Here is a 288,358-nt window from a genome sequence, read left to right as displayed (position 1 = left end):
TCTTTAAAATTCTCTATTTCTTCCGACTTCCCCCGACCATTGGCGTGAAGAAACGAGGCCAGCAGTCTCGTCAGCTTGACAACACTACCACGTTTCTATGTCATAAAGTTATGGTTGAATATTTGTTGTCCAATGTAGGAAAGTTGCCTTTCTACCAAAGAGGTGTTAATCCTTTTCTGAAGAGTGATGATTTAAGGCCTTCAATTAATTTATTAGTAGAAGTTGTACTAGAAGTTACTCTATTGTATTCAACGCACTCAATAGGTCTGAGCACCCGATGAAATATTGCTTTTAAGTGACCGACCTAGGTTTCAGTTTCGGCCCGTTACGGCCAATAATTGAGTTTCGGCCGCGGATTCGGTTTCGACCAAAAATTTGCCGATACGTCGCGTCGGCTCTACTGCGGTTTCATTTTGGCTGTACTCGGGTGGATAATTAGCATAATTAGTGATATTGCATTGTCCATTCAAATAATTAGTTATTGTTCATTGTAGCGCCACTGTCTAACATAAACTGTTCGCCACTGATCATTATTATATTTTGTACCATTTACATTATTTTTATATAACTGTTTTCTTTTCTTATTCTTTAAATTAAAATTTATTTTGATTCTTTTCAATTTATTTTTATTACTGTTTTTATTACTTTTACTACATTTACGTATTTTTTTTTATTATTTGCAACTTCTAAGTGCCTAACATTTCTCAATTGTTAGATTGCTTTTATTTTGATGCCGATAATGCACTTAATCAATATGGCTTACATCACCGTGAAAAAATTATATGGACTGTTTTCACAATTTTCGTTTTTATATATATTCTTATTTTCTGTATGCAATATATGTAAAAACTTTTTTATTCCCAAATAAAAAAAATACACGAAAAATAGACGATTTATTTTTTTTTTCCTCTTAATCATTTAATCAAATGCAATTTTCCACTCCTACTTTCCATCATTCATCCTTCACCACTCATTAATTTCCATCTTTTCCATCCCACTACATCCTTGTTTTGTCCATATTGATTTTATTTCAATATATAGTATATTTATTCTTTTTATAGTTCAAATCGTAGCGTCGTCGCTTTATTTTAGTATAACTAAGTGAATACATTATATTGGCTGGCAGGCCCTACTATTTTTATATACGCGTACATTGTTTTATAGTTTCTATTTATAATCATTTAACCTGTACATCTGTTTGTATTCGAAATAAATAAAAATAAAAATTAAATAAAAACAAGAGTGATTTTTAGATTTGTTGACTGTAGTTAGTAGTTAAAAGATCTTTCATATTTCTACTTTTGTAATTCTTTTTTTGTTAAGAGGTTAAAGTTCATATAGCGTACATTGAAAAACAGTTACATATATACATGTATAATATAACAACGAACCCAAAAGCGCTTAAAAGAGAAGACATATTTACTCATTATATTTTTGCCTTTTATTTCATTGTGTATTTTATTCGACACTTATTTTAATGAACCATAAGGTTTATCAATAAAAACACATAATTTTGGGCGTTTTGAAGTGACCTTTAATTTATTTAAATAAGATTTGGATTCAGTTTCGGTTTCAGCCGAAACTAGAAAAGAAGCCAAAATTCACTTCTAGCTGAAAATGCTGTTTTTTTTATATTTTTTTATTTATTTATTATTATTATTATTATTATTATTTTTTTTCAAGTTTTATTCATTTTAACAAATAAGTAACATACATAATTGTATTTTTGTTCCCGCGAAGCCGAAGCTTGTCTGCGGGTTACATTACATTATTTTTTTAATTTTATAAGTAAGTACATAGTTTAATAATAATTGAAGAATAAAATATGTTTATACACTTAAGTTTCACTTGCTGTTTAATATTTTTTTTAAATGAAATTAGGTTTTTTTCTTCACGATTTTTGGCTGGTATTAAATTGTACAGTTTTGGTACTACACTACCCATTGTTCTGTCACCATAGTAGTTTTTCTGTCGTGGTACCATCAGCTGCTGTGCCGATACTTGTCGGGTCATGATCTGGTGATTTATTTTGAATTTAAAATTGCAATCGAGGAAATGATCTGCCATTATCTTATACTGACACTGTTTGTTTATTGGCAAAACGTTAACAAAATCAAATAATAATTTATTGTTGTCTTTTGCCTCATTCTTTATTTTTACAGGTCAGTCATTACTTTTACCTCAATCGGTTCAGCGAGAAGAAAATTACATACGAGAATTTTAAGTACTAAAAAAGAGTTGTCATGTACCTACTTTCTTTTACGGTAACACAAAAAAATAAAGTAATTCTGACGGTAATGTTGAATTACATGTCAGGATAATTCATCATTATCTCAAAAGATTAGATTACCAAAAGATTATGGGGATTATCTCTATAAACTCGCGGGATGTAACGCCATCCCCACCTATGATATTCAAATGAGGGTACTTATTTACAAACCGCACATTTGTAGGGAGCATCGTTTAGTTTACGGATAATCTCACTTCGAGTTTAGGGATAGATTTTATCTGTTTTACCCGACATAACATTATGCCGGAGGCTGTTTATTGGATGTGCATTAGGGGTTGCTTTTCCCTCGCTTTAAGAGATTCAGACAGTTTGATAGAGCGCAATGGAGTATGTAATATTTGAGCAATTTATCTACCTACTATTAGATGGGCTTAACATATTTTATTTGTCGATATATATATATATTGTAAAATTAAACTGTTTTTTGCCTACTGTAAGAAGGTTTTTTTCTAACCTAACCTAACCTCACTTTATTACGAAAGAAATTTATATTTTCTCGCGCTGATAATACAATCTTAATTAATAAGTACAGTACAGAGACAATACTCCTACATGTGTTTTGAAGAAGCCACCAAACACATGGAAGAAAATAACGATCCTGACAGATTCCAAATCTGGCGTCCATGCAATAACTGACCGAAATTCGGTCAACCCTATTGTAATGGACATCAGATCTGATATCCAGAAGCTACGGTGCAGACGCCAGGTCGTGAACAGCGCCTGGATAAGGAAACACATGGACAAATCAAATTTCTTTAAATTTATCTAAACTGTTGGGATCAGGAAGGATATACTAATGTGGGCCGATCAGGAACTTCTCAGCATTTGCTCACGTGGAGAGGAAACCACTTTAAACTCTTCAGGAGAAGCCGGCCTGTTGGCAGTAGTCAACAAGCCTTCCGTTTCACTAGAGGAGTGTTCGACATTTTGTTCCCTACTTTGGTTTATTTTACCAATTGCCTGCACTATATTGACCATGTATGATACTACCTCTCGTGTGAGTTCTTTATTACATATCACCGATGGGGTGTCGCATAGATTTTTAACCTACTTTTGCTTATTTGCTACCTACTGGGCCCTGGTCAAGATGTTGCAATTGCCTACCGTGGGTACCGATATTGTTCCGGCCTCAGAATAATAACTGAATTGATCGTGTGTGCATTTGCTTTTTATATTCTCAACGCGATCGCAAATAAGTTATTTTCGCCATCAATAACTCATTAAATCCATTGTGCCGTGTAATCGTCAAGTGACCCTCCTTCCTGACCACAAGAACTGATGTGATCCTGACTGCCGCGACAGAAGTTTCAGACAATAAAGGTGCCAGAACCCAGAATTAGGTAGGTAATTGCATTTATATTTAGGGTTCCGTGGCAAAGCAAATAAAGGATAAACCATTCCTCGAACCAGCATTTTCAGCGTTCATCTGATAACATGCAAGTGGCGCGATCATTGGCGTTTGGTCATTTATTGGGCAAACAAAAAAACATAAGCGAGTTTAAAATATTCTTAACAGAGAAGGCGAATGGTGATTTTATTTACAGGTAAGCTATAAAAAATATCATATATTTGTACCTACATAGGAGGTACATAATATAATGTAAGTAATATACACTATAAATTGATATTTTTCCGTGGTTCTGTGTGATACAACAACTCTCATCCATGAAATCAACTCAAACGATGTAACTTCGTGATATATTATATTATATAGATATATTATCCATTACTTTAATATGTAATTCATTAAAAAATAAATAAAAAATACCACATAAAATACCACACAGTCGATATTAGGTATTCAATTGAAATGTCAACTGGCATTGTTCTAGTAATTACTAGTGCTAAAAACGGCCGCGTGGAGTGCTATATGTCCTGCAATACGACGCATGAAAGTAATTATGGTCTTATGTCAAAAGTACCATCTCAAAGAAAAATAGTCCTTAAGAAACAATGTTTGAAATACTGTTTGCCAAATCAATCTTCAAATAATTTTTATTTTATGTTATTTTATTTTATTGAAATAAACGGCACTTAGTGCCTTTTACATATTAGTTACAAATACAATTAAATATACATACATGTAAGCATAATTACAGAGTAATACAGAGCATTGAAAACAATATTATTAATTTAGAAAGTCTAAGAAATATAAACTATATAAAAGAATAAAATATTACCAGTTATAGAATTATCGATAAAAAAGATAATTTGGTATTAGAAATACTTTGAACCAGTTAAAAAAAAAACTAAGAAGACAATTTTGAATAACATTTAAAAAATATATAAATATATATATATATATATATATACGAATTATTATTGAAAACTAATATTTAGGTAAATAGTATATGTTTACGTATAAAAATATATAATTATGTAAAAAAAATGATAAAGAGAAATATTTTTTACTTATAAATTAATTAAGAAAAGAAACGAAAAAAGAAAAAAAAAACACTAATAAAGAAGTTTAAAACAAATTTTTAACAAAAGTAACAAATAGTTACCTAGAACTATTACCAATAAAATAATGAAGAAGAGCCGTTCTATATGTAATAAATTTTATGTGAAATGAGTCACCAATGTCCTGGTACTTATCGCCTAGAGAGTGAAGTCTATTGATGACTGCATTTTTACCATATTATGTCGAAGAATTGTTGCCACAGTATTGGTAGGTTTGCCGAGTTGTCCTTTTTTTAATTTGTGTAATCCGTAAGTTTAATCTAGGAGAAAAAACCCGCACTGGGGTTAATACATTCAAAATAAAGTATACTTATTTGTATGAAAAATAAGCTGGAATAATCGGCTAGTTTCTTGACTCGAAGCAAGCGCTGGGCGCGCTTTATTAAAATTTATATTTATATTAGGATAAAAATACGAACGGTGGAAATTATTTAAAATAAATGGTAATTATTTATTTGTTTTTCTGTGAATAAAGTTACAATAAAACATTATTAGGGTTAGTCAAATATAATGGTAAGCTGTGCATAATCGCTTCTATACACGGTTCGCCCCTGAGGTATGAGGCGTGATGATGCGTAACTGATAATTAATTCATAGGAGAATTAGAGTATAGATAAGTTTCTTTTTATTTACGGATTTGGTTAATTTAAGGGCGGGCCATAATTTTTCTTTTTAAATTGAAATAAAAATGAAACTTTTCATTGGTGTCACACCTCGGCGCCATGTGCACCACTGGGTAGGATAAAGTGTAAAAACGGAATATTAATAAAACTGCAGAATGTAACATTCTATCACCCTCCCAGTTGTAAGTAAACAGAGCTTGTAATTTGTTTGTTCTCATATCTCTAGTCTGTCATCTTACGTCTCACACAATGATGCATCCCCGGTACCTACGTCACGGGAGCTAAAATGTACGCCATGTGTAAACATAAATGGTATATTATGTAATATTCGAATGCGCCTGTTTACACCCCATTTCAATTTCTAGTATCCAAATAATGGATTTATTTTTAAAATATTGATTCTTGTTCGGTTATTTAAATTTTATTTTGTATTACTATTTTTACAATCTTGAAGATATCCGGTAAAGCAAAAGACTTCGTAGCTCAATAAATAAATAAGAATAACAAAAACAAAACAATAAAATGAATAAATTGATACTTTGTATCCAACGTAGAGTGTAGTCGACGAATATCTACAAAAAACGTTAATTTCTATTTTTACGTTATCTATGGAATGTTATCAATAAATCTTGTTTTAGTCCAATGGGTGTTATTGCGGACTCATGGATCAGAGATCCGAGGTTCGAACCCCACTCTACCCCAACTTGATTCCCCTTTTATAATAGTGAATTATTTACAACTCGTTAAAAATGTCACCTTAATTTAAATACTTCCAAGGTTCAACATAAGCAAAAACGCAGATCTTTGACAAAAATCACAAAATGAGGTAATATGTTCGACGAAAGATTAAGAGCCATTTGAAATACGGCAATGAGCAGCAAAAAAATATTTCAGTATGAAACCGATTTAATGTGTTTAAAGTTTTTTAACTAATAACACAATATTTAGAGATCTATTAGCAAAAACTCAATTTAGATATATATATATTTATATGTAGTTGGATAATTTATATAGCGCCATTTTTGTGAAAATCACCTCAAGGGCGCAGTACAATTAATAAATATCCCAGTACGTCTTGCAGCTACAGAGCTCATGGACGGTTGGGATTCTAGTTCCTCGTTTTCAATTAAGATCAATCAAAAATTATAACAGATAGAAGCTAGATTACAGGACGTCTTGCAGCTACAGAGCGCATAGACAGTTAGAAATTTAGCCCCCATTTACACATTTTAAAAATGGACAAATAAATTTAGTGTATTAAAAAAATATGAATAATAAAAAGGAGTAAGATTACAACACGTCTTGCAGCTACTAAGCATATGGACGATTGGAATTCTAGACCCCATTTACAAAATTTAGGTATTTTAAAGTTGATATATGAAAGCAAGATAACCAATCATCGTGCAGCTACAAAGCGCATGGACGAGAGGAATTCCAGCAAAGTTAAAACAATATCAATATCGATATGACACACACAGGTTTTATGCTTTGGAAACAATTGACATACTGTGTTTTTACTTATGATTAATGGGGTATTTTCACGTTTTTTAAATAGTTTTATTTTTAATTAAGCAAAAAATTGCGACGCAAATTTTCTACAAAGGTTTAAAATATGCAAATTTTGAATTACCCGAAAATGAAACGTTGTGCCTTGTAAGACAAACAGCACGTATGACGTTTTGATGCCAAACTTGTACGCAATGTTTATTAGAAGCCCTAATAATTAATTGAATTTTCAAAATCAATATGGATATTGAGGAGAAATGTTTCATATATAACTTTTAAAAAGAAATAATAAAAATATGTCACTAGAAGATATGTTTTGGCATTGATAATTGTGACGTCAAGATTCGTTTGAAACAAATTTAAAAAAAAAACATGAATCATGTCGTGTTGTATTAGGGGCGTGGCCAATGCAACGACCGTTTTTGCAAGAATTCAAAATAACAAATTTAAAAAGATTTTTATGCCAGGTACTAATAAGTAGTAAAAAAAATATTTTACTCTACGGTATTTCATAGACCCTCATTGCTTAAAAAGCGTAAAAAAAAGTTATATTTCCCTATTACCAATAATTAGCATTTAATACAAGACGAATCAGTACTTAAAACGTTTTTTTTATGTAGTAATATAGGTTATGATTAAAATTATCAAGTCATATTTTTCTGGGACTTAAGAACTATATAATGACTGAGGAATACTTAACTGATCTTTATATTATTATTATAAACGTATAAAATTATATTTCTTACCTGATTGTGTTGATTCTGTTCGGCCATTGCTTTTTCTTTCGCCTGCCTTTTACATTTATATCGGTGGTTCTGAAACCAAATTTTCACCTGAAACAAATAAGAAAATCGTTTTTAAACCCCGTGGAGATATTCACAAAGCAGCTTCTTAGAATTAAAACGAATCTCCACCCGAAAAAGCTATCTTGAATGAAACTGAAAAAATGTTGGTACAAATAAACAAACTTGTCCGTAGAGCTAGAAAAAAAGGGCGCCTTAGTATGTAAGTATAGTGTTGCCCGTATCGGAAAAGGAACGTGATATAAGTGGCGAACGGTGATTTTATTTGCAGATACGCTATAAAACAATACAATTTATTTGTACCTACGTAGTAAGTACATAATATAACATAATGTAAGTGATATATACTGTAAATTGCTATTTTTTATGTAGTTCTGTGTGATACAACAACTCTCACCTATGAAATCAACTCAAACTACGTAATTTTGTGATATATTATATTGCATAGCTACATTATCCGTTAATTTAACACATAACTCATATAAAAGTTGATCATTCAGTCAGTATAAGGTATTCTTATAACGATTAAAATGTCAATTTGTTCTAGAAATGAATAATGCCAAAATCGGCCACGTCGAGCGCCACGTGTGTTGCGAGTCACATGTTAAATGTATCATCTCAAAGACAGATATTCCTTAAGAAATAATGTTTGAAATACTGTTTTTCAAATCGAGAATCTTCAAAGAATTTGTGTTATCTGCAAGTTTACTCTAGGAGAAAAATTCCGCTACTGGGTTTAATATGTTCAAAATATAGTACACTTATTTGTACGAAGAAATAATCTGGAGTAATCGGCTAGTTCCTTGGCTCATTACTGGCGCTGGGCGTGCTTTATTAATATGTTCATTTATATTTGGAGAAACATTCAAATGGTTGCAATGATTTAAAAGATATAGTAATTATTATTTTGTTTTCCTGTAAATAAAATCACCGTAAAACATTATTATGGATGGTCAAATATAATAGTTAGCTCCGCATAATCGCTTCTATGCACGATTCTCCCCTGCCTGATATTAGGAGTTTTAGAGAAAAAGTAGTTACGTAATAAATATGATACAGAACTTTTTTTTTCAATCCACAAATTCAAACAAGAATGTTAGTTAACTAAGTCGGCAATAGAACCCGACACCTCTTACGTGGTAGGCAGACGCACTGACCACTTCACCTAGAACCGAATTATGTTGTGCAAATATAAATATTAGTGGCTTATTCGTCTTTTTTACTATTGTTTTTATGAACCTAAATAATCTTTTGTAATTTTTTAAATATGTTTTTGTAATTACCTAATTATATAATTTATGTACATTGTATTTAGCAGTAGCACTGTATTGTGCATCAAAATAGATAAATAAATAAGAAGTACTTTTTCGATTTCCATCATTAAATGTATTAAAGATAAACACATTTTTCCATACCTAATATTTTCCCATTGTTGCAAATTTGATACATACCTTTTTAGCGTACGAAATATAATTTCTAATAAAAAAAATATCATGCAATGAAGGCTTTACATAAATCTGACAGTTGGACGATGCATCTAAAATGGCGTGTCGTTAGTTCAATTTTTGTTCGTTCCACAGATAAGTTTGTTGTGCTGTATCGTCTGCGATCTGCCATAGAAATATGCAGTTGCCGCCAGACTTCGGTCTGCGAAGCGAGCGCGGGAAAACGAAGGACGCTCGAGAACAGATCCGCATCAAATATTTAGGATTTTTCTATGGAAACTGGGGGCTAGCAAGCGTGGGTTGCAGAGGAAAATGCAAAGAAAAGGAAAAACTGACATTGAGCGAGGAAATTATTCTCGAAGGATGGGGCGTGTTTGCAACTACACGTTTGAAAAGACAGTAGTAGTTCTAACTAGGCACTTTTTCGATCTAACTTCTCGGCTCGATGAATAGTCTCAGGTAAAAATCCTGAATAAGGAAATCGTCGAAAGACAATTTCACCTGTTGTGAAGTAAAAGGCACGTTCACCTTCCATTCTTGAGCTCCTGGAGTCGATTTCCGGTAGAGTAGACGTGAAATATTGATTTTAAAGGATGCTTAAGTCCTCGACTGGCACCTGCAGCGAGAGACTGATCACCTTACCTTCAGGTAGCAGATAATATAAATTATCTGCACACAGTTGATTAATGCAGTGCCCTATGCACCACCGGGATCCGAAAGAGGAATGATGGTGAATTTAAAAAAAAGTTAAAGCGTTTACGAGGCTTATTATTATTAAAAATAACTTAATAGCGCCATTTTCGTGATGCAATACCTCATGACTTAGATATTTATATAACCTGTCTTTGAGATCCACGAGATCCACGTTTGTGTCTATAATTTCTTAAGCAAGTAAATATATATTTATCTAACATTTTAAAATCCGCAGACGAACCCACGAAACAAACTTTTTTTAAATAAGTATTTGCGTTCTTAAGATTTACCCAAATATTTCATTTTGAGGGCCATTTTCAACGAGTTGCAAATAACTCACCATTAGAAAATGGAAATCAAGTTAGGGGGGTAGAGTGGGGTTCGAACAACGGACCTTTGATCCTTGAGTCTAAGAAACTAACCACAAGACCGCAACCCGATTCATGGATGACAACTATTTGAATTGAAGTCAACCGATTTCGACAAATATTTCGTTACATATTAAGAACCTCTTTGAGAAGGAAATATGAACGTCATGGCAGTTGAAGGGCTTATGATATGTTATTAAAGTTTTTTTTAAATTTTAAAATCGTTAATTTGTATTTAAAAAAAAACATTTACAAAATAAATTTAGGAGTCCTCCTCGCTAGGGAAAGGAAAACCTGTCCCAATTACTGAAAAGTGTTCGAAATTTAATTTAAGTACATTGTTGACATATCACTCGAACATTTTTTTTATTTCTTCCATGCTAATTTTCTGCAGCCGGATTCTGATTTTTAAAAATATTTTTTTTGTTATCTGTTAACGTAGTTTTATCGGGAAGCATATCAAACAATTTGGCAACGAAAGAATCCTTGCACCGTTGACGAAATATTTTATTAAAGGGGAGAATATTGACAATAATATATGGTTTAAATGATTGGTTTATTAATGCTACCGCACCGTGAAAATGCAATACGGTAAAGTAAAAAAAAACAATACTAATTTATTTAATATATTATATTGTGTTGTGCACGTAATTAGGCGAGTTGAAGTTTAGGTACCAATATTTATTTGTAATTGTGTACCTACGTTTTCTACTTTACAACATGGCACTGTGTACACAAAATCAAAAAATATTTATTTTATTAATTTTTCACGCCCATAAAGCTTTTACATACATGGAAGTTATATAAAACATGAGTATATAAACAACATAAAATTAAAAAAATACAATATAAAGCAATAAAAGATAGAACAGTGTTTAGAAGTAAAGTTGGTATAAAAAAGATGAGTAAATAAACAACATAAATTTTCAAAAATGCAATATATAGAAATAAAACATAGAACTGTGTTTAGAAGTTAATTTGTTTTTAAAATAGTTTTTTTTTTTTTTAATAAGCTAAAGAAATGCATGTTAAAGGTTTAAAGCAGCTAGGTACATAATGTTATAAAATACAATATAAACATAATATTATAATCTATTTGATATGGAACGTATACATTGATATTTAAAATTTACAAGACTCACGTTAAAGACATCGATGTTGTTAGCATATTGGTTCGCGAGTTCATGCATCCGCATTACTGGCGAATTGGTCGATGATGGACCGCATTAGAACAGAGTATTACTTTGGGTAACTCGACCAGGTACTCGCACATTAATCAAATTGATAAGTTCACAGCAATCGAACATTGATGTTATTATTTTAAACAAAAAAAGCAAGTCATTAATTTATAGTCTGTTTTTTAATGTTTGGATGTTTATATAATCATTTAAGTATGTGTAATTTATGTATTCAATCGGTATACTTAATTTAAAATTGATAAAGCGCAAAAATTTATGCTGAACTCTTTTGATGTCCTTAACATGTATCCTGTAATACGGTGAGCATATAACTGAGTTATACCCGATTTGACTTCGCACTAGGACAATATACAATGTTTTCATTATTTTATAGACTCAAAATCTCGTATCGTTCGCAGCAAAAATCACAAGGTTCTCATGCTCTTAATAAAACTCAGTTTTTTGTCAAAAAGAATACATAAGTCTGTCATCTCTGTAACTTTTGCTAATGGTGAAGAATTTATTTTATACGTGAAAACGATGAGATTCCTGATGCGGCAGAATACTGATAATTAAAAGTACTTTTATTCAAACATTAAGTTTCATGGATTTGTTTGACAATGTGAGTGTAATAGGTACACAATTTATATGCTAGCGGCCAATTGGTTTTTATTTGACTGTGATTAATTTAATTCCAATTGGCAAAGAACGATGAAATTAATATCAATGGCCACGTGTATAGCTTCTGGATGTTAAAGTTTGAAGAGCGGTAATTACACACACTCTTGTTCGCACTTGGTAAATTGAACAAACGAGTGTTTATGTCTTCCTAGAAGAGCTCGCAGCACGTGAAACGAAGTGCAATTCACAAGCTGGCGCGTCAATGGCGCCCTCCACGTCTATGGCTGACTTGTTTAGAAGTCTATGGCCGACTCTTTGAAAGGTAAACTCTATGGCGAGATCGTTTGAGAAAGAAAGCGGCGGCCGATTCGCGCGGCCAGCGCAAACACATTAACCCGAGTGGCCGTTGAATCAATGGCGTAATGAGTCCGGGAAGACCACTCCTAGCCGCACAAAGCGGGCTGAGGACACTCTATTATACGTCTAACTTCCGCCAGAGGTGAGCTGACGAGAGGCGCCTCCGAGTGACAGGGCGGGAAAACTGACATTCAAAATGGCCGATTGATAACTGGGGCACTTTTGTAACTTCACGCAAAATTTACGACATTCTACAGATGGATAAATTACGTTAATCGAAAATCCTTATCTCTATCATTTTTACTTATGGCAATAAATGTGTAAAGTTGATGTTTAAAGAATTAAAAGTACTAACATGTGAGAAAATAATGTTTTCCAATACGGTAATGTTTGTGTATAATAGAGAATTTTGTAAAAAAAATATCAAAGCCAACATGAACATGATCACAATACCAGGGAAACGGTAAAAATCAGACTACCATTTAAAAAAAAAGGAAAGTCACAAAATTCTATTTTTTATATAGCAGTAAAAAAATATAATGGAAAGGGAAAAAAACATTTATAAAGAAAAAAAAAATCAAAATTCAAACAGAAGATTAAGAAAGGTGTGTTTAACAACTCATAAATTTAATATTTGTACTAAATGTTTGACCACAAAGTTAATGTTTTAAATATTAATAATAACTATATGTACATTGTTATTATTGAAGCACACATAAGAATATGTTTATGTGTGCCCTATTTTAAGATTCAAAATAAAAAATAATCACAAACAACAACAAAAAATGTATTTAGTATGTTTATACTTCAAATTGCACGTCTCTGTTTTATTATTTTCACTTATTCGTCTTATGGGAGAAGATTGTTGAACCAACGTTTATTTATTCAAAAATAATTATTGGAGTCAGCATTACTTTACGGATTGTTTGACCCATTGCCTAGTGTAAACTCTAAATATCATGTAGAATAACATTATGAATGACAAGTTAATGAACAGAAAATAAATATCTGCTGAACTGCCGATATGTACAGAAAAATATATCCGTATTATCAGCAGAAACCGTATTTAGTAACTAAACCAACTATTTAAAAGCATTAGGCAATCCACGAGTTTGATTTAATTTATGTGCGTAAATTAAATGCTTAATTCGTGAAATTCCACCAACTAATTTGATTTATTTAACCAATATTCCCCCAGAAGTTAATAATTTTGTTATAGGTAATTAACATTTGTTCTGACGTGGGGGTCATTCTTTAGGGTAGTAAAATAAAATAATTTTAATTTATGTTTAGGAAGCATAGTTCGTCATATCACCCCCTACGTCACGGCAGCGGTGTAGCCAAGTTGTACGCAAAAACAATATTTGTATAAGACACCTTTAATCCCAAATCAGCCGGTGTGGGTACAATGTCCCGTACCCCGTGTTATTTCAAGTAAAGCTAGGTAAACAGACAAAATGGTGGCTCATTGTGGCGCTGATGGGAACTGACACTCGTGTTTGTGGAAGATTTTAATATTTCAATCGGGGAATTAAGAATGGCTTTTCATAATAGTGACATTCTGAAAGTAATCAAAGGACGTTTAATGGGGGCATGATCTGCCCTTTGTCGTTTTAAAGTAACTCGTATCATAGTCACGTTTATAGAACAGTTTTAAATGTATATTTTAAAACGGAATTATGTTGCATTAATTTAAATGGTGAATTTAATGTTAAGTCTTAAAACTATTAACTGGCATAGTTGATTTAATGTGCTGCTATAATTTTTTTTTGGATGAAATTAAAATGACCAAAAAAGTAAATTAAAAAATATGTATTAAATATTAAATTTGATATTAGAACTGGATGTCCTGAAAGCACTTATTTAACATTAGTAGAGAATATGTATGGTATAATACGTAAAGAGATGTTTCATAATAAAAAAAAACCGCATGTCCCTGTTGTAATTTGTTCAAATAACAAATTACAACAGGGACAGAGAACATTTTTGAGAAGGGAATATGCAATTCTAGGCATTTACAGGGCTTATGATCTGTCATTGGCTAGTTTTCTTAATGACTCCCTAAGCGGTGAAATCTGATATTTTGCCTTCCAACAGGACAAGCTCAAAATATTGTTATTAAAATAAGTTTCTTTGGAAAATCTTTGGTTTACTAGTTTAAAAAAAAATGTACACCCTTTCGATGATTCTTAAATGATTTTAATCACCAAAACGTTAAAATTAACAGGTAAAATAACAAAATGGACTGGACAGGTAGAGTTTAGGATAATCGGATAACGTTTTGTTTGATTTCTGTTGACGTACGTACATAAATGACAAGCGTACCTTCGGAATGTTTATTCTAAAAATTCTGTCACTTCCATGGAGGTCCTTCATTCATATATTTAAAAAATATTACAACATAAAACCGTCGTTAATATGAACCTCAGGTACATTTAATATTTAAGTATAGTGATGTTTGTTATCCAAATACTAACTCTGAATTACTTGATAAGTTAGAACGATTGCAGAATATTTGTATTCGTTATATCTTTGATCTTCGCAAATTTGACTACATAACCGAGTATCTCACGCAACTGCACTGGCTCAGTATCAGACATAAAAGAAACATTCACATTCTATCACTTCTTCACAATATTTTAAATAATCCCACTTCGCCTGTTTATCTGAGAGAGCTCATCCAACCTCTTTCACAACACGGACTATCTCTTCGTTCTAGTAACGAGATTTTTAATACCCTTTTAATACCCTGTCATCGCTCTAATTTTCTTGCCTCCTCATTCACAGTAGTAGCCGCATGATTGTGGAATAATCTAACAACTAATGTTAGAGACTGCTGTACGCTGCTGTGGGGACCAGAGAGTTGTTGTCTATGGTTACCGTGCCCAATGGACCTTTATAAGGGCGCGTAACACGTCACTCGCCCTTCTCTGTCTTCACCAGTATCTATTCAAATTCACTCGAAAATATTTATTTATTTTTATTTTATTTTTTTATTTATTTATTCACACTCTTTATCAAAATACAATTCCATATTCACTTTGCCCAGCTAACAAGGGTACATACCCCGTTCCAAGCTAGGCAATTACATTTTAATATATTATAAAAGTTAACAAATTAATATAGAGCACAGACAAACAAAATATAAACTTATTCGGATACACATTTTGATTCATATACATACAGACATACACATATATACACACATATATATAAATATACACATATATACACATGTACATACACACACACGTACATACACCCATGCGCATACACATACATACATTCATAAAAACATAGACAATTTATTTATGCGAAACTTCATGGTTGTCATCTATAAATATATTTTTTTTAAATTATTCCTTATTTTTTATATTTTATTTTTGACATCCAGTAAGGTTCTCCAATCCGTGGCACGCATCAACTTTTCTGACTCCCTACGACCAATGTCATGAAAGAGCGAGGTCAACACCTTCCGTAACTTGACAACACTCCCGTCTTTCCACGATTCTGGCAAAAGGTTATGGACCTTTTTGCCTACGTTATAGTGTTGTCTCAATGCCAGAACAGTGTTGACCCCTTCACTTCATATTAGTTGTGTAATCTTTGTATTTTCGTGTGTAATAAACCAAAAATTGTAAGTAACTTAAATTGTTTTATTTATTTATTCCTTGAGGTTAAATCCATTAAATCCATTTGTCCATAATATGTTTAACATGAACTAACAAATAGCTACTATCAAGTAGAGTTTAATAATAAATCCTCTACACTGCTATTCATGTACCAATGCAGTGCCCTATGCACCATCAGGCGCGGAAAGGTAATGATGATAATGATGAGAAGATGGAAATTAAGTTGAGGTAGAGTGGGATTCGAACCACGGACCTGTGAACCGTGAGCCCGAGACACTTGCCACGGATCACAACCCGATTGGTTTTTTAAAGTTTTGTAATTTTGAGATTAATCCGCGTGAGACCCTTCAAGTTCTCTTCGGTGAGTTATGCTGATTGGTGAATTAGCTTCCCGCAAGCCGGAAATCTATCACAACTCTATCATTGGTTGATTCTGAAGAACTAGTGTCGTTATTCAAAGTACTTCGTTTTTATCAAAAACATTTTTACTTTTTTATAATACATTTTCAAGACTCCGCCGTACAATTTAATGCTCTTAAGTTTTACCGCGTGTAAGAAAACGCTTTTTATATCCAATATCCTGTAGCACTGAACTTCCTCATTACAGCGTATCTGGATCGTTTTTATTACATGGAAGGTAAGGTAATCAGTCCAGGAACAATAAAATATGCAGAGTAAAACCATATTAAAAACTGACAGGCGCCGTGGCGTAGTTGGTTAGCCGGCTAACTGTAAAACTGGCGTCGCGGGTTCGATTCCCGCCAGTTGCAAGAGAAAAATTCAAGAAATATTTTTTTTCAATTGGTGGTGTATTTTTCATAATCTCCTTCCATATGCCCCTCTATCCCACCCTGACAACCCTCTAAAGCTTAGCGGGTTGATCCTTAAATCAAAAATAAAAAAAAGTTTTGCGTCCAGCCCGCATGGAATCGAACTCAGGTCACTTATCTCCACTCAATTTTCTTTTTCGGGATTTTCTCCCGAGAATTCATCTAGTCGAAAACACACATCCAGAGCTGTATTTTCCATCCGCTCGGATGCGGAAATTTTTTTTGAAAATAGTGTCTGTTTGATTTCTGACAATTTTATATATTTTTTAAAAATATGGTTACGTTTTTTCCCAGCCCCCTAGGGGCGTAATCGCTGGAGCGTGGCGGGCCCCAGCGGGGACCCGGGACCCGCCACAAGGGGAGCGTATTGCCGGAACAAGAGCAATCATGGACCAATATTTCTTTGTACTTACATAGTGTAAGGACACAATCTTTACAAGGAGACCAATCGTAGTTAATGAAGATAACGTGGTCATTCATTTGCGTGCGTGAAATCTGCAAGTCGCCCGACGAGATATTCTTTGGGGAAAAAAATTCTAGTCACCTTAAATAAAATAGACTAGATAACGAATGATAAATCCAAACGATAATGTGAATCGAAGAGACGTATAATGATTAATAAGATTAGGAAAGGATCAGTAAAGATGGTTTGGCCATGTGGAAGGAATGGATAACGAAAAATTGGCTAAACAGAAAGAGAATTGGTGCGGCGAGAACGGCAAAGAAAGACTTGGCACATCCAGTATCTCAATCACAAATAACTATCGACGTGCTAATAAGCGACGTAATAACAATTTTGTTTAAACAAAACTGTCACCATGGTTGTTTATCGTATTCGCGATCACCATGAAACATCAGTGAAAACCTAATATTTAATGTCAAAATATTTGCGTTTCGCCACGTATAACCCTGCTGTGCAATCACGTATTTAAATTTCACCGGTGTAAATATGGAAAATGTTCAAAAACTGCTATTTTTATTTATTTATTATTTATCATGCTATTCATTGCATTTTCAGGGAAACTCCTTGATGATTTTCCAAATGCTTGAGTTTACTGTTTACCATATTGATGTGCCATATATATATTTTTTTTTAAATATTTTTGATGTTTCTAATTCTATATTTGTGGTGATATACTCTGTGTCATATAATTGCTCGTCCCATCTCAACACAGGACTTTTAGTCCCATGGAGTTGGGACTTATTGTCTCAAAAAATGTACAGTAGTATGTAAATAAATAAATAAATAAATTTAGCCGGCGGTTAGCAAGTCAAATGTCAAGAAAAGCAGTTGCCATAGTGATTGTAATTTAATTTTAAGATACTTTTTACTTCTTTGCAAATGCAATATATTGTATTATTTTTTATAGTAAACGCTGATTTTTCGCCAATGAACTGCGTTTATTTACGAGGAAAACAAAAAACAAACCGACACGAGCGTTGACTTAGAGATTACACATGCGTTGACTTATGACTTTGATAACTTAATCATGTTCATTGTGATCGCTCAAATGCTAAGCATGTTTTTAAGCACGTCGATAGTTATTTGTGATTAAGCTACAGATAAATCAATATGTCAAGTCAATCATAGATGCTTATCGACATTGATTAAAAGTCCTTAAGCAACGTCAGTGATTACAATGGCAATAAACTCACTCATGCGCAAGGACAGATTATTTTATCGTCGTCACTTGATCATGTTAAACATAAATTTGTGCTCAAAAAATATTATGTACCGTGTTTAACAAATGTTTCATTTATTTCTGTCTCAAATTGAGTTTAAAAAAAACATATTAAATTGCATACAAACAATTACAATATTACAAAACAAATTAAATTTAACTTTTAGAGTGATTTCCATTATTCAATAAATATTATAATTAAACCGTGCCAAATATCGAAATGAGCAAATCGTCAATATTTTAAATTATGAGATAAATTATTAGATGTTGCCACGCATTTATATACGATAGAGAAATATCACATACTACGAATACCGATAAAAATATTTTAATTGATTTAGAATAATTAATTGTATTTTCAAAATCAATATGGATGTTGTGGAGAAATGTTTTCATATATAAGTTAAAGAAATATTTTTTTTTTATTCGTCACTAGAAAAACTCGACATTTTGGAGTTTGGCCTTGATAGTTGTGACGTCAAAATTCGTGATAATGTTCCAAACAAATTTGAATGGTCAGAACGTATTAGAGGCGTGGCCAATGAAACGACCGTTTATGCGGGAATTCAAAATTACAAAGTTAAAAATATTTGTTTTGCTACTAATAAGTACTAAAAAAAATTAACTGGATAGTGTTTCATAGAATGTGAAAGAAAAATGTGAAAAAAAGTCATATTTTCCAATTCTCGATCGATGCATTTATGTCGATGTTCTATTGGAATCGGTAAAACGGTAAATAACGCGGCGAGAAACTTTTATCGCAACGAGTATTAAGCTAGGGTTTCCTAGGACAGCGGTGCCCGTATATTTACGGCCGTAGTGAACGGTGATGCAGTGGACAGCCGTCGTAAAGGTGACTAGAGTGTGGTTTTATAGGAAAACGGTGTTATCAACACCATTTAACACCGTTTTCCTACGAAACCACTCTCTAATCACCTTTACGACGGCTGTCCACTGCATCACCGTTTACTACGGCCGTTAAAATACGGGCACCGCTGTCCTAGGAAACCCTAGCTTAACTGTGATTGAGCTTTTGGTCTTGTCAAAAGCAGAAACAATCGAAGAATATGTACGGCAAGATTTGTGAATACAGAAGAAGCTAGAAATGTATGTCAGGATAGATAAATGTGGCACCCCATCTTCTCTTCCTACCCCTAATGCGTAATGGTTGAAGTTTCTTGTAAATGTAGCAATAATTGTGTTCTCTCGTGAAACGCGTCACAACTAAGTATTTTGACTTGGCCTGCCAATTTGGAATGACGTCATATTATGTCCGGTGACGCGTGACTTGGGGAATGAACCCGGACTTAGACGATGGGGGCCCATTCTTTATTGAATCCCCCCCGTGGGCCCCGTCAACCGGAGCCCGGGATCATAAGAAATACAAGCCTAGACGATCCCCGGAGAGCGTGTAAGAAATCGACAAATTTGACAAAATTATTATGTTTAAATCATTATATTTCTGTATTCAAGCGGATGCAAAATACAGTTCTATGTGTGAAATAGAACTGGAACTCTGGAAGAGTATTTTTGATTCGATGGCTGCTCTCAGATAAAAAACCAGAATAAAGAAATCCATTGTAGATTAGCTGGCTTCGTACGGTATCGATTAGTGTGTTTGCCATTAAATAAATAAATAAAAAAATCATAATTCAATAAAAATCAATCGATCCATGTAACTTTATCGTGCCGTGTGTATTTTTATGATCATCTCAAATGAGCCATAAACTCCATAAAATGTATTACCATATTTCTCAATAATGCTTTCCTTACTAAGGAAGACAATTTGTAACCAAAATAATGATTTTAGATTACAGGTACTCAATTTTTTTATTGGATTCAGGGTTAGAGAAAAGACAAATATTATAATTTAAATAAATATTCTTCAATTTTGACGTTGTTATTACTGGCTCTGTACGACAAAAAACAGTACCTGCTTACTGCTTAGGCGGGACAACTGACAATAGCGACCCGCTCGCTCCTTTGCGATGCGGGGTAGTTTTGACGTGTCCACAGGTGGCACAAATGGCACACAATGGGGTCTTTAGTGCCCACTGGACCGCGTTACCTGATGAGGACCAAATTATTGGATTTGACCGCCTCATTACACAAGATGGCTGACCCTGGAGAAAGGACGCCGCCGCATCAATATAAGATTCATATTTTGTTCACACGCCGATTACTTATGCGCCATGACCATTTTTTTAAATTAATACGAGCTGTTTTGTGATTATGGGGTAAATTATAAATGGATGTGAGCACTTATGTTTAAAATTATATTAGATGCAAAAATAGACCCATTCGACCTCTAAATCTATAGTGGAAGGGCTAAATCATAGGTACGAGAAGTACTAAAAAACAACTGTTGTAAACAATTAAGTTAATAAAATAATTTAGCCAAAAATTTAAACCGGACATAATTTTAGTATAAAACCTTTCATATTAGAATTTTAAAATGAATTAAAATTTGATTAAGCACAAATTAATATTATTTGAGAATTTCTTAAATATTTTTTTTGAAAATAGTTTAAGAATTATTTAGAGTTTGTTGCATTCAAATTTGTATGAAAATAAATAAAACCTTTTTTATAACATTAAAAAATATACTACATATTTACACAATACATTTAAAAAAAACAGAAATACTCAATACCAGTTATTCTTTATATTTAAAAAAATATATACATATAATAAAATCTTATGTTTTCCCATTAAGTTTGATAAAAACAACTCCCTCGGATGACAAATTTCCAAAAGAAGCGAACACGGCGTGGCAGTTTGCTTTAGTCTTGCCTTAAGATAAAACGTTTGTTCACAGTGAACCCAACAAAACGGAAAAAAATATTATTTCTAGAAAAGATTTCCATAAACAAGCCAGTACTTAATTATGTACTTTGCAAATGAAAATTATTTCAAAGTTCGTGTTGTTTCACTTTCCCTTCCCGGTGATGTTAGCTAGTACACATTGCATCTAATAAGTTTAATATCTCTATAAATATAATAAATTCTGGGTTAAGATTTTCTGCATTCCTTCATTATACATTTATGTGTCGGTTGAAATATTTGTATTAAATAATTAATACTTATTGGGAAGAGAAAGGGGATTTTATCAAAAATCAGAGATAAATACAACAAAATGTTTACCAATGTGTTGCATATTGCGGAGTGCGAACGAAAGGAGTACTGAATATATTAAAACTGTCTCACATACTCTTTACGTGTCACTCTCGATACTACAGGATTATTCGGGAGCGAGAAAGACAATTACAGGCGTCACACGCGCGATTATACGTCGCGTAACGTAAATGTTATGACATCTAATATTAGGTGTTCACGAATGTTCCATTGTGATCGCGAATACGATAAACAACCATGGTGATAAAACAAACAAAATTGTTATAACGTCGCTTGTTAGCACGTCGATAGTTATTCGTGATTGAGCTACAGGCGCATCAACGAGTGAATGAGGAATTCCAGCCCAACCCGGAATTAAATTTTAAAAATGTTTTCGTGTACACGTGAATATTTAAAAAATTTGGAGTAGGATGAAATATCTCAAAAACGCACGCAAAAATAAATAAAAAATGTTACTCCTTATATCTACGTGTAGTATTTCCGGTTTCCGCTTTAAAGCCCCGCACCTTGTAAGGAACGTTTTGACCATAGAAAAAAAGAGTAAAATTTGTATAATTTGACAATTCAACCAGAGATTATGTCAACTTTCTAGGTTTTTCTAAATCGAAACGTTCGTAAAAACAACCATAACATAGAAATGAGCAAATTGCGATAAACTAAATGAAGTAATCAAAGCAATATTCCAAAGATTCTTGTCGGTTTTGTTATTGGCTGGAGAAGTACAACTTACCGCGGTCAGTGAAAGTAAGAATGCCAACCGTTTCATGACGTCACTACTGAAAAGTGACACACTGATTACAGTCATTTGGCGCGGTATTTGATAGATGTAACTTTAAAAAATCATATCTTTGTAAATAATGCACAAAAAAAATATATTTTTGCTTAGTTAAATAATACGCTAATAGAAAATAAATAAATTAGAAAACAGTGGAATTCCTCATTGAGGCTTTTGAATAGGACTTACTTTGACGATCTTTTACTAGACATTATGTTAAATACTGCGATTGTTATTTAAAATCTTGATAATCACAGAGAGAACAAAGCACGCAGGATGAACTGGTGCTACGGGAAGGTAGGGTAGCGGTAGAGGATACAGGGGGGTGGAAAGGGGGAGATATTATATGCAGCTGATTTATAAGAGGAAGGTTAAAAAATAGCATGGAGAAAATTTAAATATTTTTATTTATTTATACAAATTTTAAATTGGACACAAAAAGGGCAGAAGACAGTTTAGGGTTCGTGCCTTAGACCTGATCTGGCTCCGTAGAAAAATCTGTGAGTCAATTTGTTTGTTTTAAACGAACTAATTAAAGCCCAAAAAATACAGTCAGGAATACAAAATAGTTTAGCAAGAATTTTTATACGGCACTTAAATTGAAAATATATAATAGTAAGTTTATTTTCATAAAATCATTTTTTCACGGGGACGGGCTGTTTCTGATTGCGTCGCAAAAAACAATGTCTTTGTATTAAATCAATTATTTATGCTTCATTTTGTGATTAAATAAATCAATTTAAAAAATATATTATTAGTAAATAGAAAGTAAAATGTCATTCCCCATTATTGTACGCAAAAATGTATTTTTTGTTTTACGTAATGGGAAACGTTAAAAAATATATGTAAATTATTTGAGTGCATTAAAAAAACTTATGCTAATTGATCATAAAATTTATATTTTAAATAGTTCACATTTATAAATCTGTTTGAATGGGAAGGTAGAAGGTAAGAGTTGGAAATAATGTAGCGATTTTTAGAATCTTTTTTATCTATGGGATTACATACTTGTCATCACAAGAAATACAATCATAAAATTATATTTTATTTTTGCGAATGGATGAAATTTTACAATGAGGAATTCCAGCCCAACCCGGAATTTAATTTAAAAAATGTTTTCGTGTACACGTGAATATTAAAAAATTTTGGAGTAGGATAAAATATCTCAAAAACGCACGCAAAAATAATCAAAAAATGTTAAAAATAGTATTCATTTTAAAATCGTAAATAATGACGTCACTCCTTATATCTACGTGTAGTATTTCCGGTTTCCGCTTAAAGCCCCTGCAACGTTTTGACCATAGAAAAAAAGAGTATAATTTGACATTTCAACCAGAGATTATGTCAACTTTCTAGGTTTTTCTAAACCGAAACGTTCGTAAAAACAACCATAACATAGAAATGAGCAAATTACGATCAACTAAATGAAAAAATAAAGCAATATTCCATAGATCCTTGTCAGGTCAGTGAATGTAAGAATGCCAACCGTTTCATGACGTCACTACTGAAAAGTGACACACTGATTACAGCGCGGTATTTGATAAATGTAACTTTGAAAAATCATATCTTTGTAAATAACGCAAAAAATATATATATATATGTATATATTTTTGCTTAGTTAAATATGACGCTAACAGAAAAAATATATATAAAACAGTGGAATTCCTCATTGTCTGATTTTTTAGCTTGCTTCCAAAAAATCAGACGATAAAAAAATAAAAATATCGAGAAATGGCCAACCGTAAAAAAAATGCATAGACTTAAGGTTGAAAGCTCGAATTAACGTAGGCTACTGAAAAACACCTCTAGGTCCAGTGATGAGATGCAAATATTTTTATTTAAAAATAAATAATGAACAAATTTATTGTGAACAATGTTTACTGTATCTTGTATTTTCTAATGTTTTTCATACTAAAGTGACTCCTTCACAGAACTAAGACTTGCTTTTAACCGTTGACACTTGACATCTGCTATTTCTTTGTATACGAGCACAAAATTTATTTATTGTGCTTCATGTTTTGATCACCCTGTTCCCGCATCAATTTCTCTTCTTTCCCCCGAGTCTGGGCCCGCATCAGCCACATCCTCTGAGACCAATCACAATCCTTCACCAAGATTGGACTCCTTCATTATTGTGAAAGGATCATTACACGAATTATTAAGTATTATTGCAGTCGCTTCAGACGAGTCCTTGTAACTTGAACAGCTAAAGCAATTTCGACCATGATTTTGCATTGCAGTGTTAGATTAGAAACAGTAAAAAGTGTGTTTTTAATTCCTATAATTTGTAACTATTTTAATATTCTTGTGCCAAAGTTACTGTATTAACTTTTTTGTTCAAAATGAAGGTTTAAGGTTTTTAAGTCTCTTTTTTGTATTTGTACTTAAATCGAACAAAATCAAAATTTTGATATCAATTATTGCATTTAGTCCAAATTAAATATTTATTTATTTATTTAATTTTACAATACGCCCAAGGGGCATTTACAAAAAATATACAGTTAAGTACAAACATAGTGCGTAAAAATTTAAAAGATAAACAATGCTTTTTTGTATACATTTAGAAACAATAAGAAGCATACTGCCATGCAAAATAAAAAGTGAAAATTTACATAGTAAAAAAGAAAAAAATAATTTTATATGGATATAATAAAAGTAATTGAATTAAAAAGAAAATTGTAAAGAATTCAAACAAAAAAATAAATACATTTTCATATACTTATAAGTATAAAAAAATGGTATCAACAAATTATTGTTAAAAACAAATAATGAAAATTAGTTAACAGTAAGTATATATGTGAAAATAATATAATATACGGTACACAAAAATATTTGATAAATTAATATGTGCGTATACATGATTATTTTTGTGTTTCAGTTAACATAAATTGTGAGGACAGAGAATATTGATAAATAGGTATTCGAATATTGTTTTCCTGTCACTGTCTTGCAGATGCTTCCCCTATTCCGTGCGAAAAAGACAACTGCATGTCAGATCTTTTGTTAGAATAGACAAAATCGACATTTCGTTGTCCCGTTTTCCGCACCTCAAAAGTCAATCGAGTTGTCATTTTTTTTTAGACATAGTAGCAGAATAAAACTTTCTGTATCGGTACGTTTTGCGTTTTTCAAAAATAGTTCGCACCGTGCGCCCGAAGATAAAACTGTGTCTAGTTCCAATAATGAACAATTTTGTAAAAACAAAACAATACGGACTCGCCAATAGTAAATATCTATAGTGTATTAAAAATTCACCGCTCTAGTGTCATAATCCAGACAGAAAATACGGGAATACGTTTGTATGAAGAAAAGTCGTACCGCGTTTCCTCTTAATATTAAACATTATTAAGTATACTTACAAAACTTTACTATATAATGCTTTAATGTAACCATAGAAAATGATTCGGTGTTCTTATTTAAAACCATCTACCTATTAATACACAAAGGCGCACCCGGAACCCTGTTAAATTCTGACACTAACTCATGCCCAAACGCTCAGTACTGCCCTACGTGAATTTAGTCGTTCTTTAACCGCCAGCCGGGTTTCTACGTGAGCATGATATTTAATTCGAAACCGAGATGCTTGGATGTGTCGTGACATCGTGTAAAAACCGTTCGGATAAACGTAAAAAAGATGGTGTAACTTTTAATTGGTAAGTATGTACCAAGGAACTTGTTTATGATTGAATTCCAAAAGTTAAAATAATTAATTTTCAAAAATTGAATTTGAGTGGGTATCTAGGTTCTTGTTAATGATTAAATTCCAATGCTGTAAATAATTCATTTTCAAATATAGAATTCTTTTTTTAAATGTCAAACTCTGCTCTACTTACCAACAGTAGTGCATTTGGTGTAAGAATCCGTTTTTCGAAAAAGTATCAAATGTCAGTTTTAATTGTTTTAGAATTACTAAAAAATCATTAGAAATAAGTAAATGTGTAGAAATTAAGAAGTTGTAAGGAAATTAATCAATTTAGTATCCATTAAAAATAATTGTTGTTTGTAAACGTTAAAATACAAACTTTTATATTCACAAAACATACTCCGAATTTTTCAATATATTCATTTTAGTCTGGAAAATGGATGAAAAACTAACTTTCTAACTTTTTTTCCACTCAACACACTGAAAATGTTATTATATATAAACCTCAAGGACGTAAATTAAAAATGTTTGCACAAAGTCGCACGGAGACTAATAACGGCGATTTATTTGTATATAAATATATAGTTATATATAGATTGGATCGTCTGTTTCGAAAAGTAGCGTGGATGATTGGCCTCAAGAGCAAAACTATGCATCACAATCAGAATATCCATATAAACCCACGCGATTCACCCTTTCTATTTCATTATAAAGCTATGGTTTCCTCGGACAGCGGTGCCCGTATCTTAACGGCCGTAGTGAACGGCGATGCGGTGGGAAGTCGTCGTAACGTCGTCTAGAGAGTGGTTTCCTAGGGAAACGGTGTTAAATGGTGTTGATAACACCGTTTTCCTAGGAAACCACACACTAGTTACGACGGCTGTCCACCGCATCACCGTTCACTACGGCCGTTAAAATACGGGCACCGCTGTCCTAGGAAACCCTATCTTTATTGTCCTTGTTTCCGCCTCATTGAAATAATGAAAATTAAAAGTTTTATCTTCTAACACAAACAAACAAACAAACCATCACGCCGTTTCTCCGTATGGATAGGCAGAGATGATAGAACGCCATAACACTCTATCTTGGCATACAGACCTCGCTTTCTCTACTTTCATACATCTTCTCATGCACGCACGCCGATTATTCCTACTTTCGACATGTCCATCTTCAAGTATTTGATGGACTTGATCGTGCCATGTCTTTCTCGGTCTTCCTCGTTTTCTGCATCCATCAACATTTGCATTGTAGATCCTTTTAGCCGTTCTTTCGCTGTCCATTCGCTCTACACGTCCAAACCAACGCAGCACCCCTTTCTTGATTCTGTCGATAGTGCATGTCTCAGCCTTGTACACTTCACGGATCTCGACATTTGTTCACCTATCATACATCGTTTTACCATACATTAGCCTGAGGGATCGCACTTCGACAGCATTTAACCTACTTTCATCATCATTTTTCCAATAACATAATTCGCTCCCATACATTAGAGTTGGCACCAGAACTCCGTTGTGAACTGCTAGTTTAGCCTCCTGCGACAAACATTTGTTTGCCAAATTAGATTTCAGTGCACCGTTCACCCTGTTCCCGGCACTCACCCTCCTTTCAATATCTTTCTCGGCCTTTCCGTCCCAAGTAAACATACTTCCCAGGTACACAAATTCTTCTACCTGATTCAAAATATCTCCGTTCACACTGATCGCACATTTAGTTATATTTTCATCCCTTTCAAAAAACTTCACTTTTGATTTATCAACATTCATAAGCAAATCGCTTTTCCTGCATACATCGTAGACTTTTGTTACCAAGAATTGCAGGACTTCTTTGCTGCTAGCAAGAAGCACGGCATCGTCCGCATGCAGAAGACAGTGAACAGTTATACCACTCATTTTTGCTTCCATTATTAAATCTTTCAGTTTTTTCATACAGTTATCGATGTATATGTTGAACACCCACCCAATCAACCAAACAACAATATCTTCTGATGTTAGTAAAATAGTGTCCTGGCGAAGAGAAGGGTACTTATCAAAACCAGTGGACGTGGAAGTTGTTAAGTGTCTATAAATTATTATTTTCGCATGATCAAAATTATAATCTATGCACATAATAAGTACGTGTGTGATTTGTGCAATTTCGAATTAGATTGTCAGCGTGTGCAGTGTGCAGATTGTTCACTTAATTCCCAACAACACCCCTCCTGTGGAGAACAGCGGTCTATTATGTTTCCTATGCCTTATTTCAGTCGTGCAAATCGACACGACACGGCATTCATTTTGAAAGACAATTTTTAAAAACAGTTAGTTAAAATATGGACTAAAAGAATCAAAAACAATATGCATAAACAAACTAATCATTTTATATATTATTACGAAAGACATAAAGAACATTTTTATTTTGTTAATCTTTGTTTTTAATTTTTGTATAAAATTGTAAGATTCAATATGTCTTGTAATTTTTTCAAACTGGACGGTTTGGGTAGGTAGGGAGAAATTGCCTAAGGCAATATGCCCGCCCTTATATGTATAAAAAGAGTTAAATAAATAAATAACATTTTAAAAAAGGGAATATGGGAGTCTAGGCATTTTATAAATTATTTTTTTTAAATTTTTTTTTTTGCACCACAACAAGCCAGGAGGCCCAATTAAAGTGGTGAATCAGATCACAGAACACCCAGGCTTGAGAAAAATCACATTTATTTTTTTCTGTTCTCTCCGGGAATCGAACCCGGAACCTTTCGTGTGTGAGTCAAGCATCTTGACCACTACACCACGGAGGCTGCCAAATTTACAGGCATAAGCCTATAAGACTTGTCATTAGCTAGTTTAAGTTACAATTTTACACACTGTAACATTCACCATTATGCCTGTGTTTAAACATCCTTCAATTATTCCATCTCTTGATGTTTTTAAAGTTAAAGAGCTGAAATCTTTATTGATGAGGGTAAGATTCATCTACTGAATTATATCACTCAGGTACATACTAGGCAACGCCTGAAAATATTTTTTTACTCTGTTGAATTTGGTCCTACCATGTCTTTTTCAGTCTTTCTCGTTTTCTGCAATCATTAAGATTAGCATCGTAAATTCTTTAAGCCATTCTTTCGCTATAACGATTTATTTTGATTTAATTCATTTACAAACCCTTACGGATTTAACTTAAAATGTTTAAAAAATCAATTCATAATTCATTCATTGTTAATGATTATATTATTAGCATCTTTTGTAAAGGTAATCTAAGTCGTTTAGTTTTTTTTATTAGATTATCAAGTTTATTTTTTTAAAATGTTATTTTAGTCGCATATTTATTATTCTTGACTGTCCTCGTATAGTTTTTAAACTCTATATGGAATATTGTTCTGATATATATTTTTTTTTTTTTTTTTTTTCTTCATTTTATTTGGGATTTTTACAGCTATTACATAAACAAAATAATTAGAAAAATCTTAACAATACTAAAGCCAATTACAAAAATCCACTGTAAATATAATGACACATAATATATAAGAAAAGAAGTTTAGTAATTTTATTTGTGTGACGTTTGTATTCATGTGTATGTGAATGTGTGTATGCGTGAATGAATGAGGGAGAGGATACATGTGCGTGTGGGAATGAAAGAGGGAGAGGGTGCGTTTGTATGGGTGCGTAAGTATGAAAATAATATATTTGCTTAAAACTTGTAAATTATATTAAAAATGGTACAATAAAGAGCTTAGTAAAAAGTTAGAAACCTTTTTGTTAAAATTCAAATGACGAAATGATATAAATTGTTTTTTTTTTTTTTTTTTTTTAAGTATGTTAAATTTCAAAACCGTATTATGAAGAAAAAAAAAGCATTTTATTTTTTAAATTTAACTGATACACATCGAATGAATAATGTGCGACGAGTCCTATACAATACAGTAGGTAATCACAAAATGCAGTAAATACGAAATAATGACAACAATAAAATAAGGATTGACAATACGCGAACGTTGATTCAAAACGAACACACAAATGCATATTATATGCACCTACATAATATATAAATAAGAATAACATATAAGTTTAATATAAATGATTCGGATTATAAAAATCAGGTGTCACAAACAGTTGGCCCGCAGTACGGGGATACATAATTATATTAAAAGATCTTCTCACTATAAAACTTATGTATGTTCAGGGATAGAGAGCAACGGAGAGGAGGATGCGGACAAAGACAATTTATTACCTATGGCAGTTTTGATAAATTTAATATTTTTGGTAAATATATCTATTTCGTTAAATTTCCTGTTATACGTATCCATAATACGGTTAATCGTAGCGTTTTTTGACGAATTTGTTCTGCATTTAGGTATGTGGAAAAGTTGTGTATAACGCGTTTGTCTCTGTGGTACCTTAAGATGAATGCGGTTAACCAACTCGGGGGAATCTATTTTATCAGATATTATGTTGGTGAGTAACACTATATCAGCTGTGGTTCGTCTATCAGCGAGAGTTTGGATATTATGAAAAACGCACGCTTGGCGATAATCTGGAAAATTGAGATGTAATCTACGGTTTAAATTTTTTATAAACATTTTTTGAATTCTTTCAATTTTGCAGGAATGAATTTTATAATAAGGAGACCAGACAGGTGAAGAAAATTCTAGTAAACTACGAACATAAGAAAAATATAATTTTTTAAGAGTATCGGTATTTTGAAACGGTTTGCCTGTGCGTAGTATAAATCCTAGTGTTCTAAAAGATTTTTCAGTAATACCATCGATGTGACGATTAAAAGTTAATTTTTCATCTAAGAGGATACCTAAATCACGGACTGTTTCGACAGATTTAATATTTGTATTATTTAATTTGTAATTAAAATCGATGGCACGGGTCTTTCTTTTGAATGTTATTATATTCTTGAATTATGTCCGTGTTTATTTAATTTTATTACATCAGTGGCTAATTAATGTCATAAATTTGAGAGATTCTAGTTGAAAAAAAATAGTAAAATTTAATTGCTTCAAAGTTAATATTAGGTAATGAAAACATATCATACCTAATAGAAAAAGTACTTAATAGAAAACGCCAAAATGTATGTAGATAAGTCCATCAAAAATTTAGGAGTTGTTTTGGACTATAAGCTGACATACAAAGAGCGTATAGATAATGTAGTAAATAAATCACTGAAATTACTTGGCTTCATTAACAGGATTTCCTCTGATTTTACTAATGTTCGCTCTCTTTATTGCTTAACTTTTTGCCCTCTTCTAGAATATGCCTTCGTGGCCTGGTCTCCATTTTATGTGAATCGCATAAATCACATTGAATCAGTCCAACATCGCTTGCTTAGAAAAGTAGCGTGGATGCTTGGACTAGAGAGAGGTAACTATTTATATGCTGATATAGAGAGTCAATGTTAAAAATTTCTAGTCTACAAAAACGTAGAACTAATATTGCATCTATATACGAGTATATATTCGGCATACTAAATGGTATAATCGATGTGCCATCATTGCTGGGACAGCTAACATTCCATTTTTTAACTCGTAGGTTGAGAAACAATGAAGTACTGTTTATCGATCAGGATAGAACAAACTATGGCCTTAATTCTCTAATGACCCGTCTTTGTCGTATCGTTAACTCAAGACAAGATCCGGACTTTTTTGTTTTAAGTTTAAAACGGTTTAAACGAGCACTAAATAATAGTACAGATCTTGTCTTGGTGATGTTTGTCAATGCTTCTTCCTTCTATTTGGATGGTTTTAACTATTCTTATATTCTTATATTAATATCCTATAAATTATAAAATAAAATAAATAAATGAATAAAAATAAATATCATAACTATTGTTATAAAATTATTCTGCTTTACGTAATACTTTTTCGCTTACCACGTTTTTACCTAAAGAGCTGAAATACCCATAACTAAAAATCAAATAATTTTTTTATACTACAGTAAAAAAATTTATAGTAAATAATAGTTGAGTTCTCTGTCTCGACGAATATGGATAAATCTTATACCGCCTCTCTGTAATATTTATCCTGCTACCAGTTACCCGTCATCACTAAACTCCCACCCCCTGTAGCTTTTGCCTCTAAGGGGTGAGAATGTTAGGGGATAAACTATTACAGCGTTTTATTATTTTATTTAAATGCTAGCAATTATTTTTACACTGTGAATTCCCCCCCTTCTGATTCAGAATTCGTAAAATTAAAGCGATAAAAATGCATACTCATAGACTTCAACAATAGAATACCTACATATTTCGTCAGTAGAAATTCGAAATGCCGTAAGCGAAAGTGGAAATTGTCCTAGAGAGGGAAAATAAATTATATTCATTGTGTCTGTCGATACTTAAACTTACATTCTAACTAAGCTAACACTACAAACTAAACTTTCGGATTTTTAATTTAACCAGACGATAAACGAAAAAAGTGGGATTTCAATTGAAATTTGAACTGACTGGGACCGTTGAAAATTTGCAAGTATGAAAGCAATGAAAGCAATGAGATAGTTCAAAACTACGGGAAATTGGATACAATTTTTTTTATCTTACACACGGTGAATATCAGAACATTTAATTGTTTAATTGTACTATGAAGTTTCTTGAAAATGATTTTTTTAATTTTTTACAGTGTCTTCATTCAATAAAATACACATGTTAAATCAAAATTAATGCATTTAAAAAAAAAGGTATGAAAACATATTTGTCTCGATAAACTATTGAAAAATTATCTTTTTTAACTTATTTTTAAATGTACCTACACTTAGATAATATTTAGTTTTATATAAATTATCCTTACACTGTATAATATTCACTAGTCTGAAGATGCCCATTAGTGGGTGAAAGCGCTAATTGGTAAAATAAATAAGTGGAAGTTTACCAAGTATTTTTTAATTCAATACAATGGAATTACATCAAGAATTGTCAATAAATTATTTGAATAAAATATTAAACAATAGTTTGTCATCGGGTGCTCAGACATTAGTTTTAATTAAGATTCAAATAAAAGAGTACAGATGTAATATTGTACACATATAAAATAATGTACATATTTTATTTTATTTTTTGTGCTTTGAAAATAAAAAAGCAGTATTAAGATGAAAAAATAACTAAATGAAAGCAAATAAAATGTTTTTAAAAATATATAAAAAGAGAGTAATAAATACAATTAAATTATAGAATAACATTACGATTTTGAAACATAAAAAAAATGTGTACTCATAAATGCAACCAAAACAAGTTTTAAAAAATAAATCAAAATTTAAATTGAAAAAAAAGAATTAAATGTACCTACTAAAATTCAGATCTAAAATATGCAAATAAAATAAAAAAGAAAGTAAAAAAAAGGTTACAAAAAATGTATTTAACGAAAACAAAACTAATTTGAACTGCGTCTCAAGTTCTTCCAAATCAATTAATGATAGAGTGTTGTGATAGATTTCCGGTTTACGTAAAGCCAATCCACTAATCAACAGAACTCATCGACGAGAACTTTCAGGGCGGAACAATAAAAAAAATTAGTAAACTTTAAAAAATCATAGCGCTGATAATACGACACATATTTTTTTTGGGCTTAGTATAATAGTATATTAACAAACAAAAAAAAACACTGAACTTCCTCATGGGTTCCTGACAGAGGAGCAGGCTGTGGCAAAAGTACGATCTCCAAACCCAGTGTTTGGGCAGTTTGAAAAGTTGAAATGCTGACCTAAGCTTTCGTAAGCCAGTCGATTGGGTTAAAAAAAAAGATACATTCTTTGACATCTATTTTCCTTAATACACAGTTCAGACACTATGATGCAGACTCCAGGACGTGTACATCGGCTGGATAAGTGGACACTGCGGAATCCTTGGCAACTAAAAGGCTGACGAAAAGGCTCGGCAGGCTACGCTCAAGGAGACAGCCCCCGATTTCACTGATTTCCCACTCGGCTTTGTCAAAAGGAAAATAAGAAGCAGGACCCTTCATTTCTGGAACGACCGTTATTTGAGTGAATCTACCGGAAATATTACTAAAATGTTTTACGAAGTGTGCAAGGAGAGTGATTTGCTAATGAATGTGCAAAAGTCGAACGTCATGGTCTTTGAAAGAAATGTAACTATGACTGAATGTAAGATTGTAGTAAATGGAGATAGTTTGAAACAGGTCGAAGAATTTGTATATCTGGGTAGTATGTTTACTAGAGATGGAAGTATGGACAAGGATATTGAAAGGAGGGTTAGTGCCGGTAACAGAGTTAATGGTGCCTTAAAGTCTGTCGTAGCAAATAAGTGTCTATCGCAAGAGGCTAAATTAGCAGTTCATAATGGAGTTCTGGTACCAACCCTAATGTATGGAAGCGAAGCATGGAGTTGGAAAAAAAGGGACGAAAGTAGACTGAATGCTGTTGAAATGCGATCCCTCAGGCGAATGTGCGGAAAAACAATGTATGATAGGTGCCCTAATGTCGAAATTAGAGCAGAATGCAAGGCTGAGTTAAGCATTATCGACAAAATTAAGAAAGGTCTTTTGCGATGGTTCGGTCATGTGGAGCGAATGAATGATGAAAGAACGGCTAAAAAGATTTATGATGCGAATGTGTCTGGTTGTAGAAGTCGAGGAAGGCCGAGAAAGACATGGCATGATCAAGTACAACAAATTCTTGAAAGTGGTCATGTGAAAAGTCGGAATAATCGACGTGCGTGCATGAGAAGATGTATGAATGTGAAGGAAGCAAAGGAAGTGTGCCAGGACAGAGTGGTGTGGCGTTCTATCCTCTCTGCCTACCCCTCTGGGGAAATGGCGTGATGGTTAGTTAGTTAGTTAGTTATGTTTTTCCCTGCAATTTTCCATGCCTATGATTTCAGGAGAATACAGAAACCTGGCTACGAGCTCACCCAAATTCTCACGGGTCATGATGGGTTCATGAGCTACCTGCATCGCTTCAAGCTCTCCGAGATCGACAGCTACCCATGCGACGATGAAACTCCTCAAGATGTCCCTCACTTGCATTTCCCCTTTTTCAGCTTTCAAAGACAACAGCTGGAGGCCCGATGCAAAAGCCTGGGTGAATATCTTCGCGACATCCCATCGGTGATATGTAATAAAAAACTCACAAGAAAGGCAGTATTTTACGTGATCAATAAAGTGCAGGCAATTGGTAAAATAAACCAAAGTAGGGAACAAAATGCCGAACACTCTTATAGTAAAGCGGAAGGCCTGTTGACTACTGCCAACAGGCCGGCTTCTCCTGAAGAGTTTTAAGTGGTTTCCTTTCCTCATGAGGAAATGCTTAGAAGTTCCCGATTGTCATATATTAGAATTTCCTTCTTAATCCCAAAAGTTGAGCTAAAATAAAGTAATATTATCCAGCAGAAAAATCCTCTTTTTGAAATATAAACCTTGTATATTACAAGCAAGTTAAAAAAACAATGCAGCTCTGGAGCTATTCAACAAGTTATACTGTGTACTCTGTTTATATTTAAAAAAATAAAGTTAGAAACTCGTCCAATAATATGATTTTATTTTTGATACCTTACCAATAATTTAAATGAAATTCTACCAACTTACAGCATTTACAATAAATATGTTTTGTAATGCAAAAAAGAGGCAAGCTCTTGTGCTTGAAGGGATTTTTACACTGAATTATCATTAATTATCATAAGAGTATTATGTAATAAAAATAATTACATATTTACTGTTTATTTTTATTCAAGAGTTCTTTTAATTTTTATTCTCAACTTATTTACGTCTTGTTCAAGTATTTCGTTAATTCCTATTGTGAAGCAATTAAAGTTTTTTTATTCCACAATGTACTCGTATCTAAGTTTGCTGGAATTGTTTAGTGTTACATATTAGTAATATGAAATTATTAAAGAGTCTTAAAGATACGCTAGTGTTCAATTTCGTTTTATTGTTTTCTTTGATCAACTGAATCTTCAAAAAAATTATGTTAACGCTCTCTACGTTAGGAATTTGGAATGGAAGTGTTTTGTTGAGAAAGTTAATATTTTTAAGATATCAACAATATTTTGAGTTCGTCCAAATTTCGGTAGACAAGGACTGGATTCAACTCCCTGAGGAGCTGTTAATATTAACATATTACAACGTTGATAAATATTACTTTCTCTAAAATGATCTTCATCTCTGTTGTAATGTGTTTTTTAAAGATATGTTACTAAAATAATTGTTATTTGTAGTACGTTTAAAGAGTTCATTACGTTACTATACGCTCCTCCCACTCAACAATCCCATAGTGTAGTAATGAGTGAACGTAAAAATAGTACCTACACTAGATGATGCCAAGACAGATTATATATCTATGGCCAAGCTGTTGGTACAGGATTCTGTTTGAAGTGTGAGAATCATCTAGTATCGGTACACAATAGACGAATATGGAATAATCCTTAGCTTATAACACTTGCCATGTTCGTCAAAGGCTTTATGCATAGGTATTATTATAATGTGTATAGACTTGTAAACATGATTTACACTATATTTTATTATTTATTGAGTCAGTGTTAATATTTTTTAAATTAGATATTGGTTTCGTATTTACCTGCTTTACTAAAGTACCTGTATCGAGGCCGGAATTTCACTCCAGATTTCTCAAGATCTGATTCTCCTTCAAGATTTAGATCAAGGACTTTCAATGTTTGATACCCCTGATCTACTGAAATTGATTTCATTCTATGTACTACTAGGTGAAGCAGAACGTCTACAATATTTTATTGTCAAAATTCTCGAACGGTAGCTCAATATAACTCACCTATTTTTAGATTACAGAATACCGGGAATGAATATGCATCATATTTTTTGATATATTTAGTTTATCTCTGCCTAACTTAAAAAAATAAAGTGACCAGCATATTTTTATCAAAAAAGCAAATCAACTTCAGAAGATTGGGTTGAAATAGTTATAATTTGATTGATTAATGTATTTTGTTATAATTTCTTTAAAATATGCAAGTAATGTATAATGTGTATAGTACGAGTATATTAATATTTCATGCTCGATTTTTTTATATTTTTATTTTTAAGCACTCTTTATACCACATACATGTAAATGGCAGAAATGCCGTATATAAAAAAAAAATATATTACCGGGAAATAACATTTTCAAAACGATTTTTTTTAGAGCTCTGGAAAAGCCTAATTCAAAAAACATTCGTTATATAAATCATGAACTGTCTTTACCTCAGAGTAATAACGCGCTACCGCTTATAGAGCCGCTCATAAGCACAAACACTGATCAAGGATTATCCATCACAAAGTTCGCTGCAGTTTGCAGCAAACCAATGGGCCGTAGGTATTCAGGCCGAGAATAGTGAAATATCACAAACTACAAATACTGATAAAAATGTCTGAAATGGATTTAGAAAAATTAATTGTGTTTTCAAAATCAATATTGTGGAAAATGTTTTCATTTATAATTTTCAAAATGAAATTATTTCAAAGTACGCCTCCACAAAAACGCGAGAAGATTGGCCTTGACAATCGTGACGTCAAGATTCGTGAAATATACGACCGTTAAAATTGAACCGAATCGTGACGTATTAGGGAAAAATATTTTTATGCTACTAATAGGTACGAAATATTTATTTGTTTACTCAACAGTATTTCAAAAACACTTACAAATTCATAATTGTAAAAAAGTTATATTTCCCTATTGCCAAATCAATATTAATTCATATTGTAATTTTTTTTTAGTGTACCTTTGTTTGATTAAAATTATTTATTGACAATTCTTGATGGAATTCCATTGTAATGATGTAATAACTTAAATTTACATATAAGTTATTACATCATGTATCTTTGTGTTTATTTCTTTAAAGGGTAGGTATTACCTATACTTTTATTAATGTAGGGTTATTCCTATTTAATAATTATTTTATTATTACCATAAGAAAATTTTCACGTTATTTATGAGCAAACCGCCTAGCAACAGCAAGTGTCCGTCACACGTTTGTTGTTAAACCAAAAACCGAATCAACAATTTGCAATGATTTTGTTCTATGCAATAGAGAGACATGGCATCTCTATAAGCGGGCAACGTTTTATTACTCTGAGGTCTTCATGAGGAACTTCAGCCCTACGGGAAATTGGATACAAAAAGTCTTCTTGCGCACGGTAAAAATTTGCGCATTAAATTGTTCGCGAAAATTTCTTAAAAATGTACAAAAAATATTTAGGTAATTTTTTTATAAAAACTCACCACTTTGAATGACGTCACTGGTTCATATGAACCATCCAATAATATGAGAGCATTGCAAGATATCCGGTTTGGTCACCGTAAACGAACCAATCGAAAGAACTGTCATAGAACAACCTCTAACGTCACACGCGGAGTTATTTCAGAAATACAAAACTTTAAAAAATCATAGCGCTGATAATACGATATATAAAAATAAAAAAATAAAAAATTTGGCTTTGTTTAATATTCTCTTAACAAACAAAAAAAATTAAAAAGACACTGAACTTCCTCGTTGGTCAATACATGTCCAAAGAATTCAGGTGGGGGTGACTGAAAATTATATGAAAAATGATTTCAATCATAGAAGGTTAAAGTGATTTTGACTGTTTTTTAAATTGCTCTTTGGCGTTCGTTAATTGTATGCGCAGTTTAACTTTGTTTAGTGAGGCCAAATGAGGCCCCTAGATGTCATTTGCCTAGGTATTTGTAATTCCAGTGATATTTCAATGCATGAAAAAAATATTATAACAATAAGCTGTAATCTTTAGCAAATATTAAACGCCGCCATGTTGGTTTTGACAGCAAATAAATGATATCACACGTGTCGGTGAAGTTGGTTGCAGTTACAGCAGTGCATGGCGTTCTAAATTCTAAATAATCCGAGAGTTGGTCCCGTGCCACGGACATTATCGCGTCTCATATCGCGCCCACTGCGCATGACAGCCGAATAATTTATTCCGCGATGATAATTATTTATTATTCCTAATGCCATACGCCATACATTCTCGCGGCCGCAATTGTTTGCGCGCGTTTTGGCGATTATTATCCAACACGCGCCTCTTTCAAACTTCAAATTGGAACATGGAACACGAAACGGTAGTCGCCATAGACAAAGGGATGCCAGATATAAAAATAAATCTGAAAATTTAATTTTTGTTTTTAAGAATTTCAAAGAGAGACATAATTTGTTTTGTTTTTTTTTTTGACATTCCCTTTTTTGTAATACAAGACAATAAAAATATATAATTTGGAATAAATACTAACGCTTTTAGGAGAACTTGAACGTTGAAACTATTAATACTTTTTTACAATCATTTCGGTTAAAATGTTTATTTTTTTATTACATAGGTTTGATTTTAAAATATATTTGTATTGTCTATTGTCTATTGAAAGTATTAATCTTGCAAGAATAAAGGAGGTTATAATTATAAAAAAATTACATTGTAATTATTAACAATTGTAAAAAAAAAAGTTTTTTTTCACTTTTACAGTAAGGCCTCGACAATCCGGATAAGAAAAAAACAGAACTTTGGCGGATTACCAATTACCGTTTATTGAGTTTTTTCCACTTTTTCAGTAGGGCTTTGACAATACAGAACAGAACTTTGGCGGACTACCAAGGCGTCCGGATTGTGGTCTGGAGCCTTATGCTGTTAAGATGTGATATTTTGTCACCCACTTGGCAATAATTGAGTGGTCATCTCGATTGCTTCGTCAATTTGGTATTCATAAAAAACCTTCTACAATTTAATTGTAAAGCGAATGAGAAAGTGGCCACACTAACGAAAATACGTAACGTCTTTGGCTTTCGAGTCATTTTTAAATATCAATTGTATTCCGCATTTGAAATCAAGAAATAAGCTCTGCGTTGGTTTGAACATGTAGAACGAATGGAAAGATTTACGATGCGAATGTTGATGGATGCAGAAATAGAGGAAGACCGAGAAAGACCAGGAATGTTGCGTCTCATAAAACGAAATAATACGGACCAGAATGGACACCAAGTCATTGGAACAAAAGGCATAATAGTACTACACACGTGCGTTTCCAGAAACTATCTACTAGCCAGCGGGCCACATGGCGACGATATCTACCTACTGTCTACAAAAGCTTCTCTTCGGACATCTATCTCCCTTTGTTAACCATGGAGTTGAAACAGTGTTTGATTTATTTAGTTTTTATTGCTTACTTCTTGGTATGACCACTTGACCAATTTACTACTATACTCTATTTTTTATAAATTTATTGATATTGTTTTAACTTTGCTGGAATTCCTCTAATCCATGCGCTTTGTAGCTGCACGACGATTGGTTATCTAGCTTTCATATATCAACTTTAAAATACCTTAATTTTGTAAACGGGGTCTAGAATTCCAATCGTCTTTGCGCTTAGTAGCAGCAAGGCGTGTTGTAATCTTACTCCTTTTTACTATTCATATTATTATTATTTTGTAATACACTAAATTTATTTGTCAATTTTTAAAATGTGTAAATGGGGGCTAAATTTCTAACTGTCTATGCGCTCTGTAGCTGCAAGACGTACTGTAATCTAGCTCCTATCTATTATAATTTTTGATTGATGTTAATTGAAAACGAGGAACTAGAATCCCAACCGTCCATGCGCTCTGTAGCTGCAAGACGTACTGGGATATTTATTAATTGTACAGCGCCCTTGAGGTGATTTTCACAAAAATGGCGCTTTATAAATTATCCAACTATATATATATAAAGACATGCATGACCAAATCCAGCAAATATTTGAAGATGGACATCTCAAAAGTCGGAATAATTAGCACACGTGCGTGATTTTTTATTTTAATTTTATTTATTTATTAAAAAAAAACAGCCATTGTAACAAAAACAAAACAATATTTACAAATAAACCAAAATTATAGGCCAATATAGTTTTCTTTATACAAAAATACAATGAAAATAAAAAAGAAAAAAACGAACCGTGAAAAGCCACTCCGTAAAATTCCACTTGTAAAAAAATAAAATATAACTATACTTTAACATATTACAACAGAGATGAAGAACATTTTAAAGAATATTGTAGATGCCTTGACTTCTATATTACCTTCTTTAAAATGTTCTTCATCTCTGTTGGAATATGTTAATGTTAACAGCTCCCCAGGGAGTTGAATCCAGTCCTTGTCTACAAAAATTTGGACAAACTCAAAATATTGTTTATAACTATACTAATTAAAAAGAACATATCGAGGCTATACTAACAGAATGCATGAAGTCAACAGTATTTATATATTTCACTTACTTTAAAATATAGGTGCAAGATGTTGATTTTAAATTTTATGCTATGCTTAGAATAATGATTACTGTTTCAAAGATTTAAAAATAAAAAAAAAATAGTGGGAGAAACAATGCGTTTTAAGCATAATAAAGCTTTAAATGTGATTATCACGGAACTTGTTTTAATGACTTAATGCATTTTGTGACTAAAATTTCGATATGAAAAGATTTTTTTTTTGTTGACTGTCTTAAAAAATCCTTTCGCCAGCGGATCTATACGGAGTAACTCCAAGTGCATGAATGTACTCTGCGTTCTATCTTCTCTGTCTACACCTACGGAGAAACGGCGTGATGGTTTGTTTGTTCGGTTTATGAAAAAATGAAATTGAAAGATTCTTCTGTACCTACAGAATATAAAAAGAATTTATTTATGTCCGAAAGGGTTAAAGAGTTTCCTAATATTCGATTTCAAAAACAGTAATTTGCGTAATAAAATATTTCTTCATCTAATGCTTAAAATAATTCCTAAGAAGGCACTCGGCATGTTTGCCTTTAAGTGAAGGAGGTTGTCACCTGAGTGTTTTACAAACGTTTAGTGTCTAATACATGAATTTAGCTGTCTAAATACAACACCACGAATTGCACGCTCTAAAATCCACGGACATGTCATAATGAATTCTTGATTTTTGAAAATATGTCCGCCTCGTGGTATGCGACGACTTATGGGTTACATGCAGTGACGGCTGAAGGGGTTAAAAATGGGAGGGTAATTTCTTTTACTAAATAGGTACATGTATATTTCACAATAATTTTCAAACATTTTTTTTTGTAAAATACACGAATCTATAGTCGATATAGATTTTTCCAATATGATACACAAATTTACAAAATACCTAACATAGCGAGTGCAGTTTATAGACTCTATACTATATATATAGACTATAGCTCATAGAGTTTCTTGAAAAGGTCTTAATTCGCTTTAGCGTTGAAAAACATTCTTTACTCTCAACTGCCGTCATCGTAAAACGTCAATAAAAAAACAGTCATAAAAAACAAATAAAAATTACTAGCACATTTAACTTTTAAAACACAAAAAAAAACTATAAATGTACAGGATTTAAATTTTACCAGTCAATATGAGTTTAGTGCATACGAAACAGGACCCTAACAAACACTAGGTAATTGAACACGTGCAAGAAACAGTATATTGTAATCATATTTATTCGCAAAATTCATTTCAATCTTGTAAAAAGGAACGAGAAAATAAATTAAATAAATCCTTAAAACTCCTTGGATTTATTAACAGAAGCACAGCTAACTTCAAAAATATCAATACCCTCAAAACTCTCTTCTGTTCCCTAGTTCGCCCGCACCTAGAGTATTCCTCTGTTATGTGGTCTTCATATTATGATGTTCACATCAAAAGTATTAAATCAGTTCAACATCGACTTTTAAGAAAGATAGACTGGAAGTTGTCCTTATCCGGAGACCAATATACGTATAATGAATTAGAAACTAGCTTAAATATATCTTCTCTTTAAGACCGTCGAAATAAATCAGACCTAGTCCTATTTAAAACATTTCAAACTCTTTAATGCCCCTGAAACTACTGAGCTCAATAAAATTAAATATCCCAACTAGAAACCTCAGACAAAACTTACTCTTTCATACCGATAACCATAGAACTAACTATGATTTTCATTCCCCTATGCCCAGAATTCTTAGGTCTGCCAACAAACATACCAGTCTTGAGTTCTTTGATAACGAGTTGTCTTCTTTCAAACGATCACTGAATCAAATTCAATTATAAACACCTCTCTCCCACTTCCACTCCCACCAAGTCTACTATATACCATTGTGTCTTTCTACTTTCATTTATAATAATTTTCTATGTATAAATATGTCCTTAAAAATGCGCATTGGGCTTAAATATAAATATATAAATAAAATAATTTGTTACGATAATTTCTGGATTTTTAACTTCAAAACGGTAAAATGTGGACGCCCGTGTTTTATCCTCTAGATATATCTACATACTCTCAACAAATATACTGTTCGTTTCCTGTTGTAATTCTGATTGGCTGTTCAAGTATTTCCCCCGTAATAGTGGCTGAAAATCGCCGAGATTTGCCAGTTCTTAATTCGGAAAAACAAAAGACTCGCGGGCCCGTTCGCGCGCTGCCAGATTTCCACGCGCGCGCAATTTGCGCGGCACAAGTCTATCTTGGCGGAGCATCTTAGTCCCCGCACTTAAAGCACTTTCCATTTAACTAATATAAAGTCGCCGAGCTTCATCTCAAGCCGGGAAGAGCTCCGCAAACAAGCGGGACGTTTCCATTACATATTTTTGTTACAACTTAATACAGTTCCGCCGGGAGTTATACTCGTATTCCCTTCCTGTATTAACTGCAAATGTTTGCGCGGCTCTCCAAATACTCGTATAGCGGGGCGACAGTCATTCGTAAGCCAAATGTAGGTATGAACTTGTACTTAGACGCACTCTCTATACACAACCCGCTTTACTCTAGATGTAATGGACGTTGGAAGCTATAGACTTTGTTTTTGCACCAATATTGATCTAATAACAATGAAAAGCACGCAGCATCATACAAACACTTAACGGCCAAGTAAACTGATAAATATTTTATCAATGGAAATGTGACGGGTATTAGCAAATTAATCCGCATCTATTTTTCGTGAAAATGATTTTCAACGCTTTCATGTAGGTACAAATCTAGTAATTTACTGATATTATTTGTCCTAAATATGGGATTGTCAAACAGCAACCGATATAAATTTTTAATAAAACAAATACCGCAAGCCCAGCGGTGTAAACATCAATTTAAAAAATAATATCCATTATTTAAGTCAAATTAACATCAATTTCAACAATTAATAGCTCGGTTCCTACTTTGAAAACTTTTTTCGGTGGAAACACTGAACCGCTTTCAAGGTCATTAAGTAACCAATAGGAGTAGTTTTCCTGTGGTGTTTCTATTTCAAAATGGCTTCCTATCAAGCAGCCTGAATACATTTCAAATATATATTTATTACATTCAAATCTCTAGTACAAATACTGCGTGATGCAATGGAGAACAGAATAAACAGAGAGGTTTTCAATTTCAGTAATTTCACCATTCAAATTAAATGTCAACGAGACGTCCACTTGAAATGCAGCAATGTGACAGGTACCCTTACTTCTACCGACCCAAGTATGCGACAGGACCGTAATCAGTACCTGTGTGATTTTTTAAATGTATTTTTTTAATTCAACAATTTCGTCACCATATGACATGTTCATACTTTAAAGTTAGGAAGAGTACAACGTAAATTACTTATATTTATCTACCATAAACTGAACGTGCCCACTGAAAATATTTATTACGATTATTTTTGTGTACACTAAATACGTCAACTCTTTACAAAAGAAGAATTATAAACGATTTATTAAATTTATATAAAATTGCAAGTAGCGTATTGGACGTCCCGGAATTACTTAGTATTATCAGCATAAAAGTACCTGTTCAAAATACTCGGCAACTAATGTTATTTTTTTTAATCTTCTGTGGCCTTATCTGTAACTAATTCGTTTCGTAAATCCATTCGTATCGTATGCGAGGGAAGGAGAGCAAAATACGATTTTGATTGCGTTAGAGTGAAATGGATATATGACGAACGAACGAACTTTTGACACGAAATTGTGACAGAATAAGCCTCCTGGCAGTCATAACTATTATTTCAATTCACCAATACCTAGACTACATCGGCTGGGTAGCGAATATGGTGAAATTGATATATTTCATTAGTATTTATATAAATTACGAACTGAACCCGGCAATGCTTTGCTATTGTTAAAATGAGTACATACTAGGATAAATATTAAATGAACACAATAGAAAGTTTTAAATAAATACGGCTTTAGCCACTACACCACGGCCTCCGCGATGTAGTGGTCAAGACGCTTGACTCACGCACGGAAGCTTCCGGGTTTGATTCCCGGTGAGAACACAAAAAAATTACGTGGTTCTGTCGCGGAAAATTTAAACTGTGTGTTATGTGCTGTAATTCGCCACTGTAATTGGGCCTCTTGGCCTGTTGTAGTGCAAAAGAATAATTTAAAAAAATAGTAGGGCATGCCATCCAATAACACATATTCACTTAATTGTTATAAAATAAAGCGACGATGTTGCAAACTGTATAAAAAAATAATAAGCAATTAAAACAAGGTTATTCAGATAAATTAAAATATAAGAAATAGGGACAAAACAAAGAGATAGCAGTGGCGAGCCGTGATTTATTTTATAGGTAATCTACAAAAAATGATAATTAATTTGTACCTGCACACAAGTACATAATATGTGAGTAATATAATTATAAATGACTATTATTCCTGTGGTTCTGTAAAATCAACTCAAACAACAATTATTATTTACCTCGCGATATACGTAGCTTCATTGTACATTATTTTAATACAATACTTGTACAAAAGTTTATTAACAAATACCACAATGACATTCAGCAGATATTTCCATTGTGATTTAACTGTCAACGCTGAGCGCCGGCCGATTCCCGTTAAAATTAATAATGCCAAAAACGGCTACTGCGAACGCCACATGTCCTATGTGATACATACTATGTCAACGGTATCATATTAAAGAAAAATAGTCCTTCGTAAATAATGTTCGAAATGCAAGTTACAAATAGAGAATCTTCAAATGATATTTGTAATCTGCAAGCTAGTTTTAGCGCTAAAAAAGGTAACTTGGGTTGAGATGTAAAATATGGTGTCCTTTTTTGTATGGAGAAATAAGCTAGTTTCATCGTTCTCTGAAAACAAGCTGGGCGCTGGGCGCACTTCAAAGATATTTTTTTCATAGGAAGATATAAACGGTTGTGGATAAACATGGTTACTATAAAACATTATTATCGAAAGTCAAAAATAATGGTAAGTTGACGATTCGCCCCTGGGAGATAGTGGGAAGGAAATTAATGAGGAGGATGATAGAAGGAAACTGGAAGGAGTGAAAAATTGCATTTGATTTGATTACGAGAAATATATAGCAAAAAAAGACAAAACGGCTATTCTATTTTACACTGAATCAGGCTTGTTAGTTCTATTAAACATTAATATTAAACAAAGAATTTTAAAAACTGCATTTTATGTATAATCCACATTGTATTGTTTTTTAGCTCTTGTTTACGAATACCAACTACGAGTAATTTGGTTGATCAACTAACATCATAGCATAAATTCCAATTTTTTTACCGGACCACGATAGTCTGTGGTGAAATCGAGAAGTAATAATATTGATTTAGAAATAAATTTTGGAACTGTCACTAAATTTAAATGATCAAGTGAAAATATGATTTGTTTTTCTATAATTTTATAAGAGGTCTTCAATATTATAACGAAAAACTCACTAAACACTTAACTACAAAATGTTGAATGATACGTTTTGTTCAAAGTGCTAAAATGAAAGTTGTTGGCACAAATTATGTGTGAAAACTGAATTGAAAGTTTCCTGTAGTGCTAGTACACTGAAATGATTATTTTCGTACTTTTGTGTTAGTTTTGTATAAAAAATATGTAAAACATAATTATTTATAGTAATATAATTATTATATTACAAAAATACTCGAGTGGTGGTTATATCGTCAAAAAATGTAATTAAAATGAACTTGACCGGGCCGCGATTATGGTGGGAATCAAAAAAAAAAGTTATTAATTTTTTTCCATTTGTTTTATTATCTTCCTGAGTGTACGTATCGAGACGTTAAAGAAGCCGGCTATGTAATCGCTCGATAGATAAATGCAGACGATCGTTTAGCATACTGACTTGGAAATAGTCAAGAGTCTTGTTTAAGCGAGCAATTTTTGCTTGAATTGGGATTTATTGGAGTTTATAATCACTTTTAAGTGGGTACTTTTTATCACAGAAGCTTATTTAAAACATAAATAAGAAAAAAAAATTGAATGAAGTAGGGAACGCGGACATAATTTTCGGGGTCATCCATTGGTTGGATTTGATCATATGACGTCGGGATGACAAGTCGGTAGAACATACCGAGACTAGACAGAGACAGTACAGAAGTAAAGTGTACCGTCTCGATATGTTCAGATGAAGATAGCGTTTATAACCGCGGCACAAAGTAAATGAACTATCAAGTGTCATATAAAAATCATTTTCAAGCCAGCACGTTTTGCTTTAATTGCGATTTATTTGAATTTTTAATCGTTTTGAAATGGCTGCTTTTTATCACAAAAACCTATTTTAAATATGAAAGAGTGATACTTTCATTTCAATTTAGCATTAAACCTGGAGTAAAGTTTCATAGACACCTAGTGGTAGAATTAATTCATATGAAATCTTAGATGACGTAATGAAAACACGTATTGGCATGTCAGTATATCAAAATTCGCCATGCCTAGGAAAGAACAGGTAGTAGAAAAGTTAAATACACCGTTTCAGTATGTATCAATGAAGATAGGGTTTGTAATTATAGCTCAGAGCATTAGGTAATAGATAAAACCATCTGACAAGCTCTATGACGAAATCAGGATCAGGTTACCAGAATCCTTGTTGATATAAAACGCTTTAAATGTTGAGTGGACTAAGATCAAAGTATCCAACGGGAAAGATCTACATGAGCGCTTAAGATACTGTTTAAGAATACAGTAAAATTATGGGTTCAAAATGTGTTTTTAACAAAATTATTATCAATATTTTGAATCTTGAAATAGTTCATACATAAACATATTGTTATGTTTAACTCATGCTTTCTGTTGCTTGTCTTTGCTGTTATGGGCAATTGCAACACTGGACACATCAAACTCGAGGTGACAGGCCTGCCAACACAGAACGCAACACGGCGCTTACGACTGGAAACCTCAAACAGACTCTCCGACCACCACTGATTTCGGTTGCCTTCGAAACGACATTGTTTCTCACTTGTAATATTTCAAGTTAAATTATTCCAATTTCCACAGCTACTTTCAAACAGTATTGTTCGGTATTTATTCGTTGTTGTTTGTTGAATTATATACATTTTTTTTATTATTTATAAATTTATTGCAAAAAATAATATACATACTTAATAACAGGGAATCTAAAGAAAACCAATTAATGTAAAATGAAAACGGAGTATTCTCTGTTTATGATAGTCTCCATCTAACATGGCACAGCCTGTTCTAAGATGGAGATTTTCTATCTTTAGAGCATAAGTAGTCCTATACTAATAAAACAATAACATAAAAAAGAAAAACTAAAACTATTTAATTATAAATGCCCAGCTAATCAAATGTAAGAAATTAAAAATCGTTATTATACAAATATAAAGTATGTATATGTTGCCAAGAATACATGTTACTTAAACACAAATAATATAGTATAATATATAATAAAACAAATATAAAGCAATGAAATACATAAAAATATAAATAATATGTGCTCCAATTATATAAAGTACAACGTTTGTTGATTTACACATATTTTTAAAAATAATCTCTCGCTACACTATTTATATGTGCAGTTATTTTTATTTTAAAATTTGTTTTACACGTTGAGTCTTTTATATTTGACAATAAATTATTAAATATTTTTGGAGCAATTACATTGTATTGCTTTTTACCAAAGGCGGTTGACACAAATTAAGTTGTAAATAAAACTCCCGAAAAAATATGTAAGATGAAATCTGTTATAATAATAACCACACGAAACAGATTCCACTGCTCTGTAAACAGTAGCGAACTTCGTGGTTGAAAATCAGAATTGTTTTTTTCCGTATGGGCGACTCTACTAGCCAGTAGCTTGTTGTTACTGTAAGAGCGTACTCATACTAAAGAACATGTTTTCCTGGGATAAAATAAAGTGAACTTTACCATATTTACTTAAAGCATAAGCGAGGAAAGTGTTTGTTGAAAATATTGTGAACTGATTAAAAGTCTTGGCGATGTCTACTTATCTGGAAAATCTCGTTGGCCCATAAATAATGTAGTCAAACTAAACCAAGAAGTTTAATTTACATTGTATATTGAAATTATTAACTATTATATATGAAGAAATGTATTATAATATACAAAAACATCAATATTGTACTATCACATAATTAAAACAATAGTTATTGCGCATTTTTACAACCATTAATTCAGTTAAACGCGTTTATTAAATGATAGGTATGACATGACGACTTGAATATAAAAACAAGTATCTACCTACAAAAGTTAAAACTTATAGCAAATACATACGAGTTTATTTACCACTTGAATAAGTTTCGTATTTACATAGAACTTATATGAATTTACTTATATTGTAGGAACATCGTAAATGTTTAATTTATTACTTTATTGTTAAGTATTTAACCAAGGCTCTTATATTTTGTGACCAAGCAATAATTTTCAAGAAAAGTATTATAATTAATAATTCTTATCATAGCGAAATGATTATATTATGTTGAAAATCAATGGTAGTGAGCAAAAAACATCTACGTGAAAAAATCTCTAAATAAAGCTGTCCTTCCGAACGGCATGTTTTTTTCTAAATTCTGTAATTCATTTGTTGGAGATCAGATAAATCAGAATCTCAAGTCTGGTCACGCCAAGAGCAGACACAACAGAGGGTCATGTATGACAAAATGTATGAATGTGGAAGAAGCTAGGAATGTGTGTCAGGATAGCAGGGGCGAATCGTCAAAATAAGCGATTATGCACAGCTTACCATAACTATGTTAATGGAAAAATAAATAAAATAATAGTTGTTCATTATAAATCACCACCACAGTTTATATCTTCCTACAAAAACATAAATTGAAGTCCTACATTTCTATGACGTGTGCCCAGCGCCCAGCCCGTTCTCAGTAAACGATGTAACTAGCCGACTACCTCAGCTTATTCCTCCATACAAAAAAGTACACTATATTTTACATCTTTAACCCAAGTTAGCTTTTTTAGCGCTTGCAGATTACAAATATTATTTGAATATTCTCTTTTTGGAAACTAGAATTTCGAACATCATTTCCGAAGGACTATTTTTCTTTAATAGGATACCGTTGACATATTATGTATCACATAGGATATGTGGCGTTTGCAGTGGCCGTTTTTAGCATTATTTATTTTTAAAAGAATCGACTAGTGATCAACGTCGACAGTTAAATCATAGTGGAAATATCTACTGAATGTCATTGTGGTATTTGTTGGCAAACTTTTGTACAAGTATTGTATAAACATAGTGTAGAATAAAACTTCGTATATCGCGTAGTTGATAATAATTGTTATTTGAGTTGATTTTCACAGAACCACATAAAAAAAAAATATTTATAAATATTTAACTTACATATTATGTACTTATATATAAGTACAAATTAATGAACATTTTATGTAGATTACCTGTACACTGTCATTGGCTGGTTTAAGTGGCCACTTTACACACTGTGTAACATTCACCATTTTGCCTATGTTTAAATATCCTATTATCCGTCCATAAACCAGTCAATGACAGTTCATAAGCCCTGTAAATGCCTAGACTTCCATATTCCCTTCTCTAAAATTTTCTCCATTCCTGTTGTAATTTGTTAATTTTAATGACTCCTTAGGGGGTAAAATCTAGTCTTTCCAAAATATTGTATTAAATAATAGTTTGTCATCGGGTGGTCAGACATTAGTTTTGATTAAGATTTCAATAAAAGAGTACAGACGTAATATTGTACACATATACATTTATGAACATATTTATATTCTTTTTGTTTTTGGAGTTTTTAACAAAAACTCCCTCGGAATATTATGTAAAATTATGTATATTATGTTTCAAATTTAATATATATATACTAGCGGACCCGACAGACGTTGTCTTGCCCTAACGTTGGCTTGCCTGCTATTACTTTGGAAAAAGACTTTTCATTAATAAGTAGGTAATTAGGTACTTGTTTGTGATTACATTCCAAAACTAAAAATTGTTAATATTCAAATATTGTATTTAAGTAGGTACCTGTTTATGGTTAAATTCCAAAACATAAAATAAATATTTTTTTCAAATATGGCATTCTTTTTGCTAACGTCAAACTCCGGTCTTCTCACCAACAGAGAGGTGTACTTTTATAGGAATACGATTTTTACAATGTATTAAATTTAATATTATTAAAGTATTACCAAAAATCCAGTAAAAAATGAATAAATGGATAGAAATCATAAGGAATAAATCTGATTGAGATCAACAAAAAACAAATGCTGTTTGTAAAAATTCAAAAACAAACTTTTTTTATACAAAAAAAAACAACATCTTTTTATAAATGCATTCTCCTCGAATGCAACCCTGGTAGATCGATAAATAAAACCTTTATGCTCCTTACTTCTTTTTTACAAATTAGATTAAAGTATCTACAAACACGCACAGGGCAAAGATCTATATTTCTCTGAAAACCGCACGTAAATCGGTTAAGTCGTTTAGGAGGCGTTCGGTGACATCGCACGTACAGAGGAATTATACATATAAAGATATATATATATTAAACAGAAAGAAAAAAAATAGTCAACGAAACCAGAAAAAACGGTTTCAAATATTTTTTAAAAATATAAAAATAGTGGGTGCTCATAAGTGCAACCAAGAAAAAAAAACAAAGTACCTACTGTTATATTTAGTTCAATTCATATTATAAAAATTTAATCTTAATGACTCCCTAGGGGGTCCAGTCTTTTGTCTACTAATATTTGGATAAACATGGACATGAGTTTAAAATAGTGTTTTTACTCACTTGTGTGGGGGTGAGGTGTATAAGTGATGCTAAATGCTCCCTTTCAGGAGCGGACAGGTATTTTTGTTGCTTAAACCGCCTCTCCAGTTCGTAGACCTGCAAAAAACAAACAAACATATAAGTCAAAATATTACAAATTGCCTTTAATGATTTTTTTTAGGTTTATTGATGGCAATTTTCTTTAACCGACCAATAAAATAAAATGTGTCCAAAAGTTTCCCAACTATCCCCCTCCCCGCGCGACATTCCACCTGCGCACATGCGTGTGGTGGCCGCGTAATGTAGCCAGACCGCGAACAATATATTATCATAACACAAATATAAATTTATTTTGTGTTATGTTATGTTATGATTTACCACAAAACATATTTTACTGACTGGACTATATGACTGGTCTACGATGTATGCAAGAAATGCGATTTGCTTATGAATGTTGATAAATCGAAACTGATGGTTTTTGAAAGGGATGAAAATATAACTTAATGTGAAATCAGTGTGATCGGAGATATTCTGAATCAGGTAAAAGAATTTGTGTACCTGGGAAGTATGTTTATTAGGGACGGAAAGGATGAGAAAGATATTGAAAGGAGGGTGAGTGCCGGGAACAGGGTGAACAGTGCACTGAAATCTACTTTTGCAAACAATTGTTTATTGCAGGAGGCTAAACTAGCAGTTTACAATGGAGCTCTAATGTATGGGAGCGAAGGATGAAATTGGAAAAATGATTATGAAAGTAGGTTAAATGCTGTCGAAATGCGATCGCTTAGGGGAATGTGTGGTAAAACAATGTTTGATAGGTGCACAAATGGCGAGATCCGTGAACTGTGTAAGGCTGTGATATGCATTATCGACAGAATAAAGAAAGGGGTGCCGCGTTGGTTTGGACATGTAGAGGAAATGTACGGCGAAAGAACGGCTAAAAGGATCTACGATGCGAATGTTGATGGATGCAGAAAACGAGGAAGACCGAGAAAGACATGGCGCGATCAAGTCCATCAAATACTTGAAGATGGACATGTCAAAGGTAGGAATAATCGGCGTGCGTGCATGAGAAGATGTATGAAAGTAGAAGAAGCGAGGTCTGTATGCAAAGCGTGATATGGCGTTTTATTCTCTCTGCCTATGACTACGGGAAAACGTTGTGATGGTTTGTTTGTTTTTGTTTATTGTTTGGACTAAAAAAAAACAGATACTTTTATTAGGAAAAAAAACATTAAATAATAAATAAGTAATTACAATTAATACCGGGCTTGTTACCCACATTCGTAAACTTGACTCTCCATTCAAAGGCTTTTAATAAAATAAAATAACACATTTTACGTAAAAAGCAAACACAACGTCTTTTAGAATATTTTTTTTTCCTTTTAAATGACAAATAACCTTTATCATTTTGTTTAGTTTTGGTGCTAATTTTATAATTTGAAAAAAAACGGACAACTTATCATACCCAACACATTAAAAGATAATATAATATAGAACTTTTATAATATTTCCTAAAAAAAATCAGTAAAAGGAATAAAGGCCACAAAACTGATAAATTAATCTTGCCGGTTATATTTTTTCTTAATTTATTTTCCAAAATACACTTTTCGTAAAATAATTATTTAACATGCATTTATTTCTGTAAATGTTTGCTTATACTAATTGTAAACACAAAATTGAATATTTACGTAACCAGAATGTTTTAATTAATAATTAATTAATAATTAATAATACTAAATAACCAAAGGACGAACCTTGTCTGAAATTTAGTAAACTTTCTTATTATTCTGTTGTACAGAACGTTTATCCCCTTCAAACAATGAATAATAATTATAATTTAATCGGCATGTATTTAATTAGGGGAGCGTTTCCATTAACCGATGGTTAGGTACTTTAGCCATAATATATATGTACCTGGCTATGTACTCTGTACACTAGGGTGTATTTGGCTTACTGGCAGCACTTAGCCTCGGTCTCGGTGTATCATGGCGGGAATGGAATTCCAAAATTAAACCGACTTGACGTTTAGGAGTTGGTTTCTAAGCAAACAGCGGCGATGAATATATTAATGTGTAGATCGTAGCATATTTGCTTCGAGAAAGTAGGTACCTACAATATACATACATATTTAGATGAATTTAATGCTAATGAGTTTTGGGTAGGATATCAAATATTACATAAACCGTTAATTTTTTTATACCGTCGGCGTCGTTGCGCAGGCGATATCTATTAAGTGATTTTTCTTTTTCAAACATATATTTAATTTCTTATTAAGATAAAACAATTTTGTTCCAACAAAATTAAATTGCATCTAAGTCTTCGTCGTCCTTGAGGCACAGAGCAAGTTAGGCGTTTCATGGGGTTTTTGTCATCCATTCTAATTAAATGGCCAGCCCACCTCAAACGCCCCTTGACGAAGTTGATTACATCGGGCGCTCCGTAGATTTCATAAATCTCTCTATTGTAGCGACGACGCCAATGGTTGTTTTCTTTCACAGGGCCATAGAGACAACTCTTGAGGATTCTTCTTTCAAAAGCAGCGATGGTTCCCTCAATATTCTATGTCATAGCCCAGGTTTCGGAGACATATGTCAGGATGATTTGATCAGAGTTTTGTACATTAAAAATAATTGTCACAGAAGGCGCATTCCATTGTGACTGGTGGGACATTTAACTCATGTAAGTATATCATCAGATTTCAGTCAAATATTTAAATATTTTTTAAACCAAGATAAATAACCGTTTTTACTGTTTTCAATAAAAAGCCTAACAGGTCAATACGACATGCGTAATTATGATTTAAACTAATGTGACTGATGGGACTCTGGTAAATCCCTCCTTCGTCCTTAGTACATTTGACGACAAATTTATGTCAAACTACCCAATATAAATGAGAGATTTTTTGTACGAAAACATGTAATATTAAACACTTATGTTTTAATTAAATGAAATGCTAATAACAGTTGTAGAAAAAACAAAATTGTGACTGGTGTGACAGAACTTTGTGATTTGTGGAATTTCAAAATAGTAAATATGTGTGAAGTAACGGTTTCCATAGACAAAAAAGTCATTATTTATTATTTAGAAAAATATTTTCGTGTGGATTTATATAAAAGAGGTTTAGCTATGTTATCATTAAATTATAAAATTAGAGATGACAAATAGAAATTTAAAATTTACGTCATTTTCCCGCTTTACATGGAATGCCCCTTAAATCTTGTGTGGCTTTGATGTCACACTAGTCTACATACGATACAAGACTTTATATATCTCTCTTATTATTATTACATATGAAGTTTTATTTTTTTAATCTTTAATTGGACATTTTCACACGGGATTCGGAAAGTAATATTTGTATAATTCGCTGGATTTTAATACAAAAAACATTTATCCTTTCTACGCGAAGAATGAATGTGACGCAATACATCAATAAATCTGTAAAAGAGAGAGCACGAACATAGAACTCGTAAGAAGGAAAACAGAGAAGCTGTTCTGTAGCTGGTATTTGTATGAAATATATTCAATCGGTTTTTGACAGTGATGGGGAATGCACGCATGTAAAAGATGATTGGCGTATTTATAATTTTAAATCAATTTTGCCATAACAGGCCTTATTTTTATGTTTATTTGTATAAATTATGGAAACGGAATTGTTGAAGAGTATGTCTTCATGTTTTTTTTTTTTTCTTTTTTTTTTTTTTAACTTTAGAATATTCCGTCTTATACTTGTGGTAACACGATGTTACATCACCGTGCGCAAAGGAGTCATTTGCTGCGCAACGATGATATATGTCGATATTGTACAGAAATTCACAATCTTATCTATTTACTTTCTCTAAGTTGTTCCATATTACAGACACATTGTTCCAACTGTGTCATTTTTAACTCAAAACTAATTATCTCATTAACTTCAAACAAACTCTGATAGAATTGCTGTAAATATTATGTGGTAAGATTCCTTTCTCTGCCTATCTCACCTTTCTCCATCATTTTCCTTCCTTATGGTGCTGCTATTTTTTTTTCGGCATCGTTGTGTAGTGGTCAGCGCGTTTGTCTATCATGCAAGAGGTCTCGGGTCCGATTTCAGACATGGTTGTCAAAAAAGTGTTTTTACGCTAGAGTATTTCGTAGTCCCTGAACTGCTACCTGAAGCGTAAGACTGATCACCTTACTTTCATATCACATTACTATATAGATACGCTGCTATTGGTGTACCAATGAAGTGCGCTATGCACCATTAGATGCGGAAAGGGAATGATGATGATAATAATGACGATTTTTGCTTTAACTTAAGTACCTAAATCGTGGACGACCAAGAAAGACGCGGCATGATTAGATAAATCAAAATCTCAAGTCTGATAACGTCAAAAGCAGACATAACCGAAGGGCTTGTCTGACAAAATGTGGAAGAAGCTAGGAATGAATTTCAGGTAAGACGTGTGTGACGATACAGTCTCTCTGCCTACTCCTACGGGGAAATGGTGCGATGATAATAATAATTTTCGGTATCCAGGCGGAGGAAGAACACAGGTCTCCGTGGTCTCACTGCATTTCTCTTGGGCATGCTGGGAACCAACAGTTTACAACATAGAAGGATGAGTTCATACTAACTCATTTTTTCAGGCTGATATAAAGAACCATTTTGGAGAGTATCAATTTTGATCTTCGACAGCGTCAGCACATACTGTTTTATCCTCCCAGCTTCCAGAACCAACACTCGCCTCAGGGGCCCGATTACAGTGGGAAGTTAACTTTATCTTCAATTTCATCCACAAAGTAAAATCATTTTCTGTATGAATAATACGCATAGCATTATATGCATACCATTTTTTTTCTAAGAATGTTCAATTATAGGTTACCGGCAAAAATACTGCAAAGATACTCATTTTCGTACACAAAAATCGGTTTTTTCTTTAAAGGCAGTCAAAGATAACTCAGTTAACTTCCCATTGTAATCAGGCCCTGGTCATGCCTATAGGAAGAGCAGTCAGGCAGCAGAACATGATCTCTTTGGAGATCGACAGCTTTCCCATTAGTGAAACTTTGTTTGAGAGACAAACACTTTTGCTATTGGAGAGTATTTTGTCTGCATAATGCTGAAGGGTTCCTCCTGATAACGCCTCATATATATATTTTTTTGTAATGTTATTTTGGCCTTTTAAAATTTGTTTGAATTTGAATTCTGCGTCTGAAATAGAACCAGAATCTTGGACGGGTGTTTTTGACTCGATCTTCTTCAGCCTTTTACTCTCCTCTGCTGGATATAGGCCTCTTCCATACCCTTCCATTTCTTTTGTTTGGTTGCTGCTTGCAGCCAATTTTTACCCCCCACAGCGGCCATGTCGTCGGACCATCTTTTTTAGGTCTTCCGACGCCTCTCTTATTCTTCCAAGGTCTCCATCTTTACATTTTTGGGGTCCATCTTACGAGGTCTTGTCTCGCAACTTGTCCTGCCTATTGCTAATTCAGTCTTGCTACGCGATCTATGATATCCGCTATTCTGGTTCTGGTACTTATTTCCTCAATTCCTATTCTGTCTCTAGGCTTATACCAAGCATGGATCTTGAAATGTGTGCATTTGAGCTTTTCTACATTTCTTTCTGTAAGGACCATGGTCTCTAATGCGTATGTAGTCACTGTCAGTATCCATGATTCGTATGTTTTCCGTTTCAGACAAATCGGAATCTCTTTATTTTCTAATATGCGTCGTAGTTTTCCAAAATCTGCTCAACTCATCCCTATTCTTCTTGGCAGTCCCGCCGTTTGATTTTCTTTGCCGAGTTATATTTTATGTCCAAGATATAAATATTCAGCAAAGGTAAAATGGAATAGAGATAAGTCCACCTTGTAGTATAGTAGTTGACACGTTCACCTACCACGCTTGAGTTCCTAGGTTTGATTTCTTTCAGGGTGGGCGTAAAATATTCATTTTCAAGAATGTATATATCGAATGCACACACTATTGCCTGAATTTAGGGACAAAACTCAAGGCGAGGAAAGTACATCCTAATGTCATATGAAGATAATAATTTTAAGGTGAAGACAGTAGAATGTAAATTCTTTATCTTGAGTTTTGTTTCTGAATAATTTATACCTACTTGTCGCCACCAAATAACTAAATTTAACTAAATCAGCCACTCAACTGAGCGACAAAGCTGTCCATTAAATGCCGGCATTCAACAAAATGGCTAGGCGGTTCACTGAATGAACGTTAAACGAAAGGGTTGAACGTCAGTTAGCCTGTTTAATTTTATAATACAACAATATTTTTGCTATGTGAAGTTAGGTTAGGTTAGGTTGGGTTAAGTTTAATAAAAAAAAACATTTTTTTTTACTTAAGTTAACCCTTAACTTAACTTAATATTTAATCCTTAACGTAACTTAATATGTTAAGCGAAAAATATTTTTTTCTTTATTATTGAATTTAACCCAGCCTATCTTAACCTAACTAGGCGGCTTTTGGCTCGGCCGTTTCCATAGGGCTGCTGGCTAGCTTTCAACCAACCAACACGTTCAACGGCAAGTTATCGTAGATCATTCAGCGAACGGCTTTACCATTCAGTTGAATTTCAGCATTTAATTAACAGCCTGGCCGCTAAGTTGAGTGGCTGATTTGGCTATTTGACGGCGATATATCGATAAAGATTAAGAATTTATTAAAGATTAAGAAGGAACAGAAAATTTAAAACAGCATTTTTAAAATTCTTTGTTACTTGTAGGTATTATTTGTTAACCCTCGATATAAAAATAAACCCCATAGACTGAATAATCCCTATACCGGCGTGGGGTTTTAGGTTTTAGGCCGAAATGGGGTTGGGGGTACCTACGGAGCAGGGTAAACAGGGGAGGCTCTGGCTGTGTTTGCTCTGCACTCGAGTAGAGAGTGAAGCGCGCCCCCTGCCCCCGATAGTGGGCACCCTGCACCCAGTCCGACCCCCTCGAGGGGGTTTTCCGATAAATAAATACTGATTGTTTCCACAATAATGATACATTCTTACAGACAGACATCTCAACAGATACGAAAAAATCATTTGAAAATGAACATGTAAGTCTCATCATCATCATCATTCCCTTTCCACACCTAATGGTGCACAGGGCACTGCATTGGTACACCAATCACAGCGTATCTTGATCATTTTTGTTACAAGAAGGTAAGATGATCAGTCTTACGCCTCAGTACCAGTCTAGGGACTTTTAAATATTCTGGTGAGATAACATCCTTTTTTTATTTTTTATTAATAAATTTCATGAAAGATACATGTTTTTTTTAATTCTATACATATCAACTTTTACACATCTAGTAAATGTTATCACTGTAACTCTCCAAAAAAAGAGACTAACTCTTGTGCTTGGAGAGTGACTTACACTGTTGTAGTTGTTTACATAATTTTAAATACGAGTACCTACATGAAAAAAAAACATAGGATTTATAAAGAAAAAACATAAAACAATAATACATTCATACTAATTAAAATTTAATGTAGTTTTTACACGTGTTCAAAAGATTTCTTTAGATTTACTTTAAATATATTTATTGATATATTATTTTTAATAGTTTTTAGTTCATTGGGAAGATACTTTGACCATGAATTTAATATTATGTTGGTATCTGAGTGACTTATTCATCTCAAATTCTTTTATTTTTTCTTTTTTATAAATATGTAAATTAGAATTTAAATAAATATTTCGTATAAAGCATGCCGGGAATCGGACCCGAGACCTCTCGCATGGTAGGCAAACGCGCTGACCATTACACCACGAGGCATGTAAGTCTAGGCACTTCCTATTTATTTATTAATTTAATTTATTTAGGAAATAACAGTTGTTATTTTTATTTTTATTTAACTTTTGTACATAATAGTATTAGTACATTGGCGGGCTTATTGCCAAATGGCAATTTCTTCCAACCAACCAATAAAATAAAAGTTTTATTTTCATAATTCAAGTTACAGAACATATTCAATAGAAAAAAAATAATAAAAAGTTAAAAATGTATAAAAATAGAAATAAACGTATTTGTTTATAAATTACCTTAAATCAAAACTATTATTCCAGCCAGTCTGCAAGCATTTGGACATAATCAAACATTGTTGAATACTGAACATGCTTAAGTTATCGCAGTCATAAGTCGACGCGTGTGTAACCTCTAAGTCAACGCTCGTGTCGGTTTGTTTTGTGTTTTCCTCGTAAATAAATGCAGTTCATCTACGAAAAGTTGGTGTTTACTATAAAAAATACACTTACAATTACTATGGCGACTGCTTTTCTTGACATTTGGCTTGCCAATCACCGCGCCGGCTTAATGCAATAAATAGCATGATAAATAATAAATAAATGAACAAAAATAGCAGTTTTGGAATATTTTCCATATTTGCACCGGTGAAATTCAAATATGTGATTGCGCAGCAGGATTATACGTCGCGAAACGTAAATATTTTGACATTTAATATTAGGTGTTCACAGATGTTCCATTGTGATTGTGATCGCGAATACGATAAATAACCATGGTAAGAAATTGTTATCACGTCGCTTATTAGCACGTCGATAGTTATTTGTGATTGAGCTACAGGGATTATTATAATGAGATGGGTCTTACTAAAAGCGATTCCTTTTGCAAAAAAATGGGCCAATAACAGATATTATTTTTTTCTTGCCAGCATTTTGTAGGAGGTCAACGTCGAGTAAAATAAACATACATGATGTTTTACAACAGAGATGAAGAACATGGTGTAGAAGGGAATATACAAGTCTAGGCATTTACAGGGCTTATGACCCGTCATTGGCGGGTTTGAATGGCCACTTTACGCACTGTGTAACTTTCCCTATTATACATATTCCTTCAATTCTTCCATCTGTTGATCTTTGTGAATTTAAAGAGCTGAAACCTTTGTTGATGCGGGTGTCATTTTTGCCGAATTATTTGTTACCTTTACGCGACAAATGATCAAGATGCGCTGCATTTGGTGCACCAATGCAGTGCTCTATGCACCAGTGAGTGTGAATAAAGACATGATGAATGGTGGTGATGGTTATTGACAATGATTTCAGTTTGTCCAAATATTTGGTCAAACGATATTTTAAAATATCTATTGTCTGTTCATTATTACAAGAATTTCCAAATAAACAAACAAGCCGCGTGATACCCGACAGAGAATAGCCTTTTTCACACACATCTTAATCCAAACGGCACGGTAAAATTATAGTGGACTGACATTTATTAGATTCGTTAATACCTATTTAAATTTGATAATATTTATATTCATCTTGTTTTTATAAAACTCCAAAGTTAATTATTTAAAAAAATATATCAATAAATACAACTCGGTTAATACTTTAAAAAAATTATATTTAAAAAAATGTTAGCGTTCTTATAATTTACCCAAATATTTCAATTTTGATGACCATTTTCAACGAGTTGTAAATAACTCACTATTGGAAAATGGAAATCAAGTTGGCGTAGAGTGGGGATCGAACCTCGGACCATTGATCCGTGAGTCCACGACACTAGCCACGGGACCACCACCCGATTCAAATAATAAGGTGTATAGTGGGTTTTGCATGTTGGTTTAATTGGTGTCCTAACGAAGAGACGGGTACGTCTCGAAACCGGTAGACAGAGAAAAGTCGGTAAGTGGTCAAAAACACAAATATTGAATAACATTTATTTAAATGTTCGACCACAAAGTTAATGCTTTAAATATTAATAATATAATTAGTAACGAGAAAATGTTTAAAAAGACTATAAAAATATGAATAATGGAGTTAGGTAGAAGTAAAATGGATTGTCTCATTCGCCCAAATCAATATTGAATCAACCGCTCCACAAGTCTATGGCTTAAGTTAGGTTTTTGTTTTTTTCATTGTGCGTTTTGTAATATAAATAATATAGATTTACATATATACATAGTTTTTAAAACTGTGAATATTTTTTAAAATTATCTCTGTTTATTAAGTTAGTCTTCTTTGTTTATTCTCTAATGTAAAAACATTTCAAAAAAGTATATTATTAAGTGTCCTCGGCACGGGTAACCCCATTGACGTCACATTATTTTTATTATTAATTATAGTTTGTAAGAGAAAAATATGAATAAATAAATAAATAGTCAAACTTGACAAAAGAGATTTGAATGATTATTTTAACAAAATCATTATTTGTATTTAGCGAGTAGGTACTCTTGGGTAAAATACTGCAACAGGAAATCGACTGGAGATTAGTTAGTCTCATGGTGTACTGGTTATTGCGTTTTCCAGGAATTAAATGAATAAATAATTGTAAAACAATAAATATCGATCCACCGTATTGTATCTTATCATGCCGTGTTGATTTTTGTCGCGGTTAAATTGTGCCTATCATGCGATATCACGCAGTGGGCTCATGGTTTGCACGTGCACAGCGGTCCAGTCTCCGTAATGTACTAGTCGGTAGGTAGTTCTCTCGAAACTTGTGAGATGATGCGTAATAAAAACCCATGGTGCATAGTTAGAAATTAAATTTGATTTAAACTCTTTATAATGAAGTTAATCCTTATTTTATAATGATGACTGGATCATGACAGCTGATGTCTTATGAAAGGAAAATCATTCATTAATAATTGGCCAGTTGATCATTAATGATTTTTTAAACACACTTCTCAAGGTCGAGAGGTTTAGAAAACGTGATTGAATTTTAAAAATGTATTTCTTATTTAACAAGGGCATTGTTAGATTAATATATTTGTATTATGTGCAACCCCCTATTGACAACACTGGGGTAAAACATAAAATTACTTTTAATCAGCAACATCAGCCCTGCGGGAAATTGGATACAAAAAATGTTTTCTTACGCGCGTTAAAAAGTAGAGCGTTAAATTATGCGGCAAAGTTTCTTGAAAATATACGAAAAACACATTTCAAAATAACTATTTTAAACGACGTCACTAGTTCATATGAATCAACCAATGATAAGAGAGTTGTAGAAGATTTCTGGTTCACTTACCGTCAACGAACCTATCGACAGAACTGACCGAGAAGAAGCGTAAGAGAACTTTAGAAGTCACACGCGAAGTAATTTAAAAAATACAAAACTTTAAAAAATCATAGCGCTGATAATACGATACATATTTTTTTTTTTTAAGTTTTATTTTGAAACCGAATTTTAGTTGTTTTGACAAAAGCACGTAATTTAAAATACAAATATCATCATGATATTACTGACAAATTGTTAAATAGAGATGACGCTACATATAACGCGAATTTGAAATCGTGTTCTAAAAATTATTGAACAACATTGCGTGCGTTGTAAAGAGGACTAACGGTTTATGCCGCTTACTCTGAATTCAATGCTGTACGTCTCGCCCTTACGCACTGCTTCACATTTCACAAAAACACTATTTCTCACCAAATACAAGATAAGCTTCGGAACCTATGTTGAATAGAACACTAGTAGGGTGCTTAGTGGTGTTTATCGTTAACCTTTATAACTCTGTGAAATTCCTTGTTTATTTTTTAAATTTTTTTATTTGACCAACGAGCGCTTTCGCATATTCAGGACTAGTAAATCAATCATTTACAATATTTCCATCTTACATACTATTGTTTTGACAAGTGACTGGAAGTTCAACGAGGGACAACTTCTTCTTCAGCCTTATTATATCCACTGCTGGGTGGCGGATGGCGGCCTCTTCCAAACGTCTCCATTCCTTCCTATCACCCGCTTTCATCATCCATGTTTTACCGGCAATAAAAGCGATGTCATCGACCCATCTTTTCTGTGGCCTTCCAAAACTTCTTCTGTTTGCACATAGTCTCCATTTCATTATTCTGGGTGTCCACGTGCCATCAATTTGTCTCGCTAAGTATCCTGCTCACTGCCATTTTAATTTTACTGCATTATCCATGATATCCACGACTCCGGTTGGGCGCATTATTACTTCATGTCTTATTCTGTCTCTTAGACATACACCGAGCGTATGTCTTTCCATGGATCGTTGCCTGCATTTACTGACAACTAAGTTTGTATTATTCAGCGATCAACAATCATCAGGTTTCTAAAATAGCTCGGATCTTGAACCTTATTGAAAATCAGTATTTCCAGATGAGAAAAGCAAGTGTGAACTAAAAACGTGCAGTGCAACAAATTAGACCGAGGATAAATAAAGTGACACAATCAGCAAGAAAAACGCAGACAGTTAAAGTTGACAGTTAACAGTGTCATGGGCGAGGGATGTCTGTAGGGTACCAGGGACTATAATAGGAAAGCCCGTCGCAGGAGGTCAAAAGTCCTGATTTTTTGTTGAAAATAATTTTGATTTCTTTAATTAAGATAATTTAATGCATACTTATATTAATTTATGGTTACTCACAACAGCCTTCATGAAGGTAGTAAATCCGGAAATTTAAATGTGAAATTCTTCACATGTAATGTGTTTGAAATTGTTTTGTGTTAATAATATTAACCCTTAACTATTATCTCTCATCAACTTCAGGGTGCCTGGAAGAATGATTAGACAGGTGCCACAGTTTTGTAGCAACAATTCACGGTCAGTATATACTTGTAATGCCGTATTAAACAGACTTCATGAACTCGGCAATAGTTATTCCCACGTATCTGATATATTTAGTGTAGGATATTGTTCCTATAGAACAAACCTTTTGAACTTTTTCAAAAATAGTGAATAGTAATAATATTTATTTATTTATGCATTTCATAATATATACAATTTTTTATTCACTTTGCCCAGCTGTATGAACCAGTACTTATGATTTTCTTGTTATATTACTTTAAAATATTTTATTATTTAATTTGTTTTTTTACATTTATTCTTGAATTGTTTAAACTTTCCACTGAATATGTTGTATAATTTTTTTGTTATTTTTTTTAAACATAAATCTTGTATTATTTTTAGGTTTAATTTTTTTATAAATCTTGGTTAAAAATAAATTTATACTTTTTAAAAATATATATATATTAAGCCAAATATGGTAGTATTATAAATTTTATAAAAGGCAGATTTGCCGTTTATGTTAATAAAATAAAATAAAATATTGCTCCCATTGACTCGACTGATAATCTGTTACTATTCCTTGTCCACTGAGATGCCCTAAGTTAAAAAACCATTACATAAATATGTAAAAATAAAATATGTAAATGCGTTGTGTAGCATAATACAAAAAAGTACAGGAAAATCTTTAGTAATTTGGAAAATCAGGTGCTGTCATTGCACGCAATGAAGAAAATGGCTTATTGATTTTCAGCTAGTTCTTCGTAAAAAATAGTGTGCTCTATGTTAAGAAAAGTTTTCAGTAGGCGTGACGAAAATCCGGACTCGATGTAAATCCGAGCGCAATCCGATCTAAGCTCTTAAAATCATTAATGATTAATCAAGGTCTTAATGTTTTCGCACAAATGTTCATGCGCGCGCAGATCTTGGTTCAAAAATTTGTTGAAAAACTAGCTCTAAGTTTGCCGTATTTTTCCACAGATTTCACCCAATTTACTTACACTATAATCATTTTGCACAAGATCTTGTATTATTTTATGATCCTTGTAATACGAGCTAAACAACACTTAACTTGATTTTCTTTTACAGTCGAAAGTTCACTTACAAGTCTCAACACATTTGTCTAGGATGCTGTCTCTGATTCAAACTGCAGTATTTTTAATTCCATGTATTCCATTTGAATGAACTATCAAATTATTTATTATCTAATTAGGTACCTTATACGAATTACTGAAATGATTGTTTAGATGTTTTTGTAAGTGGACTAATAAATAAATAAAGATTAAGTTTCCCCGGTAGTCGGGCCGGTATTTAGCTTGCATTTATTTGAACAGTTAATGAGGGTTAGCGTTGAACGTGACTTGCTGAACACGCGCATTCGGTCCGTGTAAGGGAACCGGCTGCGCATGTGACCACAAAGACCGATCCGTCATAAAAACGTTACGCAACAACTGAAAATTCATTAATTTAATAATTAACATTTAAATGTTAAAAAATCATCGGACGAACTTGGTCTTAAATTTTTTATTACTCTTTAAAAAAGCGTCCAGGATTTACCAAAGCGGGAAATAAAATGATTTTAAGCAAGAAATCAATGTCACCCAATTAATATAAGTTGTAACAATAATTAGTCTTTTGGCAACAGCTATTGAATATTAATATACATAGACATGTCCTGAGACCTCAAAATTGATGACACTTAACTCATACCCAACGCGTATTTAGTCGTTCTTCGACCGCCAGCCAGGCGTGACGTTTAGAATCGAAACCAAAATGCCTGCTTGTGTCATGAAAGCGTGTAAAAAGCTTTCGGATAAACATTGTAAAAAGGATTAAGTGACTTTTCATTAGTAAATATTTGTTCAAGAATGATTAACAAAGTTTAAAACAATGGACATTCTTTTTCTTATTTTTTCTTCTGCTGTTACTGCGTCCTGTTATTGCTCGGAGCCTGTTCCTGGGGTGCGGACGTCCAACTGTCCCGCCATCTTTTTGGTGGTCTTCCGGGTGGTGCTGCTGCCACTCTTTCTGAATCTGCTCTCTCCACGAGCTCTCTCCAGAAACGTCTTCTTGATCTTCCCCATCGCACAACATCTTCGGCGTCGCAGATCCTTCTTGTTTCGGAGTTTCTTACTTTGTCTCGGATCGTCGTTCCCGCAATGGGTCGGACAGTTTTCATTTCACTCGTTCTGGGAGGTTTTTTATTTTAGTGGTGTCGGCCCTTGTTTCAATGCCGTATGTCATGATAGGTCTAATGCAGGTTTTAAAAACTCGTACTTTGCGTATCGGCATATGTTTGTTTCCCCATACAGAATTTCTGAAGCATCCAGCCACAATTGATATTGAAATATAAATATTATTTTTTGTAAACGTCAAATTACACCTAGCGGCCAAAGTACGAAGTTCTTCTTGGGCTGCGCTGAAGGAATACGTTTTCAAAATACACGTTTTTCAGGGCCAGACCGCGAAACTTCAAAGGAACATTCCTCATGAAGAGCTTTAAAAAAAATCTTACAATTTTTTTTCCAAAAAGTCTTCAAAAAAAAATGTAACATCAATGTGGAGTAAATCCTTAATTCTCAGACAAGCAGTCCCTCCACAAACCCCTACCCCTCTCCTACCCAGCCGCTTTCCTTGTTCGCGACTTGTGCGCGCATCGTTGGCCAAAAACTTTTTATCGCATTTTGTTATGTCGTGGAGGAGTAGGGGTTTGTGGAAGGGATGCTAGCCCGAGAAAATAAAGACTTACTTCATTTTGAGATCATAAAAAAAAAAAAAATTAATGGGATTTTTTAAAAAGTTTACCATGAGAAATGTTCCTCTGAAGTTTCGTGGTCTGGCCCTGAAAAACCGTGTATAATAAATTTGAGTTACTGTTTTTTTGATTTCCTAAAATCCAGTGAAAATAAATAAATGTGTCGAAAGTATAAATCAAATTGCATTCGGTATTAAATGCGACATTTAATGCATATTGCATTAATGGAGTCAGTTTCCACGGATAGCTTGATGGTTAGTAAAGGGAGTAAAGGCGAGGGGCGAGGGGCGAGGGGCTACATGCTTCTGCACTCTAGCGGTAGCTTCAGTAAACAGAAAGCAGGTAATATTTATATATATGAACACGGGAAAGCGGTATATGGATTTGTTTGCAGATTGAATTGTTGTAATATTTAACATGGCGATGGTACTGTCATCGGACGAATGAGTTCATATTTCTAAATCGGGCCACTATATTTATAATTAATTATTTGACTCGATGCACGGCAACGTCAAGCCAGCTTTCAATGGAGACGTCCATCAGTACAGTTTAGCACACGATAGCCGGACAAAATTCACAATGTAGGATCTGGGCCTCAATATGAACCCTATCTTCATCTGTATATATCGAGACGGTATACTTAACTTCTGTACTATCTGTATCTTCCTCGGTATGTTCTACCTACTTGTCATATTGACATCATATGATTGAAACGAACCAATGAATGACCGCAAAAATTAGTCCGCGTTCCTCTTACTTCATTATCATTAACATTTAAAATAGGTTTCGTTTATATTTAAATAGGCTTCTGCGATAAAACGCTCACTTCAAAGCGATTATAAACTCCAATAAATCCCAATCCAAGCAAAAAATGCTCGCTTGAACATGATTTTTAAAAGACTTTTGACACTTGCCAAGACGATATGCTTAACAATCATCTGTATTTATCTACCGAGCGACTACAAAGCCGGCTTCTTTAACGTCTCGATACGTACACTCCGGAACATAGTAAAACAGACGGAAAAATATATTGACTAATTATTTTTTTATAGTGGCTACTTTCTTACGCCTAGATCTCTTATATGTTTATAGGGCAGAATCTAGCGACTATATTTTTTGCATCTAGCCACTCGTTTCGGAAACTTACAGTTATTTTTTTAAAATTTATTTCTCTCTTATATTTTGAATAGGATTTTAAGAAAAAAAGTGCCAACCTCAAAACAATGAAAAATTTAAGTAAATTAAGGTATAAACCAATGTACTTACATAAAAAACTTGTTGGTGGGGGGGATTGGTAGTGTGTCTTAGTAGTTGGTCGGGAGACTTTTATCTGCAACTACCACGTCATTCTGAAGCTATGTCATTTCAGTGCGTAGATATGTGTACCGCGACGTACGCTTCCCCTTGTTTCATATCGATGTACCTATCCAAAACTTGAAGTTGGGGGGTCGGTAGTGTATCTTCGTAATCGCTAGAGAGAATTAATTTCAATTATACCGTCAAGGTGAAGATATGACGTCTTTATCTTCCCATCATAATCGAGGCCCTGAAGTCAACGAAGTGTCGATACATCCCACCCGACCAATATCAACCCCCTTGAAACCGTATGCGTATGTATGTTCAAACGAGCACTCACATTGCGATTTTATTTTTCCCATAATAAATCAAATAATTATGTCTAGTTTTTGTTTTCGAATTGCTGGCAATCTTCTCTATGGCGTCTCTTTTTGTCCGCTATGTTGCAATACGTAATCCCGCCTGAAATGGTATTCATATTTGACAGTTTGACTATCGTTAGACTGTCCCCGGGGAGCTGTTAACATTTACATATTACAACAGAGATGAAGAACATTTTAGAGAAGGTAATATAGAAGTCTAGGCATCTACAGGGCTTATGACCTGTCATTGGTTGATTTAAAAGGCCACTTTACACACTGTGTAACATTCACCATTTTGCCTATGTTTGAAAATCTATATTTCTTCAATTCTTCCATCTGTTGATTTTAGTGAAGTTAAAGAAATATTGATGTTTAAACATAGACGAAATGGTAAATGTTACGCAGTGTGTAAAGTGACTACTTAAACCAGTCAATGACAGGTCGTAAGCCCTTTAAATGCCTAGATATACCCTTCTCTAAAATGTTGTCCATCCCTGTTGTAATTTGTTATTTTTTAAATTACTCTGTCCGTGACGTCCTAAGTTCTTGTCAGTGAGTGCGCTGATTAGTGAGTAAGCTTCCCGGAAACCAGAAATCTATCACAACACTCTATCATTGGTTGATTCGGATGAACTGGCGACGTAGTTCTAAGTAGTTAATTCTATTAAAATTATTTTAATTATTATGTAATACGTCACGATTTATGTTAATTTTTAAAAGTGTGACCATTAATTTTTTTTTGGAACATCGTCATGAATCTTGACATCACAACTATTAATTCCATACATGTCGCGTTTTTCTAGTTACTCATTTAAAAAAAAAATATTTTTTATAGTTACATATGAAATCATTTCTCCACAATATTATGGCGGCCTCCGTGGTGTAGTGGTCAAGACTCTTGACTCACACACGGAATTTTCCGGGTTCGATTCCCGGTGAGAACACAAAAAAAAATTCTGATGTGATTTTTCGCAAGTCTGGGTGTTCTGTGATGTAATTCTGTAATAACTGTTGTGGTACAAAAATAAAAATAAATATATGTAATATTCATATTAATTTTGGAAATACAATTAATTATTCTAAATTCATTTCTTTACAGATTTGAAAAATCACTAAGATAGACCAGATCTTATCTTAAGGTAGTAATAATTTGTTTTTTTTTGTCCTAGCTTTAATTTTATTTAGTTGTAATTTATTTTATAAGTGTCTGTATTTATTATAAGAAATTGTATTTACCAGTTTTAAAATGGACTGCATAAGTCCGTCAAATAAATAAATAAATAATAAATGTATTTTTATCGGTATTCGTAGTACGTGATATTTCCCTCATATCCATGAAATGCCCTTTGATTTGCGCTAGTAATGTGTATATTTAATAATACGCCATTGTATTTTAATCCGTCAAATAAATCAGATGCTTCGATACAAATGCAGCGGTCTATGTACCATTAGGTACGGAAATTATGAACAAAGTTGTCGGTGAAATCGGGTTTTTATTTCATTAAAAATATTATTTACAAAAACCGATAACATGTAAATGAGATTCTAATTTTTAATACGAAGGTTTTACGCTCCGCAGTGATGCCATAGAAAAATATTATCATAAAAGAAAAGCAAATATTTTCACCGGTTAAAAAAGCATTTGAAATTATTAGTGTGTACACACTGAAATTATTCAAGATTGACATAAGCTTCTGGCTTTCCCGCTCTTTTTATTCCTTCGGCTCAATTTACACAGAGCGGTGACAGTCCAAAAGTTCGTGTTTGAGTTGCCATCTAACAAAACCAATTTTTTACCATTGACGAGCCAAATAGGTCATACGCCGAGTAAATGCCTAGACGTGCAGTTTTCCTTCAGTAAAATTACCTCTGTCTCTTTTTATATTAGGGTTCGCATCATATTTAAAAAATAGAACCAGATGAAATATTATTATATATTAACAGATTACAACAGAGTTGAAGAACATTTTAGAAAAGGAAATATAAAAGTAGACATTTCGTTTTCCGGGCTCATGACCTGTCATTAGCTGGTTTACGTGGCCATTGTATTCACAACATTTACCATTTTGCCTTACGTTTGAACATCCACATCTCTTCAATTCTTAGATCTGTTGATTATTGTGAAGTAAATAGTAGAAACTTTTATTATTGCGAAAATATTTATCCGATTGAATTATTTTACATGTTAGAAAACGCCTGAACGCAATTTTACAATTTTATACTTTTTCTTTGACTAGTTCGTTTAAAAACATTATTTAAAGTTTATCAAATGTTTGCGCACAAAATACTGGTAAACAAATTACAACAGAGATAGAGAATATTTTAAAGAAGGAAATATGTAAGTCTACGCATTAACGAGACTTATGACCTGTCATTAACTGGTTTAAGTGACCACTTTTAAATGCTCTTCATCTGTGCTGTAATTTGTTAATCTTCAATAACTCGCTGGAGGGTGAAATTCAGTCTTTTGTCGGCAAACGTTTTGACAAACTCAAAATATTCTGTTGTGCTATCTGCACAATCAGGAAGTTCAGTGCAACGAGAAATTGGATATAAAAAACATTTTTTCATGCGCTGTAAAAATAACAGCATTTTATTGTACGGCGAAGCTCCTTAAAAATGTATTAAAAAATAAATAAAACTGATTTCGATAAAAATCAACTAGTTTGAACGACGTCACTAGTTTTCCGAAATCTAACAATGACAGAGTGTAGTGGTACATTTCCGGTTACCTAGAAGCCAACCCACCAATCAGGACAACTCACCGTAGAGAATTCGAGACATCACTAGAGTAATTTCAAAATCAGAAAACTTTAAAAAAAATCATTGCGCAGATAATATTCGATACAGTTTTATGTTCGCAACTAAAGCCACTTAAATTGCCAATAAGTGGATCGAGAAACTTTTGAGAAGTACAGACGAGGCCAAAACATTTTGGAAGCATGAAACGCCCACATACGAACTAACTCAGACTCTCTCGGGGCATGGATGAATGAGGGAATATCTGCATTGCTTCGGTCTGCGAGACGATAGTTGCTGCCCATGTGATGGCATCACTGAGCAGACTGTAGAATATCTTCTAATATACTGTCCAATGTTAGATAGGCCGAGATGGGAGCTTGAATGCAAACTAAACACTCGGATAGCTGCGACAATAACCTAGCTAAGCTAGACTAAGACTATAACCTAGCTAAGCTTCTGAACTGTAATGTTACACGAAGAGAAACTGTTCGGTTAATTACAGGAATGATCAAGCAGGCTAAGTTATTTAATGGTGGTATTAAGCTCTTTTTCTTTCAAACATTTACGACTAATTTATTTTTTTGTTAATGTAATATTTTTAAGTGTTATTTTATTAATTCTGATTTCGCTTTTATTTTTACTATTGTTGTCTTCGGAGGAAGAAAGTTAAAGTCTACTGAATACAATTTCAAGATAAATATTTTATTTTTATTTTATTAACATAAACAACAAATCTGGCTTTTACAAACATTTATAATACTAACATATTTGGCTATTTATATGTTGTTTTTTTTTTTACGTAAATTTCCTTATACCCAAGTTTTATAAAAAAATAAGTAAACCTAAAAATTATACAAGATTTATATTAAAAAAATTAACCTAAAAATTATATAGCATATTCAGTAGAAAGTTTAAATAATAAAACATTCTACAGTAATACAACAAGAAAATCATAAGTACTGTTTCATACAGCTGGGCAAAGTGAACAAAAAACTGTATATATTATGAAATGCATGAATAAATATATATAATTACCATTCACCATCTTTGAAAAAGTTCAAAGGGTTTGTTCTATAGGAACAATACCCTACACTAAATATATCAGATACGTGGGAATAACTATTGCCGAGTTCATGAAGTCTATTTCATACAGCATTACAAGTATACACTGTCCGTGAATTGTTGCTACAAAACGGTGGCACCTGTCTAGTCATTCTTCCACATATTCGATAAAGCCTTGCATAAAACAAATACTTTATACAAATATCTTGCAACTATAATAAAAATACTCAACTTAACTCGTCTGGTGTTTAGTAAATAACAGCATTTTTCGATATTATTCCTGGCCGATTACCTTTATTTCTCATCCTTATGGTATCTACCTGACATCAAGATAGAAGAAATTCCAAATTAGAAGATTTGTATTTGGAACAAAACACACAACATTTTTGACATAACATCACATTGCATAAAAGTTTCTGAATCGTCACGCGTCCTTCTATATTTATCATAAATAATTACATATATCATAGTGCTTTTTATCATCCAGTGCCCGAAACTGAAGAACATTCATATCATATTAAAGGAAGGTGTCCATTCCATGTTCCTATCCTTTATTCAAATACTCCCAACCTCTTACAAAACTGAATGAAATTCGTTTTCCCATTACAGTCCGCCTTTTCCTTAACATCTGGGTAACACAAAAAAGACTCGTGCAGCAAATCCTGCTCTGACCCTGATCAGCCTCTATAATAATGGACAGAGGATCGAGAAAGTTGACAGCTTTCAATACTTGAGAGTCCACACAGCTGATGATGGAAGCATCCACAAAGAGCTCGCAACTCGCCTAGGAATTGCTGGAGCAACTTTTAACATGACGCGTGTTGTCTGGAACTCTAGTCTATACTCGGTCAAAACGAAATACCGATTATTCAACTCTTGTATAATGCCATCACTCCTATATGGGTGCGAATCTTGGCACCTTATCAAAGTTCAAAACACCAAACTTCTAAATTTTGTGAGTAAGTGCTTGAGAAGAATATTAGGTGGTTCGATTTTATTACTAACATTGAAGTCTGAGAACGGACGCAGCAGCCGAGCGTAACGAGCGTCTTGAGGATGCCGCGGTGGACCTGGCTTAGACACGTGCTGCGCATGCCTCAAGAGAACCAAAACCCAAGTTGCGTCGTCTTTAAAGCTGCGGGCTCACGCCGTTCTGGAAGGCCGTCGATGACGATCTTTCGACTTTATTCGGCGGAACTAAGGGGCGCTGGATTGACGTGGGAGGAGGCAAGAATGCTGGCTGGCGATAGCGTCTTCTGGAGGCAACTAGTGATGTCCACATGCTCAACTTAGGAGCGGATGTGGAAAAGAAGAAGAAGAATTTTAATTTCTTTGTTGAAATAAAAATATTTATTATTATTGGTGTTCAGTCAAGACACCTCTCGAAATTTTTTATTCAATTTACCACGCTATTGCGTAGCTAGTTGCATAACGTGGTGACTCTATTTCACGCTAGCTTCATCTGACGTTTCCTTCACGTATTTATTTTGACGTTTATTTCAAGATGGCGTACACATGCGCCTGTCACCTGTCCCCCGCTGCTGGCCGTGTCCGAGAAGTGTTTACTTTGAACATTTACTTTTCTTTTCTGACGTCCATAAAAATGTTTACATCCTATTTGTGTGCGTTTTAAGTTTTAATTAACATAATTTAGATAGATCGTGACCAACGATTATTATTTTTAGAAAATAATAAGCAATTTTAAACGACCGACTGTTATTACAACCGATTTTTATAAGGTGTGTACCTAAGTGCGTTTGAACCCTAGGTTAATAATTAGTGCCTGCCGGTGAACCAAGTAAATATACACATTTCGTTTGTCAGTAGGCACACTAGAATATTTTATTCAAAAACGACACACATATATAGGTAAGCAGAGTTTATTAAAGATTTGAATGGACTGTAGGTATTTATGATATTGAATCTTGTAAGATTCAATATCCCTATTTAAAATATAAATGAAAACTATTTTAAATGTCAATGACGTAAGAAACGAGGACTAATTTTTTGCGGTCATTCATTGGTTTGTTTCGATCATAAATATGATGTCGACATGACAAGTAGAGAGAACATACCGAGGAAGATACAGATAGTACAGAAGTTAAGTATACCGTCGATATATACAGATGAAGATAGCGTTCATAATCGAGGCACAGATTTCATTCAGGTCTCAGAGAAAAGAGCTTGTACAAACTCACCTGCGCCTGCGTGAAGAGGACTCTCCTCTTTCGTCTCTGGGCCAGAGGAAACTGCATGGGCTTGGAGTCAGCTACAGAACACGCTGCCAGGCCGGGCATGTTGTTCATGGCGTGGTTCATGCTCGCCGAAGACGAGCCCATGAGCCGGGATACTGCAAAACCAATAGCACGGCTATTCATCCAAAATACACATAGGGACATAGCCATTTTAGAGAAGGTATTATGGAAGTCCAGTAGCTTTATCACAAATAACTATCGACGTGCTAATAAGCGACGTAATAACAATTTCTCTCCATGGTTGATTATCGTATTCGCGATCACAATGCAGTATCCGTGAACACCAAATATTAAATGTCAGTATATTTACGTTTCGCGACGAATAATCCTGCTGCGCAATCACATATTTGAATTTTACTGGTGTAAATATAAAAGATATTCCAAAACTGCTATTTTTATTTATTTATTTATTATTAGTCATGCTATGTATTGCATTTAGCCGGCGGCGGCTGTTGGCAAGCCGAATGTCAAGAAAAGAAGTCGCCATAGTAATTGTAATTTAATTTTAACTTTTTTGTATTAGGTACTCCTTACTTTTTTGCAAATGCAATATATTGTATTATTTTTTAAAGAAAACGCCGGTTTTTCGCCAATGAACTGTATTTATTTACGAGGAAAACAAAAAACAAACCGACACGTGCGTTGACTTAGAGATTACACTCGCGTTGACTTATGACTGCGATAGCATAAGCATGTTCATTATTGTTCATTGTGATCGCTCAAATGCTTAGCACGTTTCTCTTATGGGAAGAATCAGAAGATATCTAACTACAGATTCGCGCAGGATGATTTATAACTCCATAATTGTGCCTCATATAAATTATTGTAGTAGTATTTTGTTTTTGGCAACTGAAGGGGAAAAAATAAACTTGTTTTACTGTTTTTGTTTTTGGCAACTGAAGGGGAAAAAAATAAACTTAGTGTTCTGTATGAGAGTAATTTTGAGAAAAAATAAATACACTAGAATAAAGTTGATGCTGAAACAAGCAAAAATTATGACAGTATATCAACTAATATATTTTAATGTAATGTTTTTTGTTCATAAAATGATCAATGGTTATACCTCAAATGAGTTGACTCATAAGGTTTTATCTAATCAATGTGAACATGTATATAAAACAAGAAATAAACATGAAGTAAGACTACCGTGCGTTTCCAGAAACTATCTACCAGCCAGCGGGCCACATGGCGACGGTATCTACCTACTGTCTACAAAAGCTTCTCTTCGGACATCTATCTCCCTTTGTTAACCATGGGGTTAAAACAGTGTTTTGTTTATTTAGTTTTTTATTGCTTACTTCTTGGCATGAACACTTGACCAATTTACTACTATACTCTATTTTTTATAAATTTATTGATATTGTTTTAACTTTGCTGGAATTCCTCTCGTCCATGCGCTTTGTAGCTGCACGATGATTAGTTATCTAGCTTTCATATATCAACTTAAAAAACCTAAATTTTGTAAATGGGGTCTAGAATTCCAATCGTCTCTGCGCTTAGTAGCTGCAAGACGTGTTGTAATCTTACTCCTTTTTATTATTCATATTAATATTATTTTTTAATACACTAAATTTATTTGTCAATTTTTAAAATGTGTAAATGTGGCTAAATTTCTAACTGTCTATGCGCTCTGTAGCTGCAAGACGTCCTGTAGTCTAGCTCCTATCTGTTATAATTTTTGATTAATCTTAATTGAAAACGAGGAACTAGAATCCCAACCGTCCATGCGCTCTGTAGCTGCAAGACGTACTTGGATATTTATTAATTGTACAGCGCCCTTGAGGTGATTTTCACAAAAATGGCGCTATATAAATTATCCAACTATATATATATACCATTTCGTAGGAAAACAAATACACGGAACTCGTTGATGCACCGAGCTGTACAGTTATATTATAAGGAAATACCATTAGAAATAAGAGAGCAAAAAAACGTTATTTTATTTAAATGTCAGTTAAAAAAACATGTGTTTAGCAGATAAGTTAGTTTTTAAAAAGTAATCTTATTCGTGTTAGCTTTATAGAAGTTTTCTTTTTAAGTAGCAAATAAATTACATTTTTTTATTTATTTATTTAAATCTTAAAGTAGGGCACACATTTCATACATATTGTTATGTGTGTTCTAATAATAACATTGCAAATATATTTAATTTATAAATTGTTTATCACATATGTCTTGACCATTATTTTAAATTTTGATATGTTTTTTTCTTCATAAATATTTTTTTCCATTTCGTAATACTTTTTAACTGCTTTAAATAAAATTGAATTTTGTGACTTTGCCTTTTTCCTAAATGGAAGTCTAATTTTGTTCTTTTCTCTAGTATTGTGATCGTGTTCATGCTGGTTCCGATCAATTTTTTTCCAAAATTCTGTTTTTTTATTAGAGTTTATAATTTTATGAACAAATATCATCGTATTGTAAAATATTCTTTGTTTATATGTTAATAATTTCATTTCATTTACCATCGACTTTACCCTCGTGTATCTGTTTTTTTTTTCAAAATGATTCTAAAGGCTTTATTTTGTAATACAGTTAGTTTTTTAAGTGTACGTACACGAAATGTAAATAATTAGTATATGTTTTGATAATAATTAGATTTAAGTTAACATTAGGACATTCATTTATTATGTTTGTACTATTTTAAGACAAAAATTTAAAAAATTGGAGTGACTTTCAACTTATTTAAAATTTCGTCCGAAACTAGAACAGAAGCCGAAATTCGGTTCCGGCTGAAAATCTTGTTCGTTTGGAGACTAGTATTATATCGTGTCGTTTGGATTTGCGTGATGCGTTGTTTTTTTATTTTTGAAATTTGACTAAAGATTTTCGACCGCGGACCCTCCTCAGATCGAGATTCCAGAAATATCCATACTTTATATGACAGCATCCCAATTCCCCACTGATTGTGTCCAATGTTTATTTTGTTATTCGTAAAGCTCCCAACATATTTGGTGCGTGTCCAAGCGACAAGACAGGAGTCAATATTTGTTCGACAAAATGCATTCTCAGCCCCTTTCTCGTACAATAATACACCGATACTGAGGTAGACTTTTCCTGGACTAGAAAAGACTTAAAATTCTTTTCTGAGAAAAAAATAACGACCGTATTTTGGTTGGAAATATTGCTGTATTTTTTCATTTTAATCGCAGTAGGCAAACGACGCGACGTATAATTATTTAAAATCATAAATAGTGGAGTATTTTTTAAGTCTCATAATAATTGAGAGAGTTCATTTTTGGATTATTATTATTATTATGGATTACTTATATAGCGCCATTTTTGTAATATAATACCTCAAGGGCGCTTTACAAATTGATCATATAAAGGTATAAATTTCATTTTAACTGTTGATTGATTTGGTGCTTATTTTGTAGAACTTCATATTTGAACTTATAATATTAGAAATCAAACACTGATTTGAGTCTACTGAACACTTTATTTTATTTTTAACATTTCGCCTTCGTTTGAAAATGCCCTAACAAGGCGAAACAATCGTCACGAAATTTTTGTTTTTATATTTATTATATTTGTAAAAATAAAATAAAGTGTTCAGTAGACTCAAATCAGTGTTTGATTACTAATATTATAAGTTTAATCTTAACTTTTTTAATTTTAAAAAACAATGTACTTTGTCACCACATGCTAAGGATTTATTCTAATGATTTAGAGATCAAGTGGGTTAAGTTTCTTCAGAAGCATCACTTCACTCTCACAGTTTCGGACCTCTGCTGGGAGAGCATTCCATGCCGCAGGGCCTGCGACCGCAAATGCGCGTTTGCCGAATTTAGTGCGCTGTTTGCGTAGAGGGATAAAAGCTTTTCCTTTCGACGTAGATGTAGCTGAGATCTAAGCTTAAGACGTATGTCAGCTAGTTCATCTGGAATGCAGAATTCCCTTATACTTGTTTTTTTATTTTTTACTATTATATCTAATTGCATTGTAGTATTGGCAAATACGCATTTCATAGATACATATTTTTATTTCTTATTTTTTCGTGATAATATATGCTTGCTTGTTTATTAATTTAACTTAAAAATGTCTTTCTTGCTTACCGTAACACTTTATTTATTGTTTGCTTTACAGAATTTATTTCATAAGCATTTTAGCATCTTAGCATTTTTTGTTTATATGCTTACTGTTTTTTCTTGCATACCTTTGTTATTATTGTTTTTTTTTACTTTGTAAAACTTTTTATCATATAATTTTTAACTAATTTCTCAATTTTTTTCTGTATATTCTGTTTATTAATTAGTATGCTAGCATGTATTTCATTTTTATTTTTTCTAAATGCCTTTTGGGCGTTAATGAACAAAATAAATAAATAAATATTCTGGAGCAGAGTTGTGCAGTGACTTATACATAAGCTAACAGAGTTGGTATTCCACCCTATGTGAAAAACGTAGCCAGTGTAATTCCCGAAGTAGGAGTGATTTGATTGATCTTAGAGATTCCAATTGATCAGATTGAGAGAAAAGAAAAATAAAATCCACGCTTTGTCTATGATTTATGTCACTTGAAATTTTGACTGCTCGTGTCCGTAATTTCTGGAGTTTAGCAAAGTCTTATATTCAAATTTCTCAGTAATTTATAATATTTTCAAAGGCACCAAAATGTGGAGCAAAAACAGCAGTGTTTATACATATATTTACTTTATGTAAAAAATATCAAATTCAATAAAGCAATACTGAATTATTGTATGACCTATCCCCTATCTAACAGCAACTAAAGAACTCTTTAAACAAACTAAGCAATTAAATATAACCGAACTCTTTAAACTAGAATCCTTAAAATTTATTCATAAATTAGCCACAGATGTAATTGTAGATGAAGAACTAAAGCTTGAAATTTTTTTTAGTAAACATGGACATAAAACGAGACAAGGACAGTCGAGACTAATAAACCATGGACTGAAATTATACAATAAACTACCAGACAAAACTAAACAAAAGACTCAGACAACCTTTACAAATGATGTAAAAAATATTATTTTCAACAACAGAATATGAATAAAAAATAATGTATTTGTTTTGCAAAATGTATTAATCCGTAAGGGTTAAAAAAAAAATTTCAAAAAAAAAACATCATGCGTTTTAAAAAAAATATTATACTTCTTATGACGTTAGGATTTGATTCATTATTTTCCTCCAAATCTACATCGTAAAAAAGACTATGAAACCTTTATTTTAATGTAATACAAAAAAAACATGTAGGTATTTTAGGGTTAAGTGCTGTGTTGGTTTCGATATGTAGAGTGAATGGACAGCAAAAAAAAGCTTAAAATATTTGTTTACTTATTTCGTTCAAATGCGTAATCTAATCATTCATCTTCTCCATTCTATCAATAACTACATCGCTCCTTGGAAATAAAGTGACACAACTGAAATAACCCATTTTTATATGGAATGCGACTTTTGGTGGGTGCAGAAACGAAGTCGAGTCGATATCAGTCGTCTGGTTCTATTTCACACACAGAACATTATTATTTATGTCAAATATTACATGAATAATTATTTCAGGATAACCTCCCAACGTGGGCGTGGGTCGGAGGGTAGGAGAAATATTGCTGATGTACCGAGTTATAGAAGATGGGAGGGAGAGGGTGGTTACAAATAGAACGACAATAACGGCAACCCTTGTATTTACTCAGTTCATATTTACATTTCATTCGATATTAGTTGGTATTTTACATTTGACAATATCTGAGATGCGACGTGCGACGATGGAGAAAAGAAGGGGAATAAAACTGTTTACTGTTTACGGTAATTACACATATAGAACTTAGCCATTTTTTATTTGATAATGATGATGAGACACAGACTGTTAAAAATTGATTTAATAGTTGATGATGGCACCAAAGTTCATACAATATTTGGATTATTTTGATTAACTGCCTCGATACCAGGGGCAAATTGCCTATTTATTTATTCGTATTTTTTATCTTACAAACTATAAATAATAATAAAAATAATGTGACCTGACTGGGGGTTACTTGTGCCGAGCACACTTAACAATATACGAGTGCTTTTAAAAAAATGTAATAAATATTTTTACATTTGAGAATAAACAAAGAAGACTAACTCAATAAACAGAGATAATTAACAAAGTGTTCAGACAGTTTTAAGTACAACGTATTTATGTTTATAATTAATTTATATACATCTATATTATTTATATTACAAAACGCACAATGAAATAACAAAAACCTAACATAAGCTATTCACTTGTGGAGCAGTTGATTTAATATTGGTTTGGGCGAATGAGACAATCCATTTTTCTTCTACCTAGCTCCACTATCCATTTTTTATAGCCTTTTGAACATTGTCTCGTTACTAATTGTTTTAATAGATAGTGAAAGTAGGTTTTAGATTTTAATTGAATAATACGCGATTATGGGCAGCTTATTATTATAATCTGACTATCCATAATAACTTTACTTACAGAAAAACAAACAAATGATTATTATTTCTTATAAACTATTGCCACCGTTTGTATTTTTCTCCAAATATAAATAAAAATATTTATAAAACGCGCCCAGCGCCAGCAGTGAGTCATGAAACTAGCCGATTATCCCAGCTTATTTCTTCATTTAAATAATTATACTACATTGTGAACATTTTAAATCCAGTCGTGTTTTTTTATTCGTGGAGTAAGCTTGCATAATAAACAAATTACTTGATGATTCTCGATTTGGAAAACAGTATTTCGAAAATTATTTCTTAAGGGCCAGTTTTCTTTTAGGTGATATAGTTGACGTATGATCACCATTACTTTCATGGCTGGTTTAAGTGGCCACTTAAAACGGCCAATGTCAGGTCATGAGCCCTGTAAATGCCTAGACTTCCATATTCCTTTTTCTAAAATGTTCTCCATATTTATTTATTTCATTTTTATTTTTTTAAACATAAACGGCAAATCTGCCTTTTACAAACATTTATAATATAAACATATTTGTAATATTAACATATTAATTTCCTTATACCCAAGATTTATAAAAAAAAAACCTAAAAATAATACAAGATTTATATTTAAAAAATTAACCTAAAAATTATACAGCATATTCAGTAGAAAGTTTAAATAATAAAACATTCTACAGTAAAACAACAAAAAAATCATAAGTACTGTTTCACACAGCTAGGCAAAGTGAACAAAAAACTGTATATACTCGTAGAATCGTGGAAAGACGGGAGTGTTGTCAAGTTACGGAAGGTGTTGACCTCGCTCTTTCATGACATTGGTCGTAGGGAGTCAGAAAAGTTGATGCATGCCACGGATTGGAGAACCTTACTGGATGTCAAAAATAAAATATAAAAAATAAGGAATAATTAAAAAAAAATATATCTATAGATGATTACCATGAAGTTTCGCATAAATAAATTGTCTATGTTTTTTATGAATGTATGTATGTGTATGCGCATGGGTGTATGTACGTGTGTGTGTATGTACATGTGTATATATGTGTATATTTATATATACATGTGTGTATATGTGTGTATGTCTGTATGTATATGAATCAAAATGTGTATCCGAATAAGTGTATATTTTGTTTGTCTGTGCTCTATATTAATTTGTTAAATATTATAATATATAAAAATGTAATTGCCTAGCTTGGAACGGGGTATGTACCCTTGTTAGCTGGGCAAAGTGAATATGGAATTGTATTTTGATAAAGAGTGTGAATAAATAAATAAATAAATAAATAAATAAATATATGTATATAATTCGTTGTCATTTGTCACATTTTTACTTGTTTGCCTAATTTACAACGTAATTTACTCACTAATTTACTACTAATGGCGAAAGTGGTAAATTCGCGATTTCAGTGCATCTGACTGAATGTTATCTATTGCCAGATGTTTTTTTTTAAATTCTTTATCCTTTCCTTTTTTAATAAAAAACGATACTTAAATATTTTTTATAGTATCTAAACTTAAAAAATTGTGATTACCATACCAATCTCGTATGTATTGTTTATTGTCCGTGAACCATAATAAATAAAATAACATAAAATAAAATTTTACTACCTACAAATAAAAGAGACCATTTTGTTTACATTGCAGGAATCTTACCGACTATACTCGGCCTATAAAAATATTGTGGTTGTCACACCCTTGTTTTGTGGACAATGTGTCCATTTACAGCAACATCGCCTACATCAGATGTGCATATGTTCTATTCTCAGAAAGGGCAGAAGAAAAACCATCTTTACAAGTTTACAAGCGCGTTGCATATTGCATTTCAATTCGTGGAAATTTGTTTTTCTTACCTTTATTCTCTGTCGAACTTTTAAAGGTTCATTCTGATATCACTATAAAGCTATGGTTTCCTAGAAAAGCGGGGCCATTATTTAGCAACCGTAATATGACGTGATGCTGTGGGCGAAATAAAATTACAACCTCAATGTCCAAGACATGTAAACTTCAAGAAAACGGTGGCGTTATCTGGCGGCCCAGACATCTTATTTTATTTTATTTATTGATTTGGTTTACAACCAATCAAAAATAACATATAATATAAAGAAATATTTGAATTTAAAAAGACACTTATTTAACTTATTTTTCATCAATTACACGTGAACACTAATAAAATACATATTTATACACGGTTCTTCAGGGCCAGACCGCGAAACTTTAGAGGAACATATCTCACAGTAGCTTTAAAAAAATTCTTATCAAAATTTTTCCAAAAGGTCATTTAAAAAAAAACTTTTTTTTTGTAATCTCAAAATGTAGTAAATCTTTCAATTCTCGGACTAGCATCCCTTCCGCAAACCCTATACAAAAAAAATTGAGGTAAAACTGTATTTGACCGACGAAGCGATACGCACCAGACGCGGACAAGAGAAGTGGCTGGGTAGGAGAGGGGTAGGGGTTTGTGGAGGGACTGCTTGTCCGAGAAATTAAGGATTTACTAAATTTTTGTATTGCATTTTTTTTAAATGGCTTTTTGGAAAACTTTATAAGGATATTTTTTAAACTTACCATGAGGAATGTTCCTCTGCTATTTCGCGGTCTTCTCCTGCAGAACCGTATATAAAATAACAAATTAAATTATTTTTAATAATAATGAAATTATTGTGAACATTAATTCGTTAATAACAACGTATTATATACATGTAAATGTAAACATGAATAAAATACACATTTAAATCAAATTAACAATATAAATTATTTAAATCAAATTATTGTTAAAAATTCATTCATTAATATAAAACTTATAAAAACAATAAATAAACTAATAAAATATGATTCGAAAAACTTGTCTGTGATAAGAAAATGCTTTAATTACAATGTAACTGTAATTAACAGTAGGTACCGGGGGCATGCGGTGAAATTTTCCGTTAGGAAAGCAGTCACTTGCTACAAGGTACCTAAGTAAAATATATGCCTACTACTAGCACAGTAATTCGAGTTGAAATACACTAAAAACTAATTTTATGCCGAAATTTCAGCATTAAAGAGTAATCTTTTATAGTTTAATATTGTAATACCATTGTGTCAACCGATGTAAGTGCTAAATTTGTTATAAAACATTTACATTGCATGAAAAGGGTACATGGATTGGTTTGTTAGAACTGCTTCCACAGAGCTTGTAAGATCTTAATTTGCGCGTGCGCGGCGCGACCGCCTCATAGGAACCAACAGACTTACGCAGTTCAGAATTAGACTTTTTCTTCAGCATGCGCATAACTGCGCTGGCTGTGTGTAAGTTTGTCGCAGTTTTTATTAGTTATTAATGTATAAACATCGAACGCATCTTAGATCGCTAGTATTATTAAGAAACTAATTTAAAATATTTGTTGAATCTAGTAACTTAAAAGATTAGTCGACTTATAGTTGATTTTATTATATTTAAAAAAAACTTAATTTTCAGTACCTAAGTTCTGATTGTTTAGAAGTCAATATACACGTATCATTTCGTTTTGTAAAAAGCATTATTAATAATTGAACGTAGTTATGCAGAAATCAGCCAGTCCACAATTTTGAAAAAATGATATATAAAAATGAGCAAGGTCAATTCTATGTCCTGCTAAAAACAGCCAGACCGCTTTCATACAAAAAATGTTTTAATCACCTTTTGAAAATGGTGTCCATCACAAAAACGGCATTTCTTCATTTGCAGAAAACACCCACAGCACTAGAAAAATCTTAATGAATTTTAAAAATTATTAAAACGGGTCGAACATATAATTAGATTCTTGTTTGTCTGTTGAAAAAACTAACATATTGATTGTTTATCATTTGTTAAAGTCAAAAACATTCAACTGATGTGTAGATTTGTTTATTCACTCATTTCACAAAGATTCTATTATCTCAGTTTCACTTTTCTGTGGCTGGCTGCTTTTTGCATAAGTACGTTCAATTATAAAACGGTGTTATAAAGATATCAATTTATTTACATTCACTCTATACATAAATAAGTAAATGAGTAGTTACCTACGATTATACAACATAATTCAACTGGACATTCCTTTCATCGAATGATAAAAAGGCGGGTAATTATTTTTTTGTCTATTGGCAACCCTGGACGGTTCTAGGGAGGTCCGGCGCCATTCAAAATCGTATTGTAATCGTTCAATTCTTTATTCCACAGAGCTGTCAGTTAACATCGCATTCGAATAATATTTTTTACTACCCATAATGATTTGTATTGCTAGGGGAATTTGATATTTCATTTGGACTTGATTTCCAATAGTCCAACTGTAAATATGTATTAGTGTGTAGTGTTAGAGGTATACACCACGAGGAACATCACTACGCATCGTTCGAACAAAAGCAATACTACCTTCTGTTGTTTGAACCGTTAATGAGGAAGTTCAGCCTTACGGGAAATTGGACACAAAAATGTATTGGAGCATTAAATTGTATAGCGAAGTTTCTTGAAAATGTATGAAAAAATAATTTTAAAATATTTTAATGAAAACGAAATACTTGGCGTGACGTCACTAATTCTTTTGAATCAACCAAAGATAAGAGTTGTAATAGATTTCCGGTTTACGGTAAATTGACTGTCGAATCAGCAGAACTCTTCGAGAAGCAGGAGAAAATAAATTGAGATGACACACGCAGTCATTTAAAAATACAAATCTTTTAAAAATCATAGCGCTGATAATACGATGCATAATTTTCTTTTTAAATATTTTTTTCTCAGTTTAATAGTTTCTTAACAAATAATAAAAAAATATTTTTATAAAACCACTGACCTTCCGTGCGCGCACGCGTTCCATGCGCAAACAACAAAATTTCTAGTACTTCTCCCAAACGCCAGTTAGTAGCTATCCGACTCTTGTTAGAGGCGTTTTTTTGCCCGCGCTGGAAGCGCTCATGTTTTATTAAAATGCTCAATTTAAAATCTCTCATTTTTTGTACGTGTAACACAGCACCGTAACACGCGGATATTTTTGGAACAGTAGGGAAAAGGTTAAAACTACTTCAAAGTGATTCATTTTTCACATCAATTCAATCAAACTTTGGAAATATTCCGAAACGCTGTGTACATACATTTTTTAATTTTTAAAATATTTTTTAATAAAAGAAGTATTTGATTTCTTACGATTTACTCAAACATTTAAATTTGAGGGTCATTTTCAATGAGTTGTAAATAACTCCCTATTAGAAAATGGGAATCAAGTTGGGGTATTCGAATCACGGATCTTTGAACCGTGAATCCGAGACGCTAGCCACGGGACCATAATCCGATTCACATAAAAATCTATATATCTGTATATATATATATATATATATATATATATATATATATTTTTAGACTATTAAAAAACATATAAATATAAGACTATTCGCACACGGCATCCTAAATAAATAGAACTAATATATTAATTATATATAGTTTAATTAATTTTTTAGTGTATTTATTAAATTTTAAAAAATGTTCTTTCTATAGAACATGTAAAATGTAGGTATATTTAATTTACTGAATTTTTTGGTAATTTTATGGTATTTAACAAATAAAAAATAAATAAAAGTTTCTTTCTCGTAAAACGTATGTCATATATTTTATTTTACTAAATAACATAATATACTTACCAAATTTACATATTAAAAAACCTAATCTTTGACGTAATATACGAAATATTTATAACATGTTATAATTTTATGTTCTACGTTTCTACCTCTCTAATGGAGTAATTTAATACAATTTATTGATACGTCGTCTTTATAATTTTATTGTTACTATTTATTTTATATGTGTAGTTATTATTATTACTAACTTTGCGAGACCATAAATTATTAATATTTAAATAAAAGTGTACAAAATATTTATTTACTTTTTTTATTTTATTTATAAATCATATAACACAAAATAATTTACAAGTATAATACGTTGAATTACATTCTCAGGCGTTACAACAACTCAATTCGGGACATAAATAATATTCACATTTAGAAAATAACACATATTGAGAACAACAAAGAAACAAAGAAAGCTTAGCACCTTTATAACTAAATATAGCCCAACAATATATACGCCAAAAACGTTTTCCTACATATATACATACATTATAAATTAAATTAAATTTCATGCATTACAAATTAAATTTGGGCCTATTAAACATTTTATTAAGTTGTTTCGTCATTACTGGTGAAAGATTTTAAGTGTTATTTTTTATTTAATGAAGTGTTGAATCTTTTAGTGTTTGTGAAGTGATTACAAATAAATAAATGAGACCTTAACGTACCTAACATTTCGTCATGCTATCATCCCTTTTTTCCTGAATCGTCTCTCTTCCCGTAAAAAAGCTATTTTTTCTCATAATTTTCCAATCTGTACCCAGTGATGCATAGGGCATTATATTGGTATTCCAAATGCAGCGTATCTTGACACTTATTACAACAGATAGGAAAAACATTTTTTAAAAGGGAATATTGGGAGACGGCCTGGCCCCATCTCTTTTTAATATTGTGCTTAAACATGTCATAAGAAGAATTCTGATAGACACTAGCTCCAATATTTGTTATGAGAGTAGTCAACTTGCTGGATATGCGGATGATATCAACATTGTCGGAAGATCAATAACAGCCATCAAAGAGGTCTTTAATCCCTTGGAATGTGGGACTGCAAATCAATGTTGATAAAACAAAAATGACGACACAGAGCAGAAACCCATCGCACAGAGCAAGAGGCTGTGTCGAATACAAAGATAACTACTTCTTCGAAGTGGTCGAGCAATTCACCTACCTGGGCTTCAGTATAACTGAGAATAATGAGAATCCAGCAGAAATCAGAAAAAGAATCACAGCAGTCAACTAAACATATTTTTCTTTGCTGCCAGTGTTCAAATCATGTAACGTCCACAGGAAATTGGTTGGTTGGAAGAAATTAAGAAATTGCCATTTGGCAATAAGCCCGCCAATGTACAAATAACATTATATATAAAAAGTGAAATATAAATAAAACCCAAATAACCATATACAAAACAATTATACGTACTGTATTGGCATATGGCTGTGAGGCGTTAACACTGACAGTAAAGATGACTGAAATGCTGGACACTTTTAAACGAAAAGTACTTAGAAGAATCTGCGGACCAGTGAGAGAGAATAATCAGTAGCGCATTCGGTATAACGAAGAATTGTACAATATACACCAGGCCTCGAGCATCTCGGCACATATGAAGATGCTTAGATTACGATGGGCTGGACATGTACAGCGAATGCCTGACTCACGTGTCCCTAAAACATTAATGAGCGGACACCCAGGAGGAAAGAGATTAGTGGGAAGACCCAGGCTGAGATGGGAGCATGAAGTGAAAAAGGATGCATTGCAGTTTCTCCAGGTGGTAAATTGGAAGACGGTGGCTGAGGACCGACAGCTGTAGCGCCATCGGAGAGAGAGAGAGAGAGAGAGAGAATTTACAACGCTTATGACTTTTGGTCATTTGTCTACTTTTGAAGCGGCAGGCGCGTCTCGAAACCGGTAGACATTGAAAAATCAATAAATTCTTATGTACATTTAATAACCAACATTTTAATGAAACACAATAATGTTTTATATTAATATATCGTTTCTTTATAATTAAAGACCCTTCTTATCATGTCTTTCTAACCAAATAGATTGTAATTTCATTTTGTGCCGGGGTGCCTCGGGCCAAAAATTGTAACGTTGACAATCACACCACAAATTATACACAACCGGGGCGGGGGCGCAGGCCTCGACACATTATTTCACCCCCTATTAACCGTACTAGTTACACCACAAGAGGGGCGGATCACCCTCTAATCCGGTTCCTAATGTTCCGCCAATTGCACGGAATGGAGCCTCGGGCTGGCAAAAACACCGGTTGTGTGGTTAGCTGTGAACGCAAATAAAATAACAAGACAATAGTAATTTGTTGAACTTAAAAATAAGGCAAAGAATGGTAAAGGGTAAGCGCGGTTTGTTTGAAAGTGCTCAGTACGAGCAGGTTGGAAGCTTTTGAGATGTGGTTTTATAGCAGAATGCTTAATAATCTTGGACACACCTGATGATGAATTTAGAAGTCTTAAATCGGGCCTGTACGAACTAAGAACTCTTAGAGGATAGACAGTGTCTGGGAATTTTTATGAATAGGTATTTGTACATTGTTTTTCAGTCACTTTCTCGCAAATACCTCTCCGGCACTGCACGAAAAAGACAAGATTACGTGCACGTTAGATTAATTTTGCCCAGCTAAAATCGACAAAATCAGCGTTTTGCTGTTCCGTTTCCGCACCCCAAAACTAAATCGACCAAGTAGTTTTTTATACAGTACCAGAATGAATTTGTATAAGCCAAATAAAACTGGCGCTTTTTTGGGTTTTCGGATGGTCCAAGCTCCCATACGAAACATTTTATCAAAAAAGGAAAACGATAACAGCAACTAAAGAACTCTTTAAACAAACTGAACAATTAAATGTAACTAAACTCTTTAAACCAGAATCCTTAAAATATATTCATAAATTACCCACCGATGTAATTGTAAACGAAGAACAAAAACTTGAAAAAAATTGTAGTAAACATGGACACAATTCGAGAATATCAGAAAAATATCATTTACTACCTTCTAAAACGAGACAAGAACAGTCGAGACTAATACACCAGGGACTGAAATTATACAATAAACTACCAGACAAAACTAAACAAAAGACTCAGACAACCTTTACAAAAGATGTTAAAAATACTATCGACAAAATCGATTCTCAACTTGATGTCTACATTAAAGAAAATTCCAAAAAATAGAAATTGAGGAGAAAAAGGCCGCCCTGTAGTGTAGTAGATGGCGCGTTTGTTTACCACGTTCAAGGGGTCAAAAAACCACAATACGATACATTTGATGTACCTTCAATTGCAGTATCATATGCACTAATAGAATGATGTTGACAGCATTCAATTTTGTTCATTTTCTAATGACTTATTTTATGTAGTTAGTAGTTGGGTACCTATGTAATAATAATTATGTAGGTATTTACATTTTCAAACTTATTTATATTTGTATTTTTCGAATTGACCCTGAAGATAGTTTCGGGGCAAATAATAAAGTCTACCTTTTTAAAAAGTCTCGGCACCTGGAATTTAACAAGCAACACTTTGCTCCCTGGAGGTACGAATTTGTCCTAGTGCAAAATAACTCATATCTCTTATATGAGAATGCATTTAATGTAACTAATCACTGTCGGTACCTACATTATTCAGTAGCGTCTTTGATGCCAAATTTCTAGTGAAGCTCAGATTTTAAGGATAAATATAATATGCGTAAATGTTAAGTAGGTACCCATAGTAAATAACACAGTACGGACCATGTTTGTAGGCATCTTTAAGCATTTTTATATTGGTCGCTAGTTTTTTATCTTCATAATGTGTTGATATAATGCGAATTAGAATACATATTAGGTACTGGTGAATAGCAATGATTTCTTAGTGAGGCTCAGCCTCACTCGCTTCATATGCTCCTTCGTCCCTGACATTATTTGAACGTTTTTGAGTGGTTTCGGCCATTTTGAAGAAATTCGTTCCATAAAATGACTCCTGGGGCTCAGTTTTGGGTCAAACTTCAATACTGTGGTTATGATGGCAGGTTAGTTCTTTTATTTGTATTTTTTTATTGTTTGATTATAATGTTGGTTTTTCATTTATTGTTGTAGATATATCCGTACAGAAATAAAAAAAGAACTTTTTTACATTACATACCCCTGAAGGTGCAAATTTCCACCACTATTTTTTTTATGGAGTTAAAATAAAACAAGAAAAATGTACAATAGTTTTCAGGGTATAAATGACATCATTGAAAATTGAAAAGTTCAAAAACTCTATTGACAATTTGAGCACCGGCCAAATACACATAGAATTTACCCTGTGCCCGGCCTATTTTTGTGAAATTTCATGCTTTGTGAAGAGTTTCTTAAAAGTGTCATAATTATGAAAATACTGAGTTAAATCAATTGAAACTTCTCATATTTATTTCAAACAATTTAATAAGTCATTTTTGTTTGATAGTTTTGCCAACATTGTCATTTATGGAGAGCCACATTGCAATGTTCGCACATATACAGGGTCTCACTCCTTTTATTGTGCTTTGCATCCCGGAGCAGTGTAAACACGTGATTATAATAACCATACGTTGTGTACCGGTCCCGTGTTTTCACGTAGTTTACTAGCAGCGAAAAAGTACTGATAAAAGTCACTAGATGTCAATGAAATGCACTTTTAAAACAGCTGGTAAACCACGCGAGAACACGGGACCGGGACACAACGCGTGGTTATATAATCATGTGTCTACACGGCTCCGGGATACAAAGTGATAAATCTATGGCAAGAATCAAAGGGTTAATCGAATGACAATATTTATGAGTCTCTTTTAGTTATGTCAAAACTTTATCGGTGAATGTTAGGTAAATGTATATATATTTTATTTACTGAGCGAATATAAAAATAGAGACAGGAAATTCTTCAGCGTATATGAGAAAATTGAAAGAATTAATGACTTGGACTGTTCACACTTCAACCCAACTATATGGTTGAATGTGAAAATGAGTATCTCATATGAAGGGTCTCTTGCAACAGTCGTGTGGGGCGTGGGGTGTCCTCCGTACCTAATGTGGCCATAATGGGAGCCGTCACCGCCAGGTGATCGCCGTTTATCTCTGGTTATACTTTATTACGCGCTAGTTGTCTATGGACTTAATAGCGCTCGCGACGCGCAGCGGCGGCCGGCGGCAAAAGGACCGGGAATTAAACGTCAGAAAAGAAAAATGGGAGCAAATGTCAAAATTTTGTCAATTTTGTGATACTCTTTTATAGAATAAACAAATTAGCATGTATTCGCATTGACATATTTATACCATTATTATTTCCATGAAATATATGAAGAAATATTGGATTACGATAACTTGTTTTTTATTGTCGTCATTAATTATTAATTGGTAATGCAAACCAATGCAAACAGCGACGCTGTGAAAAATGTTTACAGCCTCGTTTTATTTTAAACGAAATTGAGTACAAAACTACCCCTTTCCGCTCTAAATATTTAATATGTATTTAGCGTTATTCCAAATTAATGACTTGTTTTGGAAATTTTATATTTGTTGGAAAAAAGTGGTCAAAAATGAGAACAATAAAAAGCGCTACGTAACGCCCAGTACAGGCAGTATATGTTATATTGTGGTTTTATTTAGCTTAAATATTGTGGGTACGAATATACGTTAGTATTTTTTATCTTTTATAAGGAACAATCATTAGCACAAAGGCCGAGGTCATTGCAACACAGGCGTCTTTACATGCATGTATATTATTTTCCTTAATCGACACCCTTGGTTAATATCCTTGTGCCGTATAATAAATAAATGCATATCCAATGTGTGCGTAAAGTAGATAGATACCAGCCCATTTGATCAAATATTCAAAGTAAACAAACTTTAAACTGAACCCCCGTATCACGTTCTTGAAAACTCATCAATTACCAACTCCACTATTGTAAGGTAAATTTGCTTTACCTATTGCAGTATTTAAATAAGTAACGTTGGCTAAATTTGTATTAATTTAGAAAATTAGAAAAATAATATTCTGACAAATTTCATTCTTGTATTTTAGCGGGACTTTAGATGTGAGATTTTATAAAATCAATATAATTATTCTTTCGGTCAGAGGCCATTCCTCGCCATCTGTCGTATTTGTAGCACACGAATAATCCAAAGTAGTTTGAGGAATTGAATAAAATCTTGCAGCTAGTTTATTTCCTTTTCTCTCTTCTAAAATGTCTTCTTTATCTCGATTCATGCATTCCTTTGACTAACTCCCCCTCTTGGTCTTTCAAACGTAGTTTTGGACCATATTCTGCTTACACAAATAAAATAAAAACTGTTACTACATTTTGTTCAAGCAATGGGGTAAAATGGGGTAACGATACCCTGTCTTGCCCCTTTTAATATGCTTGTTAACAACGCTTATTTTTTACGAAATACAATTTCTCTGGAAATAATTTATGAACTTACTGTAAATTACAATATTTTGAGCTTGTAAGGGACCATCAGCCAGTTAAAATCACGATATGCTTCTTTTAATGTCACAAGCAACAATACTCGATAAAATATCATAAAATTTGCGAAAAACACGTTTCGTATCGCTGCGTATCGGAGCGTGCATACATGTCCGCTGCAATTGCATCATTGGTGGGGGATCTAAGAAGAGCATCAAATGGCGTTATGTGCTCGGAGCTACTTGGCAGATTTCGGCTTTTATCGCAGGGCCCCATCTTGCCCCACTACCCCATCATGCCCCACCTTCCCCTAATATTATCAAACTTTATGTGCAAGTTGACAAAATGTAAAGAAATACACTGACAGGGCTTCAGATCATGAGCCACCCAGCTGCCAACTAATACTCAAAATCACATTTAACTAAAGAAGAAGATTGCTGTAACAAAACTATTTTTGCACAAATAAGGTGACACGATTTTGAAAAATTCGTCTTTTATATTTTTCTTAAGACTAAAAATTCATTATATTTTTTTCGTTTATCATAAACAAATCGGACTGTATAAACTTGCCAGTATTGAGTATCTCTTTGAACAAAATCCGTTCAGGTTGACTTTTAGGGGAATTTTGGGTGGCGGTATCATATTTCTTGCTTTGAAGAGCTAATAGACCCAACGGGAAGCTAAATAATCTTATTTACTAAGGATTTGAATTCAAAGGGTATCCATTGCAACGAGCCCAATAAATTCCTGGCAGGGACCGTAAGAACTTTGAAACAATAGAAAAGAAATGTTTTTCATTTGACCTTTTGACAAAACATTATTAATTTTGAAAGAGTTTCGAAAGTGAATAAAATATGTCGTTTTTTGACCTTTCCCTTACTGTTCTAAAAACATCCGCGAGTTACGGTGCTGTTTACGCACTACACATTAAAAAGAGATTTAAAAAGGGAAAAATTGAATATTTATAGGGAATAGCTTTAATTAATGATAATATTTTAAATCTAACTGCTGAAAACATGAAAAAACCATTGGGTATCGCTAACGACTCGGGCGAAACGTGCACCCGCGCCAACTTCCCGAGAGCTACTAAGTAGCTAGTACTGGACTACGTGACTGGACATGTCCGTGCCTCCGTGGTGTAGTGGTCAAGACGCTAGACTCACGCACGGAAGGTTCCGGGTTCGATTCCCGGTGAGAACACAAAAATTAAAAAAGTGATTTTTCTCAAGCCTGGGTGCTCTGTGATGTAATTCACCACTGTAATTAGGCCTCCTGGCCTGTGTGGTGCAAAAAAAATGTAAAATGTACATGTAAAATGTACATGCAAAATGTAGTGGACGTGTAACGCCAGGTGGTATTGGTATTCTGTGAGTATAATTTTGGTGATATTGGTAATTTATCCCCGATTTCCGATAAAATGCTTTTTTTGTAAGTTTATAAGTACTTATTATTTAATAACAAATTATTTCAATCGACACATTAATGTGTAATGGAGGAATACTGAAAATCTAAACCCAATATTTATCAAGGATAAAAATGAATGAATGAAGCCTATGTAAAAACTAGAATATGTTATACACAACTACTATGAGCAACAGGTAATCAAAATGACATAAACAGACTACAAAGACGTCAAAATAAAATATCAAAGTTAGTATATGACCTAGCCTATCTAATAGCAACTAAAGAACTTTTTAAATAAACTAAACAATTAAATGTAACTGAACTCTTAAAACTAGAATCCTTAAAATTTATTCATAAATTAGCCACTGATGTAATTGTAGACGAAGAATTAAAACTTGAAAAAAACTGTAGTAAACATAAACACAATACGAAAATATTAAAAAAATATCATATACAACATTTTAAAACGAGAAAAGGACAATCGAGACTACTAAAGCATGGACTGAAATCATACAATAAACTACCAGACAAAACTAAATAAAAGACTCAGACAACCTTTACAAAAGATGTTAAAAATATTATTATTAACAGTAGAATGTGAATTTTAAAAGTAAAAGTATTTTGTCAAATGTATGTAACCCGTAAGGGTTTATCAATGAAAAATTTAAGTTTAAAAAAATAATTACATTTAACATTGAATAAAAAATTCCATGAATGTCAATGCGCAATCAAAGCAAATTCTTTATTTCCGGATTCCTGCCGACAGAAAATAAATAGGTTGATACATTAAAAAAAATAAAAGTCATTTGATTTCAATAAAAAATATGAAGGCAGGTGGTGAACTCACTGGCAAACCTGGGGTCGTTGGCGGTGGCCCCCGTGTACCAGGGCGCCGCGCCCCTGACGTCGTAGTGCGCCAGCTCGCCCGGGGGCGCGCAGTAGCCGCCCTGCGCCCCCGGGCCCCCGTACAGCCCGCCCATGCCGTAGGGGTTGGACATCTGCCCGCCGCCGCCCCCGCCCCCCGGGGAGTTGACGCTGCTACCGGATGATGTGGACCTGCAAACGAAAAATACATATTGAAGAGATACCCAGGAAATATTAGGTGTTAACATTAGTTGTGTCCGCTTTTTATCAAATTTAAAAATGTTCACCAAAAGTACAAATAACGGTTAAGTAAACCTTGTACGTCATTCAAAAGAAAATTTTCTGTTCCACTAAATATTGTTGGCTTTGACGTTACAAATATTATTTTATTTCATTGCGAGCCTTCAAAATAGAATGTCAAGTAGACGAAAGTGAGCATTTTCGACACCTCTTACTGGTCGGCCTCAATCGAGGGAATATAGCTGCCAAAGCTGTTCGCGATATTTACGTAGTATACAGTGAAGATGCTATGAATTATTGACTAATTTTTTGAAAGTGAGTACATTATTGGCTAATTTTTTAATTTTCTTTTGCTATAGCCTATTGTTCTCTTTTTGTTGTTAATTGTGGAAATAAAAGACGAGTGATACTTTAATCCACAAATTTGGAATATCCAGTGACCGGTTTCATCTTTCGCGACATCTTCGAGAATGGTATCTTTATTAAGGAATTCAATGTATTTATACAAAACAGAGGTAAGGATAGAAGATTCAAAATTATTTGAAACTTAAAATCAAATTATTTTTTCTTAAGGATCATTAACAAAGTGTTTCGGGTTAACTAATGAGTTGTTAAGCATCACTCGTCTTTTATTTCTATAATAAATTATTACAATGAACTTCCATCAAGAATTTTCACTTACAAACTTTAATGTTTCAACATAATTAACATTTAGATCTTACAAATCCACTCGGGGCAATACAATTACAAATGGTGGATAGATTTGTATTTATGTTTTATTGAATATTTTGATAAAAATATGAGAAGTTGTACGATTTGGCTGACTCTGATTGACATTGATACTATTCAGCCTTTTTTAAGAACTAAATCTACTCCCATAACACACATAGCATATGCACCACATTCCACACACGTCATTCCATATACCACACTCCACACTCCACACACTACACTTCAAACTCACTAAACTATAACAACACTAACACAAAACCATCTTAGATAGGAACCAATTCTCATTGCATATTGTTGTACTTATTAGAAATTTGTATTACATATTGTAATGTCTATTAAATTGATGCTCGGTGTTAGGTTTGTGATTTTTTAAATAATTTCTGTGTATTTATACCACAATACTGTGTGCACAACAATAAATATAACATTAAAAAAACGTTATTAGGACATTAATTCCAGTTTATAATTATTCTGACATACTAAAAAGATTACTTTATTTTATTTATTTAGCTTATAAATTTATAATATTACATAAATTTACTTTCTAATGTAACACAATATACATGAAATCTAAATAAATATAGGTATCTCACTTAAATTTATGTGTAATTCTTACGGCTATAAAATCAAAATAATTATTCGAACGCTGTAATCGCTGTAAAATCGCTGATGTTTTTTATTTTGCTTACCTGCACTTAAATATTACCCCAATTTTTTCCCTAAAACTGTTATTTATTTATTTATTTATTTATTAACGGACATTGTCCATGTATACAATGTATAAGGTTTAAATATTACAATAAAAGAGTAGTTTAAAACATTTAAAGAAAAAAGAAAGAAGCATTGACAAACATAAGGGACATCGAGACAAGATCTGGACTATTTATTTAGTGCTCGTTTAAATCGTTGTAAACTTAAACCAAAAAAGTCCAGATCCTGTCTTGAGTTAACAATACGACAAAGGCGGGTCATTGGAGAATTTAGGCCATAGTTTGTTCTATGCTGATCGATGAACAGTACTTCATTGTTTCTCAATCTACGAATCGGAATATTGAATTTTACTTGTCCCAGTAATGATGGAACATCGATTATACCATTTAGTATGCCGAACATATATATAGAGTCAATATTAGTTCTACGTTTTTGTAGACTAGAAATATACCTATATATTATAGATAAAACAGTATTTTATCTTTATATCTATTTTTGGTCATATTATTGATATGTTATGTATAATTTTTATGTAACCATATTTACAATTAGCAAGTCTCTAATTGGACTTTATGATATGTATTTATAATATAATTGTATTTTATTAATTTATAAATATCTGTTGGCTTTCTAATGAAATAAAATAACGTCTTTCGTCTTTTTTGTTATTTTTTATTGTTATTTATTAGATTAGTAGGTACCAACATATTACTACTTGTTATACCATAAAAGTCTTTAATTTTATACATGTCTTGTAAAAGCCCTCTAGGCGTATATAGATAATAAAAAAATAATGTTTTATTTATCCCTAATGTAAACAAAGCATTTGACTTATTTTTTAATGAAGAATAAATATAACCGTTCATGCAATTTACCCAAATATTTCAATTTTGGAGATCTTTTTTTATCGAGTTGTATTATATAACTCACTATTATAGTATTTTGATCGAAAAGTGCAGACGCTTTCAGGTTCCCGAGACTTTTTAAAATTATTTTTTATTTATACGTTTAATGAAAGGTACATGTTTTTTAAAAATTCTATACATATCTTCTTTTATACATCTAGTAAATGTTATCACTGTAACTCTTCAAAAAAAGAGACTAACTCTTGTGCTTGGAGAGTGACTTACACTGTTGTAGTTGTTTATTTATAAGAGTTTATATAATTTTGAATATACGAGTAAATGAGAAAAAAAAACATAGATTACATAAAAAAACAAACATAAAATAATAATACTTTCATACTAATTAACATTTAATGCAGTTTTTACACGTGTTCAAAGAATTTCTTTAGATTTATTTTAAATTTATTTGTTGATACTTTACTTAACTCTTTTCATTTGTTTTTAGTTCATTGGGGAGATTATTATAATTTTTTAAACCTTTAAGACAAAACTATTTTGACCGCGACTTGTGTGAAATTTAGGAATTTTAATATTATTTTGGTATATGAGCGACTTATTCATCTCAAATTCTTTTATTTTTTCTTCTTCTTAAATTTGTATAACGGAATTTATTTATGAACCATAAATATGTTATATAGACTTTCGGGTGTTGAATGTTGAGCGTTTCTTTAAAAGTACTTTAATAATTAATCTTTGTACTATTTTAAGGGGGTTTAATATATTACACTACCCCATCCTACAATACCATATCGTAACAAAGATTGTACAATTGAGTAATAAGCTATTTTTAAATTGTTAATTTTTAATATATTCCTTAATCTAATAAATATGTGTATACATTTTCTAATACGTTTTTTTTATTTATTTTTTATTAATTATACTTTTACACTGTTTGTATTCTTTTTTTATACAGAATAATGTTCCCTCACTGGGGAGTCCCGTGCCGAGGGAAACATTTTACAAAAATGTGAAACATGCCCAAGATAATAATATTTAACAAAGTTGTTAAATATATTTAACAAAGTTAAAAAAATAAACAAAATAAGAACAATAAAAAAAACGTAATTAAACCAATTACCGTAATAAACAAATAAAAAACAAAAACACTCATAAAAAACATAACCAATTTCTATGGACTAATTAATAAAATTCATAAACAGTGCATACATTTTACATATTTGGCTTGATCCACTCATCGATCCGTGCGCAACCCACCTCCACTATCCATTTCTTATTAGCCATTTTATATTTTGAGCACTTACTTATTGTCCTTATGGATAATGGAAGTAGATTGTACACTTTAACCGAGTAGTAGGTCAATCCTCTTTGACCGAAGGTTGTATTTTTTTATTTTTTTTTGCAGCATCAGGGTGGAGTATCTAGTAACTATTGTATTTGTATCGGAAGGTAGAGAATAATTTTTACGTGCGTATAGTAACAAAGCTTTTGCATAAAGTTGTTTTATAGAATTTACATTGAGATTTTCAAATATACCGAGGGAGCTAGTTCTGATTGGGACTCTTAGGATAATTTTTATTAAAGCTATTTGTCCAATTATTATTTGCTTGATCAGTGTGTCATTTACACTTCCCCATCCAATTATCCCATATTCCAAAACTGATTGAGTAATAGCGTAATATATTTTTACAGGTTCTTTTAGGCTAATTATATTTCTTATAGTTTTAAAAAAGTAAATTTGCTTTTTCAATTTATTTTTAATATGATTAATTTGATGAGTCCATCTTAAATTCCCATCTATATAAATTCCCAAATATTTAATTGAATCTACTCTGTCCAACGATTTACAAATACATGCAATATTTGGAATTTGGTTATTATAATTACAGTTGTGAATAGTTAAGGAAAGATTTGGATTACATACAGTTTTATTATTAATTTTAAATGTTATGTATTTTGTTTTCGAGTGATTTAGTGTTAGATAATTTGAGTCTAACCATTTTTTTACTAAGTTTAAGTCATTTTCAGAATTTCCAAATACAATATCCCATGAGCTTCCTTGAGATAGTATCACAGTATCAACAGCAAAGCTAATTATAGAGCCTTTCATAGATAAGTTACAAAGATCATTTATATAGATAAGAAACAAAATTGGTCCAAGTATGCTTCCTTGAGGGACGCCATATGAAGTTTCGGTTTCGTCGCTAGATTTATTATTAATCTTTACTATTTGCTTTCTGTTTGTCTTGTAACTTTGGAACAGTTCCAACTCCTTATTAAGGATTCCTATAACTAGTTCACTAATATGTTTTTTTTAATTTTTGGCCACTTATTAAATATTTTTAAACGTTTATAGTACCTGTCGACAGTGGAAAGAAAAAAATATTATGTGACTTGTAGCAGCTTTACAGAAGAGCCAATTCGAGATTTTTATTACTATTAATAAAAACCTCATACTTACCTATTATGTTGGTGTGAAATTTTTAACACGAGATTTTAAATCTACTACTACTACTACTACCACCATCACGCCATTTCCCCGTAGGGGTAGGCAGAGAGAATGGACCGCCACACACGTCTATCCTAGCATACAATCCTAGCCTCTTCCAAATTCATACATCTTGTCATCCATGCCCTTCGGTTCTGTCTGCTTTTGACATGACCAGACTTAAGATTTTGGTTTATCTGATCATGCCACGTCTTCCTTGGTCGTCCTCGTCTAACGTTGCCGTTCATTTTACTTTAGTTAATTATCTTTGTTTTTTTTAAGTTAGTCTTCTTTGTGTATTCTCAAATGTAATTTAAAAAAAGTATATTGTTAAGTGTCCTCGGCACGGGAAACCCCAGTGAGGTCACATTATTTTTATTATTAATTTTAGTTTGTAAGCAAAAAATATGAATAAATAAACAAATAAAATTCATTCAAAGTTCTTCTGTATTGAAACATGTTTTTTTACTGCGGGTATTTTTAAATTTGTGGTTTTATAAAATTAAAATGCTTCTGTCATTTTAATTTATTTAAGAAAACTAGATTTCTGATCTTCCCATCAGCATCTATAACGTAAGATTTTTCTAGTGCTGTTGGTGTTTTCAGCAAATTGAGGAATGCCGCTTTTGTGATCAACACTATTTTCAGAAGGTGATTATCACAGTTTTTGGTATGAAAGCGGCCTGTCTTCACCGTTATATAGTGAGACGGTATACGATATTTATGTACGAGAGTGTGTATATTTGTATGAAAATTCAATGTGTTTTCTTCGGTAACCGGTAATTGAATATGTTTAGATGAAAAATTTGGAAACAAACTATAATTTTCATACAGAAACTTAATTTTACATCGTCGATAAAATTGAAGATAAATTTTAACATCCCATCATAATCGAGGCCCTGATTGTTTTTAGCAAATCGTAGAATTGACCTTTCTGCACACGATAACACCAGTATCTCATTTTTTCAAAATTTTGGACTGGCTGCTTTCTGCATAACTATGTTTAAATATAAATTAGAAAATATAAGAATAATATTTTTTTTAATGAAACATTAGTAATAATGAATTAGATACTCATATCATACCGATAGTAATAAAAAATGAAGCATAAATATAAATTAGAAGATGTTCCGATAATAACGATAAAATAAAAAAAAATATCTGTTAAAAAAACCTAGAATGAAAAAAAAATGTGAAAGGAGCTTGTCGCAGGGGGTAAAATTAGCAGCTCTCAGTGGAGTCCTGGTGCCGACTTTTACGTACGGTAGCGAAGTATACACTGAAAAACAAGGATGACAATAAACTTAATGCCGTTGAATTGCGATCTCTCGAAATGTGTGGTAAAACTATGTACGAAAGGTAGATAAATACATGTCGGGATCCGTTTATTGCGTAAGGGTGAAATAAGCATTATCGACAAAATCAAGAATAAGCGCTGCGTTGGTTTGGACGTGTAGAGCGAATGGACAGCGAAACTGCGGCTCAAAGATAGTGACCACTGAAATAAGATTTTCAGCCGAAACCGAATTTCGGCTTCTGTTCTAGTTTCGGCTGAGAATTTTTTTTTAATAAGTTAAAAGTCGATTCAGAACGCCCAAAATTAGGCGTTTTAATTGTTGAACCTTACGAGTCCTTACAATAAGTGTTAAATAAAATACGCTATGAAATTTACTCTTTTTTGGAAAGTTACAGCTATAGCATTTAAAAAAATATGAAAGTTAATTGTATAGAAAAAAAAAACATGTGAAAAACAAAAAAAAACACTTAATTAAAAATACCTACTTACATAATATGATAGATAGCAGGGGCGACCGTGTATAGAAGCGATTATGCACAGCTTATCATTTTATTTGACTAACCATAATAATGTTTTATTGTAACTTTATTTACAGAAAAACAAATAAATAATTACCATTTATTTTAAATCATTTCCACCGTTTGTATTTTTATCCTAATATAAATATAAATTTTAATAAAGCGCACCCAGCGCCTGCGGTGAGCCAAGAAACTAGCCGATTATTCCAGCTTATTTTTTCATACAAATAAGAATACTATATTTTGAATGTACTAACCCCAGTGCGGGTTTTTTCTCCTAGATTAATCTCTCAGATTACACAAATTATTTGAAGATTCTTGATTTGGAAAACAGTATTTCAAGCATTGTTTCTTAAGGATAATTTTTCTTTGAGATGGTACTTTTGACATAAGACCATAATAACTTTCATGCATCATATTGCAGGACATATAGCACTCCACGCGGCCGCTTTTAATTTATTTATTAATGCATTATTTATGTTCATGTGACATTAAGTATTCTTAAATATAGATATTTATTCAACAATGTTTTGAGTATGTCCAAATGCTTGCAGACTGGCTGGATTTTCTCTCTAGAAAGTTGTTCATATTCAAATTTGTTGCAACAGAGAGGAAAAACATTTTTGAGAAGGGAATATGGGAGTCTGGGCATCTATAGGGCTTATGACCTGTCATTGGCTGGTTTAAGTGGCCACTTTACACACTGTGTAACATTCACCATTCTGCCCATGTTTGAACATCCACATGTCCTCAACTCTTCCATCTGTTGACTTTTGTGAAGTAAAAGAGCTGAAACCTTTATCACGTGGGTGAGATTCATCCGGCTGAACCAGTTTAACAACAATTTTCCAATAAAGTGGCTACTCAAACCAGCCAATGACAGGTCGTAAATGCCCAGACTCCCATATTCCCTTCTCAAAATGGTTTTCCCTCTCTGATGCAACAAATTTAAATAGATATTTATGATTATTTATCGCATAATTATTATTTTTTTCTTAAATTTAGTAAGTTTTTTATTTATAATTAAGTTTTTTTTTTTTTTTAAAACTGTCCTATCCAATATTGGTATAGAAGTATTTATAATTTCAAAAACAACAAATCTCCACCTAACAACAGGCTGAGCCATATTATATAGAATTCAACATAATCATAATTTAATTTATTCACGTTCTAATACTCTAGTTTTATATGGAATCCCTGGGCCCGTTAAAATAGGAAATTATTTTCAACTTTATCTATAAAATAAAAATAAGTTTTCTGCATGTTCAATTGCATGTTACCGACTGATAATAAATATGTATTTGGGTATATGCAATTGTGGATTTTTTTAAAGTTGATCAGTCAAAGTTAAAGTTGTCAAGAATGGGTAACGGAAAATATCTTATTATGAACTCATTAAATCATATATTGCTTTCCATTATCGCTTTCCTTCCTTATATTTACTTTCTCTTTATATATTTTGATGTTTTGTTTTATTATTTTATATCGTATAAACTGTTATTTCGTTAGATTATTAAAAACTTTCATTTATACTTTAACGACCATATCTTAATTATTTTTACAAATATATTATGTTCTATTATAAAATATTTATTTTATATTGTTTATAAAAAGAAAACAACAGCCATTATAACAAAAAAAGTATTTACAAATAAATCAAAATTATAGGCCAATTGTAGTTTTTTATACATTACTAAATACAATGTCAAAAAAAGAAGACAAAAAGCGTACCTTTAAAAAGCCACTCCGCATTATTCCACACGAAAAAAATATTTTTTTACAATAATAATGAAATAATAAAAAATAAAAGAAAAAGTGTTTGTTTACTCGGACTTAAAAATCCTTTCGCCGGCGGATCCATACGATTCATTATGTTTGTATATGTCTTATTTTCTATTAATTTTAATGATTCCGCAATTTTGTGCATTGGATTATGTTTGTAACTGCATTTGAATAATTTATATTTTATTATTTTTAAAATCAGTTAGGTGTTTAATAAATTATTTCATTTTTATTCATAATATCGCTATTTTTTAATATATTTTTAACTATTTTTTTCACTTTTACAATGAAGAAGTTTTTTATATTTTTTTATTTTTAAATAGTTATAATATCGTACAAAGCCATTTTTTATTATTTTTTTCAAGTATCATACTATTATAAATGCTATAAGTTTTTAAAGTTCTGTAATTTTTAAATTACTCCTCCCGTGACATCGCAAATTCTCTTCGGTGAGTTGGAAACCAGACATCTATCACAACACTCTGTCGTTGGTTGATTCGGAAGATCTTGTGACTTAATACAGAGTAGTTCATTTTTTTTTTCATACATTTTCAAGAAACCACGCCGTATAATTTCTCTTATTTTTACCGCGTGTTGAATGAAAACATTTTTTATATCCAATTTGCCGTAGCACTGAACTTCCTTATTGCTACATATTAACACGGGCATAGCCCAAAAAGCTATAATACGTTAGCGAATGCGTAAACAAATGTAATTTGATTATATATATTTATATTTTGAGAGTTAAATTATTTTATAAATAAATCAACATAAAATCATATTTTAATGGTGAATTCCACATATGGTATTTGCGGACGATAAGACGCATCGGACCTAAAATTTATCCATCTATTTTTAGAAAAAAAAAATTTTGGTTGAACCGTAAAATGTACCAATTTTTGGTTGAATTTTCAGAGTAAAAAATTGCGTCGTATGGTCCGAAAAATACGGAATTCAACTCTTGCGATCGGCGCATGATAAATCGAATTTTTGAGAAATAATAGCTAAAAGTCTGTTCATTATTACAAGAATTTCCAAATAAACAAACCAGCAGCGTGATATCCGACGGAGATTAGCCTATTTCACACATATCATTTTAATCTAAACGGCGCGGTAAAATTATAGTGGATTGACATTTATTTGTTCCTTAGTACCTATTTAAATTTGAGAATATTTATATTTTTCGTTTTTTATATATAACTCCAAAGTTAATGACTTTTATAAAAAATATCAATAAAAACACCTCGATTAATATATATATATTTTTTAAAGAAATATTCATCATCATCAATCCCTTTCCGCACCTAATGGTGCATAGGGCACCGCATTGATACACTAATCGCAGCGTATCTTCATCATTTTTGTTACATGGAGGTAAGATGATCAGTCTTACGCTTCAGGTACCAGCAGGGACTATAAAATATTCTAGTGTGAAAGCACCCTTTTAAATAAATATTTCATATTAACCATGTCGGGAATCGAACCCGAGACCTCTTGCGTGGCAGGCTAACGCGCTGACGCTAACGAGGAATATTAACGTTCTTATAATTTACCCAAATATTTCAATTTTGGTAACCATTTTCAACGAGTTGTAAATAACTCACTTTTGGAAAATGGAAATCAAGTTGGGGTAGAGTGGGGTTTGAACCTCGTAGGTACCTCTGGCTCTGATCCGTGAGTCCGTAACACTAACCACGGGACCACAGCCCGATTCAAATAATATAGTTTAACTTAGCAATAGAGATTTGAATGATAATTTAATCAAAAACATTATTTGGATTTAGCGAGTACTTTCAGATAAAAATCCTGCAAAAGGAAATCGACTGGAGATAAGTCGGTCTCATGGTGTGCTGATTATTGCGTTTGCCGGGCTTTAAATAAGTAAATAATTGTAAAACAATAGATATCGATCCACCGTATTGTATTTAATCATGCCTTGTAGATTTCTGCCCTGGTGTGAAATTGGCCAATAGGATGGGCCGATATTTTTTTTTCGAATTTTGAAATGAAAGGGGTCTAAAATGTTGCCTTTTGGATTACCCGTAATGCAAAATATATCCAAAAAAATATTTGATACTACTTTTGGCTTTCAACCGGAGCTTGAAGTTTTTAAAAAAGTCGATTTTTTGGCTGTCATTTCGTTTTAAGAAAGAAAATCAGTCCAATTAAATTTCATAATGTGCACTAAACCTTATTTAATTGCATCTAAGGACGTGAGTTGCACTTTGCTTTGTAATAAATGGGTAGCATTGTTTTAATGAGCCATTGTTTTCGTCAATATTAGCCAGGCGTTCGATGGAATCAGTTGCGCGGACTGTAAACTTTTTGCGTTTTGGTAGTTTTAAAACGTGTTCGAATTTGTAATGTGATTAAATTATATCCTTACCAACAAAAAAATAATTTTATCAATATAGATAATTAACAAAATGTTCTGACAGTGATAAACTTCAAACCTCGGTTGAGGGCCAAAAGTAGTATGGAATATTTTTTTTAATAACTTTCACGTTTAATATGATCCAAAATGCAACTTTTTAGACCCCTTTAACTTCCATGTCTAATAAAATAAAAAACTTCATACATCGTCGGCCCACTCTATTGGCCAATCATGCGATATCACGCAGTGGGCTCGTGGTTTGCACGTGCACAGCGGTCCAGTCTCCGTGAATGTAAGGTAGGTAAAAATATTTTTTACGGGCGCGCGGCACAATGAAATATGCTCCATGTAAATAGTGGATGTGACAGATAAGTCATATGCATTCGTCACAAACAATTTCATATTATTTTCATGTCATCGACAACTATAATAATTTAAGATACCGTAATCGCGTGATCGGCAATCGACATGTACAGAATGGATGAGAGAATGAAAGAAGTCTGCACCTGTAGGGCGAGGGTGGGTTGGCCGCCAACTCCAGCTTGCGGTAGCTCTCCTCGATGGGGCTCAGGATGTCCGTGACGCTGAAGGGCGTGGAGTGCGCGTGGCCCAAGTGCTGCAGATGCTGCGGCAAGCCCAGCTGTTTGGGGCACGGCGACAGGCTCATGGCCAGCTCCGCCCCGCTCAGCTCCGGCAGCAGCTCGGCCCCCGCCAGGAAAGGGCCCCCGTCGCCAGACATGCGCAGGGCGCCCTCTATAGCATACCCCCACAGCGCTAACAGCTTCTGCCTTCACGGTGCCTATGGTGGCCTAACACCGCATCACCCGGTTTTCGCGACCCGCTTCTCCAATATTGGGTATCGCACGCTCTGTAGTATCCAAACTTTCGCTGGTTCGCTGTTACAGTGCCTAAAATTTACGTGCGTCAAAACTGATTTGTTTTTTATTTCTTAAAATTTGGTCAATCCACAAATATCCAGAGCCTACTGGTTTGCTAATTCAGTGCCTAATGATCTTCGTTGTGTCAGTTTAAGGTCTTTAACAAATACTAAGAGTATCAGTTGACTTTTTTTACATCAAATTGTTGCTATCGCTGTAGTATTTAGAATGGCGTATATACAATTTCTCATCATCTGCTATGGTCTCAATATTCTTGTCGTATACTTTTTCTATATTGCTATCCCTCCGCTAGCTTTCCTCTCTAGTTCTTATCGGTTTTCTTAATTCTTATTAAACCATGTATAATATTTATCCAAACATCACCTCTTTTTTCTTGGTCTTTAGGATTGACTGTATATTTGGTAATAGAAATTGTTCAATGATTTTTTCATAACTCCACCACATGAAAATAAGTTGCAAAGCTTGGAAACTACTTTTCACTGAAAGTAATAAATCACTTTTTTTTAAATCACCACTTTTGCGTATTAATCGAACGAGTCAAAAGTATCAATTGATTATTAAATTCTTGAACAATTTACGCAGAACGATTAAATATTATATTTAGACTGAAACGCTTTTTATTTATATTTTTGTTTACCGAAAACTTTTCTACGATAATCGCATTAATTTGCCGAATATTCCGAATCCCAAGCGAAATTTCAATCAGGCACCCTGAAGAAAATCCAACGGAGACAGTTCACAACACATAAACAGTTTTACCAAGCATGCACTTTAAATCAATCACCGATCAAAGATCTAAATACTGTAACAAAGGCAATACTTAACAATAAATGGAGTGACATACCTAAGTAAAAGCTCGTAAATTCTACTGTTGAAAATTATGTCCTGCTGTCACTCGAAATTCAAAGTTCTGGCGTCATATTCGCAACTGCTTTCGTTAATTTGACTCATTTTAAAATTAAAATTTACTTCACAGAAAAACGTACGAGCTCGCTGATGAAATTAATTTGAATATTTTTATCACAATTTTTTGTTATTTATTGCACTCGGGAGTTTGGCTTTATCGGGTACGTGGATAAGTTATGCACCGAACAGTATTGACAATTAACCGCCCGTTCGCGATCTCGGCGCACTAGATCCGAATCAATAACACAGATCGAATTCACAATTGATTGTTTGACACTCGACGGTGCACTAAGGTGCGCGGCGAATGTAATCGGATTCAATCACCGCTCGAGTGTCCGTCTCGGGACACTATCCCCTCTCGAAGCGAGGGCCGATATGTCACTGGGACCTCCGGGGTCAAGGAGCCCCAAGGCCGATTGATTAAAATAAAAAAACGAAGGAGTCGGAAGCCGTTATCAGTTGTAAAATCAAATGAAATCAAAACCTATCCACTCGGCCAGAGTGCCATCGGCGAAGAGCACACTCAAACCGCGCACAAGAACACTTTAGCGCTTTAAGACACCTCTCCGTCTCTGGTGCTTTAGGGTACTCGAGCCCGAGTGCGGCGGTCGGGGCGTGGATGCGATCGCCAATGGGGTCCCCCGTCCCGCCTTCTTCGCCGACCCGCCAATGGCGCAACCCTTCCCGAAAGTTTCCGGCCAATCGTAGTCGCCTCCCCTCTATTTCATTTTTTGTCTCGTTCCGAGGGGGTCCGCGCGCGTGCGCAGTCGGTTCCTATCGGATTTAATATAGCGACTGTGAAAAGACGGGAGAAGTGGTATAAACGAAGCGTTTTCATATTTGGGATGTAAATGAAATACCGTCCTTGGATCGTACGGAATTAATATGAATGCGAAATGAAATGTCGACTCGAGTTACGGAGACGAGATACGAGATTCTAGGACCGAGTACTGAGCCCTGGTGGCCGGTGGCCGGCATCCGCCGACGCGGTTTAGTAGCGGACCAAATATCCACCGATAACAACTATTACCCACTTTAACTTTAATGGAAATATTCCGGACTCCGTACTCTTGTGAGTAAGCGAGCACCTGGAATGTTCCTACCCCTGCCAGGTAGGAAGCTTGTGCGAAATTTCGCGGTTAAAAAAAAAATCAATATTTTGATTAAGTAGATACCTAATTGAACATAAAAAAAGAGTTAGGTATTAGATAGTAAAATGGATAATTTATACAATTCCGTATTTACAATAGAGATTTTTTAAATCGTTTTACGTTGTTTATTTTGGTACCTACAGTAGAGCCAATTTAATAGGTCACATTTGACATTTGTCGGTTTTAGCTTCATAGTGAGGGACCTGCTTAAAAACATCAATTAAAGTGAATGAATCGATTCGGACTTCAAACATAATATATGTCAATTGAATTCAGTTACTATGGAAAAGTACTTATATGTACTGTAATTTTATTTTTAAAATCAAAGTCGAATTCCTGTCCCATTATTATTTTCTATCGTAAATTTAAGGAACAAAATAAGAAAAGTACATAATTTAACAAAATTATCAACATTCGATCTTTCTGGGTAACATCCCTAGTGTTTAAAAAGAAAAAGGGTTCACTGATGCAACATTGTAACGACGTTTAGAACAGAAAAAGTTTATTATGTTTAGAATGGTTAATTGGTGAAAGTAAATCGTAAAATTACCTTCTTTTGTCATTATTACGATAAATTTGTAATCGTAATTAAAAAAGGTTAAGCCATTGTGCAGTTCTAAATTCGAAAAAATAAATAATATTTTATTACCGCCCTTACAATGTTATGTTGTTGAATTTTGATGAAGTATCAAATGTGACCTTGTGACATTTTAAAATATGAAATATAATTTGGTAATGTATACAAAATAAAACACGTAATTTTGGATTTTAATTCTACTTTATTGTTTTTTATTACAAGAGGGTATATTGTGAAGCGTTTCGTCTAGTTAGATAAATAAATGTCCTAACAAGACGAAATAAACGTGTTTTATTTTGGATACATTACCAAATTTAATATGGAATTCTACCAATTGTCTCCATACACAATAAATAAAAATCATTATTAGACGAGCCGCAATATTCTCAAATTATTATTAGCCGTGTTACTTTTATGTTTTAATTTTATGGCTATATTTTTAATATTTAGCCAGGAATTATTATTATTTCAAATATTTATTTATTTTTATTTGGGAAATAAATAACAGTTTTTACATGTGTTGTATACAGAAAATAAGAATATATATAAACGAAAATTGTGAAAACAGTCAATATAAATTTTCCACAGAGATGTGAGCTATTGATTAAGTACATAATCGGCATCAAAATAAAAGCAATTTAACAATTGAGAAATTCAACACAATAAAAATACATACATGTATATATAGTAATAAAAATAAAGTTAATAGAAAAAAAGATAAATATAAATTTAAAGAATAAGAAAAGAAAACAGTTTTATAAAAATAATGTGTTTAGTGAGCTTCAATGTCTCCTTACAATATTTACATTATCTGTATTTTGAGTAGGTACCATTATTTTCTTAAATGTTTTCGTCCGATACTCCAATGTCTTTAATTATTCAGTCTGTATATTTTTAATACTAATTAAGTTTTTCTGCGGACTTAAATATTTTCCTATTATTTCCGTGTTTCTTATATGGGTAAATTCATGTGAATACATCTAATTTATCTATGTGAATAAGTTTTGTAACCTGTGCACCTGTTCGTATTCCTAATAAAATAAAATAAAGTTTTTTTTATCCTTAGTTGAGTACGTAGGTCAGTGGCCAGTAGCGAGCCGTGATTTATTTTATACGTATGTAATCTACAAAACATGTTCATTAATGAATTAATTTGTACCTACATATAAGTACATAATATCGAGGCTTTACTGACAATGCATTACATCATTAAATCAAGTTCCGAGATAATCGCATTTAAAGCATTTTTATTTTTTCAGCGCATTATTTCTCTCACAATTTTCTTTTATTTTAATTTCTTTAAAGCTTTGAAAGAGTCATCTTTATTCTAGGCAGAGCGCAAAATATTAAATCAACATTTGTAAATTTTTTCTTTGATTCTGTGAAAATCAACTCAAAAAACAATAATTATTAACCACGCGATATAGGTACGTATTATATATTCTACACTATTTTAATACAACAATAATTGTACTAAGGTTTATTAAAAAAAACCACGCCGACATTTAGCTGATATTTTCATTTTTATTGAAATGTCAACACCAAGCACTGGCCGATTCCTTTTAAAATGAATAATGCCAAAAACGGCCACTTCGAACGCCACATGTCCTATGTGATCCTACATAATTATGTCAACGGTATCCTATCAAAGAAAAATAACAATATTTTGAGTTTGTCCAAATGTTTGTAGACAAGGACTGGATTCAACTCCCTGGGGAGCTGTTTATATTAACATATTACAACAGAGATGAAGAACATTTAAGAGAAGGTAATATAGAAGTCTAGGCATCTACAGGGCTTATGACCTGTCAATGGCTGGTTTAAATGGCCACTTTACACACTGTGTAACATTCACCATTCTGCCTATATTTGAACATCTATATTCCTTCAACTCTTTCATCTGTTGTTGTTTGTGAAGTTAAAGAGCTGAAACCTTTATTTATGCGGGTGAGATTCATCTAATTGAATTATTTCACCTACACACTAGGCAACGCCTGAAAATGTTATTTTTTCAATTTCTATACTTCTCCATGGACCAGGTAATTTATCAACAATATTTTGAGTTTGTCCAAATGTTTGTAGACAAGGACTGGATTCAACTCCCTGGGGAGCTAAATTGTAATATGTTGAAGAAAAATAGTCCTTTAGAAATAATCTTCGAAATACTAGTTTCCAAATAGAGAATCTTCAAATAATATTTGTAATCTGTAAGCTTGTTTTAGTACTGATAAGCCGCGACTAAGTTAAATGTGTAAAATTTATTGTATTTTTTGTATGGAGAAATAAGCTGAGGTAATCGGCTAGTATCATTGTTCACTAAGAATGGGCTGGGCGCTGGGTACACTTTATGGATTTTTTTGTAGGAAGATATAAACGGTGGTGGTGATTTATAATAAATAATAATTATTTTATTTATTTTCCCATAAACACAGTTACTATAAAACATTTTTATGGAAAGCCGAATATAATGGTAAGCTGTGCTTAATCGCTTATTTGAATGATTCGCCCCCGGTACCTACCTATCCTGGGGTCTTGTCCCTTTACAACTCACTATTAGTAGATACCAAATTGACCTTTTCGCTACTATCCGTGGTACTAATACTTAGGTTCTTATACTTAGGTTCTTGGGTTATCCCCGATCACTGGACTACGCAGTTTTTATCAGGTCATGGTAAATTTAATCAAAAATTATTTGTTTTTAATATTGTTGACTCCCCTTCGTTCTGCTGTGGATATCCTAACCAATCTTCTGAACACATCCTGTGGTCTAGTCCCTTTCCCCTTTTCTATGATTACCGAATGGAGCTTCTCGCTACTATCCGTGGCCCTGTTATAGGTCCTGTCGGATATACAAATCTGGTGGCTTCTAAAAAGAATTTCAAGGCTTTTAAAAAGTTTTGTAATCATTTCGGCGAATTGATCATGTCCAATCAATTTATTCCCAGTCAGTGAAGAATTCACTTTCCTCTCTTCTCAATCCAATAAAGTACACGTGATGTACTTCTGAATTACTTTCTTTCAGCACAAAGATGCTAAGGCTACCAGATTTCAGAGAGCTCCTTCGGGCAGCTTTTCTCGTTTGACAACGAGCAAATTTTCCGTGTATGTGGGCACCCCCAAGGAGACTTATGCCCTCAGATGCGGTGTGCGGTATGTGGTGGGCAAGCTGTTATACTTAGGTTCTGTCGGATATAGGTGCAGATCTGATGGCTTCCAAAAACACTTTCAAAGCTTTTAAAAAGTTTTTTTATAATTTCGGCGAATTGATAATGTTAAACAATTTGGTCAGAAAGAATTCACTTCCCACTTTTCCTCAATCCAATGCAGTGCAAATTGTGTGCTTCTGGATTACCGTCATTCAGCACAAATGTGCCAAGGCTATCAGATTACAGAGAGCTCCTTCGTTCAGTTTTTCTCGTTCGGCAGCATAAAGTTTTCCTTGCATGCGGGCACCGCCAAGGAGACTTAAATAGGTACAGTACTCGGCATTAAATAATGTACATCAGGCTTAAGAGACTACCGGCCTGATCGGCCAACTTCGGCTTTGTAGTCGGGTTGGCGGGAACTATTGGTCGTGAACTGAGGGGTTTATGAAGAAGGACGCGGTCTGAAGTAGAGACCACAGTGATAAATTAAGTGGCGTCCGGTACAGTCTCCATCGTGCCACCAGACGAGCCAGAACTTGATCCATCGGGAGGATCAGGGCCTCGATTATGATGAGAAGGTAAAGACATCATACCTTCACCTTGACGGTATAATTGAAGATAAATTCTCTCTAGCGATTACGAAGATACAATACCGACCCCCCACCTTCAAGTTTTGGGTGGGTTCCTAGTTCCTACATCCATATGAAACAAGGGGAAGCGTACGAAACGATACGCATATCTACGCTCTAAAATGACATAGCTTCAGTGTGACGTCATAGTTGAAGATAAAAGTCTACCGACCGACTACTAAGATACGCTACCGATCCCCCCACATCTCAAGTCATCTTTAAAATGTCATTGAGGGGGGATAAAATTTTTTACATTTATTTACATTTACATTTATTTTTGCACCACAACAGGCCAGGAGGCCTAATTACAGTGGCGAATTACATATCACAGAACACCCAGGCTTGAGAAAAATCACATTTTTATTTTTTGTGTTCTCACCGGGAATCGAACCCGGAACCTTCCGTGCGTGAGTCAAGCGTCTTGACCGCTACACCACGGAGGCCGCTTTGACAATTAGTACAGCACCACTAGCGGGTAAGTTTGAAAACTCCGTGTAATTGCAGCGTATGCGTAAGACCACGTGACCTTTAAGACGGCATAATTCGCATAAGATGCAATGGCAACATTTCGAAAGAAATATTGCAGATACCTATGGAAAATAAATATTACCATTTCATTTATTCCTGTCTTCATGAAAATACGTGTCGACATGTAGATAGAACCGGCTTTGTAGTCGCTCGGTAGATAAATACGGACGATCGTTAAGCATATCGTCTTGGCAATTGTCAAAAGACTTTTAAAAATCATGTTCAAGCGAACATTTTTTGATTGAATTGGGATTTATTGGAGTTTATAATCGCTTTGAAGTGGACACTTTCTATCACAGAAGCGTATTTAAAATATAAATGAGAACTATTTTAAATTTTAATGAAGTAAGGAATGCGGACTAATTTTTGCGGCCATTCGTTGGTTTGTTTCGATCATATGATGTCGAGATGACAAATAGGTAGAACATACCGAGGAAGGTACAGATAGTACAGAAGTTAAATATACCGTCTCGATATGTACAAATGAAGATAGCTTTCGTAATCGAGGCCCTGGGGGTTCTTCTTTATCACTCATATTTTTAACAAAGAAATAGAACCTTTAAAAGTAAAACAATAAAATATGGAAGGCAAAAATTATTACGTCAGATCGTATTGTTACCTGGGTGGAAGGTTATGAGATTCAAATATAAAAATTAAATAAACTAATGAATACTAATATAAATTATTCACAGCACTAAAGTAAAATGATTCTAACACAGATTTCACTAGATTAGTACGTTATTATCTACAAAAACACTTTTATGGATACAAAAAAAACACTATACCTGACGAATACGTCCGCCACCTTTTGTTAGTAATAGACTAAAATACATAGAATAAAAATGCAAAAATAATAGCCTTCATGGAATTGCAAAACGAAAAATAATATTATTATAATCACGGATAACTTTTATAGTGACATTTTTGGAATAAATTATTATTGGGTAATTCAACAAAGATACTTAAAAAAACAATTTGTAAATCATCATCGATACAATTCCATGTGTATTTCTTAAATTACATGATTACACAAAATATGCAGATATAATTAAATTTGTCGCTTTTGTGTATTTTTTTCACGTGTACCTAATTATAATATACCTATAGTTCGTTAACATTTATTCCTAAGATTCGCAAAAGTTAGTTAAGGATCATGAAATATGTCTATATTGCCATTTCGGCTACTACTTCTACCACCGCGCCATTTCCCCGTGTGGGTAGGCGGAGAGAATGGACCGCCACACACGTATATTTATTTATTTATTTACAATGGTATAATAACATAAAAAAGATACAGTTTAAAGAGAGACGAGTGAAGTTTTTAAATAAAAAGTATATATATTAAATTGTGGTAGTTGTACTTTTGTTGAAAAGGGTGTGTTTATGTGTATTTGTATGAGAGTAAGTGTAAAGGTGTGTTTGTGTGTATTTGTGTGTATATGAACATGTTTTTTTATTCATGAACATAACTTTTTTTACTTTGATTAAAATGTTTAAACTACTTTCATATATGTTTTTGTCCCCTATAAATATTATTGAACTTGAAAAATAAAAATACTTAATAGTTATTAACTTAGCAAGTAATATAATATTGAAACTTTACTGGTCCATTAGAGTTAGGTCTTATTTTGTATTGGTAATTGTACTGTATATTTCCTGAAGAAAAGAAAATAAAAAATCTAAAAAATACGTAGTGTTTAAAACTGTCTTAACAATTTGTAATTTATTTCTGTATATTATGTCTTCTTTGTTTACCTATTCTCACATATAAACAAATAAAAAAAGTATATTGTTGAGTGCCCTCGGTCCAGTCAGGTCACATTATTTTTATTATTTATTATTGTATATAATGTGGAAAAAAAGTATGAATAAAAATAAAATGAATAACAAAACATCTCAGTGATTCTTTCTTGATCTTATCAATCACCAAATGATACATTGCAAAATACAAATAACTTTTGGTTACGCGTGAATGTTTACTGCCGTTTATGTTTTGGTTGTGGGCTTTTCCTTGAGAAGTAGGAACCCGAGCAGCCTGGCAGTACCTACCGCATTGCAACAATTCACAAATTCCATTTTCAAAATAAACTGACAGCTGTATTTTTTCTTAAAACAAATGAAGTCTTGTGTGATCCGCATGAAAAACTAACAACAACAAATAATATTCGTACCGCTATCTTGCTATTTAAAGTTTCCGCTAAAAGTTTCAATAGCATTATTATCATCACTGCAACAAATATCTAATCCTGATACACCAAACAAAATAAGATAGAATTTGACATCCGCATCATTCCCGCATTTAATATCTGGTGGAGCAAGGGGGAACACTTCAACACGGGTGAGTCGATTTCCATTGCATATTAAGTGGCAGAAAACGTCCCTAGTAACGTGTGTGTTGGCTGACCTTGTTGGACCATCTTGGATCTGTTCATGCGCTCTCTAAGCCATCGAGGAATTAACTTTTGCGCCTCTCTCTCGCGTCACCAACTTTCAAGAAAAAAGGGGGAAAAACAAATTAAAAAATTATATAATTATGTAGTATTGTTACGCTAAAAAATCAATAGTATAATAGCAATAATAATAGAAAAATGCATTCACTCTCCTTTCAATATCTTTTTCTATCCTTCGATCTCTTGAAAACATGCTTCCCAGATACCTACACAAATTCTTCTACTTGTTCAAGACATACGTTGCTTACCCCCGACGCATGCCTCGACACGAAGGCGTGTTTAGAAATTAAATAAAAAAATACACAGTTTTATAAATTATTTAAATAAAATAATGAACAAGCGGGCCAAAGGTGTATGATATATCATATATGTTGCATAGCTTGAAAACGATGGCAGTTTGAATATAATACCCCTATCTATGGGTGTTCTCAATCCTGTCTCAAATTTATTTGTATTTACTTTAAATCTACGCTGTTTATTATTTTGTAGATAAAATTTATATTGAAATCATCAAGGCGGAAGTAGCGGTACGGAACCTTTAATAAACATTTTTTTTCTTCTGCGATTCACTTCTAAAGTTATGTGTAAACGATTAGTTCCGTCTAGTTATCACTCGTTTTTTCCAGTGGCGAACGGTGACTTTTTTTATAGGTAAGCCTTAATTTTTTTCATAATTTGTACCTGCATGTACATACACACTACATATAAGTAATCTCGCAAATGAGTGGAGGCGTATAAAAAAAAAAGTATATCCAGGTACACGGATTTTTTTTTATGATTTTGTGTAAAAACATCTTCATCTCTCCAGCTCCAGTTTCACCTGCTGGCAACACAAGACGCAATACCTACTTATTTTTAATCAAAATAATTTTAACCAACAACCCAACAAACAAACAACAATTAATAACTTTGCGTAATATGTAGGTATATTCTCCATTATTTTAAGACAGTACATGTATGCAAAAGTTTAAAAAAAAAATAGGTTAAAAAATAAGGATAATAAAATAAGTATATTCTTAATTCATTTTTGTTTGGCACTGATTAAAAACACCGTATATTTGTTTGTAATTTACATTTTATACTGCAATTATTTAGGTACTAATATAAAAGAAAGTAAACATTTTATTGTAAGACGTCACTCCCATTATTACACAAAAAAAAAAAATCTTGTACTATATTTTTTTTTCTGAAAAATTAAAAAAAAAACAATAAGATTAGATTTAAATTAATTTATTTATGCCAAAATATATAATTTTAACTTTACATATTACATTACATAACATAACATAACAATAACATTCATTAGAAATATTCGCAATAATATTGCAACAAAAATGTCACGTGACCGTCGTGACCACCGCGCTGCGCCGCGCCGAGCCGTCAGCTTCGTTTCCTTCTAAACTGAGAGTGAATAATGCAAGAAATTGACGACACCGAGCGAGGCGCCACTAGCTAAAACGCGCGGACTAAAAAACTGGCGTCATATGTCAACAGAATACTATCAAACGAAAATGGTCTTTAGGAAATAACGCTCGAAATGCTACTCTCCAAATAGAGAAGCTTGAAATAATATCTGTAATCTGCAAGTGAACTTAGCAAGGAAAATATACGCACTGGGTTTTTGAATGTTAAAATACAGTATACATTTTGTATTGAAAAATAAGCTGCAATAATCGGAACCGGACAATGCGCTGGGTGCGCATTTAGCAGCTTATATTTATTTTTTGAGGAAGATATAAACAGTGACGTTAATTTATAATAAATATAGATTATTTTATTTATTCTCCTATAATTAAAACTACTATAAAACATTATTATTGGTAGTGAAATATAATGGTAAGCTGCGAATAATCGATTATATAGACGGTTCGCCCCTGGTTTTTCAATTATTTTCTTATGTTTCTCGGAAACCTTAGTCAGAGAGAGAAAATCCTTCAGCCGTTTGACTAATGAAGCATTTTTTAATCAAAACTCTTTGATGTACATAAATTATATATTTAAAAAGGCGGAAAATATATGAAAAATATGGAACTTACAAATAAAAGTTGTATTAAATGAAATTGCACATTTTAAAGTGAGTTTTATTTTAATCGAATATTTGTATGTAATTTACATTTTATACTGCAATTATTTAGGTACTAATATAAAATAAAGTAAACATTTTATTGTAAGTCGCAAATGTTTCACTGAGCATATTTTTTTGGAGTTGGACCTTATAACATTTGAAGGGTACACGTCTAAAATTCGCCCTGATAACCCTGCTCTTGTGTCAGAGTTATTACTAAACGCCCCTGGCTATCGCACCCGTCACATGTCGAGCTCTCTCCTTCATGTACCAGCCGCTCGTACGAACTATGCTCAGAACTCTCTACTCATACGTTTGGTTTGTGAGTATAATTCGAACTTTTCATAAATTGACCCTTTTGAGATTTACTTGATTTTTAAAAATTAAACTTAAAAAAAAAAAAAAACGCATTATTAGCGCTACGGTTTTTCTCAATTTTTGCAATTTTGAAAAAACTGTGACGTCTGAAGTTCTCTACGGTGAGTTGTCCTGATTAGTGGTTTGACTTCCTGGTAACCGAAAATGTATCACAACACTGTCATTGGTTGATTTCGGAGAACTAGTGACGTCGTTCAAAGTAGTTAATTTTTATCAAAATAGTTTTTGTAATTGTTTTCACACGTTTTCAAGAAACTTCGTAGTACAATGAGAAACTTCAGCCCTACGGGAAATTGTAGATATTAAAAAAATATTTTTTTGCGCGTGGTAAAAATTAGAGTATTAAATTGTATGGTAAAATTTCTTTAAAATGTACGAAAAAAATATTTTAATAAAAACGCACTACTTTGAATGACGTCACTGGTTGTTATGAACCATCCAATGATATGAAAGCTTTGAAGGATATCCGGTTTGGTCACTGTAAACGAACCAATCGGAAGAACTGTCATAGAACAACCTCTGACGTCACACGCGGAGTTATTTCAGAAATAAAAAACTTTAAAAATCATTGCGCTGATAATACGATATATAAAAAAAAATGGCTTTGTTTAATATTCTATTCACAAATAAAAAGAGAAAAAAAAGACACTGAACTTCCTCATTAAATGCTCTAATTTTAACTTTTTTTTTTATATTCGATTTCCCGTTGCGCTGAACTTCCTCGTTGAAGAAATATTAATGTTCGAGCATAGGCAAAATAGTGAATGTCACAGTGCGTAAAGTGATCACTTAAACCAGCCAACGAGAGGTCATAAGCCCTGTAAATGTATATACTTCCATATTACCTTCTCTAAAATGTTGTCCTCCTCTGTTGAAATTTGTTCAAACAATATTATTTATTATAATAAGTATTTCTCGAAAAAAAAGTTATGTAGATAATACATATATCAAAATATATGTATTATCTACATAACTTTATATATCTACATAACGTAAGTATTATAGAGACTAAAAATAATATTTTACTGCGTTGATAAATTACAGAAAATTCGTGTTATTCAACGAAATTTTAACATTCCTGCCATCTATGAATTAAAACCATAACTATTTCTGCCACCTATGAGTCAAAACAATAATTATTACTGCCATCTCTGAGTAAAAACTTGACGGCTTCTAGGTACAAACATTTTCAAAATCTGCCGCAACGCGGCGCTATAGTAAATACAATGCAGTGTTTTCAAAACATTTTTTTTTATTATTAAGATTAATTTAATGCTATCGGCCAAAATAAAAGTTTACTGATTACATATAAATAAATTTACATTTATCTGTATAAAATGAATTTGCATCCTAATGGAAGCCACCCGATATGTTAGAAAATAAATATTTAATAACAAATACTTACTTACATTTTAACGTAGTTATACAGAAAGCAGACATCCATAGAAATATAAAACTTAGATAATAGCACCTCTGTGAAAAAAGTGACTAATCAAATCTACAGAACAGTTTGAGTGTTTTTGATTTTGACAAATGATAAACAATGAATACATTAGTATATTATATCACAAACAAAGATCTAATCATGTATTTGACGGGTTTGAACGATTTTAAAAGTACCGTCAGATTTTTCTAATGCTGTGGGAGTTTTCTGAAAATTGCGGACCGTTTTAACAAAGCGAAATATCTACAAAATATATTTTTTTCAGGAGAAGGTTTTTTCATGTTAAAAATAAAACTATTGCGATTTTAAATAAAATAAAAATTACATTTTATAGATATATAAAATCCTTACACATGTACTAAAAATAATGAGTAAAATGATGTATAAAAATGTTCTAAATTCACGTATTTTCACAAAAAATAAATATTTACATATTTTTGTGATAGAAATGTATGGAAATTGATTTATGTTAACTTTTGCGTGAAATCATAAAAAACTTATTTTTTGTAAAATCATACGTCTACTGACATATCTAAGTACCTATGTAAATATACACATTTAGGTATTTATCTCCTATATATTTTTTACATACATAATAGCACAAATAAAGTGAACTTCTCATGTATATTGTTTTGTTAAAGTTTTATTTCACCAATTGATAAAGCTCACATGGAAGAACCTATTTCAATAAAATAACAAATTTGTTTTTTTTGTAGAAATTTCACTTTGTGAAAACGGTCCTCAATTGAGAAATACTTTATTGCGATTGACGCTATTTTCAGAAGGTGGTTATTACAGTTTTTTGTATGAAAGCGGTCTGGCAGTTTTTAGAAGAATTGACCTTACTGCACCCGATAACACCAATATATATTTTTTTCTAAATTGTAGACTGGCTGCTTTCTGCATAACTACGTTCACTTTTAGATTCCGGTTTTCGAATATTTATTTTGCCAATATTTTTTTTTGTTTTAATATTATTGAGGGAACATTTTTATGAATGTATTAAATTTTGAGTTTACTTTATCGATAAATACATTTAATAATGATTCTCACTAAATGGTTTTTATTTATTTGGTTTACAAACAATGAAAACAAATATATAATATACAGAAATATTCAAATAAAAAAAAGATACTACTTATCTTTCATTAATTACATGTAAACGCTAATGAAATACATATTTAAATTAAATAAATAATATAAATTAAATAAATAATATAAATGATTATAATTCAAATTAAATTACTGTAAAAGTAAATTCATTAATATAAAACACATCTTATACACACTTTTTCTTCTTGCGGTGTCTTATCAGGTTCTCCCGAAGTTGGCGATCACTACAGCGAAAGCATCTAGGTCCTGCGCTACTCCGAGGCCAGGATAACTGCTTGTTGGATGTACTAGCCATATTGATTCCTGGGGAAAGATGACCAGAGTGGTTTCCCGTTGCCTTCTCTGGTGGGTTTTTCTGTCGGAGTTACCTTCCCTTAGCTGGTTGGTTCTGGTTTGGAGGCGCTAGAAACTCGTCTTACATCCTCTCGTTATCTGCTGTGATCACACCGTTATGAGTGAGATCCCATTGCCCAATTATAACATAACACAATTGAAATAAAATTAGCAATTTAAATGAAAAAAAAATCATTAATTCATATAAAACTATAAAAAAAAATACTTATAAAACTAGCAAGGTAAGTTACCAAAATTGAATTGTTGTAAAAATGAATATTTTAATGTAAAAACGCATATTGTAAATATTTCTTAAACCTAAACAACCCAGTGTAAAAAGTCTTTACGTTTTATAGTAATTACCTACGTCCAATGGGTATAATAATAATACCATTATTTGGCATTTAAAAAAAAACATATTTACATAGCACAAAATAATATAATACACAATGTACATATTACAAAAAATATTTTTCTATTATCCTTAATAGCACACTACAATGTACTTTGTATATTTTCTTATGCTCGTTTTTTTGCATCTATCTATGTAGGTAAAACCCGTACAAGGATAGATGCAAGTTGCAAGGAAACTTCGACGTTCTTTTTTAAAATCAAAAAACAATCAAGTAGGTATAATGATATCAACATGTCAAAATAAAATACATGTAGGTATACTATTAACAATAACCTTAGCATTTAAAACATTACACTTTATTAGGAGAGCGAAATCACGCCATTGAAATAATAATTTTAAATCAAACAAACATCAAACCATCACGCCGGGGTTGGCAGAGCAGATATAATAATACACCGCTTTAAATACGATGATACGATCACGCTTCAGAGGAAGACGAATCACATAAAGATATACATTGTGTCATGCACCCACGCAGATTATTTCTTAAAGCCCGCTGGGTCAAAAATATGTGTGGTCTCCAGTTTTAAAACTCATATTTTAGGCTTTTTTTGTGGGTTTTCAAGATAATTTAATCAATGAAATTTCTTCTAAATCAATAAAAAGACATGTGGTAATTGATAATGTTTGGTTGGAAAGTGATTTAAAAAAATGTTTTTCAAATAATTGATAATTTTCAATACAATAAGATCTAATCGAAAGTATTTTTTCTTTTGACATGTTCACATTCAAGATATTTTTAAAAACCCATGTAAATAATTTATTTTAGCATTATAAGTCTTCTCAACAATGTCGTAGCTTCGGAATTTGCAAACTTATCTAATATTCGATTAGCCGCATTACAATGTTCGTGAAACAACTTGGCAGTGTTTTCAAGCGCTGATGTTTTGTGAACACAACCACTCAATTGTCCATAGTCAACCTTGCTGACATCTTCTCTGCAGTGGGCGATTTTATCGTAAATGGAGGGGTCTTCGTGTAGAGCAAATAAAACAGGGGCACAGACTAAGGAGTAGCTGTCAGATCTTGATGTAAAGATATTGTAGTCTATCGACGCCTGCCACGCTAGAGCGGCGTGACAACCTAGTAAGTATCCATCGTTCAGAGTGGATTCTTCGTGTCCAGAAAGATGCAGGACTCCTCTGCAGCCAACGCTAAGTAAACTACCTCTCCCTAAAACATTTCTTAAAGTCCACTCTCTCACAGGATTCCCGATGCAATCTGAAGCGTCGACCGGTTCACACAGCCTTCCATGACCGATTATCTGTCTGATTTTAAAATCATCTTTGATGGTAGTTGTAATCATTGTTTTTGATGGCTTCGTTGGGATTGGAAGGTTCTGCTCGTCTCTTTCCCCGAAAAATTCTCCTTCTGATATATCCCTAAGTGCTGAGAACACAAGTTCCGTTAGGTGCTGATTACGTAGACTAGAAACCGTGGCGCTCGCTGATACAATGAAAAAATCTCCGCCGACAACAGCGAGCTTATTTCCCAAGTCAGATTTCTTTTTATTTTGATACTGACTGTTAGACGAGTTCGTGACACCTTTGTGAAACAAATTCGAAGCTCGGATCATTTCGATTACCCCCACCGTTTTGCTCTGGCTGTGCAAAATTCCAGCTTCTGTGAACTGGTCGTCAAGATGCGTCCCTTTAGGATACCCTGCAGCTTTAGAAACTAGCATGACGAAGAGCCCCCACACTTGGGTATTGTGTTTTTCGCTAGACAAGAGGTGTTTTGCTGTTTTGAGGAGGGGATGAGTATTGCCAAACTGAAAATAAAAATGATTCAATTCAATTCAATTTTCAATTCAATTTTATTTATTTCATATATGTACATTACAAAATGGAATGTCTTAATTCATACATATAGAAATAATTAAAATAATAGGGTAATATTAGGTATATATATAAATAACACATAAGTATACATAATATCCAGAGAATAATATTATGTTAAAATGTTAAGATGTTCAAATATGGGCAGAATGGTGAATGTAACACAGTGTGTAAAGTGGCCACTTAAACCAACCATTGACAGGTCATAAGCCCTGTAGATGGCTAGACTTCTATATTACCTTCTCTTAAATGTTCTTCATATCTGTTGTAATATGTTAATATAAACAGCTCCCCAGGGAGTTGAATCAAGTCCTTGTCTACGAAAATTTTGGGAGGGTAGGAGAGAATTCATTAGTTAAGTAAACCTTGAGAAAGAAGCTTGTTTAGCTTAGACACCGGTCGGTGGAAAAAAAAATAGTGAATAAAAACAAATTTGTTTTTATCTTCTTTTTATAATTTAAAACCACAAAGTTAGTGCTTCAAATATAAAAATTATAGTATATAAGTTTATACTTGTTCATTTATTTAGTGAACATCAACCGACAAGATCGATCGGCTTGGTCACTGAACGATCAGAACTATCACTGTCAAATGCCTACAGAACAGCACAAGACCAGGTCGAGATGGGGGGTACTGTCCACAGACGATCCACGTCTGGAGTCAGGCGTGATCACCGTCCTCAGACACGAGGATCGGAGATGCTAATTAAAAAAAACATTTTCGAAATCCAAAATCAATAACAATATTTTGAATTTGTCAAAATGTTTGTAGACAAAAGACTGGGTTTGGAATGTTACACAGTGAGTAAATTGGCCACTTAAACCAGCCAATGACAGGTCATAAGTCCTGTAAATGCTTTGACTTTTATTCCTTCTCTAATATGTTCTCTATCCCCGTTATAATTTATTAATCAAAATGACCAAGTAACGTTTTAATTTCCAACAATATATTTCTGTCAACTCTATCAAACATCGATAACTGTATGTAAGAACTGAAAGATTTAAGAATAGGGCCAAAAATGAGTGGTTAACTGTCTTCTGTATGCTGATGATGCCGTGCTTCTTGCTAGCAGCAAAGAAGACCTGCAATTCTTGATAACAAAAGTCTACGATGTGTGCAAGAAAAGCGATTTGCTGATGAATGTTGATAAATCGAAAGTGATGAAAATATAATTAAATTTGAGATCAGTGTAAACGGAGATATTCTGTATCTGGGAAGTATGTTTACTAGCGATGGAAATACTGAGAAAGATATTGAAAGAAGGATAAGTGCCGGGAACAGCGTGGCTAACTGTTCGGTGGAACTACTTTGGCAGCCAAATGTTTGTCGCAGGAGGCAAAACTAGTAGTTTACAATGAAGTTATAGTGTTCTTGTGTATGGGAGTGAAGTATGAGATTTTAAAAATAATGATGAAAATAGTTTAAATGCTGTTGAAATGCGATCCCTCAGGCGAATGTGTGGTAAAACTATGTATGATAGGTGCACAAATGTCGAGATCCGTAAACTACGTAAGGCTGAGACATGCATTATCGACAGAATCAAGAAAGGTGTGCTGCATTGGTTTGGACATGCAGACAGCGAAACAATGGCCAAAAGGATTTACGATGCGAATGTTGAAGGATGCAGAAAACGAGGAAGATCGAGAAAGACATGGCACGATCAAGTATACCTACTTCATACTTACTTCGGTTTTAAGATCAGAACTCGTAACTAGTTCACTCAAAAGATATTGAAAATTCTCAAAGCCTGGGGAATTCCCGACAATTTTTTCAGCTTCCATAACCGATTTGTCAAAATTTTCCTTGGAATTCGGTACATTATACAAACCACGAGAACAATTAACATTTATATTTGAAAATAAATTACATCGCGGAATCAAAATGCAATGGCGAACTGAACGTACACATGTATGGAGTAACATTGTTGAATATAAATTAATTAAATATGTAATGTGTGTTTGTTAACACCTGAAAATCTAATGATTCCGTCAACGGAAAATTTTCAATTTAATTACACGTTGATAAGTCAAGGGACCGGATTAGAAATGCGATTTTTTAAATTTTATTTCAAGAATAACTCGATTGCAAAAAAATACAATACATAATGATATTATACTATTATGCTCACTTTCTTCTTCCTGGCTGCACAGTATTGTGCGAATGAATGGAATAAGAGTAATTTTTGACATTTTTTACGTATAGCAACACTCATAATGTATGTCAATTTGACAGTTGTTACAGTTCATTAATCTTTTGGCGGCTCATATTGGTGTTTGTTGGTGTACTATATGTTGTTTCTTTTTACATTTTCTCAATAAAGGACTAATTTTATAAATTGCTTGCATATTAAAGAGTGTTTTTGAGTTGGTTTAAATCGTGGATATTACGCCGAGGAAAAGGGAAAAGATAACCTTAAGTGAACTTACATCAATGAGCAGTTTGCAATTCAATGTTTTGTGAGTCGGGGAGCAGTCAGCAAGATTATTGAACAGAAAAGAGAAACAGAGCCAGTTGAAGCAAAAAGAATTGGGAAATGTGGAAGAAATCGGAAAACTAGTGTCCGAGATGAAATATCTTTAATCAGAAATAGTAAGTTAAACCCCAGATTTGGCAACCACTGGGGTGATGATACATGACTCAACAGTGCGGAAAAGACTCATTGAATCTGGAAGAGAAGCAATTCGACCACAGAAGAAACAACTCCTGGCGGCACGTATGATGAAGCAAAGGCTCATTTGGGCTAGAAAATATACCAAATGGACTATAAAAGACTGGAGAAAGGTGCTGTTTTCAGATGAGACCCACTTTCTCGTGCAAGGATATCGCACAAAGTTTGTTAGAAAAAGTGAGGATGAAAAACTTACTGTGGTTCATATTGACTAAACTTGTTTTTTTTCTCCTCTTCCGGTTATTTATTGATTTGCTTATGCATACAAAGCTTTTTTTCCTAGTATGTATATTTTGTACTATAGTTATTTTTCACGGGACTGGGTCCATTTCTTCATTATTTTTTTAAATTTTTATAACTAAGGTCTTCAGAAAGTCAATGTATCTTTCCGCAGTGACCTCATTTTTTATTACTTCCTCTGGGTTTTCAAAAATTTGGCCATATTGTGCGCACATTTGTTTGCAGTTTGGCCTCTCGGCGTCAAACATAGAAAAATCGTGTAATACATATCTTTCAGGATGTATATATGGAGGACGTCCTAAGAGATGAGTCCATCACAAGGGCAGCAATCATTATTTCTTTTTTTGAATCTATTAAGATATTTTCGGAAAGCACCATGACCTTAAAGCATTTATTTTAGCTCGTAAGTGCGCCCAAAAGTATCCAATATTTCGGCATCCTTTAAATTTTTGAAAAACAATTTGGTTTGGTAATGGTTTGTTTTTTGATCCAACTCTCCGGATAACATCTGGCACTCATTAATCAGAAAATTTGGAGTTTGACTGTATGCGTAACTTGTTTTCGGCCGATATTATCATGTTATGGAAGAAGGGCCGAAGGCTTTTTTTAACCATAGATTGATACACATGATCGGCAAATTTTCTTATACCAGAGCGATAATGACGGACGCCGCTCACGCCTCGCGGCTTTATCCTGTTCCCAACGATGAAAAAGACTACGAGAAGTCGACGATTCGCGACCATAGAAGAAATAAAATATATGTGTGCTCCATTTCAAGAATTAAAACAAAAATAAAATTCCTTTACCAGGAATATATTCATATTGACAAATTTAAAACATTTAGCAAGCGTCGTAGCTAGGGGGCCAAGCGAACGGCTGCCAGGGACACTTTTCAGCCCACAACTTTCTTTTCTCTTTCTCTTCCTAGAAAATAAGTCTTGAGGGGCGCGAAATTCAAACCTTGTCAGCGGCGGTCATGATCCTAGCTACGACGCTGCATTTAGCAATGTTTATGAAAAACATAAATAATCTGGTACAATATAAGGAAAATAAATGGACATAAATAAGTACGTACCTACCTACGTATTACTGACTTACAAAACATTATTTTACGTCATTCGCGGCAAATGGAATGAGGTTAAAATAAAAACAATTGGAACTGATTTTTTTTTGGCTTTGAATAAAAAACAAATCATAAATTTTCTCAATAAATGCGGCCTCCGTGGTGTTGGGGTAAAGACGCTTGACTCACACACGGAAGGTTCTGGGTTCGATTCCCGGTGAGAAAACAAAAATCTAATATGATTTTTCTCAAACCAAGGTGTTCTGAGGTGTAATTTACAACTGTAAGGCTTCCTCGTCTGTTGTGGAGCAAATAAAGGAAAATAGTTAGTTAATACTGGTATATAACCACTAACCTACCGACTTTTCTATGTCTACCGGTTTCGAGACGGAACCGTCTTTTTATCAGGACACTAATTACACTAACTAACCATAATCCACTATCTTATTATAATCCTAATCGTTTCATATCCTTTGCATTCCTTCCAAAGCTTTGGAAACGAAATCGTCATTTTGTTACTCGCTAATACGTTTTTTTTTGTTCATCAGCATATTTACAAAAAGTATTGTACAGCTGTGAAAAAATATTGGATTTAGTGGCCACTTAAACCAGCCATTGACAGGTCATAAGCCCTGTAAATGCCTTGAAGGTATTCTCCATCCCTGTTGTAATTTGTTAATCTTAACGACTCCCGAGGGGGTAAAATCCAGTCTTTTGTCTGCAAACATTTGGACAAACTCAAATATTGTAGGTATAGGGTTTATGTAACATCGTATAATGGGATGTATTGAATTTTTTTTTGATAATTATTATTAATTAAAGAGGCATTGTTTTTTAGTCTTCCTAATTTGAAATATTTTCATGTTATTTACTTTTATTTTTTGTCCTTCAGTTAACGTAAGAAGAACATTAAGAAACTTCGATATTCGTGCTGAAGAACACATGAGGCGTCTCCATAATAGCAATTTCTCCAAATTTTCAAATCATCTAATCAATTTCCATCGTGACTTAAATATTGTGTGACTGTGGTGTAACAGGAGTCTATATTATTTATTTAAATAATTAAATCTGTTTTACTGCATAAAAAAGAGTACGAGAATAGAACTTATCACAAGGAAGATAGAGACACTGTTCTGTGGCTGGTGTTTGTGTGAAAAAGACAAAAACAATATAAGAAATTCGCACAGTCAAACGGTTATTGGCAGTAAGTGGAACTGCACGTTAGTTATGAGACCGGCGTGCTCACGAGTTTAAATTTATTTTGCTATTAGAGGACTAATTTTAAATTCTAAATTTTACTGTAATTTTAATAAAATTATGGATAACTAAAAATTTAACAGTTAATTATAGGTATTTAACAATATGTCACTGTGTTTTTTTTCCAAATGTCTGAACTCTGGATTTTCTGTATTTTGCTTGAAGTAACACAATGTTACATCACCGCGTGAAAAGGAATTTTGTAGCTTAGCCTTTAAAGAGTTAATAAACATACAAGATCTTACGTATAAAAAAAGGCTCAAATAATTCGTTTTGCTATTTAAAAATTTTGAATTTGAATGGCGCGGTAAATACTTGAATGGGTGACCGTTTGGGAACACCGCGTGCCGTTGGCCCCTCCACTTTTTGCGCTATTTTTTTAAATCTAAATATCTATCGAAGATTTGTCATAATGGAAAATATTCAGTCTCTCCTCGCCAACGACCATACCATGTTGAACACACCGGTTCTCGTCCGATCACCGAAGTTAAGCAACATTGGGCGCGGTCAGTACTTGGATGGGTGACCGCTTGGGAACACCGCGTGCCGTTGGCCCCTCCACTTTTTGCACTATTTTTTTAAATCTAAATATCTTCTCGAAGATTTGTCATAATGGAAAATATTCAGTCTCTCCTCGCCAACGACCATACCATGTTGAACACACCGGTTCTCGTCCGATCACCGAAGTTAAGCAACATTGGGCGCGGTCAGTACTTGGATGGGTGACCGCTTGGGAACACCGCGTGCCGTTGGCCCCTCCACTTTTTGCACTATTTTTTTAAATCTAAATATCTTCTCGAAGATTTGTCATAATGGAAAATATTCAGTCTCTCCTCGCCAACGACCATACCATGTTGAACACACCGGTTCTCGTCCGATCACCGAAGTTAAGCAACATTGGGCGCGGTCAGTACTTGGATGGGTGACCGCTTGGGAACACCGCGTGCCGTTGGCCCCTCCACTTTTTGCACTATTTTTTAAATCTAAATATCTTCTCGAAGATTTGTCATAATGGAAAATATTCAGTCTCTCCTCGCCAACGACCATACCATGTTGAACACACCGGTTCTCGTCAGATCACCGAAGTTAAGCAACATTGGGCGCGGTCAGTACTTGGATGGGTGACCGCTTGGGAACACCGCGTGCCGTTGGCCCCTCCACTTTTTGCACTATTTTTTAAATCTAAATATCTTCTCGAAGATTTGTCATAATGGAAAATATTCAGTCTCTCCTCGCCAACGACCATACCATGTTGAACACACCGGTTCTCGTCCGATCACCGAAGTTAAGCAACATTGGGCGCGGTCAGTACTTGGATGGGTGACCGCTTGGGAACACCGCGTGCCGTTGGCCCCTCCACTTTTTGCACTATTTTTTTAAATCTAAATATCTTCTCGAAGATTTGTCATAATGGAAAATATTCAGTCTCTCCTCGCCAACGACCATACCATGTTGAACACACCGGTTCTCGTCCGATCACCGAAGTTAAGCAACATTGGGCGCGGTCAGTACTTGGATGGGTGACCGCTTGGGAACACCGCGTGCCGTTGGCCCCTCCACTTTTTGCACTATTTTTTAAATCTAAATATCTTCTCGAAGATTTGTCATAATGGAAAATATTCAGTCTCTCCTCGCCAACGACCATACCATGTTGAACACACCGGTTCTCGTCAGATCACCGAAGTTAAGCAATATTGGGCGCGGTCAGTACTTGGATGGGTGACCGCTTGGGAACACCGCGTGCCGTTGGCCTCTCTACTTTTTGCACTATTTTTATTAACTTATGTGAAATAGATGCTTTTATGAAGTTTTATAATAAAAATGTAATTATACGAGTATTTATTTAAATTGTATGAAAACCAAAAACAGGAGCTGCTGGTTATTTGTTTAGTCTCCCACTAGTCTGACGATGTCGATCACAACGTCACCGTTAAAAATTATAAATAAGTGTGAAATAAAACTATGTACATGTTTTTGCAATTATAATTAAATTTTAGCATTTAAAAACTTTTTAAAGGGACACTGTACCTCAACCTTTCGCTCCGAACTCAAGTGGCTTCATTTTTATCAGCGCATAAGCTTTCAATCTCTCTCACTTCTTTATAATAGTCTTCACAGTCCTTGCGCTCCAAAATACTTTGCAGAGAATTTCATGTACCTTTCTGATCATGGTCTTTCGCTTCGCTCTTCTCAGGAGAGAACACTTTCCATTCTTCGACATAGCACATCATTTTTCAGCTATTCCCTTTCCGTTCAAGCTGCTAGACTTTGGAATGAGCTACCCCATATAAAAAATGCGCCTTCTCTAGCCACCTTCAAGAAACGCCTGAAACATTATGATGTTTCCCCTGAATCCTGAACTTCCTGAGTTTTACTGCTTTTTTTTTCTTTTTCTTAAATATGTATTTTTTACCCTTTTTTTCTTACACATTATCTGATCCCACATTCCTTATTATTTAACATGTATAAATTATTATTATGGATTACTTATATTGCGCCATTTTCATAATATAATACCTCAAGGGCGCTTTATATAGGTGATTCTAAAGATAAACAAATCTAATTAAAGCTTTTAAATTTTTAATTTAATCAAAACAATTTATTTTGTTGTTACATGCTACGGATTTATTTAAATTATTTATAGAAAATGTGGGTTTTAAGTTTTTTCCGAAACATCACTTCACTTTCACAGCCTCGCACCTCTGCTGGGAGAGCATTCCATGCCATAGGGCCTGCGATCGCAAATGCGCGTTCACTAAATTTATTTGCGCTGTTTGCGTAGAGGTATGATAACTTTTCCTCTCGCCGTAGACGTAGCTGATCTAAGCGTGAGACGCCTGTCAGCTAGTTCATCTGGAATGCATAGTTCCCTTAGATATTCCGGAGCAGAGTTGTGCAGTGATTTATACATAAGCCAACAGAGTTTGTATTCGACCCTCTGTGGAAAACGTAGCCAGTGTAATTCCCGTAGTAGTGGAGTGATATGACTGAACTTAGAGATTCCGAAAATAAGTCTCGCTGCAGCATTCAACACAGACTGTAGGCGAGTCATTTTGTTCATTTGTAGACCTGCATAGATACCATTGCAATAATCGATTCTAGACACTACAAACGCATTTATTAATTGACGGGCGGCATCAACCGGCAAATTTTTGCGTATGCATTTAATTTGTCTCAGCTGGTAGAAGCATGAACTTATCGTTCTACTAATTTGAGCGTCAAGAGAAAGGTCAGAATTAAGTAAACTCCCAGTATTTTTAATTGAATCGGCATTCACTTCGTAACACTTCATTATAAATTATTATGAAAATAAAACTTTGTTATCAGTGTTACACAATTTTATTCTTTTACAAGAACACAACTATAGTTTCGGGAGAGCACTCCTCCCATCGACGGGTGATATAAAACTAATATAATAAACACAGAATATTGTTCACAATGTCATCGAATCTAAACAAAAAATAAACAGATTAATCAGTGAAACTTAGAGCAGGGGGTTTTTATTCTTATCTAAGGTGTTGGCATATGAATGGATGGTTATCTTAAGTACAGATATGAAAACATGGACAAAACATTAAGTCGAATTTATTTCTTAAAATTTAGCACATAAGTGGAAGTTGCAATAAGTAAGTCTAAGATTTAATGTGTGGGAAGACATCGCTCGGCTAAGAGAGTGTTAACAGACGCGGGTCTAAGAGGGTGAGTGCGGTGAGGGTGGTCGCAAAGGGAACATAGTCAATAAAGGCGAGGGGTGGTTGAATGTGTGATTATTAATTAGATTGTTTTCGGAATTTAAATTTTTGTGAATTTCTATAATTTCTAAATTATTCATATTACTGCCTTTGTTATTTACTTGGTGCAGGAGTTTTAAGGTGTGATTATGAAATGAGTGGTTACTGTCTATTATATGATTCATATAATAGACAGTAACCAGACAGTAATAAAATTGTGTAACACTGATAACAAAGTTTTATTTTCATAATAATTTAAACTCCCAGTAGTTTAACGGTGGGTAAAGCAGCACTCCCTACATTGGGTAGGGCCGTATCCTGGATCAAATTCTGTCGTCTGGCTGAAGCCGCCCATAGTTGTTCCGTTTTTGATGGGTTTAATGTTAATCTGTTTTCAGCCATCCAGTTTCCTATTTTCTCGATGCATCCATCAATTAAATTGACAAGTAACATAACATAACATAATGCACATTGACATAACATAATGTACTTTTTTATTTTTATTTAAGTGAATATTTATTTACTCATTTAAATATTAGAAAAATCACATAAGCCAAATAACAAACAAATATTCTACTTAAACGCTAAGGATAAATCAAGCAAGCGAAGGAGTGCGGTATAGCGGAATACTTGAGAGGATCTATCTCTTCCTATATGCATGTTCTAAGGAACCGATATGTTGCGGCAAAAATAATAAAAATATAGGGTCGTTTTTCCAAAACTATACACGGATATAATAAGTATGAATGTAAAATATAATAATGTGTATAATAAAATAAGTACGTACATAATATATAAGTATGTAAATAACATATAGGTACAAATAAAGTTGTAATTGTTAACAAATTTTCTGACTCTTTGCTTCCCATGTCTATCAACCATTTGCCATTTTTTTCCCGAATCGTGTTGTACTTTCGTTTTTCCAGATGTAAGGCACTAAGTTATATACCTAGCTTTGGTCCCGTAAAAATAAAATATCTTTGAAACACCGCTACATGTGCAAGCCTTATCTCTCAATTAAAAAAACAGCTGTTATTTTTAATGAATTAGGTTTTTTATCTTATTTACGTACCTATATTTTGGTATATACGAGTATTTGTTTTTTTTAGTACAAAATTTTTACCATGCTTTTTTTACTAATCTATTTTTTGGATGGCTGGGAGATATTGCTTTTAGCATTAGGTCCGCCAAAGCACTTATTCTTTGTACTTGAACTTTTAAATAAATAAATACCCATGCAAAAAATGTGAAGTTGTTGCGTTATATCTACCCTGCCTACCCCTCCAGATAAACTGCGTGATGTTAAGTTAGACAATATTTTAAAAAAATATTTTTTTATCAGTATAAAAATGTAGAAGTATAGCGTTCTATCCTCTCGGCCTACCCCTCTGTTATTCTGCCGATACGGGGTGAAAAAATCATAAACATGAAGAAGTACGTGGTTCTGCCCTAATTATTGCCTCTTCAGAATAGTCTGTGTGATAATGTACTCATGGAGGCTTATTCCGTTACTATTTCGTTTCGCAAGTTCGTTCGTTCATTATATATCTATATCACTCTACCGCAATCAAAATCGGATTTCGCTCTCGTTCCTTCTCATATGATTCAAATGAATTTACGAAACGAATTAGTTACAGAATGAGGCCTCATGTAAGTCGTATTATTTTCTTTCCACGTTTTTACTTACCTTACCCCTCATTCATGAATTGTACCTTTTTACTTGAATGAAATATTTTCGCAAAAATATAAATCCTCCGTTTTTGGTTTAAAATAACCTGTTCAAATATTTGACAAACAAGTATATTGGCGCTTTAATTTAAAACATACAAATGTCATGGCGAAGTGCTGTGGCGAACAACTTGCCCATTGCTCTGCGATATAAAGACGGGGAACAAATTAATATCTGGCGATCTTCCGGACACACAAAGTTTTTACAAAGCATTTTTTCAGAGATATTTCATGCTATTGGTCCCCAAGTTTTTTTTGATGTTGGACTCTGACATATAGACGTATGTCAGTTGAAATGTATATATGGATATTGTGAGCAGGTTAACAAAATGTTGACCTTTTAATACTCTGTGAATTGATTTATTATTATTTAGCGTGATGGAAATATAAATGTTCATGGAATTCAGAGAGAGAGGGGGGAAAGTAGAGTTGGAGCTATACAATGTCTTCTCCCTTTTATGTACTTTTTATTTAATATTCATATTTTTACTTTGTTAGAATTGTATTATTTTTGCCCTCTCCTCCTGCATTCATAATAAATAGTGTGAAATCTGTAATTGGTCTTACTTTTTTGAATTGTTCTTTTGTACCTTGTATTTATATAAAGACTGTATGATTTAACAATATTTGATTATGTCCAAATGCTTGCAGACTGGCTAAATTTCCTCCATAGGGAGTTGTTCATGTTAAAATTTATTTCAACAGAGAGGGAAAACATTTTTGAGAAGGGAATATGAAAGTCTAGGCATTTACAGGGCTTATGACCTGTCATTGGCTGGTTTAAGTGGCCACTTTACACACTGTGTAACACTCACCATTCTTCCCATGTTTTAACATCCACATTTCCTCAACTCTTCCATCTGTTGACTTTTGTGAGGTAAAAGAGCTGAAACCTTTATCACGTGGGTGAGATTTATCATTCTGCCCATGTTCAAACATGGGCAGAATGGTGAATGTTACACAGTGTGTAAAGTGGCCACTTAAACCAGCCAATGACAGGTCATAAGCCCTGTAAATGTCTAGACTTCCATATTCCCTTCTCGAAAACGTTTTCCCTCTCTGTTGAAATAAATTTCAATACTGTATGATTTCCTTAATAAATAAATAAATATTTTGTCTGTTGTAATTACAAGTATCTCATTGTTTTTTTTTTATATTTTGTAATTTATATTTCATTTTTATTATTGTAATTGATTATAATTGTTTTAGTATCATTAAAAAAAACAATAAAGTTCCTTCCTAAACACACAAAAAAAAATCTTAGCTAGTCAGGATCTGAAATGAAGAACCTCTGTACGTTGCAAAAACAGTGAAATAAATAAATAAAAAATGAGATACCTCGGTCAATGTTAGCTAAAAGTTAAATAAAGTTCAATTTAAAAATAGTCTTGTTTCTAATGTACACTTAACGCTAAAATGATGTTTCGTAATGCCTGAGTGGCTCTAGAATCCGTAAACCTATCTAATATTTTATTAGCTGCATTGCAATGCTCATGGAACAACTTGACGGTGCTTTCAAGGGCTGAAGTCTTGTGGACATCTGCACTTAGCTCATCATAGTCCACACCGTTTACACCATCCCTGCTGGGAGCTATTTTATCAAACACCGAGTGGTCTTCGTGCAGAGCAAACAGAATTGGAGCACATACTAAGGAGAACGTCTCAGTCCTGGGGGATGTGAAAATGTTGTACTCGAAAGATGCCTGCCACGCCAGAGCAGCGTGACATCCCAATAGAAACCCGTCACTCTGTAAGGATTCTTCGTGTCCAGCGAGGTGCAGGACACTCTGGCAACCGACACCGAGTAAACTTCCTCCATCTAAAGTGTTTCGCAGCGTCCATTCTCTAACGGGGTTTCCGATACAGTCTGAAACACGGAGTGGTTCAAATTTTCTTCCATATCCGATGGTTTGTCTTGTTATAAAATCATCATTGGCTGTGGTAGCATCAGTTGCAACTGGTCGTGCCGGGATGGGTAGATTTTGAGGGTCTCTTTCCCCGACGAATTCCCCGTCTGAGAGGTCCCTCAAAGCTGAACTCACAAGTTCCGAAAGATGTTGGTTGCGCAGTTTCGACAACATTCCGTTCGCTGTCACAAGGAGGTAGTCGCCAGTAAGAAGCGCTATCTTATTCCCAAAGTTAAGATTTTCTCTGTTATCTGAATACTCCTGAGTATTGAAGTTGATCAAACCTTTGTGGACCAGATGGCCAGTTCTGATGATTTCTACAATTTCCGCCATTATCCTCTGGCTGTGAAGCACTCCTCCTTCAGTCAGCTGATCTTCAGCAGTCGCACCAGGATACCCCGCAGCCTTGGACACCAGCAGAATAAGGAGCCCCCACGCTTGTGTATTGTTCTTATCATTGTTCAAAAGATGTTTCGCTGTTTTTAGGATGGGATGATTACTGCCTACCTGTAAAAAAATATAAATACTTTATATTAAATTAAATTATCCTCCTCCATTGCTTAGGTGGGTTAGCTTTATTTATTGTGTATTCATAATAAGAAAGAAAAAATAACCACATAAACTATTTTTTCTTTAGTCCACAGCTGCCTAATTTTAAAGATCGTTCCTATCTCACATTACGCTTTCCATCCTTATAAGACAACAATATTTGATTGATTATTTCCATAGGTTCGATGTAGTATTTAGTAAACATTGTTAAAATAAAATAGGATAGAATTCATTGGTCAATTATACCTTGATAAAGAAGCTTGTCTACCTTTAAAAGCAGTCGGTAGAAAAATAAGTTATTAAAAATGAATATGTTTTTTATTTATTTTATCATAGTGAACAAACACGAAGTTAAAGCTTCAAATATAAATTATATTGTGGATTTCTTGCGCCTACCGTTATGCAACATGCATAGCTTTAAAAAATAGAGTTCGATAAGCCATAATACAATATTTTACTATCAATAAAATTTACCAGAATAAATTGACTTTAGATTTTGAGATTTTTATCGTGAACCATCTTTAGATTGGATGACATATGCACTAAGAAGTAAATTATTACAAGTTTTGTTAAATAACAATATAACACATGTACGAGTAGAACAACGCGACAATCCAAAATAATGCCAATTCATCCTAAGAGAAATGGTTTATACATTTGAAAGGGATCCGCAATATTTCAGAAAACCACAGTGGTAACACGATGTTACATCACCGCACGCTAAGGGGTTATTTACCACAGTCTTTTAAAAGTTAATAATAAATCTTATGTCACAAGAGAATCGTATTAACCTACACTGGTATGTCAGTCTTCCACTCAGCTTTTTCAAATGCAAAAAAGAACATATTTTATTCGGTTTTCAAGACGTAAATCAACACAAAATATGTGCCCAATAAAGGGTTAACACATTTTTTTTATGTGTTGGTACTATGTGGATAGGTACTCATATACAAACAATAATATTTTATTTTTGCTTTAAAAATGGCATAAAATAATATAAATAGCATAAAAGTTACAATCAAGTTATTTAATTATAAGAATAATAAAACATTTTCACCATATTACGGGTTTTTACATTTCTCTTGTTCTAGAATTAATTATATTTTTAATAATTCGTATATTTGAATAGTACCTACCTAATCTTTACTTATCATGGGTAAAAATAATATAACTATGTGTGAAGTTTTACTGAATTTTAAAATGTATTTATTTTTTTTAATTTGTCGGAATTTTTGTAGACAAGAACTAGATTCAACCCCCCAGAGCTGTTAATATTAACATATTATAACAGAGATGGTGAACATTTTAGAGAAGAGAATATAGAAGTCCGGGCATCTACAAGGCTTACGATCTGTCATTGGATGGTTTAAGTGGCCATTTTACACACTGTGTAACATTCACCGCTCTGCCTATATTTAAACATCTATATTCCTTAAATTCTTCCATCTGTTGATGTTTGTGAAGTTAAAGAGCTGAAACCTTTACTGTTGATTTGGACAAACTCAAAACATTATTGATAAATTCACCTGGTCCAAATTGAAAAATATTTTCAGGCGTTGCGTTTGTGGGTGAAATAATTAAATCAAATGAATCTCACACACATCAATAAAGGTTTCAGCTCTTTAAATTCACAAACATCAACAGATGGAAGAATTGAGGGGATACATATGTTCGAATATGGGCAGAATGGTGAATTTTACACAGAGTGTAAAGTGGCCAATGCCAGGTCATAAGCCCTGTAGATGCCTTGACTTCTATATTCCCTTCTCGAAAATGCTCCTCACCTCTGTTGTAATACGTATATTCATAATTATGTAAAATATGCTATTTTTTTAAATTTAAGAATATTTTTTCCGAATTACATGTATGTGTAAATTACGTGTTTTATCAGTTTAATTTTGAAGGTAAAATACACAAAACAGTACTGAAATTTCGTATGCTTATTAAATTATCCACACACAATGAGTTTAAAAAACATCTGTGTCATTATGTAAAACTTTATACTAACTAGTTTGCTGAGATGAACGGCCACATTTGCTATTTCGTCACTTAGAAGCCACCTTAAATTAGCAAAGCTTGGTGGATATCCGACTATTTTCTCAGCTTCGCTCACTGCTTTATCCCAATCTGGTTTGACGTTTGGAGCCGTAAATAAGTTTCGGAAAAGTCTATTTTCGGAAGAAAATTTACATGGCGCGTACACTAAACTGCAATGACGCGCGTAGCTGTAACATTTATTGATAAGAGACATGGTTTAACTGTCTAATATCATTCATTAAACTGTAAATCGTTACTTTGCTGTAATATATGATGATTTAATGAATGTGACAAGATGCTATGTTTACTTTTATAGCTAGAAACATAGTACATCTTGTCACATGTATACTCGAATGCAGAGATAATGCCTGTGATCTAATGTTTCTTTCATTACTACACATGCGCACATGTTTTAGGAAACCTGGTGGCTATTTTCCGAACTTCTCAAATGAAATTATTACAACGCTGGAAAAACTCAAAAAACACATTTTGTGTACAATTATTATATTTTACTTTTCGTTTTCATAATACTTTTTTTAACATTAACCCTAATCAGAAATGCCATAATATATATTAATTTTTGAAATTGTAAGGAATACGTTGTTTTTCAAACACACTACTGTTCAAAATTTATAACTGATTCCAAGAAATATCTTTCGTTTCATTTATCGCTAGTTTACGTACAGTGAAGTAAGCAAGATAGACAATATCTGCCAAAATTTTAATCGCCCATCGCCAATCGCCAATCGTCATGCAGTGGTTGTAAAGGGTTTAGGGAAGGCTTGTAAATGAAAACTAATGAAATGTAATGAATGTATCTTATATTTTATGATTTTTAACAATGTTATACAATCTGTACAAATTGGCTACGGCCGTTAATAAATAAATAAATAACTATTTACTGTTTTTTGTATCCATATATTACACCTGCACAGCTATTTTTTTATTTTTTTAAATAATAGTTTTGTGTTACCGGTTGGTAAAAAGTAAAAATAAATTTAAATGTCAAACAAAACAAAACCTACATAAATACTGTCAAGAATTATTTATTTTTATATACATATTGTTTTATTTCCCTTTCCGCGCCTAATGGCGCATAGGGCACTGCATTGGTACACCAATCGCAGTGCATCTTGATAATTTTTGTTACATGAAGGTAAGATGATCAGTCTTACGCTTCAAGTATCAGTCCAGGGACTCTGATTTATTCTGGCGTGAAACACCCTTTTCATATCAACCATGTCGGGAATCAAACTCGAGACCTCTTGCATGGTAGGCAAACGCGCTAGTTAGAGTTATTGAAACAGCAGATTAAATCAAAACATCTAAAATTGTCATCTACATTAAAATTTTAATTTTTAGGTAGATAATGAATCAAATTTTTCCTTTTTTACTTTATTGTCTTCCAGTCCAAATTTGAGCCCCTTTGAATTTTTTTAAATATGAAAACTTTTTAAACTTTAAAGTAACGTAATAAACTTGTTATGCATATATTTTTGAAAATATATATTTTGAATTTTAAATTACCGCCAAATTTATTTTCTATAGCAACGTTATTGGATCCTTCGAGAGGCCATCGCTATGGTTGTGACGTAATAGCTATTGCACGTAATCATTGATACCAACTTTCAATTTTAACTATACTGGCAAGACCTCCGCATCGCAGCACTTGGCGCTAATATCACACGTATGTAAATGTCATTTATTATTAACATTTTTTTACCCTTTTCTCCAAAATTTCGTTGTTTTATTAATTAAAAGTGTATTTATTAGTAACGACGTTTTAATTTTTCACGCCGCGATCGTAGATTAACGCAAAAAATCATGGAAAATCCTATACCTAACCTACATTGGGTCATCGATAAGTCGCCCGATCGAATAATCATGTGCCGTCAATTATAAAGGATAAGTAAATGGTGAAGTACTCCGGCCCTTGCGAGATGGTTCTCAGTACAGAGTGGGCGCAGGTGGAAGTGATAGATCTGGTCAGCGACGGCAACGGACTCGGCTTCAACATAGTCGGCGGCAGGAGTACCGGGGTGGTCATCAAATACATCCTGCCGGGTAGCACTGCGGACAGGGACGGGCGGCTGCAGGGGGGGGATCATGTTCTGCAGGTCGGCGCAGTCAACCTGCGCGGATTCAGCTCCGAGCAGGTGGCCGCTGTGCTGCGCCAGTCCGGGCCGCAGTTGCGCCTCCTGGTGGCGCGGCCCGTAGACCCCACGTCCTCTGACTTCCGCGCGCTCGGCGCCCATGCCCCCATAGTGCCCACCAAGGTCCTGTCCGACCCCGAGCAGCTGGACCGCCACCTGATCGAAAACGGCTACAATGAGACCTACAGCGCCATCCCGCAGTGCTACGAGGAACAATGTCGCGAGAACGGCTCCACCCCCGAGTCCCACATGCCCTTCCCCGTCGCCGCGTTCGTCGACATCGTCGGGAGGAACCCCTCGGCCATCGGGCAGCCTCCCGTCGCCGCCGACGCTGTCTCCCCGGTCATCACTCTCTCCGCCCCGGTGGAGATCGCGCCCCAGCTACCATCCCCCCCCGAAATGGAGGTTATCACCGTCGTCTTAAACAAAAACGTGTACGGGCTGGGAGTGACCGTAGCGGGATATGTCTGCGAAAAAGAAGAACTTTCCGGAATCTTTGTCAAAAGCATAATTGACGGCAGTGCGGCAGAATTGAGTGGAAAAATTATGGTCAACGATCGTATTATAGAAGTAGACAGTGTTTCGTTGATCGACAAAACAAACCCGCAGGCCGTTGAAGTACTGAGAAATACGGGGATATCCGTCACTCTGGTCCTGGAGAGGTACCTCCGCGGGCCCAAGTACGAGCACCTGCAGCTGGCCCTGTGGAGGGAAGACTCCCCCCCGAGCCCCCCGTCCCCGTCCGTCACGACCCTGTCCTGGTTCCAGGTCCATTCCGACAATGCCGAAAGTTGTACAGGAATCGAAATGGAGCCGGAATCTCAAACGACTATCGATTCTACCATCCTAGAACCCGAAGAAATGGAGGAACCCCCTCCCGACGTTATAGAAAAAGATTTAGACATTCTCTTAGAAGCAGATTCGTACAAAGTAAAGTGGAGCGAACAGTTGGGAGAAGACAAAGAAATAATAATTGCCGATATTAAAAAGCTGTCGGGCTTGGGGATCAGTCTGGAGGGAACGGTAGACGTGGAGGGAGGGCAGGAAGTCAGGCCCCATCACTACATCCGGTCCATCCTCCCCCAGGGCCCTGTGGGAGTGCAAGGGGCTCTACTTGCAGGGGATGAGCTCCTTCAAGTCAACGAACATTGCCTACACGGACTGAAGCATACCGAAGTTGTATCTATTCTCAAAGAACTGCCGTCATGCGTGAGATTAGTATGCGCCCGCAACTCCATAGATACTGGCCCGAGACCTTTGATCAATATGTCCCAAGACAGGGAAGGTTTCGAAGCCCGTAAGATTATTTCCGGCAGCATTCACAACTTATCGACGTTGATAAAATCTCATTCCGACGGCTCCATCAATACTTCTAGCACTGCGACATTAACCGACCATTCCATTTCCAAGAAATCTCAATCGCTGGATTGCGTGTCCAATCTCGCCATGTGGAACGATGAGGAAGTATTTCTGGACGTATTCAAGGGGGAGCAAGGTCTCGGATTTTCAATTCTGGATTACCAAGACCCGATAGATCCCGAGGGAACTGTGATAGTCGTCCGGAGCCTGGTGCCGGGCGGAGCCGCGGAGAAGCACGGTCAGGTGTCTCCCGGTGACCGGCTGTTGTCGGTGAACGGCGTCAGTATAAGGAACGTGTCCCTGGACCAAGCCGTGCAGGCCCTGAAGGGCGCTTCCCTAGGCTCAGTCAGACTGGGCATAGCTCGACCTCTCCCCTCCACCGAACGCTGCAGTAAATACAGTAGCAATAGTGAAACACTGGCCACTAAGATTACCAGTTAATATTCGATGCAAAACTCTGTACTTCCTTAAATTTCCCGTAATTTTATCCAACACCCAATTATAATATCATATCTTCGTTAACACAGTATACAATGTCACCGCATTCGATGTATTTTTGTATGAATAGAAAACTCAAACTTACCTAGTCATTTTATAGTAAATAAAAAATAATTAATAAGTCATTTCACATAAAGATATTACAATTGTCTATTGAATCCTTAATATTATTCGGCACAGTTAAATTGTTGTTAATGATATTCTCTAATTAATGAAATCTAGTCAAATTTGTTAAATTAATTAAGTTTTTGGAACATAATATAATGCACCATTGTGTAAGCATAATTATTAAGAAATGAATTTAAACGATTTGCATTGTATACACAATTTTATAACACGGGATCAAAATTTAGTAGAAATGTCAGAATAACAACATATGTTTAAAGCTTTACTTACGAACAAACTTAGTTTTGATATCACTTATATTCTAGGGCTTGTAGGAGTAGGTGCTTTGGATCTGAAGAAGTATTTTGTAAAGGCCGTATGTGCATTACACTCTTTAAAGATAGGAATTAATTTTATTACGAAGCGGGTAAAAACACGAGTTTAGTGATTGTTTCATTAATGTACATTAATAAGTATCCGCAACATTTCACCCTCGTGTAAATACATATTTATACTTAAGTATTGTACAGTATTTACCAGAGCTCTCTGTCTCTAATCAAATTTATATTTCTCGGTGTAAAATATGTAAATACCAGTTTTTAGATTAGTCATTATTCTGCGACCAATTTCTTTTTAATAATTGTTAGATAATCCTTCTATTATGTACACAGTAACTATCCGCATTCAATTTTAGTAATTAAGGCCATTTGATATTTAATAAAAAAACAGAAGGCTACCTGGCTTCAAAACATATTCTCTTGCGCAACCTTTATATGAAAAACTATTGCAAAAAGTATCGTGATACTTATTTCTAGTATTTTCTTATTATTCTTTAATGCCTTTAGAAAATAGCTTTCATTATGAGTTAAATACCAATTCTTGCTTTATCTTATTTTCTAGCAAAGTGCAACATTATTTTGGGACAATACGTTCCTATTCCTTAGTAGTAGAATAAAATAATGTGACATTGATACTTTGGGGAGAAGTACCGCGCCATATGGCAATATTTGTGAGAATGTTTTATAATAGTTTGTCGGATAAAAATGCCGCAACCTTAAAAGTTTTGGAAAATCTTTCAATGAACATTAAAATTAATTTGCAAAAGTATTTTGTAATTGAATTAAAAGATGGGTTATACTATACTGGTCTACGCGAGTTGTAAATCTACCATTTTCACAATAAATTCTTAGATGTATACTTCCGATGGTTACAAAGATATTACATTTATAAATGTCTTTCTTCAAGTAGTTGGTCATGCCATGTCTTTCTCGGTCTTACTTGTTTTCTGCATCCATAAATATTGCGCTGTAAATCTTTAATGATTATTTTGCTGTCCATTTGCTCTACATGTCCAGACCAATTTAGCACCACTTTCTGTGGTGCTTGTCTCGTGCATCGAATCTATCATACTTCATTTTAAAAACATTCGTACGAGAGATTACATTAAGATAGCATTCAGCCTACTTCTTGTTTTTCCAACTCTATACTTCACATCCATACTTCAGCTTCGGTACTGTGAACTGCTAATTTCGCTTTCTACTACAAAAAATTATTTGCCAAGTTTGATTTGTTTTCTCTGGACATCTAAAACATATATCTTCTATTTTTAACAAGTTTGTGTTTCATTATAAGAGTTAAATATACATTATATATTCTAATATGTTATTATGTAATGTCTTCCCTATTTATATCCTTATGCATTTTTCACACATTTGGCATTATGTAATGAGTTTATTTTTTAGCAAACATTACCATGCAAATTATCTTCAGTTAGAGTTTTAATTTTCATAAATTTATGTCTAATATAAATCATAATTTTTAATTGTTAGTTTCCATTTTAAATGTCAATTCCAATCATTTTTACAAATTCATTAATGCATTAGGTAGTTTTAAATTAATATTGTATTTTCCCTAGTGAATACATATGACAATATTAATATTTAAATTTAATACAAATTATACCATTTTACTTCCCACTTTTAGGATGGTTCATTTTAGCAAAATTAATCACTGACCAATCATTGAAAAAATGTATTTATAATTATTAATGGTGTAAAAGTTTGAACAATTTAATTTGTCACAAATTAATTATTTATCGATGGCTGTCTGATTGATATTAATGCATTTTTAAATTATAATTTATTAGGCTGTTTCACTTCAAATGTCGGATAACTTGCATGAGTTCAATAAAACTCCATCACTTTTAAGATAAACATATTTATTTCAAATAGTAATCACCACATTAACAGTATTCTGCCAACGCCATGGAAGCTAGAAAATTCCACTTTTGAAACCATCAACATTTTTATTGTTTATAAAATTTTCATTTTCCGAAATTATAGTCTCGATTGGAAAAGTTTTTTTTTCCTAAATGGCTATTCAGGCTCTGGATTAGATGGTAATCCGCAGGAGAAAGGTCCGGTGAATATGGTGGATGAGGTAGAATCTCCAAGATATTCTAACTCCATCTTTTTTTAACACCGTAATTTTTAGTGGCTACCTCTATCTGTCGGAGTTTATTGTCTGAGTCGGAGCGTCGGTCAATCCGTAAGGTTCCCATCAATCTTTTTTTTACCTTACCGATCCAAGCCAGGCGACTACTTGTGTGCATCTTCTGTGCAAAGCATCGTACAGATGTTGACGTATCATTCACAACTTCCACCCCTGACTCAGTGTCGCCAATGGCACCCGGCGTTTCTCCACGTGGCTCATTTCGTAAATCAAAATTCCTCACTTGAACTTTTTAAACCGACGTTGCTCTGTCTGTTCATTACAGGTACCTTCACCGAATGTCGCATTCATTTCTCGGGTCACTGCTGCTGCATTCATTTCTTTTTTTAAATTGAAAAAAGAAGATGACCCGAATAACCCTTGATGAAAGCATATTCGCGAAAGAGAAAGGGCTAAATATACCTATTGACCTTTCAGGAAATAGGACCAGTAATAATAACCGGGTACAGGTAATCCCCGTTGATCGCAGGGGATACGTTCTGGATATGGTCATTATTAGCAAAATTGCACGATCAACGGGAGATTTCTTTTCACACGGGAACAGATTCTGAGACATCATTTTCTTATGACATGGTATGAGAGTCCTTTTTTGCAGCTCTTCATTAGTTGACGGTTTGCTGTGTGATTTTAACAGAGTCTTAATATCATCTACATCAACACCTTTGATACCTCCAGAATTGGTCATAAGTCTTATATCTTCGATGATATTTTGAATATCATTTAATCTTCAATTTCGCTGAACAATCTTTTCTAAACGCCCTTTATGCGACTGGGTGATTTCATTCCGCACTTCGTCGATATTTTTGATAGCTTTCCTATGAATATTTAATATATATTATTGTTAAATTGTTTTCGCCAAACCCGCATGGCATCTCTATCACCTCCATCAAGCTTTGAATGCTGCTATTGTGCCTTGATCCATTGGCTGAAAGATGGATGTGGTATTCGGAGGTAATAATACCACTTCAGCGAGAAAATCAGTGCAGTCTTGAGACTTGAGCTTGAGCTCCAGAGGAGAAAAATATTGTGTTATAATGAATCTGCACTCGCCGGGGTCGCAATCAATAGGGGTTACCTGTACTTGACCATTATATCAAATACAAAAGAAATTAGCACTGCAAGTAATCAAGTTTTTCTACAATAACTGCACTTTTGCGACTGACAAAACTCTGATATCTATGGTGCAACAACCTGATATAAAGGGGTAATTCTATCGAAGGAACTCAATATCCCGCATTTTATTTTCTAAACTGAAAATGACGTGTAATTTGTGAATGTTTCTCATAAAATAAACATATTTGCTTCTCATTACTTCAGATGCTTGAATAACAAAAAAATGATTTTCAGAATGGCACAAATTAAAAATTTTAAAAAACTAATCACAGTTTGTAATTCTTATTTTTATATAGCCTTAAACGACTATTGTACACTGATTAATCTGTATATTGATTGCACGAAGTATTCCTGCCAGAAAGTGATTCCTATAATTATTATTAATAAAATAAATTATTTATTTATAAGGCTTTTAATCTGTTCAATAATTATTATTGAATTTTGTGTTGCCAGCCAGTATTGTTAATTTTAAAAATAAAATATATTGAACACATTGATCTGTTTATAGAAATTATAGAAAAATAAGTATAAATTTCTAGTGTCTTGTGTAATAAATGCTTGAACTCCCAAAGTATGTAATTTTTTTTTATAAATTAATTGCAAAAGATATTTTTCACTTAAATATAAACGCATATTGAATTGTATATTTCATGCTATTGATCTCTCTACAATATTTATACAGATACGCTTATGTGCTCGCAATCTTTTATCGTCTTTATAAATAGGAATTGACAGGTAATATACGTCAATCTGTGATTCAAACATTATTGTGATTTTTAAATTTTGAGAGATCTCTGACATGAACCACGGCATAATTATAAATTGCACATATTTTCCTATATCCATCGTATATGTGCCCACACTTCTAGAAACCACATAATATTTTGCCCCTAATTTATGTATTATAAAATATTGTCTATAAAACGTATTTTAATTCATTTCTGTGATGTCAAAGATATCTACATTTCATAGGTACATATTTACATTTTAATTACTCTAGTCATTTTTGTGATTTCTCTTCAGTGTATGATTTTAATGCATTGTCTAAATGATTTGCATAATCAAACGCAACATATAATTATAATTTCCCAATAAAATAAATGAATATTAATGATTTCTGATTTTTATTTCAATAAACATAAATATGCACTCTGTTAAGCAACTTAGGCACCTCCCATAAATTACACAGAATACCAAGTAATTGCTTTCAGAATCCTGGAAGCCAAGAAAATAATCACAGGCAGAAGATAATACAATATAACTTTAGATTAAGGTAAAGATTTACGAAACAATATACTAATTAAACTGTAATAATCAATAATTATTTTGTAATTCGAATAATCGATGTGCTTGCATGAGAAAATGTTTGAATCTAGAGGATGCGAGATCTGTATGCAAATACAGAGTGATATGGCGTTCTATCCTCTCTACCTATGGCGTGATGGTTTCTTTGAAATCAAATTTATGTACAAGATCTATAAATACCGCAGTTGAGAAACTGGATGAGAGAAAAGATGTGAATAAAACACTGAAAATGTATTCTTTTGTTTGGTATCCAAAAATAATGAATGAAAACCATAATGGCAATATGAATAAAATAATTAATATTTTTTTTTTTTTTTTCTTATTTTGATATAATTTTTATAACAGCAGAATGTAACAGAAACAGAAAACCTCATGGTCTTATAAAATACAAGTATAAATATTACACGTTAACTACTTTGAACTACGTCACAAGTTCTTTAGAATTAACCAATGATAGAGTTTTGTGATAGATTTCCTTTTTTCCGGGAAGCCAACTCACCAGTCAGCATAACTCACCGACTAGAACTTGTGACGTCACAGCCGGAGTAATTTCAAAAATTATACAAATTGAAAAAATCATAGTGCTGAAAAAAAAATTTGCTTGGTTTTAGTCTATTGACAAATAAAAAAAACCACTGGACTTCCTCATTTCACAGTTTTCTATCAAAACGGTATAATTTAAACTTAAAATTCCCAATATTATTCATTCCTTTTGACAAAAAGTTTTAAGAAAACATCAGATATAATATATACTATAAACAGTTGATGTAACGATACTCCATAGAGTTATTATCATAATTCTTTGCAATACTCCTTAATATAATACTACTGGAAGTATGTGCTTTAGTTTTTTGGCTGTCATGTAAAATTCGATAACGAAACATTAGATACTATGTCAAAAGAAAAATGTCATTCTATCTGTATTATGCATAGTAGAATAAACAAATTCTAAACAAATAACCACAAAGTTAGTGCTTCAAATATAAATCAATTTTATTTTAAGCTTAATTTTGATAATAAACTATTAGAAATTCAGGCATGTTCACTTTTACTTTAAGGTAAATTTAAGTAGAGTTATTATTTATGTTACTTTATGATTGAATTAATAACGATTCATGTATTTGTCTTGTTGAATTCCTATCTTTCTGTAGTTAAACTTACAATGTTCTCAAATGACACTGAGATTTCTTGTGAATTTTAACTTGTAAACATTTGCTTGGCCAATATTCAATATTTTTTAATTTTCAAATTATTTTATTTTCTTTGATTCCAGAAAAATCTGTAGTCATGTCGTGGCTGAACAATAAGTTTATTCTCATACCGAGTATACTTGTTTCAGGAGTTGGTGGATTGGCTATGGTGAAGTAAGTTTTCTTTTTAATAGGTGTAATTTAATAATAAGTGACACTAAAAAAAATATTACTCAAGTTTTCAGTGGCGGAATAAAAGAAAACAAATAATTTAGTTGTTATTTAGTATCTATTTTATAAAATAATTATGTTAATCAAGAAATATTCACTATATTGATTAATCCATTTTAATATTTTTTATTTATTCAATTTAACTCTCCCTTCTCGGTGATGTGTAGCTTAGTACACAATTAATCTAATAACTTTTATATCTTGTTATAATTTATAATATAATAAATACTGGGTTAAGATTTCGTTATACATTTACGTATCGATTGAAATAATTTATTATTAAATAGTTGATGCTTATTGGGCACAGAAAAAGCATTTTATCAGAAATGGGAGATAAATCACCTGTACAATCAAAAGCTTACTAATGCGTCGCAGCGTATGAAGTAAATTAGTTATTTATTTATTTAAATCTTAAAGTAGGGAACACATATCATATATATTGTCATGTGTGTTCTAATAATAACATTGCAAATATATTTAATTTATAAATTGTTTATCACATATGTCTTGATCATTATTTTAAATTTTGATATGTTTTTTTCTTCATAAATATTTTTTTCCATTTCGTAATACTTTTTAATTGCTTTAAATAAAATTGAATTTTGTGACTTTGCCTTTTTCCTAAATGGAAGTCTAATTTTGTTCTTTTCTCTAGTATTGTGATCGTGTTCATGCTGGTTCCGATCAATTTTTTTCCAAAATTCTGTTTTTTTATTAGAGTTTATAATTTTATGAACAAATATCATTTTATTGTAAAATATTCTTTGTTTATATGTTAATAATTTCATTTCATTTACCATCGACTTTACCCTCGTGTATCTGTTTTTTTTTCAAAATGATTCTAAAGGCTTTATTTTGTAATACAGTTAGTTTATCTATGTTTTCTTTGTTTGATAAAAATAAAATGCTACTACAGTAGTTAAGTTACCGAATATACGACTGTCTCACACGGGCAAACGTAATCAAACCTCTCGGAAGGCATCTGGAGTAAGTGGCCCAGCCAACTGTATCGCCTCCGTTGATGACAGTTGTATCCGGAAGTTGTTGCGTCTGTTATCTTGATTATTAATTCTTCACAAAGTTCAACCGCTATATACCCAAAACTCTTCCTAGAGACCTATTCTCAAAACTCAGTATTTTTCTGTTTTGAGCCCTAGTCTAGTGTGGTGCTATGATTCACATCCATCGAGGAGAATAAGTGTTGTACAGGCGTTATTTAAAAACTTGTTTGCAGATTTCTATAAGAGAATTATGTTAACACACTTCAGCCGGGAAAGGTATTGCGCCTTCGGACCGCTGGCGACGGGCGAAAGTAAAGGTCCCGCGCAAATTTGTTTTAAATCGCTATATCTTCGAAAATAAAAAAAAAATATTTCAATAAAAATTTCTACATACTAACTCAGCATATCCAAGCTATAAAATTTCAAACCAAAACCAAATATTATTTGTAATTCAACATCACTATGGTTCAATTTTTAAGTAAACCTCGATTTCTATTTTATAACATTACATATTTTGTATTTTATTTTATATTTCGTTAAAAAAAAGATGATTCGCATTGCTATTTGATAATTATGTACATATAGTTAAGACTTTAACAAAGAGATTGGTATATAATATTCATATAAAAACATTGGACACTTCCTTCTTTTTTGCCTTTGAAATGAGGCCGGCGCAAAAGGTATTTCTACCCTTCCCTCCGTTAAGCATCAATCAACTGAACAGGTAGAAATACCTTTCCCGCCCGAAAAGTGTCGAGAATTATATTGAGAGATCAAGCACGCAATTAGGCTCATTCTTTAATTGAATAAAAATGAAATAATTAGGGCTTAAACAAAGATATTGCTATTCTCGTTATTTTATATGGAAATTCTTATTTATGTTTCTAGAGATTACTACAGTGGTGATTTGTGTGATAAACAATTAAAGGCCAATGATAAAACTTTCATCGTTACCGGAGCCAATACGGGGATCGGGAGAGCCACAGTCAGAGAGTTGGCCAAACGAGGTGGCAAGGTGTGGTTTCGTTTCAATAGACTTATTTATTTGTAGCATTAATAAACAAAATTAAGTTTCCTTTTAAAAAGCTCTTACAATTTCTGTTTTAAGGTTTACATGGCGTGTAGAAACATGAAAAAGTGCGAAGAAGCGAGGAAAGAGATGGTTATTGAGACCAACAATCGTTACATCTACTGCCGCCCATGTGATTTGTCGTCACAGAAATCCATAAAAAACTTTGTCAAAGTTTTCAAAGAAGAGCAAGAATCCCTACATGTGCTAATAAATAATGCTGGAGTTATGCGGTGCCCCAAATCCACGACAGATGATGGAATAGAGATGCAAATGGGAGTAAACCACATGGGGCACTTTCTTCTCACCAATCTTCTTCTTGACTATCTCAAGGTTAGTGGCAGCGGACAATCTGTGGTTCATATTTTACCGGACAAATTCTGAATCTCCGTGGTAATTTTATATGCAATGAGGAAGTTCAGTCCTACGGGAAATCGGATATAAAAAATGATCTAAACACCTAATCTAACCTAACGCGCCGTAAAAATTGGAGCATTAAATTGTACCGCAAAATTTCTTGAAAATATATGAAAAAAATTATAATGAATATTTTGACCTTTCCCTTACTGTCTTAAAACCACCCGCGCGTTACGGTGCTGTGTAGTCACTACACATTAAAAAATAAGAGATTTAAAAGGGGAAAAATGGAATATTTATGGGGAATGGCTTTAATTAACCATAATTTAATTCAAAGATAATATTTCAAATGTAACTGCTGAAAACATGAAAAAACCATTGGGTATCGCTAAAGACTCGGGCGAAACGTGCACCCGCGCCAACTTCCCGAGAGCTACTAAGTAGCTAGTACTGGACTACGTGACTGACTCTGCAACGGGCGTAAATTCTTTACTCTTTTCTTTATACGCAACAATGCGAAACATTGGTATACTGTGAGTATAATTTATCCCCGATTTCCGATAAAATGCTTTTTTTATGCTTATAAGTACTTATTATTTAATAACAAATTATTTCAGTCGATACGTAAATGTGTAATGGAAGAATACTGAAAATCTAAACCCAATATTTATTATATTTATAAAGATATTATAGTTATTAGACGCAATGTGTACTAGCTACACATTACCAAGTAAGAAAGTAAGAAATATTTAAAAGTCACTTCAACAAAAACTGATCAAATGTCACCTCTTCAGCTGCTCTTTAAAATAATGTTTCTTTTACAGAAATCGGCACCGAGTAGAATTATAAATCTGACAAGTTCTACACATGCCCAAGGAAAAATAAATAAAGATGATTTCAATATGGAAAAAGAATATGATCCAACAGAAGCTTACAATCGAAGCAAACTAGCCAACATGCTTTTTACTGTTGATTTATCTATCCGCCTTCTAGGTAGGTCATTTTTATTTTGTGTTTTCGAACAAGTAGCGAAGATATAACTGTTATCATGGGAACTAAAAACTACATATCGTGTCTCTAGATGTGACACTTCGCAACTGCAATTTTAAGTTTTTATGCAAAAATGGTTGTAAAGTAATTTTCCATCTTTCTGATGTTACCTTGTATGCACATGAGGCTTATTTAGACTGCTAGTGACCTCTCTTAACTAGCCTTGCTGACACTTTGTAAGTTGGACTTAATTGTCAAAACAGTTCTTTTCTCTCTCCTGGAAGGTTGACTGGTTTGTATATACGAGGTGTCACATCTATAGCAACGATATGATTTTTTATTACATGTAATAAAACTGCATAAGGCATACCTTACAATCATAGATTTTTGCTAACTATTCTTGTAATATATGTATTCTCATTAATTTGAACTATGTAAAAGGTAGTTGGGATACGATCTATTGGAAGATTATCCCAATTCGAGATTAGTCAATTAAAGTTATTCAGGATTATGTAGGTTATAATAATGAAATAATTTGCAATGATGATCACTTCCATGCAATTTATTTTTCACTGAGTATAGTAAGAATAATTTATAATAAAGATCAAACGACATGTATTAGCTCGGAGGCTGTTGGCGTTGAAAAGAGAGCGATCCGTCTTGTGTTCATTGTTTCAAAGTTTTGACAGCGCCCTCTGTTGGCCGGTCTTGCATTTCATGAGATGTGTACAGTGTTTTTTACCTCTTTGAACTAGTAAAATTAATATTTATGCAAAAAAAACTGTAATAATTTATTTGAAGATGTTGTTTTAGACGAAAGGGGCGGTCGATGGACAATAAAGAAAAGAAAAACTAAACCAAATCATTTATTGATTTTGCATACTATTTTTTTTATTTTCTCCAATAGTTTTAACCCTTAAGAAGTAAGCTCCATTAAATAAAAAAAAATCACATTTTGCCTTAAACAACCTTAAAAAACTTAACCTGTTAATATAATAATATCCTAACTATTGATGTATTAATTCATTCATTCACTTACTCCACATTTCAAAATTATTTTTCTTTTAAAATAGTCTATGTTACAACTTCATGTTTTTTCTTTGTTATTCCCTATATTTATGAAGGTTCATATAAATTGTATACGATTGGCTACATTTGATGTAAATACATCTAATATTAATTTGTTCCAGAAACTAAAGTAACAGTAAATGCAATTAATCCCGGAATCACAGACTCGGATATAACTCGCCACATGCCCACCATGAAAGGAATATCTTCCTACTTCACTTACATGTGTATGTGGCCCTTTATTAAGAAACCGGGTTCAGCGGCACAATCCATCGTCCACGCAGCTCTCGACCCGGCCTTGGACGAAGTTACGGGACAGTATTTAAGGTAGATAAAAAATTATACCAAAATTAATGTTTAGGACCTGAAAAAGCGAGCATTTATTGGTATTTAAAAGAATTTAAATTAAATTTATAATTCAACTACATGGACTCAAAGATGGTCTCCTTGATATTTAAGGTGAGTCAATCACTAAAAAAATATAATTATGTATATACAGTGTGTTAGAATGTATATTGACCCATTAGCCCTATGTTTATATGTTAGAGACAGTAAGTTTTTTTTTTAATATTCTAGTGTGCCTATGAACACAAACAACATTTGTATCTTTACTTGGTTCACCACAGGCACTAACACATTAACACGGGGTTATTAAACATTTTTACACACTGCACACATATTTAAAAATTGTGAGATTTTTTTCATCCATTTTTCAGCAAGTGTGGAAATATGTGTAGTGTTTTGGACCATTTTTCAGCAACAAAATGGATGCGAAAAATCTCACAATTTTTAAATATGTATGTACAATGTGTAAAAATGTTTAATTACTACCAATGATAATGAGGAACTTCAGCCCAATGGGAAATTAGATACAAAAATGTTTTCTTACGCGCTATAAAAATTAGAGTATTAAATTATGCGGCAAAGTTTCTTTAAACGTCACTAGTTCATATGAATCAACCAATGATAAGAGAGTTGTGAAAGATTTCCGGTTTACTTACCATTAACGGACCAATTGGCAGAACTAACCGAGAAGAAGGGGAAGAGAATTTGAGACGTCACACGCAGATTAATTTCAGAAATACAAAACTTTGAAAAATCATAGTGCTGATAATCATCATCATCATTTCCTTTCCACACCTAATGGTGCATAGGGCAGTTAATTGGTACACGAATTTGTACCGTGCTGCAGTTGGCAGGTTTGTTTTGTATCAGTGTATGTGTTTATATTTAATGCTGGGTACCATGATGTTTTGAGGCGCATTCCGTCTTATCTATTAATATTATATGGATATTTGTAAATTTCTATCTCTTCCTTTATCAGACAACTTGGTGGTTTTTGGGACGACCTAAAAACGAGTTTGCATGCACTTTTATGCTCTTTGACTCGAGTTGTTATTTTTCTCGATCTGCCCAATGTCTACAAAATCGCAACTATTACAGATCAATTTTTTTTTTATTTTACATTTTTGTAATACACCTGTTTCTCGGGGATCTCTGTCTTTAGACAGTTTCAAAAAATTCTTAACTTTAGAGGAAGTCTCGAAAATTGTTTTTATTTTATGTTTGTTAAGGATCTTAGCGATTCAATCGGTCATATTTTGTATGTATAGAAGAAATGCTAATCCTTTATTTTCCCCGATAACCCATTGGAGTTTCACAATTCTTTTTCGGATATCGCTCCTCTTTTAACCGTGACGTATTAACGCTGAGCCTTATTTATTTGTTTCCTCGTCTTTGTTATTGTCCTCGCAAATCCGTGTTGCCCTTCTGGCAAGAGTATTATTAAGACTTAATTTCTGCAATAAATGATGATGTGAAGAAGCGTGTAGGTAGCGGTTTGTACGAGTGGGTTTCCTGTACACTTTATGTCCTAAACTACCATCTTCTTTTCTTCTGATTTCCACATCTAAGAAAGGTAGAATATATACCTACGAACTTTATCCATTATTTAATGTTTCAATATTCTTTATTTACAGTGATATGAAAGTGGACACCATAGCTCCCAATGCTATTAATATTGAACTTGGACGATGGTTGTGGGATGTCAGCACAAAATGGACAAAATTGGATGAAAGTCTCAAGCAACTGCAGGAACAATTAGACGACACCAAAAATAACCAATAATTTCAACAAAGATTTGATTGATACTGCCGTAGTCAAGAATTAAATAGTACGTATCGCATTGTTTTAAAATATATTTGTTCAATAGGTCCAATAAAGACCAAGAGAGAATAATATATTAAAAATGTAAGCCATTTATACATTTGTTTGTCTCAATTTGAGTTTTCCATATTGGAAATTTTAAGACTATCAATGATTATGTTGTCAACTAAATTTCATACAAGTATTCCAATTTTAACAACAAAAAACTCTATGTATAATTGATTGACAAACATAATATGATATATTATATTGATAAATTTTAGGTATTGGCCTAAATCATCAGTATTATTGAATACTGTTTATCTTATCTTATTTGTTACATAATAGTTTTTTTTAAACTTTTTTAACTGAGAAATCTCAAAGATAATTTAACCGACTCCGACCTAGACCTGGAGGGCGATTACATTGGAAAGTTAACGAGAGTTATCTTCAATTGTCTATAAAGCGAAATTAGATTTACGAAAAATTGAGTATTCATTAAAAAAAAATTAGAAACATGTTTAATAACAGGTTACCGACAAAGTTACTTAGAATTTTCATTCAAATATATTCATTTTCGTATGGAAAATTTGATTTAACTTTATGTCTAATTGAACATAACTTCCGATTGTAATCGAAGCCCTAAAAGTACATTACAACTTACAATAATTACCGTTTCATTGTGACGCCTATTAAACTGATATTGAGTAATGTGCGCATATTTTATTTCTCATCACCGCATGCTGACTTAGGAGTGATTAGTGGATTTGAAAATAAAAATAAAGAATGTCAAAATAATATGCATTTTATTTACACAATGAATTATACTATACATATTCAAGATCCATTGTTTTTCAAAGTTATTCCCAAATGGATTGATGGAAGCACGGCTGGTCGAAAATGAGTTTCCTCGGCTGGGGTTGTTCAGGGATATCGTGGTCATGGAGAAGTTTGAATACTCCGGTTCCGATAGCGGCAGGAATGCCCATTATGATGGACTCGGAGACTCCCTCCATAGCATCAGCTTGTCCGTAATATGCTGCGTCGAAAAGGTGGTCGGCAGTTTTCTCAAACTAAAAAGAAAAATTTATTTTATAACAGTAATTAATTTTTTTACGATAAAATTTTTAAGAAGGAATATAAAAGTCTAGGTCTAGTCGGGGCTTGGCATTGGCTGGTTTAAGTGGTCGCTGTAAAGCAATACAGTAAAATACAGTTTACACACTACACACCATTTTGCTGTATTCATAACCCTAACTTTTACAAATGATCGAAAATTATATTTTGTCATTTTCTGTTAAGGCTTTAAATATCTATATGTGTGTACAACTTGTATATCCATACAGTGTTGTATTATTTAAATAATGACATCGAATTAGTTGACTCGAATAGAGTATCTGAGGGGTATGCGGGCGGCAGTTTTTGTATTATTTTTAGTAGTTGATTGAAATTTTTCAGAAAAGCCATAATTGGCTCTAATGAGTTTATTATCATTATAATATTTAATATATTTTATAATTTTTTACTATACATATTATTTTGGCATGATTCCTACATAATTGAAGTAAAAATTTAAAATATGAGATTATTTGGCTCTTCTGTAAAATTGCTAAATGTCACTTGGTAACTTTTTCCTTTTAATATATTTCATACATTATATATCTTCATACATTGCAAACATCATACATTCATATTCTCCTTCCATTTTGAGTTTACTTTATGGAACATTTAGCCATAGAAACAATTGTTGTTATTCAAAAAGGGAAAACTATTTTTAAAAACTAACAAATTGTTAAGGCTGTAGTCGGGAAAAACGGACGCAAAATTAGGAAATCATACGATTTTGCCATTTTAAAATGAATGTTTTTTTTTAATCGGGCAATAATAAAAAAAAAAACACGTAAATTAGAAAAACAATATGTTTTAAAGGTATTTCTGTTAAAAAATATGCTTAAAAGTTTTATGTTACTAAAATATAATTACTTTTAGACCAGCAGATTACGCCATTTCAAATTTAGACTAAACTTAGGTATCTGGGATCTCAATAAAGACTAATACCCATATGCAGAGACAAAACTTAAGGTGAGGAAAGTACATTCTAATTTCAAATGCAGAGAATAACCCGAAGGTGAAGACAATAGAATGTACTTTCCTCACCTTAAGGTTTGTCTCTGCATACGGGTATAAGTATTGAACAAAAATTTGTTGTAATAATAAATAATTTGAAGATACATTTAACATAAAAGTGGCCGTGGCCAAATTTTAATTTTTTGTTTTTGATAAAAAATACAAGCATTTTAAATCATGTACATTTTTGTGACATTTTCCTTTATTTCTACTTAAAATTATGCCTTCGGTAATATTAAAAAAAAAATAATATTATGAAACACTTTAGTTGAAGCCTGTTTTGATAGAATTGTATTCTCTTTTTTTTAAAAAAAAGAAGATAATTCTAATTGTAATATTCAATTTAAAACAATATCTTATTGACTTAGATAATAGACAATAGACTGACCTTCAGTACAGCCCTTATTGCTTGAGATCCCAGATACCTAAGTTTAGTCTAAATTTGAAATGGCGTAATCAGCCGGTCTAAAAGTAATTATATTTTAGTTACATAAAACTTTTCGGCATATTTTTTAACAGAAATACCTTTAAAACATATTGTTTTTATCTAATTTATGTGCTTTTGTTTTTTTATTAGTGCCCTATTAAAAAAAAACATTCATTTTAAAATGGCAAAATCGTATGATTTCCTAATTTTGCGTTAGTTTTTCCCGACTACAGCCTTAACACACAGATAAAAAAAAAAAACATAAAATATACAAACTCGCGCATTTCACTATAAAATCGAGATAAATGTGATTGTAAATTGAGATATTATATAAAATGAATTTTCCTCTACTACTACTACCATCATCACACCATTTCGCCGTAGGGGTAGGCAGATAGAATGGACCACCACATGCGTCTATCCTGGCATACATTCCTAGCTTCTTCCACATTCATACATCTTGTCATACATGCTCTTCGGTTCTGTCTGCTTTTGACATGACCAGACTTCAGATTTTGGTTTATCTGATCATGCCATGTCTTTCTTGGTCGAAACAAACAAAACACAAAGAAAATAAATAAACAGTAAAACTGCGGTGAAATAATAAAATAAAAGCATCAGATATAACAACAAACTAAGTGCTAGCTTTTTGGGTAAACAACTTTATAAAATAAACATAAATGTTCCAATTATTGTTTCGTCCTTTAAGACAAAAAGATTATTCAACACAAACACAGTTCAGGTTGCAAATTACCAACGCCTCATGTAAGGTACGGAAACTTGAATAGTTAGGAAAAATGATCCAAAGTAACTAAATGAGATGTGTGTTTAAAAAAGTATTACGGAGGCAAGATTGAGCACAGATTCCTTCATCCTGGCAAGACCGTATCTAGTGATGCCGAGAACCTCTCCTCGCGCCGTCATCTGTCCGGCCAGCAGCATCATGTGACGGTAGTCTACCGACATGCCGTGCCCCTCCATCACCTCCTTAATCTCGTGCATGATGGTGGTCTTGGCGGCTTCCACGCCCAGCGTTAGATACACCTGCCAACAACATGTTCATTTAGACACGGTAAAAAAATACCATCACATTAGTATTCAATAGATGATTGACAGAAAATAAAAATTATCAGTATACTGATAATAGCCATATTATAATGTGACCTATACATTCCTCTAAACTAAAAACCACAAGGTGCGTTAAGGCTGTAGTCTAGTAAAACGCAGAAAAAATGAGGAATCATACGATTTTGCCATTTTAAAATGATATTTTTTCAAAATCGCACCATTGAAAAAAAAACTCGCATTAGATAAAAATAATAATTTTAAAGGTGTGTAAAAGCTCTGTTAAAAAATACACATAAAAGTTTTATATAACTAAAATATAATTACTTTTCGACCAGCAGATTACACCTTTTAAAATTTAGACCAAACTTTGGTACATCGATTCTCATATAAAGACTAAGTATTGAACTGAAATTTGTTCTAATAATTTAAAGATAATAGATTGAACGTTGAAAGGCTGCAGCAAAATCTTTTTTTTTTTGTTTTTTAAAATAAATACAAGTATTTTAATTCACATAAATTTTTTGATATTTTTCTTTACTTCTATGTGAAATGATGCCTTCAGTAATACTTAGTTAAAACCTTTTTTTATGGAACTGCATTTTTTTTATGAAGATAATTTTGGTTGTAAATATTCAATTCCTAACAATATCTTATTTAGATGTTATTTAAGATGACTTAACACTTATTTAAATGTAATTTTATATAATTATTTACATCGAATTTACTAAAGATCAAGAGAGTGATATTTAAAAAAAAATCATTTATAGTGAAGCTTATTTTTACATTGCATCCTTTTAATTTTTTTCTTTGACAGCAAATTTATACTACCTCTTTTTTAACCAAAACAGAAAACACATTTAAATACACATCATCACCGTGTCCCTATCCGCACCCTGTGGCGCATAAGGCACTGCACCGGTACACCAAATTCAACTTATATTGATAATCTGTTTCATGAAGGTAAGGTGATCAGTCTTACGCTTCAGGTGCCAGTCCAGGAACAACGAAATATAGCAGTGATAAACCACCTTTTAAATCAATATTTCATGTCCACCTTCTCAGGGGTGGTGTTCTGAACGCAAAAGCGCACGTAGAAAACGCACTTTTAATGCGTATTTTTGTACTAAATACAAGCTAACAGAGAGATCTCTTCGCGCGCAATTCCGTTCAGAATACCAGCCATGGAATCGAACCTGGGGCCTCAAGCGTGGTAAGCGCATGCGTCAACCACTATTTTATGAACGTAGAAAATACTTATCGACGGTGGAAAGGCAAAAATTCCTAAGCGACATGTAGCAACTTTACAAAAGCCAATTAAAGCTAATTAAATTTTAATATTTTATTAATTAAAAACAAAAACTTTAATTGGCCTTTCTTTAAGTTGGATACATGTCACTAAAGTACTTTTGCTTCTCCACAGTCAATATTACGCATTATAAAATATGAATGTTTTATTTATTAGACAACGTACCTCCCAAATATTGTTAGACGTAGTTTTATTTCCATTAACACCATACGTTGCCATAACGTCTCTTAAACCGTCTCCTTCCACACAGAGCTTGTACCTAAAATAGAAAATAATAAATACTGGACTAAGAATATTTTTTAATTGAACCTTTGCCACCTCAGACTCCTTGGGGCTGACCGTTAGCACAGCATGATATTCTGAACTTGTTCTGCTCACCTGGGGTAATCTCGTTTTAAAATTAAAGTTCATTTTGTTAACATCATTTCAAATTATAGCTGTTATAATTACTTATTTATTTAAAGAACACCACAGTCATTACAATAAAAATATATGATATTTACAAATAAACCAAAATTATTGGCCAATTACAAAACCATGATCCGAATTCAATTAAATAAATTTGTAAAAAAATGGTTACTGGATTTAGGTAGAGAAAAATCGGAAAACTTACTAAAAAATATTCTAAAATAATAAATGGTATATTTAAATATTGTATAACTCTATAATAAATTAACTAGTAGGTAGTTCTTTTATTGTTTATTTTTGCATAAAAATGTCTGCCTTGAAACAGGTTGTACCTAGTTAGGCAGACTAGACATAATCCGTATACGTAATCTACAGTATGTATGTAGTAGATGAAGAAATTGTAATTTTTTGTTTATATAAACCGTAATCATTATTATTAATTATATAATTAGTGGGCAGATACATATTGTACACATAAATTTATTTGTAAAAATACTTTCATTATCCACAATTAAATTACAAGGAATGTGGGATTGAGGAAGAAAAAGAAAAAGAAACATATTAAAATGTTTCAGTAGTATACTTATTAAATAATTTGTATAGAGCTTATAAGTGTGCACATTGAAATAATGTGTATTTCTGTAAACAGTTTTCTCAACGGTATAAATCGATAAATTAAAAAGTTTCTTCATTGCTCATATTCAGGCCGCCATCTTGTCAAAATCCAATATTTATTATTTATAAAATTAAGACGTTTAACTATATGTTACTATTAAATTAGAGGTGATAAATGGAAATGAAATATTTATCTTATTTTTCAGTCTTGCGTATTGTGCGATGTTCAGGCAAGGCACATGTGTGAATATATAAGAAATTATCTTTATATTACCTGACGGGAGTTTTGGTGTCGTCACAGGCGATGACGGCTCTGGATACATGCGTGAGGCCCTTGATGATCACCTTAGGTACCTGCTGCGCCAGTTGCTGGAGGGCCATGTTGAGGGCGTGCCCATGCTTGTTCATGTCCGGAGAGATGGTCAGGAGAGAGTCCCCCACCACCGTCACGTTACTCGGCTTCAGCTTCAACTTGGATGTGCATAGCCTACAAGACGACACATCAATCACCTCACAAACACGAATAAAAAAAATATTTTAATTAAATATAATATTCAATAGTTTGAGTATGTCCAAAGGTTTGTGGACAAGGCTGGATTCTACTCCTCAGTGAGGAATCAAGATTGAAACTCATTGCAACAAAGAGGTGTTGTGATCTTTTAGAATATGGGTCGGCAACCTTTTGTTGTAAGAGCCAAATATTTTACGTGGGGATTAGTGCGGACCGGACTTGGGTTATATTTATGTCATTACAGCATACCTACAATATTTGTGTACACATATTTTAGTTTCAAAAATAAAACGCTCATTATATATGTTGGGACCAACTCTTAAGAACATTTATATCTACCTACTCGTCCTTTTCATTTTCCTAGCGCATTTCCATGTAAAAATAATCACGTGTGTTAGTGTCGGTCATTTTGAAAGTTGAAATAAAAATCTAAAGTCTACTTTGTTTTATTGCAAAAAACATCAGCTGCCCCAGATACACTATTTTAATATGTACTTTTATTATCAAACATTACACTACATTGAAAGTTCTTTATAAATTGAAAGTATCTCATTTGGTTCAAAAGTTATCATGTTTTGGAAATCGCACAATAAAAAAATCTTGTTTCCTGAACATTTTGTTCGGTGTGTTCAGGGTTTATCCTTTTAGGTACAGATATAAGCACTTACGAGTATCGAATGGATTCTGCATTAACTTCTAGACTTAGCAGTTTAATTCTCTCGCTGTTCAGGCGAATCAGCAGAAAACAGTCATCTTTTAAATAAATTTCATCTATGTAGGTAGTTATCTGTAAGAAAAATGATGCTGTCAATATCAATATTTTATGTTCGGTTGCAACACTCTGAGCTGGTATGGTAATTATAAAGATATGTTCTCCCCACTCTGGGGAGAACACTTCATGCAGGCATTTCTTCTTTTCAGTTGCCTCCAGAAGACCCTATCGCCAGCCAGCATTATAAAATCAAACCATACTTGACACAGAGATGAAAAAGACTAAAAACCAGTAGACATAGAAATGTCGGTAAGTGGTTATATACATATATTTACTAATATTTATTGAAATGTATAACCATGAAGACAATGTTTTAAATATTGATAATATATTATTTTATTTTACATTGATTAATATGGGGAAATTTGTTTCCCTTAAGAGTTAGGCGCTTAAGGGTTTTTGGATCGTCCTAGCTCCCATGAAAGACAATTTATCAAAGAAAACAAATGATAGGGACACACCAATGGTGAATATTTATAGGGTGTAAAAAAAAACATCACTCTAGTGCCATAATTCTGCGGTGCTATTTTGAACCGATCTCGCGGCTGTAGAAAACACTACATACAAAATACGCGAGATAAAAGCTTTTTCTACGGCCGCAAGAGCCTTTGGAATATCACCTCAGAGAGAAAATAAGTTTGTATGAAGAAAAGTCAGACTGCGCAACCTCTTAACAAGTGTTTAGCAGAATAGTAAGATTCTGGAATGAATTATGCTTGTTAAGTGAGGTTCCACTGTAATTTTTTTAAATACAACAATTCATGTGCAAACTACCTCTCCTAGAGTGGTCTTCTCAATCCTACCCTTGACCTTCCTGGCAAATTCTTGGTCCAGGGGATGTGTGAGTTCTGCGGTAATAATGGGAGTGGAGATGTTCTTGCTGACATTGATGATCTCCTTGATGCGCGGCACCCCCTGGGTGATGTTCATGGAGGCTACTCCGGCAAAATGGAAAGTCTTCAGGGTCATCTGAGTTCCCGGCTCTCCAATACTCTGTATAAAAGTGAAAAATAAATAAGCTGATCAAATGAAAACACTTTTTATATTTTATTAATATAATTATACCTTTTTTTACAGTTTTAACATTTCAATTTTCATATTTTTACTAACACTAAAATACCACTAAGCCACTTTCTGTAGCTTGTTAGTGGAGATTTATATTTATACTAACTTATATAATATTATCTACATTTATAAAAAAACAATGAATTTACAGATATAATTAACAGCCGGAAAGATCAGAATATACATGTATATACAAATAATAATATTCTTTTTTTTTTAAATACAAGAAAATATATGAAAAATTAAAATATTTACACATAAGCTACTATTCATATATAAACTTTTGATCGAGTAGCCACTCTCTTATTTTGGTCTTGTTACATTGTGTGTTAAATTTAAGTTCTTTCGGCAATAAATTAAAAATGCTAGGTACTAAATATTTGAGAGTTCTATTACCATACTTATTATATTATATAATATGGAAACTTTACTGGTCCATTAGACTTAAGTCTAACTGTGTAAAAATGAAAACTATGTAACCGTACTGTATGTTTCCTGAATAAAAGAAAATAAAATAAATACTTTTGGTACTACCAAACCTTCATTATACGTGAAGCGTGTATTATGGTTATATTGGAGAGGAATTTTGAATGTATTACTATTAAATTGTTCTGAAATGATGCAAAGCCACAGTAGTCCTTGAACAGGCAGAGTTTTTAAGTGTTTTATACAGGAGAACATTATCACTTCTTTGTTCGTAAATCTCTGCTGGTACAATTATCTTAACTATAGAGTACTGTAGACCCTGGATCATTTTAATATTAGTTTTAGTCGAGTGTCCCCACGACTTTATACCATATCTTATTAATGATTCTACTAAAGAAAAAAAAAATTAGAGTGATTTTAGGCAAAATAAAAGATAACTTATAAAAAGTACTCACAAGAGTCCGCAATAGATCCCAAAGTTTAAATATTTGACATTACATTAAAAATTATGATTTATAAAAAAATACCCAAATACTTGTACTTCTCTACAAATTCTATGAGTTTGCAATTACGCAATTAATTATTAGATACCGCCATGTAAGCCATTTGTGCAATGAGCGATAATGTTAGGTAAAACATATTCTTTGGCATGTGGAGATTTTATGTACAAGCATTTAGTCTTTTTTGCATTTATAATAAGACCATGAGCCCAATTTAACAATTTATTAAAATCACTATGCAGTATCTCTTGAGATTCCAATGGGTTTTTATTGGAAATAACTAGTGTAGTGTCATCTGCAAAAATAAATCCCCTTAGTTCTTTAAAAACATTACAAATCGTTGACACATAAATTATATACAATTTAGGACCCAGAATAGATAAATCCTTGAAGCATCTATCATATGAAAAATGTAAGGACAAATGCAGGACAATCAAAACTCCTACACAATGGACATGAACATTACAACAACGAAAAGCCAATGATGACTCAACTAACCACACGGGTTATTTAAATTATAAATTAATCAAAAAAATACCTGAGCTGCCAAAGCACCCACAGCCGTTCCCGGTTCGATGATACTCCTCATGTATTTACTTTTACAGGTTGTAAGGAATACAACAACTTGCGATACTGTAAGCCTCTCCAATTCCATTGCTATGGGGCCGCAATTTCTATATTTTGCTCGCAGGGAATTTACTTTGGCTGCCACAGGACGGAGGAAATTTCTTAAGCCCAAAATAAGAAAGATACAATAATTAGGATCAATGTGACGAATACAAAAAACTTAACAATTTAGTTCTTCTGTTTCATAAAAAGCATTTTTTAAATGTCAATATTTTTAATAAACCTAGCTTCGTGAATAGCAGCCATTGACTCTGACGGCTTTTGTGCTGGAGTATAAGTGGTTGGCAGAGGTCGGACAAATGTTCTACTGAGAAGCTAAAGAATTGTTGGAGCATCGTTGGAAAAAGTGCATACAAGTCCAGGGGGATTATGTCAAAAAATGAGGTGTATAAACCTTTTTTCATTAACTTCAAAACAGGTCAGGGGTTGAGCATATCAATCAACCCTCATATCGTCAGGTTTCTGGCACAAGTTTATAACTAACATTTTCATATTGTATAGTTTTTATAGTAACTACAAATGTAGTTGTGAGCAATGGCGGTATATAGGTAGATAGAGTGTCATCGGAAAGCGTCTGGATTTTATAACAATGTTTTATTTTTGAAATTATTTTTGTAAATATGTGTATTGTTTATTAGTTAAGGTATAACTAGGTGTTCCAATTTTATTTGTACAACTATCTAAATAAATACTTTACATTACATTTCCATAGAAGCCCATAAGCTGGGTTTGCCTAACAATTTTGAAACAAAATTACCAAATCTGGACCAAACAATTAAAAAATAATTAAATTCGCTGACACTTCACCGGCTCGTTTATTTGCACAGAGACCTCTTTGCCTTAGCCGAGACTCCAACTAAATAAATATGTGTGCATGTGTATAGACATATGCACACATATTTATAGTAAACCTTGATACCAAGGTTTACTATTTCTTTTTATCAAATTCTAGTAAAAGGCTTTAACTAAGCGTGGTTTTAGATTTTCTATGAGCAAAGAATACAGATTTTAAACATGTGAATTATGTCTCTTTCACTGAGCAAGCCTATATAAATAGTCGATTCAATAGATCACATGAATAACTTACAAAAGTTCAAGTTTAAATTCCGGACTACACAATTTGAAATCCTCCATTTCCAACGTTTCTTCTGCCGCCGCAATAATGGCATCTCCAGAAAGTGATTCTTCCTCCCTAGAAATAAAAATTTACTTAAAATCTATGGCAACAACCCAACAAACAACTTAGCATTTTCTATTGAATACAATACATTATATTCTGTAAAACCAACAGAATTGCATTCAGAACGTCAACTCAATAACGAAATCCGGTGACATATCCAGAGCAACATTCTGGAGTGCATTAAATGTGTTCTAGCCATGGAGACATGAAGAATAAAGAAACCCAGCCTACAAAAGGAACACAGGGCATGGTAAAGTCAGTCAGTTCCAACGTATAGTCCAGTGTTCGATGGCGTCGAAGAGTAGTCAGGCAGCTGAACATTATCACTTTGGAGATTTAAATCTTTCCCATCAGTGAAACTATGTTTAAGAGGCAAATACTCTGCTATTGGAGAGTATTACACCTTAATAATCTAGAACCATTGCTCAAGGGTTCCTAGTTTGATATGTTGTCCCGATATAACGGCTTAAATATTTTGTTATTTTGGAAAAATAAATTAATTTAAATCTTTTGCAAAAATTTGAATGGTTGTCAGGCGATTATTTAACTTTGTTGATTCCTGGCCAGGGAAAAATTTATGAAAAAGTAAGCAATTTTTGACATATGTATTGTGAGATAATTAATGAACCTTTATAGTTTTATACCTTTAGATAATTGTTGTGGAAATTATAATTAATAAACAAATTATAAATATAAGTACCTAAATCCCCAATTACCTATTAAACACTTAACCTTGCCCTTAACTATTGGTTTTTCCCACAATTATGATTACTGTACATACCATACTTAATGAGATTAAATTATTTACCTAGATTATATTAAGTACCTAGAATTATATAGCTACATAAGGACCTTCAATCCATTAAATCTTCCCATTCATTTGAAAATGCCCTAACAAGGCGAAACAATGAAAGAAATTTTTGTTTTTATACTGTAAAAATAAAATAAAGTATTCAATAGACTCAAATTTGATATATTAAAATTAATAAATTTTTCATACGAAAAATTCAATTTTATTTAATAGACAATTGAAGATAACAATGTTAACCTTTCCATTGTAATCGTGGCCCAGGCAGTCCCATAAAATCGACTGTTAAATAGTGTAATATGTAAAATACAAACCTGGATGGGCACTTAGCCCTGGTGTCATAGAGCACTCGATTGAGATCAACGGGTCTATCTTTAGCCTCCATATAGGACGGGTCCAGCCCGTCACTTCCGTACTTAAACTCCACAACCTCCCCCACAGCATTACGGACCGTCATATCGTAATGTAGAACCAGATCTTCAAGTGACTAAAATTTAAGACATTGAGAGGTTTGATAGTGATTCATAAAATATGTCAGAACAAACCCTCAAAGAAACTCGAGGTTCAATAAATTACAAGACGGTAGCTAATATTGAAATGCTGATCGTTACTGGGTAATATTAGTTTTCGTATAGAAGTATTGTGTTTGTTTAAGTTAGTTTTCATTAAATGTTTTAAAAAAGCTCTCTCTCAAGTGTAAAATTCTTGATGGTGAAAAGACCCAAGCAATAAATACCTAATATACCTTTTGTAACAGACCTACTTAGGACCTATTTATCGGAACCGATTGCGGTTTTAAGTCGACGACTACCAGTATTTTGTTTGCAAAGGGTGACGTAGATGGAAAAAATATCAATGTTTTTATATTCATATACTAAAATATAAACAAACAAACACAAACAAACCATCACGCCGTTTCCCCGTAAGGGTAGGCAGAGAGGATAAAACGCCACAACACTCTATCTTTGCATACAGATCTCGCTTCCTCTACATTCATACATCTTCTCATGCACGCGCGCCGATTATTCTGACTTTTGACATGTCCATCTTTAAGTATTTGTTGGATCTGAGTATTACAATTTCAAGATGACGCTGGCTTATTCATTTTATTATGCCAATGTCTTCTTGCTCATGGTTTCAGATGAGACAGAGTTTAATTTACAAACTGTATAAGCAGTTCAGAATTAATAGTAAATAAATATAATATGAGTGGACATACTTTTACAAGTCGCCTCTGAAGATATCCAGTTTCAGCGGTCTTGACAGCCGTGTCTACCAGCCCCTCACGCCCTCCCATGGTATGGAAGAAGAACTCTGTTGGCGTTAATCCCGAGTAGAAACTATTCTCTACAAATCCACGGGCAGCGGGAATTTTAGCTGGAAATTATAGGCATTTTGCTTAGCAAGTTCTGGCTGGTAAAAAATATAAGTATTCTGTACTTCCTATGACAAGTGGATGTAGTTTTGATTTTTGCTGTTAACTTCTCAGTGGTATAGTTGCTGGCTCCGGTCAACGTCATAAGAGTCACTCGCCTCTCGGACAAATATTCCCCAACTCGAACTATTTTTATTTATTTTTACCATTATTATTATTTTAAAATTATTTTCGTGCTTTAATTACGCACTAATTAAATTATTTTATTTTTTGCCTATTGTTCAAGTATTATTATGTTTGTGGTAAATCATTGTACTGTTTTCAAAATCGCGCTGTTTGTTTTTACAAAGTATAATGACTGATGAAAGATAAAAAAATGTATCCGACAGGATGAGAATAATTTTAAAGATGACAGGAGATTATGATACAGAAATCGATGACTCTTATGTCCCCGATGAAGGTGATTCTTTGTCATCAGATCATAACTCAGACTCCGAAATCGGTGAGGGGGAACAGAATGACAATCTTTCTGACGGTGATGACAATGCCAGTCCAGTCAATGACCGGCAGCCTCGTGGAATTTACTACATATTATCTTTGCAAAATCTGTCAGAGTGTATACATATCATATGCTTATCAAAAAGGAATGTTTTTTTTCTATTGAAATAATTTGAATCAATGTTAGTTGTTTTACTTACAATGGCGTTCAAAATGAGGAAGTGATCTGTCTTCAAAACCATTAGGTACTCTTTTACCATTTAAAGCTTGCTGACCGACACACGCTATCATTTGGGAAATGTTGATGTTGGAACCTAAAAATAAGAAGTATAATATGCATAATTATTGTGCTATTCAATGGAATATATAATAGAATGGAATATATCACAATAAATGGCGACACGTATTCAAAAGCTTAATTTTTTGTATTATTTCTTCCGGTATTAGCTTTCATTTGCTGACTCGCAGCTTCCTCCAACCCTCCAGAATTCGACACCAGTAAGATTACTGATAGTAATATAAAACTATGAGGTCGAAAAGTTTGAAAGTTGTTAAGGTTTCCTATTGCGATTTAATTTTTAGCAAGTCAGGACATGAATATATAGACAAAATCACGTATTTACCGTTGAGAAAAAAATATATTTTGGAAAAATATGAAAATGAACCTTTGGAGCCACTTTGTGCCATAATGAGAGGAGCGTTGGTGGGATGCAGCTCACGAAAGCAGGCCTTGGCAGCCAACTCCCTGATGCTGGATAGTTCACTCAGCATCACGGCCTCTAGGGTTTGCTCCACTGAGCACCCGGGCTGGCACTGCAGCGTGCCGCGGTCCATTTCCTTGATGTACTCGTTGCATTTAGCGTATCTACAAAACACGGGACAAATATCTGTTGAACAAGGAACATCATCATTGGCTCTACACTCCGCTGTGGGCCTTGGCTTCCTACAACATTTGTCCCCATCTCCCTCCATAACATTACATAAAGCAAATCAATGTTTATAAAATCCATAAATATTTCATAGTGAATATATTATGTACACACCCAGAGTCTAGCAATTTGTTTTTTGCTTCTATAAGTTGTTTTCCGGGAGTTACATCAATTATTCCAAAACTGAATCCTCGGTTCATCATGAAATAGGATGCCATTCTCGCTAATCTGCAAACACATGATTGAATCATACAATACATCACACCCATATAATTAAGAGCAATCTTTAGAATGAAATTCATTAAATTTCATTAATAAAAGTAATTAAGAGTGAACCAGTAAATCTAATGAAGAGTAAAGTAGTAAACCTTGCAAAATGTAAACTAGTAAACCTTTTGAAATGTAAACTAATAAACCTTGCAAAATGTAAAGTAGTAAACCTTGTGAAATGTAAACTAGTAAACCTTATGAAATGAAAACTAGTAACCTAGTGAAATGTAAAAAGTAATCCTCTAAACTTAAAAATAAGACACTTAAAAAGTTTATGAAATGATGTGGAATTACTTATAGAATAGACCAAGGCATTTCATAATCTCTGTGTACAATAATGTAATTTAGAGAATAATTATAGTGTGATAATAAATATTGTTTCTGAACATACCTCCACATTCCTTTAACGGCGTGTTCTTCTCCCCAATCTCTGAGTAAAATGTAAAAGATACTTGTCTTTGTACCGGATCCAAGGGTGCTTTTATCCATGGAACCGCACAGCAACTCTGAATTTCTAACTATAACATCTACAACAAAAACACTAATTGTCATGATCGTAGAAAAATGACGTATGTGAGTTTCGTCAACTTTACATGAGGTTTAAATTTATTTTTTACACTTTGTCACAACTAGATAATTGCAAGAGTATATTATCTTTTGGTATTTGGGTTAGTTATATGTATTTATTTTTTTCAAACCTGAAATATAAAACCTCTTCAAGATCAAATATAGAAGACAGTCAATGTCGCATTTTTTGCAGATCCGTCGTAGTTCTACTATCACGACATGAAATCTTTAAAGGACAATGAAAAGGGAAAATTTTACAAACTAATTTACTTACACGAATCTTGCACGCACATATCTAAATTTGATGTATAATTTTTGCCTCTGGTTTGAAGATTTGCATTGACTATGCATCGCTTGTTTGGTTTCAAAATCAGACTGTAAATAAACAATAATTTATTCATAAAAAATATTAAGATTCACTTAATCATCATCATTTTTGTATCCGTGCCTAACGATACATAGGACACTGCAATTAAATGTAGATACGCAGAAAGCAGCCAGCCATAGAAAAGTGTAACTGAGATAATTGCACTTTTGTGAAAAGAATGAATAATCTAATCTACAGAACAGTTGGAATGTTTGTTTACTTTGACAAATGACAAATAATGCATGCAATCATTTTTTTATAATACAAAAACGAATTTAATTGTGTATATGACAAGGTTTAATGATATTTAAAGTCTGGCTGACCACACAACTTAAGATGTGCATTTTCCAGAAAACCACCAGCCCTAGTAAAACTCTGACGTATGTTGTGTCATTATGTATTGAACATATTATTTTATTTTTATATTTATATTAGGATACTTAATTGTAAATAATCACTTAATTAATTTGTTAAAGGATTTTTTAAAGTTTCTGATCACACAACCTAAAATATGCATTTTACAGAAAACAGCCAGATCTAATATTGAATGATACCTCATTCAAACTTTTGAATGTATGAGGTGACATTCTGTAATAAAACATATATTTATATTAAAAGTATTTTTTAATTAACAAATTTATAAAACTACAATACTTATGTATTTATCCGCTTTTTATTTAAGAAAACTAGATTTCTGGAGGCATTCAACTTCTCATCAGCATTTACACCGTAAGATTTTTCTAGTGCTGTGAGTGTTTTCTCCAAATTGAGAAATGTGTTGTAATCAACACTATTTTCAGAAGGTGATTTTTACAGTTTTTCGTATGAAAGCAGGCTGGCGGTTTTTAGCAGAAAATAGAATTGACCTTACTGCACCCGATAACACCAGTATCTTGTTTTATCAAAATTGTGGACTGGCTTCAATTGGTGTACCTGAAGATCTCAATCATCTCAGATGATCGATCAAACGCTTCAGGCACTATGTTCAATTACAATACAGAGGGTTTAAAAGGCGACACTACTTAAGTTCTCACCTGAAGACCTGTTTACCAGTCCACAGAACTCGCGGTTTTAATATGGCGGGAATGGGCATGTCAATCTTCATGGATGCATCGTTGCCAGCCAATAGACAAGCCGCAAGTTGGAACACTTGCTCTTTAGTCAGGAAACAATCTCTCTGGGTGAGTAAGTACCCTCCAGTTATGAAATCTTGTGTTGCCGCAATTAAGAGTTCTCCATTTCGAGGCGTTACTAAATTAGACTTATTCTGTAAAAAAAAAACACTCCAAATTTGAATTTAAAATACAATGTTATGGATTGGTAGGTACTGACATAATAAAGAGACAAGTTATTCTTTAACTAATTGCATGACATATTTACTAAATATTTTGTTGCCATCAACAATTTGAAATAAAGAGATAACACATCTAGATACACATGCAAATATTAGTGAGAAAAAGATGTAAATTTTTTTGTTCTTATTTTAGACGAAAAGCAAATATTTGCGTTCTTATTATTTACCCATATATTTCAATTTCTGGAGCCATTTTCAACTAGTTGTAAATAAATCACTATTAGAAAATGGGAATCGAGATGGGGTAGAGTGGTGTTCGAACCTCGGACCTCTGATCCGTGAGTCCGCAACACTAGCCACCACAACCCGACCCCCATGATATAATAAGCCTCAGATTCTTTAATCATCCTCCAGCAGTCATAAAGAGATCTACAAGTGCAGACATATTTAAAAGAAGTGTTTACAATTGGCTGCTGCACATCATGGGAATTAAGGTTGTTAAATTGTTCAAGGTTCAGGAAGTGAAAAAAAAACATTTAATGAATTAATTTATTGTATCCCTTTCTGCTTTCCTTCATCATACTTATCCTTATTTTCGCTTAATACATTTTGATGTTTAATTTAATTTTTTAATACCGTTTAAACTGTTATTCTGTTACATTATTGAATACTTTGATTTACACTTTATATCAATATAATAATTCTATTAATTTTAATGATATTATTATTTTGTATACTGGTTTATGTTTGCAACTTCATATGTATGATTTATATTTTATTGGTTTTATAAGTATTTAATATTATTTCAAACTAAATTTGTTGCAGCAGAGAGGGAAAACATTTTGAGAAGGGAGTCTGGATAGTATTATTTATTTTATTTGGATTGTTATTTTTAATATTGTATCATATATAATTATTATTCAAAGTACTTAATGTTATTACTTATAAAATTAAAATGTACGAAAAAATACTAATAAAATGAACTACTTTGAATGACGTAACTAGTTCATATGAATCGATCAATGATAAGAAAGATGTGGAAGATTTCCGGTTTACAGTAATTCAACGGACCAATCCGAATAACCGACCGAGAAGAAGCGGAAGAGAACTCGAGACATCACACGCGCAGTAATTTCATAAATACAAACTTTTAAAAATCATAGCACTGATAATCCAATACATAAAAATAAAAATAAATTTTTTTGGCTTAGAATAATAGTCTATTAACAAATCTCTTTTTATTAAACCACTAAACTTCCTCATTACATGTCATTGTTGGTAGGCAAATGATTTCACAATCTACTCACTCCCATTAAAATCAGGGCTTCTGCTCTTGCTTCTTCCGTTTGCGGTAAATGAAGATTCATTTCATCACCGTCAAAATCAGCATTATACGGAGTGCAAACACATTCATTGAACCTGGAAAAAAAATTCAACTTCCAAAATAAAAATAATAGTTAATGACAGAGTACCACTAAGTTTGATAAACCAAAAAACTGGTTTTATAGCTCTCGCAACATCAACAGACTTATATGGTTTTTACGAAATTGTATATACGAGGTGTGTTCAGAAAATAATGGGAATTTTTTAATTTCGCGGGTTTGGAGAGTACAATTGTCATTTTTTTTGTTATGTTGGTATACATGCCCCTGAAGTATGCTAAAATTTTCAGCTGTATTCATTGTTTACTTTTTTTGTGGCAGCCGCTAAGGTTAGATGTGTTTTTATGACCTTGGCGATTTTGTTTGTTAAAAAAATAATCAATTAACAGGGTTGTCAATAATACTGCGCAAAAAACGAAAGAAATGCGTAGTTAAATACACATTCCTTCCAGTCTTCAAACTGCTGGAACCAAGCATACCCTGGAGGAACTCGGTGGGATAAAACCATGGATAATGTCCGCACAATTATAGTATATTTATTTATATTCATAAACATTTTATAATTTTTCTGTGTTATTAATCTGTTTGTTAGTGAAAATTTCATTGGATACATTTTTAATTAGTTAAATTATATTTACCGGAAAGTTCTTTGCGGCTGAACTTTTGCCCGATGACACATAATAGAAAGTTTATGAAGGGAAGGCTGCCTATTGAAGAGTACTACATCGTCATCAACAAGATGTCTTTCAACTACATCTCCACACTAGAAAAATACATAATTATATAAAGTACTAGAAAATAGCATCTCGTGCACAAAGTAAAGAAAAAAAAAACAAATCGACTAAAAATTATATTTCTAATAAAATTGCTGGAATACGACGGCTGATCTGAAATATATATTGCACATCCGATAAAATAGTAATAACTCAAAAAACCATAATTTCCAGGAGATACAAAAAAACTCAAATAACACGTCTTAAATCTATGTTTTCTTTATTTAGTTTTTGTTTTCACATAGGTTCTCTAAAAGAGCTGAAACCTTTATTGTGTGTAAGTAAAGTGGCCACTTAAACCAGCCAATAACAGGCCGTAAGCTTTGTAAATGCCTAGACTTCCATACTCCCTTCTCAAAATGTTTTCCCTCTCTGTTGCAACAAATTTAGATCTGTTTGAAAATGGCCACGATCAAATAACTGTTAGTGTAAGTGTATCATAAAGACATAAAGTGGTTACATTGTAAAGCTAGAAATAAGTCTTATTTTTCAGCATATGAGAGTTTTTCATAACTCAATATTTAACTCAAAATCAAATTAAATCTATTATAAAACAAGATAAACCCACCTTCAGTTCTTGGGCAATTTTTTCCCTGTTTCCATATTTTAGGAATTTCTTGAAAGCCGATCCCCTCTGCTGCACGTAATTGGCACCAGGGTGTTTGTCCGGACCATTGCAAACCAGAGAACGAAGCCATTGCAAATTAGCGGGAAATACTTTTTCTGGATATGTGAGAATCTTAGCTACATGTATAGGAACGCCTACCTAAAGATAAAATACACAAATTAAATTAGTAAGGAAAAGTTTTATGGTTTGACCCTGTGAAATAAAAAAAACATCTTAAGCTTGTTATAGCCCGGTGGTCAGGTAGTAAAAAAGAGGGTTTGCTTGGCTCTGGCAACACCAGAAACAGGGTGTCCACAATCACCAACAACCGCTACGCAACGGAAACGAGACAAGCCAGTCTTTCTCCGATCAGCGCTGGTACTAGACACGATACGCAAAGTCGCAACCGACACTAGACACTAGTAAATTCCACTGATTTTATTGCTACAACTAAATTCATTCAGTATTGTTTGTACAGTATTGTCCGTACCCATTGTAACGAAATTGAAAAAATCCAGCATAAATTTCTCCGGTTCGTAGATTTTAATCTGCATTTACAGCGAGAAAATATAAACTATAATCTTCTCTTATACACATTGAATTTACTCAAAATTAGTGATAAAAGAATAATATCTGGTCTGGTTTTTATATAAAGTTGTAATTAATCTTTTTGATGTTCCTGATTTGGTCAAATGTATCTATTTCAATGTGCCTAATAGGCCACAACGAGGCATCTTATTTATTTTAGATATATTTATATATTTAAGTAAAATTCGCACATTAATTCTCTGTTCCTGAGAATTCACTCTCTCGGGAACAAACACACTGATGACTAAAAACAGATGCATATGCTATAACTTTATCAAACTTCAAGATCCAATTATTAATAATAATTGAGTTTCTAGTATTTTCATTTGTTTTTTATGTTGTATATGTTTTTCATTTTAAATTGTATTTATTAATTGTTTATAACCTCTGTATATTATGTAATTCCTAAAAATAACATTTTAAATTAATTTACAATAATGTTAAGATAAATCATATAAAAAAGATATGTGAAATAACCTGCTGTATTTGAAGATTAGGATCTGGAGAGATGACAGTTCTGCTGGAGAAATCAACCCGTTTTCCCGACAAGTTACCCCTAAACCGACCCTGTTTACCTTTCAATCTTTGAACAAGACCTCTTCCAGGTTTTTTCGGCTAAAAAATAAGACATATATCCATTAAAACAATCAATTAGGCTCATCAGTGAGTGGAGAATTAAGACCCCGGTTACAATGGGAAGTCAACGAGTTGAAGATAGCTGTTAACTTCCCATTGTAATCGGGGCCCTGGTCTAACAGCAAATAATTCCTTTTGGTTTCCTAAAAGGATGATAAATAAATACATAAAGATCACCATCATCATCATCAGTGACGCTACAGCCCGTTGTGGGCTCTGGCCTCCTCCAGAATCTTTTTCCATTCGTCCCTGAACCCTGCGGCTCTTCTCCAGTTCGTCAGGACAATCGCTCTAATGTCACATTCCACATTATCCAGCCATCTTAATTTTGGCCTGCCTCTGCTTCGTCTGCCTTCCGGAGTGGTATAAAGAATCTTTTTTGGGGTGCGGTTATCATTCATTCTGTGCACATGGCCCAACCATTGTAATCTTCTTATTTTGATGAATTGTGCAATGTTGGGTTCGCTATACAGTGCCTTTAATTTATGATTAAACCGTCTTCTCCACACTTTGTTTTGGTTGACAGCACCAAATATCTTCCTGAATATTTTTCTTTCAAATACTAATACCATATTTTCATCTCCTTTGTTCATAACCCAGCATTCGGCACCATATGCAATGACCGGTCTGAGGAGAGTTTTGTAAATGGTCTTAGTTTTTCTAGTGAGAACATAAAGAACAGTAGTTAAATTAAACTTACCTGCATGGCTATAGGAATGCCTGACATTTCGCTGTTTATGTACAGAGCGCAGTGCAACTGTAAGTAATCCCAATCTTCTTGGATCAATTCTATCTTTCCTCCGCTAGACATATGTTTTTGTATAACATCATTAATGAGCAAAATTTCAGATTGTTTCATAGTCAGGTCATCTTCATTGCTGAAATTTCCATTCGTATTTTAATTTTACAAAAACAAGTCTAATTAAAAATAGATTTAAGATTTTATAAGGACAGTCCAACTACAGAGGTTATTCTGAATATGCAGTAAAACAACAAAGGTTATTCTGTATATGCATTAAAACAACGGGGGTTATTCTGTAATATACAATCAAACGACCCACTTTACAGTTGACCATTTGAGAGGTTATTAAACCACGGTTATGTGAAATTATAATTTTACATTCCGTTTTTTAAGAATATTACCAATATTTTAAAGTGACTTACGTTCCAGGTTTTAGGTCTGATACAACACTAGGCCTGATGCAGACAGGAGGGACGGGAATTCTGGTCAAAATTAAATCCTCTGGTCTCGATCTAAGGCTGTTCATTCCTAGGAGTGGAACATCGTCTTCAGGTACCCTACTCAGCAGCTTCAATACCTTTAAATAATCAAAGACTTTTTATTTAGCATAAGGTGTCATGAGACTTACTCTGAAGGCATCGAAAATGAAAAATATCAACATGATGTTTCAGGGCCAGACAGCGTTTTTTCAAGATCTTCTCAATGATAATTTAATGCTAAAAATCTTGTAATTGACCATAGTCACATGCAGCCCTGCTATATCGCCTATCAGCTGGAAGAGGAGTGAGTTACATAATGACACAATACACATCAGAGTTTTACTAGGGCTGCTTTCTGCATAACTAACTTCAATTCGTCAACAATCATATTTTTTAACATGAGTATCCGTATAAAATTGAGAAATGTGATTTTTTTATTTTAAGATCTATGTTTTCGTGACAAATATTTCTTTAAAGTCTGGCCCTGGAACGCTGTATTTTCAGATTCAAACAAAAATCAAACTTCACATCCAACCCCAGAAAGAACTTTCTGACAAACTGAGTTGTTGATTGGTACACATTCTGTTAATGTATTCAAAAACCGCCTGGACGAACATATAAATCAATAATGTTCCTACCGTATTACATGCGTGTTGTCTTTTTTCTTCTATATTTAGATCTTATATTTTTAAAACACAATGCACTAGTTGCAGAGTTGGGGTCTTCGTAAAAAGCACACGGAAGGAATGCGGTAATGTGTTTTGACGCTGCCCGGTTGAGTTTCAACAAAAATTGGTGCCTAAGCTAATTTTTATCTGAACTCAACCGGAAGTATCACAATTATTTCCGTGCGCCTTGAATTTAGAAGCCGACTATACACGCATCAGCTTAAAGCTACTAGTGTATATAATAATAATATCAATGTTAAAAAGGATGTGACTGATGCGCCACTATAGTCAAAATTGAGTTATATATACATAACTTTTCTTAGAATTTTAAGCTGTGTCGTATGAGCTGACACTATGGACATCAGACGCAAATTTTCTGCATTAATATAAAATAATCTTTTGTACAACATTCTCAAAACCAACAGATTTATATCACACAAAATTAGACTTATTTTTACAAATTGTTGTTTAGAGTTACATCAAAATATGTTTTTCTAATTAATCCTACATAGCCCTAATAGTTTCACATAACATGTCTTGGAATTTATACAAATAAACTCATTTTTCATTTGAAAAAAGCTTTGACTAACTCTCCTGCAGAATTCACTTCAAGGTGCGTCAGTCACTTGGCATTATTACCATCAATATGTTTGTTTGAAACTTACATTCAGAGGATTCATATCGACTTGTAGAGCGCTATTTATCATAGTGGCAAGTTCTCTATTGGACTCCTTTGCCTCGTGCAAGTCTCCGAGCACATTCATGACCAAGGGATCGGTAGCCTTCTTATTTCTGAACTTGTCGTGAATAATTTTCAGTATCCCAGCGGGGCTCTTCTTCACCATGCCGTTGATAACACCGCAGTGTGGACATTTAGAAGATTTCTTGGCCTTCTTCAGAATTTGCGCTCGCATTGCTTTCCGTGTGAGGTATGACAAATTAGGATTCAAAAGGCGCTTCCGGAAAATGGCTTTTTCATGTTCCACTATTAGAATTCTGGCACATTCCTAAAAAAGAAATAAAAGTTCAATTGTATTTCATTAATAATTTAATTTAAAATATAATTTCTTTATCTATATCAATATGCGATAACACGACACAATGACTTATTGATCACTAAAACAAATTATTTGCGATCACGCTGGGAATATCAAAAATCACGTGTACACTCGGTGACAGTTCAGTTGTTATTAGGCCAGAGAGAAGAAGATTGTACCCACAGTAGTATAATCGCAACATCTATACTAGGGTCCAGTAGGTGGCAAATAAATTTAACGCCGCAACCTAGTAAATGTGCTATACACAAACACATATAGTAAATGTGGCGTAATCACTAGGTATTTATTCTCTTCCTTAATCTCTCCTCCTTTCCTTTTTCCTCTTTTTTCCTTTTTCCCATTGAGTAATAGTTTTGATTTAAGGTAATTTATTACGTTTATTTCTATTTTTATATATCTTTAGCTTTTTAATCTTTTTTTTCTATTGAATATGTTCTGTAACTTGAATTATAAAAATAAAACTTTTATTTTATTGGTTGGTTGGAAGAAATTGCCATTTGGCAATAAGCCCGCCAATGTACAAATAACATTATGTACAAAAAGTTAAATAGATAAAAAAAATAAATTAAAAAATCTTATAATTTTATACAAAGTTTGAAACAAAAATAACCTAAAAATCTACACTATACTATAAAGAGAGCAGAGGGAATGAGAAGGAAAAAAGAAGGAGAAAGGAAAACTCAAATATTTAGATAGTGACATTTCAGTCTTAATTTAAATCTTAAATATTATTACGATTTTTTTTAAATAATTTCCAAAATGTTGGAATTAAACTATTTATTGATTTAGTGTTTCAAGTACCATTTGGATTGATTAAAAAAAATATGTATTTCTCATGTGGGCTCTAAAAAATAGATCAATTAATTATTTTCTTTTACTGAAATTACCTTGCAAATAGTCTGGAGAATATTGATGATAGATCTAAAGTATCCGACGTGAAACACAGGCAATGCTAGTTCCAAGTAGCCATAGTGCCCCACACACTCTCGGAGTCCTCGCCCACACGTCTGGCAGTTGGCATCTTTTTGGTTGGTTCCCTAATAACAAAAATTAAATCAGAAAGAGCAACTTTTTGTAATCAACATCATCATTCCCTTATCTGCGCCCCGCACTCAGTGGGCGGATAGCGCTGCATGGATAATCCAATAAAGAAGTTCAGTGCTACGAGAAATTGTACATAAAAAATGTTTTCTTACACACGGTAAAAATTACAGCATTTAATATGGAAATAGCACATACTACAAATACCAATAAAAACATGTGAAATGGATTTTTTAAAATTAATTGTATTTTCAAAATCATTATGGTTTTGTGGAGAAATGTTTTCATATGTGATTTGTTAAATGAAATTGTTAAAAAATATGTCTACAAAAATGTGACATGTTTGATCTAGATAATTTTTTTTATTTATACTTTTACAATATTGTATTTTTTTTTATACAGAATAATGTTCCCTGGGGTGTTCCGTGCTGAGGGAAACATTTTACAATAAGTATAATGAAACATGCCTTAAATTAGTTATTTAACATAGTTAACATAATAAGAAAATAAAAATGTAATTAATCTAAATAACCTTATTATCATCGTAAACATAATAAGCAAAATAAACTAAAATAATCATAAAAAACATTAAAAAATCAAATAGACTTTTAAACCAAGTTTCATAAACTGGACACAATTTTTTACCTATTTGGCTTCATCCACTCATCGATCCGTGCGCAACCCACCTCCACTATTTATTTTTTAATAGCAATTTTATATTGAGAGTACTTACTAATTGTCCTTATGGAAAATGAAAGTAGATTGAACACTTTAACCAAGTAGTAGGCCAAACCTCTTTGACCGAAAGTTGTATTAATTTTTAATTGTTTTTGCAGCATCGGGGTTTGTGCCGTCAAAATTCGTGACGATGTTCTATATAAATTAAACAGTCACAAAGTTCAAAATTTAACCGAATTGTGACGTATTAGGGGCGTGACCAATGCAGTGCACTGTTTTTGCAGGTATTCAACAATATTTTTTATGCTACTAATAAGTCAAAAGAAAATATTTTTTACAGGGCACTGAATTGGTATGCCAATTGCAACCAGTGCAAATCTCGAAGGTGTTGCGAGAAGTGAGAATATTTTTTACATGGCACTGAATTGGTATGCCAATCGCAACCAGTGCAAATCTCGAAGGTGTTGCGAGAAGTGAGAACATTTTTTTACTTCCGTAATAAGCGTTACTGCCACATTAAAAACAGATTTTATGAGTTTGGTAATTTGGGAGATTAAATTGTATGGATTCTTAACTTTTTTTCTATATCTATCTAAGTAAAATATGAGACACCGCATTTATTATACCAGAAATAGGTCCCATATTTTTATTTTTCAAATACATGACATTTGGTCACCTTGCAGGGATTGAGAAAAATTGCAGTGCAAAAACATAATTTTAAAATAAATTTCACGTTGAACTGGCCGGGAATCGAACCTCAACCACGGTACGCAAATGCACCAACCGATACCGGACACGAGGAAAAGCTTTTTGTAAAGTAAATTGATATTTTATACCATCCGTCTATCCAAAACACCGTGAACTGCTGGCGTTCTTTGTCCATCTTGAGAATATAGATTTTTCGTGACAACGTGGAGGTGTGCTTGCTGTTGAATATTTGCCGCACTATCGACTCCGAACGTTACGTGGGATCTAGAAATAATTAAAAATGGAAATAAATACATATAACCTCAAAAGACAACCGAAACGGCGATTACACTATCACATTGAAAGTTAAGATAGATTCTCACATTTTACGTGCCACATCGGTTTCTCGATATTGTTCTTTAGGCATGGTAAATGTCAGTATTATTTCTATATAAAACTTGGAAGAACAGTCATTATTTAAAAATAATAGTGTGTTTAAAGTTTTAATGTGTCAAACTCATGTCATAATTGTCAAATTACAATTATCTTAGAAAATAGAAACAGATTATTGCAAAGAAATTTAGAAATATCTTTTAAATCATAGACAATGAGACACATGTTAGGATGAATAATGATGTTCAAATATAAAAGTTTATTCGATTTGAAAATCTCATCCATAAAGTAAAACACATATTACAATATGTACAACTAAAATTTTCGTTCATAAAAGTAAAAAAATATAAGAAGCACAATCCATCTGTTAGTCTAAAATTATTGGAAAAATAAAATAAAATTTGAAGTTATTACTGAACACATTGTGGATTGTCTTATTAGAATTTAAAGTAGCATAATTTTTCATTATATGTTCTAAGAATTACAGAAAATTGCAGGTTTACAATTCTTTTAAAAATATTACAATACCCGTAGTCAGTTTTGAAAAAGTACACTAAAAATATTTAAAATTATATACTCTGTTATTTTCAAATCATGTGCATGGATAAAAAAACAAATTGGAACAAGAAATTTAAAAAATTAAAATTGTACCATAACTACCAAAAAAGATAAATTTTGAAATACGATTTCATAAATATCAAAAAAAAAAAAATTGTATAGAAATTGTATTTTTGATATTTATGAAATCGTATTTCATAATTATTATTTTTTGTATAGTTATGTTATGGTACGATAAACACCATGAGTATTACAATTGACACTACTTGGATAAAAAAAAATATTTTTAAAATTTCTCGTTCCCATTTGTTTTTTGTTCATGCACATAATTTGAAAATATACAGAAGAAATTGAAAAAAAAAAGAGATTTGACGTGCGAATTGAAAAATTATTTTTTCCAGAAGTACTTTGAATAAATAATGTTAGTTTATCCAGAGAATGCTCATCTTGAAAATATATCTTTTAATATTTTACCGTTTTTGCTTGTATATGTAATTTTTAATACTATTTAAATGTTATTTGTGTTTTTTTTTTTTTTATACTTTTTTTGGCTTGTATACATAATTTCAATACGTTTTTGATAAAAAAAAATTACCTGTATTGGGTGTGCGCATATTTTGTTAATTAAAAAAAATGATTTTATTTTGTACTAGTTCAGTATGTATATATACATACATGAAATTTTTACACTTTTTCAATTTTCTTTCCCAGATTGCATAATGTAAACATTATTTTGAATTTATTTCCATGCCTAGTATTCTGTTTATTTTGTTATTTTCAAGTATTTTTCATACCCTTTTTAATTTGTAGTATATCATAATTTTAATTTTTTTGCTTTTGTAAATAATATTATTGTTTAAAATTTAAAAACGTCTTTAAATAAATTTGTTATCTGTATGTCCCTAAATGAGTTTTTTTTTTAAAAACTCCTTGGGAATATTGTATATAATTATGTATAGTATGTTTTCAATTTAATAAATAAATAAAAAAAAAAAAATTGTTATGATCAAAAATATTAATTTAGCTTGACACCACCTTATGTATTTATCAATTTGTACAATGGTGCTAAAAATAAATCAATTAGATTTCTTTTGAGTGTGTTTAAATGACTTAGAATATTAATTTATCACAGAATATTAAAAATAACATTTAAAATCAATAAAAAAGAATTCAACCTTTCTTGTTTAAGATTAATTTAATGTAATATGTACTTATGTAAGCCAAATTTAATTTGTGAAATGAATCAAGCGGACTAAGTGTATTATTGGCGGCCTCCGTGGTGTAGTGGTCAAGACGCTTGACTCACGCACGGAAGGTTCCGGGTTCGATTTCCGGTGAGAACACAGAAATTAAAATGTGATTTTTCTCAAGCCTGGGTGCTCTGTGATGTAATTCACCACTGTAATTAGGCCTCCTCGCCTGTTGTGGTGCAAAAAAATGTTTAAAAAAAAAATGTTTATTCATCAGTGAAAAAGTCAAAATAGTTTGAATATGTTACAATATGCCCTGGTTTATGTTTCCCGCCTTTGGTGCCGTAGGTACCATTTTTTTCATATGGAATGTATTATTCACCATCTGTTTGCGTTGTTTCGATAGATTTTGCTCTCTTGTGTTTCTTGCGGAGCGCGCCGTTTTTGGCTTGTCAACTGAAAGCCGCGCTTATTTTATTGAATTACATTATTTGTTGTTTGTGACGAATATTATTCAAACATGGAATGTTTATAATGGTCATCTTTTATATGGACATATGCTGTTAACGGTGTTGGATAAATTTCTCTCAAGATTTAAGTCTTATTGTTGTTTTACACCTTCGCATTCTTAGACCTTTCAACATGCCTTTATTAAAGAGAAAAGCTTTTGAGAAGTCGTCAGTTCTGGAGTTCCTCAGGGACGATGAGGAAGTATTCCACTGTGAGATCACCGATGAGATATTTCGCGATTACGAGTAAGTATCATTAGAAGTGATAACGTTTTCGGGATTATTTTGATAGCGCAAATTCAACCGTTTTAATTTTACTAACCCTCATTATCGCGCCGTTTACGCAATTGTCCATGCGTAACTCGTATTTTGTATCGGCGTAGTTGACATGTCCGACTCAATTATCGAATGTTAGTGTTTAAATCATCAAATTACTCGATGTTTTACGTGTGTTTTATTATGTTTTGCTATTTTTTTACTTAAAGGGAATATTGCGAGCGAATCATACTTGTCAATTCCATGGTATGGTCGTGTGAAATGACCGGGAAACCGAACCTTACTTATACAGAAGCACTCGAAAGTGAGAAAAATGCCAGGAAATCTTTGAGGGATTTTCCTATGGAGTTGCGGATCCCGATATTGTACTTGGCATCCAGGACCAAGCGGTGCACGTTTGCAGAGATGCAGGATGATGTGTTCAACTTCGTGCGGGACAGGTACTTCACGGGAGAGACCGTGGAAGCTTGTCTGGAAGGAGATTCGTGGTCAGAAGGACAAATACTCTTAGTTACCGCTCCAAAACAGCTGCCCGACGTCAAGGGGTAAGTTATTTAACCCTAAATTCTTAAACATACTCGAGAGTTACAGTATTCATAAACATACGCCTCTAAGGTGAACATATTGTGTTAATGATTAATATTGTGTAACACATTTTGAATCACATATCACCGACGCAAAGCTAAGTAATAAACTGTAGAGGTGTATTATTATAATTTCCAAACCTTTTAAAAAACCAAATACATTAAAAACTTTATACAAAACTTTTGTACGCAGTAATTTGGAGTTTGCATCCGTTGTGTGGAGCCCACAATACATAACAAACATAGAAAGGATTGAAAATGTTCAACGAAAAATTTTAAAATACCTAGATTATAAAAACAATAAAACGCTTTGTACTTACAGCCAATGTGCCAAACAAAATGGATTTTTTACCCTTGAAAATAGACGCACTGTATCTGAATTATGATATTTACATAAATTATTAAATAATTAAGTAGACTCTTATAACCTACTCTCCAAAATTAATCTTAATGTCCCCTTTTGCGTGACAAGAAATAAGTATTTGTTCCATCTGCCAGTCTGTAATTTATTTAAAAATAAATTAAGACTCATTATTTCTGGCTCCGATACGATCTCACTTACTATTAAATGATGCTCATACTTACACACACCTGAACACTTACTCCTACACTAATACACATAAACACACATCTACACTTACTTTCATACAAATACACATAAACACACCCTTTTGTTGTAACAGAATTTAATAATATGTATGATTCTTATTTAGAAACTTTTCTGGTCTGTCTTTAAAATGTATTTTTTAAAAAGTTACTATACCATTGTCGACTGTTTGTTTCTTTAAAATAAATAAATAAATACTCTATTGTTAGTTCATGTATAACATGAACGAACATTTAACCTCAAGGAATTAATAAATTAAATAATTTAAGTTACTTACAATTTTTGGTTTATTACACACAAAAATACAGAGATTAAACAAAGAATACTTTAAAGTGAATTTGAATACTAGTGAAGTCAGAGAAGGGCGAGTGACGTGTTACGCGCCCTTATATAGGTCCATTGGGCACTGCGACCACAGACAACAACACATCCTCGTCTCTCACTCTCTGGTCCCCACAAAACGATCTAGAAAGGTACTTCATCGTTTAACATTCTTCTTTCACTCTAAAAGTTATAAGCGTTTGTGTTTTGCGTGGTCTGTGTTTATGGTAAAACCCTTTGCACGTTTGTTACTATTTTCACCATAATATTTGTATGAGCTCGTTATCTCAACAATAACTAATATAAAAATGAAAAAACTCTTAAAGACTTACATATTCAGACAAAGAATTAGGGTAGCTATATAAAAAAATGTAATAATGTTTTTGAAATCTGCACAATCCGACAAGCTCAGGTACATGAATTGATTTTTACATCAAATAAATTCTGTTTTGCTTTTGGTAATTTTAGTTACAGTTTTTCAACACATGTATTATTTTCGTTAACTGATATATTTTTTTTATTTATTTTATTTTATTTTATTTATTTTTTTTATTATTATTTCTGGCAATAAAAAGTGCACAGTGACTTCGAAAAGGTTAAGATTTACTGCTCTATAGCCTGCTAATTTAAGTATCTTACAATTTATTCACAGTTCACCGGTTAAACCATCCTCCATGTACTGCTATGAAGTGGAGCAGTTTGGTGAGGAAGTGGACGGTAATGGGATGGGGCGAGTAGCCATTGTACCGCACGATCGTGTCCGCAGGAGCCGCGGAGTGTTCACCAGAGAAAAGAACAAGCTTTATCTCAAGCAGTTTGTGGAGCAGGGACCTATGGGAGTCATTAGAATAAAGGTAGCATAAGAAATATGAATATTTGAGAGGATAATTAAAAAAACATCATATATTTTTCAAGGAAATTTTCTAACAGAGAACCGCTTAGGAAAGTGGAATTTGAAAATATAGGCATTTAAAAGACTTAAGACCTGTCATTTGCTTGTTTACTCGATAACTTTACAGTCTGAATAACCAACAATGTTTTGAGTATGTCCAAATATTTCTAGACAGGCTGGATTTCACTGCTTAGGGAGTTTTTAAAATCTAAATTAGAACAGAAAGGAAAAAGATTTTTGTGAAGGGAATATAGAAGTCTTTGCATTTACAGGGCTTTAGACCTGTTATTGGCTGGTTTATGTCACCACTTTACACACTGTACAACATTCACCATTCTGCCTATGCTTGATGAATTTTTATTTTATTCAGAAAACAAAAGAAAATTATAAACTATCTATGAATTAGATTACCTTCAGGTTTAGTTTTAAGGTGTAATTTTTTAAAACAAAGATTGTTCTGACGATTTGATGCGAATCACAAAAATCCCTCTTCTGAAATATTACAAATATTTACATTCTTTCTTTCCCATACCACAAAATACGATAGTCACTTTTGATTTTAAATACAACCATAAACTTAAGTATTTTTTACGGTATCCAACTCGCTGAATGTCTCTGACCACTTAGAATACAATGTCCTCTCTGTTCTAGGAAACCATGATGTTGAAATACAATATATCCAAGGTAAAATTTGATCAGATATTTTCCGGAAATCCTCCCGAATTCCCTTCATCCAAGAAGTTTGATAAGATCACTAATGTTGCCGTGAAAGGAAAATTAACAAATGGACAGAAGAAGTTAAGTCCAGATAAAAAGCGCCAGGAATCTATATCTAAATACATCACCAAAATTGACAAGTTTGAAGGTAACATTTTGGTTATATTTTATAAAACAGTGAAACCCCGCAATTTGCGTTTTCCCGCGATTTATGTATAATTTTTGTAGCCACTTTGAATTTAGAATTTTTTAGTACATTTAAAACCCGGTTTTACGTTTTTTTCCTGCAATTAATGTTGAAGAAATTTAGAATATGCGTTGAAAAAAACATTTATTGCCGCCGTTTTCGTGTTTTTGACATCTCAAGAGTCTGAAGTTAGTCTCCAATCATCACACCAACTTTTTGGTCAGAAAAAATTACAATATCAACTAAAAACTGTCAGTACAAGAGTCTGAAGTCAGTCTCTATCATTATACCAACTTACTGGTTAGTTAAATCGATAATCAAAATTATTGCCACCATTTTCGTGTTTTTTTTTTATTGTAATTTTGCAAACAGTTCATTGTGTTTTACAAATATTTATTGCTGCCATTTTCGTGTTTTAGTTGTAATTTTAAAGACGATTTATTGTGTTTTACAGACAATTATTATTTATGAATATGACATTCAGAAAGTTTCAATAAAAAAAATGGTTAAAAAAATGCTGCATATTTTTTTTAAAATTTGCTAAATTATTTTTTTTCACTAACCTGCATTTACATATTTTTTGTCGGTCCCTTAAAAAACGTAATTTAGGGGATTTACTGTAATCATAATTTGTATATAATATGTAATATATAATATAAAATGTTTGTATTGTAAATCCTTTCAGGTACCAAGCAATCAAAAACAATGGAAGTCAAAAACAAACTCAGCAAATTAGATCACAAATCTGGGAAGATACAGAAACACAAGAACGGCATCGCCGACTCAAAGAACCTCAAGGATGAGATGAAGAGGGTCGGAGAGGAGTTGAAACAGAAGAAACTGGAAGAAAAAATCAAGAAGAAGGAAAAGAGTTTGAAACTTGCCGCATATCTTAAGGAATGGAATAAACAAAAGGACGATCTGGAGTTGGAAGATCACAATGTAAATTTTATTATTTTTACTATAATTATCTTCTTTTTTTTCAAATAATCTTCTCCCACCGATTGTCTCTTCGTTAAAGAAATTAATTCAGATGAAAAATGGTGAACACTCTTATATTATAGTTATTTAAATATTGTTTGTATAAAAAAAAACATTTATTATGTAATATTATTGAAATATTTCTCTTCATAGGCGCTTCCTCGAAGCATCCCCGTCGAAATACCTGGCCTTCCGAACAAATACTTTGGTGACTTCATGGCCATCCTGGAGTTCTTCCAAGAGTTCGCCAAGCCGCTTAAGCTGCGCGACGCCTTCCACAACGGGCTGGACATGGAAATACTTCGCAGGGCGCTGGTCACCAAAGAGGTGGCTGGACCACTCAGTGACATCGTCCAGGTGCTCCTCGGAGCCATATTCTCCCTGCAGGAAGACGAGGCGGAGGAGTATAACGAGGATAGAGATATTCAGGATGTTAACAGTAAGAATTTGATCTCCTTAACTTGTTTTTGTGAGGGATTATTGGATTATTGACAAGCATACTCTCCTGAATTTTGGGGAAGATTTTGGATAAAAGATGAGTGATACTTAAATTCACAAATTTGGACTAACCAATTACCGATTGCGTAGCTTTCACGACATCTTAGGGATTAGTATTAATATCATTCTAACATTCAATGTATTTTCAAAACACTCGGTTGAACCACAAGTGCCGAGATGCCATCCTCAGCTTGTGATTTATTTTTTATATCGTTGTTTCAGGGTTGCCGTGTTTGCATTATTTAAAACATACATATAAATTTCTATTTTTATATATCTCTAGCTTTTTAATTTTTTTTCTATTGAATATGTTCTGTGACTTGAATTATAAAAATAAAACTTTTATTTTATTGGTTGGAAGAAATTGCCATCTGGCAATAAGCCCGCCAATGTACAAAAAGTTAAATAAATAAATAAAAATAAAAAAATAATTTCCACCAAGAATTTACTATGACATTGTACAAGAATAAAACTAGGTTATACAGTAAAACTTCCGTTCAACGTTTTTTAAGGGAGCAACAAAAAATGTGTAAAATTGAGGAAAACACTAAAGTAAGGAAATGTAAAATGTATGAAAAAATCTAATTACATAAAAATAAAATGAATGTACTTGATTGCGTAAATATACTGCCAGAAAAATTATGAAAAACTGTCATAATTGGGGATTATGAATATTTTTACCTATTTTCAATATTATTAAAAATATTTTTTATTTTCTCAATCAATATTATAATGTATTTTTTTACTATGGCACCACAGAATTTCAACTGTCCTGTACACGGTCAAACTGTTGCACACTTTTATGATAACTGTTTAAACCATCTTCTTTTTACATTATGTTTATAACTTCAAATAATATTTCTAATGCCACATTTTTAATCTTTCGGCGCCATAATTCATTGGTGTAAAGACTTTTTTCTTCCTGAACATGCATCACTGCCTGTCACAATTTTGTAAACTGTCAAAATTATACGCTTAAACAAAAAGGTCAATTACACTTTTCCTACTTTGAATTTAGTTTGATATAATAATTTATCAATTTTTTAATTAACCTTGATTTTTTTCCCATTTTGGGCAAACGCCGCGGCGTGCGTCTCTACATATTTTGACAGATCAAATTAGTTTTGAAAATTTTTCAAAGTAAAACTGGGATTATGAAAAACATAAAAAAACCTTAATTGGGGGAAATATTTGAATGATAATGTAACAAATTGAGGAACGTAAAAACGAGGTATTACTGTAGTTTAAATTGATTTCAATGTACATACTATAAGTCCAATGTCCTACAGGACACTCGCCGACTCAGCGTGGGCTTAAACTGTGCAACTCAGTTAAGCTTAGACTATACCCTGTCTTTTTAATCTGTGTGAAGGTACTATTATTAATGATATAATTAATTTTATTGTGTCGTATTAATATTTAAATTGTGCTGTAGTGTCCGCCTTGTGACTTAGAAAAATTCCACTTTAAAATATTTTCCTGATCCTCACGAAATTATTTAAACATTTATAAATATGGAAACATCGTATTTTCAATATGTGTTTATACATTGTGTTTTCTCATTTAGATATCCAAGAAACCTCCGAAGACATTGGTATGACAGCGATGCGAGGTATCCAATTGGCAACTGCAGCATCCAAATGGCCCCAGACCTACATGGCTACACCACTCAGCCAGCTGCCCATCGACTCACAGACTTTCAGTGAAGTTCTAAGGTACGAAGAAACCTTTCAATCTGTAATTATAATAAATGAAAAGGCTTTTTTTTGTTCTGACCATGTTTAATTTTAAATTGTTCACAAGTGACCGGGTTTCATCGGGACCGACATCGTCAGACCGGTAGGAGACTAAACAATATGGTCTTTTCATTTTCTTTTTAATTAACGTTTTTAAATAAACAAAAAATTAAGATGCTAACAGTATTATTTTTTCCATGCAACGTCAGATTAAATTCCTACAATGGTTTTAAGTGAGTTATGTACAACTTGTTGAAAATGGCCCCTAAAATTGAAATATTTGGTTTAAATCATAGGAACGCAGATATTTTTTTATTTTTTTATTTTTTTATTACCTGAGACTGAGTCATTTCACGCCTTATGGATCAAACCGCACATATTATGTTACCGCACCGTACTTGTGCTCAATGTTTTTTAGAGGCGCACTTGGCAGGCGTGACGTGTGACGCCAACTGCGAGCTGTTTTATATTTGCTCATTTTTAAACCTGAAAATTATAAATGCATTGATATTTTTTTTATTTTGTATTTTTACATAATTTTTCTTCAATGTGGGTATAATTTACACGCTTATTAAAAGTATTGGCCGCACACATCTTTGATGACGCGCCAGAAGCTCGAATGGGAAGTTCTTATGCATCCACCCTATAGTCCGAACCTGGCACCAAGTGACTACCATCTGTTTTTGTCTATGGCCAACGCTCTTGGGGGTACAAATTTGGCCTCAATAGAGGCCTGTGAAAATTGGCTCTCCGAGTTTTTTGCCAATAGGGACAAGGGTTTCTACGAGAGAGGCTTTATGAAGTTGGATTCTCATTAGCAACAAGTTATCGAACATAACGGCGCATATTTGACTTAAATCAGATGATTGTAACACTTTTTATAAAGCATTGAAATAAAGCAAGAAATACGAAATTACTTTTTCCCCGACCTCTAGAAAAATATTAATATTGAAATAGGAAAGACATAAATGTAAGGCAAACAATAATGATAACATATAATTAAGTACAAATTTACACTATAGATCGATTAGTTAATTGATTACGTATGCTTATCTAACTCATAAATAATTCAGATCCTAAAATGTTTTGTTTTTTTTTTTTTAATAAAAAGGAAATATTTGCGTTCTTATGATTTACCCAAAAATTTCAATGAGTTGTAAATTGTAAATTATTGGAAAATGGGAATTAAGTTGTGCTAAAGCGGGGTTCATGACCCTTGATCCTTGAGTCTGCGACATTAGTCACGGGGCCACAATGCTGTGTTCACCATCCCTTTTCATTAAGGACATTTAAATATATTTCCATATAAGAAATTTGTGGATGTTTGATTTCCAGGCTACACTTGCTGTCATCGGGCAGCAGCGGAGGCGACCGCTGCATGAAGTGGCGATACCAGCAGCGCGGGGGCTACAGCTCGCAGGACGACCCGGGCCTGTGGCTGCGCATTATGAAACCCCACGTTATTAAGGCCCTGTCCAGGAAACACCTCACTCAACTGCCATTGTGTAAGTAATTACGCCCTCTACCTGGGAATAGAATGCCACATCACTTTGCTTTCTCTATATTCATACATCTGTGCTAACAACATGGATGTTGTAACCCTTTAATGAAAAATTTTTTTTACAAAATAAGTATAAAATTACAAATGGTATGTACATACATAATTTGTAATAACATTTCTATCTCTCTAATAGGGGAGTTCATTTTGCATTATTTTTATTACTAAATTACATCCCTGCAATTTGCGTTTTCCTGCAATTTAAGTATAATTTTTGTAGCCCCATTGAATTTTTTATTTTATTTTAAAAACCCATTTTTTTTGTTTTTTTTTCCGCAATTAACGTCGGAGAAATTTGAAAACTGACAGTTTGAGCGTCTGAAGTTAGTTTCTATCGTTATAGTAACTTTTTTTATAGAAATTTGTAATTTTAAAAACAGTTAACAGTTAATTTACTGTTGCGATTTTCATGTTTTTGACAACTCAAGAGCCTGAAGTTAGTCTTTAATCATTATACCAACTTGTTGGTCGGAAAAATTGCAATCCCCAGTGAAAACTGACAGCACAAGAATCTGAAGTTAGTCGCTACCATTTTACCAACTCTTGGTAAGTTAAATCAATAATCGAAATTGTTGCCGTCATTTTCGTGTTTTAGTTGTAATTTTAAAGATAGTTTATTGTGTTTTACAGACATTTATTATTCATGAATATGATATTTAAAATGTTGCAATAAAAAAATGTAATAGTACCACTGAAAAATAGATTAGTTCTGCGATAAGAATATTTTTAACTATGTCGGCCTCGTGGTGTTGTGGTCTGCATGTTTGCCTGTCATGCAAGAAGTCTCAGATTTGATTTCCGACATGGTTGATGTGAAATATTTATTTAAAACTGTGTTTTAACACTAGAATATTTCATAGTTCCTGGACTGGCACCTGAAGCGTAAGACTGATCATTTTTCCTTCATGTTACTAAAATGATCAAGATATGGATAATGATCTGCGATTGGTGTACCAATGCAGTGCCCTATGCAGCATTAGGCATTAAGTGTGGAAAGGGAATGTAGAAGAAAAATCAACGATAAAACTTGAGGAATTGAAGTATAGACACTCAATGGAATCTTTTGTTCAGAGTGTACATACATTTTTGATGTTTATCATGATTATTCTCTAAATAAAAATAATTTATATGCGTAAAAATTTATTATAAAATAATTTGATTTATTGATGACTATTTCAGCTTACAAATTGACTATCATAAACTGCTTGATCAACCAAATACTGAGCTACGCAACCATCAGAGATCTCATCGAAGAAAAATTGGAAAAATCCAAGAATTTGAAATATGACATCAGAAATTTACAGGTAAGAACTTCATAATTTACTGAATGATTTATATTAAATATATTCCCAGAATTTAAACCCTAACTGGATTATATCAGATCCTGAATAGGGTTCATGCTGTCCTTAATGTATGTAATGCAATGCACAGCACATGTTATTATGTCGTTTTTATTGTTCAAAATTTGGTATGCTCACACTAGACTATTATGTCATCGCCGTTCCAGTGAAATGATGATGAATTTTTCAGGAAATAAGATGTACGATTGTTATTTGAGCTTTTAATATCAATAGGATTGAAGTATAGATCAGTAGTCAGATGGCAGAAGGTTTCATCTGTGATTTTCAAAAATGTTCACGAGAGCTAAATTAAGACTTGAATGGTGCTGTTTTTTGTGTGTGATGTGTATTTACAAATATTGATTAAAACTGTTGAAAACTAAATATCCAGAAAAATTACAGGTGGTCCCTTTTGCTGTCTGACTACCGAGATACTGGTTATAACTGAGACAAATCCAAATGAATTCATTATTTAATATACCAGTTCAGTAGTATTGGTTGTTAACATTAGTTGTGTTCCTAATGAAGACAAGAGGATATAACAAAAAAAACTACAACAGATTAGTCAATTATATATTCTCCTCTGTTTTTTTACAAAAAATTAGTCAATAATTCATAGCAGGGTGATTAATTTACAATATTAGCTTAAATAGTTTTATTTTTGGGATGGGTAATCAGCGATGTTTTGCCTCACTAACATTAAAAATATAAAATAAATTATCTCAGGCAAAGTTTAAGAGCTCTCTAAATCTGTTTCGTTTGTTACAGGTGGCTGAGAGGAAACGCGAGGCCGAAATCATCCTCGCCCGCCAGAAGATCAAACGGGACGCGACAGCCAAGAAGGAGGAAGAGAAGCTGGTCGGGGACGCAGCCAAGGCCCTAGACCAGGAGGTGCAGGAAAAGTTGGAAGCGCTGCTTAAGGAGACGGAGCTCAAGAAGGCCGACTATGAGAAAAAGTTGAGGAACATGCAGTCCGAGTGCTTTAACTACCAGAGCTACTTGGGTACGTTGGCTTGAGAATTATAAATTCCATATTATGCAATTTAAAATCCTCCGTTTTTTCTTCTACTGCAAAAAAAGCATCCTTCTCCCATTTACCTCCCTTCCTGGAAATGTCATCATCAAACTCTTATTCGCATCTGATGGTGCATAGTGCAGTGAGTTGGTTTAGTAAACGCAGAGCATCTCGATCATCAGTCACATAGAAGTAAGGAGATCAGTCTTACGCTTGCGGTGCCAGTCAGGAGAAAGCAAAATTTGTTTAAAACTACTGAACGCACCAACCACTACACTGCCAGGCGGACTTTTCTCCACTTGATGAACCAGTGACGTCATGCTAAGTAGTCTGTATTTAAAATATGTTTTTTATTATTTTTTTCATACATTTTCAGGAAACTTTGCAGTACAATTTTATGCTCCAATTTTTACCGCGCGCAACAAAACATTTATTGTGTTCAATTCCCCGTAGGCCTGACCTCACTCCTTTTTTAAGATTTTCATCTGAGTAGACATCCAGCCCAAAATACTTCTACACATTTACAAAACAAACTATAGAAATGCATTTAGTAGAATATAACTTGTTAACTTATTTTAATGGTAATTATTTCCTAGTATGTAATTCGACCAAGTTGTGGACCCGTGGTAGCGCTGCGGATTCTCAGATCAGATGTCCGAGTTTCGCATCCCGCTCAACCACAACTAGATTTCAATTTATTTACGACTATCTAAAAAAGTACTCTAAGTAGAATATTAAAAAAATGGGTGAATCTCAACAACGCAAATATACTGGGGTTAATTAATATGCCCCTGACCTGTAGAAGTGGATTAAAAAAAGGTTTTTTATCTTATTTTTCAATGTAATCCTGCTGCATTTCTCCAAAATTTCTAAAGATTCTTGGTAGAACATTTGTCCGCCCCTGCCAATCCCTCATCTACACATCGCAGCACATGATCTTATTGTCATCCAAAAATTACTTTCCACTCCTTGAGTTTCATGGAAACTAACCTGGCATATCAATTAAGTACGTTTTCCATATTTTCAGGTTGTGATCGAGCTCACCGCAGGTACTGGGTATACGAGACCATATCTGGCCTGTTCATCGAGCACGATGAGAGGTTTAATGGTATCTGCATGGACAAACCCGTTACACCCAACCCATCACTCGCTACTGCACCCCCGGAAGACACCCTCAGCTACGTTCAGAAGTTGTTTGAAAATGAACATGGAGGTTTGTTTATTTTTTTTATTATTTGTATATTACTTGTGGTTTAAAAATATGGGGGTGTACAATAATGTTCTCCTTTGCAATATGCTTAGCTTTGAAATTAAAAGTATTTATTTAAAAACCAAAACAATTGCATGCTGAAACGATTCTCACTTACGCCTTCAAACACTACTTATACTCATTACATGTAACCACGCAATAAACCAACGACCAAACAAACTAAAACCCTTTTTAGGCTACAAACAGTCAAAGAAAACGGAAACTTTACATGACATTTGCTACCAAATTTTGATGTCCGAGTTGAGGTTACCATTGCTCCCGACCAGAGTGACAATTGGTGGCCTCAAAAGAGTGTTTCAAAAAAATATAAATAAAAAAATGATATATTTGCAGGTTACAGTGACAAAGAAAATGACTCTGAAAATGCCCTGATCAAAAAAGTAATCGACGCCGGCAAATCTCCCAAGAAGAACTACCCAGAGAACAACATCACCATGATGCAGGACCTCCTCATGTGTACCGCCAACCACACAACCTGCCCCGTCCACTCTAGCCAGTTCCCCAAGACCCGATGGGCCTTCCTGTACTCTCCGGAGCATGTGGATTCCCTCATAGCAGCCCTCAACAAGAGAGGCATCAGAGAAAACGACCTCCGACAGACTATGGATTTGGAGAAGGAACTTATTGTCAAGTATATTACCAAGTGCCCCGTTAGCCAGTTGAATCCTATCCATGTGAGTTTCATCAATTACTTTCCAATAACTCCGCTGGCGCCTCAGCGGCGCCATAAACAATAGGTGCATATATTTATATTATTTAAAATTTATATTTGAAGCACTAACTTTATGGTTTTTTTATTAACCAATTAAAGTTAAAACACTTTTTTTAGCTGTAACGTGGTCTTTTATCAAGGTATAATTTTTAAATGAATATAATTCTGTGCATAATAATAAAAACAATTCTCACTTACACATTCAAAAACTACTACTTAACACATGTAACCATGCAACATATAAACCCCCAAACAAACAAAAACTTTTTACTATACAGTTAAAAAAAGGTAAGCCTGTACATGAAATTTGCTACTAATTATTTATTTAATGAGGAACTTGAGCCCTACTGGAAATTGGATATAAAAACGTTTTCTTACGTGCGGTAAAAATTAGAACATGAAATTGTACAGCAAAGTTTCTTGGAAATGTACGAAAAAAATATTTAAATAAAAACCAACTACTTTGAATGATGTCACTAGTTAATATCGCTTCGTTGGTCAAATGCATTTTTTATCTCAATTCTTTTTGTAGTCGAGGGGTAGAGGTTTGTGTAAGGGATGCTAGTCAGAGAAATTAAAGATATACTCTATTTTAAAATTATTAAAAAAAAAAATGTTAATAAGAATATTTTACTAGGATTTTTTTTAAAGTTCGCTATGAGGATTGTTCCTCTGAAGTTTCATGGTCTGGCCCTGAAAGACCGTGTATATCAAGTCTTATATTCTATGTAGACTGTGTGACATCATAGCCACACAGGGGTTAAAAGCCTCTGGAGTAGTTGGCATGTCATACAAAAAACTAAAATTCAAATGGTTAAAAATGCATAATAAACCGATGAACAAAGTGCCTATCTTACTTTTTGGCAATTAATCAAACTATAAATTTTGTCATTCATTGTCGGGGATGGTTATAGGCGCCTCCCGCAGTGAAGCCCGAGATGCAGACTAGATTGACAAGGCGGTACGTGGACGCCAACTTGCGGTTCCCTCCCGGCACAGACATCTCCGAAGTTCTCGAAATGTCCCTGAGAGACGCCGTCGTCGATTTAGAAGAAAAACTCTTTATGGGATGTCTCGGTGAACTTCAGATCAAAGTAAGCTTTGCAGATTTTTTTTATAAATGTATGTTTTATATTTTTTATATAAACAGTGATATTAAAACGTTTCATTTACTACATAATATCGTTATCGTAAGCTAAAGTCACTGATCCTGAAAAAGTAAGTTTTGAGTTGAGTAAGCCATTCAATGCGAAAAATTATGTTCTTTAATAGACAAACATCACTAAGGTAACATAGAAAAAGTTGCGTAAATTAGAATGATTTGTTTTCCACTGTCTGACTTTCAATAGAATCTCAACAAGCGTAAATCACTAAAGGCAGATATAATTTTTCGACAGTTTAGGCAGACTTTTATGAATTTTTTTCAACATGACAGTTTTCTTCCTAAAGATTATTTTTCTGACGAATTAATGTTTCACCATTGGTTTAAGGATCGTCAAACTTGGAGAGAAATAATAATGAAAAGAGGATATGACAAGCAGTGTAATAATCTCACCTGGGGTCCACAGAGAACATTAACAGATGACCTCCATCTTATTAATGGAAAAACTAAAGTTGATCCCGGTATGTACCAAAACACAAATTTAAATAGACATAATCTATTATGTGATAACAAAGTAAATTGTTTTACTTAAATTACAAATTCAAAAAATTAAAATTAAATTTATATAATCGCTTTGTAAAGTGCCCTTGAGGTATTACATTACGAAAATGGCGTTATATAAGTTATCCATAATAATATGCTACTTGATCTTGAAAATTGAGTACTTGTGTATTTTCCAGGGTCTTTTTTATTTATAAAAAAATGCATGCTTAATTTGAAAAATAATGAGTGTAAAAACACATTTGGCTATGTTAATGTGAAACATTTTTATGTAACTCAATTTTAAAGTGCTCGATATAACTCATCTATTCAACCGTATTTCGAGTATGACCAAATGTTTGTAAACAAACACTGTATTTCACCTTAGGTAGTTTATTATGATTGGTAATTATTACAACACATTGATTCTCAAAAACGTTTTCCCTCTTAGGAAATTCAGCCAGTCTGCAAGCATTTGGACATACTCAAAACATTGTTCAACACATTAATGTTCTTTTTTTTATTTCAAACAAACTAACACAACTTATGTTAACACCTAATATGTATTAAATGCAAATTCAGATTTTTATTTTCGTGTTTTCAAATTTAAGTAAACATAAAATTATCAAACCATTTTTTTAAAAATAAAATAAAAAAGATTTATAATATTGTTTGAAAAACTACAAAATATTACAATCTTTTTAATGAAATCATAGAAAATTGGTAAAAAAAATATATTGATAATCCCTAATTATTAAAGTTTTTACAATTTAAATTTTTAGCAGCATATTTTCACTAGAGCTCATTATTTTTTTTTTAGTTTAATTCCACCTTTTTTTCCATACATTTTTCGTTTCCTCACATACGCGTTTCCTTCAGTTTTACACTTTTTTATTGCTCCCTTGTTTTACGTAAAAAATAAGTTTTACACCATGGTATATATTTTTTAAGTTCATATTTTTTGAATGAATAATTGTCTTAATAAGAAATTATTGAAAAATCTTCTACATTCATACATTTTTAATTAGTTGACTTAAACCATTTTTTTACACTTAATTAAATTAATTTTACTGTTTTATTACAAAATACAACCATTCATATATATTATCTACCTGTTTAGTTGAATCTTGAATTCAAATGAACAAATATTTTCGGAATTTAATATTAGCTCCAAAAGTTCCACAGATGTTCAATTTATTCTAACCTAGACTAAACCATTTACAGAAACAAATGCTGCAGCGTACAAGGAACCGGGCTACTTCTTGGGGGCTGTCGGTACAGAGGTAGTGAGTGATGAGGATAATGAAGCCACTTCAGAGGAGAATCCTGCCAACGATGACTTGCCCGTGGTGAAAGATCTCGCATCAGCGCTGTTACAGTTGGGCCAAGCTGTTTCACAAAAGTACCTGAAGAGGCCTCTCGGTAAGTGATCTACAAATAACTAAACATACACTACACAAGTATTCTAATTTTAATAAAAAACATACATAATATATTTCCAGACAAAGTTTAAGAAATCATAGGTGATAGCTTAGTTTATTGCACCATTTTTTCGGTGCAAATGATCTAAATTTGCGAAGCAAAATTCAATTCATATATGTCGCACCCCCGGAAAATGAGACAAATAAAAAAAGAACCCGAGACCTCTTGCGTGGTAGGCAAACGCGCTGACCACTACACCACGATGCCGACATTTATTGTACATGTCTGCATATTCTTAAACTATTCTTTGTGCTAAAAAGAAATAAATCGAGCTAAACTGAGCTTGTAAATTGCATTCCTCGGCATGAGGACTTTCCCCTTAAAAATCTGTATTTATTTATCAGTTTTTTTTAAACTATTGTTATTTTTCTTAAGGTTATGACGAAAAAGAGCGCGCCAAAGAATCCAAGACTCCCCTGGAGTTTGACGCCATGCGAAGGTGGGAAACGTCCCTGATGGAGTGCTCTAGCTTCGCGCAGGTCATGTTACACCTCGTCATCCTGGACAACAGCATACTGTGGTCCAAGTCCATCCTGAACGCCAACTGCCGGATCTGCAGGAGGCGGACGGATGCCGAGAATATGCTACTCTGTGATTCCTGCAACAAGGGACATCATATGTACTGCCTTAAGCCGAAACTCACGGTAAGTGCTCGTGTATTCATCTGTTTTATTGATGTTGGGATCATTCGGTTCATTCACCCTCTTACAATCCCAACACTAATAACAATGTCAGCTACGTATTTTAAATAGAAAAGTTCAACTTTTTGGGATAACCAATTGGAGACGTGTAATTTAAAAAAAAAAATATGTGACACAATACAGGTCTTTTATATTGGGCATCTTGTGTTGAGTTTTATTCAAATTTATTTGAATGAAAACAAAATTGTTCTTTAACATACCCATACCTGAGTCATAATAGTATTTATTTATTTTATTTGTTCTTTTTCAATTTATGTATTACCCTAACTGGGGTGTCCCATGCCGAGGGAGACATTTTATGTAATGGTATGGTTTGCTACAATGTCCTTACTGGCACTGGGAACTTTCGGCAAATTATGACTTTAGCCTCGTGAATATTTATCCAGCTGAGGTAATTCTCGAGGATCTGGAAGCCCAGAGTCGCTAGTATTGCATTCCGTCTCGATTCCTGACTTCAGAATGAAGTCTCATTCAGTAAATCCTCATTTATGACATGTCTTATACATTTTCATATAAAAGCACAGGAGAGATTTATTTTTATCTTTGTTATCATTTTGTTATCATCAAACTTAATCTTTATTATTACTTAAATTGATTTTACACTCTTATTTTATATAATTTATGAAAGATGGTGGAGTTCTATAATTGAGAATATATGTAAAGAACGTTAGTTATGCTTACTTAAAAAATGTAGGTATTTTATGTATTCTTGTTGAACTTCCAAATAATTATTTTTTTTAAATAAAAAAAAATTAAAATTGCCTTTTTGAATTAAGAATTGTACTTAGCAAACAATAAATCATATGATATTAGAAAGTTATTTCTATAATCCACACATTTAGACAACTTATAGGTCCAGAAAAGATAATATTTTTAACATAGAATAGTTACCTTAATATTTTTTTTAAATACCACAACTTTTTTGAAAATTCTTTCGTTTTTCATGTAATGATAATAGCGGATAATGTTTAAGAAAAGTTATTCATGGAAAAACTTATTAAGTTAATTGAAAATTCAAATTTTTAATTTAGTATTTTATAAAAAGTTTTTAGAAGTATGAATGCATTGTACAAAATACACTTATGGGGACTAAAACTTTGCAATTTTTTTTTATTATCAAGTAATTTTAAATGTGCATTTTAGAATTAATGAGCTCTTCCTCTTTTAATCTTTCTGTATTGTAAACATTTTCTATTATATTGATTTCTCATTCATTTACCATTTCAGAAAGTACCTGAAGGTGATTGGTTCTGCGATCAGTGCAAACCTAAAGAAAAAACTCCCCAAAAAAGAAATAGAAAAGTCTTCAAAGAGGAAGATTCCTCCAATGAATTAGATGACAGCAACAGGTAAATATGACAGAATATGAGGTGAAGTGACACTCAGGAAAGACTCGTGGCTATGTACTTGTTTGGACCCACTAGAAAATGTGTGTTAAGCCAGAGCAAGTCTCCTCTCTTTCTTAGGTTTCATAGTATTAATACAGCTAAAGAGATGAAGTATGCTAGCGACCACGCTTGAACTAGGTATTTTATATGATGCATAACAACACGTTTCTCGTAGATAGATGTATCAACAATACATCAAGCGAAGCAACGTCCATCCGGCTCCAATATTTATCTTTAACAAAAATTTTAAGGCTAAGATTCCATTCGACAGTAAATACTTATTCACTCTTTTTTCCCTATACAAATTTATATATATATATAAGCGCCCTCTGGGGTGTATTGGTTAAGATACTTCACTCGCGCACGGAAGGTTCTGTGTTCGATTCTCGGTGAAAATACAAGAAAAAAATAATACGATTTTTCTCAAGCCTGAGTGCTGTGTTGTTAATTCACCATAATAGGGAAATATCACTTTTTTTTTTAGTAATAAAGGTCTATAAAATACTGTCCAGTAAAAAAAATATTTTTTTTGTTAATTATTAGTAGCATAAAAAATACTTTTAAATTCGTAATTTCATAAATTCCAGCAAAACCTTTTATTTCATTGGCAACGTCTCATTTGTTTCTGGCCATTCAAATTTGTGTAGAACAATGTCACGAATCTTGACATCACAACAACAAAGCTAAACACGTCGCATTTTTCTACTAACTTATTTTTATTAAATTTATTTTTTACATTCATGTATGAAAACTAAAACTACTCATATTATTAACCCAGTTAAGAGGTTTATTTAACAAAGCTGGATATCTTTTTTAAATATGTTTTGATTTTACCATCTTATTTTCAATGTTCGTATTCCCCTCCCAGTTGGGACGGCAGCGTTACCACGGCCCTTTGCACTTCATGCGGATCAGGGGGCGCCCTGATCCAGTGCTCTGTGTGCGACGAGGGCTGGCACTCGGAGTGTCTGACCAGGCCCCCGGCTCGCAGAGCCATCTTCACTTGCCCCGCCTGCAGCAAGCCCAAACACAAGAACAACAGAGGTAAGCCCTTCTACCAAACACGCTGTAAGTAAAGCTGCGTACAAACCGGCCCGATGAAGGCCAACGAATGACATTCGGCATTGTTCGTTGGTCGGTCGGTCCAATTTATTTTATGTTACCGCTGCTACCAATTGCGAGTGAACGCCAACGAAGCTTCGTTGGGTCAGTCTGAGCACAGCTTAAAAGGAAAATTAAGAAATAAATTAAACCACTATAAAATAATATTTTAAACCGGGTTGTGGTCCCGTGGTAGTATTGTAGACTCACGGACCAAAGGTCCTAGGTTCAAATTCCACTCTACCACAACTCGGTTTCCATTTTTCCAGCACAAGTTATGTACGACTTTTAGGAAATGGTCTGAAAATTTAAATATTTGAGTAAATAATAAGAACTTAAGTATTTCTCTTTTTAATTTAAATAACCTACCACAATTCAATTCCCATATTTCCAGCACAAGTTATTCATGACTTTTAAAAAATGGTCTGAATATTTAGGTAAATAAGAACCCAAATATTTATTTTCTTTGTAGCTCTTAAAAGAATGTAAAAAAATCCCTCTGCAAACTGTAAGATATTTAAAAACAAAAATTTAACATGTACAAGGTCTGTTCAGAAAATAACGGAAGTTTCCAAATTTTGCGGGTTTGGAGAGTCTGATTGTCAATTTCTCTCTTTCACTCATGTAACAAAAATGATCAAGATACGCTGCGATCAGTGTACCAATGCACTGCCCTATGCATCATTAGGTGCGGATAGGGAATGATCATGATGATAATATACTGTTCACAAATCTATTTTCCATAATTTACTTTTGAAAATATGTAATTTTTGCTGTTATAGCAAAAAATGATTTCATTGTTTTTTTTTTTACCTTTAAGATACTGTGAAAAAACTCCCTCGAGTCACTGTGTGGTAACCTGAGGTTAACTTAGGTTAACCTTATCTAAACTAAGATGACAGCCTGATAATCATTGTCTCTTTACATCTTAGTAAAATTATATGTGTCATGCTTAGCGATGTAATTAGATTACATCTCTTTCTCTCAAATAATGTTTTTTATATTTGTCTCAGGGTTCTTGATATTTTGTCATTTTCAGAGATCCCGATGGACAAAATATTTCATTTAAAATTATATAAAATACCTAAATATGTGATTTTTTTTCTAATGTGTTAAAGTTTACTTGAAGATTACAAAAATCATGGTAATATTCATAGTATTTGCCGAGATATGAATTAAATAAGTCCAATTTGCTATGGCGGTTACATCACAGAAACGGGCGGGTTAAATAAAAGAGTTATATCTAGTCTTGTATTCTATGTAGGTTTATGTGACATCATAGCCCCCACGAGAGTTTTAAAAAATATGTATGTATACAAAGGATCATTCCTCATATTTCTACATTTGACTCTAGAAATGGATCGCAGAGTGAGGCGTTGTGCAGCCGATGCCATGACAAACATCAACCACTATTCTAAGATGCTAATGAATTCCTCTCGCCACCAGAGTGGTTCGTTACCAAACACAACAATCATTCCACTACTTCATCTCTTAGTCTTCTCATATCCGACTCACTTCGCACTGAAGACTTGCCAAAATCAATAATGCTTAGTCGCGTCAAGTCAAATTAATCAATTACTCCCATGCATGATGTTTGTATTCATCGCTTGCAACCCAATAAAGGCTTTTTTCAACATTCGTTATTTACTTTCCGCTTGATCAAATCTATGGTTGTGGTTTTCTGATTTATTAAGCTTCTCCCGTCACGAATTGTGATTCAATTGAATTCGATCCAATGTGCATAATTAATTAAAATTATTTAATTCTCTTGAAAGTTTAATTACATATTTCACAGGGAGCTAGCTCTTGACATAATCAGGTATCTTTTAAAGTTTCTTGTTAAAATAAATAAAATGTCAGTCACTTGAAATGGAACTCGTTTGAAATTTCTCGATTAAAAAAAAGAAAAAACTGTAAGAAAATAATCAAAATATTTGAAATACATGTAAATTCTAAACAAAAGAACAACATGCACACTTTACCACCACCTTTATTTTTACATCTTAAAATACACATTTGAAAAATCTACTGTCAGACTGTAGAACAATTTTTTTTCAATGTTACTTGCATCGACCTATTTATACACGTAGATCTGAGCCCGCAGAAACGATGACACTTAACTGATGCCCAAATGCGTATTTAATCATTCTTTGACCGTTAGCTGGGTGTGACATGAGAATGACGTTAAAAATCGAAAGCGTGTAAGATATTTTAGGATAAACACTGTAAAAATAATGGCATAATTTTTCATTGGGAAGTATTTGTTTACAAATGATTAACAAACCTTAAAATAAAATTATATTTAAATATGATTTTTTTTTTATTAATGCCGAACTATGCCTAACGGCACAAAAACTAATCTCTTTTTTGAACAGGGTGCACTGGTAGAAATACGGTTGTAAAAAAAAATTATGAGTTAATATTATTTTAGCAATTCGCGACATCCAGTAAAAAGAAATTTAAGAAAAGAATCTGATTGGGATCCTTTAAAAACTAATGTTGTTTGGAAATATTTAAATATGTACAAACTTAAATTTATTTCAACAGAGAGAGAAAACATTTTTGAGAAGGGAATATGGAAGTCTAGGCATTTACAGGGCTTGGACCTGTCATTGACTGGTTTAAGTGGGCATTTTACACACCGTAACATTCAGGAAATGTGGATGTTCAAACATGGGCAGAATGGTGAATGTTACACAGTGTGTAAAGTGGCCACTTAAACCAGCCAATGACAGGTCATAAGCCCTGTAAATGCCTAGACTTCCATATACCCTTTTAAAAAATGTTTTCCCTCTCTGTTGAAATAAATTTAAATATGAACAACTCCCTAGGGAGGAAATCCAGCCAGTCAGCAAGCATTTGGACATAATCAAACATTGTTGAATGTACAAACTTTTACGTACTGAAACCGGGTATCCTCACAATTTTTGTAGTATATGCATTCTCGTCGAATGCAGCCCTGGATGAATGAACAAACTCTGTAACTATGGGTACGTGTCACTACTTTAAAAAAAATATTGTGCTCTGCAGAGTAGGGTGCATCTATGTGTATTAATAGGACGATGGTGACTTGTCTATTTTATGACAGTTTAAGCCCTTTTGCTTTCTAGCATCTTTTCTGTCTTTAAAAAACTATGCATAAAATCATAGAAAATTGCAAATAATTTACTAATTTTTCAAAGGAATAAATAAAATTACTTTGTTTTATGAACCACTTATTAACCAGACTAGTTTCGGCAACTCAATTTGAAATAATCAATTAAATTTAAGTCAAAGCCCTATTTTTGATATTTTCCCTGTAAAGTCTAACCCTACCTTAAACACAATTACCCCCTCCCCCACCTCACCATAAACACAATTACCCCCTCCACTAACTTTATCGACACCCACTGTTCTCTGTTTCTTTTACGTATGTATATATATAACCCTGAAAAGGGCAACGTGAGTTGCCGAAACTAGTCAGTTGTGACAATAAATAAGTGGTTCATAAAACAAAGTAATTTTAAATTATTATGAAAATAAAACTTTGATATTAGTGTTACACAATTGTATTATTTTACAAGAACACTACTATAGTTTTGGGAGAGCACTCCTCCCATCGACAGGTGATATAAAACTAATATAGTAAACACAGAATATTGTTCACAATGTCATAGAATTTAAACAAAAAATAAACAAATTAATCAGTGAAACTTAGAACAGGGGGGTTTTTTTTCCATTGTCTAAGGTGTTAGCATATATTTAGATAGGGAAAAAAACCCCCTGCTCTAAGTTTCACTGATTAATTTGTTTGAATTCTATGACATTGTGAACAATATTTTATGTTTACTATATTAGTTTTATATCACCCGTTGATGGGAGGAGTGCTCTCCCGAAACTATAGTAGTGTTCTTGTAAAATAATAAAATTGTGTAACACTAATAACAAAGTTTTTTCTTCATTATAATTTATAATGAAGTGTTACGAAGTGAATGCCGATTCAATTAAAAATACAAAATAATTTTGTTTATTCCTTTGAAATATAACAATGAACTACAAAGTTAGTGCTACAAACATCCAAAATAATTTACTAATTCTTGTACTAATATATTTTTTAATAAGTGTCATTATATATTTTTTTATGCAACCTCTTACTGCAGATAACAAATGTTTGTGTATTTTTGTAGATTCTGATAGCAGTGAAGAGACTACGGCTGCAAAAACGAAAAGAAAACGTCCATCTAAAGACTCCTCGCCAATCGAACAAGTCAACGGAGTATCAAAGAAAGCCCGTCGATCTGCTCCTGTTATACGTATGTAATATTTAGTTATTATGTTGAAAGACACGGACTAGCAATGAACTTACTTCCTACATAACATATCGTATTGCCCATGTAACCTTAACACGTTAAATATATCGCGAACAATGACGTAATGCTGACAAAATAGCAATTTTTAAAATGCTAAAACTCTTTTTAAAATAATAAAAAAAAATGTAAATAGAAGTACAGATTTTTTACAGTGCTAAGACTAAAAAGCAGCAATTGTAGACATGCTGTAAAATATTTGGTTGGGAATCCCGAAAGCGCCAACATGACACGGCTCCCGTGACTAACGCGGGGCTACAATTTTTAATGAACACAGGAGTCGTGTCCGACGCAGAGAACGTGTTAAGAAACATGTATAATATTTTTTCAAATTGAAAATAAGTTCCAAATTTGTTGCAACAGAGAGGGATAACATTTTTGAGGCGGGAATTTGGAAGTCTAGGCATTTACAGGGCTTACGACCTGTCACTGGCTGACTTTCCTCAACTCTTCCATCTGTTAACTTTTGTGAAGTAAAAGAGCTGAAACCTTTATCTCGTCAAACATTGTTGAAGAAAATAAGGTGTTTCATACTAAGTATTTTAAGAAGAGCTTTTATACTTCCGGTTGGTTTTATTATGGCTATCATTGTACACATGCATTGGAACATAATATTTATCGCTATTTTTTTTTATTTTTTATTTAAATTATTCATTGACAATTCTTGATGGAATTCCATGTAATGATGTAATAACTTATATTTACATATACATAAGTTATTAACTTAAAAATACTTGGTACACTTCTACACACCAGTCTGAAGATACCCATTATAGGGTGAAAGCGCTAATTGGTCAAATAAATAAGTGGAAGTGTACTAAGTATTTTTAAGTTAATAACTTGTATATAAATATACGTTATTACATCATTTATAGTTAATATTTTTAATCCATAAATATTCAGATTTACTAAAAAAATAAAGGTGAATTTTAAAATTACACACCGTATGGTACAAACTTCGTTACAATTTTTGTCATATTGCTTACAGTTTAAAGTAATACCAAGGTTTTTTTACAGCAGATACCATTTCAGAGAAATATTTTTTATTTTGTAACTGAATTAAAAATAATTTTTAGTATAAACCATCTATTTTATCAAAAAAGAAATGACTTAATATTTGTCAATGTTAAGGCAATTAATTGACACCCATTATCAATCATAATATTTATTGAATCGGCATTAATTTTGTGAAATAACACTATTAAATTAAACACTTTGTTTTAAAAGACCATTTGAGTTTATTTTGAAGCACCAGTAGTTTCGGAAAGCACAGATCCTCTATCTACAAGTGTAAAACTCACTATTATAAACTCAGTGTTATATCACCTGTAAATGGAAGGTTCTGTGCTTTCCGAAACTACTAATGCTTCAAAATAAACTCAAAAAAAGACTGAGGAACTTCAGCCCTACGTAAATTGGATACAAAAAATGTTTTCTTGTATGCGGTAAAAATTAAAGCATGAAATTATATGGCAAAGTTTCTTGAAAATGTACAAAAAATATTTTAAAATATTTTGGACTTGAAAACTACTTTGGACGACGTCACTAGTTCATATGAATCATCCAATGATAAAATTTCTCATAATAATAATAATAATAATGTTTGGATATAGCGTCATTTTTGTGAAAATCACCTCAAGGGCGCTGTACAATAAATAAATATCCCAACACGTCTTGCAGCTACAGAGCGCATGGACGGTTGGGATTCTAGTTCCTCGTCTCCAATTATGAAATATTACAATTATGATATATATGAGCTAGATAACAGAACGTCTTGCAGCTACAGAGCGCATGGACAATAAGAAATCTAGCCCCTATTTACATATTTATTTTTTAAAAATTTATTTGAGAGAGTTTAAGTGATATTTTAAAAACATGTACAAAAACAACAACTCATGTACAAAAACATTAGTAATATAGTTTATAACATTTAAAAATAATATTGGAGCAACGTTGACTCCTTGAGGTTCTCCAGAAACTAAGTGAATTGGAAAAGAAAAAAAAGTTAATAATTCAAATTAGCTGTTTGCATTACTTTTTCTTATTCATGTTTTGTTCTTATTTTAAATTCGTTTGTGTTTAAATTTAGTGCACACAGCGTACGTGGTAAGACGGTGTGCGGCAGACGCCCTCAATAATATCCACCACTACACTAAGATGCTGAATAGAAAATATCACGATGAAAGCGGTTTGTTCTAAAACCATTCACAACTTTTTGATGTGCTTTCCCCACTTTGTTTACTTTATTTTGCAGCTAGGATTAGCAAGTGCCCGTTATTACGTCATGTGATATTATTTTTGCATGTCGTTCATAAGGTAAATCGTGTAGATAAAATTTTATGTTTTCATAAGCATGGTAATCCAATAATTATAAATGTGTCTTGTTTCAAAATTGTTTTTTTTTTTAATATAAAATATAGAGTTCATATATTTTTTTATGTGACATGTTCTCATAATATTTTTTTAAAGCATTTTAGATTATGTATTCTATAAGTTAATCAATCATTCTATGTTGGAAAGAAATGAGTGTGATAAAAACGGAGTTGTATCTTAAAACATATTTATCTGAATATTTACTTAATGTTAACTTCATAAGCTTTGAAATAATGTAAAGGATTACGTTGTTGCGTCAGTAATATCTGTTGAGTGAATTTTTGTTCTTAAACTATGTATTTGTAATTTTTCCTTTAGTTTTTTTTAAAAATAAAAATACACTAAAATTTCGTTTTTACGTTCCTTAATTTTACATTTTCCCACTTTTTACGCCGAAATGTTTAGGTCCCATTTTTTTTCCATACATTCTCATTCAAATATTCCCCAAATTGACGTTTTTCATTACCCCGGTTTTACATTGAAAATTTTTCGAAACTTCTTCGATCTGTCAAAAGACGCCCATCGCTCGCCGCCACGTTTGCCCAAAATGGTGAGTAAAATCAAGGTAAAAAAAAATGTGTAAATTGTTATCTCAAACTAAATTCAAAGTAGGGTCAGTGTAATTGACCATTTTGTTTAACATGCGGTTGACGCATGTTTAGGTAGAATAAAGTCGTCAATAAATTACGATGCAGAAAGTTAATAAAATTGGCAATAGAAATATTATATATTCATAATATTTCTATTGCCAATGTTATAAACATAATGTGAAAATGAGATAGTTTAAATAGTTATCATAAAAGTGTGAAACAGTTTTGTTGCTATGTAATATTTTTATTTTTACTTTTTTAGAATTCAATTATTTTTCCCCTCTCCTCCTGCATTCATAATAAATTAGTGTGAAATCTGTAATTGGTGTTACTTTTTTTAATTGTTCTTTTGTACCTTGTTTTATATAAAGACTATGATTTCATTAATAAATAAATAAATAACAGTTGAAATTTTGTGGTGCCATACTACAAAAAGGGATACCATATAACTTTAAAAAAATCATATATTTGTAAATAACGCACAAAAAAAGTATATATATATATATTTTTGCTTAGATAAATAGTACGCTAATAGAATTTTTTTTATTAGAAAACAGTGGAATTCCTCATTGGCTAAATGGATAGATGATGGCATAAGGATAAAAGTAGTCAAGGTTATGTAAGATTAGAATTTCTTTAATATATTATAATTATCTCAATTTTTATTCTTCAGATTCCGAAAGTGGCGATGAACCATCGTCAGCCACAAAAGCTCACAAAAAAAAGGTGTCTAAGGAGACTTCGCACATAACAAACGGTGTCACCAATGGGGGATCTCACGGCAAGCGCTCGAGCAAACAAAAAGAAGACACAACCACACCGAGAAGAGCGTCCGCTCCTAATGTCTCACGCTTACTTTTGGGTAAGATAATAATAATTACATTTTTAAAATCTCAACTCATAAAAAAACATAAAAAACATAAAAACATAACATATAAAAACAGCACATTTTTTCACATTCGCATGTGAACTTAATTTTTTTATTTATTAATTATTTACAGAGTCATTCAGTCCATTACAATAATAAAAATAAAAAGATGCGGGTATAATCAAAATAAAATAACTTAAATTAACTTTTTTTATTGTTGTTTTATTTCTCAAAAAACTTTTTTTTTTTAAGTACTAATGTTGTATTAATTTTTTTATTATTTAGTTATTCTCAATTTTACTGTGTTATATTTATATTTAGTAGGTAAGATTTTCTCATGGTTATTGCTATCTTTATTTAGAAATGTTATGTTTCTTTTTAACTTTTTGTATTATAGGTTTACTAAATTGTTTAGTTTTAATTATTATATTATTTCATACTATGTACTACATGATTGTTGTGCACTGCTGTGATTATTTCTGTAAATTATTATTTTTTTGTAAAAGGTTCTTGGAACCGTTGATGTGTAAATAAATAAATAAAATACAACTAAAGAGAATTAAAGCTAGAACAAAAAAAAAAATCAAAATAAGATCTGGTATATTTTAGTGACTGTTCAAATCTAAAGAGACTTCACCATAACGTCCAGATCCTGTCTCGAGTTTGCATTGCGACACAAGCCATAGTCTGTGGTAATTAATTGATTTCACATAAAATTATTATAATATTTGGATTGTTCCTTATTTTGTTTTTTTTTTTTTTTCAGTATCTTGTATAATATTAAATTCCTGATAGTAATTACCGCACAAATTATCATATTTTTTTGTAAAAATATGTTTTGTGAAATACAAAACAATAAATCGTTGGAAACATGTACCCTTATGTAATGGCACATTATAGAATTTACGCAAATAGTTGGTTTCGATATGTTTTTCTACACATAACATCTCATTATATTCCTGTACCCCGTAATATAAATTTTGATTGTTCTTTGGTTGACAGATTTGTCGAGAAAGTCTAACAGACGATCCGAAGCTATCCACCAAGATATTCTAGAAGAACTCCTTGCTGAAGTCATGAAGCACAAGGATAGTTGGCCGTTTAATGCTCCCGTCACGGTTGAAGAAGTAAATATGATGTGTTTCTATTCAATCATAAATGTTATGTTTGGTTAGCTACGGTTAACAGGATGCTGTTAAAATAATATTACATCATCGTCATCATTATTCCTGTTACATAAAGGTAAAGTGATCAGTCTCACGCTTCAGGAACAATGAAACAACCGTTCAAACAACCTCTTAAACCAATATGTCATATCCACCCTGCCAGGAATAGAACCCAGCACCTCAAAAATGGTATATGAACATGTCGACCACTACATAATGATGCAGACGATTTCCTTTTTTAGGATTTTGACCTCGGAGCAGCCATCGGGTGGAAAACACTTGTGCTGGGTCCTGGTTCTATTTCACAAGCAGAACTGCATTATCTATCATTCTCTTTCTTGACACCAAAAATTGAAAGAAAAATTTTTTAAAATTTTGTTTAGAATTATAAATTATTTTTTATTCATTAAACAACTTTTCATTGTTAAAATGAATTTCTAGGTCCCCGATTACTTTGAAGTCATCACAGAACCGATGGACTTTGGAACTATCAAAACAAAGATCGCACGGAAGAAATATGCCACTGATTCGCAGTTCATGGCCGACTGTGCCCTTGTGTTCAATAATTGCTTCGTATACAATCAGGAAGATGACGCAGTAGCAAAGTAATTATTTTCATTTATTGTAGAATAAGGATGGTATTCCCATCTGTATTCTACCACTATGCCTTGGCGTAACTTTATACCTAGATTATGAGTAAGGCCCTAAGGGTCTGAGATTATGATATTTGCATATATTTACTTTTTATTTCAATTTTCAGGGCTGGATCGAGATTGCACAAGTTCTTCGATAAACGATGCAAGGAGCTAAACATAATTGGACTTCCCAGTAACGATGCACCCCTGGTAGAATCTTCAAAGAAGAAAAACCGTACCTTAAATTGAAAAAAAACAAAATACTTCAAATTATTTGGAAGGTTTTAACATTTTTTATAAAAAGGCGGGTGTCTTAATTTAACTATTTATAATTATTTATACTGGATACATTGTTTTAGTTATATATATAAGTTAGAAAACATCAATCTACTGTGAATATTTATAAAATGGGCTAGTGACGTTTTTCGTGTTTTATGTGCAAGGTGCTTCAGTTTGAATAAATTATAGAGATAATGGAGCAGTTAAATGGATCCTAAATAGCAAATACGTCATTCACTAATTTTTTAAATTGAATATGATGTTTGGTTATTTTTGTGTTCTTATAAGTGAGCACGTTTTACCATCACCATTTCAATAGAGTGTACGTCCAAACCTCGGGAGAGTGATGATTGAATGACGTCATTAATAGCTGAGCAGGGATCGCCAAAGTATGACAACTTTTCCCATACGAAATATTAGTCATTTTACCCGGAACTCTTCTACCACGTATTTCAATATACAGTGCTCTCTCAGTAAACACTGAAAATTACAGCATATTTTCATAAAGAACCGTTTTATTTAGAAATATGTACTTTGTTAAAAAAAAAAAGCGGATTATAGTACTTAAGAGGACACGCGATCTGACTTTTCTTCATACAAATGTATTCCCATATTTTCTTCCTGGATTATGGCACTAGAACAGAGATTTTTTTACACAAATATCGCTTTTTTTATTAACCATCCAAAAAAGTTCCCGGTTTTATCTGCTGTCTTGGGACGTACGGTACACATAAATGATGAAAAAATGGTACCAACACTAAAAAATTCATCATGTGATACTTTTTCAAAAAAATAGTCTGTTCTGTTTTGGGGTGCGAAAACCATTTTCCGCACCCCAAAACTGAACAGATTATCCCATGACAACGAAACCTCGATTTTGTCCATTTTAGTTAGGCCGTCCGACGTGCAGTTGTCTTTTTCGGAGGTATCTGCGAGAGTGAGAGAAAAAGTATGTTCAAATATCTATTCATCAAATTTCTCTGACACCGCCTATCCTCTCGACAGATAATCAAGCGGCCGGTTACCGAGAGAGTACCGTAAAGCATTCAAGCTGAGACACCTATACAGACCAGTGTTTGAATATTAAGATTTTGATTTGTAAGTAGTGATTATGGTTAATATTACGTAATAAGATTTTTAAATTTATCACATTTGTTACATGAAATTTCTGAATTCCATTATCAATATTAAATTTAATATTTCCATCATTTCAATAAGAGGGAATTTGTATTTTTACTTGGTACTATAAGAAAATGAAACTTGTTTGTTCTTATTCATTGATTCCTCCATTTTTATTCCTCTTTCCTGAACAATAAATATTGCAGTACGGTCTTCGGGTAACATTGGACCATAAATTAAGCAAATGCACTTTAATTATTTAAATGCTCAATTTCAAAATTACCCAACTCGCATACCATTGAACAACTCATAAAAAAGAATGCATTGTTCATGTTTATCTAAGTTTCTATTCATTTTGTGGGCAAATTGTGGAATGTGGAAGCATAAAGAACACCAAATAATCTTAAATCATACAGCTGATTATCCCATCCAAAAAATTACAAAAACGTGTAAAAGTGGTCCAATGTTACCCGAGATGATGAAGAATAATCTCATTTAGAATATTTTAAAATAAGTTTTATTTATAAAACCTGTAGATCAAGTATTTTTGTACATATTATTACTGGTTTCTTGCTGTTATGTATACTAGGTGATGAGACTGGTCTAAATAATATGTATTTGTGTTTATTTAGTGACGGCGCTCAATATTATTAAAAACTCATCTCCACTTTACTGGAAATATTTTGAACTATTCCAATATCAACTAAATTTTCATATCAAATTTGCAAGAATCAAATCTCCCAATAAATGTTACAATGCTTCGGTAGAAAAACCACTTGAATCAACTAATTAAATACATTTCAATCGTTAACCATCGTTTTAAATTTTATCCAATATTTCGTACATTTTACGGGGGATAAAATTAACATCATAGGACTTATTACATTACCAAGTAATTGAACTGTTTATTGTAAGAGCCCCCTGGGTGATTATGAATAGTAAATAAATAAATATTTGCAATAACATAAAATGAGACAGTAATAAATATCCACAGTTTGATTAAAAAAAATACATGGAATTTGTGTACATGTATTTAAAAAAATACTTATTTATTCTTCGATATTAATATTTTTTCCTTCAAAGTAATCACCATCGGAAATAATTTTGCTTAAGCCACCATTTTTTAAAAACATTTTTGGTATGGCCTTCAGTTCCATCTGCAATTCGGTCTTTATCTCCTCTATGGTGGTAAAACTTCAATCTTTAGTAGTCCTCTTTATCTTTGGGAACAGAAAAACGTCATGAGGTCTTTTTTTTTGTCAAAAAGTTGCAAACAAGCCGTGAGGCGTAAGCGGGCATCCGTTATTTCGCTCTGAAATAATCCTGAAAATTCGCCATACACACCAAAATGCGTTTACTAGTTTGTCTGTCAAGAACCAACTACAAGTCCTAAATGGCCGAAAATTGACAGACTAATTATTAACATGTGTAACCAATCGACGAAAAAATTGGCCTCTTAACAAATATTCCATATCTTTTTTTTTATCAAACTTCATATACGAAGTGTTTGTTCATTCAGCGGTACCGTGTTTAGCGATAAAGTAATAAAAGAAAAATATTCATACTCATCATGTACCCATTACTTAAATTGTGAATACGGGTCATACAACAGTTCGCAAGGTAATTTAGTTGTTTTTTAAGTGACAAAACATAATATTATTGCAAGGGAACAGAGATGGTATTGTAGGATTTTGTTACTTGTTGTTAGGGGAACTCCTACACAAGTTGGAGATGACAGAAAACGCAATGTTGATGTTCGATGTGCATTTATTACATGGCAAATGTAATACAAGATAGTGAGAACCTAATCGAACTGGATGATGTGGTTCTATTATAGGTTGTGTTTTTTTGTTCCTGATGTCTATGGCGGGGATGAAGTTGACGTACTTCAGAGCGTTGCACTAGATTTGTCAACCGATTTTGTTTTTAAGAATTAACATCCTGTGTATAATAAGTTGGTCTTGCACAATATTATTTGAAATATAATTGAACAGAAAATGCTAAGTTACCTTCTTCGGTCGATGCTCTAGATTTCTAGTAATAATTTGGCACATTTGTGTGTTATCTATCGGTCTATGGACGTTGTACCCGTAGTATTTTAATGTTTATATATTCAAGGCGTTCGAAACAGTCAAATTCGGAATGAATTATATTGTATAAAAAGATTCAATCATTCATCTTTAATTTTATCATAAACATTGTAGTATTTTTTATGATAATCATCGCAGGGTTATAAAAGTAACCATTTTATGACGTCATTTTCTTTTCCTCAACTGGTAGCCATCGAAACACGAACAGTGTATGTGTTAACCATCGATATGTAGCTTTTTCTCAGAGCATGTGATTTCTAGGTTAAAATGTGTGTTTTATTCAATGTAATGTCTCACTATAAATAATTATTTTTACAGTGTCTGACAGGGTTATGGGTGATTATAGTTGAATGTAAACTAAAAACCCTTTCTTTTCTTCATGGGATTTCACTTGCTTAACTGTACAGATTGTCAGTACAGCCACTCCACAATGCTACAGCGGAGATTGGCTATCAATGGCAATTTGAATTTTGTTCGCAACCACTCAGAATAAGGATTTGGAGCTACGGTTCAACAAATCTCTTAAGTTTTTAAGCCAGAAAGATATGTCTTCAATATTATTATTCGGACTGCATTTTTCATATTTTCTTTCGATCTTTATCTACCCATGATATTTTGAGCATTCTTTTATAGCACCACATTACAAATGCTTCTAAGTATCCTGGGTAATAGAAAATCCAGCTTTAATATGTAGAAAAGCACTGAAAAATGTTTCACTCAAATTGAGGTTGATTTACCTAATTACTAAGGAAGTCATGGATTTTGAAAAAGCAGTTTCTTGCCATCTTCATCCTTTCTTTAATCTCCTGAGAGTCATCCGGTGATCCGGAATTTTATTATTGCATGTAGCCAGTGGGGTGTTTTCACAAAACAGGAATAGCATTAAAAATGTAATAAATAGTTAGACTAGATTTTTACAATTCTACAATGTATAAAAAACAAGTTTTTATTCATAATTTTGTATTTTAAAAAAAAACACATAAAACGGCTTGCCGTTGGCGTTACGTCACGTCGACACCGTCCCCGCCGAGTGCTAATAAACTTGCGTACTATGGTGTGGGTGGGTAATGGGTAAAACCACTTAAACCAGCGATTGACAGGTCATAAGCCCTGTAGATGCCTAGACTTATATTACCTTCTCTTAAATGTTTTTCATCTCTGTTGTAATACGTGAATACTAGTACTTTAAAATTTATCTGGCGTTGTGCAGAGAAAATAATGATACCATTACCATCTCAATTTATTGCTTATTTAAAAAGTAAAATAAAACATGAAAAGACCCCATTGCACTCTCGGCATTTATCATATTCTAAATCAATCAAGTGGCACTTTTTTATTTTCAGTTCTTGATTTAAGGTTTCATGCCTCATCATCATCACTATTCTCCGCACTTAATTGTGTAGAGTACCGCATTGTTACACCAATTGTAGCGTATCTCGATTATCTGTTACAAGAAAATCAGTCTTACGCTTCTGGTGCCAGTTAGGAGACTACGAAATATTGCAATATCCACCTTTTAAACACCCATTTCATGTTGACCTTGCCAGGAATCAAACCCAGATAGGCGAGCGTCCTAACCATTAGACCACAAGGTGGTCAGGTTTAAATGAAATATAAAAACAAGTGTTTATTATTGATTATTTTTAACTAGCGGCACTGTCATTTATCATATTAGTGGTGATGCTATGAGAAATAATCTGGTGGGTGGTGTTTTTTTAATAAATATGTAAATAATATTTTTTTACATATTTATTTAAAAAAATATTAAATTGGTAAATACAGTAACTAGGAAAAATTTCTAACCACAGATTTTCATAACATGATATTGTTCTAACAAAAAAGTTCATGTATGTTTCATAAGAGGTTGTAATTATTTATTTTGTTTTCTTTTGACATTTAATATTTTTATCAAGTGAATCAATATTAATTATATTGAATTCACAAATGTTTTAGAATCATACCTGCCATTTTCCTCTCTATCTAAACTGCTTGAGTAAATTAAGTTCTAACTAAAATTATATATTTTTAATGTTTTCTTGGGCGTTATATCAATAGGAACATTAATTGTAGGGCAAAATTCTTATAAATTGTACGAAGAAATAATAAATATAAAAAAAAAAGCATAAACATTTTAAATGAATGTGCTTTGTCACAATTCAACAAATTAGAATGCCAACCATAAACACCCATTAAAATGAGAAAATGATTTAAAAAAACATATATTTCATAAAACTAAAAAAAAGGGGGATTAAATTACGAAACAAATATTATTAGAAAAAAAATAAGTCTCAGAAATATTGAATGATCTATTATTTTGTTCTACGTATATCCAATACCTAAATGTGCACTTATCAACAAAGCAATGTATCAACTTATGTAAAAATAAAACAATTGAACTCCATTTGTACCTCCAAAGTGAATCTTTTTTCAGTAATAATTTTGTCACTAATATACATTTGTCGATTTTGTTACCATTTGTAATGTAAAAAAATCTTGATCCAAGTGGTAATTTTTTATTGTTCATTTAATAGACCCATAAAATTATTTTTACCACAGTTGTGACAAAAAAGACTTGTTGCTCTGATGTTATGGGTATTTTTAATACACACAAAATATTAAATACATACTTGAATTAAATAGTTTCAATTTTTAATTATTTTTACACGGAAATGGGCGGTAAAACTGATTATTTTATTTCAATTTATAACCATAGATTTCAAGAAATCTAGGTACCATTCTGTAAAGGTGCTCCACACGCTTGCCAAGCATAGACAGGTGCAAGCGTGTGGATCAGACGTTTGGCTTACCTTGTGGACACTTGCGAGTGTTTGCGGGGGTTTGAGACAGTGTCAACATTTTGTGCACAGATCATATACTGTAGGTTTGAACCAATGAACGCTCAAGATTAACTGCTGCATTCGCAAGCGTGTGGATGCTGATTTAAACAAGCTAAAGCTTGCCGAGCGACTTGTGGCAAGCAGGTGGAAGTATCTCGACACCACTGTAAACTTACATGTATATGATTTTTCTTTTGTCTGCTTCTTAATCGATGTCAATTATTCAGTTTTATATGTTTAGCTACTTTGTTTCTGAATTTAAATATTAAACTTAAAAGACAAATGTCTATTCCGCATATTATTTCAGGCTAAGGTTACTTATTATATATTCAAAAAATTATCAAAAGAGTCCATTTTAATAAGTAAAAACTTTCAATGGCCGTTTTAGAACTTAAAATTAGGGTAGAAATTTATAAAGTTTTAATTTTTTATAAACATTTGACAGCTCACAGGTGCATACATATTAAGATCATAGAAAATGCAATGATTAGCAAATAAGTTTCTTACAAAGCTGGCCCCGATAGAAACTAGTCTATTAATTTGCCTATCTCTAAATATCAGAATTATTAATTCCAAGTACTACCAATTCAACACGAATTTACTTCAATTAATATTTTGTGTAGTAGTACATATATAATATTAGCAATGGAAACGTCTCTCTATTTGTGAACCCTTTATTTCAATTAGTTGTGATATAGGAGAATGTGTGGTATTGTGAGTATTTAAGTTTATTAGCCCCAACCAAGTATTATGAGCGCTGTGACCATCTTGTGTATAAAAAATGATTAAACCTGATCCATAGATAATGTAGTATTTTGAGTACAAATATGTGTTTTCACAGTTTTTTATAAATAAGTCTGCTTATATCAATAAAATACATCCAAACAATAATTGTGTTTAATTTTATATTTTACAGTCTAGCATACATGCGAAGAAGAGGCAGGAATAATATATATTATTACAATGAAGGCAGTTATTAGCTAATATGCCTCTGTCTTTCTTCCAGTATATTCCATCTAATGAAGGTCCAATACGTTCACAAACTGTGCTGACTATCTCTCGACCATTCCACAGATAGCCATTGATATAATGTTTTACAGGATAAGGAATTTATTTCATATCTATTTTGGTTGTTTATACACGTTACCAAAAAAACACTACCAAAGTGTCATTTAAAAAAAAAAACATTCATTTAATAATATGTAATAGTAATATAATTGAGACCTATATTTCCAAAGTGCACTTATTCCAGTACTTTGAAGAAAGTGAATGCCATTTTGAACACAATTTTTTTGAAGTACATAGAGAAACTAATTCCATAAAATCGAGGCCAAAAACCAGCTTTAAAGTGCGTGTTAGTTACAAACCAAACTTATTCCGAATTCTGTCACTAGCCACTGGGATTTCTTCCAAATCGACCAATTGTATATTCCGTCACGTGTTACAACAGATGAATATTTTAATTGAATAAATTTGAAAAGGAAAATAATTATTTTAAAAAAAATGTAAAACATTAATGGCTCACTGCGACATTCCCATTTTTTTTATCAAAAGCCACTTATTTTACATAAGTTAATTTCAAATATACTTTGTTTCCCGTTTCGCTTCCAAAAACAATTTACTCAAAATGCAAACATAAAAAAAACAACTTTGACAAAATTTACATATGTTTCCGATAAATCAAATCTGCACGGAGAAATATTCCAAGCCTTTGTGAATGGTTATGTCATTTCACGTCTAGATTACTGTAATGGAATATACGCAAAACTCCCAAAATACCAAACTGATAAACTTTAAATCGTTTTCAATGCGGCAGCAAGGCTTATTACGGGAGTAAAAAAATATTCTCACATCCTCAAGATTTGCACCAGTTAAAAAGCCTAGAGAGTATAAAATATAAGCTTTGCTGGACAGTATTCAAATCCCTACATGAAATAGCTCCAGAATACCTATCGGACCTCTGTATTAAGGAAAATGCATGTCAAAGAAAATCTGCTCTTAAATCAGCATTTGATTCAGGCAGAGGAAAACTTGTCAAAATCCGGCACTGCCCAAACACTAGGTTCAGAGATCGTGCTTTTGCCATTGCCGGCCCCTCTGTCTGGAACGAATTGCCTTCACACTTACGAATCATCCACAGTTCCAGTCAGTTCAGATCTCAACTGAAATCTCTACTTCTTTCGTTTGTCATACCCTCAATTTAATAATCAGAAAATATAAAATGTAATGTTAGCTTAGTAAAATGTAAGTTTACTTCTAAAATTGTAAGGCGCCCTTGAGGTGATTTTTCACAAAAATGGCGCTACATATATCAGCCAATTATTATTATTTCAATAATAAGATACACATTTCAATGTGTAAAATTTAATTTGCAATAAAATATAATTTGTAATAAAAAAAGATATCAAAAACTGATTTTCATAAATTGCCAAAAGTTTGCTTTAGTGGAATAAATGCACTTAAAGGTATTATTTATTCTATTTGTTTTTTTGTTAAATTCGGATGGAAATATTACACAGGCTCGGGATATCTCAAGTGATGTGTGTGAATGGGTACATCTATTTTTACATAAGAAAAGACCTATCCCACCATTGTCCTTTTTATAGTATGCTTTTTTTCTGTTTTTTTTTTCCACAGTACTGCATGGAATGTATCCACTGCGTAAAGAGGTTCCGGTGTGTACTCGTGTATTGAAAAAAAATCATTCCCAAAACTGTTAATAACACTCACAAACTTCAGAGAGTGTCAAAACAGTCATGAGTTTTTTATGAATTTATATATTTTTTTGCAGGGAATTTAGGATGGGAATTTGAAGCGACTTAAATAAATAAACCTAATTTGTTTCTGATTAATAAACAAATATAATTAAAGAAATTATTCACATTGTGTATCGATTTACATAATTTCTAAAGATTGTAACAGTAAAAATGACACGGGTATATCTAATGTTCGTGCTTCTGGGCCAACTCCTTTAGTTTGGCATCTTGATGAGCACGGATGGCGGCCGGGGAATTAGCTGAAATAAAATTATAGTTCATTAAAATAAGCCCTTACGCTATTTTATTTTGAATTATCTGAAGAGCAATTTGGCACCCTATGGGACAAACAGAACATATATTGTTACCACACCATACTTGTACCCAATGTTTGTTAGAAGCGCACTCGGCAGGAATAACTTGTTATGTCCGGGTGACGTGACCCCAACTGTGAGCCGTTTTGTATGAGATCATTTTTAAACCCGAAAATTATGAATAGAAACTTGTTTTTTTTTAAATTGATCTATCTGATATATCATTAGAACCTGCTCAAAATATTTTATACATTTTCAATGCTATTGTAATTCCATTTTTAAGAAACAATTATCCATTTTGTTTACACCAGACTTATCAAACTATGCCATCCAGTGTCGGGCCGACCGACCCATCTTTGACTCTTTTTTCTTTCAGAGAGAGAAAGACGTGAAGATGGGAAAGAGGAAAGAGCCCTCTCGGAGAAGGAGGCCTTCTTTCACTTCTTACTTTCTTTCTCCAAGAGGAAAAGGAGAGAAAGAGAAGGAATAAATTAACTGACTTAAAATTATGTATAAGGTGTTAACACGGAGATTGTATCTGTTTTTTCTAAATTTAAAGTTTATCAACAAAAGTAAAACATAATGGTAAAGGTTATTTTCATTTGAAAGAAAATTTTCTGCTCTACAAGACATTGTTTTTGCTTTTAAATTTTTTTGCACCACAACAGGCCAGGAAGCCCAATTATAGTGTTGAATTACGGTAAAGAACACTCAGGCTAGAAAAAAATCCATTTTGATTTTTGTATTCTCACCGGGAATCGAACCCGGAACCTTCCGTGCATGACCCAAGTGTCTGAACCACTACACCGCGGAGGCTGCTTCTTTTTGCTTTTATGTTACATATATTAATTTATTTGATTAAAAGTCTTCAAAATGAAATGTCAAGAAGACGAAAGTGATTATTTTTGACACCTCCTTCTGTTCAACTGGGAAACAAGTTGTGGTAAACGGAGTTCGAACCTCGGACCTTCTGATTCAGAGTCCGCAACACAAGCCACGGGTCCACAACCCATCTAATTTATTTATGCTATATTCTTTTAGTTAATACCTTAAGAGATTTAAAGGAACATTTCAATTACATGGCATATTATATCAGAATATTTATCAAGAACATGGCCTTCGTATTATTTATTAAAATAATTTTAAACCACGGTACAATGGAGTTTGAGGTTGTTTTTTCTTCATTGGCTTTTTTTCTCTCATTTCATGTGTATGGCATTGTTTGTTAAATTTTATTTTATTTAACCCTTAAATTACTTTAAAGATAAAAACGGCAACATATTATATTTGATTACAGTAGTACAGTTGTTTTTGTAAAATTGCAACTTAACACATTTGAATATGGTATACATTTAGTATATAGACAAAACCTAGAAAATTGTAGTCAACCATAAAATCTCTTTAGTTAATAAAAACTGATGTGCTAGAAAATTATGGCTCTTTTGGGTATTTGTGCGATCCATGGGATAACTGTCTCAACCAGATTGCAGAACAATTTATATTAAAAATATTTTGCGATAAGTCACGAAATAAACGGGTCCATAAATACCTAAGTTGTGAATGTACACTATGAATGGGAAGCTCGCGGCCATCCCAATAAGATAGTACTTGTAAATCCAGTTGTTCTGGATGTGGAACTTGAAAGGAAATTGGGCTATTTTTGCAGAAAATGTATAAGGGTATCTCATGGGGCGGCCTGCTGGAGCATCAGACATGATTGTTGGTTTATCTGGAAATGTCATCGTAATGTGAATTATGTAATAATCTAACATTAGGTTAGGCTTACATGTCGAGATAAAACGCGAAATAATCTATTAGATCATAAATAAATGCTTACTGGATTTTTGAGGAATTAAATTAAGAATAAAACAATATATTTCTGAATTTAGAAATAATCGATTTCCAAAATATTGCACGAAATCTAACCTGATCTGACCAAATCGAAAATCTGCAGAAACAAAATTCCAGAGACTCTGTAAATTCAGAAATCTGTGGAAATCGCCATAGACTGAAAATGTATATACTGGAAATCGATAACCACAGACTATTGTAACAAAATATAATAATTATATTTCTCTTTAGTTTTAATAGTTCTACATTATCTCTGTTTAGTTTGTTACAACCTTTTTTCCCCCGAGAGGTGTAATAATTGAATATAATTCAAATCTATGAGAAACTGTATTTAATTGCTGAGCAAACTTGATTTTTAAAAGTGGTAAGGTGGTAGAGAGGTGGAGAAAAGTAAAAACAGGTATATTGTTATGAATTTAAGTATATTAGTTAAAATGGTTGAAGGCATAAAACATAGCAGGTTATAAAACGAGAAACAACAAATAAAGTATATTAAAATTAATAATTTTAATTAAAACTATTATTCTACTAAAGGAAGGGAGGAAATAATTCTATTACTTAAGTGGGTGTTATGGATGCTGATGCTGATGATGGAGTCGGTTGATCTTGATCCCTTGGTGAAGTGGTGTTGGTTCCTGGGTGATGTTGACCCTGGCGGTGGCAGGCTGGCTGGTGGAATCAAGTGCTTGAAGGCTGCTTCAGTTGTAGATAGCTGGCAGCTAGTTCCCCAGGGGGAGGAATATACCCTCCACGTCTCTGTTGGTGACAAGGTCCAGAGTTCCTACGTCTCAGTGAGAGGACTTCCACGTCTCAGTGGGGACAGCGTAATTGCAAGGGATGCAAGAGACCAAATAACTCCCTAATACTGCTTATTTACTATTTTGATGGGTGCCTTGTGGTGGGAGGTTGTATCTCTCTCCCTATTGGTCGCAAGCTCCGGGCTACCCCTTTCCTTTGCCAGATTTAAATATGGAATTTAAATAATTTGATTTGGGGAATGAAATACCCACATAATATTAAGTATTCTTCACAATATCTTCTCCTTCCTTTTTCCTTTATTTTTAAAAACTATTTTTATTATATTTATTACACCGAACTTACAAGAATTACAATACTACTATACTAACAAGGACAACGGGTTTTATTTACATTAGAATATCTTTACATACATTTGAATATCCTTACATACATTTTTATTGATAATATTTATACATTGGGAATGTTAACTATGATAATGATTAACCGAAATACTTAATTAAGAGTTCTTATAATTACAACATAATGAATTGGAAAAAATAAGGTCAGGTCAGTTTACTATATATTATAATTTATGATACGGAGGGTGTATATGGACGGATGAAGTCAATTATGAGCATGGACGATTATTATATATTTCTGAAGATGAATGTTGTGTTAAAGTCAATTAAAACATAATTTAAAAAAAGATAATTAACTAATTTGGATAATTTATTTATACATAAACATTTTTTTAATTGGTGCTCTCTGTGAGATAGCCGGCGAAGCTCTTTCTGTTTTTTCTAAATTTATCTAGGAGTCCCACCTTTCTCCCACAAAATGATAATTATTTACAATATTTATCGTTAGATGGTGCTAGTGGTACTAAATATAACTTATCACCGGCCCTTGGACTTGTGACGTACGTCGGTTTCTATTATCGAGGTTGACGAGATTATCCCTTCGCTTTTGTCAACACGGATGGTTAGGGTCGGCGGTCAGCTTTCAGATAGCGAGATTAGCTCCGTCGGCCGAGTACCGGGTTAACTTCTTTTGTTATTGATTTACCGTTACACATTAGGCTGCGGTTAGGTATGCAGAGTTAGTGAGCGAATTTTTTAAGAAAAATGACCCGTGATCCCTGTGCTTCACAGGTAGCTGTCACGATTGAACTTTTTATGTGTCAATATACAATTTCTCCGTATAAAATGTTCGAAGTTTTAAAGCTGATGGTAATTTTTCATCACCCGCAAAATAGCAGAGTATCAAGTTGATGCAACGCGGATCTAGTACAAGTACAATAGGTATTGCATGATGGCTTTTGCCATAAAAAAAACCTTTTGGTATGGCGAATGTGGCGCCCTTTTAGGACAGCGTTTCCCAACCACCGCACTACGGATTATTTAGCCTATTTCTCTCTGTTCATGTTTACCTTTCTTAAATAAAAATAAATACAAAAAAGTCCCCAACATTAATTCGAATTTTATTTTTGGGAAAACACTTGAAACAATAAATTGATTACGTGGCTATAATTTCCAGGGAAGAGAAAGGGAGGAGAAATAAAAAATACTTTTCTTTTCTAAATTTGATCTTTCTTTTCGATGTTCACTTAGTTGAAAATATTTATTAATTTAACGTGCATTACTTAAGTTTTTAACAATTTTATGAGAAGTTTTAAACAAATAGATTGAATCAATTGCTGAAGGTGTGCCTAGTTTTTAATACTTTTTTGACTAATAGTAATGAATAGCAAATATTAACACCCGAATTTTGATTCATTACTTACACACGTCATGTAAAATGTTATAAATCAACTCGACACTCACGAAAACACCCTTAGAATATATGCCATCCATATATATTTGATTTTTTTACACTGTAATCAGTAAGAGAATTCTTCAGTAGGGAGGTTTTATTTATTGTACAGCGCCCTTGAGGTGATTTTCACAAAAGTGACACTATATAAATTATCCACAATAATAATAATAGTCGGTGTTGCATAAAATAAAACCAACACCGTAGGTATTGATAAAACCCTTTGACATTTAGGTTTGTCGATGGTTTTGACGGAGATATACCAATAACCAATAAAAAATAATCTTTGTATCAATCTGTCATGTTAAGTACATATTTTTCATCTATGATGTTAACTAGACATTTCTGAAATGACGTATTCTTTGTGATTATATTGATAAAAACACAAAATAAGTTTACTTATTTACTGCATTACTATTATGATAAACAATGGCGTCTTTAAAAGTAGCCGTCCGAGTGCGCCCATTCAACCAAAGGTGAGACCAACATAATAATGTATAATGTGTAATGAGGACATAAATAATTTAAGTTTACTTACAACCCTTTACTTTAATTTGTAATTTTCAGGATAACGATAATTTCAGATACTAACTTGTACCAATAAAAAAACAACCAAAGTATCGTAATTCTAGATTTTACGTACCGAATTGTGTGTTTTAAATATAATAACAGACTTACATACCGAATTGTGTGTTTTAAATATAAAATTTGTGATTTTCAACAAGATTTTTTGCACTTCGTTTTATTCAATTAGTTATGTGTAATAGATTGTAGTTATCAATTAAGTATTTATCGATGTATTTTTGTTTATAATTTGTGATTTGTTATCAGATTATTAATTTACCAACTGCTTTAAGTATGGAAAACTCATGTTTCTAGTAAAACACGCATAAGCATGTAAATGTCAAAAAATCTTATCAACAGACAAAAAAAAAACATGTTTGTAAGTTATATGTAACTGATTTACGAATCGTTTTAAATTGTCTTTCAGAGAATTAGATATGAATGCAAAACTAATTGTGGAAATGGATGGAAAAAAAACTCGACTCCATACATTTAAAGTAAGTAATCATTTATTATTAATAATAACACATTATTTATAATACACTAAAATTAGACTTATGAAAACTACTACAAAAATGTACTAATGCATTAATGATGAAGCTAAAATAATAATTTGTGTACGTCCAAACGTTTGAAAACAGATATTAAATTTTGCCTCCTAGGGAGTTTATCAAAATTGATAGATATTTCAATATAAATGGAGAACTAGTGGACTTAATAATTTAAGAAATATGGATGTTCAATATATTTATTTATTTAGCTTTTTGTACATAATGTTATTTGTACATTGGCGGGCTTATTGCCAAATGGCAATTTCTTCCAACCAACCAATAAAATAATAGTTTTATTTTTATAATTCAAGTTACAGAACATATTCAATAGAAAATGAAGATTAAAAAGCTAAAGATATATAAAAATATAAATAAACATATTTGTTTATAAATTACCTTAAATCAAAACTATTAACAATATTTTGAGTTTGTCCAAATTTTTGTAGACAATGACTGGATTCAACTCCCTGGGGAGCTGTTTATATTAACATATAAGAACAGAGATGAAGAACATTTAAGAAAAGGTAATATAGAAGTCTAGGCATCTACAGGGCTTATGACCTGTCAATGGCTGGTTTAAGTGGCCACTTTACACACTGTGTAACATTCACCATTCTGCCTATATTTGAACATCCAAATTCCTTTCCTCCTGAAAATGTTATTTTTTCAAAAAAATAACATTTTCAGGCGTTGCCTAGTATGTAGGTGAAATAATTCAATTAGATGAATCTCACCTGCATAAATAAAGGTTTCAGCTCTTTAACTTCACAAACATCAACAGACGAAAGATTTGAAGGAATATAGATGTTCAAATATAGGCAGAATGGTTAATGGTGAATGTTACACAGTGTGTAAAGTGGCCACTTAAACCAGCCATTGACAGGTCATAAGCCCTGTAGATGCCTAGACTTCTATATTACATTTTTTTTAATGTTCTTCATCTCTGTTGTAATATGTTAATCAAAACTATTACTCAATATAGGCAGAATTATGAATGTCACAGTGTGTAAGGTGATCACTTAAACCAGCCAATGGCAGGTCTCAATTCCTATAAATGCCTAGAATTCAGTATTCCCTTTTACAAAATGTTCTTCATCTCTGTTGTATTTTTTATCTATAATAGTACAATGTGGCATATGAAGATAGCCACAAGTAATTTGATTTCATAAATAACAATGAAGTCCGAGAACGAATGCAGCAGCCTCTTATATCAAGCGTTTTGAGGGTGCGGAGGTGGACCCGGCTTGGACACCTTAACCCAAGTTGCCTCTTCTTCACACCTGCGGGCTCCCGCCGCCCTGGAAGGTCGTCGATGACGATCTTTCGGCTTTTTTCGGCAGAATGGAGGGAAGTGGAATTAACGTGGGAGCAGGCGAGAGTGCTGGCTAGCGATACGGAGCGGATGTGGAAAAAGAAAAGATAAAGAAATCCTATAGATTCACAGTGCAAATTGCAGAAAACCCAATCATTTTAGAATGTTATTTTGTGTTACAATAATATTATGGTACATTGAATAAGGTGTTTAATTGTAATTGTGGATGTATTATTTCAATTTTCTAGAATTCTTCAACCTTGGATCAGGGACAGAATGACACAGCAAGGGAGCGTTCAAAAGACTTTACCTTTGACCACTCTTATTGGTCGTATGACAGCAAAGATGGTCACTTTACTTCACAAGAGCAGGTAGCTACAAAAAATAATATGTTCTAAATAATGTAAAATGTTTCCCTCGACACGGGACACCCAAGTGAGGGAAAATTATCTTTAATGTATAAGAATAAATAAATTCAATTAAATGTAATTTGTATAATACGGTCGAACTTGGTTATAACGATCACATATAATGAGGAAACATTAGTTGACATTTTAGATTGTGGTTTTCTCCATACATTTATTCACTTTTATTACGAGCTGCTTCTCGGACATACAGAACAAAAATATTGTCAAAAGTTGATCAAAAACTCTTCAATTGTTTAAAAACATCGTTTTCGAATTAAGAACCCAAGCAATAAAATCCAAATGGGGGACTAACTTATCACCGATGCCGCTGGGCGTTGGGATCGGTTTACTTTTATGATACTATGTATGTGTCTAAGTACCTGATTGGTGTTTTTGCCGTCAACATCGACAAAGTATCACACATATGGTTGAAATTGCGTGTAAAAAATCCAAGCTTTAGGAACTTAGTAAGTACAGCCTCGGCACCTCACTGCAATTTAAAACTTCTTTTGTATTTTATGAATAACATCCTTGCTTTGGGGGATTTTAGAATGTTTTTTTTTTAAATGTTCTAAGGTCAATTCATAATGAACATTACGAGTGGGTGATGTCAGATAAGTTAAAACCTAACCCTTGAATTGTAAACATGACTACTAACAAGTGGAATTGTTTCGATTTACAAAAAAGTGTCTATTATTTGTAAAATTGAACATGGCGCGAAATATGCTGCGCGAAAAAGTTTTCTCTATCCTTATCACATTGTCAACATTGTGAAAAAATAATAATTTATCTGAATTTGAAAGTGGTATGTTCGTAATCATTTTTTATAATTTTCAATGGTGACAATATGCAATGGCGATTCGATTTAAAAACATTTCTATGGTATAACGAGTAATGCTTATAACGAGCAAATTCAGTCGGTCTCATCTTTCTCGTAATAAGCAAGTTCGACTGCATTTTAAAATCAAAATAAGGTCATTCTGTTTTTAATTGGTAGCGTCCTTTAAATTTTAGTCATTGCCTTTATGTTCTATTCATGTCAAAATACATATTTCAAAAATGTAAATCTCAGTGTATTAAGAAGAGATAAAAGGAAAAAACTCTTTACGAGAAATCAATGCGCATATAAATGTTTATCCTAAACCAAGCTTATACACAGTTTCATAAAAAATACATTGAATTTGTGTATGTTTAAAAAAATCTTTATTTATTCCTCAATATCAATATCGTCCCCTTCAAAGTAATCGCCATCGGATATAGTACACTTATGTCAGCGTTTTTCCTGTCCTCAAAACATTTCTGGAATGTACATTTAGGTATGGTCTTTAGCGATTTGGTCTTTATCTCCTCTATGGTTGCGAAACGTCATCCTTTCATAGTCCTCTTTATTTGTGGGAACAGGAAAATGTCGGCTGGGGCATTGATGCGGGCATATTTTTGGTCAAAAAGCCGCAAACAAGCCACGGGGTGTGAGCGGGCGTCTGTCATTTTTGCTCAGAATTATCTTTAAAAATTTGCAGATTGCTCTAAACAGGTCTTACTACGTTTGTCTGTCAAAAACTGACTACGCATCCAAAATGGCTGAAAAGGGACAGATTAATCGAAAACATGTATTCCAAATCTAGGAAAAAAAATATGCTCTCATAATTATGTAATTAAATAAAAAACTTAAATATTATGTGTATTTTTTTTTATCAAATCTCGTATACAGAATCGATACAGGCCATACGTGAATATGGAAGTCAAGTCAAGACAGATAATTAGTTCTGTAAATGCCCAAATTTACTATTTCCCAATAGCTTATTCCCATGTTTTTATTGAAAAAAATATCCCATATTGATTTTAATCCCGTCCAGAATTCGTCTATAAAGATTTGTGCTTACCCAAAATATTGTTAATATTTTTATTGAATTTCTTTATTTTCTTTGCAGGTGTTTGCAGATTTGGGAGTAGACGTAATAGACAGTGCATTTGAGGGATATAATGCCTGTGTTTTTGCCTATGGACAAACCGGGAGTGGAAAGACCTTTACCATGATGGGTTCATCGGTAAAATATTTCTTTATGTAAATGTTATCAATCAATTGTCAAAATCAGAACATTAAAACCAAAAAATTCACAAACGTGTTAGTAATTAAACCCACAAAGGCTTTACCTGTTGCAAAATAGAAAAAAATATTTATAATTAAGAGTGCTAAGACAACATAGTATTGATTTATGTAAACCCTCGGTGGGCTCTTACAATAAATGTTTTAAAAATACCTATATTATTTCGCGGGGTAATTACTTCATTTAATCAAAAATTTTGAGTTGGCTACTAAAAGCACATATTTGTATACTCGATGAATGCAACAAATTGGCAAGTCGTGATGCATTTAAATGATATTATGATATTTGAATGCATGACTCGTCTATTTGTAGCATTCATGCAGGAAGATACAAATAATATGTGTTTTTATTGGCTAACTCATCGTTCTAATATATCCAACATTAAATCAATTGTGAAACCATATACGCTGCCCGTTGTACAAAGCTTTATCACAATAAAATAATTTATTGTGATAACGATTTTGGAAAGTAACAATTAAATTGCAATGTTAATATTTACAATAAAAATGAGTTCAAATTCACTTCAATAGAATATAATATAATATTTTGATAGCATAATAAGTTTTCAGAAAAAAAAGAGGAAATGTGGTAAAAAGAATTGAAAAGAAGAGAAAAACACACAAAAATGACAGAGAATTGTAACCATGATTTGTCAGCAATTACATTAATAATGATCTTCATGATATTCAACAATATCTTTTTTATTTTAAGGAATGCCAAGGTCTGATACCTCGAATCTGTCGCAGTCTATTTTCCCGTGTTGCCGCTGGTAAGGAAAACGGAGCCTCGTACAGAACAGAAGTCAGCTACTTGGAAATTTATAATGAAAGGGTCAAAGATCTCCTCGGAGGTGATGCCGGCCACTCTCTCAAGGTCAGGGAGCATCCTCGGTTGGGGCCGTATGTTCAGGATCTCTCCAAACACCTGGTATCGGATTATGATGACATTCAGGTAAGATACTATCATTCTTAGTATCGGTGCCCGGCCGGATGAAGAATATTATTCTGAGTGCTTTTGACTCGACGACTACTCTCAGGTAAAAAAGTGGTTGGCGTGATCGCCTACCATGCTTGAGATCCTGGGTTCGAGTCCTGGCAATATGAACATGAAAAAATATTTTTAGTTCAAAAACGTTGACATTTTTAAATGTCGAATATGTTTTGTATTTTATATTCTGTTTTGAGGATTGTTATTACATCATTAATGGTCACACACATTTATATACATATTACAAATAAATAGAATAGAGCTATTGATTTAAAAAAGCATGTGTAAACTTTAACAAATATCAAATACTTTGTGATTATCAATATAATATGGTTTGAATATATATTACACTGGAGTACTTAGTTAGTGGAAAATGTTTGGATTTTTAGCCGTTTTAATTCTTAAATGAATAATTTTGTGAATATTTTAAAGGAATGCATGCACCGCGGCAACTTACATCGCACAACAGCCTCTACACAGATGAATGACGTATCCAGCAGATCTCACGCAATCTTCACCATAACTTTTGTGCAGGCCGTGTTCTTACAACACAATAACATGCCAAGTGAAACAGTCTCCAAAGTGCACCTGGTTGACTTGGCCGGAAGGTAAAGTGCAATTAACATATTTTATGTCCATAAATATGTCCATATTTCTTACCCTTTTGTACTCAACTTTAACTTAATAACTGTAACCTAATTCAGTTCATGTTAATATCTGTGTTAGGATTTTGCCAATATTATCTTGATAATTTGATGTACCTGTGTGCTTTGGAACACGAATTATTTTTCTTTCGTTGTTTGAGTGCGTGTTGTATTAGTCAAATCCTGTGAATGATTCCTAGGTGTATAGGAGTTTAGTATTTATTATTTTTTTATTACTATGTTCTTCCCTTCAAAGCGCGATCCGGGAAGTATTGCCACCCGCTGCCCTAGTTCTTGTATGTTCAATAGACCATTTTGCAAATGTTACAAAAGTCATTTTATTTATTTTTAAAGTCAAATAAGTCAAATCAGTAAGTAGAGATTGGCATTAAAAAAATGCTGAAAATATTATTTACTAATGGAAAAAATAATAATTCTTTAGGTAGCTATCCACGTAGATGGACGCATAATAAGATAATGAACATATTGGGATTCATAACTCAATTTTCTAAAAATGGTCTGTTGAACATAAAAGAACTAGGGCAGCGCACTGTATTGCTCTGTGTGAGAGAATATTATGATTTTGTTTTAGTGAGCGCGCTGATGCGACGGGGGCGACGGGACAGCGTTTGGTAGAGGGAGCTCACATCAACAAGTCCCTGGTTACTCTTGGCTCTGTGATATCGGCCCTGGCGGAGTCCTCCCTCATGCAGAACACCAACTCGATGGGAAGTGCGCACAAGAATAACAAGGGAGCCAAGAGTGTTTTCATCCCATACAGAGACTCTGTACTCACCTGGTTACTCAAAGATTCGCTCGGGGGAAATTCCAAAACAATAATGATCGCAGCTGTAAGCGCTCTCCAAAAATATTTTAGTTTTAGTAATTTTTTTATGTATTTTCATTCGCAAATATTTGATTTATTTTTGATGTTTTTTATTTGTTCTTTAGATAACATACAGTCGTACAAAAAGACAATGAACTCATATTTAAAATACATAGACCAATTAAGTTATCATAAATTAGTTACATACCTACTTACTAAAAAATATGAGGCAAGAAAAAAGAAAAAGTGTAGAAAAAAAAAAATGGAATGTATAAATCTCTTATATGCATGCATTCTACTACTAAAGATGTCTATTTGATGACAATAGTTTTTATATTATGTACATGCTTGTCTAATGAAAAATTCTGTGCGTAGTAGATTAATATTTTTGCACGTAGGTACGTGGAAAAGTGAAGTTGTCTAGTACAATGAAGAGGACAGCTTAATCCAATGTTTCCAATTAGGTATGGTGAGTCTACAAAACTATGCAAGATTTTGTAAAGGAAAACTTTCGAAAAGACTCATCTTTTGTAACGATTCATTATTAACGTTACCAAAGCGATATTAAATGTTTTTATGATATTTTTTGGATACATTCAATCTGATTAATATAAAGTTCCTATTGAGGTTGCCATGCTATTGAAGCAAATTCCAATTTACATTTTTTAAGACATAAGTCACAACTTCATGTGACTAAAGTCCTGTGTTGAGTTGGAACAAATAATATGCTGCAATAATATAGTGAAACAATCAACTCAAATAGTTGAAAAACCATCAAGGAGTTTCCAATTCAAATCTCCCCCCCCCCCCAAAATCCAGCCCTGAACCTCTCTTGACATTTGATTTTGGCCTTGAGAGCTTAATAAAATCATTTTATTTTAATGAATCCGAGAAATATTCTTAGAATAACCGAAAATATTACGATTTTTGAGCTGTTTTTAGTTAGTTGAAAAAAGACATTACAGGGTTCGAAATTCGGATCTCTGCCTTTGACTTGGAGTCTTTAACACTTTACATATTTTATTTTATTTTATTTATTTTATTTTATTTTATTTTGGAAAGCCAACAGATTACAATATTTATTAATTACAGTGTAGGTTAAATTATATATTAAGATCCAATTACAGGCCTTCTCGTAAGCTAAAAGATAAATATTACTAATAAGAAGTTAAGAATAGATATTAAATTTAGATATGTATGTACATTTTACAGTGCGGATAACATAATAATAAGTATACATACATATGCAGCGAGTATAACATTTGCGATAATTATTGAGCCTTATAAGAAGAACAACTTAATTGAAGAAAATAATAATTATAAAAATAAAATAAAAAACTCAAAAACTAAAATAAAATAAAGTGTTTATAATAATTAACCAAATATCAAACTCACATACACATGTACATGTACATATCCATACACAATCTAACTGCACAGGTAGGTATTTCGGTTAAATAAGATATTATATAAGAGAATATTAAAAAACATATTTTTTAAAAAATAAAAAATAAAAAAAATTAGTGAAACATAAATTGATTTTCAATTACTTTTCTAAAATTGTTGAATGTTATATTATTAATATCAATATGGTTAAATTTATTGTTATACAGATTGCAAGTTCTACATATATAAGAATTTTGGCAAGCATTAGTTTTATATTTAAAAATATGAAATTGGTTTTTGTCATTACTATTAGAAAAACTTTTTTTTATTGAATTTTTCTAAAAAATAAAATAGACCGAATCTTGTTAAAAAAAAAACTCTTTTTGGAGCTATATGAATCTCATATTTTGTATATAATACTTTTTCATAACCTTACTTCTAAATTCAAACCCTTAGATAAAAATAATACTGTGGTGTCTAGTTTTACACATTTCTTCAAATTGATGCTAAGAAAAATGTTATTGTATAAATTATTTTACATTGGAAATCAAACCTCGGACCTTAGGCATGGTAGGCAAAAGCTCTTACCAGTAAACCACAATGTGTACTAATCTCCACTTGATTTTCTTCTTCAAGATTTTTACCTGAGAGTATTAACCATTGAGTTCAATGAGGATTCAGCAGAAATCAGTAAAAGACTCACAGCAGCCAAAAAACATAGGTACTTTTCTTTGCTGCCAGTGTTCAAATCAAGTAACGTCCGCAGAACAAACCAAAATTACCATTTACAAAACAAAACAAACAAACATACGTACTGTATTGACTTATGGGTGTGAGGCGCTAACACTGACAGTGAAGATGGCTGAAATGCTGAACATTTTTGAAGGAAAAGTACTCCGAAGAATCTGTGGAGCAGTGAGAGAGAATATTCAGTGGCGCATTCGATATAACGAATAACTGTATAATATACACCAGGCCCCGAGCATCTCGGCACATATCGAATTCCTTAGATTAAGATAGGCCGGACATGATGGGAGGATAAAGTGTGAGAAAGGATGCAGCCCAGTTTCTCCAGGTGGCAAATTGGAAGACGACGGCTGACGATAGACAAAGTTGGAGGCCAAAGCTCGATATGGGCTGTAGCGCCATCGAAGAGAGAGAGAGACAGCTATCGAGTCCAGGGTACTGTTTATATTTCACTATAGCTGTGACAGGGGAATAAATTATAAATACTTATAGATACTTTAGTGTTTGGTCCCTGGACTGGTAAGATTAATCATCTTACCTTCATGTAACAAAAATGATCAAGATATGCTGCGGTTGGTGTACCTATGCAGTACCCTATAGACCATTAGGTGCCGAAAGGGAATAATGAAAAATGTATAAATTTATGTGTTGCAACTTATGGATTGTATATGATAATCTGTTTTACTTTCACAGATATCGCCCGCTGACTGCAACTACGGGGAAACCCTCTCAACACTTCGGTATGCAAACAGAGCTAAGAATATCATCAACAAACCGACCATCAATGAAGATCCTAATGTCAAATTAATCAGAGAGCTCCGCGAGGAGATTGACAAACTCAGGTCTCAAATCGGACTTCATGTTGTAAGTTTCATTGTTTATTATTCATTGAAAGGTTTATTATTATTATTTATCTGGTTAATGTTCTATTATCACTGTTGATTAGATTTCTGTTATATTTTTACTGTGCACATTTTATTTCAAATATTTAATATTATCTTATTCTTAATTAGTAAATATGTATTTTAACTATTAATTGCTAATCGAAACATAAAATTATTTATTAATCTGTTAACTAAATTATATTGTACCATAAAAATTTATTACTATTATTATTTAATTTTTACTATCAAAATTAATTACTAAAGAAATAAATTAAATTAAAATTTATTTCAACAGAGAGGGAAAACATTATTGAGGAGGAAATATTTAAGTCTAGGCATTTACAGGGCTTATGACCTATCATTGGCTGGTTTAAGTGGCCACTTTACACACTTTGTAACATTCACCATTCTGCCCATGTTTAAACATCCACATTTCCTCAACTCTTCCGTAAAGTGGCCACTTAAACCAAACAATGACAGATCTTAAGCCCTGTAGATGCCTAGACTTCCACATTCCCTTCTCAATAATGTTTTCCCTCTCTGTTGAAATAAATTTATATATGAATAACTCCCTAGGGAGTAAATTCAGCCAGTCTGCAAGCATTTGGACATACTCAAACATTGTTGAAATAAATTAAAATTCAAGACACGTGATCTTAACTTCCCTACACCATGTATTATTAAATAACTTATCTGTATTGTATTTCGTGACACTTATAAATTTTTATTATGTATTTTGTATATTGATGTGTTTTAATATTTATAAATGAATTGATTTTAGTATAGGAAAGTCCTGACTTAATACAGAATTTTCTAACAAGTCGGGACATAAAAAAATATAATTGTGCTATAATAAATTTGTGTATTAAATAAATAAAATTTAAAATAACTTGATAACGCCTAAAAAAAACGATCCCCAGTAAGATCACATTCATCGAATAACGCCTGGGTTTTTTTAGCTGTAATTAGGTATTTTGGGGTGCAAAAAAGTGGTTTAGGAATTGAAGAAATATGGAAGCTTAAACATTCGCATTGTGTGAATGTTACGCAGTGTGTAAAGCTTTTAAAACAAGCTAATTAAAACATATACAACACTCATTCTTAAGCTAAATTAGTCATGGATGCTTAGCTCGCAAATGCCTACAGGTAAACTATCGATTACATTGTCATCTTAGATTACTATAATAGTCCGCGCGAGTACTCTAGTGTTAAACATCCACATTTCCTCTTCTTTTTTTGTCAGTTTGGTAAAATTAATTTTGTTTTCCTATTTGTTTAGGACCTTATTCACAACGAGCCCCAGGTGCTGGCCACCTTGCAGAGGAAGGAGGCCCAGGAGAAGGTCCTGACGGAGAAGTGGACGGAGAAGTGGCGCGAGACCCAGCAGATCCTGCAGGAACAGAAGGCCCTCGGCCTTAGGAAGAGCGGACTCGGGGTAGTGCTGGACTCGGATATGCCCCATCTGGTGGGAATTGATGACAACCTGCTTTCTACAGGAGTGACACTCTACCATCTCAAGGTATGAAGTTTTTTACAAAATACGATGTAAAAGATTTTTCGTAGCTCAAAGTGTTGTCAATTCAAATGACACACCTTTGACCTTTCTTTCCTCATGACCATATTGCAATTACACAAATGGTAGCAAAAACTTGTATTAAATTCAGTTACAAAAATCTGTTTACGTTACGGTAGTTTTGTAAATTTTATAACATCAATTTCGATTATTATTTTTAAAAGTGACTGTACTCCGACACCCTTCATACGAATCACCAAAATATTAATCGCATAATCAATTAACCCAGCTTACTTCAAGGTTATCAACTACTTTAATTTAATCAAGTGAAAGTAAAAGGGTTGTTAGTACTATGTTTGACAATTATTACATCAATAATTAGAGAGGCAACCTATGATAGGAATGGACAGTGCAAAATATTAGTTCAGTTCATACCCAGAGACGTTGGGCTCCTTTGATAATATATAAAATCTCATATTCACTGTCATATATATATCACACTGTCTTAGCATACAGACCTCGATTCCGCTTCATTCTTCTTATGTACGAACACCAAATATTGCGACATGTCCATCTTTAAGTTTTTTCAACTATGTTTGTTCTTGTTTTCTGCCTCTATCAACACCCATTTAACATATTTGATTTTTAAAAACTCGTCAGGGTTATATAAGAAGTATAAGGTTAATTTTAATTTTGTCTCCAATGTAATTTTTCAAGTAGCGAGGTAAATCGTTGTAGTGTTTAAGTCCATTGTATAATATTTTTGACTGTCCTGTGTTTGTCTTTGCTTTTTAATGTGATAGTGTTGTTGTCTGGTATAATATATAAATATGTGTATGTCAGCATTTTTGGTTAATGTTATGTCATCGTCTCCCAATGCAATTTTATGTACAACTTTTATTTTCACAATTTTTGTCAAGTATTTTATGTCAAACTGGTGTTTTATCGACAGTTCAACCATAGAGGTCGGATAGGATAAGTTGTATGTTATTTCAACTATTTTATTTTGTTGTCTCTGTACCCTTGTTATGTCTTGTTACCGGTTCCCCAGAAGGCGATCATGTAGATCAATTCGCTTTTGGCATCATGATTTTTTCCTCTTTTGGTATGAGGTCTTTAATTTTGTAGAAGAGGCTATGTAATGATGCCACTACTTTGGTGTGTCCATCTATTTGTTTCATCCATTTTAATTGTCTGTCCATTGCAAATGTCAGTTTTCTTTAATTTTTACCACCATTGATGCTATCGAATGCTAAAGGAAAAATATAATATTTCTTCTCGCTATTAAACGTATTAAAAATACATAATAACTCCCTAAAAACAAGTTTTTATTTGTGATGGGATTATAGAATTCGATAAATTTACAAGACTTAACCTTTCACAACATTTCTGGTATGAGTGATCTCATTTTTACATTTACCCATTCTTCCTTCTGTTAACTTCAAGACTTATAGACAATAACTTCTGTTATTGACAAGAAACGTTTCTGAAACACGTAATATTGTAGAAATATGATTATTTATTTATAGGAAGGAGAAACTCTCATTGGCAGTGAAGAGTGCGAGACGATGCCGGATATAATTCTGACCGGAGGTGGTGTACTTCCGGAACATTGCAGGATAATTCTCCAAGATGGAGTTGCGACCATCTTGCCTGATCCAAATGCCCAGTGCTGGCTTAATACAGTACTTATTGACAAGCCCGCCAAACTAAGTCAAGGTATGGTTACTTTATTTTTATTATCATTCAATTATTATATTGGGTGTAAACATAAGTTGTGTCCATTTTCAATAAGAGGACACAACAAATAAAAAAGTTACATCAAATTAGTCAATAATGTATTCTCCTTCATTATTTTAATACAAATTAGTCAATAATTCATTCCATTTTCACCGTACACTGCATGAATATCGCAAGAAACTTAATTTCCTCGATTGACCGTGAACGAAAGGAGGTGATGAAAATGCTCACTTTCGTCAATTTGACATTCCATTTTAAAGGCTTGTAATCAAATAAAATTATATACGTAACATAAAAATAAACAGAATATCTTGTAGATCAGGAGATTTTCTTTCGAATGACATTCCTTTACCATTTTGTTTTACTGTTGGTGCTCATTTTTAAATTTGAAAAAAAAACAGACATGACTTATGTTACACCTAATAATTACAGTTTTCTATACTAACGCGTATTTCTCATTTATATATTGACTTGGATTCTGATATAAACATGCCCCCTAACCCTACACCCGTGATGAACGTAATTCTACTGGCGGCACACACCTTGTATCACTGTAGAAATTATGAACAAGGTTTTGAGACCCTGGAACACCCTCCGTACAGCCCAGATTTCATTCCATCAGACTTTTATCTCTTTGGGCAACTCAACGAAGTTTGGGATGGGTGCTAAAGTGGCTTTAGAACCAACTATAAACATGTTTTCTGGTAGGCATACAAAAGCGTGGCTCACTGGAGAAAGTGCATTGTTGAAGGAGATGACTAAGTCAAAAAAATAATGTCATCGGTGATACTGCAATATCGCATATCTTTTTTTAAATGAAAACATTTAACTGCATTAAATTAGTTACAGGGACTATGAGCAGTTAGTTTTAAATTATTGCTATTTTTTCTGATACTCTGGCGGTATTTTTGGTTCATTTAAATTGTACGTAATATATGTACCTCAGAGAGCAGATGGATGCAAATCCAAACGTCAAACGTCAAATGTGGCCTAAAGAATCTACTTTCTCTAAGTGATTTATAATAATTTATAGCATTAATTTGTATTTTCAGTATCTTAATACATTGGTTATTTCATTATAAGACATACATTTCTTCAAAATCAATGGAAATGATCATAAACTGGATAAGAAAATCGAAATTTCATTTCATCAAATTCTGGATTTGCATCCGTCTGCCTCTGAGGTACAGATATATGTACTTGATGTTTTTTAGGTTCCTCTGCCAAAAAAATTGATTGATAGTTACACGGTGTTACAGTATTACCGACGATATCAATGATTGGTTTAATAAAGTTGTAGATTGAAAAGTGTAAGTAATTTTTGTCATGCCTTTGTACAATATCTTATTCCATTGTAGGATGCATTCTTCTGCTGGGGCGTACCAACATGTTTCGCTACAACGACCCGGCCGAGGCAGCTAAGCTGCGTAGAGAGGGCAGTACATCCTGTATGAACCTATCCCGCCTGTCTCTCCTCTCGTGGTCTGCTACGGATCTTGCAGCCAGCTCTGAGAACCTCGCTAGCGTAGTTGGGTATGTTGAATAACATTTTGAATTACAGTAAAACCTCATTTTTACGCTCCTAAATTTTACTTTTTTTCCCCTTTTCACATCGAAATGTTAAGGTTAATTTTTCTTCATACATTCTCATACAAATATTCCACCTAATAATTGTTTTTTTTACATTCATACATCTTCTCATGCACACATGCCTATTATTCCTGCTCTTCACATGTCCATCTTCAAGTATTTGTTGGATTTGATCGTGCCATGTCTTCCTTGTTTTCTGCATCCATCAACATTCGAATCGTAGATCTTTTTAGCTGTTCTTTCGCTATCCATTCGCTCTACATGTCCAAACCAACGCAGCACCCCTTTGTCGATAATGCCTGTCTCAACCCTATCTATTGCACAGATCTAGACATTTGTACACCTATCATATCAGACAGGTTTTATGTAAAACTATTAAGGCTACGTAGGATAAATATTAAAAACTTGAAATGAAACAGATATTTGGTGACTATCTGTAGCTCATACTTAATATTTATTAAATTGCGAAAATTTCATGAAATCAACGTCACTAAATTGATTTATCCATTGATTGATTGATTAATCCTCATTATTTGAAAAATGGATTTTTTGCTTAAAACGGTTCAGTATGCAATCTAGGTAAAGAATTTAACTTGCAAATAAAAAAATGTTTACCAAAAATGTTTTTTTAATTAAAAATATATTTGCGTGAAAAAATGAGACAAATGGCCGCATATCCGGTATCTGGCCTAACCACTATGCGTTTTATCATTATTAAAAACCGATTTTATGAAATGACAATTTGTAAAAAAAAGTTCAATTTCATGTGATGTAAATCCGTTGATTTTATGAACGTCATACAAGAGGGTTTTTTATGTAAACGCCAAAATTTACTTAGATATCCATGGTTGTGGGCTCGTATGATGCAATTTAAGATTCTGAAAAAAATGGTATATATAAATTAATTTTGGGTATATTATAGTATTTTACCGTCAATATAAATGAATTATTGGTTACAAGATTGTTCGTCTGGTCCCTAATGAGTGAAATGGTCTGACGGGATGGGGATGGTTTGCCAAAACCACCGTGAAACCTGCAGCTTTTATTTAGGATTTGCAAAATAATTTCTTCATGCTTGTGAATTGATTACAGTGACATCGAGGCTGACATGCGCGCTGACGAGCTGGAAGCGCAACGCTTGGAGCTCATGAAGGAGAGGGAAGTATTTCAGCAGGAGCAGCAAGAAAGGGAAAGGAAGTGGCACAAGGAGAAGGAGCAGTTACAGGAAGCCCAGAAGAGGCTCGATGAAGTAAGTTCACTAATAACTAATATTAATCATAATATTTCCTTTTCTTACCCGATGCTGTTTAGGCCGATGCATCGGTACTCTGATTTTAGCAATCGTTTGATTCATTAAGACCTGATTGTCTTACACCTTTGAACCCAATTTTGGTACTTTATTTACTATAGCAAAAAATACAAAATAAATGTTTTACACCATTATTGTTTTGTAAAAAAACCTGCAATCTCATAGGTGCGAAGGTTTTCACGGTCACTATTATCAATATGTTTATTTTTTGGATGGTACCGTGTGTGTTGGATTTGTTATGGCTATCATTGCAGAAACTGTGTAACACAGTTTACCCTGAAGATGGCTTCTGCAATGATAGCCGAAACGTCGGAACAAATCCATCACACACTATCACCCAAAAAAGAAACATACTGCAATCTCATGTTTGGTAGCTGAACACACAAACCACAACATCTTAAGGCAAATAATATAGATACGTACCTTATTGTATTTTCAAATATGTATGCTTATTATCAATATATTACAACAGAGATTAAAAACATTTTAGAGAAGGTAATAGAGGAGTCTAAGCATTTCCAAGGCTTATGACCTGTCAATAATAGGTTATTTTAGGTTAGGTTGCTCACAAATATTGATTATTTTCATAATTATTACTCTTAGGAGAGGCAGCAGATGGAGGAGGAGTACGCCCTGCAGTGTCGCCAGCTGTCCTCAGACTGGAGGGCCCTGGAGCGCGGCTGGGGCGCCAGTAGGAAGGCCCTGAAGGAGAGACAGAAGGAGCTCAGCGGCAGGCAGAAGCGGCTGCACTCCCTCAAGGATAATCACCAGCAAATGGTAACATTCCACAATACCGTCTGGCTTTAGTATACCTTCGTTCTTTTTATTTGCTGATTTACGAGCCAGTTGTTTGATCAGTAGAGACTAACCGAAATTAGGTTTTCAGCTTAAACCGAATTTCGGCTTTTATTTATTTACTTTTATACAAATAAAAAATAATGCGTTTGGTCTTGAATGGGAACCCATGCTGAAGACATGAGGTTTTTTTTTATATGTGAGAGTTACATTATTTTTAAGGTTTATATTTACTTAAGTTTTTTTTTTTTAATGTGAAAAACATTTTTCACTTTGTGGTATGACATTTTGTACTTATTTATTTATAAGTTTGTATATTTTATTTATTTGTTATAATAAAAAAAATAGTAAACTTCTAAATTTACTTTAAAGAAAAACATTAGAAAGTTGATGGGTTTATGATAAGTAAGGATCGGGTGTGATGTTTCGGCTGTAGCCTGTTTTAGGAGCTACTCCGCATTTGCTCTAATGATGAGGAAACCACAGAATACTCACCAGGAGAAGGCGGACTGTTGTCGTTCGGCAACAGACCTTCCGATCCACTTGAAGAGTGTTGGGCACTTAATGTCCTGCTATCATTGGTACCTTTTATTACCTTAATTATATATATCATGTATAATGTTCCTCTGGTGACAAGTCCTTATCACTATATGAATATACTTGGACACGAGGTGGATATGTTCCTCTCAATAACGTGTTAAAAAAAGTATCTTTTCCCCCCGTTCAAAATTGACATATTTTATTTATTAATAACTTACCGTAAAACCCCGAAATTACCTTCCCGCAATTTATATATAATTTTTGTAGTCACATTAAATTTTATAGGTTATTAAAAACCCAGTTTTGCGTTTCTTTCCCGAAATTAACGTCAAAGAAATTTGCAATCCGCAGTGAATACTAAGAGCTTAAGAGACTGAGGTTAGTTTCTATCATTATTTAATTTTTTTATAAAAAAATGTAATTTTAAAGACTGTTTAATGTGTTTTGCGAACAAGTTAGTCTATCATTATACCAACATGTTGGTAAGTTAAATCGATAATCGAAATTATTTCCACCATTTCCGTGTTTTAGTTGTAATTATAAAGTTGGTTTTTTGTGTTTTACAGACATTTATTATTTATGCATATAATATTCAAAAAGTTGCAATAAATAAATGGTTCAAACATTTCTGCATAAATTCTTTAGTGAAAAATAATTTCCTGAATTAATTTTTTTTACTACTTTCCATTTACTTTTTTTGTCAGTCCCGTATAAATCGTAATTTAGGGGTTTTACTGTATTTTGTTAATGACCGTGAATTTATGTATTTAACTGACAAATACTTAAGCTAAAAACCTTTTTGATAATAAATAACCCACATATGCTGTGAGCAACACGTAGTAGTGCTGTCATAAACACTCACAGATGTATGTGAGCACCGCTGTGAATAAATTAAAATAAAATAAAATGGTGATGTTTCATAAAAAAACAATTAAGGATTTAAACATTGTAAAATTGGTTAATTTTTAACTATTTTTGCTGATCAAAAAACAGGCTCTGAGTTTTTATTTTGCTTCTACCTTGGCTTATAGGCCATGGCTTAGTGCAAGTTATAAAATGATTTGTGTTTTTGTTTTTAAATTTCAATTTTCAATGTTTTTGTTAAATTATTATTTGGTACCAACTGCAAAGCGTTAGTAGAATAATAAAAATATGTTTATGTTTGTGGATTTCTCTTTGTTCAAATTAGCAATACAACTTACATTTTTTAATCGCAGTTTTATATTATTTTTTTATATTTATTTGATTCATATTTAATATTTTGGTCCCGTGGCTAGTGTTGCAGACTTACGGATCAGAGGCCAACTTGATTTCCATTTTCTAATAGTAAGTTGTTTACAACTCATTGATAATGGCTCAGCAAAATTTAAATATTTTGATAAATTATAAGACCGCTGATATTTCTTCTTTTATTAAAAACAAACAAAAAACTTTCACTGTATACCTCAAACCCTTATTTAAAATCATATCGAGATAAATACTAATTCTATTAAATGTTCATACTTAAAATACGATGGGGGATGGGGGAAAAAACCTTTAATCGCCTTCAAAGTACTCTCCATTGGAGCTAATGTACTTGTCCAATCTTCTATTCCATTGTTGGAAACATTTTAAAAATTATCTTCCGTAATCCTTGACAGGGACTATTTTTCAGGATGTTTTTACTTCACCTCTAGAACATCGACCAAACGCTTTCCTTTCGTATCTCTTTTCATTTGGGGAATAAAAAGAAGTCCCAGGGGGCTCAGGTGAAGAGCGAGATGCGGAGAGGGCTGTGTGAGAATAAATTTGGCAGCCACCCTTCTCATCCCCAAATGTTCACTTAAAATTCCCTGTACTGAACTTCAAGTACTCCAGATAGCTCCACAACTTCTTTGATGGTCTGTCATCTGTCTTCCAGGATAATTTTGCAAATTTTAGCAATATTTACATCGCAATATTCTCAGTTTAGGCCTTCAAAAGACTTCATAAATTGACATTTTCGCTATTTTTAAAAAAGAGAAAACCACTCAAGCACTTGAGTTTTCCTCGTAACATCATTTTTATAGGCTGTTGTTAACATATCAAGAACTTCTGTGCCAGTTTTCTCGAGCGGGAATCAAAATTTCATGGGTTCGTCTGCACTCTATTCACGACATCGTCCGTTGCGAAAACGACGAGCACGTAATACAATTGTCACACTTGGCATACTGACTGCTAAAAGGTAACTCTACACGATCCTGCCGGCAGAACCCGGTACTACAAAAACTCTGCCCACCCCACCCCCTCTTTTTTTCTGTACAGAAAGTGTTTTTCATTATCAACATTGTTATAATGTATCTAAAAATACTGCTCAACACAGCAATGAAAATTGTTGCACATATAATTATAATACAATAGTGTGGATATTTTAAGGCCTGTCTTAATTTTTTTGTACAATTTATTAAATCCCAGTAGGATTTTGTAATAGTAACTTCACAGGAAACTCTCAGCTAGTCAGGACCTTAATGTCTGAATGAAATTTTAAAAAGAAATATGATTTATTTATAAATATTGTAATACACTATTTATTTATCTTGTTTTTAATCACTAGTTGTACCTATAGATTTTTGATATTTTGATTCCTAGCATTCCACTGTAATTAGTGCACAATATGTTGAGTTATTTATTTTTGTTTTTGTATTGTATGCGATGTTATTGTTTCCAACTAAGGTGGATTGCGAGTTTAATCACGCCACAACTCTCCGCTGTGAGATTGAGTCTAAGAGAAAAGAGTTGGACCTCCTTGTTGCTGAAAAACTTAATCAGCTTAAAGATTGTGGAATCCAAGTACCCGAGGTAATCAAAATTTTATTGCTTTAATGCTTTTTTAATTTTTAATCCATTTTATTTACTTATCCTTCGATACTTTAACATATTGATCGCCAATGCATTTTATATAATATGTAACATGAACAGTATTTTAACTGTGTCCTAATGTTTGTAGGCAAGGGCTGAATTTCACCCCCTGAGGTGTTAAATTATCAAGATTGACATATACACATATTGTAGTCTAATTATTCAGTCAAACGAATCTCCCCTACATAAAGCTTTCAGCTCTTTTACTTTTCTAAAGTCAAAAGATGGAATTATTGAAGAAATATGGCAAAATGATTAATGTTATAGGTCATAAGATCTGTAAATACCTAGACTTTCATACTTCTTTTTTTTTATGTTCTCCACCTCTGTTGTAACATTTGTCAATCTTGATATCGCCGGGTAATTACTACAACTTGGTAATTTCAAAATCAGCATTTGTGAGTTACCCACCAATAATACATTTTTTTGTCTTTTTCTGTGAATTCTACAAATAAGCAAGTCGTGATTCAATAACATCATATTAAAATAATAGTAATAACTTAATAGTAGCCAAAGAAAATATGGTGATTGTAGAGATGGAGTTATTGTAAAGAAATACTTTTTATCGCTAGGGAGCACTAAATCTGAGTGCCGTCCGAATGATTCACCTTCGGATTTCTGCCAGTCACCACATTCCACGTGGCTCCACCCACTCCCATGTCACATGAATAGCATAGTAGTGACATCTACTGAGCAACGAGTGTCACTACTATACTGCACATGATTTTTCTCTATGCAGCATTTTTATTCCATTGATTTATTTAACACTTTATATACATATACATTTTATATACTTACAAGGGCGGGCGTATTGCCTTACAACAGTTTTTTCCCACCTCCCTACATTACTTTAAGGCAATTGCATTCATAAAGGAGGATAACAAGATGTGTTTTTAGTTGGTAACTCGCACATGCTGATTTTGAAGTTACCTATTTGTAGTAATCACCCCACAATATAATATAGTCAAGCATTGTATTTGATACTTACAATAAATTTTATTTGTACAACAGCTCAGAATGTAAGAAAAATCGTATTTTAATTACTGCGATCTCATCGGGAATGTAACCTAAAACCCTGTACATGCGGCAAACATTTTACCTCTTACACCACAGGGACATTATGAGTACATATGTAAATATGTATACAGCTTTTTTAAATTTAACCTTGTAAATTTTTCTGTTAGGCAGTTTTAAGCATTTCCTACCAATATTTCGGACAAAAAATGATGCTGCAATGGTGTCCGAAAAGTTGGAATTACAGCGGCGCTTAAATAGTTAACTTGTTAATGATAACAAGCCCAAAACCATATTTTAAGTTAAAAAAAATCCAGCTTTTTTTGTATTGTTTTTGTTGTTATTAGACCACACTTAAAAATATATGGCTAGTTTGGAGAAGAGAGGTATTATTATGAAATATTAGATTCTATATTGTCTTCAACCAACCATAAAACTAAATTTCACATATGATACTTCGTTTAAAATATCTAATCTAATAAAAATTAAAAATAATCTAATAAAAACTTTTAAATCTATATATCAATCAATATGAAATATAATAAAAAGGAGGTTTTGTGACAGTAAGACTGTTAAAATTATGAATTAACTCTATACCTAAATATTTTCTCAGCCACATTTTGACAGCTGAAAATTGCTATGTTTTGATTGTAATATTTAATTAAACCTACCTTTAACTTGTAGAAAATAGAAACCCTTCCCTTTTGTAAAACAAGAATCTATAGTATGTATGTGATAGTTTCGGCCAGTAACAGAAATAATAACGAGGAAATATTTTTTGGGCATAAAACAACAAGGCTGCGTTGATTTAACTTTTTAAAGTGAAGGCCCTAGAATGGACATTAATTTGCCCATTTGGAACCAGCCAAAAAAAATATATAAGAGAACTGCATCAGCAGCAAGTATCTGTCATAGAACAATGATATTGGGTACTCATAAGTAAGTTTACTTTGCCGGTCACAGGTGGTTCTCCTGTCAATCATTATCCAAAGTCTTATTTATAAACTTAATAGAGATTTATTTTGCAGACTCCAAGTCCCGATGATTCTGCGGTGTCAGAAAATTCTACCGAGAGTCTTCTTCAACTCCTCCACCACTGTGATTCTGAGGCCGCTCATGCGATCAGAGATTTAGTTAACCATCACGTATGTGTTATTTTCTTTTTGACAAATGCGTGATTGAATGAACAAAAACAAAATTTAATGGGACAATCCGGATTGATTTTTTTTAAAGGATTAACCCGCTAAGCCTCTATTCTAGAGGCTTGTCAGCAAGTGGGAAAGAAAGGATATGGAAGGAAGTTGTGAATAATGCACCACAACACAACACCCAGACCAATTGAGAAAAAATCTTTGTTCGATTTTTTATTGCAACTGGCGGGAATCAAAGCCGTGATGCCAGTTTCACAATTGGCCGTTTTGACAAATGGTTCTTCCGCAGTATTGAACTTACATAAACAATATGATTTTCGCAGAATGCGAAGCTCTGATAAACAGTATTATCTAATTTAGAAAGAGGTGCTAATTGAGTGCGTAGATTGAAAGGATGAAAGAACAGCTAATTTTGGTATAAATGTTACTGAATATAGAAACCAGATCGTCAGTACCATTCTCTTATCTGTACCTGATAGTGCATAGAGCATTACATTGATACTCTGCGGCGTATCGAAAATCATTTGTAATATACCGCTCTAGTCCAGGGACTTATTGCTGTGGGAAATATTGCCGTATAAATCTAACGTTTTAATAAATATTTTACGTAAACCTTGCCGGGAATTAAATTCAGACGTGGTAGGCAAATGTGATAATAACTATACCATAAGACGGACTAATCGTCACTCAATTTCCACTTTCTTTTTTTTAAACTTGAGGGTAGCCATCGAGTTGCAAACCTTGTTCATGGTTTTAGTTCTATTTTTGTACTTTATTTAACAAATATTGTCTTAAAACTCAAAGTTGAAATTTATATTACTGCAAAGTAAATTGTTTGACAGTGAAGAATAATATTTGTGAATTTCATTATATAACTGAGACAAATAATGCCATACTATAGTAAAATTCAAACTTATGAGTAAAGTAATTAATTTACATTGATAATTTAAAGTGCAGTCCATTTTAATTTGAAATTTTTTAATTAAGTAAAGTTTTTAATAATTTATTTAAATAATCGAATCGATAAATTACATCAAAATTGTTTAATTAGTGTCGATATATATTTATTTTCTGAAAAATCATTAAATGAATATGCTGACTGGTTTCAGATTTTTAATATTCCTTCGTCAAGATGTAAAAATATACTTAAACAAACAAAAAACCATCACGCCGTTTCCCCGTAGGGGTAGGCAAAGAGGATAGAACGCCATATCACTCTATCTTTGCATACAGACCTCGCTTCCTCTACATTCATACATCTTCTCACGCATACATGCCAATTATTCTTGCTCTTAACATGTCCATCTTCAAATATTTGATGGACTTAATGGTGCCATGTCTTAAATTTAATCAATCCATTTAACAAGTAGTAAAATGAATGTGCATGAATTTACTTTAGTGTAACTATTGTCATGATCAATATAACATCACATTTTATTTATAATCTTAAAATATTAATTTATTCCTGATTACAAAGTTTGCATCCCATTCTTATTTCAGAAAAAAGAGCTTACTACTTTAGAACAAGATCTACAAACCCGTGTAGCCAGTTTAGCCTCGCACAGGTCCAAGGTCCAGCAACTGGAGGCCGAACTGTCTCTACTGGCCGTCCAAGAGGCAGGCGTGGAGCAGACCCTGCTGCAGGCTGAACATAGTCTGGAGGAGGAGAATGGTGATGGAGCGGCTCCAAGGAAGAAAAACGGAACGGATCTGAGTCACAATGACTCTCTGGAGTATTCCAAGGCTTCCGATATCTCTCTACGCGGGGGAGGGGATGGATTTGTCCGACAAATAACTGTAATTGAGAGAGACCCCGATGATATTAATGAAATAAGAGAGAAAAAGAAATTGTAAGTATTTATTTCAATGTATGTAGTGTTTTGTGTAATTTAATTGTTTTAAAGTTTTATTTTTGCTGTGGAACAGAGGACACCTGCGTATACTTTTCTAGAATGTTCTGTCAAATCTTTACTAATTTATTTCAACTTAAAATCTGTTATTTTAATCCAATTAAAAAGCATATCCGACATTGCATTTTGTTTAAATTTGAATGAAAATGCAAATGAAACTACTCTCGGTGAAAGCATATTGTACGATGTCTGCAACTATTGGTTTTAACATTTCAAAGAAATGGGTTTTTCTCTGAAAACCAACTCCCAGGAGGTCCTCAAACAAATTCATTACTAACCGTAATCTTTTGTTTATTTATATATCAATCTGCTAGGGGTAAACTGTTCCTATAAGTGATTATGTGCAGCTTACCGTTATATTTGACTATCTATAATGATATTTTGTAGAACCTTTATTTACAGAAAGACAAACAAATAACTGTTATTTCTTATAAATCATTGCCACCGTTTGAAGTTTCCTCCAAAAAATAAATCAAAATATTAATAAAGCGCACCCAGTGCCAGCAGTGAGCCAAGAAACTAATCTATTTCTACTAACTTGCTTATTTCTTTATAAACTCAGTTGTGGTTATTTCCTTCTAAAGTAAGCTTGCAGATTATGCAAATTATTTGAAGATTTTCCATTTGGAAAACAGTATTTCGAACATTGTTTCCTAAGGACTATTTTTCTTTGAGATGATATAGTTGACATATGACCACCATTACTTTCATGCAGTCATATCGCAGGCCATGTGGCGCTCGATGTGGTCGTTTTTAGCATTATTAATTTTTACATTCTCGAACAAATCGGTCAGTTGACATTTTGATCGTAATAGGAATATAAATCTACTGAATTCATTGTGGTATTTTTTATAATTGTTTATTAAAATAATGGAGAATATATATTATAATATAGCTACATTATAATACATATATCATTAAAGTTAACAATAATCATCATTTGAGTCGATCTCCTTTTTTTTGTATATTTAATATTAGCGTTCTTATAATTTACCCAAATATTTCAATTTTGATGGCCATTTTTAACGAGTTATAACTCACTATTAGAAAATGGAAATCAAGTTGGGATCGAGTGGGGTTCGAACCTCAGATATCTGATCTACGAGTCCGCAACACTAGCCACGGGACCACATCCCGATTCAAATTTCTATTTTATGAAATTATTGTATTACACAGAACCATATAAAAAATAGCAATTTATATATTACTTATAAATTTCAGTTAATATTATTTTATCATTACCGAAAATCCAGTAAAAATAAATAAATGGGTTATTATGTACTATGTAGATATAATTTTTTTTGTTGCTTTCTTATAAACAAAATCACCGTTCACCGCTGCAATCTACTCTTCTCTTTACGGGAAAAACTGTATTAAAAGTGCTGAGTAAAATATCAAATGTATCATTATTATTCAATAGTTTATACACAGACCGCTTATATGTAATTGATAATTCTTTGTTTCCTTGTGCTCTATAATGTCTGGTTTATCAAGATCATTTTTTGTTTGGTGTTTTCCACTTATACACTTATAAACGAAATCTATTTTTCTTTTAGAATGAGTCTGGATCTAAACAATTCCCAAGTGGCAAATTCCACTATGGCCAGCTGCGACACATTTCACACAGCCAACTCATCTTGCTCCATAGACACGAGTAATGATCCAAAATCATTTCCTTCTGACTCTAACATTCCCAATTCCTTGTCTATTGCTGACAGTTCTACACCTAATGAGAACGGCAACCGGGTGGGGACTTCGAGTGAATACGGTCGCAGGTCCAGTCTGCTAACCGACAGTGAAATAGTGGAAAATAATGGAAACATAGTCAGTTCTACGATGCCTGTTTTAAAAAAACACCTTCCGCGACTTGACGACAGTGATGAGATGTCCAGTACTGAAGATTATGGAAAGGTATTTATTTATTTGTACTGTCTTTGCTTTTATTAGAATGAGTACTGTACAATTTTTAAAAAAATCAACTGTGACATTCAGAATAAAGTTTAAAACATTAAAAAATGTTAGTACTTTAAAAAAATATATATATTAGTTGTTATTAATCACGTTAGAAAATGGTAATCAAATTGTGGTAGTGTGGAACTGTGCTAACTTTTGGAATTTTGAACCCTTCCACAGCGGGATCACAATCTTTCCCAATTATTTAGTATCCGTTTGCACTCCTTAATGTTTTACCTACCACCAACTCCATCAATTAACAAAAAAAACCTTAAAAGAAGGTCTCAATAAAAAGTTTTATTGGAATAATGTAGAGTAGTCTAAATCTAATGGTAAAAAATAAGTAAACGCAAGAATTTTTCTTTACCATGAAATATACAATTTTGTGTGTATTTTCTAAAAATGAACGCAGTGCATTTATTTATTTCTAATGATTAGATTTAGAATAGACAATTACTGTAGAATGTCCAATTACTGTAGCATGTCCAATTACTATAGCACACACCCTATGCAATTTCTAAAATTTTAGAAATTGCATGTTGTATAATGTCAAGTCTAGCTCAACATAAGAGTTGATGCAAGAATTTCGATATCGAGTCACATTCAATATCGGAGTGGTAAGGTTTAATCCATGGTTAAACATTATTACACTATTCTATATAATATGTTCTGACACTAGGTAGCAGTGTACTAGTCTAATCCATGATGATAGATTACAACTATTTGTACATGTTTCCTTTTTTTAATCATTTCATCTCGAGGAATTGTTATATTTTTAGGTCAGAAAAGACAGTTTCTCAGTTCTCACACCGAGCTCAGTTGAAAAAATTTCACCAGAGGACCGTCACAATCGTGCCAGGATACGTAGAAAACTAGCAGGTAACTAACTATTCTTTATTCTTACATGTAGTTCATTATGCAATTATATGTCTGACATGTGCCATATTTTTTTTTAATACTTAAATAGTAACAAAGATTATTCACTATCAGACAATAGGTAAACCCGTTTACGCACATTCGGTACAACATGGTTTCATTGCTTGACAAACCCAAAATTTTCCACATAACTCTCTATGTATCTTCTTCTTCTTCTTCTGCAGCCTTATTCTCTCCACTGCTGGATAAAGGCCTCTTCCAAACGTCTCCATTCCTTCCTATCACCCGCTTTCATCATCCACGTTTTACCGGCAATAGAGGCAATGTCGTCGACCCATCTTTTCTGTGGCCTTCCAACACTTCTTTTGTTTGCCCACGATCTCCACTTTATTATTCTGGGTGTCCACCTGCCATCATTTTGCCTCGCCAAGTGTCCTGCCCACTGCCATTTCAATTTCGCAGCATGATCCATGATATCCACGACTCCGGTTCGGCGCCTTATTTCTTCATTTCTTATTTTGTCTCTTAGACATACACCGAACATCTGTCTTTCCATGGATCGTTGCGTGCATTTTCTCTCTATGTATACTGAGTAGTAAGTACATTCAATTGCCGTCGGAAATCCCAAAAACAAATACATAAGAAACCGTGTAAAACGGGGTTCGGATGTATTCCCATTTTCCTTTAACTCCCCCTTCCCGGTGATGTGTATATTTTTCTCCCCCTTGCCAGTACACATTGCATCTAATAACATCTCTGTGAATATTTTTTTGCCTCTCCTTTCACAGCAGTAGCTGCTCGATTATGGAATAATCTACCGACTAATGTCAGCGATGCCCCTTCTTTATTTACATTCAAATCATGTATGAAATGTCACTTCCCGAATATTTGAGTTTTTCCTTTCTCCTCCCCCTTTCCTTCCCTCTTTACCACCTCCTCTCTTCATTATATAGTGTGGATATTTAGTCTATTTTTATTTCTTAAAAAGTATGTTTTTTAAATCCCTTATTTTTGTATGTATATTGACTACACCAGGGGCGAACTGTGTATAGGAGCAATTATGCGCAGCTTACCATTATATTTGACTATCTGTAATAATGTTTTACGGTAATTTTATTTACAGAAAAACAAACAAATTATTACTATTTCTCATAAATCATTGCCACCATTTGTATTTTTATCCAAATATAAATAAAAATATTAATAAAGCGCGCCCAGCGCCAGCAATGAGCCAAGGAACTAGCCGATTACTCCAGCTTATTTCTTCATACAAATAAGTGTACCATATTTTGAACATGTTAAACCCAGTGGCGGGATTTTTCTCCTAGAGTAAACTTTCAAATAACACAAATTCTTCGAAGATTCTCGACTTAGAAAACAGTATTTCAAACATTATTTCTTAAGGACTATTTTTCTTTGAGATGATACTTTTGACATATGACTCACAACACATGTGGCGCTCAAGGCGGACGTTTTTTGCATTATTCATTTCTAGTACAAACCGGCCAGTTGACATTTCAATTGTAATGAGAATACCTAATACTGACTGAATTCATTGTGCTATTTTTTATAAACTTTTATAAAAGTTATGTGTTAAATTAATTAATAATATAGCTACATAATATAATATATCACGAAGTTACGTCATTTGAGTTGATTTCATAGATGAGAGTTGTTGTATCACACAGAACCACATAAAAAATAGCAATTTATAGTATATTATATCACTTACGTTATATAATGTACCTACTATATAGGTACAAATAAATGATATTTGTTTATGGCTTACCTGTGAATAAAATCACCGTTCGCCACTGGACTACACAGCACCGGAACACGTGGATTTTTTTAGCGCAGTAAAGGAAGGCTTAAATAAACAGGTGGTAGAGCGGAATTTAAACTTTGAACCTCCTTATCTAGAGTCGAATTGCGGGACCAGAACTTATTTCGATTGTTTCAGCGATATGAGTTAACGAGGGTGGTAATGTTTGCAGGAGAAATGGGCCGAACCAGTGGGTCTCTGAGCAGCAAGCGCATTACAGAAGCGGAAGCGCTCCGCGCCATGCAGCGACTCTGCCAGAAGGTCGCCACTCAGAAGATGCTCGTAATCTCGAGCCTGGAGAATGACTGCTCTAAGGAGGAACTCAACCACCAGATTGCCGTGAGTTCTAGATACAAAATCAATGTGATCCCGACAAGTTGAATAAGCTATGAATTTCAATCCTACAATGAGGAAGTTCAGTGCTATGGGAAATCGGATATAAAAAATGTTTTCTTACATGCGGTAAAATTTAGACCATTTGATTGTCTACCGAAGTTTCTCAAAAATGTATTAAAAAAATAATAAAAATAAACTACTTTGAAAGTCATCACTAGTTCTCCGAAATCTAATAATGATAGAATGTTGTCACCGATTTCCGGTTACCGAGAAGCCAGCTTACCAATCAGGACAACTCGCTGAAGAGAACTTGTGAACTGGCGGACATTTCTAAATCACAAAACTTTAAAATATCAATGCTGATAATACGATACATAAAAAAATCCTCGATTGAACGTGAACAGAAAGAGTTTTCTAAAATGATCACTTTTGTCCACTTGAATTCCATTTTGAAGGCTTGTAATCAAATAAAATACGTAACGTAAAAGCAAACACAATATCCCGTAGAGCAGAAATTTTTCTATCAAATGACGTATAACCTTTATCATTTTTTTACTTTTGGTGCTCATTTTTAAATTTGGAAAAAACAGACACAACATATGTTAACACTCGATACAAAAAAGATACAAACCCTGTTCCGAGCCAGGCAAGGACCACATTACAATTGATATATTTATTTAGGTTTCGACTTAAGCACTACATTATACAATCTAATTATTGTTTCATAATCAGGTGTTGCAAGAACTGCAAAGGCGATACATCCGTTTGGAAATGGCCTTGCAATATTCCAACTTCGACAGCCGCTCGGCTTCCAAATCCCGTTCGATAATGGTGACTCCGATACACGAGACCCCCCACGGAGGCAGCGACAGCGAGTTGAGCGCCCTCACCGACCACCCTCTCTCGGACGAATGTCTCACGGACGACGCGTACAACGCCGGCCTCTCCGCGGGCCGCAACACGGCGCTCAGGGTCGCGAGTACGGACCCGCTCCGCAACAGGCTCAAGGAGGAGTTGGAGGGCTCCGATAATGTCTCCACCTCCAACGACGAACTGATTATCAGCGAGTCGGATGTGTACGATAATAATCTGTGGGCGGAAAGCCAGGACCCGCTCCTGAAAAGCATCCAACTGGCGCAGGGCTGCAGTCTGTCAAACGTCAATACCGAGAGCATATTCGGTTCGAGAAAAAGCTCGGTGGAGTCGAGATTAGCCGGTGTCACGGGGGGCCAAATGTCTACTCAGAATAATTTCAGATCATCTTCACTATCGGTAAATATTTATTTACACATTTATTTGTTAGGTATGTAGAAGTCTTATTAATGAAAATAGAAAAGTTTTGTTTAAACGAGGTTACCTAGTTTTATGGGTAACTAAAATTCCGCCTCATAATTATTATTTTTATTTAAGTATACATTACCTTTGTATAATGGAAACAATGTATTTACTTGATTATCCGACATATTTTTCAAATATGTAGTGAGATTTTTTCAACAGTTTTTTTTCTTCTAATATGTAAAAGTAAAAATCTCCACTAGAAATTTTGGAATTAAAAATGCCTGTCTCAAAGTAATGCCGGCCGCACGTCTGTCTAAATCTTAAAATGCCTGTCAAATGCAGTCATAATAATATATGGTAATCCCAAGGACGTTTTCACACCACAGTAAAATCTACCCGGCTCAAAAAAACAACATTAATTTAATTGAGTTAATTTTTGAATCAATTTTTATAATTATTTAATTTATTTAATGGTGGGTAATCGCTCTAAGCAGTACACCATCAGGCCGATTAATCTCCACTCGATTACCTATTGAAAAATTTTATCCTGCGAGTTGAAATTCAATAAATTAAACCAAAAAATAAAATAATAAACAAGTATCCACCCACCCTTAAATAATCTGCGAATTGTTACGAGTGCCGTCAAACATTTAGGTATAAAAATATGCAAGTTACGCAGCGTAATTAAAACTACTAATGCCATTAAATGTTGGAGAGGGAAACGACTGATGTGTTCTATTTTTGTGTTTTGTATGAAATTAGTTTGAGGTAAAAGAAATAAATGACCCATCAGGGAAAACGATTTTTCGAGGAACGATAGATAGAGGTTTCACTGTAATTGCTTTATCGTATAGGAGAGTGGAACATGTAATATATCAATAATTTGTCTGTAAAATAATTCAAAAAAATTAATTAATTATGTATTTGATTTCACAGCAAACTTCCTTTGACCAATCAACGTGGTTGTCACAATCGGCAGTTCTCAGTAAGTTTTATATTTTTCTTTACCAAACATTATACGAAAACTGTTAATCTTTATAAGAATAATGCGATTTGCAATAATAATTCATTATCTGATACAAATGTAGGTACAATTAAACTGTGCACATAATAAACCCAATCGAGGCAGAAGTGTGTTCAGAACTTATAACCATTATTTGGATAGTATAAATGGTTAGAATTTTTGGATTCATTAAAAAAATATTGATTTAGAAGTGATATTTTTATGATCTTGCTAATTTTACAAACACAGAAACATTCTGTAAAACTTAGAGCATTTATTTAAATAACAATTAATGAAAATTACTACATTAAAAAAAAAGGAAATATGCTTATTGTATATCTATGTCAATTATGTGTGAATACTGCACGTTTTGTAATAAATAAATATATATTTTTATTTTGTACAGATCAGTGCATATCAATACCTTGCTACGTTGTAAGGGGCGCCGGAAAATCCACCCATTACGAGTATGAAGTGAGAATAGAGGTGAACGAGGAAAGGTGGGCTTTGCTTAGAAGGTACCGGAGGTTCAGAGAACTTTATATTAATATGAAAGCCACCTATGGTTCAAAGGTAAGTCTATAATATTATTTACTTAATAATTTCATATCAATTGTTAATTATTTGTCTTTTTTGGACAAAGGCCTCGAACCGTCATATTGGAAAAAGTTGTTTAATTATTTTAAACATGTTTATAACCAATTACGTAGGTCTTACACACATTCTAATAATAGAATTTAAACTGCAAATGCCATTTGGCTTTAATTCTGTTGCCATAATGTATATAAAACCCACGCACTTTTAATTATGTATATATTTGTTTAGTGGAATCTACAATATGCATAATGATTTTGCCAAATTTGTTTTTTTTTTTAATAAACCCCACTACGTGATACAAAATAACATAACAACATTGGCCGAAATTGTGTTGTAAAACTTTTGTCCTAAACAGAATCGTATCATATTTAAATTTATTTCAACAGAGAGGGAAAACATTTTTGAGAAGGGGATATGGAAGTCTAGGCATGCCAGTCTGCAAGCATTTGGACATAATCAAACATTGTAGAATCGTATCAATTTGAAAAGGGATAATAGGTCATTTATTATTCTTTTGCTTGATAGCAATGAAAGATTGAAATCGTTTTTATATACACTAGCAGCTATTATGCTGACATTACATCTAATGCACTGTTTTTAAAACATTGAATATGTGAATAAAAAACGTTATTAACATTACATTTATGTTTGTTCAGTCGTCACCAGGGATTCATATTTTCTTTTAGGCATAAGGAGACTTAATTTTAATTAAATATCTTAAAAACTTTCATTGTACTCATTTAAGACTGTATTAGTTGCAGTGATAAACATTATGTACTATAAACATATTATTCTAAATTTTATTTTTAGGTTGCCGCGATACCGTTCCCGTCCCGCCAACTATTCACGACGGAATCCCTGGCCAAGAACCGCCGCCCGCAGCTAGAAATGTTTTTGAGAACTTTGCTCAAAGTCTGTTCGAGTGATAAACGGTGCCCGTTTTACGCGCAGCCTCTTACCAAAGAAACCCTCATCCAATTCTCCCCTTTCTTCCGCAAGGGAGTGTTCGAAAGTGGCAAATGTGGGACCGGATGATCCTCATGGAACTTAGAAATACTGTGGTTGCATTTGACCATTTGGATTCTAATACACAGACCCTACTTCGTCTTGGTCATGTACTGTGCCTTCACGCTGTTTAAATTCCTAATTAATCTAATTTGTTAAGATGAAATAAGTGAAAAGTGGCGTACATATATATCGCGGTGGCGGGTTTGCCTATGCATACTTGCACTCATTTCTTTGTTTCGGGGGGAGGTTTTTGTGTCCGCAAAAAGAGTTAAATATTTTTAATTTGCTGTCGGACATTTGAACATAATCAAATGAAATGTTTGCCTTATATCTATGAATGAAAAGAGATGATTGGCAGAAAAATATACTGTCTGTCTCTGCCTCATTCTGCGAATATTAAAAACACCCCTCGAAAGTGGTTTTAGTCTGCGCTTATTTTAATATTACATCTTATATATATTGAACTCCCAACCTTTCTATGACATTGCAATACTGTAAGGAATATGAATTATACAAAACATCTCACAGAACAGGTCATGTTTTTTAATTATTATATAAAAATAGTCTACTGAAGTATGGAATACACTTTTACTTAGTACTGATCATAAATTGAACTAATGTAATAAATTATTTGTAATCTGTGACTATAAATGTTTCCCACATTATAATATAAATATGAATACCATAATTTATGTAAATTTTAAATGCTGAAAATGACATATTATGTGCGCAGTAAAAGAGGTTGAAAGATAAGATATTAAAATCTGTATTATTTGGTAATCAAATTTTGATTGGTTTAACCACTGAATAATTTTATGTATTAACTACTTTAAAAAACGCATTACTAAATGGTTGGTATTTAAGTCCCAATATATTGTAAGCATGAAAAAATCAACCGATGTAAATAGCTATTTTTTTTTAAAGTTGACAGCATAGAGTATTGGTAATAAAAAAAACTAAGATATGTAATAATATATGCAAATCGTATTTTAAAATTATTTTTCCTTTACAGTAATTATTTTATAAAAATGTTGTTAACAGTTCTTGGTTACTAAAGTTCAATTCTTACAAACTATCTCTTTTTGGTTTAATTAGTTTTGAGTGAAGGTGTAGTTATTCCAAGCTTCATATTACAGGTAACCCTCCTATAACACGGTAGATAAGTTCCTATAAAATGCCATGTTATGGGACTTAGAGGCAGTACAAAAACGGGGGTTTTTATTTAAAAAATTATAAAATTACATTTTTATGTGTCAAACAGCAAAAAATAACTTTTTCAATTTGTTAAATCTTGATATAATGATTTTTTACTCATCACTGCATGATACAAATAAACGAAATCGTTTTTTCAGTTGAATGATAATATCATCTCACTCTCTGAATTTATTTTATCATTTGTGCTTTCTGCCTTCTTTAAAAAACCTGTAATATTGGTTTGCTTGCTATTCCTTAAAAGAATGTTGCAGATTTTCTGATACGGAAACAAGCTATTTTCAAGCTCCCTTTTGAATTTTTGGCTTCTTTCAGAGGATGGGTGTGCATAAAAAAAAGATTGTAGATTTTTTGCTTGCTTGTAATTTCTTTAATCAATTCTTTTGTTTCACAATCTTCTCCTCGAAATCAATTTGAATGTCTTAAGCCATTTCCAGTTATTCTGGTTTGCCGATTTCATCTTCCATCAATAAATCTTGAACGTCCTAAATGCTCATATCGTCAGAACCGTCACCTCTGATCGATTTTGCAAGTTCTAACATGCGAAAAATTTAATTTTCTAAAGATTTGTGGTCATTTTCGCTTCAACCTATTACTGTTGTGAGAAGCCGTGTTGTTGTAGGAGGGTTTCTGTAAAAAAATTATAGTGTTAGAGAGAAACCGTGCTATTGGAGACCGTGTTATAAGAGGGTTACCTGTATTTCAAACTTAAATGACGAAAATTCTTATTTTATATACAAATATTATAGTATAATATACACAATATTTTATTTCTTCATTAAAAAATACATGTTTAGACATCTTGTGATAATTTATAGTCGTAATAAATTTCAACCTTTAGTTCTGTCTTCTATATTTATATAGTTTAAACATAAATTGTATGTCCCAGTGATCACTGAATTTTATCATAATACTCGTTAATTATATTAAATTAGAAAATATTTATTAAATGCACCTTCATAATAATACAATATAATGGAAAAGGGTTGTCTTTATTATTACTATAGAGATTAATTGTTAAAATAACAAGTGTAGCTAAAATCTACAAATAAGACCAATTACCATTTTGCCTTTGCGAATTGAAATATATTTTTTTGTAAACTGAAGTACGTTATGTAGGTACAAAAATATCTTATATCAAAATAATTCATTAACCAGTAAAAGTGTTCGATTCAATCACATGATTCTTAATCCTTGTTATTTATATTTATGTAGTAACTCATGTATGTAATAAGCTTGGTCACAATAGAAGATATATTTTAGACCGTTGCTACACCAGTTCATAGAATTTACAGATTTTTAATGAATTAAAACAAATGGCCGAGCCAGTGACATATAAATAAATAGTTTCTACTAGTATAATATACTTATCAGTGATGTCAGAGGGGGGCCGAAACTATTTTAAAATCCAATGTATTTCTAAATATCGGAATTCTTCACTGTAGATTAGATGTAGCAACAGCCTTGCCTTGATTTAAGTAATAAATAATATTAAATTGTTATAGTTATCAATAATTATTGATGTAGTCAAATATTTATCTCGGAAAATTATTTTTAAGGTAATCTAAATAACATATTCTACATTACTAGACAATTTCTGCAGTCCGTGTTCAGGGCTTAAATTCAGTATTGATCGGGATGTAGTTAGAGAAGTGTGCAATATTGAAAATAATATCAAAAATGAAATTAGTAATTTTAGTGGAATAACTTTTTTATGTTATTTTAATAACTATCTCATTGATTCTGACTGATTATTGAGTTACCTTTTAAAAATACAGCAGATATGAATACACTATTCCATAGCATAAAGTGTAATCATGTTTACAGTCTATTTTCAATATATATTACTTGCATAATAATATTAAACACTCTTTTGTAATATTATTGAAATTAAATTAATACATAAGTCTGAAAATAGTACTAATAATAAAAATGAATTTCATAAAAACAACTTCTTAGTACCTATCTATATGTGAGCAAAATTAAAAATAATCTGAGAATAAGACACACTTTGGTGTGAATTTTTTTTAAAGATTTTACATTTTGTACATACAGTACTCTCTCAGTAATCCGCTGCTTGATTATCCGACAACTATTATAATTTGCCATTATTTTTACTAGTTGAAAGCACAAAATCAGGTTCTATAATTCATCGGTATTCCTATGTCAAATTCAGTGCTCCACCGTGTGCCTATAGACTCGACTCAGTTCCTCTGGAAGAATGATTCAGAGGGTGACTGAAAACTCAGAACTAAAGTGAAATGTTTTTGAAGAAAGATAACAGGAAATTCTGAGGAATGAGGAAAATGAGCTCATAAATATTTATTGTTGTTTAACCCATCACGTAATGCAGACTGTAAATATAAGTTAGAGGTTAATTAATAGAAAGCAGATAGCTGCTAAACTGCCGATATGTCCAGAAAAATAGATCCATATTATCCGCAGAAGCCGAATTGCCCTATTAATGGGTGAATTCTGACTTGCATTTGTACGGCTTCTGGGTGCGTAAAACAGTGCATGATATCTCGCTCTAGTATAATTATTTTTGCAAAAATACAAACTGATCTCTTTTAGTGTATTTGGATTATATACTTCCAGAAATCAGCTTATAGGTATGTTTCTCAAGAAAGATTTGACAATTAAATTCGAGGGTGTTGTAATCCAGCATCCAAGAATAGATAATAATTATTATCTTCAAGATATAAGTATCGCAAAAATCGCTTTTAAACCTTCTTTATCTCAAAGATGTGGTTTGATTCAGAAGGATCCCAAATTATGGAACAGTATTCTAGTATGCTGCGGACTAGTGTATTATACAATGTGCAAATTGCAGTAGTATTGTTGAAATATCTAGAGTTTTGAAGTACAAATCCAAGCATCTTATTAGATTTATTTACAACACTAACAATATGGGACTTAAACGTGAAATTCGCCTCAAAAACCGATTATCAAGTAACTCAGACTCTAAGGATGAAGACAATAACAAATGTCAGACTGCAGCTCATACAGTCAAATCCTCTCACAAATATCTTAATTTACGAAACATGTGTTTTAAATTTTACAATATTTTGTATGCATGTTACTATAATCCGCCGTTTTCACTAATTGGACACTTGCCTGGTTTTTAGGGTGGCCGATTACTGTGAGTGCTGTATATAATATGTTCGCTCGGTATTATTTTCCTAAAAAACTATTCATTAAAGGGTAAAAATCTTTCATAAAATATTTGTATGCCTCATTGTTAATTCTGTATCATTATATTCTGCGATAATAGATACACAGAGTTTTCAACTAAGACATTTTTTCATATTAACGTATGATGTGCAATGTCCCCGTGTTTTCAAATATTATTCCAATGTAAACTTACTGCCCTGAACTTGAAAATTACACCAAACATTAAAGATAAATTGAACATTCCTCTTATTAATTATGTACTTTTTATATTTTACAGCTGTAATTATTCTTGATTGATTCTTTAACAAATATCCGAAACCCTTATTTTTTTATTGTGATATGTGTAAAATCTGTTAGTTAGCTTATGAATACTTATTTTTAAACGTGCTTCATTTTTTTGGTGTGTATTTGTGTGGTGTATTTTTAATGTTATTGTTAGTATTTATATTGAATGTTATATTTGATTATAAATACATCACTTATACTTCAGTAATCTTTGAAAGACAAATGAGCATGCTGGGTAAATTAAAGATGCTCAAATTCTGTCAGAAATAAGAGTACATACACTTACATTTAAACTTCATATCAAACTGAATACTGAGAAAAATTATGACGTTTTCCAAAATTATTTTTGAATGACTCGTGCCCCATCACAGATTATCAGTTTAATTGGCAACATCTGTATTTAATTAATAATCATTTTTGAATATATAAGCAAGTTGATCCTAATACGTTTTTATAATGTTCAGTTTGCTGTTGTAAAACTATATTTCTAAATCAATCCAAATCTAACTGACAATGGTTTTAGCTTCTTACTCTTGATACATTTTATTAAAGCAAGAATTACTATCTTACAAACACTTTCAATCATCGGTTGCATAATCTTGACCTTAAAATAAAATTTAAAAATCACTTTACCACTGGAAATTGAATTTTCATCAGTCATTATGGTTGCAATTAAAGCCTTTCATATTCAAACTCAAAATTTTACATTGTCTTTAAAAATATATAAAACTGCTTCAAATGAGAACTCATATTATAATATAGCACTAGGGTTCTCTGTAAAATGTCTAGTTTTTAAATTTATCCAACATTATTAAGAAACGATGATGTCATTTTTAATATTATATGCCTTAATTTTTTATTGGTGTAAAGTCAAAGATCGAAGTGGTTGTTTTTGATTTCGGTGGGCTTGGGTAATTCTCACCTCAGTAATAAATTATTTTCATGTGGTGTCAAAATATGTTTGTCAAAATATAAATGTTTCACTGGATTTATTATGTATATTGAAAAATTTCTCCATTCAAACATTAATTATCTATATTTTTATGTAATGTCTTATTTATTTTCTGTCCTAAATATTTGTTTTAATGAAGATTAAATTCACCAAATTACCTGCACTGAATATTATTTATGTTTAATTATATAAGCCCTTTGCCTTAATTGTAGTAAATCAATTGTTAACTTTATATTGTTTCGTTTAATTAATTACTTGAGATATAATTCGAATACGGTGCTGATGAAAAGCTTATTGTGGGTAAATGACATATTAAAAAAACTTTAATCCCTATTACAAATCTTTCATTTTTATTCTCTGAAAACATAATACCCAGTCACCCACTTATAGAAGTAATGGTTACTTTTTTAACACTTTATATAAGGGCGGACATATTGCCTTAAGACAAGTTGTTCCTACCTACCCAAACTAATGGTTAAAACATCAAGCTACTATCAGTTTGATTGCCAAATACATATCAATTTAAAATTAAATAAATAAAAAAAGTACCTGACGTGTGAAACTAGTAATTTTAGAAAATTAACAATCAACAAGAAGCAACTGATATTCAAATTGAAGTGCTTTATGCACTATTAGATCTGGATAAAGGAAATAATTGGAAAAACAGAGTCAGTTTATAAAATATATTTTATCATGACACAACTTTTATAAAGTTTAGATTTGAGGCGGTCAGCACAGAAGTGATGTAACCCACAAATATAAATGAACTTTAAAAGAGGTCCATAACCATGCGTTTTATAAACTAGATGTAGATGAACCCATCTTTTCCTATTCATTAATAGATGGCACTGCTTACACTATTGCCAGTTTAAACATCCTATAGCTACATTGCTAAACTTTGAATGCAATTTTCTCAGTTTAACATTTTTGTGGGTTACGTCTTTTCTGGGCTTACTGATTCATTTATTCACAAACACAGTTTGATTTAAATTATTTACTAAAAATTCTCAATATAAATGGAGGTGTACAAAGTATAATATTTAAATTTATTTTTGTTTTCCACATCCGCTCTTAAGTGGAACATGTGGATATCACCAGACGTCTCTAGGAGAACCTATCGCTAGCCAGCACTCTCGCCTCCTCACACATCAATCCCGTGTCTCTTAGTTCCGCCGAATGTAACTGAAAAATCGTTATCGATGGTCTTCCAGGACAGTGGGTGCCCGTAGGTGTGAAGAAGGGGCAACATGGGTTAAGAGTCTCCCGAAGCATCCACAGCATGTGTCCCAAGTCAGGTCCCCCGCTGTACGCTCAAAACACTTGTTATAGGAGGCTGCTGCGTTCGTTCTTAGACTTCAATGTTAGTTATGAAATCAAACTACATTTTACCTAATATCCTTTTCCTCAAAACTTGGATGTTTGGTGTTTTGAGTTTAAGTAAAGTGCCTCGATTAACATTAATTTTAAATTAGTTTTTATTTACAACTTGTATAAAAAATATAAGTAATTACTTCATTATATGGTGCTTTCCTAAAAAGAGGTCTCATTTAACTTGAATTTATTTTTTTATCTAATGAACTGGACGATCAATGTGAGTATAAATGTTTTAGCAGTAACAAAAGACCAACGTAATTATTATCTCAATTCTTCGTCAAAATTGAAATTGGCAAAACATGAAAACTCGTTGGCCAAATTGTTACGATGTTGGGGTTTAAAAGAGCAACAATTCACATTCAACAATTCTTTGGCTAAGTCTGCCATTATGGCTCCCGTACAAAGAATGATTTTGTCTCTGGCCAACAGTTTAATAGTTTCCGATGTTTTTGTCAAGCATTCTTCTGACAGAAATGGTGGATCGGCTATCACCAAATCAAATGTTCCAATGATCTCTTTAGGTAATTTATCCGGGAAATTGAAATCGTAATGTATAAAGTTGTGTCCATGAACTGCAAATCTTGTATCAAATTCCAATAGTTTAACTGAAAGAAAGATAGTTGTTAGTTTTTTTTATAATTAAATACGACCAATTGATGTTGTCATTACATAATATGAACTATGTCTCTACAGTATATTTTTAATAAATAAAATGAATTTGAAATATGGTTTACCAAACGACAGATTATCAAAATGAGAATGAAACATTTAAGTTTGTAAGTGAAAATTCTTGATGGAAGTTCATTGTGATGAGAATGTATGATTTTTGACTATCTTAGAATGAGTATACAATATTAGTCAGGCAGTTAATTTTTCAAAATATATTATGTTATCTAAAATTATTGTTATATCTGATTTATTATTGAAAATTGTTGAAATAAGATCAAATAAATAAATAAAAAACAATATAGTTAAAAATAACATTTGTATGCCATAAAAGCAGTGCTATTAAAACTGACCATAGATTACAAAAGATTCCACAAAGGTTTTGTCAAAGAGGGTCTCTTTTTTTCAAATTGTTGAGGGCAACAACATTTCCCATACAAAAGTCTCTATAGTGTATAGTGTCTAAGATAGAGATAGCACAGACCCTTATGTATGGGAGCAAAGCATGGAATCAGAAGGCAGCGGTTTTTAAAAAAAAATGTTAGATGAAAGACTATTAAACTAAGCCAAAATTTTTTTAAACATTTTTATGTAATGATTATCAGCGCTAAGATTTTTTTTAAGTTTTGAATTTTCAAAATTACTCCGCATGTGACGTCTTAGGTTATCTTCCCTTTCTTCGCGGTAGTTCTGCTGATTAGCCAGTTGGCTTCCAACAAACCGGAAATCTCTCACAACACTATAATAAGTTGATTCGGAAAAACTAGTGATGTCATCCAAAGTAGTTAGTTTTTACCAATATTATTTTTAATTTTTTTTTATGCATTTTTAAGAAACTTTGCCATACAATTTAGTGCTCCAATTTTTACCACGCATAAGAAAACATTTTTATATCCAATTTCCCGTAGCGCTAAACTTTCTCATTGGAAAAATAAGGTTGAAAGTAGGCTGGATGCTGTCAAAATGCAATCTCTCAGGTGAAGGTGGTAAAACTATGCATGCATGCAAATGTTGAGATTCATGCATTACGAGGTGTGTTCAGAAAATAACGAGAATTTTCATTTTTTGAAAAAAAAATATTATTTATTCGTCTACATTAATGTTGTCGCCTACAAAATAGTCCCCATTAGATATTATGCACTTGTGCCAGCGCTTCTTTCAAGCCTCGAAATACTTCTTAAACTCCATCTTTGAGATAGCCCATAGCTCGTTCAGCGATGCACTTTTAATGTCATCTATGCTTGTAAAGGATAGCCCTTTAAGGTTCTCTTTATTTTTGGAAATACGAATAAGTCACACGGAGCCATGTCTGGCGAATATGGAGGCTGGAACATCGTTACTCGTTATATTGTTACCAAAAATTCATAAACTAAATAGCAATGAAGTGTGAGCAACAAATGGTCTCGATAGGCTGTAATTAGTGTATCAATGCAATGAATGCCCTTTGTACAATCAGGCGAAGTCATTTTTCTAAAAATGTTATTTTAGTTGTGTATATTAAAAAGTGAATCTTTGCAAAATGATTGATAACTAATCATTACTCGTTTTCCATTTAAAGAGCGCCTTTCCTTGCGGATTTTTGTACAAATAAATTAAAATAAGTTTTGTACCGGAATCTGGAATTTCTACTGCTCTATGTACCGGAGTGTAGAGAGTCGGACATGAGATCAAGCAGACGGTTCCATTGGGAGGCAAAACTCTCTTAACTGCTTTGACTATCGAATTGATTGTACATTCGTCATACCAAAACTGACTGAGTTGCTAAAAATTAAATAAATCACCAACATAAATATATAAAATTGCAGCAATACAGATACAAAATAGATGTAATATACATGACCACACTCAAATTTAACTACCTACCCAATCTTCTTCAAATATTACATTTCCTTTTAAATTATCTTCTCGTTCTAAGTTATCAAGTATAACTCGCCGTTTTTCCTTTTCCAAATAAAATTCCTGCAGAGCGGCAAACGTTTCCGCTGATAAACATGGGACATCGTCACTCTCATCTGCAGACATTTTTTAAGGTTAATAATCAAATTGAAATGATTTATAAAATTCGGTAACTTCGCGTTTAAATTTTATGAATATTTTATAGGTTAAAATTAACATCATCTGTCATGAGAAATGTGTCAAAATTCAAAATGTCAAAACAGAGCCTAACCACTAACCACAGATAAGAATGAAGTTTCAATCATTGCCATAAACGATACCATTTATATCACGGGGGAATAAATCAAATTGAAATAAAAGCTTTTGAATGCGGTATGCAGTTTGTTTGTTTTGAGAGATGGTGGCGAGATTGAGAAAAATATAGATGAGATTAGATTCTCTCGGAGTGGAAAAAATAGGAAAGAAAACATGGTGAATTAACTTTCTATCTCACATATCCGATATGGTACAAGGAAGACGCGATCTTCCATTTAATCTCAAGTTTCCGATCGGTGGATGTTCCCGCTTTCTCTCAGTTGGCGAAGAGACGGACAGCTTCCGTCTATTCATACGAGTGAACGTGGAACTTAATTTTACAGCCTCCGAGATAATCTTATCTCATCTTTATTTTTCTCAATATCGCTAGCATCCTCAATTTAAACAAACTACCCCATTCAAAAGCTTTTTTTTCCACTTTGATTTATTCTCCCCGTGATAACTATATGTGGTGTTGATGATATTGTCAGGGTTGCCAGTTTGTGGGGAATTTTCCAAACTACGGGGAATCTCAACATGATTGGGGATTTTGTGAGGTTTGGTATTATGCGAGGAAAATGTGGGGATTTTAACATTTTACCATTTATTAATTTATCTTTAGCTAACACATCGGTAAGTGATTAAAACATTAATATTATTATGAATGAAATCGATATTTTTTAATAGCAATACACCATCAACTTCTAAAAGTAATTCGAGGATCCCCTTTTTAACAGAAAATGAAAACAGTGACAGTCGAATGAGAACATTTCGTACTTGTACAAACTTGCGTTTTGTTTTATTATCTTTCAAAATAATAACGGTTTTGTGCAGAAAAATGTAAATGGTTGTTAAAAGTTGTTTATGAAAAAGCGCAAGATAATTTTAAAGTACGAGTAGGCTTTAAACAAAATTTGTTTAAATTCTTCTTAAGAGCTCACAAACGTCCCCTCGAAATATCGAGGATGATTAGACTTTATGTCAATTTTGTTTGAATTTAAAAATATAGTAATATTATAAATGCATAACTGGCAAAGTTACCGATGGAAGACCCTCGCTACACTCACGATTCTAGCCAGTTTTTATTTCATGTTTTCTATATATATTTTATCAAAACAGTTTTTTCTTTCTTGAGATAATTATGTAGGGAATTTGTGGAGAATCGGGACTTTGTTTTCTCCCCATTTGGGTAATTTGGAAAATAAGCATTGGCAACACTGGATATTGTACTTACCGCTGTCACCGGTAAGATAAGATATCAATATCTATGCTTTGTGTTTGTTTTTTGTTTTGACATTTCACCTAAATGTTTTAGGTTAAACTATTTATACAATACCAAAATAATTGCCCAACAAAGTCTGATATTTACACTATAACCTCCGAAAAGTAATTATTTAAAAAAAAAAAGTTTTCGAGAATGTTTATTAAACTTGTAAATGTGAAATATTTGCAAAGATCAATCAATTTCGATGCCTTTAAGTTTAGTACAGCTGCGGCAGTATCTCCGAAGAAAGTAGCGGTTGCTAAAAGTAATGATAAACCAAAAAAGGAGCGCGTTAACTCTAAAGAACTTTTAAATTATATAGAATCTCAGAAATGTCATTACGACATTCAGGCTTTGGCTTCTCCACATTTATTAAAAATTCGACGCTCTATCCCGGAGTGTTTATATGTCACTTCTAAGGACACAGCGAAGACTATCGCTACAATACTTGTTGATAAGCTGAAAGGAAATATTCCTGTTCTTGAAATAAATCCTGGTTTCGGTTGCTTAACAACTGAGCTTCTGCAATGCGGTATAAGTAACTTAAGGGTTTGCGAATATTCTGTTTTTCACAAGGCACCACTTTTGGTAAGTTCAAAATAAATTTTATAGTACTAAAATAAAAAGATAGACAAAATATATTGAGGAACACGGTCCGGGGTAACATTGGTTACGGCCGCAAAACAGGCAAGCGTTTAATGTGAAATTAATCAATTAAAAAAAATAAAACAAAATTTACTGTGGGTGTAACTACTGACATATCGTCGGTGATATTGCAATACCGCGTCATCTGTTTTTCTTTTACGGAAATGTTTTAATGTTGCAAAAATAAAATAAATAAATAATATATAGTAAAAAACTATTTCAGAACCATTTAAGAAATTTTATTACAAAACAAATAAAACATCATTAAGTGTTAGTAATGTCAAAATAACATTTTAAATACCTATTACAATTAATGAAAAAACTAGTGTTTTCCCATTTTTTTGGGAGTTGCTTCGCTGTTGTAGTGAATTTTGATATAATTTCAGTCATAAGTCTAGTTAACTCATCATCAGATGAATGTTCTCCAGATTCAGATGCAAACGAACGAGTTGATTATTATATTTTTAGGTTTTTATAATATTTACCATGAATTGGTAGAATGTATGTTAGGGATATATCGTATCTTTTTTCTTTGCACTGGTAATGCGTTTTCTTAAAGGGTAAGGCGGATCTCGTTGAATGTGATACAAATGATATATCCGTCTCCCTTGCTTTTTTTTAGTTAAGTTCACAATATAAAACGTTGTTTTGTCATTAATAGTTTCATTAAATTTGGCTGATTAAAAACATAGGCATCTGAAGCTATAAATACATGCATGTAGTTTTCTTCCGATTTGCTATTGCATTTTGTAATGCATTAGTACTCAAAAACTCAGTACAATCCATTACCGAAACGATAAATTGGGGCAAAACTAATTTACTGTGGATATACTTAAATATATTACTGTGACTTGTGACTTACTCAATTATTTGAGTTTTTAAGTACCATATAAAAACAATTAACACCATCTAGTGGAAATTATTAGAAACTAGGTGTTCGTTCACTATTACACTGAAAGAAATAGATTAGTTGGTAAAATAATCTTTTTTTAAATTTGGAGTGACACCACTATTATAGTAAACAGCAAATATAACGGAAGACTACAAAAGCCATTTGGCTGTAGAAACTATGTTGAAAGCTTTCTAATCACATTGATCATATCAAAGTTCCAAAAATGAGGCATACACGTGTGTTCAATAATAGTCAACATGAATCTTCCGACACTTTATAATATCAGGTTTTTGTTATGTGAATTTTTTTCCACAGAAGTTAAAAGAAAAATATCCAAATCTGCGTATACTCATCGGGGATTTTCTCGGTCTGTGGAAACTTGAATTTCAAGATAAAATGGATGGCGGGAATCGGGTAGAAACATTTTTCAATGATATCCACAAAAACTCAAACGGTAATAACATATTTAAATTTGCTAGTGAAATTTCTCAGTGGAAGTTTACTGTAGTTTTATCAGATACATCTCTTATTTGTAAAATCTTATAATTAAATATAACAGAACCCTATAAACCGAATTGTTCAATATAAATTATCTTTATGAAATACATAACTAAATTAAAATGATCATGTTTGGTTTCACTTGTTTGTATTTATTTTACGTAATTTGACATTTAATCGTCAGCATGGCTGTATATGAAGCAAAGTATAGTCACATGCAAAAAATAAAAATCCACAAATAAACCACTACCCCCGCGTCCTTTCACATTATTTGGCGCTTCCTAATAGACATCTGTTGACTTTATTTAGCGAGACAATTCTTTCATTTCTGTTTTTATATTACTATAATACAATAAAGGTACAAGTTCATGATGAATATACTGTAAATCATAAGACTCACCAAGCCAATTTATATAGCTTGTCGGTGAAGATCCTTTATAAAAAAATAATATATATTATTACACTATAATAAAATAAATATCACATACTACGAATACCAATAAAAATATGTGAAATGGATTTAGAAAAATTAGTTGTATTTTCAAAATCAACATGGATATTGTGGAGAACTGTTTTCATACATAACTTTTAAAATCAAACTGTTAAAAATTGTGATGTATTAGGGGCGTGAACAATGCAATAGACTGTTTTCGTGGGTATTTGAAATATTTTTTTATTAGTAAATAAGTACAAAAAAAATTGTTATATTTCCCTATTGAAACTTATTCAGAATACAATCATTATAATTTGAATCCCTTTGGTTTGTGTTTAAATTTGGTCCCGTGGCTAGTGCTGTGGACTCATTCACTCATTCAATAATGATAAAAATAAAAAATAAATCATCATCATTCCCATTCCACACATAATGGTGCATAGGACACTGCATTGGTACCAATCAAAGCGTATCTTGATATTTTTTTGTTGCATGTGGATGATCAGTCTTACGCTTCAAGTGCCAGTCCAGGGGACTGTGAAATATTGTAGTGTAAAAACACATTTTTAAATAAGTATTTCATGCCAACCATGTCAGGAATCGAACCCGAAACCTCTTGCATAGTAGGCAAACATGCTGACCGCCTCACCACGAGGCCGACACCAAAAATTAAATACCAAAATTAAATTCAGAAGTTGAAATAAATACGAAATAGTCATTTCCTTTGCCTGGTTGGAATATCGGTCTCTTCAGATGACATCCTAAGAGGGTTAAATTCTAGACTACAAACATTTGGACATACTTAAAATATTATTTTTTGTAATGTTTGAAAAATATTTGTAAAAATTAAAAATTGCAAATGTTATTGTTGTACCTTTAATTCCCAGCATAAATTAGTATTGTAGTAGTATAAAACATTTTAGTATTCATTGTGTGAAAAATAGTCTGTAATATCAGTTGTTTTTATTGTTACAATTCTGCTCGTGTCGTGTTGTAACTCAGTCGTGTGTTAAGCTCAGCATTTAATCACATTGTTTTATTTCGCAGATGTTTCACTAAAAGTTGTTGGTGCCATGCCTTCCTTAAACTTTATTAGGTATTTAATAAATTCCTTAATCTTCCAAAAAGGAATTATTGAAATGGGGAGACCAGAATTGTTCATAACCCTTCCACCGGCATCTTATTATGTAAGTTCATTTATTAATATTTTAATGAATATCAGTCTTGCTCGTCATATCCAGTCCGAGAATGGTGAAATATTGCAGTGAAAATCACCCTTTCAAATAGATATTTCATGTCAATCTTGCTGCTGAACCCGGGACCTCAGGCATGTAAGGCAAAAGTTCTAACCAACCACAAGGTGGAGGGCGTGGAGGCTAATCTCCCTTCAATTCTCCTCTTTAAGATTTTTACCTATCGATTATTTCTCATTTATACGGGTGGAGCAGGGAAGTATCCCTAACTTTGAGATAAATGAATAAAAAACAGAAAATGGCAAAACAAATTTACATTTTGTATCAGTAATATCTACAACTGGAAGTTAATGTTGTTAGGTTTTAAACGACAGATCATTCAAATGATGTCCCTCATTGTAAATGCACTGCTGTGGCCGGTTTCTGAGGTTCTGCATAACTCTGCAAAGCATCTGTTTCAGAATGCGGCCTACTTCAAGGCTTCTAGGGTCCTGGGTCGATGTTTATACACTTAACTCTTGAGTTAGCCCCATAAAAAGTAGTCGCAAGGAGTAAACTCCGGCCATGGAATGTCACTGTATCGGGAGATCAAGCGCCTGGGGAAGTTTTCCCTCAAAACAATGATCAAATTTCTAGCAGAGTGGGCTGAAGCACCAGCAGCTGAAATCACACTAGTCCCAAATTCATTTGTTGAAGTTGTGTGAAGCTCAGTATTCATGGTAACAGCATGGTTGTTCCCCTTAATGAAATATGGCCTAATGACGCCTTCACTGCTGATTGCACTCTAAACTGTCACTTTCTCACTGTGGAGAGGTCTCTCGTGAATTTCACTAGGGTTCACACCACTTCAATACTGCATGTTTGCTTTAACACTTCCAGAAATTTGGAAGTGTGCCTCGTCCCAAAAACACGCATCTTAAAGCAAGTTTTGAATGATAACCATCTTTTATGGATGGAAGTGAAGGTCATCGTGGAGACTCCATACCGTACATTTGAAAGGCGCCAGGGCGGACGCATGCTTGCCGGCAGAACGCTTAGGACACTGCAAAATCGATCTTCTTACATGTTCAATGTTTTCTGGAGTTCGACTGGTCCCGTTAGCCCAAACTCTCTATCGCACAAAACTACCACATGCACGGAAGTTCTCTACCCATAAAAAAAACGGCGTTTTGAGGGGGAATTCGATAACGAGTGTGCATCGCACCTTGTACTGCAACAATAGATTTGTTTTGGAGAAAATACACATCGACGGCAAAAGCGCGTTGCTCATTTGAGCAAGTTTTAGACATCAAGCGATGTCTAAAACTGACGGCAGCACTAATGGAAACTTCCATTGCTACTGCGTCATTAGAGCCTATCCCCACCCTTGCAACACTTCCCCTGCCTTTACAATGCCACTTTGAAAGTAGGGATACTTCCCTGCCCAGCCCTGTGCATAAAAAGCAGCATCAGTAGAATGTCAGAACCTGTCATAAATAAGCAATCCAATTATGATTTGTTTTTGTCAGTGCGTAAATCAGTTGTAGCTCTAATTTTTATGATTCTTTACTCTTTTTTGATATGTATGGTTTAACAATTGATTTAAAAAATATATGTCTCTCTGTTATAATGTTTCTTTATGATGTTTTTTTTTAGAATCTGATACCTTTTAACACAGAAGAAGAACACAGAATTTACCGTTATATTCCTGTCCTGTTCAACGTCCTATGCGATATAGAACTAATGACTAAATTGCCCAGGCGGAATTTCCTTCCCTGGGAATCAGAAAGTACTCAATATAAGAAAGTTAAAAAAGAAAAGGTACTCATTTTTTCATTTGATTTAAAGAAATTTTATTTTAATAATAAAAATACTTAATTTATTTTTTGATTCCACTTTTATTTATAATTTTCCGACCAACATTGTCAGACTGGTGTTGGTCATAACGAAACCCGGTTACTGGTGAATATTATTAAAACAGTGCAGTTAAAACTAAATACATTTTATTTGTTACAAAAAATGCAGTTCCACCAAGAAATTTCAGTGGAAAAACTCAACTAACTTTATTTAAATGTATTACATACATTTTGTGTAGGTGTTATCTAAAAGACTCTTCTCACCTACAAAATGCCTAGATTTTATTTGATATTCTCAGTTTTATGTATGTTTGGCTTTTATTTGCTTATTCAAACTACTATCACTTAACAGCGAATTTCAATAAATTAAACCATTTTTTATTCCAGATAAAAGACTATGACCAAGAGTATGTTTATTTGGTTCGCATTAAGCTGAAAAAGGATCTCCCTTGCAGAGCGGATGATTTGCCGTTACTTTGGTATTTCTTCAAACACCACTTGATGTCAAAATCCAATCGGGTTATTCCTATGCTAGAGTAAGTATATATTAAGAACAGAAATTCCATAGAAGAGCCATAGAAGCCTAAGTGATATTTGACACAATTAAGCTAGGTTTTTAAAAATCTTAAGATCAAGAAATATTGTAATTCAAAATTTGAGTCCATCATTATGAATAAAAAATACCATGTTCAAAAATATTTACATATTTCTTTTTAGGCAATGGATTCCGGGATGCGGTGTTTGGTTAATAACGGGTCAGGATCCTCCCGGAACCAACGTAAATACATCACCCGGTGAAAAAGATGCACCCCTCCCACATATAACTATATTCACACAGTTCTTTGAACTTACACCTGCAGAAAAAGTTACAATATTTAAAAAGTAAGTTTTATTTCTTATTTGTAGAAACACACTTTTTGTGATTTACTCTTTAGTGCTTTTCGAACAAAAGAAAATCTGTTTTTGCTATTTGCCTCTGATGAACTGTAAAATACATCAATCTTAAATTTTTTCAGTGTGATTCAATTTTTAGCTAAATAAAATAGTTCTCGTCTCGTTCTGTTTGAAAGGGAAAAAAACTTTTTTATTGATTTTGTTTATAATATCAGTCAGTAAAATTGATTGATTCTGCAGATCCCAAATATTGAATGTTATTTAAGAGAATTTTTGAATTATTATAATTCGTTCTCTTTGATTGATAAAATCATGCGAAATTTTATAAACACAACGGAAACAAAAATCGAAAAATGTACATGGCATTATCTTGTTTTTGATCAAATTTGTATTGTTAAGATTTGTTATTCCATTCAGATTTTTTCTGCGTTTGTAGTTTTTAAAAGTTGAATTGATTATAATTATATATTTCAGATTTATTTCATGGCCCGAGTTCAAGCATTGTCCGTTTCAAGAAGCTATGGAAAATCATATTTCTAAAACTCTATCTACTGGTGTCGACATTAAAGATGATTTAGATCAAGATGAGTCCAACGAACTATAAATAACTCGCGTAATTTTATGTTACAAATTCAACATCATTGAAGACTACTCGGATTTAAAAAAAAAAATACTGTTACAATTAAACAAAAAAAAACTCATTTTAAAGAAATTACTGCACTTTTTATTGTTAATAATCTTAGTATGTATTTTATTTCAACTTTAGTTAAGAATGTATAGCACACTGAACGCTTGAAACAATAGCATGTTTTGTGTTTAGAACCTACATACCAGAAGTCAGTTTAATTATATCATAAGTATCACCAGTTCTCGTTTTTCAATTGCAAAAAAAAAATTGCCAAACATTATTGAACATAGTTGAAATATTTTTAATATACACATAATTGCATATTATGTTTGAATGTTCTAAAGGTGCTTTTAAAAGTTATTCCACAGAGTATGGTAGAATGGCTACAAGGTAGCGTCGGTGTGATAACTAAAAATGGATTGAAAACTTACTTTGATATTTTTTTTCTTTATAGTCTCTCAATTATTCATGTGAAATGTTAATAGATTTAATAAAACTAGTTGATAAAATAATTTATGTTTATTTATTTACATACACAACTTTCAGCACTTAAATTTTTATTATACTACATGTTTTTTGACATAATAAATAAAAAAACAATTTAACAGTCACATCTAATTAAAACAAAATGAAGAGTTCTATATTATTTTCAATTTACACTATTTCCGTATGAAAGATTTTGGTTTTAAGTACATAATGTCTCAACTCTGTAGTTAAAGGAATATAGAACCTCAAAAAAACATAAATTATACATAATAAATAGTACACATGGCAATAAAATCTATTTTGAAGTTCAAATCGTAATAAAGCAAAATGATAACTGAACAGAAACAGATATTATTTTGAAAGTGGAATAAAGAGGTATAGGCATTTACAGAGCAGTCATTGGCTAGTTTACCCTGTGTAATATTCACCGTTCTGTTTTAATTTTAATTGATTTTTATTTCAACTTTCACATGTAAATTTTTACAAATTCCTTTAGTCATTTTATATTAATTTTTTGTGAAGTAATTTAGTTGAAACCTTTATGAATAGTAATAAGCAGTTTATTGATATGATTTTATAAATTCTGATACAGCAAATTCTTCACAACTTGTATTGGACAGTCACGTTTATAAAAATTACGTATAACTTTTTAAAACTATCAATGAATGCCAGGGACAATACTGGAAGTAAAAACAGGTGGCCCAACACGCAAGAGGTGCGTAAAATTTGTTTGTCCTTGGGTAAGTTGGGTGGATATTCGAGCCAAATATCATCATCATCATTCCATGTTTGCTCCCTAGTTGGAGCATATGCTATCCACAAAGAGCCTCCATGCAAGTCAGGTTCTCGTCCCGAAGTTCTGACATAAACTGCCGACTAACAGTCAGCAGTGGACCTCCAGGACGTCGAGAACATTATGCCTTGTAATGTAGGCAAGCGTGGTTAAGGCTTCCAGGAGGCATACGTAGTATATGGCCCAGCCAACCGTATCGCCTCCACCAATTATCGAATATAATGAAAATGTTTTACCAAGAATTATTTGTGAAAATACTTTTGTAGTAAAAATTTAAGAAAAAAAATCTTAAAATATTAATGGTAAGTAACAAATCTACTTGCTCAACAAAAAATAAAGTGAATTTTATAGATATTTTAATTTAATTTAATTTAATTTTTCAAAACAATTGTTTTTGGTGTTATTTTCAATATCTAGCAACATCTGATCTGTTGAAATTTATTAGAAATCCTTTAAAAAAATATTTAGCGAATAACAGGATAATATTGCGAAATCACTTTCATATTTCACTTTATACAGCTCATACACGATTAAGAAATAAATAAAGAAATATACAAAGGTATGTACATTCATAAATCAATAACTAATATTCCTACAGTGTTAAAAGGACGTAAGAGGGAAGGAAACAATTTTGGACACATATTTTATGTTAAAAACTAATCTACATTTAAATTAACGTGATAAAATTCAGAACATAAAAAGAATAGTGATCATTCAATCCACAAAAAGTTACAGCTAATGGAATGTACAGATTTAAATTACAGTAACCGCAAAACTTAATCATCCGTGATTTGCTTAGAATATCATTGTTGCGCCGTCAATATCTGTTAAGTAACATTTTTTTTAAATTAAGAAGATAATTTAAACAATGTAATTTTTGATGACGGATTTTTACTGTACATATTTTTTTTATTGATAACAAAAAGGAAAAATATGTGATTTTTTTTTTAAAACAAACGACAATGAAACAAAATTGTGTAATTTTAACGAGAAAATAAAAATACATTTAAAAAAAATACTTAATAGATATTGCTGGCGCAGTGACAATATGTTTATAAACAAGTATAATTATGATAAAGAAATCTACATAATAATGTTAATCAGTATATATCTATTAGTCACTAATTTATCACTTCATTATAAAAGAGCTTTTAGCCATATGAATGTATAAAAGTGTTCACAATAAGAAAGTAACGAAATGTATGTTAAGTAAAGTCCACACAGTTATATACAATTATTTTCTACCTCTAATCACAATGCACTTGTTTACAAATTTCATACATAATTCTTTAAATTATTGGGATAAATCATTATAAGCAATGGTAAATCATTAATAAACACAGTATTTAACATGTCAAAAAGTAATACTACAAAACTCTAATTATTAAAATGTACACATTATAACAAAATTATATAGTAAGTAGTGTTTTAAATGTCTGCTTCTATTTTGTCCTACAACAGAGTATTCGACCAATAAACTGTTCCATTTTTACTTACAATTGAAAGAATAATGCATTCGAGAACATAAGATTATGGTAAATAAATAGAATTTGAACATAATAATATGTTGTTACAGATATTTGTTGTTTTACAAACTAGACGCATTTCAATTATATAAAAAAAAACCTTAATAAATGTCATATTTTCCATGAACAAGATGCATGAAGACAAATAGTTGGTAATTCAAATAGAGTGGTGGAAACAGATAGTAAATTTTACACGCACAGACAAATAAATAAACTAATTACAGAAGAAAACGGGTACTAACAACATTTTTGGTTACTCCTGTTCATCGGCTTTAAATTTTTACATAGAGATTGCATTTTCTTTCCACATTGCATATTGAGAGGTGTTAAAACCATGTATGTCAATTTTGAAAGATATTTGAGTACTTTTGCTGTGAAATATTTTTTACAAAATGAATTACCATCACAAATTAATTACAATAGGCTCTTGTTGCAAGCTAAAATGAACACAAATTTATTTTGAATTCATTATGGTTTTACCTCTTTTATAATTTCCAGACTAGCTACATTACCTTCTAATACAGACATTTTTACATCACATTGCATTAAGTACAAAGCCAAACTGAATATGAAAAAATTAACACATGTTTTATCTAAAAATGCTAAACCTATTTAACATAACTATTATGCAATCTTTAAATGATCATTTTATAAATAAATTGAGAGAAAATATAAAATAAATACTCTGTTAAGAAAGACAATGAGGAAGTTCAATGGTTTTTAAAAAAAAAATAATTTCTATCAAACTTAGCAATTTTTCAAATATTTTTATGTATCATATTATCACCGCAATGATTTTTTAAAAGTTTTGTAAATTTGACTGCCCGTGGCGTCACAAATACAAGTGAGTTTTTCTGAAATTTAAAAAGAGAACCCTGTACTCTTCAAAACATGCTAAACATGGCTACATAATTGATCAGCTATTGTAAATACATGTTGACCTGAACCTGTGATGTTTCAAAGTATTTAATTTTTATATATTTTTTATTCATTTTCGAGAATCTTCGCCGTATAATGAAATGCTCTATTTTTATTGCATGTAAGAAAATCTTCTTTATCCAATTTTCTATAGCACTAAATTTCTTAATTCACTGAATTTTATAATAGTACGAAATCAAAAGTAATTTTCTTAAATTATGAAACAAAATTTTATTATTTATAGCAAACGATATTAATACAATGAGATCTAAAACATATCGGCCACTTTTATGCATCTATGAGGCGATTTAAGCTAATTTAACGGTGACCTTTTCAAATTACCCTGATGGGGATTTGACAAAATTGCAATAGTCGAAAACAAAAATTTGTTTTTTAAACAGAAATTTAAGATTTCCAAATTAAATTCTTGTTACATTAATTATTCGATCATGACCCTTTGTTAGAGTTTTTTTTTTGTTTTAAAACATAAAGATTCTCTATAAAATAAAATAAAAACAATCAAATATGTTACAATTTGTCAAAAGAATAGAAAATAATATAGGGCACTAGTGTTTTTTTTTAACACTTTAAAAACAGCAGTACTAAAATAAAACATCGTAACCTTGTAGTAAATCGATTGCAAAACAAGATACTTGTAATTTGGTGTTGCCATCATTAAAATCAGTTTAGTTCTGATTTTTAATGTTTTCTACTGGTTTTTGACAGACTGCATATTTATATCACCACCCTTAAAACTAAAAAATAAATATTGTTGATATTAAAATGTTTGCATAAGAAAATACGATAAAACATCATTATTTTTCAACTCCAATAACAAAAACATTTTTTAAATCATAACTGACACTGAATGCATTTCTAAATATTAATTTATTTACTTTTAAAACATGAAATTTTAATTATTATAATAACAAATGATAGTCCTAACCCATTTTTATAATAAATCTATGCATACTAACTACATATAGGCTTTTACTAATAAACTAAATTGACAATAATTATCTTCAATATACATATATAGTCAGAATATTTTATCCATCAATTGATTTAGTTATTTATTTACAAAAAATATACACATTCATTTAAGAAAATATTTTTGTCTATTATGTTTCACATCATGTGCATAAAAGTCTGTATTTTATTATGATATAAATATCTAAGGTATCTTATTTTACACAATATTATTTTTTAAATAAAGAACAATATATACACGTTGATATTTTTTTGGAGAAAAATTTGGTCAATAACTACATTAGATAAAAGTATGTACAGAACTATTTCATTAATTCGCCGTTCGTTTATCTAACTACTATTTGAAAGCACAAAATTAGGCTCCATAATTCGCCACTATTCGTATGTCGAATTCTGTAGTTCGCTGCGTGCCTATAGACCGAACTTAGTTCCCTTAGAAAAATTGATTCAGAGATTGACTAAAAACTCGGAACTCGAGCAAATATTTTAGAAGAATGGACAGCAAAAACTTAAAAAAATATGCACCACTTCTTACTGAAGATAAACTTATAAATTTATCGAGGCTTGGATTCTGAGGATGAGACAATAATTGTCAATAGACAACTGCAACTCATATAGTTAAACCCTCCCAAAGATTCCTCAATAAAAACTGTTTTTTACAAAATATTTGTAATATAATCTGCTGTTTTCACTAATTGGACACTTTCCTGGTTTTTAAGGTGGCGAATTACTGAGAGAGTAGTGTAAATAAATCATTCACAATTTATAATCAATCAAAACAAATTGGATTTTAGTCAATAATTAAAAGCATATCACATTAATCTGTCTTAACTTGTGTATATAATTATAAATGAAAAATATTAATGGAATTCACATGTTTTTTTAGTAGAATCACACATTTGAAATTTATAGGTATTCCAAATAATATTTTAAAAATGTGATTAGTATAAATGTAATACCAATTCTGTAAGTAAAACAGTCTATATTTTTTTTCATAAAATGTTTTAACAATTGACTGCAATAAAAGCATAAACGAAATTATTTAGTAAGTACTAATCAAACACAATATTATGAGCAATTGGGGAAAATATACAAAAAACAAGAGTCAAAAAGCAATAAAAAATATCACATGTCACAGTATCCAAGTCCTTCAGAGTATTGATCACGTAATTTTCAAGCAATATACTCATTCCTTGTAGAAATAATATGACGCTATAAATTTTGTAGGTGATTATTATTATTATGAAGTCGAGTGATGGCGGATTTCGGAGACGCGTAACTCAAGTGAGGCAACGTGCCAACATTAGGTCCCACGTGCTGTTGGGGCTTGAAAGGAGGATTCCCTATTGGCTGGTTGGGATTTTTATAATACGGAGAATTACCAGATTGGGAATGTATATTTTGACTGATTGTTTTAACTTCGTTAGAACTTCTCGAAGGCAGCACTGTTCCACTCACAAAGTCTGACCAATCTTCACTGTCATCGGTAGCTTGATTTGCCGGATTCTGACTGAAGCTCGGAGACGCAGTAAAGTAGTGGCTCGATGATTGGTTGTTAGGCTTTATAGAGACGAAGTCCGACCAACCGTCATCTTCGCTGGTCTGGGTATTATTACTTCTTGCAACTGTTTTCGGTTCGCTATAAGATTGTATGGAATTAATAGGATTGAATCTGGATAAGTCCTGAAGATCAATACCTGGATCTGGCCAGTTAATTTGAGAGTAGTTTTCTAAGGATAAGGGCTGCAATATTTGCTGCGAGGTATTTTTAGACGTAGAGTCCTCAGTACGTTGCGTGTGAGCCGGTATTGGATCGAGAGGTGATTTTGGAATGGTAAAACTGTAGTTATTAACGTGGGGATTAAAAAACCCAGGTACAGGATTGTTCTGAGAAAATGTTGGCATGGATGAAAAATTAGAGTTGGGTTTCTCTTGGTAGTTGGTATATGTAGGATTATATTCAACACTTTGGAAATCATCAAAATCATCATTAATCTGATCAGCACTATTGGAAAACACACTTTCAGCAATATTTTCAGAAATATTATGTGTTGGAATAACAGTATCTTTTAAAGATGTGTGAAACGGTTTATTACTCTGCACCAGGTTCGAAGATTGGAAATCGCTGAAATCATTGAATTCTTCGAATTCTCCGCCACGAGTGTTGGATGAGTAAGAGTTACTAACGGCGCAAGTTTCAGCGTCAATCTTCGATTCTTTTAATAAAAATGATACAGGACCCGAGGGAAAAACTTTGTTATGCGAGGTGTCCGAATGTTGCGGGACTGACTTTTCGGTACTCACGGAAGAAACACTCTTTTCAATCACATCTGGAAAGCCACACATAGTAGATGCGGTGAATTCCCCGGGCGACGGCCAGTTGACAACAGGAACCATAGGAGAAAGCCTAACGGGCTCCAGCAGACCAGCAGGTTGTAGAGGCTCGATGTGCGGACTGGAGAAAGGAATAGAAGTTGCCGAATGGAAATCTCCAAAATCATCAAAATTACTGTTTTCCGTCATAGAAAAATCTGGGTCAGTTTCTCCTGGATTCAAGACTGAAGATACAATGTTTTCATCGGTATTTTCTGTTTTTCCAACAGGTAAGAATGATTCGACGATTTTGGAAGAGTCAACATTTCCATGGCTTTGGAAGTCATCGAAATCATCTTCATTTTCTATTTCTGTCGATTTATTATCATTGCCTGAGGGTCCTTGGGAAAATGATCGAGCATAATCTTTAGTACTCACGGCTGAGTGAAAATCAGTACTTTAATCATCGTAATGTATGGTATGGGACCAACGGAGTCTCGGAATCTGTAGGGGTGAATATGTGAGTATCCGGCAGATTTATCTTCCTTCCTATATTCAGTATACTGGGTGGTAGGGGATCACCGTTGCTTACTGGATCTATGGTGAGGGTACTATCCATTACTTGAGGTTTGCCTATATGTTCTTCGCCCCTTTCATTGCATGCTGAAAATTTAAAAGAAAATTCTAAATACAACAAAAACAAAAAAGTGAAATCTTAAAAAGTTAAGAATGAGCTTAAAGTAAAGAGTAACATTATTCAGAGAAAACAATAATATGACTAGCAGGATATAATAAAAGTATATA

The 288,358-nt window shown here is 32.8% G+C and overlaps 10 protein-coding genes, 7 non-coding genes and 1 pseudogene across 22 annotated transcripts in view; 12 read left to right on the top strand and 6 right to left on the bottom strand.

Annotated features, from left to right (window-relative positions):
* The window catches only part of LOC148272446 (thyroid transcription factor 1-like), a 111,597-nt gene extending 4,251 nt beyond the window's left edge, over positions 1 to 107,346 (bottom strand). The window contains exons 1-6 of one of the 2 annotated variants that reach the window (XM_088240036.1): positions 107,114 to 107,346; positions 97,138 to 97,144; positions 95,586 to 95,862; positions 74,830 to 74,981; positions 51,954 to 52,049; positions 7,629 to 7,715 (exon numbers count right to left, since the gene is read on the bottom strand). In XM_088240036.1, coding sequence (XP_088096162.1) covers positions 7,629 to 7,715; positions 51,954 to 52,049; positions 74,830 to 74,981; positions 95,586 to 95,862; positions 97,138 to 97,144; positions 107,114 to 107,346 — 852 coding nt within the window. The remainder of the gene's footprint in view (positions 1 to 7,628; positions 7,716 to 51,953; positions 52,050 to 74,829; positions 74,982 to 95,585; positions 95,863 to 97,137; positions 97,145 to 107,113) is intronic. The other variant, XM_088240037.1, reaches the window with a different exon arrangement.
* A 22,797-nt stretch (positions 107,347 to 130,143) lies between these two features.
* LOC148272445 (5S ribosomal RNA) lies at positions 130,144 to 130,262 on the top strand. The gene has a single exon (XR_015824845.1). It is a non-coding gene; the product is annotated as a 5S ribosomal RNA (ribosomal RNA).
* Positions 130,263 to 130,343: 81 nt separating this feature from the next.
* On the top strand, positions 130,344 to 130,462 carry LOC148272444 (5S ribosomal RNA). The gene has a single exon (XR_015824844.1). It is a non-coding gene; the product is annotated as a 5S ribosomal RNA (ribosomal RNA).
* Positions 130,463 to 130,543: 81 nt separating this feature from the next.
* Positions 130,544 to 130,662, top strand: LOC148272443 (5S ribosomal RNA). The gene has a single exon (XR_015824843.1). It is a non-coding gene; the product is annotated as a 5S ribosomal RNA (ribosomal RNA).
* An 80-nt stretch (positions 130,663 to 130,742) lies between these two features.
* Positions 130,743 to 130,861, top strand: LOC148272442 (5S ribosomal RNA). Its single transcript, XR_015824840.1, has one exon. It is a non-coding gene; the product is annotated as a 5S ribosomal RNA (ribosomal RNA).
* Positions 130,862 to 130,941: 80 nt separating this feature from the next.
* On the top strand, positions 130,942 to 131,060 carry LOC148272441 (5S ribosomal RNA). Its single transcript, XR_015824842.1, has one exon. It is a non-coding gene; the product is annotated as a 5S ribosomal RNA (ribosomal RNA).
* An 81-nt stretch (positions 131,061 to 131,141) lies between these two features.
* LOC148272440 (5S ribosomal RNA) lies at positions 131,142 to 131,260 on the top strand. Its single transcript, XR_015824839.1, has one exon. It is a non-coding gene; the product is annotated as a 5S ribosomal RNA (ribosomal RNA).
* An 80-nt stretch (positions 131,261 to 131,340) lies between these two features.
* On the top strand, positions 131,341 to 131,459 carry LOC148272439 (5S ribosomal RNA). The gene has a single exon (XR_015824841.1). It is a non-coding gene; the product is annotated as a 5S ribosomal RNA (ribosomal RNA).
* Positions 131,460 to 136,341: 4,882 nt separating this feature from the next.
* On the bottom strand, positions 136,342 to 140,056 carry LOC148272438 (all trans-polyprenyl-diphosphate synthase PDSS2-like). The gene is made up of 2 exons (XM_088240040.1): positions 139,631 to 140,056; positions 136,342 to 137,580 (listed from the first exon to the last, which is right to left on the bottom strand). The coding sequence occupies exons 1-2, from the start codon at positions 139,871 to 139,873 to the stop codon at positions 136,561 to 136,563; spliced, it is 1,263 nt and encodes a 420-aa protein (XP_088096166.1). The 5' UTR covers positions 139,874 to 140,056; the 3' UTR covers positions 136,342 to 136,560.
* Positions 140,057 to 141,272: 1,216 nt separating this feature from the next.
* Positions 141,273 to 163,655, top strand: LOC148272436 (retinol dehydrogenase 13-like). 2 transcript variants are annotated; one of them, XM_088240042.1, is made up of 8 exons: positions 141,273 to 141,346; positions 149,977 to 150,067; positions 152,014 to 152,140; positions 152,234 to 152,527; positions 153,376 to 153,544; positions 154,732 to 154,936; positions 156,589 to 156,782; positions 162,912 to 163,655. In XM_088240042.1, exons 2-7 carry the CDS (start codon positions 149,991 to 149,993, stop codon positions 156,734 to 156,736), a joined length of 1,020 nt encoding a protein of 339 aa, XP_088096168.1. In that variant the 5' UTR covers positions 141,273 to 141,346; positions 149,977 to 149,990; the 3' UTR covers positions 156,737 to 156,782; positions 162,912 to 163,655. The 2 variants fall into 2 exon arrangements, with proteins under 2 accessions (XP_088096168.1, XP_088096167.1); XM_088240041.1 differs by lacking the exons at positions 141,273 to 141,346; positions 162,912 to 163,655 and adding an exon at positions 148,162 to 148,671 and having other exon boundaries at positions 156,589 to 157,549.
* Positions 141,481 to 143,734, top strand: LOC148272437 (patj homolog pseudogene; annotated as a pseudogene).
* Polr3A (RNA polymerase III subunit A) lies at positions 157,544 to 183,824 on the bottom strand. The gene is made up of 26 exons (XM_088240039.1): positions 183,617 to 183,824; positions 183,383 to 183,518; positions 181,715 to 181,864; positions 180,435 to 180,776; positions 179,045 to 179,199; positions 178,581 to 178,758; positions 177,722 to 177,859; positions 176,618 to 176,815; positions 175,915 to 176,039; positions 175,202 to 175,313; positions 173,635 to 173,867; positions 172,508 to 172,608; positions 172,058 to 172,193; positions 171,511 to 171,624; positions 171,133 to 171,332; positions 170,668 to 170,781; positions 169,814 to 169,971; positions 168,909 to 169,081; positions 167,694 to 167,798; positions 166,518 to 166,707; positions 164,763 to 164,981; positions 163,885 to 164,003; positions 162,980 to 163,192; positions 161,848 to 161,941; positions 160,152 to 160,352; positions 157,544 to 157,827 (listed from the first exon to the last, which is right to left on the bottom strand). The coding sequence occupies exons 1-26, from the start codon at positions 183,658 to 183,660 to the stop codon at positions 157,615 to 157,617; spliced, it is 4,161 nt and encodes a 1,386-aa protein (XP_088096165.1). The 5' UTR covers positions 183,661 to 183,824; the 3' UTR covers positions 157,544 to 157,614.
* Positions 183,825 to 185,759: 1,935 nt separating this feature from the next.
* Positions 185,760 to 216,369, top strand: Acf (ATP-dependent chromatin assembly factor large subunit). 2 transcript variants are annotated; one of them, XM_088240045.1, is made up of 24 exons: positions 185,760 to 186,129; positions 186,369 to 186,704; positions 188,324 to 188,525; positions 189,215 to 189,428; positions 190,153 to 190,409; positions 190,602 to 190,887; positions 192,514 to 192,661; positions 194,018 to 194,187; positions 195,420 to 195,544; positions 196,349 to 196,583; positions 197,623 to 197,808; positions 198,199 to 198,539; positions 199,492 to 199,671; positions 200,068 to 200,200; positions 201,444 to 201,641; positions 202,077 to 202,345; positions 203,630 to 203,751; positions 204,659 to 204,834; positions 206,246 to 206,341; positions 209,058 to 209,183; positions 212,874 to 213,062; positions 214,071 to 214,195; positions 214,676 to 214,839; positions 214,995 to 216,369. In XM_088240045.1, exons 1-24 carry the CDS (start codon positions 186,017 to 186,019, stop codon positions 215,116 to 215,118), a joined length of 4,515 nt encoding a protein of 1,504 aa, XP_088096171.1. In that variant the 5' UTR covers positions 185,760 to 186,016; the 3' UTR covers positions 215,119 to 216,369. The 2 variants fall into 2 exon arrangements, with proteins under 2 accessions (XP_088096171.1, XP_088096172.1); XM_088240046.1 differs by lacking the exon at positions 206,246 to 206,341.
* Positions 216,370 to 224,031: 7,662 nt separating this feature from the next.
* roh (reduction of Rh1) lies at positions 224,032 to 226,315 on the bottom strand. Of its 2 annotated transcripts, none has more exons than XM_088240034.1 (3): positions 226,191 to 226,315; positions 225,814 to 225,993; positions 224,032 to 224,210 (listed from the first exon to the last, which is right to left on the bottom strand). In XM_088240034.1, exons 2-3 carry the CDS (start codon positions 225,977 to 225,979, stop codon positions 224,137 to 224,139), a joined length of 240 nt encoding a protein of 79 aa, XP_088096160.1. In that variant the 5' UTR covers positions 225,980 to 225,993; positions 226,191 to 226,315; the 3' UTR covers positions 224,032 to 224,136. The 2 variants fall into 2 exon arrangements, with proteins under 2 accessions (XP_088096160.1, XP_088096161.1); XM_088240035.1 differs by having other exon boundaries at positions 226,102 to 226,235.
* A 2,600-nt stretch (positions 226,316 to 228,915) lies between these two features.
* On the top strand, positions 228,916 to 268,349 carry Klp98A (kinesin-like protein 98A). Its single transcript, XM_088240044.1, has 23 exons — positions 228,916 to 229,141; positions 229,657 to 229,726; positions 231,341 to 231,463; positions 233,431 to 233,547; positions 234,319 to 234,558; positions 235,027 to 235,202; positions 235,831 to 236,089; positions 238,891 to 239,061; positions 240,361 to 240,600; positions 242,124 to 242,313; positions 243,693 to 243,867; positions 245,017 to 245,173; positions 245,837 to 246,010; positions 249,260 to 249,385; positions 251,488 to 251,604; positions 253,111 to 253,460; positions 255,077 to 255,431; positions 256,253 to 256,352; positions 258,344 to 258,510; positions 259,240 to 259,779; positions 260,722 to 260,770; positions 261,195 to 261,361; positions 262,196 to 268,349. The coding sequence occupies exons 1-23, from the start codon at positions 229,095 to 229,097 to the stop codon at positions 262,418 to 262,420; spliced, it is 4,335 nt and encodes a 1,444-aa protein (XP_088096170.1). The 5' UTR covers positions 228,916 to 229,094; the 3' UTR covers positions 262,421 to 268,349.
* Positions 268,350 to 268,685: 336 nt separating this feature from the next.
* On the bottom strand, positions 268,686 to 272,215 carry LOC148272431 (EEF1A lysine methyltransferase 1). Its single transcript, XM_088240031.1, has 3 exons — positions 271,920 to 272,215; positions 271,667 to 271,817; positions 268,686 to 269,995 (listed from the first exon to the last, which is right to left on the bottom strand). Exons 1-3 carry the CDS (start codon positions 272,076 to 272,078, stop codon positions 269,652 to 269,654), a joined length of 654 nt encoding a protein of 217 aa, XP_088096157.1. The 5' UTR covers positions 272,079 to 272,215; the 3' UTR covers positions 268,686 to 269,651.
* Positions 272,216 to 273,481: 1,266 nt separating this feature from the next.
* On the top strand, positions 273,482 to 281,037 carry mtTFB2 (mitochondrial transcription factor B2). Of its 2 annotated transcripts, XM_088240032.1 has the most exons (7): positions 273,482 to 274,098; positions 275,363 to 275,501; positions 277,026 to 277,165; positions 278,807 to 278,971; positions 279,394 to 279,542; positions 279,724 to 279,888; positions 280,375 to 281,037. In XM_088240032.1, exons 1-7 carry the CDS (start codon positions 273,664 to 273,666, stop codon positions 280,502 to 280,504), a joined length of 1,323 nt encoding a protein of 440 aa, XP_088096158.1. In that variant the 5' UTR covers positions 273,482 to 273,663; the 3' UTR covers positions 280,505 to 281,037. The 2 variants fall into 2 exon arrangements, with proteins under 2 accessions (XP_088096158.1, XP_088096159.1); XM_088240033.1 differs by lacking the exon at positions 275,363 to 275,501 and having other exon boundaries at positions 273,494 to 274,098.
* Positions 281,038 to 286,317: 5,280 nt separating this feature from the next.
* Afti (aftiphilin) lies at positions 286,318 to 288,217 on the bottom strand (the record flags this gene model as incomplete). Its single annotated transcript, XM_088240043.1, is given in 3 exon segments — positions 286,318 to 287,987; positions 288,018 to 288,043; positions 288,045 to 288,217. Coding segments are annotated over 3 exon segments (1,733 nt in total), but the record flags the coding sequence as incomplete, so codon positions are not given.
* Positions 288,218 to 288,358: the final 141 nt, after the last annotated feature.

This window comes from Micrasema longulum, unplaced genomic scaffold, assembly GCF_059751315.1.
Source record: "Micrasema longulum isolate JH-2025_06_02 unplaced genomic scaffold, ASM5975131v1 h1tg002333l, whole genome shotgun sequence".
Lineage (NCBI taxonomy): Eukaryota > Metazoa > Arthropoda > Insecta > Trichoptera > Brachycentridae > Micrasema > Micrasema longulum.
The sequence above is the reverse complement of the archived record's forward strand: the minus strand, read 5'-3'. Positions and strand labels throughout refer to the sequence as shown.

Bases quoted from the DNA above. Each gene is read 5' to 3' on its own strand.
- LOC148272438 (XM_088240040.1), bottom strand. From the start codon at position 139,873: ATGTCTCTTATCAATAAATGTTACAGCTACGCGCGTCATTGCAGTTTA. The intron at 137,581-139,630 runs GTTAGTATAAAG...ATTTTTTTACAG, and splicing joins CCGTTCATCTCAGCAAACTA to GTAGGCAGTAATCATCCCAT.
- LOC148272436 (XM_088240042.1), top strand. From the start codon at position 149,991: ATGTCGTGGCTGAACAATAAGTTTATTCTCATACCGAGTATACTTGTT. The intron at 152,141-152,233 runs GTGTGGTTTCGT...TTCTGTTTTAAG, and splicing joins TGGCCAAACGAGGTGGCAAG to GTTTACATGGCGTGTAGAAA. The intron at 153,545-154,731 runs GTAGGTCATTTT...AATTTGTTCCAG, and splicing joins TTTATCTATCCGCCTTCTAG to AAACTAAAGTAACAGTAAAT.
- Polr3A (XM_088240039.1), bottom strand. From the start codon at position 183,660: ATGCCTAAAGAACAATATCGAGAAACCGATGTGGCACGTAAAAT. The intron at 173,868-175,201 runs GTGAGTAGATTG...TTTTTTTTACAG, and splicing joins AAGCCCTGATTTTAATGGGA to AATAAGTCTAATTTAGTAAC. The intron at 169,972-170,667 runs GTAAGTAAAACA...TATAATTTCCAG, and splicing joins TCCTCATTTTGAACGCCATT to CTAAAATTCCCGCTGCCCGT.
- Acf (XM_088240045.1), top strand. From the start codon at position 186,017: ATGCCTTTATTAAAGAGAAAAGCTTTTGAGAAGTCGTCAGTTCTGGAG. The intron at 198,540-199,491 runs GTGAGTTTCATC...GGATGGTTATAG, and splicing joins GCCAGTTGAATCCTATCCAT to GCGCCTCCCGCAGTGAAGCC. The intron at 200,201-201,443 runs GTATGTACCAAA...AACCATTTACAG, and splicing joins AAAAACTAAAGTTGATCCCG to AAACAAATGCTGCAGCGTAC.
- roh (XM_088240034.1), bottom strand. From the start codon at position 225,979: ATGTCTGATGCTCCAGCAGGCCGCCCCATGAGATACCCTTATACATTT. The intron at 224,211-225,813 runs GTATTTATGGAC...ATTTTATTTCAG, and splicing joins AGTGTACATTCACAACTTAG to CTAATTCCCCGGCCGCCATC.
- Klp98A (XM_088240044.1), top strand. From the start codon at position 229,095: ATGGCGTCTTTAAAAGTAGCCGTCCGAGTGCGCCCATTCAACCAAAG. The intron at 240,601-242,123 runs GTATGAAGTTTT...ATTTATTTATAG, and splicing joins TGACACTCTACCATCTCAAG to GAAGGAGAAACTCTCATTGG. The intron at 256,353-258,343 runs GTAACTAACTAT...TAATGTTTGCAG, and splicing joins GATACGTAGAAAACTAGCAG to GAGAAATGGGCCGAACCAGT.
- LOC148272431 (XM_088240031.1), bottom strand. From the start codon at position 272,078: ATGTCTGCAGATGAGAGTGACGATGTCCCATGTTTATCAGCGGAAACG. The intron at 271,818-271,919 runs GTAGGTAGTTAA...TTTAATTTTTAG, and splicing joins TAATATTTGAAGAAGATTGG to CAACTCAGTCAGTTTTGGTA. The intron at 269,996-271,666 runs GTACAAAACTTA...TCTTTCTTTCAG, and splicing joins AGTAGAAATTCCAGATTCCG to TTAAACTATTGGAATTTGAT.
- mtTFB2 (XM_088240032.1), top strand. From the start codon at position 273,664: ATGTTTATTAAACTTGTAAATGTGAAATATTTGCAAAGATCAATCAAT. The intron at 279,543-279,723 runs GTAAGTATATAT...ATTTCTTTTTAG, and splicing joins CGGGTTATTCCTATGCTAGA to GCAATGGATTCCGGGATGCG. The intron at 279,889-280,374 runs GTAAGTTTTATT...TATATATTTCAG, and splicing joins AAAGTTACAATATTTAAAAA to ATTTATTTCATGGCCCGAGT.